The following is a 262,106-nucleotide window of genomic DNA, read 5'->3' as shown; positions in this document are numbered from 1 at the left end:
ATTGGGCACATTGCCCCAACTCCATTCAGAGCACAGGCAGCTGCCTGGGTCTTTGAGCAGAGGTCCTCAGCTTGGTAGGATCCCTGAGTAACCTACTTCTGTGCCTTGTCCCAGTGCTTTCCTCCTCCTCCTTCCTGGGGTCAGGTGTTTGAGTTGGGTGGAGCCTTTCTGGGGACCCCAGTGTCCTCTCCCTCAGTTCAGCATGTCCTGAGGGAAGGTCTGGTCCCCTATTACTGCCAGTCACCCCTGTACTTGGCTGCACATGGGCTCTTGGGGACACTCTGCATCGAGCCCACACCCCTCCACACTGGGCTGCCATGGGCAGACTGACGATTGGTATTTGTCTTTCTCCTGTTCTCCTGGGCAAGCTGAGGGCTTGTCCTGCTGTCAACATCTGGAGACACTCCGGGTACCTGGGACTTCCCCCACCCCACCCCACCCCACCCCAGTCCCTGTTCTGGGGCCAGAGCAGCCCAGCCTGATTCATCCTTGAATCAAGAACCTTGAATGTGTGATCAGAGCTCCCATCAGGCTGCCCCCACATCCAGTGGAATGTTCCATTAATTCCCATGAGTCACTGCAGACAGCTCAGGAGCAGGTGGCGTGGGATTGTGAGCATTGACATCATCACACCACCCCAGGAGCTGAGAGAAGCACATGGTGGACCACGAGGGCCTGAGTGTTGGACACTGTGGTCCCAGGTGGGTGCTGAGCAGAGCTGTCCACCCCCATCCCCCAGGTCCTCGCCACCACCAACTCTTGTGGTTTACAGGGCTGAAGACCTTGTTCAGAGGAGGGGGTGGCCTCCAGATTCCTGGCTGCCAGTGTGCCAAACTCACACCAGATTCCTTGAGCACAGGAAGCGTAGCCTCACTTTGGTTGTCCGATGTTTGAGCTTATCCATCAATTCCAACTGCGTGGATTCATGTCTTCTAGAAGACTACCACGTCTGTGTGTGCATACTGTGGATGCTAAGGCAGGCAGGCAGGCATGTATGTGTGTTTGTGCACCCATATAGGTATGTATGCAGTGTGTCTGTGTGTATGCAGGCATGCATGTTAGGGTGTGTGCACATAGGCTACAGGAGGGTAGGTATTGAGGTCTTTGGAGGCAAACATCTATACCTACCCTGCTGTGTGACTGCTCCCCTGGCCTGGGACATGTCCCACAATTCACAGTTCACAACCTTAGTCTTGGCTTGCTGCTCCTTCTGGTTTTGTCCACCTAGAGGCAGGTCACGGAAGATTCAGGTCTTACCCTTCCAGGCTGATAGGCTGAATGTATTCAGCCATCGCTGGGGCTGCTTTCTCCCCTGGACCCCTTAAATCCTCGGGGTCTCTGCGGTCAGGTGTGGCCTCACCCATGGCACTTGAGAGTCAGGGAACTTACCTTGTTCACAGTCATGACTTAGGTCCTACAGGGATGGAAGGAATTCCCACACAGGAATGCCAGGAGGCAGGTGGTTTCTTCTTTCTGAGCCAGTGCTAAGAATGAACCCGAGGCCCAGCCTGGCTTGTGGACCAGAAGTAAGAGATCACAGATCCTGCCTGATCAGGTGATGGGAGACCACAGGGCTTGGGACAGCAGGGGCACAGCCCCCAGAGCCCTGGGATTGAGGTCAGCTTTCTCTCAGTAGTACTTCAATGCAAGAGAGTTGGGTACTTCGGACCCCACCCCTCATGGCGTAGGAAGGGCTGCCTGGCTCAGATGTGTGGCCATGGTGTCCACTCCTGTTAGGCTCTGTAGGTATGGATGTGGTTCCTTGTGTGGCCATACTTTGACCTCCCCCTCCCCCCCAAACTATTAGTCTGGATGACAGAGGTTGCCATAGATACTGTCTAGCTGGGTTTAGGAGACTATGAGTATCTCAGATACTCTTGCTGATGGTTGTGGGCCTCAGCCTGGGTGGTCTGCTCCAACACTACTCCATCATCCATTTCCTCCTGCAGAACCCTAGAATCTCTCACTTGGCTCCTCCCAGGCCCCAGAGTGTGGACCTGGCCACACCCCCTGAGAATCAGCCCCTCCCTCTGCACGATGGCCACTCTGCACGTTTAGCTGCTTGGGGGAAAGGTCCCACCTGCCTGAAAGCCGGGTTCTGGGGTGTTAATGGCCACATTTCATCCCTGCCACTATTATCTCCCAATGCTCTGCAACTACCGTACCCCCAAAGCTTGGGGACATGCAGTCTGGTGGCATGGAGGGCACATCGCAGTGCTGCCTTCTCTGTGGGGTTTCTCAGAGTGGTGTCTCGGGGTGGGAATCCCAGTGAGGTGGGAGGGGGCCTCACTAGCATCATAGTTTTCGGGGGGTCCAGGAATCATCCAGAGGCACTGTTCATGATCACCCTTTAGACCCCAAGTGAGGCACTCTCTGGGAACTTTCAGACTGCTGGATTCCTTTGGAATCCCCAATGAATTTGAGCAGCAGTGCCTATGTATGTGACTTCAGCCCAGCAATGATGACAGAGGCTTGGGGAGGGGCTAGGACTTCTCTGTCCATGGGCCTCAACTTGGGTTTGAAGATAGCCTGCATGCTTTGTAGGGGAAGCTGAGCCATGTGATGCACTCAAGAGTATTGGGTTCCTTCTGTGGGTTCTTTGTAGGCATGGGCTTCAAGGATGGTTGTGGGAAGGGGATTTCTGGCAGTTAGAAGTGTGCCTCATTCCACTCTAAACCTCTCCAGCAACTTCACACAGTTCTGTGAAACTATACAGTTCTGCTTTCATGAAGCCCACGTTCCCTTTGTGCATTCGTGCTAAATTCATATCTGGATCTCAGAAAGGAGGGATGGGAAAGAGCAGGGTTGCCTATGCTCCTGATACAACTGGGAGAGCCACACAGGAACAGACGTCTGAATTCTGGAAGCTCTGAATGTGTCCTTTGGCAGAGGAGTGAGGTTGTAGAGACGTGTGTACATTGTGGGACATGTGCATGGAGGGGTGTGTGTACAAGCATGTGCATGTCTCACAGGCACACATGGATATATGCATGTGCGTGTGCATGTGTGCATTCTGGACTATACTTCCATGTCCTCCCTTCTCTTGGCTGTCATATTGGGATGCAGGCATCTGAAACTGCAGATGGAGAAATGTAATTGCTGCATCCTGGTTCCAGGGTGCCAGTTGTCCCTGCCTTCAGGGGGTCATCCTCAGTGTCCTTACCTAGTGGTCCCCATGCTCTGCAGGTCCTCCCATGACTTTCAGCCAGCCAGATGTGACCCTGGGGTTGCTTGAAGAATGGTCTAGGGGCTGTGGCACTCACAGCGCTTCTCAGGTGACATTCCTGCCTGAAGGAGGTCCTCCAGAGGTTAGCAGTCACAGAGTCTCAGGGAATGACACTCCTGGCTGCAGTGTGGCTTCCAGGGTGGTAGCTCTCTGGATTCTTTCTGGTTTTCATAGATGTGGCAGTTAGGTGATGTGTCCAACCATCAGGAAGTTTGTGGGTGGGCCTCTTTTGAAGCTTTGACCTTCATGAGCTGGGCCCTCCACATCCCTGCCTGTTGCCCCTCTTGGCTCTTCCTGATAGGTGGCTCTGGTTTGGCTCTCCCTGCTGTGGGAGGCCAGCTCTAAGTGTGGACAGTGACATTGATGCTCTCAGCTGGCCTGGCCTTTTTCGTTCAGGACTTTTGGGTCAGGCCATGGAGCATGAATGACTGCAGTGTGGGAGGGAGGAGGTAGGACGTTATCCTGAGAGAGGCGATGGGCCCACCCAGAGCACTCCCCCTGCCAATGGCTGCACCTCAGAAGGCCCCTCCCCCAAGCTGACTAGCACGGAGGACGATGGTAACTAGCACCCTGGCATCTACCTAGAGGGGTTTCTACACCTCCAGCTCCCAAGAACAAAATCTTATGGCTGTTAGAGTCGACAGTCTGGCCCAGAACTAGCCAGCCAGCACCTTGTGGCTGGAGCAGAAATGGCATTGCCAGCTCTGTCCCAACGTCCCTGTCCTGAGAGCCCCAGTGTGCATGGACTTTGGGTTTGCATCACTCTACCTACCCTCATGCTTTGTGGAAATCACAGGGCAGGAGACAGAATCAGCAGTCAGGAGCTTTAAGGATGACAAACTTGGTTCTGCAGGTGGTCAGTAAGGGGTACCTGCTCCTGAGGCAGGAGGTCAGCTAGGACCACCCACACCTGAGGCAGGAGGTCAGCTAGGGCCACCCACACCTGAGGCAGGAAGTCAGCTAGGGCCACCCACACCTGAGGCAGGAGGTCAGCTAAGGCCACCCACACCTGAGGCAGGAGGTCAGCCAGGGCCACCCACACCTGAGGCAGGAGGTCAGCTAAGGCCACCCACACCTGAGGCAGGAGGTCAGCTAGGGCCACCCACACCTGAGGCAGGAGGTCAGTCCACATCCTCACGGGCTCATACTTGACACAGGTGATTGGCTCATGCCACCCTGCAGCACTTGATCAGCAGCAGCACTGTTTGTCTTCTAGACTGACAGGCCTGCAGGTGGCTCTTGTTTTATTCTGAATAGTGCCAGGGGTGGTGGTCTCCCTCTTCTCCCCATTCCTCCCCTCCCCGTGTGTGTGTGTGTGTGTGTGCAATACCACAAATGTGGAGGTTAGAAGAACTCATAGGAGTTGGTTTGGAACTCAAGGTGTCAGTCTTGGCTGCAAGCTCCTTCACCCAGTGAGCCATTGTGTGGTCCCAGGCCGTTGCTTCTTTACTCCATCGTCAGGATCCTTTAAAGCCTCCAACTTTCAGTTGTGTGATGCAATTTGTCTTTCCTGTTGCCTGCACTTCTGCTGTCCGTGGAGGGGAAACCTTTTACAAGCTCAGCACCACGAGTTTTCCCTCCATCGTTTTCTAAGGATTCGAAAGCATTAGCATCTATGACTGGGCGTGACTCATTTTTGACTTTGGGGATGTGGTGGACAAAATGTCTTCCCTTCATTCCTATGTAGTGGCTTTTGAGGTGCCCTGGTATTTGTAAAGCTACCCACTAACTGATCTTGAAAGATCCTGAGAGAGAGTGAAAAATTATTTAAGCCCCTAGACCTGTGTCCAAAATAGACCTCACTAATGGCAGGTAGTAGGACTTGCCCCATTGTTCCAGGAAATGTTTGTACAGAATATCCTGACCATTCCTTAAACCCCATTATGCAAACTTGCTAGCTTGCCAAATGCTATAGCCCAATGCCAGGTGTTTGCGGTTTTTGCCAGGTGTTTGCGGTTTTTGCCTTTATAAAGCCCTTACCCCTTGAGCTCGGGGTCAACTCCTCTACCCCTGCGTGGGATACGAATCATCCCCAGTGCACTGATCTTTTCCAAATAAACCTCTTGCAGTTTGCATCAAGACCATTTCTCCTGAGTCAGAACATGGGGGAGTCCTCACATTGTGGGTCTTTCACTTGCAGAGATCCACCTGTCTCTGTCTCCCCAGTGCTGGGATTAAAGATCTGTGCCAGTACAGCCTGGCATCTATTGACTTTTTATCTACCATTAATTAATCTACCATTGTGTGTAGGGGTAGATAATAGAACCAAAGATACCAAGTCTTGATGAGTAGTACTCTGAAAATGTGGCAATGTGACTTTGTATGCAAAAAGCATCTGAAGTTGACTAAATCAGGGCTTTGAGATGATCCCCGATGGCCTGGATGGGTTTTAGATGATCTCAGAGGTATGCTTGCAGGAAGAGGCAGAAGGCTCATAGTAAAACTGAGGAGTGCATACAGAAAGCTGCCTCTGCAGCGTCCCCGTTATCCACACCCCACTAGTGTGGCCTATACATCGCAGTCTGTGAGCCTACACTGGCATGTCTGAAGTGGAAGTTTCTGGAGATGTCAGGCGATGCAGACTCACGTGGTGTTTTGCTAAGGCAAGACTCGTGGGAGGACACGTGACAAGGAGAGTGCACGCGCATAGCTAGCTTCCAATGCTTTTTTGGCCTTGAGTCTTCCATGATCTTCGCTTTGTTGAGAGAGGCACAGCAGAGAACTTCTCCTTGCTGGTCCTGGTCGTTCCTGCTGACTCGTGCTGATTTAGTGGAGGCCTGGCTGTTTCTGTGGGATCATGCCACTGTTGCTGATTCCTGTTTGGTATCCTGACACTACTGAGCTGGGTTGCTGGTATCCTGACAAGAAGAGATTGGAATTGCCTCAAGGAACTGCTTTTATTCAGGTCCACACCCCCATGTCCCATTTACCACCGTCTCTCCCCTACCTTTCAACAATGGGCTTGAAGGGGGGTGGAAGCATTTGAAAACCCTTATTAAAAGTAGGTTTTAAAATCTAAGCCTACAGATGCCATTGTCACCCATGGCTGCTATCAGTCTTACACTTTCTGTGGGTTTCCACAGATGTGATAATGACGTACCTCCGTTCTGGTGTGTTGTCAGGCTTCGAAGATAGGGGAGGGACTAGAGTAACTGCACAGAGGACAGGTGTGGCTGAGAGACTGGAGTATGGGTTGGGCCATGGTCCAAGGAAGCAGGTCCTAGCGTAGATAAAACTCAGGTGTCCACCAGGCCTAGTGAGAGTAAACTGTTGGAGGCCAGTGCCACCTTGTGGCATCTCTCAGAACTGCAGGTATCAAAAGGGACCCTGAGCTTTCCGCAGGTCCTGCTCCACACACATGTTGGCTCCTGCTGCTGCCTAGACTGTGACCAGGGGCACCCAAGGTGCTGGACAGGCTGGTGGTCCTGGATTTCAGGCTGGGCTATTTACTGGCTAAAAAATATGGTTGGGTTTCCTTGGTCCCTTGGGTGGCCAGTGTGAATATACAGGAAAGGACAGGAAAGGAGTTCTGGGTTCCAAACTCTCCTGACTTCATCACATAGGCCAACAGCCTTTGTGTCTGATAAAAAAAAAAAAAAAAAGAGTTCTTTCTAAGAACACAGCAGATGCTGCACCCCCATACCTGCTGGCTGCATTTGGGGGCTCTCCTGCAGCCTATGTGCAGGCAGAGTTCAGGGCTCAAGCTGATAGCCTGGCTTGTGGCCTGTATCACTACCTAAGATGGCCACCCAGACATCACAGTACTTAGGGAAGTCATCCCTGCTGGGCACACCCACATCAGCGTACACAGCTCCAGACTGAGACAGTGCCGCCCCAGGGGTCCTGCCAGCTGGGAATACTGAGGTGTTCTGTATCTTTGCCACCACCCTTTCATGTTGATCACCTCGGTAAGACTCATGATGTGCCACCTCCATCACCCCACCCTTATTGAGCCTGCCCTTTCAGCCCCTGCTGAAACTCTCTGCCTTCTCTCCTCTAACAGCTCCATCTCCAGGTGCCCAGAGGCCTTTCCTGTGCCACAGAGCAACACCTGGCCCAGCATCAGCAGAAAGGGCAACCTCTTGCTGTTCCTGGTTCCGGGGACAGTTGGGATTTACTGGCCCAAGGATGCTGCCTGTGATAGCTTTTCTTGATTGCTCACTTGACCACACCAGGAATTAAGTAAAACCCCTACAAGGGATCTCTCCTTTTGTTTGTTTCTTTAGTTGTTGTTTTTCAAAACAGGGCTTCTCTGTATAGTTCTGGTTGTCCTAGAACTCACTCTGTAGACTGAGCTGTCCTTGAACTCACACCTGCCTCTGCCTCCCCAGTCCTGGGATTAAAGGTGTGTACCACCACCACCCAGCTGAGGGATTGTTTTTTCTTAAATCATTTGAAGTGGGAAGATCTTTTTCTATTTGTTTGTTTGTTTGTTTGTTTGTTTGTTTTTCTGAGCCAGGTTTTCTCTGTGTAGCCCTGGCTGTTCTGGAACTCACTCTGTAGACCAGGCTGGCCTCGAACTCAGAAATCCGCCTGCCTCTGCCTCCCGAGTGCTGGGATTAAAGGCTCCTGCACAACCATCACCTGATGGGAAAACTCACTTTTAATCCAGATCTTTTGAGGTGAGAAGATCCACCTTTAATCCAGGCCCTGTTTTCTGGTGGCAGCCTATAGAAAGGCCACGGAAGAAGGAAGCTTGCTTTCTCTTTGGTTTCTAAATAGATTCTTTCACTGTCATTGCAGCCTGCACATTGTGGGATTTTAGCACATACTAGAGACCAGCTGAGACTTCTAGCCTGTAACGAGTGACGACTGGATACTTAGACTAGCTGGATCATGGCCTGTAAGACGTTCTAATTAACTTCATATACATGTTCCTCTAGAGAACCTAGACTAATACAGATTTTGGTACTAGGAGCGGTTCTAGAGCAACAGGAGTATAAGGATGGATTTTCAAGTGTCTGGGACAGACTTTCCTGGAGTTCCTGAAGCCTCTCCTGGAAGCTCGGAGAGGACTGAAAGCCTATGGTGGGAACTCTTTACAAACTTGAGGAGACAAATGCACTCGAATCTCCTGAGTCTCCTCTTGACACCTCTCGATGTCAACGAAAAGGATGCGCCACGTGATAAAATTCACAGAGTTGTAGCATCTCAGAATATATGAAGGATAACAGTGAACTCACTGGTAAAACTAACCAACCCCAGGTGCACATCAGCAGCCTAAGGTTTCCACGTGTGCCCTGGAAGAGAATCTTCTCTCCAGCAGCCACAGAGTCAAGGTGTGGAAAGTCAAACCGAAGTACTCAACTATAAAGTTTGCTGGATTACAGTGGAAATTCAAGCCCCAACCTTGGAGGGTGTTGGTGGTTAAAGTAAGGGCATTGATTGGCTAGGCATGGGATCCGGTTACTTGGGGTGGGGTGGGGTGGGAGGACCCTTGTTGAAGCTGAGAACGCTGAACCCTCAGATTCTCAAGGGTTTACCTAGCCTGAGGAAGCAGTTGCACCACCCTCAGAGGAAGGGGTCCTCACACCCCCACCCTCTGAAATGTGGCCCTTTTCACCTTTGCCTGAGAAGATCCAGCCTTCATTAGCTGTTAAACCAGCAGTGACTTCCTCTGAAGAAAAGGCCAGGCATGGCCACACCGATGTCCCTCAGGACCCCCAGTAGTTGCCTCTAGACCTGTAACCAGACTTCAGGCTAAGCTCCTCCAGGGGAGGTAGAGTGTAGTCCATGAAGTGTGTAGTCCATGAGGAGTTGTGCTACACTACTAACGAGCTTAATGAGTTTGCTAATTCATTCAAGCAGAGGTGTTAGCATTCTGTCTAAACTCCACCCCACAGTTACCTGGCAGCAGCCAGGTAGCTCTGACCCACTATAAAAAGGGCTACTTGCCCCCTCCTCCCTCTCTTGCCCTCTTGCCTCTCACTCTTGCCTTCTTGCCTCTTGCCCTCTTGCTCCCCTTTCTCCTCATTCCCTTGTCCCCTCTCTCCACATGGCCATGGCCCGGCCTCTACTTCTCTACTCTCTCTCGCTCTCTGCCTTTCTCTGCCTCTGCTACCCTCTTAACTCCCCTCCCCGCGTCCTGAATAAACTCCTTTCTAGGCTATATTGTTGTGTGGCTGGTCCCTCAGAGGGGAGGATGCCTTGGCATGGGCCTGCAGAGGCACCCCATTCCCCAATACCTCACCACACCCCCCTAGAACATATCTTATATCTCTTTATAGTTTTATAAACACATCATCTGGGGCCATGACTCGGATCTAGAAACTCTGCAGGTTTGCATCCCACCTCAGTCACCACAAGAGATCCACACTTGCTAGCCTAGATCTGGTAAGCCCCTATTCTTTCCCATCCCCATGGTCCCAGGGGAGAGTTCCTGAGCTCTGGGCTACCCCTGTGTTGTCCTTGAGGGTGGGAGACATTCAGTTTTTCACTGAACCTCATTTTAGGACTTTTCCCCTTGGTTGAGATTTCCCTCTCCTTGGAGACAGTTTCTTTCTCGCCACTGAGAAATTCCCAGGCTCAGGTAAACTGCTCTCTGGCCCTGCCTTGCAGAACCACTGTCATCTACTGGCTGCTGTGAGACTCTTAGACCTCGATCGACCACTGGAGCTGCTGCCTCCCAGTCTCTGCCCAAGCGTTTACCTATCCACGCTCCCACACACCTGGCCTGTTCTCAGGACCTTCATGCTCAGTTTGTGTCACAGACCTGAACCTGCCTGGACAAACTCATTTTCTGTCATCACAATCTTATGCCACTGCTGCCACCTTCCTTATACTGGTCCTAGGCATATGTCTCTTTGCTAGCACAACAATATTCTTTTCTCTACATACACAACCTGTCAAAGTTACCTAAGATTTTCATTCCTATCCTGTCTGGACTACTACTATTAAATTCTATTCAGTTATAAGCATAGTGCTCAATCCCACCAGAAGTTTGTTAATTATTAAGTTTATGACAGACAGAACTCCCAATGCTTTTAACAGTTCAACCCCATGAGGTCTCAGAAGATGTGGACACAGCTACAGGATACTGCCTGGATTGTGGTATGATAATCATTGAGAAACACAGTGGACACCACTGGATACCCTGAGTCAAATGACTTGGCTAAATAAAGGTAAGTCATTTCTCATGTCACACATATCTATTCCACAGAGAAAAAGCCCTGCATCTTCTGCACTTATAAGTCAGACTGACCGCCCACATTGCCATGGAGACCAAGGAGACCTCTGAGAACTGTTGGCTAGTGGACTCTGTCATTTTTAAAGTAATATATAACTGGTATATAACGGATAGACTATTGTTTATTCTTTCTTAGACTTCTGACTACATTGGCAGCTAGAAAAAAGCTTTCACAAGATGCCATCTGTTATCTTCTTACCTAAACTGTTTCCATTAATCAAATGCTTCATATTGCCTCTTCTTGCTATGCCACTGTCTTAACATTATCTGAGTTCCTATAAATTTGCCTAACTCTAATAAAATATTCCACTATATGATACAACTTTTTCAACTTTTTAATCACAAATTCTTGTTCCTTCTGCTCCACAAAAGGTTCATCCTAAAGACTACTCATGTTGCTAACTCATGTTGTTAACTCCCTTACAAGCTACAGGAAACCTACTCAGATCTGCCTCTCATGGACCAAATAGCCTGCATCCAGACAAGTACATCTGCCCAAGGTTTCCACTTGCTACCTATTCCAAAGGATGGGATTCCTCTGGGTTTCAAATGTACATCTTAAGAAAACATTTTTCTTTCTCCCAAACATACTTAATCTTATTCTCTACCTATAATAATGTGTTTCAACATCTTGTCAAGTCCAGGTGCTGAATACACCCAGGACCACTCCAGAGGAGCAACCTTCAGATGCCCCAAGGAACAGTTACAGGACTTGTTCCTTCTCCTTCTGACCTATCCTCAGATGGCTCCACAGACTCTGGACAGCAAGGAAACAGCTGACTCTCCTAAGACAAGACAAACATCCGCCATACTCATCCTTCTGAGTTCCCTAGAGACACGTCGTCCCCAAAGCCAGCTAGAAGTAGTCAGATATTACGATGACCCTATTCCTGCTTTGCCGTGACCTCTTTCTAATTTTTCTTTTTAATTAAACCAAAACAGGGGAATGTTAGCATTCTGTCTAAACTCTACCCCACAGTTACCTGGCAACAGCCAGGTATGCTGCTCCTCACAGTTACCTGGCAACAGCCAGGTAGACCTGGCCCACTATAAAAAGGGCTGCTTGCCCCCTCCTCCCTCTCTTGCCCTCTTGTCTCCCTCTCTTGTCTTCTTACCTCTTGCTCTCTTGTTCCCACTCTGTCCCCATTCCCTTCCCCCTTTCTCCATGTGCTCATGGCCAGCCTCTACCTCTACTTCTCTACTCTTTCCCTCTCTCTGCCTTTCTCTGCCTCTACTACCCTCTTAACTCCCTACCCCATACCCTGAATAAACTGTATTCTATAATATACTGTCGTGTGGCTGGTCCCTTAGAGGGGAGGGATGCTTTGCCATGGGCCCGCCAAGGCACCCCCTTCCCCTACACCTCACCACACCCCCATAGAACATATCTTATATCTCTTTATCTTTTTTAAACATCAATAAGTCTGGGGAAATATGTGTGGAAATGGATTTTAAGTGTGGTTGTTGTGGGGTGTTCACTAGAGAAGACTGCCTGGATATGGATTTAAGCCAATGGAAAGTCTTTATTAGCCAGCTGGCAACTACACTGGGTGTTTGGGATCCCAGTGTTACGCTGAGCCTTTCTCGGGGTGAGATTTTAAACATAGCCTTGTCCTGGGTTGACACACTTCAGTTGACAAGAACGTTGGCCAGAAGCAGAATTGTAGAAGCCAGTACTTATAGTTTCCTAGAACTGTGGACTTTGATGGATTAGGTCTCTTAGGTTCTACTAGATGATTCTGTCTCTATGCTCAGTTTTACAGCCTGAATGGTCCTCCCATCATGGAGTCAGTTGTGCTAAGACCTGGGTCGCTGTTATAGCAATGTTGTGGGGCTCCCACCAGAGAGGACCACCCGGAAACAGTCTATGAGACTAGTGTAAGTCTTTATTGCAGTTAGTTGGTGACTACATCTGGGTACTTGGGACCCAAATACAGGAGTGAGCCTTCTTCAGGGTCATATTTAAGCAAGAAATCATAGCCTGTTGGGAAAGCCCTCAAGGTTCTCTTGGTACAGCTACAGGCTAAGCAAAACTTACAAAAAGCTAGACTCTGAGATTAGCAAAATTAGGGAGGTCAGGCTGTTAGAAAGAGCTCAAGGCCTTAGGTGGTTTTTCTTCCTGGGAAAACAGTTACTTGGTAACTCCCTTGGGCTCCCTTACAGTTACTGGTACTTTATTCAGCAAGACAAAGTTCATCTAAGGTGCCAAAATGGAGGCACCAGAGACAACTTGCAGCTCTTGTTACTGTGGAAGAAACATAAAGGGATCAGACAGAGTTTATTGACATGGGCCCTTTGAGTGGAGAGTCTAGGTTTAATATGGAAGCTCACACAGTTAAAAAAAAAAGGTGTCAAAGGTTTGTTTGAAAGGTTGGCTGAAGCATTTGTCAAAAGATGGCCACTGAAAAGGAGTTGGAGATGCCTGCTATCCCTTGGCTGAGTGTTGATGAAGGGATTTTAAGGCTCAGGGAAGTTGCAGTGCTAGAGTGGGTACACTATGTAAACGATATCCTCCACAATGGGAAGGCCCAGAAGACAAGCCCTTCATGAATCCTGTAAGGTACACAGTATCGAGAGGAGCACCAGCACTTGAAGAGCTTTGTTGTCCTTTTTCTTGTCCCAGACTGGAGGGCTGAAGATGGCTGCTGCTCAGTTGAATGAATTAAATGCTGTAGGTTGAATTGGGCCCAGGGTAGCAGGGGCCAGATGGCTGCAGTGAATCATGAAAGGCAAGCTGATTGTAGATGTCATAATGGGCAGCAGAGACAAAACAATGTCTGACCGTGAGTAATGGTGGACCCGAAATGGTCAGGACAGGCAAAGTGAACTCAGCAATGGCATCACTCATCTGGACCTTCGGTACTGTAATCAGTCATGGTGCTTCCAGGCACGAAATAGATAAGAAGCCTACTGAAGTTTTGTTTGATCTGTATAAATGAAAAAAAAATCTCCAACAAATAAAAGAAATGCCACAATGGATGATGGCAAAAGTGATCCAATTTCCAGACTTGAGGCAGTTTGCCGACCCAGAATCCCTTAAGTGTAGGGACGCCCAGATTCCCCTGAGGAAGGACCTTGATAAAGTAACTAAAAATTTCACTATTAGCCTTTCCCCAGTCCTTGCCCAGAGAGACCTATGCATGGCCTTTGTCACGGGTAACTGCATACTGGGGAGAAAGGAAACGATCAGACTCTCCAGAGTCTACTTGATACTGGTTGTGAATTGACACTGGTTCTGGGAGATCTCAAGAAACATTGTGGCCTCCAGTTAAAGTGGGGGCTTATGGAGGCCTGGTGATTAATGGAGTTCTCACTGAAGTCTGACTCACAGTAGGTCCAGTGGGTCCCTGAGTTCATCCTGTGGTTATTTCCCCAGCCCCAGAACGTATAACTGGGATAGATAGACTTAGAAGTTGGCAGAATCCTCACATTGGTTCCCTGACCTGTGGAGTGAGGGTTGTTATAGTTGGAAAGGCTAGATGCAAATCTTTAGAGTTGCCTTTACTAAGGAAAAGAGTGAATCAAAAACAGTATTGCATCCCTGGGAGAATTGCAGAAATTAATGCCACCGTCAAAGAGCTGAAAGATGCAGGAATGATAGTTCCCACTACATCTTCCTTAACTCTCCTATCTGGCCAGTGCAGAAGACAGATGGATCGTGGAGAATGACAGCTGACTGTCAAAAATCCCACTAAGTATTGTCTCTTATTGCAGCTGCTTTACCGGATATGGTGTCTGTACTTCAGAGAATTATCACACATCCTGCTGTGGTTCTCATGTTTGTTGTGGGTCCCAGGATCTGCCTATCTTTGCCCTCTGGTGGTGTCTAGACTCTGCCAACACACAAGCCAGGCAGAGTCTGGGACAGGGAGTCTGCAGCCCACGTTTCCCTTTTGTGAAATTTTGTGAGAATGCAGCTACACACCAACCCAGAGGAGAAGGAGGGTCTGGGATGAATGCTGTAGTCCCAAGGCTGCCTCTTGGGGTGCCCAAGCAGTGTCAGTGTACTGGCCTGGAGAGAGGAAGTCAGTAATGGAGTCTGAGGTCTGTGTCTCCCTTTGGGGGCACAAGAGCACTGCTGTGTGCCACTTGAATGGGTGAGCGGAACCGAGATAACAGGGAGGAGCGAGTGCCGAGTGCTGGAAGGCTTTCTTCCAGAAGTTTAGTGTTGGGGTTCTTTTAGGCGAAGGTCTTCCCCATGGTGATCTTTCATGAAGCAAGTCTCTGAGATGACCTTAGCTTGTTCATATTTCTTTCCTGGGGGTGGTTGTGCATACAGTTTATTCGAGGTAATCTCCGGGATTATATAATTTGGGGGAAGGGTATAGGAATATCCAGGAAGGGAAGGTCATTGGCTGAACGTTTAGGCTGCTGGGATGCTTCATTAGCAGGGAGAGGAGTTCCAGGTGCTGCATCGTATGCCTGACTCCCCTGGTCCCCTCAGTTTGGAGTGGTTGATATATGTTCCAGAGCAGGCAGAGAGGGCAGCTCCACACCTGCCATCTAAGATCTCTGAGATTTCCCAGGGTTTGACCACACCCCACCTCCAGTTCTTATGCCCGTCTGATAGCACAGCCCATGTGCCCTATAGCCTGGTATGTGGTGCACAACAATTGATTGAGCAAAATGCCCTTTGCTCAGTGCCTGTCCATAAGACCCACCAGAAGCAATTCACTCTGAGCTGGCAAGACCAACAGTATACCTTTACAGTTTTATCTCAAGGATTTATTAACTCTCCAGCCCTATGTCATAACTTAGAGGGATCTTGATCATGCGTCTCTTCTAGAAAATATCCCATTGGTGCACAATGTCCATGATATTATGCTGATTAGACAAAGTGAGCAGGAAGCAGTAACCACTTTGGACTTGTTGGTAACACAACTCCTCGGAGGATGGGAACCAAACACAACTAAAATTCAAGGGCCTTCTACCTCAGTGACATTCTTAGGAGTCCAGTGGTGTGGGGCAGCAGATATCTAGTCTTGTCCTGTTTCCTTGTCTTCAGGGGGTGGAGGAGTGGAGTGGGGTGGGGTGGGGAAAGCCCACAAGGCAGGACCAGTCCTAGACTGTGCAGAAGACAGCATGGGAACTTGGGGAGCTTGGCTATGGCCCCATCTCCTTCATGCAGCCCTCTAAGAGAGGACAGAGGCCTGCATGTGCTGGTCAGCCACTTCCTGCCATTCTTCAGGACAGCCATTATTCTGATTCCCAAGTGTCACGATCAATACTGTCAATTGGACAGGATCTCTAATCTTCTTGGATACAGCCCGTGAGAATGCTTGTGAGGGAGTCTCTAGATTGAGCTCACTGAGACAGGAGGCCCACCGTACATCTCCGTGGCAGCATCCCAGATGGAATAAAAAAAGTGAGGAAGTGAGCACCACTGTCCACTTCTCTCCACCTCCGGAGTGACAGCTGCCTCAGGCACAAGGAATCTTGCCCGTGTGACCCCAGATAAACCCTCTCTTCCTCAGGCTGACTTTGCTGTGAGACAGGCTAGGCTGACTCCATGACAGGCTTCAAATTGACAGTTCATGAGACTAGGCCTAAATCTTTGTTTCCAAGAACTGGGCAAGAACAGGCCTCTGAAACTGCCCCCTCACCTAGCCTGAGGCTAGGACAATGGGTCAGTAGCAGTTTCCAAACTTCCCCATCAATAGTTTCCAGCCCCCAGCAATGGTTCTGGAATGTCCCTAGAGATAGAGGCAATGCTTAAGATAGACACCCTCCTTCCTGGAATTCCCCTATTATTCTTTAAATCAGGCCTGAAAACTCACTGGTGTGTCTCCATCTTGGTAATGGTAGACCCCAGCATGCTGGACTTCTGTAGAATAGAATGGTCTTTGCTTTTGCTTACTACTTGAGTCCAGCATATCATTCTTGGCGAATCATAGACCCTTACAGCTGCAGCTACAAGAAAACTACACGGGGGTGGGTTCCTGCACATCTGTCCATGCTGTGGTTCAGCAGGCTGCACCAAGTGATCCACAGACCAGGCTGCCTGGGAGTGACCATTCTGCCAGCTGGCCAGTCCTTGGAAGGCGACTCAGACCTACCTGGCCCTGCTGTCCCACAGCTGGAGTGCTAAGCACTGCTAAGGGAGAAACTGCCTCCTAAGAAATATCTTGAAATAAGCCACTAGGCTCCTTTGTGTGTACATGGGTGAGTGGGCATGTGTCTGTGTGAGTGTATGTGTGTGAGTGCATGAGCATGTATATGTGTATATATGTGAGTGATCCTGTAGATAAGCATGCATTGCACACATATGCATATGAATGAACACATGTATGTTTGAGCACATGAGCATGTGCATGTTCATATATGCCTGTGTACGTGAGTGTGTTTGCTTGTTAGAATGTGTGTTTGGTCCTGAGCATTTTGTCGTTTTGGAGGCTGTATATGCTCTGCCTCTGTCCTTCAGAGACAGCACAGCTGGGATCATCGTGCTGCCCCTCACACTCACTTCCTGATGCCATTCCTCTAATCCGGCCTCTTTCCTACAATTTTTCAATCCTGCCTTTATATGCTGACCCAAGGCCCAAGGCTCTGGCTTGCTGAAATGTATCACCTGCTGCAGACTGTGGTCATGAAGGAAGCTAACGTGAACATCTTTATAGACTGCTTGTGTGGGTACAGTGTTCACATCTCTCTGCTGCAGTCCAGGAGGGTCACTTCCAGCCCACGAAACACTATAACTTCTATCCTGCATGATCACCAACACATGGGACAGACCCTTATCCCAGCTGGGTTTCTATCACTAGTCCCTCAGGGAATCTAGTCCCAGAGGTGGTCATACAGGGTCTCAACCCCTCATCTGAAGACTTCCAGGTCTTACAGACCCTGTCTCCATAGAACCTCATGGGCCCTTGTGCAGGGTCCTTTAAGAGGTGACTCTGGGTTCAGTCTCTTGGATGCTCCGAGGGTGATCTTTACTACCATGGAGTCCTGTTTCTAAGAAAAGATCTTGAAGTGCCAAGTGCTATGTCCCTAAACACATGCTTGTCTTCATTCTTGAACCAAAGGAGGAACTTTATTTGGCAAAAGTCTTCATACATGAGTTAAGATCAGTTTGAATGTCTTGGTGGCTTAAATCTCATTGGCAGAGGAGGAAATGCAGACACAGAAGGCCATGTGAAGACAGAGGCCTAGAGTACGGAGATATGACCACAGGCCAGCATCAGAAAGAAAGAGGATGCCCAATGCTGGCCAGCATCAGAAAGAAAGAGGATGCCTAATGCTGTCTCCGCAGTGCCTGGATCTCAACTCTCTGGGGTGCAAAGCTGTAAGACAGTAAACCTCAAGATGCATCCTTTACTGCACATAGCATCCAGGGTAGTTTCCCACTCTTCTCAGACACACTATAAAAGGCCCCACTACAATCCTGACTCTGGGAATATATCACACAGTCTTCTACAAAGAGCTGGGTGTTCCTTTGCTTCAGCAGGACAACCCAGTGATGAGCAGAGTATAAGCTTTGAGATATGAAGCTCATGGTCACTCTGAGATGGACCTCCCCCAGCTTCTGACACCACTGGCTGTTGGTTACCCTGCCCGGTTCCCAACACCCCAGGCTGCTTGTCTTGTACCCAAACCAAAATTCACATACCAGAAGGCCTGGCTGGTTCCTCTATGGTCTATAAAAAGCAAAAATCTGGGGAGACAAGGGGATGTCAGATGGCTTGCTCAACCCCTGTCCCAGTCCTCAGGGCATCCGTGCAAGGCACACCAGGCTGTGAGCTGCCTTCTCTGGGCCTTTCTGAGTCAGAGAAGAGAACCTTACCTTTTTTTGTCATGTCGATGATATTTTGTGAGTCCAGCCCATATAGATTGCAGATGTTTTCAAATTCTCTCTGATGAGTCTTGTCAAGCAGTATGGAGCGCCCTGGGGACAGATTTGGGACTTTTTGTTGGGGAGCAGTCCCAAGGCACCATTCCATAATATGTCTAGGGCCCATGGAAGATGCCCTCCCAGTGGCTGGGATTCCCAAACAGATAGGGTCGGGTTACCATAGAGTGCCAGCACTTGGGTCTTGGTCCCATTCTTGATGTTCTGCATGTAGAAGATGATATACATGCTGTAGTCGGTCTCCAAGAGCAGCACCTTGTTTTTCCCCTCATCTGCACAGAGATATAGCTTAGCATACCCTCTGCCTGGGCACTGGTATACCCCCTCACTTCTGCAATGAATGCCATGTGACTTATGTAGCTTCTGTTAAAGCAAGCATTGGAAGGATGTGAGAGTTTGAATGCCCAGTGCTAGCTCAGGAGACTGTGGTATGGAAGTGTAGATAGCAGGGTATTATAGCCCCATCTGTGCGTTTGTGTGCTGCCTCCACAAACCTCAGCACAGTACTCTGGCTGTGTGATAGTTCCAAGCTAGTACTGTCCAGAGAGAGGGCTAGGCTGTGGACCCTTAAGTTGTACCTAGACTGGTGGGCACGGCCTCAGCAGAAAAGACTCCTGGCAATCAGATTAGAAAGAACAGGGCCCCACTCACAGGCAACAGAGAACTCCCCATTATTCTTAGTCTTTTCACAGACCATGGTCACAGCTACACATTCTCCTTGCAACCTGGAGGACAGTGAGGGGAGAAGATCAGAGCAAGCACCAGGCCCATCCCCCTACCTTGGCTTCTGTGACCACTCCAGTAGGGGCCTTTCAGCTTAACTCACTCAGAGGAGCACAGAACACAGCAACAGGCCAGGAACCCCCTGATCCCATCATGCTGATCTGCAGGGAAGAGCTGGTGAAGTCCACACACTGGCCCAAGTGTGCAGATGTGTGAGTGTATGAAGTTCCTGTGGGGCATGGGAACATATTCTCCCCTAGTTTCAGCGTAGGGGGCAATACACACATGAAATGGAAGTCAAACTGCAGGCTGCCGTTATTTAAGAGCTTGATGTTCCGGATGAAGAGCCTCAGGTCTCCATTTTCTTCAATGCGAGTCATGTTATCTGAGGCTATGGAATCGAGGTACCAGGTCCCGGAAATCTGGAAGGAAAGGCTGAGTGGTGGAGTCCTGTACCACCTCTGGGACTGCTTGGCCCTCACAGTCTCAATCCTGGGTGAGTCTCTAAACATTAGCTCTAAGCTGGGACCTCCTTCTGCCTTTTCTGCCCTCCCTCTGCTCCATTTCTCCCAAAGCTCCTTCTGCACCCTCTGGTTGCCATCATGGCTAGGAATGTGAGGGACTCTCATGGCCTAGACACTCCTTTTCCAGGTCAGCCCCCTCCCCAATAAAGTGAGACAGGTGCTTTTCATGAAGCCTGGCCTAGCCTTAGAAGGCTCGGCCCACCCTGGCCAGGTTGTAGTCTCTCCGCACAGCAGTATGCAGGTTGAACTGCGCAGTGGCCAGGCTCAGCACCAGGCCCAGGACTAGTAGTAGTACCATTCTCTCTGGTGGACACCTTGGCTAGCATCTCCCTTATGCCCCTTTCTGTTCTGCGGTTGCCAGCCTGTCCACACACATCCTGTGCCCTGTTGGAAGGCAGCCAAAGGTCCCCATTTAACTGGTCACATTCTAGAGCTGGCCACAGAACCCACTTGAATGGATATGTAGCTGGGTCAGAAAGTGACAGGGGAAGTTGGGACCAACAGGGTTTGGCTATCAGGTCCCTGGACCCAGGCCAGCCTGCTGAGATCATGTGGGAGACTCTGAGTCCTTGTTCTGTGTGTCTAAGCTCAGAAGTTAAAACTCAGAGAGCCCCAGTGTTTGAGTCCTGACAGCTGGCCTCAGTGTTTCTGTTTGAGGCCTTTGGCTACTCACAAACCAGCAGTATGGCTTGCAGCTCAAGCTGACAGCAGAGTCAGCCACCATGCTTGGAGGATCTCACTGAAATCAGAGTGTGGCTACAAAACTCCAGGAGAGACCCTGAGTGAGAGGGTACTCATAGCATCAACCCCTGAGCTGAGGGGTCCTGAGAGAATAATGTTCTGGAGTTTGAGGGTACAGTGGTTCAGGAACACAGACACAGGGTCAGACATGTTCTCATTCCGGCTGGAGACTGGCTGTGGGAGGTGGTGGTGAAATGTGTTCTGGAAATGTCTGCACAGCCCTACCAGGTGGGTCACAGGTCTCTGGCTCCCACTGCCTCCAGGCACCGGTGTGTTGGTGGCATTGAAAGAAAGACTATTCCTCTGAATGAATAAGGCTAAGCTTGGCAGCCAGGGCCGGAAGAGCTCAGCACCTCGTCAATCCAGAGGGCAGACACCCACTGGCTGCCACTTCCCTACGTGGGTAGTTCTGTCATTGATCTGCCCGACTAATGTGGTTCAGAGATGAAGGATAGGAACCCAATGGCCCCCAGGTACCAGGCAGGTATCAAGCATTGTTAAAACCACACAAGTTAATATCAATGGTAGGTTGTTGGACATCTAAGCATCCTTTCTGAGGATCATTTTCCTATAAAGATGTTAGGACAGGGCAGTATAATTCCAGTGCTGTTGAACTCTCCACTGCTTCCCCAACTGCTTTGAGCAAAAGAGCTCTCAGTTCAACCACTTATACTACTACACACAGGCTGTTGAGCCCTTTCTGGCTTTAGCCCCTAAGCTTTGGTCTAACCCAGGACTGTTTGTGCTGGACTTTTTCCTGCCACAAGCCTTGGGGTATTCCTGGTGAGTCCACATGCTTGGTGGTCTAGCAGATGGACTTCTGTGGGTTATGGAAAAGAAGCAAGGCTGTGATTGGTTCAAACACAAACCTTTACTTACATAACAACTCTGCTACGACTGGAACAAAACAGCCCGAAGTACCCCAATCTCTGGTTTGATAGCTGTCTGACACGCCACCTGCTTTGCTGCCTACCCTGGTATTGCAGCATCTGGCCAAGTAAAAACTTTTACTTGAATGTGACTTGTTGTTTGTAAGTTTGTTTGAGACAAGGTTTCAGGTAGCCAAAGATAACCTTGAATTCTTGGTCCTCTTGCCTCCATTCCCCAACTTCTGACATTTTGGGCATCCGCCACCATGTTGTTTGACTGCAGGAGAGGCAACGGAACGTCAGTGGCACCGACGCGGCCGGGCTGACACTGCAGAAGTGGCAGAGCAGCCAGCGGCTTCACAGTTGACCGTGACTGCTGCTGGGCACTAGGCAGGCCAAGCTACAAAAGCATCAGAGCTTCTAGCTGCACGGACACCTGTAGAGCAGCCATGCTCTTAGGTCACTACCTAGCTGCAGCGGCAGGGGCAGCTTCCTTTCCCAATGGCCACAGTGACCATAGTAACAGGAGGAGGCCCTGAACTATTTGAGGGCTCGGGATAGTCAGAAACAAGAGAAGAGATGGAAGTCAAGGCAGGATGGAGGGTTGAAGCTGAAGGACAGAAACCTGTAAAGAGTCAGAGAAGAGTTACCTAAGTCTATGGGCTCTCCTAGGAGAGCTCTGGAAAGCCTTACATTCATTTTCCTTCTCTTTCCACAAAGCATCCCCAGATTGGGGGGGGTGGTGCTGCTTTTCTGAAACCCATTCTCTCTCTCATGCCTAGGGTCTAAACTACCTCTACTCAGGGTCCAAAGACCAAAAGCATCTATGAGAATGATCTTCGCTCTTCTAGATTTTAGCATTATTCTAAAAACACACACAGAAAGCAGTCTACCATTACCTTGTCCCTTTTTACAGGGTTTATTCGCCGTTGGCCCAAATCTTCTTTATTTACTTTTATGCACACTCCTTTCCCCATGGTGTCCTTCATTGTACCCTTCATACTTGAGCTCCAACATTGATGTGCCATCTGACCAAGACAGCTCAGTCAGTCAACAGGGTCTCAAGGGGCAGAGCGAAGTTTGAAAAGAAAAAAAGACGATTAGACAACATTATAACATGGCTCCAGCCAGTTCTGAAGCTAAGGCGGATTTATTTTTCTCTAGTCTGCTTTTATACCATTCTAAGTACATGCAAAGAATAAAGTCAGTTCTAGGTCAAGGTACAAGGCAATAAACAAAATCCTGTGGAATTCAGAGAATTCTCAAGATGATCATGATCTTGAGCCTACTTCCTTGTCCTAGCTCAATGTCAAATTCTTGCCTGAACCTACTTCTGTGTCCTAGCCCAATGGCAAATTCCTACCAAACTCCTAGAAGTGGCGCCAAGAGCTCTCCACAGACACTTGCTCAATTATGTTCATAGAGGCTTTATTCATAGTAGTAACTGAAAACAGTCAAGATGTCTGTCAACTGAAGAATGGATAAAGAAAATCTGGACCATATATACAATGGAATATTACTCAGTTGTTAAAAATTGACATCATAAAATTTACAGGCAAATGAAAAAAAATTATCTTGAGCAAAGCAACTCAGACCTAGAAAGACAAACATGATATGTGCTCACTTATACGTGGACATTAGCTGTTAAGTAAAGGGCAATCATGCTACAGTCCACCACAGATCCAGAGACGCTAACAAGGAGAGATCTGGGAGGACGGTACATGGATCTCCCTGTGAAGGGGAAATAGAATAGATGTTTCAGGTGTACTGGGAGGCCAGTGGGGATGGGAACAGCAGGGAACAGGCAGGAAAGGAAAGTACAGAGGGAGAGATGACTGGAATTGAGGGCATAGGGCAGATGTGGAATCTAGTACAGTGGAAACTTCCTGGAACCTATGAGGGCGACTCTAGTAATGAAGACTATGAAGCCTAAGCTGTCCACCTTCTGTAACCATGCTAGGCTTTCAGTGGTGGGACTGGGACAAACCCAAACCTTAGACCCATACCTGTCTTGCAAGATGTGCTGGGGCAATGGTGTCTCAGAGCTTGTGGGCGTGGCCAGCTAGTGACTAGTCTACCTTAAGGCCTATGTCATTCGAGGAAGCCCATGACACACTACCTGGATGGTTAGGAACCAGAAGTTGGATGGCTCAGAAACCTAGGGTAGAAACAAACACAACGCTAACACAAAAGTTGGTGAAATGCTTCCCACTCTGCTCCACTCACAGACTGGTGCCCAGCCACTCATCCTCCAGCAGCTGATGGGAGCAGATTCAGAGACCCACAGCCAAACATTAGGCAGAGTTCAGGGAACCCTGTGGAAGAGGGGTGGGAAGGATTGTAGGATTCAGAGGAATCCAAGACATGAGGAGAACAAAGCCCCAGAATCAACTAAGCAGGAGTCAAAGGGGCTCACAGACACTGAAGTAGTATCAAGGAACTTGCAAGGGTCTTCATTTGGTCCTTTGCATACAAGTTGTGATTATTAGCTTGGGGTTTCTGTGGGACTCCAAACAGTGGGAGTCGGGGAGTGTCTGACTCTTCGGCCTGTTCTTGGAGCCCTTTTCCTCTTACTAGGTTGCTTCATCTAGCTCAGATATGAGGGATTGTGTCTAGTTTTATTGTATGTTATGCTGTGTTTGGTTGACATCCTGGGAGGCCTGTTCTTTCCTGAAGGAAAACTGAGGAGCCATGGATCTGGGGGAGAATGGAGGTGGAGGGATGGAAATTGGAGGAGTGGAGGGAGGGGAGGGAGGGTAGGCTGCAGTTGGGATGTATTGTATGAGATGATGATGATGGTGGTGATGATGATGATGTGTCTCTGTGTGTGTCTCTGTGTGTCTGTGTTCATTCTGAACTGAGCACAGCACTTATTATTTCTGTTGGGGTCCAGGAGTCTCCCCACAAACCACACGAACACTGCTCTCAGTTAAACAGGAATGGTTTATTGAATGCACACTGATCAACCAGGGTAACAGCTCACACTGGAGAGCTGAAAGCTACACACAGGTATTTTTCAGGGGCCAGATTATAAAGGCTAAAAAGGCAAAAATCACAATGAACTCATACACAGGTACTGGAAGAGCTGCCCAGTGGTCAGCCCTGGCTCAAGCCATTTTAGACATAAAATTCATATTGACCTTTAATTTAATAAGTCCTATGTGAAGCTTGTGGTTGTGGAATTTCTTAAGATAATAAATCTCAGAACGTACAGAACATATCAGGGCATGTGGTCGGCATGACCCTGCTCTGAGTCAAGTTATTTTTCTGTGTCAGTGACTGGCAGACATGTTACCGCAACAATATGAAATAGCTGTGGGGGGGGGCATGGAATAAAATGGCTACAGCTATGCTGGCGGGGGGTGGGATGCAGACCTCAACAATTCCTGCTACTCTTGCATTCAGGAGTTCGAGTTTAGCTTTGGCATCTTAAAATGACAAACCTGAAGTAAAACAAACAAAATCCCTGCGAGTCTTGGGTGTGGCTCAGTTGATAGAGTACTTGCCTGGATTGCAGTGTGCTACACAAAGTGGGTATTGTGGAGTATGCCTGTAGTCCCAGCCTTCGGGAGGTGGGCACAGGAGATTTGGAACTTCACAGTCATTCTCTGCTACATAGCCAGTTTGACACCAGCCTGGACAACACAGAGAGATAACTCAACACAGGGTTGAGCCATGGAGCTGCATCCTAATGACCAAGCTAATCTCATCACCTCCCTCAGGCCACTAAGAGCACCACAGTTGGGTTGGTTTCACTCTTAGGATATGACTGCCTGCTGGCCAGCCTGCCTGCCTGCCTGCCTGCCTGCCTGCCTGCCTGCCTGCCTGCTGGCCTGCCTGCCTGCCTGCCTGCCTACCAGCCTGCCTGCCTGCCTGCCTGCCTGCTTGCCTGCCTGCCTGCCTGCCAGCCTGCCAGCCTGCCAGCCTGCCAGCCTGCCAGCCTGCCTGCCTGCCTGCCTGCCTACCAGCCTGCCTGCCTGCCTGCCTGCCTGCCAGCCTGCCAGCCTGCCAGCCTGCCTGCCTGCCTGCCTGCCTACCAGCCTGCCTGCCTGCCTGCCTGCCTGCCTGCCTGCCTGCCTGCCTGCCTGCCTGCCTGCCAGCCAGCCTGCCTGCCTGCCAGCCTGCCTGTCTGCCTGCCTGCCTGCTGGCCTGCCTTGGGGATTAACTTCCAGTGTGAGTCTGGCAAACACATTCCTTCTGCAGTAGATAATGGACAGTAAAGCCACAATGAACGGGCACCGTAGGACAGGATGGTCTCAGTGCTGCTGCTGTTAGAAGCAGCTGGGTGTCAGGTAATTGGAGCTTAAGTGTTACTGTGGCTGGGCATCGAGGCGAGCAGCCTGAGTAGGAGGGTATGGGCCTCAGCCATCCCTGCTAGAAGAGTGTTCGGCTAGAGGGGAGGGAGAGTGAGGGATGCCAAGGCGACACGAGGCAGTGAGGGTCAGACACATACTGGCATGGAAGTGCCAACCTCCTGAGGATGGAGTATTGAGTGGGGATACTAACATTCACCTCTGTTTCCCAACTTCAGACACAAGGCAAAGACTAGAATCCAAACAGTGCATGGTGGCACACGTCTTTAGTCCCAGCACATCAGAGGCAGACACAGGCAGATCTCTCTGAGCTCAAGGCCAGCCTGATCTACAGATTGAGTTCCAGGACAGCCAGGGTTACAGAGAGAAATCCTGTCTCAAAAACCCAGGTGTGGGGACCTGGAGAGGGAGAATGGACTTCACCCCTAGGTGTAGACACACCCTGATCTCCTCCTTTAAGGTTTGATTTTGTGGGCAGATCAGGGACCTGGCTCAGGGAATCACCCCTGGGAATGTGGGATCACCTTAGAATGTAATGCTTTTCCTTCCCAGGTTCATTCCTGCTAGGTTGGGCCTGCCCTTCTGAGTCCAGACCTGGGAGGATGTATGTGATGGTTCGTTTTTCTTTTCTTTCTTTTCTTGTGGATGCTGGCTGAAGCCTAAGGATGTGTGTAAACCTCGCAGTTAGGGTTTTACTGCTGAGAACAGACACCGTGACCAAGGCAACTCCTTTATAAGAACAACATGTAATTGGGGCTGGTTTACAGATTCAGAGGTTCAGTCCGTATCAAGGTGAACAGAGCAGCATCCAGGCAGGCATGGTGCAGGAGGAGCTGAAGGTTCTGCATCTCCATCTGAAGGCTGCTAGCAGAAGACTGGCTTCCAGGCAGCTAGGAGGAGGGTCTTAAAGCTCACACCTACATTGACACACCTACTCCAACAGTGCCACACCTTATAATAGTGACACTCCCTGGGCCAAGCGTATGTAAACCATCACAATCTACTAACTCACACTTTGGATTTCCTTGATGTTCAAGAATAGAACCAACAAACAAATGCACACAAGGTTATGTTATAATCTCATATAACCATGTGGTGAGAGTGGGCTCACATGAGGTTTACAGTGAAAACCTTGTACTGCTTTCTTTGGTCAGAGATTACATAGACAAAACGCCGTGGAAGTATAAGAAGGAATTCACTCTCTAGGGTTCTGAGTACCACAGGATGGGAGAACAGCACCTCTGTCATACAAGGCATGCAGCACACACACCATTCAAAAACTTCTGTACAAGGAAGAATCCTTAAAAGAAATGCCACAACAAAAGAAGCAAGAAGGGAGCTGGAGAGAATGCTCAGCGGTTAAGAGCACTGACTGCTTTTCCAGAGGTCCTGAGTTCAAATCCCAGCAACCACATGGTGGCTTACAGCCATCTGTAATGGGATCTGATGCCCTCTTCTGGTGTGTCTGAAGACAGCTACAGTGTACTCACATACATTAAATAAATAAATCTTTTTTAAAAAAAGATTCAAGAACAGAATATTTTAAAAAGTCCTTTCATGTTTCCAGTGGGACCAAGCCATGTCATCTGGCCATGAAGAGAGCTAACCAAAGAGGTGCTATTGTGATGCTGGTGACATCATTAACAGTGGGTACCACCAGGTACTTCAGTTGGCAAAGTCCCAGAGCTATCCTCCCTAGGAAACAAATGTCCTCCACGGACATTTTTGCCTGTCTCCCAATACCACCCTGATCCAAGGTAAGGAGCCTTTAGGACAGTTGTTGGGAATGCAGACACTTATGTCTGCGAGCCAGGCCTGCCAGTTACACAGCTGTAATCCCAGCCCTGGGAGACTAAGGCAGGACAATTGTTTTGTGTTAAAGGTCAATCTGGGCAACAGAATGAGACTCTGTTTCAGTTAACAAAACAAAGCTAAATATTGTGTGTAGGGATCCCATCCTGACCTTGGCCTCTGAATCTGTTTTTGGTTCCCTGAGATATCACTGGGAGCCACCCAGATACAGCATCTAGCTGGCTGACCCTCAGCTGCCCATTCATGTATTTCCAGGAGTAGGAGTTTAAAAGATTTTCAAATTGCAGGGGCATCTCTGGGTAGAGAAATGTTTCATGAAGAATCACCAAGTGGGGTCAGGATATGAGGTGCTTGTAATGCCCCATTTCCTGAAAGAAACAGGTGAATTTATTTTACATATTTGTTTCCTGACTTTCTACATTTAGACCACAGCACCCAGACTGAGTCACATCAGACAATAAGCAATGTAAGATTACAAAAGAGATCCTATGTTGTCAGACTGTGCCTAGCTTCCAAAGCTGGTGTGTTCTGTGCACTTAGAGCCCAGTTTAACTCAGGGACAGCCCCACTCTCCCTCCAACCCCTGCCTCTTGAGTTTACCGAATGAGTCTTAGCAGCAAGTCTTGAACCACACTTTCAGCTGGCATGCTGTCATATATGGCATATTGCACACATATTCAAACAGGTCCACGTGAAGCCTCCAACCAGTGTGCCTGATGACTGAAACTCAGATTCAGTTTTGGCACCTCCTTCCTGCCTTCAATGTGACCGCAGATCCTCTTTGCAGTCCCTGCTTGTGTGAGACCAGACAATCTGTCTCACTATGCCTGTCAGGGAAGAAACAACAAGGTCAACTTTGAAGGCAGAGTTTATCAGCTTAGTTTAGGAAGACCTCATTATCATGATCTCACCCTGTTACCACGACCACACAGCAGGGATTCATGGTGGTTAGTTCTTGGGAGCAAGATGGGCTAGCAGGCTGAGGAGAAGGCTCAGTGGGTAATGTGATTGCTGTGAAAACATGAGACCTTGAGTTTGAGTCCTGGCAACCATGTACAAGCTGAGTGTGGCACATGGCTAGCGTCAGGCATTTAAGGGGCAGAGATGGGTGGATTCTAGAACTTTCTAACCAGCTGGCTTATCAGATAAGAAGCTCCAGGCCCAGACAGATTCTGTCTTAAAACATAAGGTAGAGAGCAATTAAAGACACCCAACATCAACCTCTCTGTACAACAACAACAACAACAACAACAACAACAACAACAACACACACACACACACACACACACACACACACACACACACACACGGATTTGCTTCCCCAAGGGAACACAAGAGTCAGCAAGTTCAAAGGCACTTCAAGCAGAATAGAGAACCTCAATCTTTCCCTCTGAAATATTCTAGAAGAAACTGTTGGGTTGGTGTCTGAGTGAGTACAGATGCTAACCCTCCGTTAGGGATGTTGGGGTGCATGGGTTTAACCCACACTTAGGACCTTCTTTTCCTTCCCACGCACAGGAAGGAATGAAGGCTAAAAGGAGGATTTTATTACAATTACTGACTTTCTGCCTTTTCCTGCTGCTGCTGGCAAAGATCCACTTCAGGTAAATACCGATGAACCGTGACCTTCAGGAAGGCCGAGGCAGCTTAAATACTGAATCTCGTCCAAAGATGTAACTGACACGTGGTCGAACCAGAAGTTACCTCCTCTCTGGGGGACTACATATGCACATTTTAATGCTTTTATTTCCAGATGCCAGACAGACTTTTGTTGAGTATCTTGTCCCAGGCTCCACTCTAGATGCTGAAAAATAGCAGCCCTGCCCACAGGGGTATTTCAGGCACAACGGAATTTCATATGTTATACGACAATGTTATGAAAATGGAGCCATGCAGAGGACAGTGCTTGATCGTTACTGTTGTCCTGGGTGTAGAACCCGGGCCTCCAGCATGCCACCGCAGTGCTCAGCCATGAGGCCACAGCCAATCTATAATTACATCAATTATAAACGACTTAAATGTTCCAGTTCTAGTTGTGGGCTGGAGAGATAGCTCAGAGGTTAAGAGTACTGGCTGCTCTTCCAGAGGACCTGAGTTCAATTCCCAGCAACGACATAGTGCCTTGCAGCCATCTGTAATGGGATCTGATGCCCTCTTCTGGCTGGCAGGCGTACATGCAGGCTGAATGCTGTACACCACATGCATGCCTGGTGCCAGAATAGGAGAGAAGAAGGTCTCAGGTCCCCTGCAGCAGGAATTACAAACTGTGTGGGTGCTGGGAATTGAGCCCAGGTCCTCAGGAAGAGCAACACGCTCTGTTACCTGCTGAACCGTCTTTCCAGCCTCCTGCACTGTTTTCTTAAACTCTCATTCTACGAGCATCCTGTTTTTCTCTGACAGATACTCTCAGAAAAGGTGCTTTCTTAAGGTGTCACTGAGAGTACACTCTGTAAATTGGAAGGGAAAATTGTCAGGGACAGAAGTTCTTACAATGACAGAGGCTGGGGACAAAAGATTAAAGAAGTCTATAGAGGTGGCCAAGTCTACCTATGTATATATAGGTCGGTAGGTGTGTAGTATGTATGTGCATGTGTGTGTATGTGTGTGTGTGTGCACATGTACACATGTGTGTGAGTGTGTATGGTTCATGGTTTTTGAAGAGACAGAGCATGAAATGGCAGCATTTACTGCTGGGCTTTTGGAGTAGGACTATATGAGGAAAAGCCCTTCCTCCCAGGAGCTTGGCTCCCAGACACAGGGGCAAAGTCTCTCAAAGAGAACTTGGGGGTCGAGGATAGAGGCTCATCCACTTGGGGAAGGATTTAGTCTAGCCCATGTTGTGCCCAGCCCCTGGAGTCTCCAGTCAGAAAGCCCACCTACAGGGTGAGTTGGGTGTTGGTAGTGGCTTTTGTTATGTGTATAATAGACTGGAAACGGCTGTGGAATGTTTTGGGTTGGTGCCCTCTGCTGAAGAAGCTGACAGCTCCAGTCCACCTCTGGCTTACTAGACCTCACCTAGACCTGGGCATGACACTCCCTGTGGACTGTTTCTGGGGACCTGGGCATGACACTCCCTGTGGACTGTGTCTGGGGACCTGGGTTCTTTAGGTCAGGCCAACCACAATTTCTGCTTTAGATCTAGAAATTAACACAGTCAACATACTGAAGCACACTGGCTTGGGTTTGTTTGTTTGTTTTATTTTAAAGATTTCTTTCTTTCTTTTATGTGTGTGAGTACACTGTAGCTGTCTTCAGACACACCAGAAGAGGGCATCAGATTTCATTACAGATGGTTGTGAGCCACCATGTGGTTGCTGGGATTTGAACTCAGGACCTCTGGAAGAGCAGCCAGTGCTCTTAACCACTGAGCCACCTCTCCAGCCCCACAATGGCTTTTTTTTTTTTAAATCTTTTAAAATTATTTTTCACTAAGCATGTGGTGTGTGTGTGTGTGTGTGTCTGTGTATGGATAACGGGCATGTAAGTACAGGTGCCTGTGACTCTGGTCTTGGATGCCCTGGAGTCACAGATAATTGTGAGCCACCTGAATGAATTCTAGGAACTGAACTCTGGTCTTCTAGAAGACCAAGATGGCTCAGAGGTTAAGAGCACTGACTGGCCTTTTAGAGGGCCTGATGCTCTAACCACTAAGCCATCTCCCTAGCACCCCCAACTTAATGTTTTATTTAGCAAGTTCCCCACCTGTCATGTGTTGTCTGATGTGGGTCTCTTCACGGACTTTTGACTGTCTGTCCTGGGAGGCAGTCTATTTGGTGATGGGATATCTGTGCCAAGGCCATGTCTGATCATATCAGAAAAGAATGAGCTCCAAAGGTCAGTTCTGTTACAGAACACCCCTGGTGGCACACAGGAATCTGCCAGGCTGGTGATTAAACCAAATAGTTAATATGAGTGGCAGTCCTGACTCTTCACCTGTGGTAGGAAAAGGATGTCCCCTGCTGCTGGTCCAGAAGCAGGAAGCCCCGAATCCTTTATCACTTTATAATGTGACAGGCAGAGACTTTGCTCAATTGTAGCCATCTGACTGCTCTGAGCCTACTGAAGGTGGGCTAAGCTAAGCCATCGTCTTTGGGTTAAACTGCTTTTCAGAAGACAGACAGACAGACAGACAGACAGTATCTCCCAGTGTGCTTGTCTGGCTTCCCCCGCAGTAAATAAAAAGCCGCTGCACTCAAAAGGGTCAAGGTAGCTGGGTGTAGAGGCACACACTTTTAATCTCAGCACTCTGGAGGCAGAGGCAGATGGATATCTATGAGTTCAAGGCCAGCCTAGTCTATATGGTGATATCTAGGCCAGCCAGAGTTACATAGTAAGACCCTGTCTCATAGCAAAAGAAGGGGGAATCAAATGCTCCCCCCAACCTCTTTACACAACCCTTTTGAGTTTACCCCTTTTCTCCTCCCACCAAGGTACTTTCTTCTTCATTCTGCTGTTGTCTGTGACCTCTCCCCAAACCACTTATCTGTGTCCTAGACCAGCTTATCCCCTTCCAGACCAGGAGACACTGCCTTTTCCAGCTGCTTCCTTCGGGTGTCTCCCCTGGAGACTGAGGCTAGGTGGCGAGGGTGAAGAGCCATGGAGCTGAGATGGCCTTGTGTGGGCTCTGGGGGCACCGTGCCACAGTAACCTGATGCTCTTTGTACCAGGAACCACCAGGAAGAGGAACTTCTGCTCTCAGACTGGTTTAACCCCAGGTAAAGGCAACGACGTGGGCCCCTTTGGGTGATGGGTTTTTCATAATCAAAGATTGGTTCTGCTAGAGCATCTAGGCTTAGGAGTTTGTTCTCACCATTCTGACACAAGCCCAAGGAGCTCCCTGAGACAGGCTGTGCTGACGCTGTGGAGGAAGTGGGTGCCTTGGCCTGGGTTCATGGTCAATGTTCCTGCCTCTTCAGGGGAAGACATACAAGGCAGGTTCTTGCTCCTGCCTCTGCCAAGGCCGAGAGGACAATGGTTCTAAGAGAAACAGTGTGTTCTGTGGCATTGGTGTGTGGAGATGAAGAGGCAGTCAGTCTCAAATCTTCCTTTTCTGCCCAGGGTTTATGGGTCCCTGTGATTGACGGTGAGGAAGAACGGTAAGGTCGTGAGGCCCCTGGAGTCTTAACATGAATGATCAGCCCATATAACCTTGACTACATGTGTACAACCCCAACACTTGTGCCTTAAACTAAGCAAACAGGAGCTAATGGTGGGTGAAATAGTCAGGGCCAAGGTTTCTTTGGGAGGAAGAGAAGAAAGCAACTACTGACTCGCTGGATCTTGACTTCACTGATTGGCTAGGTTGGCTGGCCAGTGACCTTGAGGAATCCACCTGTTGCTGCCTCCCAGGTGTTAGAATTTACAGAAGAGCGACCCTACACCTATTGCTGTTGTTTTGTCTTACATTTATTTATGTGTGTGTGTGTGTGTGTGTGTGTGTGTGTGTGTTTACATGTGTATTTGAGCTATCGCATACACATAGAGGTCAGAGGTCAACTGCACCTGTCATTGTCCCCTTTCACCATGGAGCTCCTGGGGCTCAAACTCAGACCATCAGGTTTTGCCACAAGCACCTTTACTCACTGAGCCACCCTGCTGGTCCCACTTCTATTTTCCTTTTCTTTTGCAATGTGTTGGGAATAGAATTTGTGTTATGCTTGGTGGTTGGCAAGCACTTTATCAACAGCCTTCTCCCCAGCCTTTGCTTTAAACAGAAGCCAGGCTGGCCTTGAACTCTCAGTCCTCTGGATGCTTCCACTCCAGACCCCAGCACAGGATGATGTGTGTGCATCACACACTCTGTTCTAGGGTAGCTTGACAACTAACTTGGTGGCTGCTGGTTCTCAGTTATCAATGTCATACTTGATGTGAAGGACCATGAACAGAGTTTGTACACAGACTATTTATCCACGGGATATATTTCTAAAGCAGAGTCCTTAGATCAGAATCCATAGCATTTAAATTTTGGAGTACTTTTATCCTTGAGAAGAGCTTTTGCTATCCTAGGTTTTTTGTTATTCCAGATGAATTTGCAGATTGCTCTTTCTAATTCGTTGAAGAATTGAGTTGGAATTTTGATGGGGATTGCATTGAATCTGTAGATTGCTTTTGGCAAGATAGCCATTTTTACAATGTTGATCCTGCCAATCCATGAGCATGGGAGATCTTTCCATCTTCTGAGATCTTCTTTAATTTCTTTCTTCAGGGACTTGAAGTTTTTATCATACAGATCTTTCACTTCCTTAGTTAGAGTCACGCCAAGATATTTTATATTATTTGTGACTATTGAGAAGGGTGTTGTTTCCCTAATTTCTTTCTCAGCCTGTTTATTCTTTGTGTAGAGAAAGGCCATTGACTTGTTTGAGTTAATTTTATATCCAGCTACTTCACCGAAGCTGTTTGTCAGGTTTAGGAGTTCTCTGGTGGAATTTTTAGGGTCACTTATATATACTATCATATCATCTGCAAAAAGTGATATTTTGACTTCCTCTTTTCCAATTTGTATCCCCTTGATCTCCTTTTGTTGTCGAATTGCTCTGGCTAGGACTTCAAGTACTATGTTGAAGAGGTAGGGAGAAAGTGGGCAGCCTTGTCTAGTCCCTGATTTTAGTGGGATTGCTTCCAGCTTCTCACCATTTACTTTGATGTTGGCTACTGGTTTGCTGTAGATTGCTTTTATCATGTTTAGGTATGGGCCTTGAATTCCTGATCTTTCCAAGACTTTTATCATGAAGGGGTGTTGGATCTTGTCGAATGCTTTTTCCGCATCTAACGAGATGATCATGTGGTTTTTGTCTTTGAGTTTGTTTATATAATGGATTACATTGATGGATTTTTGTATATTAAACCATCCCTGCATCCCTGGAATAAAACCTACTTGGTCAGGATGGATGATTGCTTTAATGTGTTCTTGGATTCGGTTAGCAAGAATTTTATTGAGGATTTTTGCATCGATATTCATAAGGGAAATTGGTCTGAAGTTCTCTATCTTTGTTGGATCTTTCTGTGGTTTAGGTATCAGAGTAATTGTGGCTTCATAGGAATCACCATGCCTGACCTAAAGCTTTACTACAGAGCAATTGTGATAAAAACTGCATGGTACTGGTATAGTGACAGACAAGTAGACCAATGGAATAGAATTGAAGACCCAGAAATGATCCCACACAGCTATGGTCACTTGATCTTATACAAGGGAGCTAAAACCATCCAGTGGAAAAAAGACAGCATTTTCAACAAATGGTGCTGGCACAACTGGTTGTTATCATGTAGAAGAATGTGAATCAACCCATTCCTCTCTCCTTGTACTAAGGTCAAATCTAAGTGGATCAAGGAACTCCACATAAAACCAGAGACACTGAAACTTATAGAGGAGAAAGTGGTGAAAAGTCTCGAAGATATGGGCACAGGGAAAAAATTCCTGAATAGAACAGCAATGGCTTGTGCTTTAAGATCGAGGATTGACAAATGGGACCTCATGAAACTGCAAAGCTTCTGCAAGGCAAAAGACACTGTCAATAAGACAAAAAGACCACCAACAGATTGGGAAAGGATCTTTACCTATCTTAAATCAGATAGGGGACTAATATCCAATATATATAAAGAACTCAAGAGGGTGGACTCCAGAAAATCAAATAGCCCCCTTAAAAGATGGGGCTCAGAGCTGAACAAAGAATTCTCACCCGAGGAATACCGAAAGGCTGAGAAACACCTGAAAAAATGTTCAACATCCTTAATCATCAGAGAAATGCAAATCAAAACAACCCTGAGATTCCATCTCACAACAGTCAAAATGGCTAAGATCAAAAATTCAGGTGACAGCAGATGCTGTCGAGGATGTGGAGAAAGAGGAACACTCCTCCATTGTTGGTGGGATTGCAAGCTTGTACAACCACTCTAGAAATCAGTCTGGCGGTTCCTCCGAAAATTGGACATAGTACTACCGGAGGATCCTGCAATACCTCTCCTGGGCATATATCCAGAAGATGTCCCAACCGGTAAGAAGGACACATGCTCCACTATGTTCATAGCAGCCTTATTTATAATAGCCAGAAGCTAGAAAGAACCCAGATGTCCCTCAACAGAGGAATGGATCCAAAAAATGTGGTACATTTACACAATGGAGTACTACTCAGCTATTAAAAAAGAATGAATTCACGAAATTCCTAGGCAAATGGTTGGACCTGGAGGGCATCATCCTGAGTGAGGTAACCCAATCACAAAAGAACTCAAATGAAATGTACTCACTGATAAGTGGATATTAACCCAGAAACTTAGTATAGCGAGATATAAGGTACAATATGTAAAACATATGAAACTGAAGAAGAACGAAGACCAAAGTGTGGACACTTTGCTCATTCTTAGAATTGGAAACAATCATCCATGGAAGGAGTTACAGAGACAAAGTTTGGAGCTGAGACAAAAGGATGGTCCATCTAGAGACTGCCATATCCAGGGATCCATCCCATAATTAGCCTCCAAGCGATGACACCATTGCATACACTAGCAAGCCTTTGTTGCAAGGACGGTGATATAGCTGTCCCTTGTGAGACTAGGCCGGGGCCTAGCAAACACAGAAGTGGATGCTCACAGTCAACTATTGGATGGATCACAGGGCCCCCAATGGAGGAGCTAGAGAAAGTATCCAAGGAGCTAAAGAGATCTGCAACCCTATCGGAGGAACAACAATATGAACTAACCAGTACCCCAGAGCTCTTGACTCTAGCTGCATATGTATCAAAAGATGACCTAGTTGGCCATCACTGGAAAGAGAGGCCCATTGGTCAGGCAAACGTTTTATGCCCCAGTACAGGGGAACGCCAGGGCCAAAAAATGGGAATGGGTGGGTAGGGGGACTTTTGGGATAGCATTGGAAATGTAATTGAAGAAAATATGTAATAAAAAAAGAAAAAAAATTAAAGTAATTTACAAAAAAAATAAATTTTGGAGTAAAGTTATTTATAGGGCATAAAGTATTATTGACTCTTTTATTCTGGGTGAAACAGCTTGTTGAATGCCCTCGATTCCGTCTGTGTCTTCAGGGCTGTGATGAGAGCAGCTTTCAGCTACTTTATGCTCATTTCCTAGGTGTTCCTCTTATGCCCGTGTGTGTTAAGTGTCCCTCAGAGACACAGAGTTAGGCTAGTCATCATCCACAGTGATGGCAGCACTCATGATCGCCCCATACAACTCCACTCAGATCACTTGTTAAGTGCACATGTGTTCACGTGTGTGCTAGTGTACATGTGTGCTCATGCGTGTAGAGCTGGAGAACAACCTTGAGTGTTGTTTCCTAGAAACTGTCCTCGGGTCTCACACCACACCCAGGGCCTGTTGATTTGCTTAGACTACCAGGCTTTCAAGCTCCAGGGAGTCTCCTGTCTCTGCCTTCCTTGCTCTGGGATTACAAGCATGAGCCACTGGGGTCGGATTTTGTAAGTGTCTGGAGATTGCACTCTGGTCCTCATAGGACTAGTACTTTCCCAATGGATCCAGCTCCCTACTCCCCAGTTTGCCTTTTTTTTTTCTTTTTTTTTTATTACGTATTTTCCTCAATTACATTTCCAATGCTATCCCAAAAGTCCCCCCCCACCTCCCTCCCCCACTCCCCTACCCACCCATTCCCATTTTTTGGCCCTGGCATTCCCCTGTACTGGGACATATAAAGTTTGCCTGTCCAGTGGGCCTCTCTTTCCAGTGATGGCCGACTAGGCCATCTTTTGATACATATGCAGCTAGAGTCAAGAGCTCCGGGGTACTGGTTAGTTCATAATGTTGCACCTATAGGGTTGCAGATCTCTTTAGCTCCTTGGATACTTTCTCTAGCTCCTCCACTGAGGGCCCTGTGATCCATCCAATAGTTGACTGTGAGCATCCACTTCTGTGTTTGTTAGGCCCCGGCCAAGTCTCACAAGAGACGGCTATATCACAGTCCTTACACCAAACGCTTGCTAGTGTATGCAATGGTGTCATCGTTTGGAGGCTAATTATGGGATGGATCCCTGGATATGGCAGTCTCTTGATGGTCCATCCTTTTGTCTCAGCTCCAAACTTTGTCTCTGTAACACCTTCCATGGGTGATTGTTTCCAATTCTAAGAAGGGGCAAAGTGTCCACACTTTGGTCTTCGTTCTTCTTCAGTTTCATGTGTTTTGCAAATTGTACCTTATATCTCACTATACTAAGTTTCTGGGCTAATATCCACTTATCAGTAAGTACATATTATTTGAGTTCTTTTGTGATTGTGTTACCTCACTCAGGATGATGCCCTCCAGGTCCAACCATTCTTTTTTTTTTTTTTTTAATGAAATAAAAACTCTAATCTCCTATCATTGTGTCTGGCCTTTTGCCCTTCCTGTTTCTTTGGCTTGCCCTCATTGATGACATAATCACCATCCGGAGTCCCAAAGGCCAATCATGTGACCCTGGTTGACTAGACTTTTCATTTCTCTTTTTATGTAAATTTAATCTCATTTGGGTACTGTATTAGTCAGGGTTCTCTAGAGTCACAGAACTTATGGATAGTCTCTAGATAGTAAAGGAATTTATTGATGACTTACAGTCGGCAGCCCAATTCCCAACAATGATTCAGTCGCAGCTGTGAATGGAAGTCCAAGGATCTAGCAGTTACTCAGTCTCACGCAGCAAGCAGGCGAAGGAGCAAGAGCTAGAGCTAGACTCCCTTCTTCCAATGTCCTTATATTGTCTCCAGCAGAAGGTGTAGCCCAGATTAAAGGTGTGTTCCACTGGTGAGCCTTCCAATTCTGGATTGTAGTTCATTCCAAATATAGTCAAGTTGACAACCAGGAATAGCCACTACAATCCACCCCTTGTCAACTTGACACAAATAATATCTCATGTTCACATGAAACAATAACAAGGTTGTGAATACGCCTAACATGATATAACTATCCCTCGTACAATCGCAAACACATTTGTAAATTTACAATGGGCATTCATATTACTTTATAATCCTCGTTTCTACAACTGGTTACGTGGCCTTAATTGGTATTTATAACTACCTTCCTCTACTACCCATTCTGTATTTTCTTCACCTTCAGCCAGCACCTCAGCAGGTCTTGGCTCTTTTCCTGGAGGATTGACCCATACCTTCATTCCTGATGGGTCTGCGTCCTTTGTCATCCTACTTGGATTAGGCTGTTGTAGTTTCCCATTGACTTTAATCACAGGACATGGTAGTACTAAGAGACGCCCTAAGGGATCTCCTACACTCCAGACATAATCTTGCTTACCACCATTGTGAAGAGGTAATCCAATTTCCCCATGGTAATCTGGATCTATCACCCCTCCTAACACTGTTATTCCTTTTTTAGCCTGTTGGTTTAAGGGCATTAGAAGTCCAAAATGACCAGGGGGAAGTCTGAGCTTCCAGTTCAATGGAATGTTTGTTGTAGCTCCTGGTAGGAGCACTCCCCTCTCTGGAGCCAAAACTTCTAAGCCAGCAGAACCTAGAGTTATGGGGACAGGAAGCAAAAATTTTCCTAGAGGGTCACTAGGGGTGATAGTAAGTGGAACTATTCCATTTTCCACCCCTTGATTCCTGGACCCATGAATCCTGGCTATGGGTGAAACTGTACCATATATCGAGCGCTGATTCAAAGCATATACTGCCTTCTGAAGAACTCTACCCCAGCCTTCCAAGCTGTTACCACCTAATTGGCGCTGTAACTGCGTCTTCAAAAGGCCATTCCATCTTTCTATCAGGCCAGCTGCTTCAGGATGGTGGGGAACGTGGTAAGACCAGTGTATTCCATGATCGTGGGCCCACTGTCGTACTTCTCTGGCTGTGAAATGAGTTCCTTGGTCAGAAGCAATACTGTGTGGAATACCATGACGATAGATGAGGCATTCTGTCAGTCTGTGAATGGTGGTTTTAGCAGAGGCATTACGTGCAGGAAAGGCAAATCCATAACCAGAATAAGTATCTACTCCAGTAAGAACAAAACGCTGTCCTTTCCATGAAGGAAGTGGTCCAATGTAGTCAACCTGCCACCAGGTTGCTGGCTGGTCACCTCGAGGAATGGTGCCATATCTGGGGCTCAGTGTTGGTTTCTGCTGTTGGCAGATCTGGCAATCAGCAGCAGCTGTAGCCAGGTCAGCTTTGGTGAGTGGAAGCCCGTGTTGCTGAGCCCAAGCATAACCTCCGTCTCGACCACCATGGCCACTTTGTTCATGTGCCCATTGAGCAATGACAGGGATGGCTGGGGAGAGAGGCTGACTGTCCACAGAACGGGTCATCTTATCCACTTGATTATTGAACTCCTCCTCGGCTGAAGTCACCTTTTGGTGAGCATTTCCATGGGACACAAATATCTTCACATCCTTTGCCCATTTGGAGAGATCTATCCACATACTTCTTCCCCAGATGTCTTTCTCACCAATTTTCCAATTGTGATCTTTCCAAGTCCCTGACCATCCAGCCAATCCATTGGCTACAGCCCATGAGTCAGTGAATAATCGTACATCTGGCCATTTCTTCTTGCAAACAAACTGTAATACCATGTGTACTGCCCGAAGTTCTGCCCACTGTGAAGATTTCCCTTCACCTGTGTCTTTCAGGGTTGTCCCAGAAAGGGGTTGTAATGCTGCAGCTGTCCACTTCTGGGTGGTGCCTGCATAACGTGCAGAGCCATCAGTAAACCAGGCTCTAGTCTTCTCCTCTTCGGTCAGTCGATCATAGGGAACACCCCATGAGGCTATAGGCACATGTTTGGCAGCAGATGGCATTGTAACAGGAGTAGAAACCATAGGCATTTGAGCAACTTCTTCATGTAACTTGCTTGTGCCTTCAGGACCTGCTCTGGCCCGATCACGTATATACCACTTCCATTTGATAATAGACTGCTGCTGTGCACGTCCCACTTTATGACTTGCAGGGTCTGATAGTACCCAGCTCATGATGGGTAGTTCAGGTCGCATAGTAACTTGGTGTCCTATTGTCAAATGTTCAATTTCCACTAAGGCCCAATAGCAGGCCAAGAGCTGTTTTTCAAAGGGAGAATAGTTGTCTGCAGATGATGGTAGAGCTTTGCTCCAAAATCCCAAAGGTCTTTTCTGTGATTCACCTACAGGGGCCTGCCAGAGGCTCCAAACAGCATCTCTATCAGCCACAGATACCTCAAGTACCATCGGGTCTGCTGGGTCATATGGTCCAAGTGGTAGAGCAGCCTGCAATTGGAGTTACTACCTGATTTAGTTTTCGATAATCAACTGTCATTCTCCATGATCCATCTGTTTTCTGCACTGGCCAGATAGGAGAGTTAAATGGAGATGTGGTGGGAACCACCACCCCTGCATCTTTCAAGTCCTTGATAGTGGCAGTAATTTCTGCAATTCCTCCAGGAATACGATACTGTTTTTGATTCACTATTTTCTTTGGTAGAGGCAACTCTAAAGGCTTCCATTTGGCCTTTCCAACCATAATAGCCCTCACTTTACAGTTCAGGGAACCAATATGAGAATTCTGCCAATTTCTGAGTATATCTATCCCAATTATACATTCTGGAACTGGGGAAATCACCACAGGATGTGTCCGGGGACCTACTGGACCTACTGTGAGTCGGACATCAGTCAAAACTCCATTAATCACCTGCCCTCCATAAGCCCCTACTTTAACTGGAGGGCCACAATGTTTCTTGGGATCCCCTGGGATCAGTGTCAACTCAGAACCAGTATCCAGCAGACCCCGAAAAGTCTGATTATTTCCTTTTCCCCAGTGTACAGTTACCCTTGTAAAAGGCCGTAGGTCCCTCCGGGGAAGAACTGGAGAAAGGGTAACAGCAAAACCTTTGGGTGTCTTATCAAGATCCTTCCTCAGCAGAACCTGGCCACCCCTTCATTCAAGGGGTTCTGGATCTGCAAACTGTCTCAAGTCTGGAAATTGATTCACTGGCCGAGATTGCTGTTTACCACGATCTAATGTAGCCTTTCTTTCATTTGGCTGTTTACCACGATCTAATGTAGCCTTTCTTTCATTTGTTTGAGAATTTTTCTGCTTATACAGATCAAACAAATATGCAGTAGGCTTCCTATGTATTTCATTCCTGGAAACACCATGATTGGTTAGCCAGTACCAAAGGTCCAACTGAGTCATGCCATTATAAATTTCACCTCTCCTGTGCTGACCATTACTGGGTATGTTATTATAAACATTCTTTTGTCTACGCTGTCCATTATAATAACTAGAATCACCTTGTCTCCGGCCATTCAATGCTGCCACCTGGCCCTTGTTACCTCGGAATCCAACTAAACCCAGTGAATTTAATTCATCTAATTGAGCAGAAGCATCTCCAATGCTAAGATCTGGCACAAGGAAAAGGGAAAGAACAAAACCCTTCAAATGTGCTGGTGCCCCTCTCACCAATTTGCGTCTTATAGAGCTAGTGAAAGGCATATCTTCTGGACCTTCCCATTGTGGACAATTATGCTTTACACAATATATCCACTCTAGCATTGCAATTTCCCTAAGTCTTAAAATCCCTTCATCAACACTAAGCCACGGAATATCAGGCATCTCCAAGTCATTTCCAGTAGGCCATCTTTTGATAAACACCTCAGCCAACCATTCAAACAAACTTTTGACACCTTTTTTAACTACGCGAGCTTCCGTATTAAACCTAGAATCTCTACTCAGAGGACCCATGTCAATAAACTCAGCCTGCTCTAGTTTTATGTTCCTTCCACCCTTATCCCACACCCTTAAAATCCATTCCCACACATATTCACCAGGTTTCTGCTTGAATGAATTAGCAAACTCATTAAGCTCCTTAGTAGTGTAGCAAATTTCCTCATGGACTACACTTTCTACCTCCCCTCTAGGAGCCTGTTTTGCTTTGAGTCTGGTTACAGGTCTAGAAGAAACTATTGGTGGGCCTTGAGAAACATCAGTAGTGAAAGTCATTGCTGGTTTATCAGACTCTGCAAAATTAATTTCCTCATGTGGGGAAGGCATTATTTCAAGGGGTGGGGCTGAGGGTACTACTTCCTCAGGTGGGGCAAACCCTTGAGAATCTGAAGATTCAAAATTCTCAGCTTCAACATGGTCTTCCCACACATCCCCGTCCCATGTTGTAGGATCCCATTCTTTGCCAATTAGAGCCCTTACTTTAACTGTCGACACACTCTGAGGCTGAGACTTGAATTTTCGCTGTAGTTCAGCCAACCTTACAATGAGAGTTTCTGTTTGATTTTCTGCAACTTGAGCTCTATTGCTACAAGAGAGAAGATTCTCCTCAAGGACACACTTAGCAACTTTTAGATCGTTTACTTGTGTCTGGAGCCTTTTGATTTTATCACACAACTCCTTCCTTTCATTCATCATTTTTTCCACAGATACTAAGAGCAGCCAGCCAGTAAAATCATTTTCCGATTTTTTCCCCATCTTGTAGAAAGCTTTGTGCACTGAATCACCTAATTCATTAAGAAAATCAAGGTCATTAGCTTCTTTAAGTTCTGAATATAGTTTCAACCATGGGTCTTCAAAATTCTCTGAGCTCCCAGGAGGGAGAGAATCTGGAGAGGTTTCAATAGTTGAAAGTGCTGGTGGATCAACAAGCCAATTCCAGTATTTTAAAAGATTCATCCTTGTACTTCTGTTACTCTAGAACCACTCCTGGTACCAACTTCTGTATTAGTCAGGGTTCTCTAGAGTCACAGAATTTATGGATAGTCTCTAGATAGTAAAGGAATTTATTGATGACTTACAGTCGGCAGCCCAATTCCCAACAATGATTCAGTCGCAGCTGTGAATGGAAGTCCAAGGATCTAGCAGTTACTCAGTCTCACGCAGCAAGCAGGCGAAGGAGCAAGAGCTAGAGCTAGACTCCCTTCTTCCAATGTCCTTATATTGTCTCCAGCAGAAGGTGTAGCCCAGATTAAAGGTGTGTTCCACCACACCTTTAATCCCAGATGAAAGGTGTAGCCCAGATTAAAGGTGTGTTCCTTAAACTCCGAGATTCAATCTTCTGGAATCCATAGCCACTATGGCTCAAGATCTCCATACCAAGATCCAGATAAGGATCTCCAAGCCTCCAGATAAGGGTCACTGGTGAGCCTTCCAATTCTGGATTGTAGTTCATTCCAAATATAGTCAAGTTGACAACCAGGAATAGCCACTACAGGTACACAGTCTGAAAACCCCCACTTTAGTGGTTTGTAACTTTAGAAAAAAAAAAGATATGTCATATTTGCAATACTGTGGAATTCTTGCCCAAAGCCATGTTAAGATTCCCCAAATGCTCTTACCATTGTAATACATTTTGACCCCTGTGTGACCATCCAGTGTTCAAACAAGCAGTCTATCCACTTGCCATCCTGCTCACGGACCTGAGTGGTGCCTGCTAGTGGGACCAGTACTTCTGTGCTCCCCCACCTGCCTCCTGGATAGAGCACTGGGTAAAACTGGAATCAAGGAGAGAGGGCTGGTGTTGGCCACTCTGGCTGGCATAAATGGGGGACTTAGGCAGACGGAATTCACCTTCCACTGTAAGCTTAGTCCACAGCCAGGAGACATCTCAATCAGGCTGCAGGGAGGCCTATTCCTGGTTTGCTGATGGCTTGCATATGACTTGGGCCCTTGACCTTCTGTGGCTAAGACAGGAAGTAAAGAAAGTCTACTCTCTTGTCCCTTTTCACAAGGACACAAACTCCATTCTCATGACTCAATGACTCATAAGACTTCACCTCCAACACCATCATATATGAGAGTTAGAGCTTTGGGAGATATCTTTGTATGCATAAAGTTTCCTGAGGCAGTGTTCTACATAAATTCCCAATGATCCTCGTGCTCTTTGGCAATTAGCAGTAGAATGGTCATGAAAACAATCTGTTGGCTGATATCAGCAGAGATGATGGTATAAGCTTCTCTCTTCCATATAAAACCAATGAGAAAAAAAAGGACTAACAGATCCTCTTTTCCAGACCAGTGAGCGGACAGTGATGTTTGGGGTATTTAATTAATGCCCTGGTCTCCATGCCAACCTCTTGTTCCACAATGGCCTTAGAAGACAACAGTCTCATGGCAGCGAGGACAAAAAGAACAAAACCCTTCAAATCCCCACGCTTAGAGAACTCACTATCTCACCTGCTCCCACCTGCAAAGCTCTGCAATGACCTAACCAGGAACTCTCCAGGGGCATCTGTTGAAAACAAGGACAGGCATTAGTTTAACCACTAAAAAGGCGGGGCAGTGAGGCAAATGATAGATCAAGCAAAGGGTTCAAGAGGAAAAGCTATTCTGGAACTATCCACGGGGGCTTAGGAAAACTTGGTGAACATTTGACACTCAGGGCTGAAAAGCTTGCATGTGGAAGGGCTGTGTTCAGAAAAGACCTCGAGAAGGCTCTGAGGCCCCTGTCCCTCCCTACCCCTGGCTCAGTGCGAGCAGGATGTGGGAGTTGAGCAGATCTCCCTGGACACATCCTGGCCATGAGACAATGGTACAACTCAGCTGTACTCAGAGCCTCCCAGCAGAACGGGCAAATTTATGGATCCCAAGGACTTATGGGAAATTGTCTCATCAATTGTTAACTGTTAAGCTAACTGGCAAGCAAACAACAAAAGAAAAATACCCAGACGGGAAGCAAGGCCTGAGCTCTTGAGTAGCTACATTCAGTTTACAAAAATTATTCAACCCCCCCCCCCAAAATTTAATTTAATAAAAAATGAAAACATACAAATGAACAATCCTAGTGGTCCTTATGGGGGAAGGGAAGAGTTAGTAGAAACCATCCCTGGAGAAGCCCAACACTGGGCTGACAACTCTGAATCAGTTCTTTATACACAAGAGCTAAAGCAGGGTGTGAGAACAAAGTCTGCCAAGCGGCTGATAACACTAAGCACACGGACACTAGGAAACAAACCCAATCTGGAAAGCCAGAGATGAAAGTGTGCTGAGTGAGAGGCAAGCCACAGAGGACCCCCACAGCTGGAGCCAGCAACAGCTGGAGCCTGCAACAGCTGGAGCCTGCAACAGCTGGAGCCTGCAACAGCTGGAGCCTGCAGGTGGGAGAACCAGGGATCTCAGTGGACAGCATCACCCCAAACAGTGTATTGGTGGAATTAAAAGCAGAACAAAACAAATTATAATCACTTTAATATATGCAGAAATTTTTGATAAAATTTAATACCTTTCTATAGTATAGACACCCACTGCTCTAGGAGGGGAGGGATTTTCTTAGCCTGGCACATGCAGAAGGAAATACAGATCGTTTGGGCTTAATCTGAATTAAAAATGCCGTAGACTATATGAAGGTATGAAGCCAGGAGAAACCCTGTCTCAAAAAACAAAACAAAAAAAAAAAAAAAAAACTGAAGAGACAATCTGTACAATAGGAAAAATGTTTTCAAGTTACTTATTTGAGAAAAACCTATTATTCTGGATTGATAAACAACTCTTACTAATAAACAACAAAAAAGCAGGAAAAATAGGCAAAGACCTGAAGGGACATTTCTTCAAGGAAGATATATTATGCCCAAGAAAGACACAGAATGCATTTAACAACGTCATTGAAACGTCATCAGTGGAATGCAATCAAAACCACATTGAGTCACCAGTTCACCTCCAGTGTCATGGGAAGAGTACCAGATGGATGGAATGTGAAAGCTAGACAATAAAAAGTGCCAGGACAATAAAAGGTGTCAGGACAATAAAAGGTGTCAGGATGACTTTTGAACCTACAGGTCCAGCTGTTGCATCACGAAACTACTGTGAGCTATAGAATTACAACAGGACACGGTCATTTTACCTCTAGACCCATCCCCAAAACAACTAAAACTTGTTTACAGAGAATGTTCATGGGAGCATCATCCCTAGCATATCTAGGGGGTAAATTAACTCAATGTCCCTCTACTGATGGATGAGCAAGAGAAATGGCATCTAGGAACAGGATGAGAAAGCATTCAGAAATACCTTCATAGTATGCAAATATGCAGGGACCAAGGATGTGTGTGCGTGTATGTGTGTGTGTGTATGTGTGCGTCTGTGTGTCTATGTGTGTGTGTATGTATATGTGTGTGTGTGTGTGTGTGTGTGTGTGTGTGTGTGTATGTGTATGAATTGCAGGTGCTTGTGGCGTTCAGAAGAGGGTGTTGGATACCCCGGAGCTGTAGTTACAGGAGCTTGTGAGCAGCCTGATATGAAAGCTGGGAACTAAACTTGGATCCTAGCAAGCACGTTTTGTGTTTCTAATTCCAGTTGCTACATACTCGTTGTTGATATGTAGACAGAGGCTTAATGTTTTGGAACTACGTGGTAAATTCTACTCTCTCTAATCTGCTTATCAATGCTAGGTGATTTTTCTTCTCGGCTTTTCAGGTATGTGGTTAAGTATGACTGATTGTATTATGGTCAGTGTTACTTTTCTCGTTTGAGATTTGGTGCCTTGCTTTCCTCTTCTCACTGGGATGACAAAGCTTCTGGCACTGTGGGAAAGCAGGATGAGGTACACTCATCCTTGTCCTGTTCTTGATCTCAGGGAGGATGAAGCCACCCTCTCATTCTTAAACATGCTAGCTAAAGGACTATTACAGATTTTCTTTTGAGGCAAGGCCTCATTATGTAGCCTTGGCTAGCCGGGAAACATGCTATGTAGACCAGGTTACCCTCAAATTCAGAGATCCATCTTGTCTCTGCCTCCTACGAGTAAAGGTGTGCCCCCCCATAGGGCATGTAGATGTTTTTTTGTAAGTCAAGATGAGGTGATTCTTCTCATTGCCCATTGCCATCCTTTTCTGGAAGTTTCTTTTTAAATTAGGAATGGAAATCAGGTTCTGTAATGTCCTGTGTCGAGTGATTTGGGTATGTGATTTTTCTTTAGTTTCTGTTATAGTGGCTTACATTGATTTTTATATGGCTTACCCTCATGGCTTGTCCTAATCCCTCTATCTCCTTAGTATCAATGCGAGTCTAATCTGTCTCACTCTTACTGAATAACACATTTGGCTCAAACCAAGTATTTAGAATACCACAGGGCGCACAGAGCAAGCAAAGGAGCAGAGGCTCAGCAGGCAGAGAAGGGAGGCCATAAACCTGCCCACAGTGCTAGCTTCAGACAAAACCAAGGCTTCTGACCCAAGGCTGCCTGTTTGTTTGTTTATATTGATTAGCTGTAATCAGAGCTCAGGAGGAAGAGAACACACAGTCTGAGGCTCGACTGACTTTGCCAGCTCAGCCACTCACTAGTTGTGTGCCCACATGAAGAACAAGAAGAAAGCTAGCAGTCATCTGGGGACGGGCATTGCCAGGGTCATGTGAGCAAGTGAGGGCTCCGCACATCTGACTGCTCAGTGCCATCTCAGGTTAGCATCTGTTGCTGGGTGCCCATTGCTGCTACCATGCGGTGACACTCGACATGTAGCTGTTCTTCAGTTTATGACATGGTGGCTTGTGTCAGTTTTGATGATATTCCTGCATTTGTGTGTCCCTAGGAGACGCCTGGATGTCATCACGACCACAGACTGGCTGGCCCCCATCATATGGGAAGGCACCTTTGACAGAAAGGTCCTGGAGACATATTTCAGGAAGCAGAACATCACCGTGGGTTTGGCTGTGTTTGCTGTTGGCAGGTAGATGCTGTGAAGCGCTTCCCCTTTTATTTTGGGAAATTCGGTTCAGCATCCATTGATGTTTTGAGCCCAAAGAGTGTCATGTCCTCTTTTGTGACCACTACTTCTGAGCATACCAAATAGAAATTTGCCACGATAAGTCCCTGTACCAAGGCTGGGTCTATAAGGCCACTGGGAGTTCTTAATTAATGTCCTGCTCAGCTCTGACTCAGTAGTTCTAACGTGTCTTGGCCATTGATAGGCCTATAGACTTTCTATCCAGTTTGGTGGAACATCTCTCTACTGACCTCTTGGGTTTGTTTTGGGTTTTGTTTTGTTTTGTTTTGTTTTTTTAATATCAAGGACACTTCTCTTGACAGCACATTCTAGAGCACCTATTCCATTTAGAAATGTGTTTCTTGTTCTGTGTGTTCCCAGTCTCACTGACAAGTACCTGGACCCATTCTTGCAATCAGCCAGCAAGTTCTTCATGCCTGGCTATCGAGTGATCTTCTACATCATGGTGGATAAGTACCTGCAGCTACAAGAAATGGAGCACAACCCTCTGCAATCCTTTCAAGTACTCAAAATAGGCAAGGAGAGGTGGTGGAGCAACTTTGACCTCATGCGCATGAAAATCTTGTCTGAGCACATCCGGGATCACATCAGATATGAAGTGGATTTCCTCTTCAGCATGAACATCAACATGGTCTTCCAAAGTGAGTTTGGGGTAGAGACTCTGAGCACATCTGTGGCTCAGCTCCATCCTTGGTGGTATTTCCGAAAGAGGACGAATCTACCCTATGAGAGGAAACCTACATCAGTAGCCCACATTCCCTTTGGACTGGGGGACTTCTACTATGCTGGTGCCATTATAGGTGGAGTGCCCTTTCAGGTCTTGGACTTTGCTCAGCAATACTTGAAAGGTGTTTTCTTGGATACTGAAAATGGAGTTAACAGTACCTATGAAAAGTACCTCAACAAATATTTTTTCCTCAACAAACCTACCAAGCTTCTATCCCCAGAATACAGCTGGGACCCTACCTTCAACCTCCCTCGGCATGTGTGGTTTGTCAAGATTGCTCATCACCCCATAGACACCTTATGACGCACCAGTGCTGTTGGACTGCAGAGCAAACCACAGCAGGGCCTCAGAGACACAGACTGTCTTGTTAAAAACCCACATTTCAGAGGCCCAATAACATATAGTATTTCCAAAATCAATTGTTCTTTCTTGCAATTTTAAATTGTCCAACTTGACTGAATCTAGAATGAATAAAATGTGATACTTCATGTCCATTCACATAATGCTGTTAGCTCTGTGTTGTGTAGAAAGTGTGATGTTAGTGAGACACAGAACATATTTCATTTAAATGGAGAAAGACTTTGGTTTACAAATAAAAACCTATTCACAGATTGAAAAATGCTTTAATATTAACATATAGAAGAAAAAAAATAAGTGTCCATCCACTCAGTTGTCGAGTAGGTGGTGTGCTGTTGAGATGTTGACTTGTGACCAGCTTGCTCCTCCTACAGTCCCAGTCTGTCCAGAATGTATGTATGTATGTATGTATGTATGTATGTATGTATGTATGTACAGCTGAAGCTGTGGGAAAATTCCTCTGATAGTCAGGCGAAGTGGCACATGCTTTTGATCCTAGCACTTAGAAGACAGAGGCAGATGGGTCTCTGTGAGTTCAAGATCAACCTGGGCTATATTGGAAAGTTCTAGGCCAACCAGAAGTACATAGTGAAACCTTGTCTTTATGTACATAAATTAAAAACTCAAGTAAAAATGGTCACAAGCAGAAAAAAATTTCAAAAGCCCTAGTCTAAACCACCCTACACTTCACTTGGTCCCTCATTACCAAAGCCCTGATGGACAAATACAGTTTTGATAGTGACCCTCTTTTCCCTAAGTCTTATATCCTGGTGTTACCAGCTTGTCCCCAAAGTTTAGTATTCATGTTATAGACATTTCATGGCTTTCTTTTTTTTTTTTCCTTTAAAGAAAGCAGCTTTTACCTTCTAGCTCCCCCTCTTCTATGGGATTCACTGAGTTCCAGCTAACGCCTGGCTGTGGGTTTCTGCATCTGTTTCTATCAGTTGCTGGATGGAGCTCTCTGATGGTGATTGTGCCAGGTTCCTGTCTATGAGGCTAGCAGAATATCATTAGGCTTTGAATGCTGGGTTGCCAGGCATGTTAGGTTTTTATCCTAGGTCTCTGGGCCACCTGACTTCTGGTTTCTGGAAGAAAACCCACAGAATCAACCAACCAGGACTCATGGAACTCACTGAGACTGAACTGACAATCATGGACCCTGCATGGGGCTCACCTAAGTCCTCTGCATGTATCTTACATTTGCGTAACTTGAATTTTTTATGGGACTCCTAGCAGAGGGAATGGGGACTGTTTCTGATATTTTCGCCTGCTTTTGGAACCCTTGAACTCCTACTGGGTTGCCTTGTCCAGCCTAAATTGAGGGAGGATGTTTAATCTTACTATAACTTGATATGCAATGTTTAGTATATCTCAGGGATATCACCCTGAGAGGCCTGAAGGAAAACAGAGGAGGAGTGGATAAGGAGCAGGGACAGAGCTTGGAGGAGCAAAGGGAGAAGAAACTGTGGTCAAGATCTCTTGAGCTTACCTTCTCTTACATGGCATGAAGATGAGCCTCTGTATTTTCTTTTTTGATTATTGTACCAACAAAGACCTAAGTTCTGGCAGGATTTTGGTATTGTCATTTCTGTGGCTCATCACTGAGTTTTCTATATGTGTATGCTTGTCCTTCCTCACCTGTACAAAGGATGAAGGTTAGGCAATCCTCATTGTCTAAAGGCAACCCAAAGAGATGGAGGGGGAGGTGTTGTCTTGCTGTTGATTGGTTCAGATTGAATGGTTTGTAAAATAAAAACTTACAACCAGAGGTGGAGCAGGGAGTATGAGGGTGGGACTTCCAGGCAAGGAGAAAGAGGAGATGTGGAAGTCTCGAAAGCGCAGAAGAGGGAGCCGGATGGAGCCGGAAGCAGGCAGTGAGGACCTCATGGAAAGATGGAATGGTGGATAAGTTGAGTTAAGTTAGATGGGCTAGATGACAGACTGCCCCAGCAAAAGGCCAACAGCTTTAAACTACACAAAGTATCTGAAAAAGTCCTACAATATTGATGTACTATATGAGAGAGCAAATTAAACTAAGAGAGTAATTATAATGTGTCTGTTGGGCTCACCAATCTCTCCTGTGTGCTGCCTTTGTTCCTTCAGCTCTGTCTGTTGAACAATTTATGCTTCTGTTGACTGCTCCAGTCCCATGGCGAGCCATCTCTGTGTGCTCATGGCTTGGTGTCCCATCATCCCAGGTGCTGGTGGCTTGACATCCCGTTGGTTCCACTGGTCTTCCTTCTGTCCTGAACTAATGTCATGTGATTCTCTGCTCATATTTCTACATTAGTTTGGAAGGCTTGTTCACTATACACTGCTTTTCTTTTGAAAACTTTTTTAAAAAATGTATACTTTCATGTAAACTTCAGATTTATTTTGCAGTTTAGGGAGAATTCCTTATTGGAACTGTTGTAGAATAAGGTCCCCTGGGCAAAACGGCTGCCATCTTCATCAAATCAACTGTGCCTATCTACAAGGGTCCTTTACAGTTGGTCTTAGTGACAATTAACATTTCCTCACAGATGGAAGTGCAGTGTGTGTGTGTGTGCGTGCGCGTGTGCACGTACACATGCATGTGTGCTTGTGTACGTATGTATTTGGACCTACACTTGAGAATTCAGCTGCCCCTTCCAGGAATTTGCATTCAGTACTGTCTTATTGTAGGAGGGCTCAGGGTCTTGAGAGATACTAGAGAATATGAGGGAGGAAGTTAGCCGAGAGGAGTTCTGTTTATGTAGCGATGGGAAGCATCATCCACACTGGGTGAAGACTTTCTGGTGAAGATGCTTTGGGTCCCCCCATGCTTCTTTAAGTAACTTCATCAGTTCTCCAGGCTCTGACAGCATGCTCAGTAACCCAAGGAGGGGATGTGAGGTCAGCAATGTTATAAAACAGGCTCGCTCACATACTCTTTGTGGATGAGGCAAACTCTAACTAGCAAGCTCTAACTACTTTACATATATGTATGTGTACATACATACACATTTGATGGATGGAACAAACAAAGCTCCCAACAACTCCACACATATACAGAGACAGATATATATACATTCATACATTGAGTGGATGGAGCATACAAAGCTCTGGCCACTTTACATATATACATATACACACATTTATGGTGGACGGTGCAGACTCAAACAAGCAGGCTCCAACAACGTTAGTTTTCCTTCCACAGCTTATATATCCCAGAAAAATCTTTCAAGACATATAGAAATTACAATGTGACTACATTTTTTTCTTTTAGTAAATAATTAAGAAAACACTGTGTTCCCCAATACCTTTACATGGAAAACATTATGTAGTATAGGTAAAGAAAACAAATTATCCCCAAGAACCAATGGACATTCAAAGCTAAGCAACTTGTTACAGATTAACAGCAGAGTGTAAGCAAGCACTTTCTCTTACTGGCAGGCTACAATGTGCAGTTACAAAGAAAGGATCAATTATTTTATTATTTATCTTAAAAAGTAATCTTATAAAAATCTTAAAAGAATCACAAATCTATATGCTTATATAAAAAAAAACTTCACGGTGCACACCTACTCATCAGCAAATGTTACTAAATCATACCAAATTGCCATCAGGAAGCTGAGGGCAAAAATGGGTACAAGAAATTAATCGTCACCTAAATCACCAGTCTGGCTTCAATAAAAGTAACATCAGCCAATGCCAATTAGACTGCCCTTCTTCTTGATCCCTGATCACAAAACTCCCCAGCTCAACTATAAGAGTGTATTTTTCTGAACTTCAAATTGTTCTCTAAGAATTTCTTTGTTGGGCTGGTGAGATGGCTCAGTGGTTAAGAGCACTGACTGCTCTTCCAAAGGTCCTCAGTTCAAATCCCAGCAACCACATGGTGGCTCACAACCATCCATAATGAGATCTGATACCCTCTTCTGGTGTGACTGAAGACAGCTACAGTGTACTTACATACAATAAAAATAAATAAATCTTTGGGCTGGAGAGAGTGGGGCTGGAGTGAGCAGAGGTCCTGAGTTCAATTCCTAGCAGTCACACGATGGCTCACAACCATCAGTACAGCTACAGTGTACTCATACACAGAAAATAAGTAAATAAACCTTTTTTTAAAAAAGAATTTCTTTGTCAAAGTCACTAACAAAACCATCTTAAGCCAGCTTTACTAGTTTTCTGGGTTTTTTCTAAGGACGGTCATTGCTGACAGTTCACACTTCCAAGTTCTTTCCTAGGGCGGTCATTAGATCATCGCTCTGCTCCAGCAGCAATACCTGAAGACCAAACACTGTTATTGTGAGAGCCAATGATACTGCCCCGTGAGGGGCTGGAAACCCCCTTTGAGTTTTTATACAATCCTTACAATAAGAGGATTGTAGGCATAAACTTTTTGCAACATACTTTTAATAAGGGTTCAACCTCTCCTTTAGCCCACCACCTAGCCAAGGTGGTGTAAGGGGAGGTCCTGATGCTAATATCATTTCCCCAGTTGGCTCTTTATCTGTCAGTAAAGAAGGCTGGGGGCCAATTGCTGGGTAGAGGGTACAAGTGGAACTTCTGGGTCCCAGGAGGAAAAGGCAGATGCAAGAAAGGAGAGGGGCTTTTCTGCCATGCTTTGGAGGAAAATAGACACAGCAACCATATAAGGTATCAGGGACAGCTAGGCCCTGTGGCCTCTGCTACAGGCAGGTGGTCAAAGATGTTTGGCAGGGAACAAACCACTAAGATTAGGGCAGACGGAGAAACGAAGATAATAAATTGGTAAGGACTTGCCTTTCCAGGAAAGAGTTATCTACGCCCAACAATTGTGCTTAGTAGGCAAGTGAGAATGTAATGGAGCTGTTTGTGGGTTTCAGGAGGCTGGTAGCTCCATCCATCATGGAGCAAAGGTGGGTTGAAAGAGAAGCTGGTTTAGGGCTGATGGTTGCTGATCCTGGAGCTAAGCTGGGTAGAACAAAAGGAAAGCCGAGAGGGTCTAGTAGCACAGTAGAGGGTCCTGGGTTCTGGTAAAAGGCTGTAGCGATTTTAAAACTACATGCAACAAGGTAATGGAAGAGAAGAGCTATTAAAATACGGGGGAAGTGGACCTGTTCAGCAATAGTTCTTTGGGGGTAAGCTCGATCTTCTTGGACAGAAGTTCTGTCCTTTAGCAAACACCAAATACAACTCAGCAGCTGCAGACCAGTCCTCTCGGCAGGCAGACACCAGGCACGAACTGGCAGCTACAGTCCAGTCCTTTCAGCAAGCAGGCACCAAGCAGCTGTCATTTGATTCTGGAGAAACTTCTAGAATCACCAACTGGCCTGAGGCAAGGCTGCGGAAGCTGCTTCCAGTTTCTCTCAGTGGCAACATTACCACAAGCTGAGCTCAACAACGTTATGTAAGGTGAACCAATGCATGTATGTCCTTAGTGAGACATAGCAAGGTGGAGCAAACCAAACCAAGGCTCAATGCTCATCTCCCACTGTCTGTGAGGTCATACTCCATCAAGCCTACTTTCATGTGTTTACTATATCAAAACATCCTTTCACCTGTGTCTGCTTCAGGAAAACAGCCTTTCATGTGTTTGCTTCAGCAAGACATCCTTTCGCCTGTATGTCCCAGCAAAACAGCATTTGACATAACTAACTTTCCAAAGTAACTAGAAGTTTCCACTTCAGAAAGGCAACAAGCAGAGCAAAACTCTACAACAGCTTGACATCCTCAGGACACATCGTCCTCAGTGGTGCCTCTCTGAGGCACAGCCATCATAATTGTGCTAATCCGGGAGCTGTATTCCATGAGTTCTAAAGCTATTTGTCATTCCTTTTGCATGGCCCTTGACAGCTGAGCTTAGGTTTGCCACTGGTACCTTGTGAGGAGTGGGTAGACCTTATTTACCTCTCCGTCAGGGAAGCGTGCTTAGGACCAGACACTGAATTGCTTAGAGTGTAGAGTAACTTGAGGGTTATGAAATCTTTATCATATTGTGAGAAATAAATCGTTATGGTCTGTTGTCATTATGTCAGCACTCAGAGTTACAGAAACAAGGAAGCTCCAGGCACCTCTCCCTTCTAGCTAATGCCTGTTGCTTGTTTCAGAGAGCTGGGAAGTTGCAAGCATAACAAAGTCTGTACATCACAAAGGGGCAGACTCAAGCCCCAGGATGTTCATTAGTTATGACTGTGTCCTGATCCGACAGGATGGGGAATTTGGGAAGGAATGAGGTATACCTGAAGAATGCAAAGACTGTGGCTAGAGATTGGGGGAAATGGTAGAGTTTCTTGTGACCACAGACTTTAAAAACCATTTTCTCATACTGCTGAGACAGCTCATGAGTAAGATCATTTGCTGCTCTTGCAGAGGACCTGAGTTCAATTCTCAGCACCCATACTGAGGTGTCATAACTACCTATACTATAAGTCCAGCTCCAGGGCCACAAACACACACACACACACACACACACACACACACACTTCAAAACAAACAAAACCCAGAAACAAAACCAAACCACTACCAGCTGTGGTGGTTTGAATACAAATTGCCCACATGGGCTCACAGATCGGAATGTTTAGTAGGCAGTGGGACTTCTTGAAAGGATTAGAAAGATTAGAAGGTGTGGCCTTGGAGGAAGTGTGTCACTCAGAGAGGAATTTACAGTTTCAAAAGCCCACACCAGGTCCAGCTTCTCTCTCTGCCTCTCTCCTTGCAGATCAAAATGTAGCTTACAGCTACCAATCCAGTGCCACACCCATCCCACCGTGATGATAATGGACTAAGCTTCTAAAACTGTAAGACAGCCCCAATTAAACGCTTGCTTTTCCAAGCATTGCCTTGGTCCTGGTGTCTCTTCACAGTGATAGAATGGTAACTAAGACACCAGCAACACCGTTTTGGCCCTTTTCTCCACTTTATAGGATATATACTAAAATTCTGTCTCAGTTTTATTGTTCTATTTTATCACAGAGTGGGGGTGATGCTTTCTGAAACATTGAAGGCAACACAGGAACGTCACATCTCTTTGTATTCAAATTACTCCTTTTACTTGCTACCAAAGATGGTCTTGAGTGTGTTGGGCAAGCATCCTGCCCCCTGGGCCACTCCTCATCCCTCAAGAAACATTTTTGCGTGCAAGAATGGGGTGTTTTCTGAACACATAGGTTTGCTCGCCTTCTTTCAAGCCTCCAGAACATCCATTCAGCCATAGACCAGGCTGGGAGCCTTGGGTGTCTGTTTTTGTGTTTGGTGGGATTGATTACCACAGAGAGAAAGTGGGTGAGGAAAGGCAAAGCTGGCAGGGCTCAGCTCCAGGCTCAGGGTTCCAGGCCCCAGGAGGGACAGAGGGGCTTCCTGAGCTGCTGGCCATGGTGAGAAAATGGAAGGAGGCTGAAGCAGCAGAAGGTGGAGAGGATCATGTGGAAGTGTCAAGCAGTGGCCTCATCTAGGGGACACTGGTCTGTGGAGAAGAAGAGAAAGGGGGGATTAAAGTCTTCACGTGTTTACTTTCAAATCTGTCAGCCAAGAAAGCAATCACAATATGAAGATGTTGAGTCCCCAAGACTGCCCTGTCTCATGTCTCCCCCCCCCCAGCTCTGCCTCCTGTCTCCCACCCCAGCCCTGCCTCCTGTCTCACTCCCAGCCCTGCCTCCTGTCTTCCCCCCACCAGCCCTGCCTCCTGTCTCTCCCCCGCCAGCCCTGCCTCCTGTCTCTCCCCCTAGCCCTGCCTCTTGTCTCCCACCTCCCAGCCCTGCCTCCTGTCTCCCCCCCAGCCCTGCCTCCTGTCTTCCCTCCCCCCACCCCAGTGGTCTGGTAATGGTTCATCCCCTCATATCCCAGGGTGGTCCCTCTTCCAGGGAGACTTGAGTTTCTCTTAGGACACCCTGCCTGACCTCTGCATATGGAAGGAGACCCTTGCAGCCAGTGTTCCTGACAAAGAGCTCAGTCACACTCTAGCTCATCTTCTGCTGTCTGAGCAGATGTGGCCTGAACTTGGCTAAGCCTGTCTTATTCCATGTGTTGTCAAATTCTTAGAACAGACATGGCTGTGTGTATTTTGATCAATTAAATGTCACCCTGAATGGTGGAGCAAAAGGGCTCCATTCGAGACCCCGAGATCTGGGTCACACCCAGGACCCCTTCTTAGCTGTGCCCCTCTCCCTCGCTGTCTCAAAGCCACATCCGTGGCACAGAGTCAGCATGTGCCTCATCATTGTGTCTCAAGGCACCATAGGAGGCTTGGCAGGGGAGCTGCCTAGCACAGGTCTGGCCAGAAAAGCAACATGGTGACAGCTGTTCTTGTGTTGTTATTGCATCATAGACTGGATGAAAAAGGGAGGTGCCCCTTAAACAGCCCTGAAGCAGCTGGAGGACCACTCTTACCAGCTATGTTGAAGACGAGGGACTTTTGAAGCTGGAATTTCTCCACAAGTCCCAGGTATTTGCCCAGCCACATGGGATCTTCAAGAATTCTTCTTGCTGAAATTAGAGGGCTGGCAGTGAGGGTGAAGCTCTCTGAGCACTCAGCTCTTCTGGGTAAACAAGGAGGGAGCAGAGCCCAGGCAGCGCACAGAGCACCTGACTGTCAGTTGCCTGACACCGGTCTCCTTCTGAGGTGCAGGGCATATGTTGGGGTCAGCTGAATGGCAATACCATCTCCCCAGTTACCTCTCTCTGCCAGTGATTACAACAGTCCCTTTGTTCTTGCCTCTTAAAGCATGTCTGGGGCAATCAATATGGCCCAATTGGTAGAGAACTGTAGAGAGAATATCTTATATCCGTATGTATGTGGCACCTGTCAAAAATAAATCTGATGGTCTATGGCTTAGGCAGGAAATGGGAGGTGTAACATCTGGGAGGCAGAAAGAATTCTAGAATAGAAACAGCTGAGAGATTCGCCCAGGGAAGATGTGTCAAGATGGGTGCATGGTACGTAAGCATAGGCAACCAGCCATGTGGTACAATGTAGGTTAAATTAAATAGGATATTTCAAGTCATGATCTAGACAGAGAAGAGTCTAGCTATATGGCCAAGGTATTTGTAAATATATTTTGAGTCTGAGTCTTATTTCTGGGATCAGGAAGGAAGAAACAGACCTAACTTCTATAGAGAACACGCCCAGTATGATTTCTATTCCTAACACAGAAGAAAGGAAAAGGGGACAGAGACAGGTCTGGTTCTAGCACGGGTAATGCCACTCTAACAAACAAGTGAGGCCCGTGTCCTTGCCAAGGAGACCCCAGAGAGTCCAACCTCACCCCTGCACTCACATCTGCACTACCCCACCCCTCATCCTTCTCAGAGCTCAAGGCTCTTGGCTAGCCTCAGTGTCACCCAGAACCCTGGCTGTGGCCGACCCCACGTACCTCCAGTCTTTAAGCTGCAACAGCTGCTTGGTACCTCCTCATAAGCCCCTCCTCTCCTGATACTGTCCTTTTGAGGAACCTGAAAGGACCCAGTCTCTACTAATCCCAACCCCCAGCACAGCAGCACACTGTGACACCAGACATTTGGTGCTTATGAGGTGAACGAGAGAGTGAATGAGTGTGAGAGTGTGTTGTGCCAGACAGCGGAATGCCTGCTTGAAGCTTAGAGCTGCCCACACCCTCAGTACAGCCACCGCGAGACTCCCCTTCCAGACAGAAAGTCTCTGGTCAGAGGAGGGAGTGACCAAAACCTACCCACAGGACCCAGACACAGAAGTCAGTGCTGGGGAGAGCTGTTACTTACCCAGAAGTGCCCACAGGTTGACAACCTCATTGTCCTGAACACGTACATGAAGAATGAGGGTGTCGTAGTCAGTGCTGACAAAATGGATGTGCAATCTGCTCTCATCAACTGCAGAGAACCAGGTGTGACATATAATGCCTCTGCCTTTGTCCCCAGGACTCCGCCTCTCCACAGTGAACATGATATTACTCAAAGGATGTGTAGCCTGCCCAAAGCTTGCAGCTTCTCCAGCTGTTTGCCTCTGTGAAGGATACCTGGCTCCTGAGCTGGACTTCCCTCTTCCACAGGGGACTCAGATTTCCCATGAAGTACTCACAGGATCCTTGGTACTGGCCTTGGAGCTCAGTTGGGTGGATGGTAACATTAAATCCTGTGCACAACCCCTCTCCTCTAGAAAGAAGAGACATTTATATATACCTCTGCCTGAGAGTGTAGCCGGCTCAGGACACAGAGAAACATTGGCTGTGATCCTGTCTGAGAGCCCTGAATACCTCCCCAGGGTTCTCAGCTCCCAGTGTTTGGGAGCAGCCTTTATTAGAGCTAGAGAGATGGAGAGAGAGGGTGGTAGCCACAGGTACTGCTCACTGCAAGTAGTGGAATGGGGTCTGATTCACAGTTGCATGGAACCAGACTTCCCAGAAGACGCTGAGCCCAGACTGTTCTTTGAGAGTTGGGTGTTGGGATCAGGACTCTGACCTGTTTGTCTGTGGCTTCTCCTGCTTTATACAGACGTGGTCCATGTTTCCTGGGGCCCAGCCTGTTCGTGAACTCATTATATAGCTAAGAACGACCTTAAATTCAAGATCATCCTGCTTCAACTTCACAAATCTGGGATTAAAGATATGTGCCTCTAAGCTCAGGTAACTTCATGACTCAGATAGCAAGGACTGCACATAAAAGAAGCAGACTTGAGGTTCCTTCATGGCCTGAGGCAGGGCCACATGGTCTGCACCAAAGGGCATGTCAGTCAGGCTAGGCAGCTGACTGTGTGTCTTTTCTGCTAGCTCTTTCTCTTAAGTCTTGGGTCCTGCATTTTGCAAGCCATAGCCTTCAGCCAAGGGGCAGAGGACTACTGTCCCTCTGGCCACCAGTGCTAACTAACCCCTTAGGGCTCTGGGCATGAGATAAGAGTTACTACGTAGACAGACTCACTTCTCATACAGCACAAAGTCCACATCCCCACTGCTTCTGGTCCAAATGGAGTGGAGAGAAAGTCTCAGGGGGTCAGTGGTCAAGACCAGGTCCCTGAGGCTAGAGGCCAGCTGGATGGTAAACCAACGTCCTTCCACCTGTAGGGGTGCGGGCATGGGGACCAGAGAGACAGCCAATTCTGAGCTTCCAGTCTCAATGTACAGACAATATGCCTCTAGGTCCAGTCAGTAGGTGAGCACAGGTTCCCAAAATGTATACTGGCCAACCCATCCCCCAATATCAGTGAATTTCTAGAGGTCCCAGGTCAGAGGACAAGCTGTGGCTTCCTACGTAGAAACACTCATCTCCACTTTCCTCTAGCTTTCCTTTCCTCTCTGTCCCCTTCCTCAGTGCCCTCCTCCACCCTTTCACACACACCCCTTACCTCTGCTCCTCAGAGTCATCATGGCTTGGAATTGTTCCCACTAACCTTCCCAGCCTGGTGCTATCCCCAGTTCTCACTGATTATGAGCACCAAGATGCAGGGATGGACAGGACTGACAGGAGACCAGACATACTTTGTACTTGCTACATGTCATCCTAGCTGTGACTCTGCTTCCATAGCCAAGACTCTACAGACGTTGAGACTGCTCTCAGATCATAAGACTCAATTACCCAGGAAAGGACCCCAGATAATGCTCCTTGTGTCTGCCGGAGCTCCTGAAGGCCACGCTGCTTAAGCCTCTGCTCCCAGATGGAACATACCCTCAGTGTGACCCTGCACCCTGTCCTTATCCAAGCACTGAGTTGGCCTGGCCATGACACTTACCTTATGTGCATCAAAGTCCAGCTGCACTGGCACCTCTTCCAGAGTCTTCTGGGCCAGATCTGTATTGAAGGCCAAAACCAGCACCCACACCCTCACCAGTGCCATGGCACCTGGGGCCAAGAGCAGCGGGACCCAGCGGCTCCCCATCTCTGAGAACACCCTAAGTAGCCCTCTTTCCCTAAGCAGTTGCTGGCCAGTCTAGGTAACCTTCAAACCCTGCACATTCCAGTCTTCCCTAGGACTGACACAGAGCCGAGTGCCACTCAAGTTAGTGAGGCAAAAACATGGTGAGCCTGTTGGGGGAGCTTAACCACATTTTGAGTCTGTCCTATGAGCCTAGGGAGAGGCTGGTGGCTAGGCTACCAAAGACTGTAGGCATTTCTCTTACCACCTCAGGGTGTAGCCCCTTATCCCCAGGTCTGCCATCCTCTGGTGTGTCCCAGCCACTGGTCACAAGAGCAGGAGTGAAAAGACCCTCTGCATCCTTGTTCACTTCACATCCAGAGAGATCCTTTCTTCCCTGGATTGTGAAGAGAAGCGTGGGCACATACAGATAGTCTCTCTGGACAGCACTGGAATGTGAGTGTCTGGCCAGGGGGGGCTTTTACTGTACCTGTTTATTATGGATGTCTCTCAGCAACCTACACTCCTAGCCTCGTGGCTACTCTGTCCCATGTGTCCAGGACAACATGGACTAGCCACTTTTTTTAGTGTCTTCCTTTGCTTTAGAGTCAGACCCCAGGTTTGCTCACTCCTTGATGCTACTCGCTTTATATGCATCAAGGTCTGGTTCACTGGCACCTCTTTCAGATTCTCCTGGGCCAGGTCTATATTGAAGGCCAACAGCAACCCCCCCACCAGTGTCATGGCTCCTGGGGCCAAGAGCAGCTCTCTGTAGCCACCGTTGGCCACACAAACTGGAGGCCGGGGGCAAGAGAAGAAATGAGACCAAGACAGATTTCTGATCAAGGCCCAATGTTTACTAAGAGTCTGTGTTTATAAAAGGGCAGAGGCCCATCCCCTGCCACACCAGGCTTCTTGATGCTTTGTTGCTAAGTTGTTAGCACTTAGTCTGCCAGAGCTGTTAGCATTAGGTCGCCAGTTCCACAGGTTGTCAGCTAACTCAGGAATATCTCAGGAAGACAGGTTCAGCCTTTCAGCCGGGGGCAGGTGACAGAGCAATAGAACGGGAGGCTCCACCCCAGGTGGTCTCATTCACAGTGGCAGCATAGGTCTGAATCAGCCTCTCCATCCAGCTCATGCCAAAAGACACCTTCCTCTGCACTGTCTGCTTCTCTGGCCCTTTTCCCAGGCTCCGACCTCTTTTGTTCTGCAGGACCTGGTTCAGGGATTCTCCAGAGAGCTGCACACAGGGGCAGACTCCATCTTTGGCTTTGGTGCAGTAATAGCTGGTCATGGGTAACAAGAGGTCCAGCTTCTCATTGGTTGAGTTAGCTGACATCAACCAGGTGCTTGCCCGCTCCTTAATTTCATAGTTAAGTTGACTTCTGAAGCAGGAAATGGTCACTTATCAGGAAATGTCAGAAGCTCATACAGGTAGGGCCTGGCCTAGCCTGCATATCTTTTTGTGTATGCACAGCTCCCCTGGTATTGTCTTACCCTCCACTCCTGGCCAAAATAATTGAGGCTTTGACAGACCTCATGATGTGTTCCCTGTGCCCTAGAGGACAGAACATCCCTGCCCATGGTTGATCTGGCCTTGGCTGATCCCATAATAGCTGGTCCAGGTTCTGGGAAGGGAGGCTGGTCAAGGACCATAGTGAGGTAGCAATGACACCTCTCCCAGCCCCCTTGGGCCATTCAAGTTTGCTTGCTCAGATATACACAGATGGCTTCTCTCCAGATTTGTCCTGGAAAACTCAACCTCAGGAATCCCAAAGTCCCTGTGACCCCTCAGAGCCCAGCTGCTGCCCTGGACATTAGATTTCTACCTAGGGACACTTTTCCTTCTACGCCCCCACCCCCGTCAGAAGCTAGGTGAGTGCCACCCCTCCCTGGGAGAGCACCCTCTGAGCAGAGGAGCCCTGTGGCCTTTGGGTACATCCAAGAGAGCATTGGAGGTCTTGAGCAGATACTGAGTTTATTTACTACACGGAGAAGGGTGGGTCAGCGTTGGAAGGCAGAAGCTTCAAGAGATGTGGGTCATGGAAATGTTGACTAGTGTGTGTCACATCGACCTGGGGAAGGCAGAGATGCTCTGTGAATGATCCAACAGTTACAGGAACTTGCACAGTCTAAGGGAGCTCATGGCTCCAGACCAGTGCCCTGGAGTTTTTCCTCATTTTCTTCCTCCTAGGGTCCAGCCTTCATCCTACCATCACCTGTGTTCTTATCTCCTAGGCCTTCCACACCCAGGAAAGCAATGAGATAAACCAAGTTTGCCACCAGGGCCATAATTCCACAGGTCCCCCAACCCCTGAGCCCTTGTCCCCACCTAAGAGTGTGATTCTTAGGGTGAGGGTTTTAAGGGACCTAGGGAATCTCTTCCCACATTGTGCTGCTATGGTGGACATGGGTTAATAGGGCCCACCCTGCTTTCGTGAGGGTGTGGAGAGACAGTCTGGAAAGTCAGGAGACAGAACTGAGGGGAGAGCCTGGACCCAAGAGACCCCTGGGAAGGGGAGTGCTGCTTTGGTCTGCAGAGCCATGCAAGGGTTTGTGCAGAGCAGGGGTCCCGAGGAAAGAACCATGAATGAGCATGGCTGACAGATGAGTGGCCAGGAATACAGATTGCACACTCAAGATTTATACAGAGGTACATGTGCATGCACACCCACAAGATGCATGCAAGGTTATGTGTGTCCATACACTCCAATGCCCTGGAGATAACATGAGTCTTCCTGGGCCCCCACTAATATTATCATTCAGGTTGGGCCCTGGGTGCAACACCTTTTAAAAGCCCTGGCTATTATACTGGGGAGCCATACTTTGGAGATGCTCCCAGGAAAAGTACATCCCCACTGAAAAGAAGCTGTCGGATGGGAAGCTTACGAGATAAGGAAAGGTCCACAATGTTCTCTGGTGCGATGCCTCTTCTGCGTGTGTGAACGAGATAGCGTTCCCATCCGAGCTCATCTGTGGACAGACTCCTGCCTACAGCCAACAGATTGAATGCACAGTGGAACAAAGTGATCAGTAGGGAGGATACTTGGAGAGCAGTTCCAGCCCCCGGTCTCCCCACCCTCCCCATCCTCCCCACCCTCCTCTCCAGCAGTCTTCAGGCTGTGGGTGGAACAGCACCCACCGTGGAACTCAATTACAATGGTGGTGCCCCCTTCACTCTGGTTTTCCAAGTCCATGATGGCGAAGTCCTCAGTAACATGCACAAAAGTCAGAGAGTTTCTGCCTTGGTCTGTGACAAGCAACCACATAGTCATAAAGTCTGCTGGGCCCATGTATGTCCTGATACTCTGCACTGCTCCAGCTGGTAGAGCCTGCCTCTGCCCCCAGCCTGCATGTGTGTGTGTGTGTGTGTGTGTGTGTGTGTCTCCTGACTCTGCCCCCAGCCTGTGTGTGTGTGTGTGTGTGTGTCCAGTCTCCATCCCCAGCCCGTGTGTATATCCTAGTGACCTACACTTCTCTGACTGGCACAGCCTAACTCTCCCTCCACATGTTCAGCGCACAGTAGCCAGCAGATCCAGGAGTGCAAAGCGCACCAGGCAGCCGCTCTGTTTCTCTATCAGCCTTTCTCTTGCTCTGCTTCCCAACCCTCTCTCCTCTAGTCTCTTGAACTGGGTCTTTTTCTGGGCCAGAGAGAAGGGAGGGCATATTCAGCGAAGAGGAAGGGTTCAGCGGTCTCCAACTCTGTCTTCTCCTGTTATCTGGACTGCTGCCCCTCACCCACCTACACAGCCTGAGCAACATCTGTTCCAAAGGGAAACCCTTACATAGTATTCCAAAGCCTCAGCTGGGGGAGGCTCCCGGGTCCCTTCCCCCTGCCAGCCTCCCTGTCACTGCCTGATATTTGACAATGGATCAGCTATGCTGGGTTTCAAGAGGATTGTGGGAAGCCCTGGGACTGAGGGAGCACAGTTTGGAGCCACATCGTGTTTGGATTTTGAATTTCTGAAGATATAGCTGCAGGTTCTGTGGGGTTACCATCCCTGTCCTTTCTGCTCAGTCATATCTGCCCCGCAGAAGCTGCCACAACTGCCTGAGCCACCATGACACCCAGGGAGGGAGCAGCACCTTCCTTCACTCACACTCAAAGGTGTACTGTCCAGGTGTGTCAGTCTTCTCTGCGATGTAGAATTCCTTCACACACTTTCCATCTTTCCTAAGAGGAAAATAGGCTTTCTGAGCCATGCCTATAGGAGCTGGGTCCTATAGAGTCACCTGGCTCTCCCAGACGGAGCCCCCACAGGCTTCCCAGCCTCTAGCGAGCAGCCCAACAGGATCATCAAGGCCTTCTCAGAGTCTGAGCCCTGAGTCGCTGGGGATCTGGGAGGTGGTAAGGAGAATGTGACCCCATAGAACCTCCTCAGAGGTCTTGGCAGGGCAAAATACCTGTGGAAGTAGGTGACATTCAGGTTGCCATTGTCCAGGAGGACAATGTCAGTCATGAAGCACCGATAGGCACCTCCTTCCTCAATGAGAGACCGGTCAGTGGAAGCCAGCTTGAGGGTGTGCCAAGGTCCTGTTACCTGCAGACAGAGTAAGGTTTGATCCTGGCCACTGAGCCTGGATAGCCATGCCCCTGTGGCTCACAGTGGATTACAGCAGGAGCAGTCAACATATCCTGCAGAGGAATAGAGTACAGGCCTCAACTCATCTCTTATATATGCTGAGAAGAAACCTTTCAGACTACTGACTCTTCACCACGACCACCCCAACCATACAGGCCAGCCCAGTATACCCATTGGCCATGCAGAATACTGTTAGTATGTGGTGGCTCTCTGTTCTCCAGATCTCTAACGAGCGGTGGTGTCCTCTAGCATATGAGAGCCTAGGATATCTGTTCAGTAAACATAGTAGACGACCTGCTTTACCTGCCTATCCTATTGGGTCCAGGCTTCTCCTGGGCTTGACCAGCTGTAGTGGGGCTTTAAGGAGGCTCAGACTACAGGGGACCTGATAGAGTGTCTCTGAGTCCCTGGCTTCAAGTGGAATGGTCCTTTGGTCCCCGTTGCTGTGAGTTGCCATCACGATTTTGTAAGGTGATAGAGACCTGGGAAAAATAACTGGAGACATGAGGACCACAGAGTATCACCTGCTCAGGGTGGAAGTCCTGCAGGGCCCAGGTCAGGCCCAGCCCCACACTCAGCAGCAGTAGAAGCTTCATTCCTCTGCTGTGTCTTCTTGGCATGAGCACTCACAATGTGGGTACACAGAGGCTCCAACTGGCTGTATACATACTGTTGCAAGGCAGGAAGTCCCTCACCCCCGCCCCACCCATAGGAGCCAACATGATTGGAAGAACATGGAGTCCAGGGGAGGATGCTGTCAGGCCAGGACTGGGACACTATTTATCTTGGCTTCTGGACTGAGGTGCCTTAGTAGGTAAGCCTGGGACACTTTAGATGTGACATCTCATTGGCCTGGAGAGATAGCCAAGGGCCAAGCCCTGAAGTCTCAACAAGTGAAGGCTAGGCAGGGTGTCATGTTCTTCTGGGAAGAGGCCATGGCTTCACAGGACTTTTGAGACCAACACCCTGAAGCTGAGCTGCCATGGGGCATAAGGCCTGCACTTCTGCCTATGGGGTTTGGTCTCTAATCTAAATGGCTGATTATTGCCTTGTGACTATATGTGGATACTGGCTCCTGAGGAAGTTTGGTGTTTAGGCCACTCTGTGGGGTGGTGGTGGAGCAGCTGAGTCTGTACTTAGAGGAGGTTCAGTCTTGTGGCAACCTTACTGTCAACTTTTAGCTATAGTCTAACTCTCTTAGCAAGATGCTGCAGGCTCTTATGAGGTGCTGTGGAGTACATAGGTTAGGAATCCAGGCACAAGCAAGGCTGAGCTATGGGGAGGACACCTCTCAGGGTACCCTCTGCCCTTCCCATGTGTCCATGGAAGCACTGTATTGTCAGGCCTTTCCTACCCTCCAGTAGACTTTGCCCCAGCCCCAGTGTTGGACGGGAAGCCAGGCTGTTCAGCCAGCAAGACTAAAAGGATTATGTCTCTAAAGGTCAGAGAATTAATCACACATGAAGAAGGGGTTGGCAAGGAGATCTGAGCCCTTAGTTTCCAGATTGCAGGCCTTAGTCCTCCTTAGATGACAGAAAGGCCAAGGTAGGCCAGGGCTACTCCGGGGTTCTCAGTGGAAGGCCCACTGTGCTCCATGATGAAACTGGGAGCTCCAGCTGGGTGGTTGCTCTGACTGGGGCTTCCTGTCACTCAGATTCGGTGGTGTATGTGTGTGTACATACGTGTGTGCATGTCCATGAGCTTGCAGTTGTATACATTATGAGCAAGTGCACATGTGCATATGTGTGTAGTATGCTTGTGAACCTGTGTGCCAACACCTATAAGTGTGCTTGCATGTGAGGGTGAGCATGGATGTCTGTGTGAACATACATGTATACATGTCAACACTTTTCTGCTGGTGAGCATTGCTTCTGTTATGAAATTCATGTTTCTTGGGATGTTGTAGAGATTCCCAGTCACTCCAGGGACACCATGGGCCTCTTCTTAAATAAGCCCTGTAGTGTCTACCAAAATAGTCTGGAGGCCTGGCAGAGCTGAGCACAGTCTGGGGCTAATGCTGTCTCTAGGAAGAGAGTAGAGATCTTTAGGTTAGACTCATTGAGACAGAAGCCAACAAAAGAGGCATGGGGTAAGGTAAAGCTGTGACATCATGAAGGACCTATGTGAGGACAGATGTCACTCTTCAAACCCTAGATACCAACAAGGAGCTTCCAGGCAGGAATGCTGTGACAGGGACCTTGTTCATCTAATTGTTGAATGCAGGACACCCAAGATCTGAATGAATAAGTTCCACAATGGGCAGTGTACATCACAAACCTGGTGTCGGCCCCATCTGGCCCAAGACATGGTATTAGCGTTTTGTCTAAGCTCTGCCCCACAGTGACCTGGCAATGGCCAGGTATGCCTGGCTCACTATAAAAGGGAATGCTTGCCCCTTCTACTTTCTCCTGCTCTTGCCTTCTTGTTCCTGCTCTGGTCCTTCACCCCTTCCCCCTCTTTCCCCATTCCATTCCCCCATCTCTTTCCATGTGCTCATGTCTGGCCTCTACTCTTCTATTCCCCTCTTCTCTCTCTCTCTCTGCCTTTCTCTGCCTCTACTACCCTCTTAACTCCCCATCCCCATGCCCTGAATAAACTCTATGCTATACTATACCATCATGTGGCTGGTCCCTCAGGGGGAAGGGATGTCTCAGCATGGGTCTGCTGAGGCACACACTTCCCCCATATCTGACTACACCTCCACAAACAGATCTTCTCTTTCTTAATCTTTTTATAAACACAACACCTGGGTCTGGCCCCTGGGGGATGGCAGTTGGTGAGGGCCATGGAGTTCATCTGGGGGTGCCCACACAGCCTTGCTTGACAGGATCTGGGCTGTATTCACTTCCTGCTTCGGGGTGAGGTGAGATGAAGTGAAGGGTCAGAAGTCCTCAGGGATGGCCCTGCATAGGCAAGGATCTGGGTCTAGCAAGTACTGCCAAGTTTGTCCCTAAGGTAGGAAATGTCATTTCGTAAGATCACAAATGCAGGCTAGGCTAGGTCCTTGTGTCTATTTGTCCAAGACGGTGAGATGCTCTGGGTCTCCTCACACAGCACCATTAGCCTCTTTCTCCTGTGGCTAAAAGGGGGTGTCTAGGCCCATTTCCCAGCCATAAGTCATTATGTGCCCCCTTCTCATATGTCTGAACCTGAAGTCACATTCAAATCCCCCATAGAGAACAGTGAAATACCAACTCATGGGAATGCCTTGACCTTGAGCCCAGCACACAGGCCATCATCAGAACCCCCTCCCACTGCCTGCCTTCCAGAGACAGAATGATCCCACCCACAGCCAGATGTGGGCCCTGATGCTCGGATGGAATTCCCATTCTCTTTCTTTATAATTTTAAAAATGATCTTATTCATTTTTATTTTATGTGCATTGGTGTTGTGCCCACATGTATGTCTGTGTGAGGGTGTCAGAACCCCTGGAAATGGGATTACAGACAGATATGAGCTGTCATGTGGGGGCTGGGAATTGAGCCCTGGTCCTCTGGCAGAGCAGTCAGAGTTCTTCACTGCTAAGCTACTTCTCCAGGCCCAACTTCCCATTCTTGTAGCTCAAAAACTTCTTATGTCTGAGGGTCTTGGATTACACGTTTGTCTTAAGGCAGCCATGGTGGACAGGTAGCTGCAGAGCTCGGAGGACATCTACTTCTCCTTGACCTCTTAACTCTGAGCTGGATCCACGATGTCATTCGCTGCACTTATCTTAGTGGGTGGCATATTGCATCCAGAAATCTCAGGCTTAGTGACGGCAAAGACAAGCTAGGAGACATCTCTCTTAGTTTCTGGGGCTCAGAGAGTCACCTGCTGAGTGTCCTTGAGCAATGTTTTAGGTGTTGGAAAGGTTCCCTTGTAAAAGAGGATGTGTTCCTGCCCATGGTTCTGGGTCTGGCCTAAGTCCTGTGGTTGCCCTGTCTCCCATGGTCCTCTTGGCTGTGAGCCACACAGAGAAACTCAGGATAGGCTAAGGACAGTTGTGAAGTGTCTGAGACCATTTTTCACATAAGAAGAGAACTCAGCCTCTATCTATAAAGTGGCCATCTGGAATCAGACTAACTTAGGGGCTGCAGTATTAGCATCTTAGCTGCTGCCTAGGCCATAATATCTTGCAACGGCCTGTCTCCTTTCAAGGAATCTTGTGAAGACATTACCTGTGAGTGTTTTGCTAGCAAACTTTCTGGTGCCAGGATCTCTCACCAGAGTATTGGTGGCCACACAGCCTGTCCCCCTCCTGCTAGGAATCAGAGAGGTTGGCTGCAGGCCTGGGTGAAGCCCTCCAGTCTCCTTAGAAAGGTATAAGAAGGAATGCCCACTCTGGCTAAGTGGGCCCTGTTCTCTCTTCAGAGCCCTTGCTGCTTTCAGTCTGTTTGTCCATGGCATTGAATAAATCTCGTGACCTCATGGAATAATTTCGGTTTTGGTGCTGATTACCATATCTGAGATCCCTCCAGGGCCACTTCTCTTTTGCAGTTGACCTTTCTTTGCAATTATAAAATCCAAGTGAAATACTTAGTTGGAAGCCAAGTGTCCCCTTTGTGATGCACTGGGTCAGCCCTGGCAACTCCACTTCCCCGTGGATATTGGATGGCTTCCTGTGAATCCTCCACATGTCTTCCTTTTATGGACTGCCAACAGAAGTGGGAGATCCCTCTACTTCTGAGACAAAATTGGGAAATTTTATCTATTTCCAGAGGCTTGTAGTTTTCATTTGTATTTCCTAATTGCCTCTGATCACACGTATGTGGTGAGGCACCTAGTCAGATCTTTGCTTGTTACACAGACTTGTTTTGAGATAACTCTATGATTCAAGGAGGGCTCAGTGAGATGGCTCAATGGGTAAAGGTATGTGCCTTGTGAGCCTGACGACCTGAGTTCAATGTCCACATAAAGGGGAGAGAATCAACTCCATTGTTGTCCTCTGACCTCCACAGACGTACCGAGGCATGCACACCTTACATACACATATACTCAATAACAAACTAACTAATATTAAATGTAATCAGGGAAGAATTGTGACGAGCAGAGATGTTTGCATTTCTTCCAGGGTTCATATCTTATATGAGCACAGTGCAGAGACTCTGTCACCTGCTTTTGGCCGGAAGCCTATTCAGAAGGGGTCACTGGAACAGAGAGTATTCTTTGAGGTTACAAGATGTATTTAATGTCATGGTCAGACAAATAGACAGACAACAACCTGATGAGGGCTTTGAGGAAAGGAGATTGGGGCCTGCTTGGCAGTGGGGTCCCTTCATAAAACTGGAACAAAATGGTACACAGGGTGTGTGGCCATCGATATACCATCCTTTGATGTAAATTTCCAGCCCAGATAAGATGCACCTGAAAGTCTGTTAAGCTAGGGAATTGCTGACTGTCTCAGCAGGCAGCCTGCTGTTATCTGCGAAAAGGGAAGGACCACTGCAGGTCTTACAGTCTGAACAGCAGCTGAGACTCACATTCCATTTCTATACCACATAGCATTGCTTCTGATCAAGGACCTTCGTTCACAGTGGAAGAACTTCACCAGGAACCATGGAAAGTGTTGCTTGTTGGCTAGCTGCCTGGAAGGCTAGCTTGCACTCACTTAGATTTCTTATATTCTCCAGGACCCCTGCTTAGGGAATAGTGCCATACACAATGGGTGGGGCTCTCTTACCTACATCAGTTAATAACCAGAGAACCTCCTGCTAGACATGCCCACCAGACAGGCAGTTCCTCAACTAAGGATCTCCTCTTAGATAACTGTCAAGTCGACAGTTAAAGCTAACCAGGAAGGGACCAGGATCTCATCAAGCTTTTTCTCACCATATCTCTAGAGAGGAGACAGGAAGAAAGAAATAGAGAAGAAAGAAGTGGGCAGAGAAGGAATGGCAAAGAAAGGTGCGAAAAATGGCCGATACCCAACCAAGATGATCATGGGCTGGAAGACAGAGTAGAAGCTGTGGTGGATTACGAGAAGAGATTGTGACTAAGGTGTGAGGAGGAGTCCATGGGGAGAACAGGATTCAGGAGGATTGAGTTTTAAACCCAAAGACAGATGCAGCATGACTCCCTTAGGCTTGCTGCTCTCTTCCCTGATCAGCAGGGGCCAGCACTGGGGGGAGATGTCCATGAAATTGTTTTGTTGTTGTTGTTTGTTTGTTTGTTTTTACAACAGTGAATGTGGCCCTATCACACAAAGGAGCAGATTAATAAGTCCATCGAGAGAAACCCAGGAAGGATCTGAGCCCTGATCAGCACTGGGCATTCACTGAGCCTGAAACAGCAGAAAGGGAGGAAACACGCCGGGAGCAGAAAGAAGCACACAGACCTCGCAGCAACGGGCCTGACTTGTAGCTGTGTTTAAGTGTGTGCATGTCTTATCGCCCGGGCACCTGTCCATCCATCCATTCATTCGCCCAACACCGAACTATCCACCCACTTATCTCCCTTGCATCCACTCATTCACCACTAGCTTCCACCCACTGATTACTCTCTCATCCACCACCTCTCCCACCCATCCATCCACCCACCCACCCACTCATCCATCCATCTACCCATCCATCCATCCACTCATCCACCCACTCATCCATCCATCCATCCATCCATCCATCCATCCATCCATCCATCCATCTGTCCGTCCATCTGTCCGTCTATCCAGTGATGGAGCAACACAGGATGGAGATTATATGACTATATGGTTACTCTGGCATTTTCTCTAATGACATTGAGAATCTGGTGTATCATCTATTACTATTTATAGCTCAAAACAGTGAAGTTCCTCCTAAACAATCTCTTTGACCTCTGAGGGTTTTAGAAAGATTATGTAACTTGCCATAACATTACCACAAATGTGGGCTTGGAGACCCTAGTCAATGCTGATGAAAATCTGCCCACACACTGGGTGGTGCCACATGGTCCTATGGAGAGTGACTGCCTGGGCACACATGGACCTCCTTCTCTATCAGGCAGAAGTCTGTAAAACATAAGAGAGGATGCTGGCTGACCTCCACTCACGGCTCGGTGTAGGACCGGGAAAGGCAACCTGGTTCAGCCTGGTTCCTGGTTGAGCTGACCCTGAGGGGCAGCAGGCATTTTGCCTGGTTCCCAGACACTAGGATCCTGACACGAGATCACAGCCCTCCATAGATTTGTGGCCATCAGTCGCATAAGGGCAATGCACCAAGCCCTTCCACAGGTAGAGGACATGACCACAGGTCACGTAGCCTCAAGACAGATCTCCATTTTAATGAGGTACCTTAAAGGCCTGAAAGGCTTACATAGCCAATAAACTCCCCTTTCCAGACATTCCTCCATGCAAAAGGTATTTAACCTCAGGCCCACCCTGAGAAGTGTGGTATAGTTTTAGTCACCCACTTTCCACCAAAACAATAAATGCCTTAAAACCATGGACTGTCTCTTTTCATCTGGATCCGCCAAGGGAGCAATGGAGAAGGTCTTCTCCTAAAGAGCTGGCCATCTACTCTCCCACAGAAGGCCTCTCAGTGCTCCCAGCCATGCCCTCCATCAAGCCAAGCCACTGGCCGAACAAGCCAAGGACTCTCCTCCCCGAGGGACCCAACCAGAGCTCTCCCCTCTTTTCCCCTTCAGCCCTGGGCTAGATCCAACCCTCGGGCCCCAACTCTGTTCTCAGCTCTTCTGCGACATCCAGTGGCACCTGGGTGCCCAAGAGCCCGAGAAGCAGATGCCCGGGCCTCTGTGCAAGTCTGGAGATGCCTGAGCCAGCTCCAGCTGTCCCTGGGACCTCAGATTGTGCTCCCCCCACCCCCAGAGTGGTGTCCCATAGCCCAACACCCTCCCAGAGAGAGCATGAATGGTAAGCTCACTCAAAACTCCCAAGTCCTGCTTCTCCGAGTGGCCCAAGCCCTGTGGCAGGGCGAATGCAGGATCTCCTTAACCCTACAGCTCTGATCACCAGGGTCTGACCTCAGCACAGCCCACTATCAGAGTCTCACCTCTTCTGAGTGGCCTGTTCTTGCTCATGTTCCGCTGACCCTCCTTAGAATGGGCTGTAGCTCTGCAGCTAGCAGGAAGCCACACATGCTCTTCATGGCCACTCTGCTCTCTGGCCTTCTGAGTGTGTTTAACTCATGAAGGAGGCTTTGGGGCAGCATCCTACCCTCCCTCACACACACAGATGCTCTAGCCTTCTGCATGGGAGGCCTGACATCAGTTTTCATTGGACCTCATGATTAGACAGAGTTAATCTGTAGAACTCTTGTCAGAGGGGGAATACCATCAGTGTGGGAAGTGCTGCTTCAGGACCAGGACCAAGAGCTGCTGCACTCCTGCCCACGACACGCCCAGGCCCTGTTCCCACAGAAACAGAGTTCCTGCAACAGGCCATCTTCCCAGACCTTCCAACTCCAGGCGTGGCACTCAGGCCCTTTCCTTGATGAGGGGCAGGATTCTATATCTCTCCACATATGTGTCCATGTGAGTGTATATGTATGTCTGTGTACATGTGTGCCCACACCTATGCATCAGTATGCTCACAAGAGTGGGTGTACACAGGCCATCTATGTCAGTTTTCTGGAAATTGCCATAAAGCTGGTTGTTTTCAAAACAAAGGTTGATTGTCCAACACTTCAGTGGTGACCCCTGCCAATGGAAGACACTGAGCACATCTTTCTCAGGGAAGCCACAAAACTGTGTGAACCCCAGAAGTTTGTATTAGAGGCCTGCTGTGTTATCCAGAGGCCTCGGGATGCTGGTAATCCTTACCAGTGACAGCGTACCTGGGACTGCAGAGGTATGGGCAGGAGGGTCCACGGATTTAAAGGAAATGGCTGGATTCACACCCTCCTTCCCATGGGAAAGGAGGGGGGAGAGAGAGGGGGAAAAAGAGAGAGGGAGAGGGAGGGAAGGAAGGAGGGAGGGAGACAGAGAGAAAGAGACAGACAGACAGACAGACAGACAGACAGACAGACTGACTGGCTTGGACCCTAGCTGACCCCTCAGGCCACTCAGAGCAAAGTCTCAGAATGACCTGAGAAATAGCATTGAACGGCATAGGAATGTTCTAGCAAGGTTGCTCCTGGAGCCGATTCCTTCCCCACAGCCCCTATGTTTCTCCAGCTTGCAGAGAGAGAGAGAGAGAGAGAGAGAGAGAGAGAGAGAGAGAGATCCCAACAGTGTCCCCTACCCATGGAAACAAATTCTCAGTGTCCTACTGTCTGTCCTGCTGGGCCTGGGAATCTAGTCCCAGGCCTGTGCCCTGGTCTCATTCCTACCATAGTCCCCAGGTGGTCCCCACCTGTACAGGGCTCTGTTGGTGTTCACCTGTGGCTTGGAGTCCCACCCTGTCATTGTTGTAGACTTCCTCTTCATCTCACTGATGGCTTAAAAGCTGGGCTTTGGGGTGACATACCTACAGAAGTATCTCAGGGATTGGGGGCCTGGCACGGTCTCCAACTTCTATGCCTACCCCAAGAAAGGCTGGGAGCTTCCATCTCTCCTAAACACTTCCCACTCATCCTCCTCTCAGTAGATCACAAGGGGGGGGGGACAAATGAGGCCATTAAGGGCCACAAGCACAGGCAGAGTCACCAGGGACTGCTGAAGCTCTTTATTGAGAAGCTGGGGGGGGTGAGGAAAGAGAGAAGGGGAGTCGGAGGATCCAGCAGGCCACTCTTTCCACCTCCCATGGGACAGACATGCTGGCGGCACTCACTCACTTGGGCGGCTTGGGAGCTCTAAAGAGGAGAGTTCATGAGACAAGCAGGGTACATGGGGTTCCAGGACACAGAACCTGGGAAGTTCCTGGCTGCAACTGAGGCTTCCAGGTGGACCCTGAAGCCCTGTTGAATACCAAGGATCTCTGTTAAAAGGGTCACTTACCGTAGAAACTCTCTGGTTCACATTTTTCTGTAGGAAGCAGAAAACCCAGAGATAAGAATGAACCCTGGACAAGAGTCTATGGCTCTTATCTTCCCATGACCAAGACCTGGAGCAGGGACAACACTGCCCATGCTGGGGGCAGGGGACATGAGAGTGACAGTTACAGGGGACAGAGGGGGACATGGGTTGCATATGTTCTCACCCATCTGCTCAAGTATGACCAGGTTCTCTGCTACAAGTCCCTTTATCTGTGTGAACACCTTAAATTCCTCCAAGGCCTCCAAATTTTCCTGGGGGTCCCTACCTGTGGAAGATGGATGGGTGAGCAGAGGGAGGTTTGCCACAAAGGCAGGAGCCCAGCACCAGGTACTTCCTCATAGAATAGGCAAGGGCAAGAGATGAGGTGGGGTGGGAGGTTATCACCGAGCTTGGCATCTGAGCCACCAACAGGACCCTGGAAAGCAAAAACCTTCCAGTAGAGGCCTGGAACATCTTGCCCCTGGCCTAAAAGGCCCCTGGGCTGAGAAATCTTCATTTAAGACACCTCTTGTTCTCTTGTTCCCTGTCTCTCCCCATTCCCTTCCCCCCTCTCTCCACGTGGTCTACTCTCTCCCTCTCTCTGCCTTTCTCTGCCTCCACTACTCCCTTCCCCATGCTCTAAATAAAGTCTATTCTATACTATACCTGTGTGTGTCTGGTCCCTCAGGGGGAGGGGATGCCTTGGCATGGGCCTACTGAGGCACCTCCTTCCCCATCCCCACCACCACACTCTGCCAGAACATATTCTTATAGCTCTTTCTCTTTTTATGATCACAACAACTGTCCTTGTGTTATAAACCCACATGACACCATGAGATTCCACAAAGCATCACTAACAGCATCTATTGTCAGGAGGCATGTCTTCTGTCCTGGATGGTACCTGCCAGGCTTGGCTCAGCAAGGTAGTTCTGGCCAACAGCAGCACTGTTCCCTGCCCATGAGGAAAGCTGTTCCTCTCGTGGGGGGTGGCATCTGGAGGAATGATGGGGTAGGCATGGGTGTGCTGAGCTTGAGGGGGTGGAAACTTACCTATGAGCTGTGTCATCAAGAATCTCATCCCCTCTATCTCTCCATCACAGTAGAGCATGTAGTGGCCCTTCACAGAAGACAGCTGCACCTGCAGGTGGGTCTTACCCTCAACTGTGGAGACCCAGGAAAGAGCAAGGTTAGCTTACAACCACCTGGGTCCCTCTTCTGACTGTCACCTCAGCCTCTAGTCACAGATTCTAAGTGACTACTGTGGCCTGAGAGCCAAGGTCTAGGGTTCCCAGGACTCACCTGTGATCCCTCTTAGGGGTGGGGCTTGGCAGGAGACTCTCCCATCTACGGGCTGCCAGCCACCCATCCCTGGGCTGATAATACTTACAGGCAAGGTACTGGCCAGGCACATCTGTTTTCTCCAAGATGGTGGTCACTTCAAGACACTGATCATAGATCCTGGAATCAGAAACAGTTTTGCAGTGGCCCTCTTAAATCTGGCTCTCATGCCAACTAAGTCTTATTCTTCCTCTTCAACCCACTACTATAGTCCTTTCCAAGTCAGGGGGACCTTTTAAAACTACTCACTGAGAAGGTAAAAGACCAACCAACCATGGGAGCCACAGTCACTCACATATGTGTGATAGAAAGCTCTATGTCCCCATTGTTCAGCACCAAGATTAACATGGGAGAGACCTTGTTTATTGGGATGTCGTCTTCTGACACCAAGGCCTTCAGGAACCATTTTCCGGAAAACTAAAAAGATGAAATTTTCTCTTTGCCTAATGCCTGACCACCCTCCCTGTGGAATATTTACCCTCCAGCTACCATTCATGTCTGCCCATTCTATTCCACCACCAAAACATAGAAAGCTCACATGATCGGGATCTGCTTACTCCAAGTGTACCTGGGCCTTTTGCTAGCACACGCTCTCAAACTGCACCCCTGAGCACAGGGAGGCCTGAACATGCATGGGGGTCTGATAACTCCAAATTAGTCTGTTCTCTTTACTTACAACCTGTGACACAAGTCAGATTGGGATCCACCCTGAATCCAGAACCCTGGTCTTCTTGCACCAGTAAAAGCTGAGACTACCCTGTGGCCCAGACCTGACTCACATTCCCATTATTGAAAGCCAGGAATGAAGAGTCCTGGGCCTGCAGGACAGCAACCAGACAGAAGCTAATGATCAGGAGCAGAGCCCTCATCTCTAGGGTCTGCATTCACAGCCAACCAACAGGTAGCAGGAACAGGAGAGGCTATACTGGCCCCTCACTTGACTACTCTTTATACAGACCCATGCAGGGTCCTTGAGGAACTTGGCAGAGGACCAAGTCCTTCTGAGTTATGTCCACAGCCAGCTGGCAAGACGAATATCAGAGTTTTGTATAACAGCTTGTTAAGACTTCAAGAAATCAAGACCATTGATTAGAGTGGCAGCCACTGTTCAGAGTCCCAAGAAGATGAGGGACAATTGGAAACTCAGAGGAAATGTGATCCACAACGTCTGATCTGTTGTTGGAATCTGGAGAACTGCAAGGACCACCCAGCAGTCACTGGGGAGGGGGTCAGAATGGAGAGAGAGCAGGATTTCAGATGCACTCTGCCTTATGAGCTCCAACTCACCCCCCTGAGTCCGGCACTCGCTGTTCTGTTGGGAACTTTGTCCAAGGGTGTCCTGCAGGGCCCAGCTGTTCAACTCGGGGCTCAGCCTGGTCATTGAGTTGACCTTCTAGAAACGCTCTCCATGCCTTCCCCTTCCTGGCTTTCTCCTCATCAGAGCACTGGCAGGAGCTTCCAGAGGCTGCTGTCACAAACCACCTCCAACCAGGTCTTCCACACCTCACATTTGTTCCCCTCAGCCATGGAGGCCAGAAGCTGGGTGTGAAGACTGGGCAGGCCAGAGCCACACTCCCCAAGGCTCTGTGGAGGCCCCTGGATGATAGACAGCTACCATAACTCTCTTCCTGTGGTTTCCTTACACAAGTTCTGCCTGTCTTCACCTAGCCTCGCCTTAGCCCTGAAGGCCCTTCTGAGTGCCTGTGACAAGGAATCTCATCAGAGGATTTAGGCCATCCTAGTTCTTGCTTATTTCAGTTGAGATTTTAATCTCTGAAGCAAGGCTTCAATGTCCAAAAGAGCTCACAGCCTTTGGACCACATTGTCATGAGGCTAGCAGTCAGCCCTTCAGCACCTGGACATCTCTTGACAGTTCTCCATAGTTTCTATTTGCCCTCACAGGTTGGTAGAACATAGGTTCTGAGATAGGGGACCCAGGCCATAGTCACCATTGCACTCAGAAGGGCTCTCTTGGCTGCCCTCACCTGGTCCAGGCTGTTCCTACTGTGTCTGTGTCTGTGCCTTTAGCACAAATGAGTCAGAGTACCAGTCAGCCTGCTTTGGGTGGCATTCACTGTATGGCCTCTGCACCTAAGTTCTCCAGGTCTCTGAGAGCAGTCATGCTCTCTTAACTTGGGCAATAGAGACTCCTAGCTTGGTTGTCTGTCCTGGTACCCCAGCCTGACCCAGCATGGGATGCAGCCTCTTCCCAATGGTGTCTCTGTGTCCCTGGCCCCAGGGCTTGTGCTCCACATGCTCTCATTGCCCTTAGGGCTCAGAATCCAAGGTGGTAGCTTGACCTAGTCATTATCCTATAGGAAGTTCAGCTGAGCAACCCCTGTCCTTCCAGGTAGGAAGGCACAAAGTCAATACCTGTCAGGCCAGGGACCAAGAGTTGGTCCCAGACTCCTGAGTGGAAGTCTCTGGCAACTGTTCTGTGTTGACCTTCTGGTGACAGACAGGCACCCTGCCTATGGCTGAAACTTGAGAGAACAGGTGTTTGTCTGGATCCCTGAAAGCCCTCCATGGCTGCCCTGTTGTCATGAACCAAATACTCAAGGACGTTTGAAGGGTGACAAAGACATCTCAAGGGTGTCAAGGACATCTGAAGGGTGTCAAGGATATCTGAAGGGTATCAAGGACCCATTTGTCAAGGACCAAGGTGCATTTTTGTTCATTGCTCAGTAGGGCCAGTGTGAGGGAGGCTTCAGTTAAGACCCAGCAGGTCACAGAGGAACAGGCAATGTCTTAATGTCCCTTGCACATACAATGAAGACAGGAACACTAGAAAGCTATAGACACTTTTATCCCCCATCTGCCCTGACCTAAGGTTCATAAAGAAGCAGAACTGCAGTTTCCAGAGCAGGAAGGAGATTCAGAGCCATGTGGGGCTGAGGGCACTGAGAGACTCCAGTCATGGGTGGTGGCCTTCGTGGTCAGTGTAGGTGGGGACTTCAGAGCCTTACCACTTCTGTGGACCCCACACTGAATAGGGTGGACTAAGTGTCCCCTAACATAGGCCACCATAGGGCTGTCTTTTGCATGGATCAACACAGCTCCATGGTCACTCTGAGTCTTAGTTAACTCCAGGCTCAGATCTTCTAAGCTGAATCAGGTATGGAACCAGAAATACTGAGACAGATTAGGGGATTCTTGACCAATGTCAAGCCCTGCTAAATATTGTTAGTATCACTGTTAATGTTAATGGAAAGTTACTAATATAAGCACTCCTTCTGGTGTTAATTTTTCTGTGAAAATGTTAGGAGGCAGTGATTTACCTCCCTAATTGACAGCTGTTAGATTCTTTCTGGTATCCTGTCTGCCTTGAATAAAAGACTGTCAATCAAGCAGCCAGCCAGACTTCCCTTATGCCAACTACAGATATCTTGAGGAAGCTACTCAACAATTGCTGCAGCTTGTTGATAAACCACAACTCTGGCTCCAGGAGGTGAGGTCCTATCTATGCCTGTTTGGAAAAGTTGATGCCAGACTTTTCCTCCAACTACATCTACCCCAGCCAGAGGAAGAGCAGCTTTCCTGGTGGCCCAGGATTGGGAGAGTCATGCCTGGTACAGAGGGGTAGTTCCCTGCCTAGGACGAATACAGCCCTTAATGTGTGTGAACATTTGCTATGATGGGTATTGGTGGATTGTTGAGCTCCTTTGTGAGCTAAGAGGTCCCTTACTGAGCTGTCCTGCTGTGCCTGCTGTCTTATGTTTCAACAGTAGGTTCTATAAAAGACTTCTTCAGGGGTTGGCACGATGACTCACTGGGTAAATGCATTTGGCATCAAACCCGACAACCAGAGTTTGTTCAATGGGAGGTATATGGTAGGCAAGAACTGACTGCTGGAAATTGCCCTCTGACCGCCACTAGTGTGCCATGGTACACACAGAACCCCTCACACAACAAATACTATGTAATAAAAATGTGAAAGGCAAGAAAATATATGGGAGATGTCATTTGCTAAGGTACTTGCCTCATAGATTTGAAGAACTGAGGTCTGTTTCCAGAAGCCATGTAGAAGCAAGGCATAGGGATAGGTGATCTGGACAACAGTCAGACGAGAGGCAGACAGGTGATCCATGGAGATCACTGTCAGCTAGTGTAGCCTAATCTAGCAAAGTTCCAGGCCAGTGAGAGACATTGTTTCAAACAAAAGATGGAGGGCACCTAAGGACTGACACTCAAGGCTGTCCTCTGGCCTACAAACACACACACAGACACACAGAGATACACAAACAGACACATTCACATAGATACACACAGACACACTCAAAGAGACAAATATGGACACACATATATATGGAGACACACAGACACACTCACACAGACACCCACACAGAGATACACACATACAGAGATACACACACAGACACACAGAGACACACATACAGAGATACACACAAACACACACACACACAAACACACTCACAGAGACACACAGGCACAAACACAGACACACACACAGTTACACACAGAGTTACACACACAGGGACACACAGAGAGAGACATGCAGATATACAAACACAGACACATACACAGATACACAAATTTATACACACACACATAGACACATACAAAGAGACACACAGAGAAACACACACAGATACACACAGAGTTACACACACAGAGACACACACAGAAATACACACACAGAGACACACATATGCACAGAGACACACAGTTATACACATAGACACACACATACACAGAGACACACAGAGTTATACACAGGGACACACACATAGAGAAACACATACACAGAGACACACACAGAGACATACTCACAGACACACACTCACAGACACACACACTCACAGACACACACACGCACACAAATAAATAAACAGAAAACAACTTAGGCAATGCGTTCCTGCCTACTTTCATTAGCCATCACTAATAGAGTAGAATGAGCTGGTCTAGAAAAGAGTGGCCAGCAGCTTTGATGGTTGCCAGGCAATGGGTGAAGAACCACAGCGGCTGAGAAGTAATGGAGAGGCAAGGAAAGCAGGATCTGGAGCTGCAGGGAGCCATAGCCACAATCAAGACATTGGTGGTGATAGCAGGAGCCAGAGAAAAATCATCAGGTGGCATCTGTGGCAGTGGTCATACAAACAAGAAGGGACTGGAAGGTCCCAGTGGATGGCCAGAGCAGAACTAACATAGACTGCCAGAGAAGAGAGACGGAAGACAGAGGCCTGAGAGAGGCACCCAGGTCTAGAACCATTGTCAGTAGATGAGGAGTCCCTCCTTTCTGGACCTATGTAGAGCTGTCGCACAACACTGTAGGGCCAAGGGTCTCAGTAGCCATGAGTGTGCTAAAACTGGGCGGTGCCACCTGCTCCTGGTCCCAGCCATCTGCTGCCGCCCCTGCCATTCACTGCACCTGCACCTGAGAAATAACAACAACTGCCCAAGAACCAGCTAAGAAGAGTTCTTGCTGGCCACAAGTTCTATCCATACAGAGCAAAAGCCCCAGCCAGGTGATTGGGAGCATTACCAGACCCAGGGGCAACCTGGACAGCTCCTGGCCTCAAGAAGGATTCTTGGATACTCAGGAGTCAGGCAAGTAGATCCGGACTACAAGGCTAATGAAGCCAAAGGATGCGACTCACACCAGCACAGCCTGGGAGTCTCCCCGTGTCCAGCAGTGGTCTGCTACTGGGGTCCTCGGGATCCTATGATCTCAGTTCCTTCCAGGCTCCTCTAGACTGTTTGCCCATGGACAGTTTTCTGTGGCTGTGAAGGATTGCCTGCGATGCTGTGACCAAAAGCCACGTGGAGCCATCATCTCTGGCCCTGCTGACACACAGTGATGAGACATTACAGCCTGCTGTCACCTGTCCAGGCACATTATCATTATGGGTTGTATTGTGTTCTGCAACTTTACTTTTAAAATATAAAATAAACTGGCACGGAATGTGAATAGTAACTGTGGCCCAAGCCTAACACTTGTCGAGAGGCCCCACAATTCCTCTGTTAATCGCCTGGTGGGGATATGGGTGGTTTGATATTTCTTAGGGACAAACTAACCTTCTATTGCAGGTACAAAACACACCTGCCTACAATGTTTTCTTTTTTAAAGAGGGATTTATTTCATGTTTAGTTACTAGTGTATCTGTGTGAAGGTATGTACCTGTGTGTGAGTTCTCAGAGCCCAGGGGGAGTGTCAGGTACTTGAGAGCTGGAATTACCTGTGGCCGTAAGTTGACAAACATGGGAACTGGGAATTGAACTCAGGCGCTCAGGAGCAGCAGTTCAGGCTCTTACCCACTGAGTCATTGCTCCAGGCTCCTCCAGTGGCTCCTCCCTCCACATACTGTGACTTCAATTTGCTCAGATATTATGGAAGGTTCCGTGTCTACATTCAAAGTGAAAATTGTCCTGCAGCCTTTTAATACCACCACTGTCCTTATCAGGATTTCCATTCGGCCTATTCTGGACTCGTTAAAAAACAAAACAGATTTTTTCACTTTAGACATTTACTTTTGAACTATAGGACCTCTGTTGAGTTTACTATAGAAATTAATTAGTGTGAAGATTTGCAATACAAGTGTTTTGTGTTCACAGGCCCTCAAGGCTGGTCTTGAGCTCATGGTTAGGCCCCAGCCTCAAGTCTCCCATGCCCTGGCATTACAGGCAGGAGCCGTGATGTCTGGCTAAACTTGACATCTACAGGGCCACTGAGACATTGCTCTCTTCCGTGCCAAATCTGGTTCTTCTAAGGAGTCTGTGAATTTTGCGTAGGTTGTAAAATTAATTTTATACTTGATGATAATGTTCTCTTACTGCTACTTTGTAATAGCATGCTAAAGCGAGGATGATCCCTTCACTTGTAATGACGGATGTTCCCACTTGTTACTTCCTTATCCTTGGCCAGCTTTGCTAGAACTTGTCAATAGTGTTCAATTCTGTAAATATTCAACGTTTCTTTTGTAATCAGCTATAAATTTGCTTGGTTTGCTTCTAGCATCTAGTATACAATGTTTGAGGTACCATGGCAGGGAACTGGAGACCGTGGGCTTGAGTCTGCCCTCTTTCCTGCTACAGTCTTTCCAGTGACAAGGTTCCAGGTCAGTTTCATAGCAGCACTAGCAAACATCATGTGCTCCACTGAAAATGCGTAGGGCTGACGTCAAAGAGATTAGCACCGTGTCTATCTAACCAACACACGGGTTGGTTCTGTTCATAGATGATTTGCATAGATTTATTTTACAAGTCAAACTAACCTTCAGTCCTGGGGATAACTCCACTCCCACCACATGCCACTCCCAAATCTCCCTCCTGCCTCCCCTTCAGGGTACCCTAATCCTTATCTCATAGCACCCGGGAACCAGAGATCTTTCCTCAACCTCTCTGTATGTCTCTATGGCATATTACAGAACAAAGCCAACTGGCTGTGACCTCTCAGGATAAGTTCATTCAGCATGACGCCTTCACACCAATGCACAATGTTCTGTCAGCAGCTTGTTCCATATCAGTGCAGGTAGTAACTCACTGTACGGACACCCCATAGTTTGCCCCACCATTCCTAGTTCTAGATCACTATAAAGTAAACTTACCTATTAGTTGTAGTTAATCCTATGCTTGCATTTTGGAAGGTATACCTGAAAGAAAATGCTAGACCATATATTGAGTATGTATAGCAACAAAAAAAAAATCACAAATGGTTTTCTAAAATATATTTACACAATTGTCTTCCTGCAGCTGTGCATCTGAGTTGCTATTATCTAAATATGCCTGGTCGTTGTCTTGGGTATGTGGTGTCTGCTTTACTGGTGGCTGAAATGTTCCCATGTGCTTGTGAGCTTCCTGCCAGACACATGGCATCTTTGGTCATCTCTGTTCAAGTACATTGCTCCTGTCCACGGTTGGCTTGGTTACCTGATGGTAAGGGTTGAGTTTTCCTCACCGACACAAGTGTTGTTCATGTAACTTGAAATGCTTCTCAATGCATCTCTTGTTTTTCTGTCCAGTCAGCCATGTCCATCCTACTTACAAAGCTGTTCTAAGTGTGAGAAGTCAGCCCACTAATTTCCCTTTACCGGGTTGTTCCTTGCTGACAGATCTCAGAACTGCCTTGCCACCCAGATCATGACAATCCTTTCTTTGTTTTCCCCTCATTGCTTCGAGACCAACAGGAAATTGAGGCCTGTAATCCTGTCAGAGCTGACTTGGAAGGGAGCACTCAGGCTGTAGTCAAGGTCTGCTGGCTGACCTGCCTGTGGCTGCCAACTGATCAGTGCCAAGGGTTGGAATGATAGAGGCTTGCTTTTGTAATTTTGTCAAAAACTAAATTGCCCCTTTCCAACAGCCCCACCCACCCCTGCATGTAAACATAGGCTCAGGGAATATCTTATGGCAGGCACTCATCTTCATCTGCTGCACCCTACCGCATACACCCCTTCCTTCCCTATGATGCTGGACAGAGAACACAGGTGCCTCCCACTTTCTAAAACATATACACATCCTTTGATGCTCCCCCAGTCTTGTTCATGTTATTTAAAATGCTTTTTTTCAATTCATAACTTGTTTTGTTTCAACTTATTACTTTCTGCTGTGTTCCTCAGGGTAACTGAGGGACAGGCCTCAATGTGGACCAATGTGCAGATCAGGCCCTGGGTCAGAAATGTACAAAAACACAACCGGGGGCCTGTGGTTTTGCTGGCTTCTGGGTCAGCTCCGAGTCTGAAGAGACATCCACACTAGCATCAGTCACTTGGAAGAGCAGAGCTGCTTAGGGTCAGTCACTTGGAAAAGCAGAGCTGCTTAAAAGCAGGGGCCACACGGGAATTGCCAGTGACAGCTGGCCTTGGGGACTGTGAGTCCTACTTGCCTGTGAAGGGGAAGCAGACAGTGGGAAGTCATGGAACTCAGGCCTGGGGTGTGAAAGTGAGGAGAGAGCATGTTCCATTGAGGCTCAGGCTCTAGCAGGCTCTCACTGACCCCTCCTCTCTCAATTCCACAGCCTATGGCTGCCTCACTCCACTTCCTCCTTTTTCTTCAAGTGGCCTTTTCTTGGCCCAACATCTGTCTAACAGACATCTGCCATTGAATCTAGACCACCCTGACCCTCGATGATCTTACCTGAGAGTTTAGTCATTGCTGCCAGATCCCTTGACCAAATGAGCTCACAGTCACATTCTCCACTGGCCCCCGGATCTTCTTGACCACGAGTCAGCACCTCAGCATGTGTCCCTTATTTGAATAACATCAGAGATTATTTGTCTGGTTGTCCTTACTCATCAGCCTCTTCCCTTGGAGAGAGGAGCCAACACCAGAGTCACTACTGTAGCCAAGGGGACTCCCTTGACTCTCCTCAAACAGATCCACCAGCCCAGGAACGTCCTGTTGGGCAGAACTGAGATAATGAGTTTTAAATGTCCTCTTCATTTCTAATTTGTATGTATCATGCTATTTTATTCTGTCCTGACTGGGATTTACATATGTGTCGCGGATCTCTATATGTTGGTTTATTCTCTTTCTTTTTCCCCTTCTAGAGGGCAGACTAGGAACTACACTTAGAGCCCTGTGTACCTATATGAAGATGTTTACATCTCCGTGGTGGTTTGGATGAAATGGCTCTCATGGCTTCATTAGGGAGTGGCATTACTTGACAATGATTAGGGAGTATTGTCTTCTTGGAGTAGGAGTGGCTTTGATGAAGGAAGTATGTCACTGCACATGGGTTTTGGTGTTTCAAATGCTCAAGCCAGGTCCATCCCTTAGTGACTCACTCTTCCTGCTGCCAGTGGATCCAGATGTAGTACTCTCAGCCACCTCTCCAGCACTGTGTCTCCCTGTGTGTCACCATGTGTCTAACCATGATGACAATGGACTAAACCTCTGAACTTGTAAGCCAGCCCCAGTCAAATGCTTTCCTTCAGAAGAATTGTTTTTGTCATGCTGTGTCTTCACAGCAATGACAACCCTAACTAAGACAATCTCCAATACCTTTCATTTTTAAAAAATCTTTTTAAATATTTACTTATTTCTATGTGTTTGGGTTTTTGCCTCTGTACTGGCTGATTTTGTGTGTCAGCTTGACACAAGCTGGTGTTATCACAGAGAAAGGAGCTTCAGTTGAAGAAATGCCTCCACAAGATCCAGCTGTAAGGCATTTTCTCAACTTGTGATCAATGGGCAAGGGCCCCTTGTGGGTAGTGCCATCCCTGGGATGGTAGTTCTGGGTATTATAAGAAAGCAAGCTGAGCAAGCTAGAGGAAGAAAGACAGTAAGTAACACTCCTCCATGGCCTCTGCATCAGCTCCTGCTTCCTGACCTGCTTGAGTTCCAGTCCTGACTTCTTTTAGTGATGAACAGCAGTGCAGAAGTGTAAGCTGAATAAATTCTTCCTCCCCAACTTTCTTCTTGGTCATGATGTTTGTGCAAGAATAGAAACCCTGAATAAGACAAATTGCTACCAGGAGTGGGGTATTCCTGTGACAACCTGACCATGTTTTGGGGAAGAACAGTGTAGAAGACTGACGTCTGGCTTATGAAATTTCAGAGGAAAGATTAATGACTCTTCTCAGGGACATTGCTATTTTGATTGTGAAAGATTCTGTGGGTTTGGTTATCTGGAGCTGAAGAATCAGCTGTGATTAACAAGATACCAGAACTACTAATGTGAAAACTTTGCATTACTGGAACTATTGTCGCTGGTTGGTTAGCTGGAACTAAGAAATTAGCGGTGATTAAGAAGAGTCCAGCATCATTGATGTGAAATCTTCAGGGAAGTGTTTTCTGAGAGCACAGAGGCTGTGTTCCAGAGATAGCCAAGGTTGTACCTTGTGCTGTGGCTGGTCTTGGTAATGTGTAAGAGCCACCCAAATCGTACTGGATTTGAAGGCATGAAGGGGTCATGAAGAGCAGCAGAGCCTCAGCACTGTGAGATGCTGTGGAAGGCCACTGGTTGAAGGTGTAGCCTCAGTTGCAACCCAGGACTAAAGGGGTCATACAGAGGAGTTGGCTTGGTACCATGAAGAAAGCCTGTGAGAGGCTATTGATGAAGCCTAGTTACAGAGGATGATCCCAGTGTATTGGAGATGCCAGTACCATGAGATGACTACCAAGAACAGCAGCAGCAGTGGAGTACAGGAAGCCTAGAAGACAAGGTGTGTGCTACAAAGGGCAGAGCTGGAGAAGTGACCCAAGCCCTTAAAGGAGCCTAGAAGGTCGTGAATGGATCCCAGACATTGGACAGTTGGAGTTTAATTTTGCTTTTGATTGTGACTGTGCCCTGATATTTTTCCCTCTTAAAGTAAGAAGATACTTTAGTGGAGCCCACAGTTAAGAGACTTTTAATTGTAAAAAGACTTTGAATTTTAAAAGAGATTGGATGTTTTAAAAGGATTGAAATTTTAATATGTATGAATATAAGAAGAGTGGGACTTTTAAAGTTATTTAGGTCTTGGGGATGAATAAGAAAGTAAGGGTCGAGGCTTAATAGTGATGTGTTTGTATGTCAAGTTAACAAGGGGTCAATTGTACTGGTTGGTTTTGTGTGTCAACTTGAAACAGCCTGGAGTTATCACAGAGAAAGGAGCTTCAGTTGGGGAATTTGCCTCCATGAAATCCAGCCGTGGGGCATTTTCTCAGTTGGTGATCAAGGGGGGATGGCACATTGTGTGTGGTGCCTTCCTTGGGCTGGTATTCCTGGGTTCTGTAAGAAAGCAAGCTTAGAAAGCTAGAGGAAGAATGACAGTAAATACTATCCCTCCATGGCCTCTGCATCAGCTCCTGCTTCCTGACCTGCTTGAGTTCTAGTCCTGACTTCCTTTGGTGATGAACAACAGTGTGGAAGTGGAAGTTGAATAAACCTGTTCCTCACAAACTTGCTTCTTGGTCATGATGTTTGTGTGGGAATAGAACCCTGACTAAGACAGCCTCCATGCATGCCTGCATACACCATGCTTCTCTAGTCTCTGTGGAGGCCGGAAGAGGACATTGGATCTCCCTGGAACTGGAGTTACAGACTGTTGTGAGCCATCCTGTGGATTCTCAGAAGAGAACCTAGGTCCTCTGGAAGAGCAGCCAGTGCTCTTAATCATTGACCCATCCCTAAAGGCCTTTGTTTTCTGAACCTTGGTACAGGGTCTTTCTAACTTGTCCTGCCTGGCTGGACTTGACTATGCTCAGCAACCTCCTGCCTAGGCTCACCACATGGTTTGGCTACAGACTCTTTTCTTCATTCCTTATAGGTCAACATTTTCAGTCCCCTGCAGATTTCCTCTTTGCTCCATGAACTGCTCAGAACTTCGATGCGTGTTGAAATCTGTTGGGGACTCTTCCCGTCTCCCTTGGGCACTGAGGCCTGCTTTGCTTTCCATATGCACAGGGGACACGTGTGCAGGGGACACTTAGTTCCTTCAAGTGTGTCCAGGTTCTATGTCACAAGGATAGGTCTTATCTTGTTTTGTAACTTGTAATTTCATGAAAGAACTATGTGCTAAAAAAGAAAAAAGAACTGTGTGCTATGTGGGGTCACAGATGTTGCTTAGAGTAAGCTGGCGATGGAAGCAAGTCTGAGCTCCAAAGTATCCATACTATTTGGAGCTCTCTCTCTCTCTCTCTCTCTCTCTCTCTCTCTCTCTCTCTCTCTCTCTCTCTCTCTCTCCCTCCATTCCTCCCTCCCTCCCTCCTTTCCTCTCCCCAAAGCTAAGAGGTAATATTCTTCTTGTTTGGCCTCTCACCGTCCCATTAATTTTCTTTTGTTCTAGGGTCTATGTTAGCTGATATTAAAATTACATTTTACATTTCTTTCAATTAAAGTTGGCTGTTGCAACCTGTTCTTTTACGTCCAGCTTGCTTCTGTTGTCACATTTAGAGAAGGTTCAATTTAGGCAGCAACAGCTGTATTAGTTTTAAATCATCTGTGCTGGTTACTGTGTTGTGTTTGGTGTATTTTGACCAGTTGCGTTTAGTCTAACTATTGATCCACTAGGAATGGTTATAACACAGCACTACAAACTAAATGACTTAAAAACCATAATTGTAGATGTGGGATGAAACTTGGTGGTAAAGGGCACCATAGCGTGTGCCAGGCCACAGGCTAGATCCAATGACTGCTAACAGAACAAAACCGGAAGTCTATGAACAGATTCTTGATTATCTCTGGCAGACAGAAGCCGGGGATCTGAGAAGCCTTTGTTTTTATGGCATGTGATAAAATGTATGAAAAAGTTATTGTGAAAAACTGGGACTCAGCCTACCTGAGGACCTTGGGAGTCACTGGGTGGAACATTCCATGTTATCTCAGGGGGGAAGGAAAAGCCCAGACCCATTATCCTATCAGTTTTCAACCCTGCAGACTGAGCGTGTGTTAGCCGGGTATCCATCACTGGGTTAAATAAACCAGAGAACAATGTGAAGGGAAAAAGGATTTGTTCTGTCTCCCGGTTTCAGAAGTTCTGCCCATGATTGATTAGTCTCATGGCTGTGAGCTTGTCTCAGAGCATCATGGCAGAGAAGGTTCAGTGGAGGAGCTGGTCATCTCATGGTATCAAGGTTGCAAAGAGGAGGGACAAAGGACCAGAATGAGATGTAGTTGGAGGAGAGCCTTTCAGAGACTAACTTCTCCCAGCCCCAGCCTCATTCTGCAGCCTCCCAAAATAGGGACACACTTCAGATTCCCACATGACAGTGTGTTCAATAACCTCATACCTGCTCTTCAAGACTGTGTGCCAGAGAAACAGAAAAGGAGACACAGTCACTGGTCTTGGAATCTGCTAGTCTCTCAGGATGATAGGAAATGTCAACTGCAGTTGCATGGAACAATAAGGGTCAGCCATCAGCACTTACAGCCACAGCTCTCACCTGGCACCAACACTTGAGGTGACAAAGTCCATTCCACAACTGCAGTGGCCTCTGTCTGCTGCCATTTTACTTCTGTCATATCCAGGAACATGATTGGAGACTTTGTGAGAATTCAGCTGCTGAGACATAGGCAAGAGAAGCGAATAACAGAGAAACCTAGAAAGATCCATTGGCCTCCAGCAAACTGACGGTGGCCCTGGCTGTGCTAATCATGTGTGCATGTTGTTCTCCTGTTCAAGGATTGAGACTTGTGCCTATGTGGGGACATGCTTTCAGGAATAATCCAGGCATGGTATGGAGGACAGCCTGACAGGTACAGAGGCCTCCTCCATGACACAGAGCTGCTAACCTGTTTCCTGATTTCTCCTAAAGGGCATCGGCCCCACCCTCTCACAGGCTTCCTGCTCAGCACCTTCTATACTAACGTCAAAACCCAAGCCATGCCAGCTCCTCAGCACAGTCCACGGCTTGTCACCGAGCCCTCACTGGTATTGTGTATGAATACTTAAACCTGTCCACCTTTGGTCCAGGAAGGCACTAAGATGCCATTGTGGGACTAGCACCTGTCTCCAGGGCCATGGAGTGTGGAGAGTCCCATAGGAACTGAAACCCTTCTCCAGAGATGACTTCTGTGTCTCAGGGCAGGTAGCTAAGTCCAAGAATTGCAGAGTGGGGAGATGGGACCCATGGGAGATGATGGCAAAGGGCTGCTTCTTGATAGAGAAGGGACAGATGTGGCACAAAGGCAAATGGTGATTTGTAAAGGTAAAATGGGAAACTCAATGTTAGGATAAGGTAATTGATTTTATTTAGGTATGTTAACCAGGGTGCCCAAAGTGGGCTTTGATAGCTGGATTTCAATACTTTGATTGCTGGACCTTAGTAGTCAGCCTAAGGAGGCCAAATAAGTGATCACATAAGGGAATGGGTCTTAGTGGCCAGCTTTAGGAATGTAATATAATGGCTCTTAGCAGGGCAGAGGGAATGGGGGAGAGGGCAAGGACGGCCACAGTCACACTCACCATGCCTGGGCTGGCTAGAGTCCCTTCAGCTTGCTTCCTTCTGTTGAATGGCATCTGTTTCTACACATTCCCAGCTGTCCTATCACTGTCTTCCTGCGTGTCTAACAGGTCCTCTCTTTCTCTGTAAGAGCAGCTCTCTAAATAGATTTTTTCTTATCCTGACTCTTCTTCACCAGGGCCCATGAAGTCACCTTGTTAGCCTTCGTTTAACTGCAAGTTCTGGATTAGGTTTTGACCATGCCAAAGAATTGTAGTCATTGTTACTCAGCCATTTGTGAAAGTTTTCCATGTTGCCCATCAGTAATTAGGTCGCCTGTTTTGTTCTTGTGCCCTGTGAGCCTCTGGCTGAGGGCCTTGAGCTGGGCACTCTGGGAGTGCCTCCTCAGAGTTTAACTTGGCTCTGAGAACAAACTCACACAGATTGTGTGGCTCACAATCAGAAATTGATTTCACAGTTTCTGAGCCAGAGGAGCCCAAGGACAAGGAGCTGGCAGTTTGATGTTTGCTGAGGTCCCACTTCCTGGGTCTCAGATGAACCACTGGATCTTTACATGGTAGAAGGGAAGAACCCTAGTCCCCTATGCGCCCTTCAAACTATCAATTACACTATGAGACCTGCACCTCTGAAAGACCCCATCTCCTTGAACTGAGGTCTCAACACACAGCGTGTAGGTAGACATAACATCTAAGCCATTGTGAGGCTCTCTGAATGTGAAATCCTGTCTGAGCTGTGACAACTAAGACTCTTCCACTGTCCTTCAGATCTTGGTGTCCAGTGGTATTATCCAGCCATCTTTGAACTTTTCATCAGTATGTAGTTTGCTGGAGTTCTCCCAGGCAAAGAAGTTGCTCACAAACTGTTTTCTTTGATGGGAAAGGCTGGGAGAGGGGGAAGGAGAGGAAGAGGGTGTGAGGAAGGGGGTGGGGAGCATGGAGGGATCTTGAGGAGAGGGAGAAGAGGTGCCAGAGAAAAGAGGATGTTTTGCCCACAGGAGAGAGATGACCTCTGTGTTGCTACAGGTTCTCCATGGAGCCAGAAAAGCTGGAGTTATAAATGGCTTCAAAGAATTAGACAGAATGATCACAGGACACATGCCCCTGGAGCTCAAAGTCACCTGAGCAGTTGTGGGTGGAAGAGCTGAGATTCCATTCAGGGTGTGCTGGCCACACCCTCACTGTAACTACAGGGCTTTGGGGATCTTTGATCATCCTCACACTATATTCCCCACACAGAGATCCCAGGATGCAGGATGATAGAGCAAGCTCCAGCAGAGTTGCATGGGGTGGCCTCACTCTACCTGACATACAGAACAGCCAGGAAGCCTCAGGGAAATCTCGGCAGCTCAGTGAAGTGGGACTCGGTCTCTCTTGCTATCAGAAAGGTCAGACTTCTCCAATGGAGGGACCCAGAGTTCAGGGAGTGGAAGCAAAGCCAGGCAGGTCTGGAATGCAGAGCCTCTCTCAGGGCTGGGGCTTTCTTCCTCAGGGCAATTTCCATTCCTCCTGAGCTCAAGGGCTAGGCTGTAAAGGGCTATAAGGCATGTGACAGTTTCCTCTGAGACTGGCACATGCCATCCTGCAGGGAAACTCTTTAAACAGAAAAGTAAACAACTCAAAACACCTCAATACCTCCAATAGGTTCAGGAAGTCCCTGAAACCTATCAGATTCTCACAGCCCCTCTCTGCCAGAGTTAGCAACAAAAGCTTCGAGTTCTTCTCAGACAAGATTGAGGTTTCCCTTAGTCCACAGGAAACCTAGGCAAGTCCAAGAATTTTGAAGTCCTCTACAACTTGCAAAAGAATCTTTTATTCTTTCAAGTCCAGACTCAGATCACATGCCCCGCAGTCATAGGGTAGATGCTGGCATGCGATGCTGAGTTCAGAAAGTATTGGGTTTATATACAGTATAGTATAGTTAGGAATTCCCTGAATGCTCACATTAGAGGGGGAGTGGAGAACTGTAACCATTCTGTGGGATGTAAGTGAATCTGGGGGTGGGGGTGTGTGAAGGATAATGGGTGCCTATGTGGGGTTATCAGGAACCAATTTTATGGTCGGCCATAACTAGCTGAGACCTCTGATTACATTTTCTGTATGATTTAAACGTGGAGCCTTAATCTTCTTTGAGTTTGTTATTTCTCTGAGGTCTCAAGGACAGGCACCTGGAGTGCTCAGCCCAGGGAGGGCCAGATTCTGGCATTGCAGAGGAGGAGGAGTCTCAAGCTAGCATCTGGCTTCTTAGGATGTTTTATTAAGAGGGTGAGGGTGGCATTATGGGCAGTGTCATTCTAAGGTGGGGGCTGGGTTTCCTTGAACTAGAGAGGGGGAGGGAGCCCTGGGCTTGCTGCAGGGGGATGCTTTTCACTGAAGAGAGGGGGCTTCTGTGGGAAAATATGCAGAGGCAAACTATCTGTACACAGCACTGGAGTCTCTTTGGCGAGGCTTCCAAGAAACAGGGCAATTAACCACACAGCGTTAGCATCAGTAATTCGAGGGCTACAATAAGACAAGCTGCAAAGAAGACTCTGACACCAAGCCAGGTCCTGGAAGAAGCAGAAACCAGCAGCACTGCCTGTGTGATGTTCAAACACTAGCTCCATTCCAAACTGAGTTTGCAAGAACAGTCTAGCAGTCTGCAGGACCCTGTTCTTAGCCCAAGGACTGTTCTCCACAGGATGTCCAGACCATGACACTAAGGTCAGCCCATCAGCATTTGAGTGGAGACAGCAGTCTACAGAGGAGACTGATCGCAGGGCCACTTGACTCATCTTCCCTACTGTGCAGCTTTTACTAAACTTTTAACCAGTCAGTCATTCTGCTGCTGTAGTCTCACTTCACTGCTGCTCGCTCAGAAAACAAAACAAACAAATATGATAATGCCTCACGCAGGAGAAAAATCTCCAAAACTGAGACAGTTGGAATTTGCATCTTCAAGAACTCAAGCCTGTTTTCCCCTGTGCAGCAGCTCTCAGACTGGCAGAGGCAGCTACTTCATGCAACAAACGTTGCTATAAATAATAGAAGATTGTTCATCTTTCTTTTAAGTTTAAATTTTGTCTGGTGATCATTCCTTGGTGGTCTCAAACTCCACAGCACCTGGAAGAGGTTTAGACCAGTGTCACTTGTAAAGAGCATCTTTTGTCGAGCTCCAGGGCCCCAGCTTGTGCACGCTGTGTAGAGGGAATTTTGTGTTCCCAGTGAATCTGCCCAGTGCACCTGCCCAGAGGGCATCTTTGAAGCCATGAATGAAAGACACGCATGCACTAATTTATTTTTTAAATGCCTTTACTACCTCAATGGCTGGGCACTCCTAAATCTTTCCCTACTACTCCAGGCCCTATTGGGGAAATGGACCGTGTCGATTTAGCTGAAATCTCACATGACTGGTTGGATTTATTTCCTGCTGATTTTGCATCCTATCCTGTGGGAAGCCACATGTGCCGTTGTTGAGTGGCACTGACTACTGCTGGCCACCACGCATAAGATTGGACAAACAACCAATGTGTACATATGCAGTAAAGTTTTTTGCAAAGACACTGCCTGGCCCAGGCATGATAATGAGGTTCTGTAAGGTACTGAGAGTATAACCAATCAGATGTGAGACATGCAAATGAGGTATGATAATGAGGTTCTGTAAGGTACTGAGAGTATAACCAATCAGATGTGAGACATGCAAATGAGGTATGATAATGAGGTTCTGTAAGGTACTGAGAGAGAGTAGCCAATCAGATGAGGAACATGCAAATGAGGCTTAGTGCATAACCAATCCGGGTGTGAGACACGCCCCTCCTAGGCCTATAAAAGCAGCACCAGTTCTGGGCTCAAGGTCTTTTCGCCTCTACAATCAAGCTCTCCCAATAAACGTGTGCAGAAGGATCCTGTAGCAGCGTCGTTCTTCCTGGCCAGTCGAGCGCGCGCAAGAAGTGGTGCCAAAAACCCGGGACAAGAAACATCTTCAGGCACGAGCGAAGACTCCCTGCTACAGGGAGGATTCAGAACTGCATCACGGGGAAGGAGCGGTTAATAAAGGTTCCCGTAAAACAGACTGCTGAGAAGCATCCAGCGTGGATTCAGAACTCTTCAGCTGGGGAGCGGTGTTAATAAAGGTTCCTGTAAAACAGGCTGCTGAGAAGGATTCAACAGCGTGAATTCAGAACTCTTCAGCTGAGGAACGGCGGTACCGGTAAGTAGAAAGAAATTAATGTGAGTCTCTGAGAAGCATGCTCTCCTAAGAAATAGGATCTCGGTAAAGAGAAAAATAGGATCTCCGGCTCTGGAGACAAGAAAGTGAAAGTAAGAGAGAAAGTGAAAGTAAGAGGAAAGTGAAAGTAAGAGGATAATAGGGACAGTCTATGGGTTACTTTCTTTTTCTAGCCATTGGAGTAATTTTTCTGAGTCTTTTTTGTTGTTGTGGCGACTGTGTGGAACATGAAAGACTAGGTATGGGGTCGTCACAGTCACACCCAATTTTTTCAGCGCTTGATGAGCTGCTAAGAGCGAAGAGTGCAAAACTATATCTTTTGGGTCATATTCAACCTTCTGTATCTCCATGGAATACCCAAAATTTTGTTATCAGAAAGAAATCGGGCAAATGGAGGTTGTTACAGGATCTGCAAGCTATTAATGCACAGATGCAGGTGATGGGCTCCATTCAGAGGGGTCTGTCTCTCTTATCTGCCCTGCCAGAAAAGTGGCCTCTAAAAGATTGTTTCTTTTCCATTCCATTAAATAAGAAAGATAAACCTAGATTTGCATTCACCTTGCCTTCTATTAATCATATGGAGCCTGATAAAAGGTACCAATGGCGGGTATTACCTCAAGGAATGGCAAATAGCCCTACAATATGTCAGTTATATGTAGGAAAAGCTTTGCAACCAGTTAGGGATGGTTTCCCCTCCTTAAAAATTTGTATATATGGACGATATAGTGATTTGTGGACCTGAAGAAGAAAGTATACAGCAAGCTTATGGCTTGCTTAATGAAACTTTAAAAAATAATGGCTTGATTATTGCACCAGAAAAAGTACAGCAGTCTAATGTTAGTCATTTTTTAGGAGCCACTATTACTTTACGATGTGTCACCCCACAAAAGATTAGTATAAGAAAAGATCATCTAAAGACATTAAATGATTTTCAAAAATTATTAGGAGATATAAATTGGATTAGACCTTATTTAAGGATCCCTACTTCGGAATTAAAACCTTTATTTCAAATTTTAGGAGGAGAATCACATATTACCTCATTGAGACAGTTAACACCTGAGGCTTCTGATGTTCTTAGGAAGGTGGAAAGAGCTATCCAAAAAGCACAGTTAAATCGTATAAATGAGCAAGAACCTTTGTACCTATGCATATTAAGAACCATAAATTTGCCAACTGCTGTGTTATGGCAAGATGGTCCTTTAGTATGGATACATCCACATATATCCCCTAATAAGACTATAGAGCATTATCCCACCATGGTAGCAAACATGGCACACAAAGGGATAAAAACTTCAATTACTCACTTTGGAAAAATGCCTGATAGCATAATTGTCCCTTATACTGTCGCACAAATGCAAATATTGTGTGCTACTATAGATGAATGGGCCATTCTTAGATGCAGTTATTCTGGTTTAATTGATAATCATTATCCTAAACATCCGTTATTACATTTTATGTTATTACATCCAGTAATATTTCCAAAGGTAACGCCTAATACCCCTATAAAGGGAGCCATTGATATTTATACAGATGGATCAAAAACAGGAATTGGAAGTTATGTAATCAATGAAAAGGCTGTAAGGTTGCAATTTACACCAGGAGCCCCTCAATTGGTAGAATGTTTGGTGGTTTTAGAAGTTTTTAAAAGATTTCCTATGCCCATAAATACTATCTCTGATTCTGTTTATGTAGTTAATGCGGTTCTAGCATTAGAGACTGTCGGAAATTTTAAGCAGTCTAGTCCAGTATCTGAAATTTTGAGGAAAATACAAAATTGTATTTTGATGCGTGAGCATCCCTTTTATATTCAACATATTAGAGCACATACATCATTACCTGGACCTATGGTTAAGGGAAATGCAATTGCTGACTCAGCCACCAGAGACATGGTTTTCCTATCACAAAGGTCTATAGAAAGTGCTAAGAATTTTCATCAGCTTTATCATGTCCCTGCTTCTACATTACGACAAAAATTTAAGCTCACACAAACAGAAGCCCGAGATATTGTCCTACAGTGTGGTAAATGTGTAGAATTTATTAATGCACCTTCCGTGGGTGTTAATCCTCGCAGATTGCGACCCCCTAGATGTTTGTCCATGTGATGGACGTCACGCATATCCCATCTTTTGGGAAATTACAATATGTACATGTATCCATCGATACCAGTTCTGGTGTCCTACATGCCTCTCCCTTGACAGGGGAAAAAGCAGTTCATGTCATATCTCACTGCTTAGAGGCTTGGGCTGCATGGGGCAAGCCCCTAGTGTCAAAGACAGATAATGGTCCTGCATATACTTCTTCTAAATTTAGCCAATTTTGCAAACAAATGCAAGTAAAACATATTACTGGATTGCCCTATAATCCACAGGGCCAAGGCATCATTGAGAGAGCCCACCGCACTCTGAAACAATATTTGCAAAAACAGAAAGGGGGAATAGAGGCTATGACGCCAAAGATGGCTCTATCCCTTACAATATTTACTCTTAATTTTTTAAAATTGGATGATGCTGGAAGATCACCAGCTGAAAGGCATGGACAATGGCCTCAATCGCTCAATGAAATGGTCAAATGGAAAAATGTCCTTGATAATAAATGGTATGGCCCGGATCCTATCTTAATCAGATCCCGGGGAGCTATTTGTGTTTTTCCACAGGGTGAAGAAAATCCACTTTGGGTCCCGACGCGACTGACAAGGACCGTGAAAGAGCAAGATGAACCCCAAGATGATTCTCCTGCTCCTGATGATTGAAACCAGGATAAGTATACCTTTATGGGCCATAGTAAGATCATGGCCAGTACCTTTACCAGTACATTCCAATTCTTCTACCTAGCCTTTGTTTTTTGCAAAGGAATGTTTTTTGGATGTGCCTTATGCACGACAAACTCCTCAAGAGCCACGGGTGTATAAGAGTACTAGTATTCATTTAAATTATACATTATGCTTTGTGCATAATGTGGATAAACCTTTTACACCCTGTATATTTTTTAAGAAAAAGATTATCTCTAATTGGGCAGATCAAATTAATACTGCTGACACTATAAGTCAGATAGCAGAAAAAAGTCTGAAGCAATGCTTACCCTGCAAAGGGTGGATTCTCATATTGCCTCAGGGTTAATGTTAGTGAATCAGAGTGGATATTTTACAACATGACATGGAACAGATGATGGATGCCATACAAATGAGTTGTGTGGCATCCACTTTGCATGGGTGCATTACTCCCAATAGGTATATTAATAATTCTTTTATTAAAAGTACAGACCTATCGAATTTCCTGAAGGGGAACTGGTCGCAGGAGCTGGAAAGGTTGCAGAAGAGGCTGCAGATACAGATCCTGAACCTTAATGGGACCAGAGTGGAACCAGTGACCCTTGGAGACTTTACCTCTTGGCTTACCTCTGCTTTTTCTTACTTTAAGGAATGGGTGGGAGTGATTTTGTTTGGTGCTGCCATATGCTGTGGACTGGTGTTCATGCTCTGGTTGGTATGCAAATTCAGAACCCAACAAAAACGTGACAAGGTGATTATAACTCAGGCACTTTTAGCTATTGAAAACGGCTCCTCCCCTGAAATTTGGTTATCTATGCTCAAGAATTAGTTGGCATCTGAGTCCTCTGCTCTTGCACCCAACAGCACTGGGATGAGAGAGACTCAACGATCATTGATCAGCCCTTGCTCATCAATAGGGTGATCATGATTTCCCCACTAATTCATTTTTTGCCTGGCCTCTTTTGCAGAGTTCACCCTAGGTCATTTAGCAGTTATTGTCACACAGCACTGCGGTATCCAGAGACGGGCAACTTTCCTCGTGCACAGTCCAACCTAAGACATGGGGCCCGGTGGCAATAGGGTTACCCTATGACGGGTAAGGCTGTGACATTAGAGGAACGACCTAAAACAGGAGCCACAGCGGATGGACATAATTGCACAGGCTTACTCCAGCCTCATTTTATTAAAACAAACAGGGGGAGATGTGGGAAGCCACATGTGCCGTTGCTTAGTGGCACTGACTACTGCTGGCCACCACGCATAAGATTGGACAAACAACCAATGTGTACATATGCAGTAAAGTTTTTTGCAAAGACACTGCCTGGCCCAGGCATGATAATGAGGTTCTGTAAGGTACTGAGAGTATAACCAATCAGATGTGAGACATGCAAATGAGGTATGATAATGAGGTTCTGTAAGGTACTGAGAGAGAGTAGCCAATCAGATGAGGAACATGCAAATGAGGCTTAGTGCATAACCAATCCGGGTGTGAGACACGCCCCTCCTAGGCCTATAAAAGCAGCACCAGTTCTGGGCTCGAGGTCTTTTCGCCTCTACAATCAAGCTCTCCCAATAAACGTGTGCAGAAGGATCCTGTAGCAGCGTCGTTCTTCCTGGCCAGTCGAGCGCGCGCAAGACTATCCTTCTACCCTGAGTCATGGCAAATCTCCATGATTCGTCTCTGAATCCTCACCCATGCTACTCTAATTGTCCCATTTTGTGTACCGCCATTGGTATCTTTATTTATCAATCAAAAACCATCTGGGGACAAGAACCTTTAGCATTTGGGCACAAACATTCCCAATTGAATCAAAGTGTTAGAACCAGTCTCCAGCAGAGCTGCCACCCATGCTGGGGTGGGCCTTGGTGACATAGCTGTCTTTGAGTCACTTCTGTTTCTGTTAGTGACCGCCACCCATCCCTTGTAAGCAATCCCAATAAAACTCTGATTTATCAGGATGGGCTTCGGTGGTATCTGGATGGGATTGCTAACTAGAGTGTTAGAATTTCTCCAGGAAAAAAAATTGTCACACAACATTATGTGTCACCAGATGGCCAGCTGCCTCCTCCTCCTCCTCCTCCTCCTCCTCCTCCTCCTCCTCCTCCTCCTCCTCCTCCTCTTCCTCTTCTCTCCTCCCTAACAGAACTGTCCACACAGCCTCCTGTCCTGGATCATTAGTGAGTTAGTTGTATGTGGTTAGTCACTATACAACTATATGTCATATAACTGGTAAGTTATTTCTTCACAAGTGAAATAAGACAATTCAAGCCATACACACACACACACACACACACACACACACACACACACACACACACACACAGGTTTATTGGGAAGCTTCTCTCAGGAAAGCCAGTTCACTGGCTCCAAGGAAGGAGGTCGAGGAAGTCAGCATTGGGAAGTAGAGAGGGGAGGTGGAAGAGAAAGAGAAGGCAGGTACATGTAGAGAGATGGAAACAGGGAATAGAAAAAGAGCAGGAGAACCCAAAATGTCTGGGTTGTATAGGAAAGAGCCTCTGGGTGAAGGACATCCAAGCTTCTGGGCTGGAAAGTTTAGGGTTAGAGACATTATGCCAGGTAGGGACTAAGGGGTGCTGGAGGCCAGGTCTGCTTTGGCAATGTAAAATATGCACCTCAGCCCCTTGTCCCAGGGTCTGAGACTCAGCATCCCCACCTTATGTTGATTATAAATGAATAAGGAGCAACATAATCTTCTAAGAATAACTACTTCCTCCTGACACTGGGCTGTCATTGTAGGGGAGGGCGACTGGAGTGTGGGCCAAGTCCAGGGAGAGCTGGTTGTTTCATTACTAAGTTGTGGGACAATCTGGGGTTAAAAATGTGTAGGCCCAGCTGAAGCAGTCTGTGACACTGAGCAGAGCACCTGTGGGTAACTGCTTTGGAGATTTTCTGCAGGCAGGTCCTGAGGGAGCACATGAGAGGATGCTGGAATGGATATATATGTTAGGGATAGATAGATAGATAGATAGATAGATAGATAGATAGATAGATAGATAGATGATAGATAGAAGATAGATAGATAGATAGATAAATAGATAGATAGATGATAGATAGATAGATAGATAGATAGATAGATAGATAGATAGATGATAGATAGATAGATGATAGATAGATAGATAGATAGATAGATAGATGATAGATAGATAGATAGATGATAGATAGATAGATAGATGATAGATAGAGAAATAGAGAGATGATAGATAGATAGAGAGATAGATAGATGATAGATAGATAGATAGAAAGATAGATAGATAGATAGATAGATGATAGATAGATAGATAGACGATAGATAGATAGATAGATAGATAGATAGATAGATAGATAGATGATAGATAGATAGATAGATGATAGAGAGATGATAAATAGATAGATAGATGATAGATAGATAGATGATAGATAGATAGATAGATAGATAGATAGATAGATAGATAGATAGATGATAGATGATAGATAGATAGATAGATGATAGATAAATAGATAGATAGATAGATAGATAGATAGATAGATAGATGATAGATAGATAGATAGATAGATGATAGATAGATAGATAGATAGATGATAGATAGATAGATAGATAGATAGATGATAGATAGATAGATGATAGATAGATAGATAGATAGATAGATAGATAGATAGATAGATGATAGATAGATAGATAGATGATAGATAGATAGATAGATGATAGATAGATAGATAGATAGATAGATAGATAGATAGATAGATAGATGATAGATAGATAGATGATAGATAGATAGATAGATAGATAGATAGATAGATAGATAGATAGATAGATGATGATAGATAGATGATAGATAGATAGATAGATAGATAGATAGATAGATAGATAGATAGATAGATAGATAGATGATAGATAGATAGATAGATAGATAGATAGATAGATAGATAGATAGATAGATCATCAGGAGTTTAGGAAAAAAAAACCTGTTTTCCTTGGGTAAACTTTTAGGTCCATGATCTTAGCAGGTTGGGGTGGGGATCCCAGAACCAAGGAAAGGGGACTAGGTCCCAACCCCAGGAATAGACAGGTGGGAAACAGGCTGTTGATTGACAGTACTTATCTGGAGTCCACTTGACCTGTGAGAGGAAGATTCAAGTGGATCCCCTGAAGCTTATAAGAGGCAGGCAGATTTCTGAGTTCAAGGCCAGCCTGGTCTACAAAGTGAGTTCCAGGACAGCCAGGGCTATACAGAAAAACCCTGTCTCAAAAAAAAAAAAAAAAAAACCAACATCTTTTTAAATTTGCAAAAGACTTGCATTTACCAACCTCAAACATCTTCCATTTGAATAATTATTCATTCCTAAGTACCATAAATAATTTTCTAGTCACCCTCCAAAATTTGTACACCTCCTAGACTCTGTAAAATGCACTTCCCAACCTCAATCATATTCTGTGACCCTCAAACACCTTCCTAGACCCTCAAGCAAGTTCTTAGAAACTTGCCAATGCAAGGCCCTCTGCAGACACGACTGAGCCAGGATGATGCTGAAATGCTTTATTAGGAGTCGCTGGGGCTGGGGGCAGGTGAAGCCAAGGTCAAAGGGAAGTCCATCAGTGAAGGTGAGGAAAATGGTCCAGGGTTAGGGAGCGCCAAGGGCGTCTCAGAACTGAGTTGGCTTTAGGGCAGGATCAGCAAGTGCATCCATGATGGGCTGGCTGCTGTGCCAATGAGAATACAGCGGAGTGGGAGGCGCTGGCCAGTGGTCTTCTATCCTCAAGCATTTGTGCAGTTATTGCTGGAGAGCCATAGGCAGGAGAGTGACTGTTTCTTACACGTGTGACCTGGCAAGTGTCTGCATGTTCCTGTGTGGGGGAGATGAGGAGAGGTAGCCATTCGGAGAGCAGACTCCAAGGATTAATGAGGGATCACTCACTACTTGAGTAGGCCACTTTTGCACAAGTGGATGAGAAGAATCAAAGCACATGGACCCTCCAACGCCAGAACCCAGGAACGTAGGGTTTCCATGGTACTTCCAGAGGGCCACTTACCCTAGTTACTCCCAGACACACACTGATCTGTAGAAAGCAAGAACAGGGCTTGGGTGAGGAGCTTTTGCATAATGACCCATCACATCTGCAGCTCAGACCCTCCCAAGGCCAAGACTTGAAGCTGGGCTCTGGTGCCCTTATGAGGGGGGAATCGTGTTTTAGGGGAGGCAAAAAGACACATGTAACACAGAGTGACACAGACACACAAGGTACCCAGAGGCACACAGGAACAAGCAGAGCAGAGATCCAAGCTGAGTTTGGGAAGTTCATGGTCAGAGCCTTCTCTCACCCAGCTGCTCGGGTACAATGATGTTTTCTTCTCTGAATCCCTTGCTCATTGCAAATTTCTTGAATTCTTCCATGGCCTCTGGGTTTTTCTCAGAGTTTGTCCCTATGGGGAAAGGGCCAGGTGAGGAGGGCAGCAGTAATGCAGAGCTCTGCAGGGAGCCAGTGACAGAGGCAAGAGCACTGACCAGCACTGGGGCTGCTAACCTGAAGCAGTGAGGACAAGGAAGAGGACCCTGGCAGGGGACATACTTCTCTAGGATGAGGACTCCCAAACACTGAGTACCCCCCAAAGCCCTCTGTGAACCTTAAAAGGCCTTCACCATCACTCCCAGATCTTTAAAAACTCTGGATCTCAGAAGCAAGGTGCTGTCCTCTGACCCTGGGGGATCCTACCTGCACACCAAGGCCTCTGTCAGGTTATTTAGCTTCATATTGACTGGCACATGGGTGAGATCTCTAGATATGTCATTTTCCACACCAGAAGTAAACACCCCTGCTGAATGCTCAAGCACCCAAAGGTCACATAAGCTAGGTACCCTCCCAGATGACACTTTCAATTTAGATCTTACATATTGTCTGGGCAACACGTTGAGTCTCCCCAGTCCCCAGTGCCCATCATGGCTGTTGCTATTTTGATAGCTACTAGAAGCATAGACTGTGGACAGGACACGGGGTCTCTGTTTCCTCACCTATGAGTTTCCCCTTCCGATGTGACCTCCCATGGCGCTGGCCTTCACAATACAAGATGTAGTAGCCCTTTACAGAAGTCTCCTGTATATAGATGGTCTTCTTGCCCTTGACTAAGGTGAACAGAGAAATAGTTCTTAGCATTTCATTTCTTGACACATTTGGAGGTTTTTCAAAGAAACCATCAGGAACACCTATGGTTAGTCACACAGGAGAGCCAGGCTGTCCAGCCCAGTGATCTCCATAATTAGACAGAAGCTATCTTCCAGGACATGGCCAGGTCCTGCTGAGGATTCCAAACAAGGGAAGAGTTGAGAAGGTCGCCAGGCCTGACCCTCCCATCCTTGCTTTTCTGTTCTTAGCATTGCTTACTTAAGGGTCAAGAGCTATACTGGAGTGCCTCGGGGTGGGCATGGGAGAACAGTTAGTAGCTGGTGCTGAATAAACATGACCTCTAATATGCGGTACATGGACTATGACGTGGTGGTTGTACTGGGAGCTAAAAAAAAGGCAGGCAGCCTGTTTGCAGGAACTTGCCCCTGCAGGAAAACGTGGGCTATATGGTACTCACAGGCAGTGTACTTGTGAGGCTCGTCAGTTTTATGCATCAAAATTTTTTTCATGTGACAATGACCATTGTCCCTGTAAAAGAGAAGTCATGCTCAGGTCACTGGGCATATCGCCTGACCAGGCAACTCGGAAGATTTATATCAAGACCATGCCTGAAATTAAGAGTATGGCATGGCAGCAAGCCCCCCTCATAAGCAGGGCATTCAGTAACCTATACCTAAATAAGAATTGGGATGGCAAGAAAGACAACTGCAGAAGCTTAGTGGGGACACTCACCAGAATGTTAGCTGGGCCTCTAAGCTCCCTCCTTCCAGGGCTATCACGGTCATAGGGAACACTTTCATAGGTCTCTTCCCATCTGTGTGATTCCTGTCAGACACCATGGCCTGTGTGTACCAGATCCCAGAGAACTGCAGAAGACAGAGCCCAGATTATACCTCAGTCTGTTTCCTATTGTTCCCAGGCTCTAGTGCCTGAGCCTGAAGCCTGAACAGATATTCCAGAGCCTACAGTGCTGCTCTGAAGAGGGCTGACATCACACATCACCACATATGAGAGAGAACCCAATCTTGGGTGATCTGGACTAATGAGAACACAGGTTCTGTGCTTTCTAAGTGTATGCTCTTAGAGGTCGGGAAGTCAGCACTGAAGAAGTGCGCTGTCCTAAAAATCACAAGCTATGAAAATTTCTGGTATGACATGTCACTTAAGCAAAGACCTGTGACATGACCCACTCATTCTCCTGCTCCAGGCCAGTGCTCTTGGAGAGGCTCTGCTAATAATGCAGTAGTGTACCTGATCTGACCATTCCATGCTGGGGTGCAGGGCTAAACTTTAGTCTTCAAGAACCCCACTTGAACCGGTGGGCCAACACCAACCAGGGTCAGGCCATCTCCTACCACCACCCATTGTCCCTTCCATCCTCACATCCTCCAGGTCATCTGGCGGGGCTTCCTGAGCCTTCAGGACAGCCACCAGCCCCAGCAGCAGGATGGTGAGGAGCAGGCTCTTCATCTCCAGGCACTGGGCTCTCACACAAGGCAGGTCACCTGGGCAGAGTGTGCTCTGGCTCCTCACAGGGTGCCCTTTATATCCCCCATGGACAGGGACGTGTGCCCACTTGGCACTAGCCATGTCCCTCCTGTCCATCTCTCATGGCCAAACACACATCCATCATGGAGCTGAAGGTTGTTGTTGTTGGGATCTGATGAATATCAACTTAGTGTCACCTGTAGATAAAGAAAGACACACAATGCTCTGGAAGGTCTGCGCCACCCAAGTGCTGTGCTCACAAAGGACCCTGGGGAATGAGTAACTCGGGTGGAGGGGATGGGCCAGGCTTCCCTTCACACTCCTGCCCTGCGTCTGCCCATGGCTGCCCTGAGCTATGATCCCTGAGATCTGGCCTCTGATCTCCTGCTGCTGAGAACTAGGCTGAGTTTCACAACCAGAGACCATCTTCTGGGTCCCAGATGGCTTGGCCCCTGCCTGGGGACTCACCTCATTGTCCCTTCCCCGCCTGGATGCCCCATCAGGACTTCTCTGTAAGTGGGGTCACAAAATATCATCAAGGTAGACACCCTGCCACTAGGGAATACCATGACCCCTGACCCACTTCATCCTGCAATGAGGCCAGCCGTGCTCTCTACAAAGCACTTCTTACTCTCAGATGTCTTAGTCCTTTTTCACAAACCGGCCAAGGCCCATCTACTGAACCACCAGGTAGAGTTCACTTTCCCTACATCTCAATTGTAAGTTGGCTGCATGAAGAATTCCAGCCACGCATTAGGGTCATGAGTATGTGTCCCCTAAATGAATCAGTGAAAGGGTTCATGTCTGTGACTCCAGGGGGTTCATGCCCAACAAGGGGACTTGACCTTTTGTTGCTCCCTCCTCTGAGGGCCCACTGATGGGACATTTGCCGAGCCGGGACTGCCCTGATACAACTGAGGTCCATATGTGTTCATTTCTTGCCATCTTGTGCTATGTGAGGTATGGAGACCCAGGCTCCATCACACCTGAGTTTCTCTTGAACTTAATGTCTCCTGGGTTCACACCCTCCCAGCAGGTTCTTTTCCTCATTAGCCTTGAACAACCCTGTGGTTTAAACATGGACAAATCTCCCTCTTTTTGTTCATATAACCACACGATGCACCAAATGTGTCCAGAGTTTATTATGACTGTATTATTTCTCTATGGACCTCAACCGAACTAGGTAATCAGCAGGAAATTTGTTTTTCACTCCTGAACATGCAATTCCTGGGCCCAGCCACCTTTCCTGAAACCCAACTGACCTAGACCCTGGAAACAAGTTTGGTCCCACAATAGCTTTTGCGCCTCTCTGGACCAAGATAAAGAAGCTTCTAGAATCTATAAACAATATTAATGAACTCTCTATGACAGGTTCTGGATTGTGCCTCCTTAGGTCCTACCATGCATCAGTCCTTACCCCAGAAACCCCGCATCATGGAAGGCGCTGCTGAGCAGGAAGCATCAACCACCTGGTGGGAGAGGAAGGCCACTGCTTTTAGGACCAGAGCTAACATTTCCATGTCTGTGGAGCATCCTCAGTGCTCCTGTCATGTTTTCCTCCTCTTGCATGCATGAACCACTTATCTAAGCCACTTAGCATGTAGGTACACATGCTTCAATCCTTGAGACAGGAGGGGAACAACACACCCATGCTTGGGAAAGCCTGGACTCTGGCAGTGCTCTGAGTGTCAGTGAAGTCCTCTGGGTGCCTGCCATTGCCCACATCTCCTGGCTGTGGTCAGTCTCTGAATGTTCCCAGCTCCCCCACTGTTAGCAGGCAGCAGTGAAGTTAAAGTGACAACAGACATTAGTTGGAACAGGTAAATTGCAGGAATTTTTTCCTGCAGATACATGAGCAAATATCTCCCCCGCTCAGATGGGCACCAAGCAAAAACCAACCTATGACTCCACCAATTTCCATCTTAGAATACTTATGAGTTTGTTGAGTTCATTTCCAGAGCCTGGATGACTCCAAAGCAGACTTACTACATTAAAGTCTCATACAGCATGGATAATGACTTCTTCATCCTTTCTCCAATGAAACCTTTCACAGTCCATGTTCTCTAACATAGCCTGAGGCCAGGAGGTCACATGGAATTAGGTCAGAATTCCTTACGGGGGTGGAAGGTACAGGAGAAAATGACTAGAATCTCAGAAGAGGAACTCTGAGATTCTCCCAACACCTCCTTCTAAGGCTGAGTATTAACAGTCCACAGGTAGATCTGGACAGTCCCTTGTAAGTAGTTACAGTTGCCCTGATGAAGATAATAGTCACTAAGATAAAAGAATAGCTGTGTGCATGGAGGACAGTGCCCAACTCTAAATAGGACTGGTGCCACCGATGGTGGACAGGATCTGGAACTTGAAGTTATATTCTACTGAGGATAGGTGCTCTCTGCAAACAGAAGTACAGATACCAGGGCCACCCTTGAGAGATGGTAAGTTAAGACAATAAAGCTTTCTGTTCCCAGTGCTTCATGGCCTGAATTATTTATTTCCCTGGGGTATTCCATTACACTGTGGTAGCAGGTGCTGCCTTCTGCTAGTCATCTTCCTCTTCTCCCTTGTCTCTGATTCTCAGTGAGGTCCCAGTTTCTTGGTGCTGCTCACTTGTAGGTGCTCACTGGAGAGCCAATGTCTGAGCTTTGCATAGCATTTACATGTAATGAAACCTTGATGGTTGCTGCTGCAGCCCCGAGCTGGCCTGAGCTGAGACACATCTAGAAAGCATGAGATAAATGAGTGTCCATGAAGACCACAAACCACCCAAAAAGTGGGTTACAACTTGTTCCATGGCAGTCAGGCCAATCATTTCAGAGACTGAGTCTCCTACAGCTTGAAGCCCAGTTGTGGAATATAGATAGACTCAAATCCTAAAGAGTCTGTGTCAAGGTAGACTCTGACTCAAAGTACTGATGGACAAAGCTCTGATTCCCCCAAGCTGTGCTAGATACTTCCTGATACACTGACACCCAGTTAAGTGCCTCTGTCTCCATTTTCTGTTTCTCTGGCACACAGTCTTGAAGAGCAGGTGTGAAGTTATTGAACACACTGTCATGTGTGGTTCTGAAGCCCTATTTTCAGAGGCTCTGCAGAACGAAGCCATGGCTGGTAGCAATTAGTCACTGAGAGGGTCTCCTTCAACTACATCTCATTCTGACCCTTTGTCCCTTCTCTCTGCTACCTTGATACCATGAGATGGCCAGCTCCTCCCCTGAACCTTCTCTGCCATGATGCTCTGAGTCACCATAGGCCCACAGCCATGAGACCAATCAATCCTAGGCAGAACTTCTGAAAGTGGGAGCCACAATAAATGCTTCCTCCCTTCTCGTTGTTCTCTGGTGTGTTTAACCCAGTGATGGAAACTTGGCTAACACAACCTCAGTCTGCAGGAATGGAAACTGATAGGATAATGGGTCTGGGTTTTTCCTCCCCCCTTGAGAAAACATGGAATATCCCAGCCTGGCACTCAGGAAGGGCCAAATCCAAGTTGCTCACAATGTTATCTGCTTCATTAAAATACATTTATCAAATGCAATTTAGTTTCTGACAAAAGTACAAAAGCAATTCTCCACCGTCCATCCCTTGGCACTGCATCAGTTGCCAGCCACAGGCAGGTCAGCCAGCCTGAGTGTTCCCTTCCAAGTCAGCTCTGACAGGATTACAGGCCTCAATTTCCTGTTGGTCTCAAAGCAATGAGAGGAAAACAAAGAAAGGATTGTCATGATCTGGGTGGCAAGGCAGTTCTGAGATCTGTCAGCAAGGAACAACCCTGTAAAGGGAAATTAGTGGGCTGACTTCTCACACTTAGAACAGCTTTGTAAGTAGGATGGACACAGCTGACTGGACAGAAAAACAAGTGATGCATTGAGAAGCATTTCAAGTTACATGAACAACATTTGTGTCGGTGAGGAAAACTCAACCCTTACCATCAGGTAACCAAACCAACCGTGGACAGGAGCAATGTACTTGAACAGAGATGACCAAAGATGCCATGTGTCTGGTAGGAAGCTCACAAGCACATGGGAACATTTCAGCCACCAGTAAAGCAGACACCACACACCCAAGACAACGACCAGGCATATTTAGATAATAGCAACTCAGATGCACAGCTGCAGGAAGACAATTGTGTAAATATATTTTAGAAAACCATTTGTGATTTTTTTTGTTGCTATACATACTCAATATATGGTCTAGCATTTTCTTTCAGGTATACCTTCCAAAATGCAAGCATAGGATTAACTACAACTAATAGGTAAGTTTCTTTATAATGATCTAGAACTAGGAATGGTGGGGCAAACTCGGGGGGGTGGAGGGGGTCCATACAGTGAGTTACTACCTGCACTGATATGGAACAAGCTGCTGACAGAACATTGTGCATTGGTGTGAAGGCGTCATGCTGAATGAACTTATCCTGAGAGGTCACAGCCAGTTGGCTTTGTTCTGTAATATGCCATAGAGACATACAGAGAGGTTGAGGAAAGATCTCTGGTTCCCCGGTGCTATGAGATAAGGATTAGGGGACCCTGAAGGGGAGGCAGGAGGGAGATTTGGGAGTGGCATGTGGTGGGAGTGGAGTTATCCCCAGGACTGAAGGTTAGTTTGACTTGTAGACTAAATCTATGCAAGTCATCTATGAACAGAACCAACCCGTGTGTTGGTTAGATAGAGATGGTGCTAATCTCTTTGACGTCAGCCCTATGGGTTTTCAGTGGAGCACATGATGTTTGTTAGGTGCTGCTATGAAGCTGACCTGGAGCCTTGTCTCTGGAAAGACTGTAGCAGGAAAGAGGGCAGACTCAAGCCCACATTCTCAAGTTCCCTGCTATGGTACCTTGTTGAAGTAAAGCTCCAACCCTAATAAGCCCGTGCAATAAAAACACAACTCCTCTCCCTGCAGTAGGGAACTGTTCAGGCAGCTTCCTGAAGTGTGTCCGTTTTGACGTGGATGTGGTTGATGCTGATGGTGCAGGAGCTCCTGTGATGATAAGTGTGGTCTTCTATTTCTGGTCTCCAGAGAAAATGAAGCTGCCCTCCATGTTCCTGATACACTTCACAGATAGAGGATGCCTGAGCCCTGTGGAGAGGGGCAGCCCATCTTCAGACACTCCAGCCCCTGAGATTTCTTGGTATGAGCCAACTATCTTATCCATATCAGATAAGCAATTTAAACAGACCTATAACCCCTAATGATAGAGAAGCAGTCATTAAAAGTCTCCCAATCTTGCCAGCAGGAGGTGATGGTGCCTATAGGAGGTAGAGGCAGACTGATCTCTGTGAGACTGAGGCCAGCCTGGTCTACAGAGAAACTTCTAGGACAGCCAGGGCTGCATAGAGAAAGAAATTCTGTCTTGAAAAAAGGTCTCCAAATTTAAAAAAAAAAATTTAAAAGCTCAGGGTATTAGTGCAGAATTCTACTTGTCTAGACCTTCAAAGAAGAGTTAATGCCAATACTCCTCAAATTAGCCCACAAAATACAAGTAGTAGGGACATAGCCCATTTCATCTTCTGAGACCACAGGTACACTGATGCCCAAACCACATAAAGACCCAATAAGAAAGATAATTACAGGCTGATTTCCCTTATGAATATACATACAAAAATATTCAATAAAATGCATGCAAACCAAATCCAAGCACACATCAAAAAGATTATCCATCATGATCAAGTAGGCTCCATCCCAGAGATGCAGGGATGATGTTTCAATATATGAAAATCCATAAATGTAATCCACCATATAAATAAACTGAAAGACAAAAACCACATGATCATCTCATTAGATGCAAAAAGATGGCTTTGACAGCATCCAACATCCCTTCATGATAAAAGGCTCAAAATGAGTAGGAATATAAGGGACATACCTCAACATAATAAAGGCAATTTACAGAAAGCCCATAACCAAAATGAACTTAAATGGAGAGAAATACAAAGCAATTCTACTAAAATTAGGAACTAGGCAAAGTTGTCCATTCTCTCCATATCTGTTGAAATCTTGAAGCCTTAGCTAGAGCACTAGACAATTGAAGGAGATCAAATGGATGCAAATTGGAAAGAAAAAAGTCTAAGTATCTTTATTTGCAATTATATGCAAATAGTATGCAGAAATGACCCAAAAAATTCCATCAGAAAACTGCTACAGCTGATAAACACTTTCAGCAACATAATTGGATGCAAAATTAACTCATAAAAATCAGTAGCCCTGCTCTGTACAAATGACAAATATACCAAGAAAGAAATTAGGGGAACAACTTTTGACAATAGCCTCGAATAATGCAAAGTATCTTGGTTAACTCTCACCAAGCAACTGAAAGATCTGTACAACAAAGTCTTTAATTCTTCAAAGAAAGAAATTGAAGATACCAGAAGAGAAAGACCTCCAATGCGCCTGGATTGGTGGGATTAACATACTAAAAATGACTATCCTCTCCAAAGCAATCTACAGATTCAACACAATCCCCATCAAAATTTCAATACAATTCTTCCCAGAACTTGAAAGGTCAATTTTCAGCTTCATATAGAAACACAAAAATCTCAGGATGGCTAAGACAATCCTGAATAATAAAAGATTTATGGAGGATTCACCATCTCTGATTTCCAGTTGTGCCACAGTGAAATAGTAATAAAAATAGTGTGGTATTGGCACAAAACCAGACACATTTATCAATGGAATCAAATAAAAAACCCATATTTAAATCCATATAACTATGAATACCTGATTTTTGATAAGAGACTAGAAATACAAACTGGAGGGGGGGAACATCTTCAACAAATGGTGCTGATCTAACAGGATGCCTGCATGTACAAGAATCCTAATGGATCCATATCTATCATCCTGCACAAAATCAAGTCCAAGTGGATCAATAAAGACCTCAACATAAAACCAGATACACTGAACCTGAGAGAAGAGAAAGCTGGGAATAGCCTGGGAGACAACTTCCTGAACAGAGCATCCATATCTCTATAGTAAGGTTAATAATCCATAACTGGGATCCTATGAAACTTTGCTTCTGTACGGCAAAGGACGCTGTCAATCTGACAAAGAAGCAACTTATATAATGGGAAAAGATTTCCACCATCTCTACACCCAATAGACAGTTAATATCCAAAATATATAAAGAACTACAAAAAAAAAAGGTGGGAGCTCCCCTTTTCTGAAGAGAAAAGGAGGAGGAGAGGCTGAAGAGGAGGAGAGGTGGGGGAGGAGAGCTGGGAGAAGGGGAACTGTGGTTGGGATGTAAAGTAATTAATCTAAGAAAGAGGACACCTGAAAAAAATTTAAAGTAGGGCATAGATCTAAACAGAGAACTTTCAATAAAGGAGACTCAAATGGTGGAGAAACACTTAAAGAAAGATGTTCAACCTCCTTAGACATCGGAGAAATACAATTCAGAACTACTTTGAGATTTGATCTTACACCTGTCAGAATGGTTGCAAATCAACAGAACAAATGAGAGCTCGTGCTGGGAGGATGTGGAAAGAGAGGAAGAACCACCCAATGCTGGTGTGAGTGCAAACTGGCACAGCCACTGTGGAAATCAGTGTGGTGGCTCCTCAGGAAGATGAGAATGGATCCGCTTCAATACCCAGCGATATCACTCTCAGACATAGAGCCAAAAGATTCTTCATCCTACCACAGGGACACTTAATGCTCTGTTTATAATAATCAGAAATTGCAAACAACCTAGCTGTCCCTCAGCAGGAGAATGGAAAAAGAAAATGTGGTACAATAGAGTATTACTTCGCCATTAAAAATGATATGATGTGTCTGTGGGCCATGGTGCCACAGAGGGCCATGTTGATGCCCAATGCCTATGTTACCGCTGGAACCATGTGCAAGTCCATGCTCCATGCTCCTGCTGACTGTAAGGGCAAGGAAGCCACTTTTGCCATGATATCAATGAATGTAGATGCACAGTTGAGACATAGAAGGTTCTGTGACAACCCTACCTCCCCCTCTCAAAAAAGTAGCAGCCTAGGCAGAAAGCGACTGAAGAGAACTCTTAGAAATTGTGATAAAGATGCTGAAGGGTAGCTCTGCCCAGCTGATGTTTCTGGTGGATGGGTAAGGACTCAATTATCTTTAAGAGACTGGCCACTGGAAGTTTGACCATGCTTGAGTATATGGGCAACATAAATCAGACTCTTCCTCTTCCTCCTCCTCCTCCTCCTCCTCCTCCTCCTCCTTCAGGGTGGGAAGGTCAAAAGGGAGAGGGAGTTGTGATCTGGGTTCATGCTGTGATGTTTCCAAATAATCAATAAAAATATTATGTATTTTAAAAATGACATCATGAAATTTGACTAAACGGAAAGAACTAGAAAAAAAAAGCATCCTGAGTGAGTTATTCCAGAAAAACAAACATGGTTTGTATTCACAATATGTGGATATTAGCAGTGAAGTCATAGATAACCAAGAAATAATCCATAGAGCCACAGGGGTTAGGTATAGAGTAAGGGACTATAGGGAACAAAGAATCTTGTTAGGAAAGGAAAATAAAAAGACAGTTATGAATTGGGGGCTGCAATGGAAGAGTTAAGTGGGAAGTGATGGAGAGAGGGGGTTATGGGAGGAAATGCAGGGAGAGACAACTAAAATTAAGGGGCATCTGAGGGGTAGTATGGAAACTTCTTAAAATGTATTCATATATGAAAATAATTAAAACAAAACCGTTAGATAATGGAGGAGGCAGAGCCCCAAATGGCCATCTCTTGTCACCAAACAAAACTTCCACTACTGTGATTGGGTTACATCTAATTGAGTTGTTGGCCAAAGAGTCCCATGGGAACCCCCAAACAGCCAGACTGTTGCCAAGACTATGGGCTTGTCTCCACAAACTGACAGAAAGCCCCCATTTTGAAGACAACACCTGTGTAACTCATTGAAAAGGGAGATGTGGAGCCAGAGCCTTCACCTCAACTTTCCAGCATCCTCCTTAACTCTGCACACTACTCAAATGTCATGTAAACATCAAGCCAGCCACAAATCCTGTATCTACAGTGGTGTACTGCCTGCAAAACATGCTAGGGCAACAATAGCACAAAGCTTGTGGAGGTAACCAACCAGTGACTGACTTTAAAGTCACTGCATAAGACGGAACCTATACCCAACACCGCCTCACCGCCTGTATGATCAAGAACCTGAGACCACGTAGCTTAGGGTCCTAGGGTAAAACCAGATCATACTGGTCGGAAAGAAAGGATAAAACTGTAGTAGTAGACAGGCAGTGGTGGTGCACACCTTTAATCCCAGCACTTGGGAGGCAGAGGCAGGCGATTTCTGAGTTCGAGGCCAGCCTGGTCTACAGAGTGAGTTCCAGGATAGCCAGGGCTACACAGAGAAACCCTGTCTTGAAAAACCAAAAAAGACAAACAAACAAACAAACAAACAAGCAAAACCAGTAACAGTGAGCACACTGAGAAAGGGGCCCTAGCTTCTTTGCCTTCTATTGAAGAATAAAAAATTACTGAACTCTTCCTCACCCCAGAGCCCGACCCCTCCCATCTAGAGAGTGTTCCCAGAACACTCCTGAACTCTTCACCCCAGAATGCATTCCTGAACTCCTCATCCTAGAGTTCGAACCCTCCCAACTAAAGACTGTTCCAAGAACATTTTTGAGATAAGGGCCTCCTGGAACAACCTCAGAATGAACCGGGTACATTGCCAAATAATAGGACATGACCCCTTAGTTACGTAGAAACCCTTGGCAGAACCCCTTGTCCCTTGGCAGAACCCCTTGGTTATGCAAACTTGTACTTTCCCTGCCCCGCTCTCCCCCCTTGAGTTTTTCCTATATAAGCCTGTGAAAAATTTGGCTGGTCGTCGATTCTCCTCTACACCATACTAGGTGCATGAGTTTCGACCCCAGAGCTCTGGTCTATGTGCTTTCTTGCTGTTGCTTTATTAAATCTTGCCTTCAACATTTTGAGTTTGGTCTCGGTGTCTTCTTGGGTCCGCGGCTGTCCCGAGGCTTGAGTGAGGGTCTCCCTGCGGGGGTCTTTCATTTGGGGGCTCGTCCGGGATCAGCGCGACCACCCAGAGACCCTAGACCCACTTTAAGGTAAGATTCTTTGACCTGTCTTGGTCTGGTGTCTGTGTTCTGTTTCTAAGTTTGGTGCGATCGCAGTTTCGGTTTTGCGGACGCTCAGTGAGACCGCGCTCCGAGAGGGAACGCGGGGTGGATAAGGATAGACGTGTCCAGGTGTCCACCGTCCGTTCGCCCTGGGAGACATCCCAGGAGGAACAGGGGAGGACCAGGGATGCCTGGTGGACCCCTTTGGAGGCCAAGAGACCATCTGGGGTTGCGAGATCGTGGGTTCGAGTCCCACCTCGTGCCTTGTTGCGAGATCGTGGGTTCGAGTCCCACCTCGTGCAGAGGGTCTCAATCGGCCGGCCTTAGAAAGGCTATCTGATTCTCTGAGTTGCTTGTGGTCAACGTGAAGTCGCCGCCGCTTTTGGTTTCTTTTTTGTCTTAGTCTCGTGTTCGCTCTTGTTGTGTCTACCATTATTCTAGAAATGGGACAATCTGTGCCCACTCCCCTTTCTTTAACTCTGGAGCATTGGAAGGAGGTGCAGGTCAGAGCACACAACCAGTCGGTGGAGGTCAGAAAGGGTCCGTGGCAGACCTTTTGCGCCTCCGAGTGGCCGACGTTTGGAGTGGGCTGGCCACCAGAAGGTGCTTTTGACTTGTCACTAATCGCCGCCGTCAGGCGAATTGTTTTTCAGGAGGAAGGGGGTCACCCTGATCAGATCCCCTACATTGTGACCTGGCAGAATCTCGTCCAATTCCCACCTCCGTGGGTCAAGCCTTGGACCCCAAATTCTTCGAAACTGACGGTCGCGGTTGCCCAGTCTGATGCAGCCGGAAAGTCCGGCCCATCAGCACCCCCCAAGATCTATCCAGAGATTGACGACCTCCTCTGGATGGACTCCCAACCTCCCCCTTATCCCCTGCCCCAGCAGCCACCTGCAGCCGCCCCACCACAGGGACCAATAGCGAGAGGGGCACAGGGACCGGCGGGGAGGACTCGGAGCCGACGAGGCCAAAGCCCCGGGGAGGAAGGGGGGCCGGATTCAACGGTTGCCTTACCACTTAGAGCACATGTGGGAGGGCCAGCGCCAGGACCCAATGATCTCATTCCTTTACAGTACTGGCCTTTTTCCTCTTCTGATTTATATAATTGGAAAACTAACCACCCTCCCTTCTCAGAGAACCCCTCTGGGCTTACTGGGCTCCTTGAGTCACTTATGTTCTCCCATCAACCCACTTGGGATGATTGTCAGCAGCTTTTGCAGGTTCTTTTTACCACAGAAGAAAGAGAAAGAATCCTGATGGAGGCGAGAAAAAATGTTCTGGGAGAGGACGGCACACCCACTGCCCTCCCTAACCTCATGGACGAGGCTTTCCCCTTGAACCGCCCCAACTGGGACTACAACACCGCGGAAGGTAGGGGACGCCTCCTTGTCTATCGCCGGACTCTAGTGGCAGGTCTCAGAGGAGCCGCTAGACGGCCCACCAATTTGGCTAAGGTAAGAGAGGTCTTGCAGGGGCAGACTGAACCACCCTCAGTCTTCCTTGAGCGTCTAATGGAGGCATATAGGAGGTACACCCCTTTGACCCCTTGTCAGAGGGGCAGAGAGCCGCTGTAGCCATGGCCTTCATTGGTCAGTCCGCTCCCGACATTAAGAAAAAGCTGCAAAGGCTGGAGGGGCTCCAAGATCATACGCTCCAAGATTTAGTAAAAGAAGCAGAGAAAGTCTATCATAAGAGGGAAACAGAAGAAGAGAGGCAGGAAAGAGAAAAGAAAGAAATGGAGGAAAGGGAAAATAGACGGGATCGCCGTCAGGAAAGAAATTTGAGTAAAATTTTGGCCGCAGTTGTAAATGATAGACAGTCAGGAAAAGGTAAAACAGGGCTCCTGGGCAACAGGGCAGTGAAACCGCCAGGTGGCAGAAAGATACCACTGGAAAAAGACCAATGCGCCTATTGCAAAGAGAAAGGACACTGGGCTAGAGATTGCCCTAAAAACCGGGAGCGATCCAAGGTCCTGACCCTAGAAGATGATTAGGGAAGTCGGGGCTCAGATCCCCTCCCTGAGCCTAGGGTAACTTTGTCCGTGGAGGGGACCCCCGTCAACTTCCTGATAGACACCGGAGCAGAGCATTCAGTACTCACTAGCCCCCTAGGCAAGCTAGGCTCTAAAAAGGCCATGGTGATTGGAGCCACTGGTAGTAAATTTTACCCCTGGACAACCGAACGAGCCCTACAGATAAACAAGAACATAGTGACCCACTCCTTCCTGGTGATACCTGAGTGTCCTGCTCCCCTCTTGGGGCGCGATCTGCTAACCAAACTAAAGGCTCAAGTCCAATTTACTTCAGAAGGCCCACAAGTAAGCTGGGGAAAAGCCCCCGTTGCCTGCCTTGTCCTCAACACAGAGGAAGAGTACCGGTTGCATGAAGAGCAACCCAAAAATGCAGTCTCTTCAGGCTGGCTAACTGCGTTCCCCAATGTCTGGGCAGAACAAGCAGGAATGGGGTTGGCTAAACAAGTGCCTCCGGTTGTGGTAGAACTTAAAGCTGATGCCACCCCCATCTCGGTAAGACAATACCCCATGAGCAAGGAAGCTAGGGAGGGCATCCGGCCTCATATCCAGAGGTTGCTAGACCAAGGAGTTTTAGTGGCCTGTCAGTCCCCCTGGAATACACCACTTCTGCCGGTTCGAAAACCAGGGACTAATGACTATCGCCCGGTGCAAGACCTCCGGGAAGTTAACAAAAGGGTCCTGGACATTCACCCCACAGTCCCGAACCCGTACAATTTATTAAGCTCTCTCCCACCTGAGAGAACATGGTATACAGTCCTGGACTTAAAAGATGCCTTCTTTTGCCTGCGCTTGCACCCTAAGAGTCAGCTCCTGTTTGCCTTTGAATGGAGGGACCCAGAGGGCGGACAGACTGGTCAACTAACCTGGACAAGGCTACCACAGGGGTTCAAAAATTCCCCCACCCTGTTTGACGAGGCCCTCCATCGGGATCTCGCGCCTTTTCGCGCTTGAAACCCTCAGCTTACCCTACTACAGTAAGTGGATGATCTCTTGGTTGCGGCGGCCTCGAAGGAGCTGTGTCACCAGGGAACTGAGAGGCTCCTCACAGAACTGAGTGACTTGGGGTATCGAGTTTCGGCTAAAAAGGCACAAATTTGTCAAACTGAGGTAACCTACCTGGGGTATACCCTCCGAGGGGGTAAAAGATGGCTCACAGAAGCCCGGAAGAAGACTGTTATGATGATCCCCTCGCCAACCACCCCACGGCAGGTACGTGAGTTTCTGGGGACTGCTGGCTTTTGTAGACTCTGGATTCCAGGCTTTGCAACCCTAGCGGCACCTCTATATCCTTTGACTAAGGAAGGGGTTCCTTTTGAGTGGAAAGAAGAGCACCAAAGAGCTTTTGAGGCTATCAAGTCGTCTCTAATGACTGCCCCCGCGCTAGCATTACCAGACTTGACTAAGCCTTTCGTCCTATATGTGGACGAGAGAGCGGGCGTAGCCAGGGGAGTGTTGACACAAGCACTGGGACCCTGGAAGAGACCTGTAGCCTATTTGTCAAAGAAATTAGATCCCGTTGCTAGTGGATGGCCCACATGTCTGAAAGCTATTGCGGCAGTGGCCCTGCTGATCAAAGATGCTGACAAATTGACAATGGGACAACAGGTGACTATTGTAGCCCCTCATGCCTTGGAAAGTATCGTGTGGCAGCCACCTGACAGATGGATGACAAATGCCCGAATGACACACTATCAGAGCTTGCTGCTAAATGAGCGTGTAACCTTTGCGCCCCCTGCCATCCTCAACCCAGCTACCCTTCTCCCTCTAACAAATGATTCCGTCCCAGTACATCAATGTATGGACATCCTCGCTGAAGAAACTGGGACCAGAAGGGACCTGACTGACCAACCCTGGCCTGGAGCTCCCAGTTGGTATACGGACGGCAGCAGTTTCCTGATAGAGGGGAAGCGAAAGGCTGGAGCTGCGGTGGTGGACGGGAAAAAGGTAATTTGGGCAAGCGCTTTGCCTGAAGGGACGTCGGCACAAAAGGCTGAACTTATAGCGCTTATACAAGCCCTCCGAGAGGCTAAAGGTAAGATCGTTAACATCTACACTGACAGCCGCTATGCTTTTGCTACCGCACACATCCATGGGGCCATCTACAGGCAGCGAGGGCTATTGACCTCGGCTGGTAAAGACATTAAAAACAAAGAAGAAATTCTGGCCCTGTTGGAAGCCATACATGCACCTAAGAAGGTAGCCATCATCCACTGCCCCGGCCACCAAAGAGGAGAAGACTTGGTGGCCAAGGGCAACCGAATGGCAGACTCAGTGGCAAAACAAGTTGCTCAAGGGGCCATGATCTTAACTGAAAAAGGTGATCCGCCCAAAAGCCCTGAGGATGAGAGGTATAACATAAAAGAGCTATTGTGGACCAGTGATCCCCTCCCATACTTTTTTGAAGGGAAAATAGAATTGACTCCCGAAGAAGGAATAAAATTTGTGAAAGGACTACACCAATTCACCCACCTGGGAGTTGAAAAAATGATGAGACTAATTAAGAATTCCCGATACCAAGTCCCCAACCTGAAGTCAGTGGCTCAAAAGATTATAGACTCCTGCAAACCATGTGCATTCACTAATGCGACTAGAGCCTACAAAGAACCTGGAAAAAGACAACGGGGAGACCGTCCTGGAGTGTATTGGGAGGTAGATTTTACTGAAGTTAAACCTGGAATGTATGGTAACAAGTATCTGTTAGTATTTGTAGACACTTTTTCAGGATGGGTTGAGGCGTTTCCCACTAAAACTGAGACTGCCCAGATTGTGGCCAAGAAGATCCTTGAAGAAATCCTGCCAAGATTTGGAATCCCTAAGGTAATCGGGTCCGACAATGGACCAGCCTTTGTTGCCCAGGTAAGTCAGGGCTTGGCCACTCAGTTGGGCATCGATTGGAAATTACACTGTGCTTACCGCCCTCAAAGCTCAGGACAGGTAGGACCTTAAAAGAGACCTTGACTAAATTAGCCATTGAGACCGGCGGGAAAGACTGGGTGGCTCTCCTCCCTCTTGCGCTCTTCCGAGCCCGAAACACCCCTGGACGTTTCGGGCTCACTCCTTTTGAAGTTCTGTATGGAGGACCTCCCCCCTTAATGGAAGCTGGTGGAACATTGGTTTCCGACTCTGACCCTGTCTTACCCTCCTCTTTGCTTATTCATTTAAAGGCCCTAGAAGTGATTAGGACCCAGATTTGGGACCAACTGAAGGCAGCCTAGGTCCCCCAGGGACCACCACAGTACCCCACGGGTTCTGAGTTGGAGACAAAGTCTTGGTCAGACGGCATCAAACCGGCAGCCTCGAGCCACGGTGGAAGGGACCCTATTTGGTGTTACTGACAACCCCTACTGTGGTAAAAGTTGACGGGATTGCCTCCTGGATCCACGCCTCCCACGTCAAGAGGGCCACCAGTCAAGATGAAGAAAACCACGAAGACAATTGGACAGTGGCAGCCACTGACAATCCTCTTAAGCTTCGTTTGCGCCGCAGGTGCCACCCTGAGCCTAGGGAACCATAACCCTCATGCTCTAACTCAACAGTCTTGGGAAGTGCTTAATGAGGAGGGAAACATTGTATGGGCAACCACTGCAGTCCATCCCCTCTGGACTTGGTGGCCTGATCTCACACCTGACATCTGTAAGTTAGCAGCAGGATCCCCCAATTGGGACCTCCCAGATCATACTGATCTTAGCAACCCACCCTCTGAACAGCGGTGTGTCCTGGGCGGGATAGGGAACTCATATGGATGTTCGGGGCAGTTCTACCGAGCTAATCTTAGAGCTGCACAATTTTATGTTTGCCCTGGTCAGGGTCGGAGCAAAAGGCTTCAACAAGAATGTGGGGGGGCATCAGATTACTTTTGTGGTAAATGGACATGTGAAACGACAGGGGAAGCTTACTGGAAGCCCTCCTCTGACTGGGACCTAATCACGGTAAAACGAGGTAGTGGCTATGATAAGTCAAACCAAGGAGAAAGAAACCCCTATAAATATCCAGAGAATGGGTGCGCTTTTAAAAACAGCCCCCAGGACCATGCAAAGGTAAATACTGCAACCCCCTACTTATAAAGTTCACCGAGAAAGGGAAACAACACCGTCTAAGTTGGCTTAAAGGAAATAGGTGGGGTTGGCGAGTATACATTCCACTAAGAGATCCTGGGTTCATTTTCACGATCAGGCTGACAGTGAGAGACCCGGCGGTGACACTCGTTGGGCCCAACAAGGTCCTTATAGAACAGGGCCCCCCAGTCGTACCGGCTCCCCCAAAGGTCCCAGCTGTACCAGCTCCACCAACTCCACAGCCCAACTCAGTGGTACCCTCCCTAGGGACTAATACTCCCCTCATAAAGCCTACCTTGGCTTCCCCACCGCCCCTAGGTACAGAGAACCGTCTGGTCAGTCTAGTCCAGGGAGCTTTTTTAGCTTTAAATAGGACTAACCCTAATATGACTCAATCATGTTGGTTATGCTATGCCTCTAGCCCCCCTTATTATGAAGGAATAGCTCAGATCAGGACTTATAATATTACTTCAGATCATTCTCAATGCCTTTGGGGAGAAAACAGAAAGTTGACTCTAGCAGCAGTTTCAGGAAGAGGGCTTTGTTTGGGCCAGGTACCTCAGGATAAAGGGCACCTCTGTAATCAGACCCAGAACATCCAGTCTAGCAAAAGTGGTCAGTATCTAGTGCCCCCCTTAGACACAGTATGGGCTTGCAATACCGGTCTCACTCCTTGTGTGTCTATGTCTGTTTTTAATAGTTCCAAAGATTTCTGCATTTTGGTTCAGCTTATTCCTAGACTCCTGTATCATGATGATAGCTCCTTTTTAGACAAATTTGAGCATCGGGTCCGCTGGAGAAGAGAACCCGTTACCTTAACTTTGGCAGTTCTATTAGGATTGGGAGTAGCGGCTGGAGTAGGTACAGGAACTGCTGCCTTAATTAAGACCCCCCAATACTATGAAGAACTACGTGCAGCTATGGATGTTGATCTTAGAACTATAGAACAGTCTATAACCAAATTAGAAGAATCTTTAACTTCCCTGTCAGAAGTGGTGCTACAGAATAGAAGGGGATTAGACTTATTATTCCTTAAAGAAGGAGGACTCTGTGCTGCCCTAAAAGAAGAATGTTGTTTTTATGTTGACCATTCAGGAGTAATCAAAGATTCTATGGCCAAACTTAGAGAACGCCTAGATATACGTAAAAGAGAAAGAGAAAGCCAACAAGGATGGTTCGAAAGCTGGTTTAATAAGTCCCCTTGGCTCACCACTCTCCTCTCCACTATAGCAGGACCTTTAATTACACTTATGCTTTTGCTTACTTTTGGCCCCTGCATCCTTAATAAGTTAGTAGGTTATGGTACTAAGGCAACAATATCGGGTCCTTCAAGAGGTTGAAAACTCGCTCTAAGATTAGAGCTATTTTCTAAAAGGAGTGGGGAATGAAGAATAAAAAATTACTGAACTCTTCCTCACCCCAGAGCCCGACCCCTCCCATCTAGAGAGTGTTCCCAGAACACTCCTGAACTCTTCACCCCAGAATGCATTCCTGAACTCCTCACCCTAGAGTTCGAACCCTCCCAACTAAAGACTGTTCCAAGAACATTTTTGAGATAAGGGCCTCCTGGAACAACCTCAGAATGAACCGGGTACATTGCCAAATAATAGGACATGACCCCTTAGTTACGTAGAAACCCTTGGCAGAACCCCTTGTCCCTTGGCAGAACCCCTTGGTTATGCAAACTTGTACTTTCCCTGCCCCGCTCTCCCCCCTTGAGTTTTTCCTATATAAGCCTGTGAAAAATTTGGCTGGTCGTCGATTCTCCTCTACACCATACTAGGTGCATGAGTTTCGACCCCAGAGCTCTGGTCTATGTGCTTTCTTGCTGTTGCTTTATTAAATCTTGCCTTCAACATTTTGAGTTTGGTCTCGGTGTCTTCTTGGGTCCGCGGCTGTCCCGAGGCTTGAGTGAGGGTCTCCCTGCGGGGGTCTTTCACTATCCTCTTGTAGCAATACCTGAATTTCTCAAAATAATGTGCATTATCTACAGAGGGGTTGAGAAGATCTGAATATCAGAGAGATTAGTGAGAGATTTGGGAACCACCAACATGCTGATAACTGAAGCCAAGGGAGAGGACCTGGCCTTGCCCAGTAACAGCAGAGATGGAAGAAAGACACATTTGAACTAGCAGAGGCAGCACGGCTACAGGGATGTTTCTGAAGTGGCAAGAAAGGGGGTTGAAACGAATCCTGGGGCTATGGAGGGTGAGAGTTGGGGAGCCCAGCCAGAGTTCCACCTCGTGATTCAGCCTATCTGTCTTCCTCTTTCACCCCCAATTTTACCCCTCTCTTCCTCTCAATAATTGGCATGGAACTAACCATAAAATGATCTGGATTTAGGGTGGGTCTTCCCACTCAAATAATTCAGTCAGGAAAAGTAACTCACAGGTTTGACCAGGAGCTCGGGTTTAGTATTCTCCTTGACAAGCAATAGTCTCACAGTATCCATCGTGCAGAGACATTCTCAAGGCCCCAAAATGATTAACAATGGCTCGCATGGCTTGTCCCACATGGGCTATTGAAGTCACTTGTGATTACTACATCTAGGTCTGTCTATCCCTCTGTGCTTGTTTTATGACATTTGGTACACAAGTGTTTGTGTCTTCTTTTAAAAGCTTTTTTTATGTGTTTGTTTATGTGTTTATGTGTTTGTTTGCCTGTACGTATGTATAGTCCAGAAAAGAATGTTGGATCCTCAGAACTAGTCTTACAGATGATTTCAAGACATCACATAAGCACTGAGAACCAAACCTGGGTGTTCTGCAAGAGTAGCTAGCCATTGTTCTTAACCGTGGCAAGCTCTCTGGCTGCTTCCTGTATCTTCTTCATAGATTGTTCCCTTTACTAACATGTAGTGGCCTTGTTCATCTCTTCCTGCTAATTGTGGTTGAGATTTACTGTCAGAATGAGTAGAAATTCCTTGCTTAGCCCTGACTCCCATTTGCAGGTGCTCTGCTTGTCTCTCCCCGGAGCCCGTGTGCTTCATTGTCAGTGAGACAAGTTTCTTAAAGAGCAAACTGTCAGACTATGCGTGACAGTTGGAGAGTCTTAACTCTTTACATTTCCTACTCCTATTGAGTGGGATTTGCTGCTTCCTTCAATTTTGATACTCTTCTTTCTTTCTAAGAGATTTTTGTTTTCAATTATGTGTGTTGTGTGTCTGTGTGGTCATGTGCACACATGTGTGTGCAACTGTGAATGTGTGTTGTGTCTCCTCTGTGTGGTCATCTGCACACACGTGTGGAAGAATGACTGTGAGGCAAGAAGGGAGTGTTGGGTCCCATAGAGATGGAGGAGTTACAGGCAGTTGTCAGCTGTCTAATATGGGTGCTAAGAACAGAATCTGGGCCCTGGCAAGAGCACTGGGCAACTGTAACTGCTGAGCCACTGCCCCAGGCCCAATTTTCTTGCACAGCAGGTTTGTTAGTCTACCATGTTGGATACTGTCCATGGATTTTTTTTTCTTGGCTCTCCTAGTTTACCTAGCCTTCTTATGAAATGTATTCTTTCTTAGGTTCTTGAGAATGAGGCTGCCTGTCTTCTTTCTCTGTTACATAGTATTCTTGAAAGTATCTTCTGGGCACTGGCTGAGTGCTTGTAAATTGTTTTAGTGGGTGCTTATCCTGGAGGGCCTGTATTTCTCAATAAGTTTTAAAAGATGACATAGCTGGCTATGATGATCCTAGTTAGCAGTTACTGAAGGGTTTGAAATATGCTGTTCCATGCTTCACCGGCTCACGGGGAGCCTGATGAGAAGTTTGATGTTCTGATGGGCTTCCCTTTATGAATTGGTATTTTCATTTTCTCTTGAGCCTTTAACATTGTTTCTTTGCTCTGTCATCATAGTATTTTAACCATAATTTAGATGCTTCGTTTCTTCTCTAATCACATGTTTGAGATCCTAAATAACTCCTATGCTGGAATATCCATTTATTTCTCTAGCTTGAAAAAAATCTTGTGCTATGATTTTGTTACACCAATTTTCTTTGTCATTAATTCGTGCATCAGTCCCTTCATTTTACTCTGTGATCCTGTCAGAGTTCTTCAGAACTATTGCCATATGTGTGTAGTTTGGGTTTTTGGGTTTTTTTTATTGTTTACACCCGGATGTGTGCTTCCTCTAGGCTATCAGGGGTGGTTTCTGCTGTGTTTTGTCTGATTTATTTTGTATCTCCAGAATTACTGTGTGTTTTTCAACACAATCTAATATTTCTCACCCATGTTGTTGGCTCTCTAGTCTGGGTTATGAATCCTTCCTTTGCTCGTTTGCTTCTTTGGACTGTGTTGAAGGCTAATGTTTGCAAATAGAGGTTTGAGTGCTCTCTTTGGTAGTTCAACCATTTCAGTCTCTTTGGAGTCTGAAGAGCTGTCTTCATGGTCTCTGTGTGTTTGTGAACTCTGCATATTGAAGTTTCAGATTTGTTTTGGGGTCTTCTTAGTGAGCACCTTTCTCTTGAAAGCTCAACTCCAAGCACTTCTCAAAGAGGAGAAAGAATCTGACATGGTGGCAGCATCATGAAGCTTTCTGGAAATACACTCAACCCAACTGTACTGGCTGGTTGTGTGTCAACTTGACACAGCTGGAGTTATCACAGAGAAAGGAGCTTCAGTTGAGGAAATGCCTCCATGAGATCCAACTGTAAGGCATTTTCTCAGTTAGTGATCAAGGGGGAAAGGCCCCTTGTAGGTGGGACCATCTCTGGGCTGGTAGTCTTGGGTTCTATAAGAGAGCAGGCTGAGCAAGCCAGGAGAGGCAAGCCAGTAAAGAACATCCCTCCATGGCCTCTGCATCAGCTCCTGCTTCCTGACCTGCTTGAGCTCCAGTCCTGACATCCTTTGGTGATGAACAGCAGTGTGGAAGTGTAAGCAGAATAAACCCTTTCCTCCCCAATTTGCTTCTTGGTCATGATGTTTGTGCAGGAATAGAAACCCTGACTAAGACACCAACTAAAGGCAATTGTTGTGCTACTTCCAACCACAGAAGAGAGAGCGGGAACATGATACAGAGTGAGCTATGAAGTTAAATTTACTTATGGTAAAAGTAGTACGCATGGTTGAATGAAGGATGACTGGGTGGGGCTAGGGGCGTGAAAGTGCTTTCCTAGAAGCCACTCACAAAAAGCCAGATTAGTTGCAAGGAGCTCTATAATCAGTGTTCATGTGGGAGAGGATGTGGAGACAGTTTCCCAGAAGCATGAGGGCCAGCTGACCCATTCAGTACACACATCAGAAACAGTACAGAGAACCCTGTGTCACACGGGTTGGAGGCAAGGACCCATAGTCCACTTAAAGCTGTCCTCAAAACTCCACACTTTGTATAAGTTGTATGCCTACTTCACACACAAATACACACGCATACCCACACAATTTATACAAAACAAATGGATATTAGATAGATACATAAAAGAAGGAAGGAGAAGATGCTGCAAGTAGGAGTGCATAACCAGAAGAAAGTTTTAAAATCTGATTATACCATAAAATAAAATGCATTTAAAAATCAGATAAAGATAAACATTAAAAATAAAAGGAAATCTTTTTTAAAAATACACATAAAAAAGCATAGTAAAAAGGGAAATAAAAAAGAACAAAAAAAATTTAATGACAAAATCTAAGAGTCTGGGGCTAGTAAGCTGGTTCAGCAGTTAAGAACATTGCCTGTTCATCCAGAGGTCACAAGTTCAATTCCCAGGAATCACCTTATGTGACTCATAAGGTGATCTGATACCCTCTTCTAGCATGCAGATGTACATGCAGACAGAGCATACATTAATAAATAAAATAAAATAAAATAAAATAAAATAAATAAAAAATCCAAGAGTACCTTCTTGGATCCCTAACATTGGAAAATATACAAAGAAGGCACAGAATGGGGGAAATCAGAAGAACAAAACGATTTTAATGAAAAACAAACAATAGTACCTTCCTGTACCACTATTGTTGGAATCTTGTGGGTAGATGGAGCTCTGTTGGTGTTGAGCAGCCCGCCATTCACGCTGCCCACTCTGGTGCTGAGCCTGGCTCTGTCTCAGGATAGTTATCCTACAGAGCTTCCTTGGCATTCGGAGCCTGCTTTTGTTGTGTGCTTAAAGCCACTTGATTGCTGTGGCCAAGCAAATTCTCACTTGTCCATCCACTTGAAGTGGCTAGTGTCAAAGCCACACTGTCTTGTGACTTCACTGTAGAGCGGGGGAAGGCAAAAGGCCACTGAGATCTATGCTGGAGACCAGTCGGCTCTCAACAGCTTGAAACCAGCAAAGCTGAGAACTGGGCTTCAGAGGCGCTCTTGATCTGGTGAACCCACGGAGAACCATGGAACAGGTAGGCGGCTCTGGAGTCTGAGCCGCTGACCAGCTCAGATTCAGGGATATAGCTTTCAGAGCTATTCTCAGGTGACAGGCCATCCTCTTTGTCACAGAATATGGGGTAGGTGTCTGGCCCCATGCCCTTCACAGCCTGAGCCTCTGCTCATCCACATGTACCTGGGAAAGGCCACTCACTCTCCTCAGGACAGCCTCATCATGCATTGTTCTCCTACCCAGGAAGCCCGTGCAGGGCCCCCCAACCCCTGGCCTTATGATTGTGTTTTCTCTTCACTCCCGCACAGAATCTCAGCCACAGATAATCCCATCTGATCACTGACAGAACCTGACTATAGCCCTCCAAGAAATGGGGAATGGGAGAGAGGATTTTCATTCTAGTGTGAACCTGTCACAAGGGCCAGCTCACTATCACACACATGTCCTCAGCTGGATTTAAGACTTGTGGGGGCTGGTAAGATGGCTCTGCGGGTAGAGCACTGACTGATCTTCCAAAGGTCCCGAGTTCAAATCCCAGCAACCACATCATGGCTCACAACAGTCGTAATGAGATTTGATGCCCTCTTCTGGTGTGTCTGAAGACAGCTACAGTGTACTTATTTAAAATAATAAATATATCTTTGGGCCGGAGTGAGCAGGAAGTGAGCAAGTGGGGGGCTGACTGGAGCAAGCAGAGGTCCTAAATTCAAATCCCAGCAACCACATGAAGGCTCACAACCATCTGTACAGCTACAGTGTACTCATATACAATAAATAAATAAATAAATAAATAAATAAATAAATAAATAAATACTTGTAGGAACTGCAGGCTTAGCCAACGGCTGGGATGGTTGCTCTCCTCACCTTGCTCTTTTGGCCTCCTCTCCCAAGAAGGGACCTGGGTGGGAGCCACAGCCTGCTTCCTCCATTTCCACTGTCTAGTCTTGTTGTTTTCTGTGCTTTCCAGCTATGGATTATTTCCCTTGTGTTTCTGGGGCCCTTCCTCCATTTCTCACAGCATCACAGGGAGGCAGCTTCTAATCTGCCATCTTGAACCCTAAGTTATAAAAACACAGAGATAGACAGAAAGCGCCCACTCCAGAATGACACTGGCTTTGAAATTTAGACAGCCTCCAAAATCAGACTGCATGAAGCAAAGACAAGTGGGGGGGGGGTGAAGTTTTAAAGTCTGTTGTTCAGACTTCCCAAACCCTCATGCCTGAAAGAACTGGCCAAGTGTGTACTTGGCTCCACGGTGCGGTGAGGCTCAGAGGGGCATCCCATCTCCTATGTGGAATAGCCTGACTCTGCAGATGATTTGGGTTGAGACAGTCTTTTTATGCAGGAGGATCTAAGGGCTTTGTCTATGGGGCTGGAGCCTCTGCAGACAGTCTGCCCATCTCTGTAGTGGCTGTATCAGCTCTCTCTACAGGCCCTCAGTAATGCCCTGCCTGTGAGATACATCTGAAACTCATTTTTCTCTAAAGTCCTAGAAACCAAACCCAAGGCCACAAACTGAGTGCTATAGAACATTGCACACTAACCATATAAAACTAACTCACTGCTGACCCAGGACAGGAAGCTGTGTGAACAATTCTGTCAAGGAGAGACGAAGAAAAGAAGGAGACACACAGCAATCTAGTGTCACAAAATGTTGTATGACAAAACTTTTCCTGGAAAAAATGCAACACACTCTAGTTAGGGATCCAATGACATCACAAAGGACAAATACCACCAAAGGCCATCCTGATGAACCAGAGTTTTCTTGGGATTGCTTATAAAGGACGGTGGGGAGTCACTTACAGGAGAAGTGACTCAGGGTTCAGCTCACTGCACAGCCTGCAGGCAGCTCAACAGAGGGTGTTCTTTTCAAGTGACACTGGCCTAAACCTCTTCCAGGTGTTATGGAGTTTGAGACCACCAGGGAATGATCACCAAACAAAATTTAAAATTGAAAGGTAAATGAACAATTTCACTTTCTTTATAGCAACCTTGCTTCAAGCATACTCTCTTGCCAGTCTGAGAGCTGCTCCAAAAAAGAAAGACAGAATCTGGAGTTTCAATTTTGGGGATTTTCTGCTATGCGGGGCATTATCATATTTGTTTGTTTTGTTTTCTGAGCCAGCTGCAGTGAAGTGAGACTACAGCAGCAGAATGACTGTCTGGTTAAAAGTTTAGTAAAAGCTGCACAGTAGGGAAGATGAGTCAAGTGGCCCTGCGATCAGTCTCCTCTGTAGACTGCTGTCTCGGCTCAACTGCTGATGGGATGACCTTAGTGTCATGGTCTGGACATCCTGTGGAGAACAGTCCTTGGGCTAAGAACAGGGTCCTGCAGACTGCTAGACTGTTCTTGCAAACTCAGTTTGGAATGGAGCTAGTGTTTGAACATCACACAGGCAGAGCTGCTGGTTTCTGCTTCTTCCAGGACCTGGCTTGGTGTCAGAGTCTTCTTTGCAGCTTGTCTTATTGTAGCCCTGGAATTACTGATGCTAGCGCTCTGTGGTTAATTGCCCTGTTTCTTGGAAGCCTCGCCAAAGAGACTCCAGTGCTGTGTACAGACAGTTTGCCTCTGCATATTTTCCCACAGAAGCCCCCTCTCTTCAGTGAAAAGCATCCCCCTGCAGCAAGCCCAGGGCTCCCTCCCCCTCTCTAGTTCAAAGAAACCCAGCCCCGCCTTAGAATGACACTGCCCATAACCCCACCTCCACCCTCTTAATAAAACATCCTAAGAAGCCAGATGCTAGCTTGAGACTCCTCCTCCTCTGCAATGCCAGAATCTGGCCCTCCCTAGGCTGAGCACTCCAGGTGCCTGTCCTTGAGACCTCAGAGAAATAACAAACTCAAAGAAGATTAAGGCCCCACGTTTAAATCATACAGAAAATGTAATCAGAGGTCACAGCTAGTTATGGCCGGCCATAAAATTGGTTCCTGATAACCACACATAGGCACCCATTACCCCTCCCATCCCCACCCCCAGCTTCACTTCCATCCCACCAAATGGTTACAGCCCTCCACTCGCCCTCTACTGTGAGCATTCAGGGAATTCCTAACTATACTATACTGTATATAAACCCAATACTTTCTGAACTCAGCATAGTATGCCAGCATCTACCCTATGACTGCGGGGCATGTGATCTGAGTCTGGACTTGAAAGAATAAAAGATTCTTTTGCAAGTTGTAGAGGACTTCAAAATTCTTGGGCTTGCCTAGGTTTCCCCTGGACTCAGGGCATAACAGTCTTCTCTGAGAAGAACTCTAAGCTTTTGTTGCTTACTCTGGCAGAGAGGGGCTGTGAGAATCTGGTAGGTTTCAGGGACTTCCTGAACCTATTGGAGGTATTGAGGTGTTTTGAGTTGTTTACTTTTCTGTTTAAAGAGTTTTCCTGCAGGATGGCATGTGCCAGTCTCAGAGGAAACTCTCACATGTCCTTATAGCCCTTTACAGCTCAGCCCTTGAGCTCAGGAGGAATGGAAATTGCCCTGAGGAAGAAAGCCCCAGCCCTGAGAGAGGCTCTGCATTCCAGACCTGTCTGGCTTTGCTTCCACTCCCTGAACTCTGGGTCCCTCCATTGGAGAAGTCTGACCTTTCTGATAGCAAGAGAGACCGAGTCCCACTTCACTGAGCTGCCGAGAGTTCCCTGAGGCTTCCTGGCTGTTCTGTATGTCAGGTAGAGTGAGGCCACCCCATGCAACTCTGCTGGAGCTTGCTCTATCATCCTGCATCCTGGGATCTCTGTGTGGGGAATATGGTGTGAGGATGATCAAAGCTCCCCAAAGCCCTGTAGTTACAGTGAGGGTGTGGCCAGCACACCTGAATGGAATCTCAGCTCTTCCACCCACAACTGCTTAGGTGACTTTGAGCTCCGGGGGCTTGTGTCCTGTGATCATTCTGTCTAATTCTGTGAAGCCATTCATAACTCCAGCTTTTCTGGCTCCAGGGAGAACCTGTAGCAACACAGAGGTCATCTCTCTCCTGTGGGAAAAAAATCCTCTTCTCTGGCACCTCTTCTCCCTCTCCTCAAACCCCCTCCATGCTCCCCACCCCCTTCCTCACATCCTCTTCCTCTCCTTCCCCCTCTCCCAGCCTTTCCCATCAAAGGAAACAGTTTGTGAGCAGCAAGTTCAAAGATGGTTGGATAATACCACTGGACACCAAGATCTGAAGGACAGTGGAAGAGTCTTAGTTGTCACAGCTCAGACAGGATTTGACTTTCAGAGAGCCTCACAAAGGCCCAGATGTTTGTGTCTACCTACATGCTGTGTGTTGAGACCTCAGTTCAAGGAGATGGGATTCAGCGGGGGGGGGGGGGGGGGGGGGGGATGGGGGGGTTGGGGTCTTTCAGAGGTGCAGGTCTCATAGTGTAATTGATAGTTTGAAGGGAGCAGAGGGGACTAGGGTTCTTCCCTTCTACCATGTAAAGATCCAGTGGTTCATCTGAGAGCCAGGAAGTGGGACCTCAGCAAACATCAAACTGCCAGCTCCTTGTCCTTGGGCTCCTCTGGCTCAGAAACTGTGAAATCAATTTCTGATTGTGAGCCACACAATCTGTGTGATTTTGTTCTCAGAGCCAAGTTAAACTCTGAGCAGGCACTCCCAGAGTGCCCAGCTGAAGGCCCTCAGCCAGAGGCTCACAGGGCACAAGAACAAAACAGGCGACCTAATTACTGATGGGCAACATGGAAAACTTTCACAAATGGCTGAGTAACAACGACTACAATTCTTTGGCATGGTCAAAACCTAATCCAGAACTTGCAGTTAAAGGAAGGCTAACAAGGTGACTGCATGGGCCCTGGTGAAGAAGAGTCAGGATAAGAAAAAATCTATTTAGAGAGCTGCTCTCACAGAGAAAGAGAGGACCTGTTAGACACTCAGGAAGACAGTGACAGGACAGCTGGGAATGTGTAGAAACAGATGCCATTCAACAGAAGGAAGCAAGCTGAAGGGACTCTAGCCAGCCCATGCATGGTGAGTGTGACTGTGGCCGGCCTTGCCCTCTCCCCCATTCCCTCTGCCCTGCTAAAAGCCATTATATTACATTCCTAAAGCTGGCCACTAAGACCCATTCCCTTACGTGACCACTTATTTGGCCTCCTTAGGCTGACTACTAAGATCCAGCGATCAAAGTATTGAAATCCAGCTATCAAAGCCCACTTTGGGCACCCTGGTTAACATACCTAAATAAAATCATTTACCTTATCCTAACATTGAGTTTCCCATTTTACCTTTACAAATCACCATTTGCCTTTGTGCCACATCTGTCCCTTCTCTATCAAGAAGCAGCCCTTTGCCATCATCTCCCATGGGTCCCCATCTCCTGCAGCCCCGGGACAAGCATCCCTCCTCCTCTCCCTTGTTCTTTTCCCTGCTTCTCTCTCATCCTCTAGCTCTTGGCTTTGTCTCTTACTCCCTGCCTTGTTCCTCTGGGGCAAATCAATCCCCTTTGTGCTGAGAACTTGCTCTTGGGGTGTCTTGAGCCAATCCTAGTCCTTTTCCATAGTCAAGCCAAGCTCCAGTATGGTGGCTATTCTAGAGGGAGGAGTCAGAACCTCAGGCAAAGGTCAGCAAGGTGGCCTTGTGCACAGAGCCTGGTTGGTCTATCCTCAAGTCAAGTCAAACCACAAATCCAGCTGTTGTTCTTGTTAGGAGCAGTCACTTTCCTAGCCAGGTGCTCCAGATGTGGAGAACAGTATCCCAGCTCTGAGGGCTGTGGCCAGGATCTCTGCTGAGAAGGAACCTCTTGTTTAAACCTGATCTAGCTCAGAGGCCAAGAACAGGGAACCATGGCAATTCAGAGACCTGCCACAGGGCTCCAGGGTGAGAGCCTGGGAGGCAGCTGTAGAGAATAGGGGACTGGTATTGAGAGCCCACAGACTCCCACTGGCAGGAAGCTGGGCTCTGCAGCGGAGGGCATGGGGGAATGGACCCCATCCTTGTTGCTTGCAGCTGACCTTATCAACTGAGAGGACTCTGCAGTTTGGCAGCACACAGCCTGGGCTGGCAAATGTGTCATTACTGAGCTTTGAGTGTCCCCCTGTGGGGTCTGAGTTCTCTGGAGCTGCAGTGGTCTGTCCTGAATCCCAGTCACAGACCCCACTTTAGCAGGCCTAGAAAGTAGGAAGACAGGTCCACACACCCGTCTCTGCACCATGACTGCTTGCCCTGCTCCCTACACACCTGGAAGACACTACCCTCATCTCAGCTAGAACTTCAGCTTCTCCTGGGTGAAGAAACTGAAGAAGCTCAGGAGGGGGAGGGGTAAGAGGGCTGCCCAGACTCAGACTGCAAAGTCAAGTGTGGCCAGCAGTGGGCCCTGGTACTTGCTCAAGCAAAGTACCTAATGATCACAGCTCTGCTGTTGACTTGGTTCTTGTAGGATCAGCAACAGCCTAAATTGTAAGAGACAGTCTCCACTTCAGGTGACCACCACACCACCTCCCCGCATACACCCAGCAGTGTCTAAAGACAGAGGAGCCAGAGAGGCGAGGCACCGGTACTCTGGAGGTTTTTTTTGTTTGTTTGTTTGTTTTTTCCTGCCTCTCCTGATTCACCTTTTTGCTATGCTTCAGTAGTACCTTTATTTTATTTTTAAAATTATATCAATTGTTTAAAACCCCTCAGTCTATCTAACTTTGTTTATGCATCTATCTCATCTTTTGTCTTTTCCTCTTTCTTTTTTCTTTTCCTTTTTGGTCACATAAAGTTCCCCTTTCTTACTTTTAGTCTACTTTTAGCAGTAGTATTGTCTGTAGCTCCTCGGTTCCTTATTTTGCTATGTTTCATAAAGCTGTTTTTTTTTTAAGCATGGGCTCAACATATTTCCGAATTACTTTGATTTTCTTTAAACAATAAAAAAGAATCAGCTTTTGAAAGGAAAATATACCTTTTTATATTTCATATCCTAAAATCTTGTATAACTGATAAGACGTTTTTATTGATGTTATTTACACTTAAGGGTCCAGCTGATGTTGGAAAATTGATATACTTTAAGATTCCTTTTTTAAACAAATACAAATCTGTTAAGGGGAGTGAGGAAGGGTGGCAAGCTTAAAAAAGAAAAGAGGGAGGGGAGGGTTCTCTTACGCCCAGGATTTGAGGCAGTTAACATGGCTGAAGCTTACAGTCCAAAGCCCCCCGTGCTGTGCGCTCAGGTGTTGCAGGTGCAGTCTGGAGGCGTAGCAGGCTCCACGTCGGCGGCCAGGCTCACGCCGGTGCCTTCTTTGCGCACAGCCTGGTAGGGGTCCAGCTTGGAGACCAGCTTGGCGGAGGCCGAGAAGCCATTCCACATACAGTCCTGCAGGATGATGTTCTTCACGAAGGTCTCGTCATCCGGGTCGCAGACGAAGCTCTGCTTCACCGCGTCTCCTCCTGGCAGCTCGGGCAGGTCTGCGATGGAGAAGCTATCACCGTCGTGGTCCCTGGGGGCGAAAGACACGGCGACCGCTTCGCAGGGAGGCGAGTAGAGCCCGGCGTGGCCCGGGGACGGGCGCGGCGTGGGCAGCAGCTCGAATTTCTTCCAGATGTCCTCGCTGGGCGCTGGCGGCTGCGGCGGCTGCTGGTGGTGCACGTCCTCCTCCTCATCGTCGCACATGAAGTATGGCTGCACCGAGTCATAGTCCAGGTCGCGGTTGCCGTTAGCGAGGCTCACGTGGAGGGGCATGGTCGCGGCGTTGCGTTTGGAGGCGACCCGGAGGGGTGCAGGGCTGCTGCGGAAACCTGGCGCGCTGCGCAGCAGCCCCGAACCACTCCCCTTCCCAGACCCTCACTTCCGACAATCCCGACAGTCCCTTCACCAGGCTCGGTCTCCGGCTGCAGCGGAGGGAGGAGGCGTCAGCTCGTCGCCAGACGCCACGCTCAAAGTATCGCGCCACCTTACGGAGAGGGGCTATAGGCGCTGCATCCTACGTGCACAGGATACATTTTCGTGGACGCAGATAACCTATTCTCCGCATACTCTCACTCATTTCCTGCTAGTGTCTACCTCTCCACCTCTCAGTCCTCTTCGTTCGCCCAGTGACTCTTCTACTTTCATGTCATTTGTAACACGTGTGATTTCATGTACCTATGAAATCGAGAACCCATGGATGAAAAAAGCAAAGATCTTGTCTCTCTGAGACTGACTTAATTCATTTAATATGATACTCTCCAATTCCATCCATTTCTTGCAAATGACACTCTTTGCTCTCATTTATGACTGAAAATGTTCCACTTCCACATACGAACCACATCTTTATTGTCCGTTCCTCTGACGATGGACACCTTGGTTCCGGAACAGCTATTGTGGAAATGTCCGTAATAAACCCGCGTTCAAGGATCTCTGTGGTGGCATACTTGCTTCGGGTCTTCAAGGGTTTTCTTAAAGCTACACTATTTTTTTTATTTATTTATATCATTTTAAGTGTATGAATGATTTGCCTGCATATATGTAAGTGCATCATCACCTACATGCCCAGTCCCCATGGAGACCCAAAGAGGAAGACTGATCCCCTGGAACTGTGTCAGGACAGTGTGAGCCTCTGTGTGAGTGCTGCGAACTAAGGCCCAGGACCTCTGGATCTCTGCGAGAGATCTTAACTACAGAGACCATCTCCAGCATCATCCCACACACCTGTAATGAGTATATGATGCTTGCATCTATGAATGGCTCCTGCAAATTTTCTAAAATGTAGATACAAATATGTGTGAGCTACACATTAAATTTAGGCATGAATTAAACTTCTAAAACACTTTATGATTAAATATTACATAATGCCAAGCAGTCAAGGCAGCTCATACATTGGAAGGCTGAGGCAGGAGGATTACCATGGCTGGGCTACATAGTAAGTTCCAGGATATCCTGGTCTACATAGTGAGAACTTGGCTCAAACAAACAAGAAAATCCATAACACAGAATTCTTTAAAAAAAATTAAAAGATCTAACCTATTTTCTCTTTTCTTTCCTTATTTTATATCAAATTTTTAGAAAGGAAAAATAATGATTTCAAGAACATTTCTGGTTTCTGGACAATATGTTGTTATAGATATTTGAGGTCTGTATTAAACTTCTAAGTGAGTGGGGCTGAAGGATAGCTCGCTGGTAGAGAGCCCTGGCTACTCTTCCAGAGGACCTCGGTTTGGTTTCCAGCACCCACATGTTCAAGAAGACCAACTTTAAAAAATAGTAACTTAATATTTTGTGTTTACTTTTAACTCTTCGGAGTTTTAATTTTTTAAATATTTTTAATGATTCATTTAGTCTTATTTTATACACATTGTTTTTTTGCCTGTGTGAACATGAGCTGGGGCTGGAGTTACAGACAATGCCAGGACTGGCCACGTAGATGCTAGGAGTAAAACCTGGCACCCCTGCAAGAGCAGCCAGCGCTTTTACCATTGAGCATCTCTCTACCCCAAAGAGTTTTAATTTGTTTGCTTGTTTGTTTGTTTGTTTGTGTTTCCAAGACAGTTCCACTTTGTAGCTGTGACTGTCCCAGATGTACAGGGCAGGCTGGCCTAAAACTCAGTGAACAGAGTGCCTCCCAAGTGCTAGGATTTTAATTTTAACAAGGAGTTATTTTTTAAAAATTTTGGCTGGAGCCTTTAATGTCTATCTTGAGATGTAAGTTGGGAGCCACCAAAACAGTACATACAGCTAAAACTAAGTAGCAACTGTCTTGTGAACACTGGAAATGTTTTATTCTTTACCTGACTGGGTACCAGCAGTGTTGGTCCATGACTGAGTACAAACACGGGCCATGCACAGCCTGGTCATTTGACTCGACCCCCAGGACCTTGTAAAATTGGAAAGAGAATTGCCTCTATAAAGCCCTGCCAGGACCTCCACACCTAGGCCGAGGCTTGTGCAAGACTGCATAAACACAAGTAGTGTAATAGCAACATTTTTAAGTGCCCTAGGCTCTATCTTGCTCTCTGCCCAGCCCCTAACATGTGAGCAGACCAACTGCAAAAGGTCAGAAGGGGCAAACAATCCTCAGTAAGCCAGAAGATGCTTGGTTGGTCAGTGAGGCCTTTGAAGTGACTGGGTTCAGAGTTCAAGAAGGAAGAAGTGGTCTCTTTTCCTGAAGCTCTCCTTCCAGCAGAAATTAAGCCCAAGGAGTTTCAGAGACGGCTCCCCTGCAGGGTAGCTGGCAGAAAGGCAAGACGCCTCTTCACTTCCTGTCCTGCTGGAATTCTGCTCATGCCTCCTGAGCACAGTCCTAGCTCCTGGGCTATCATGCCAAATCCAGGGTAGCATGCCTGAATCCTCAGTACCGACCCGGAGAGCAGGAAACGGGGTGGAGGACTGTCATGTGCTGTGGTGTCAACTCTGCATATTGAGGCTGGACTTAGAAGTCTTCCTCATGTTCTGATCGCAACAGAGAACAATATCAAGTATTTGAACTTGGGGCAGTTCTGGGGCCCACAGTTAAAGGCCATGCGTAGTCCCTGTCTGAAGCAAAAAGAGAACCTGGTATGTAGGATCCGGCTTGGCCCGGTCCTGCCTCCAAGTGTCCTGGACACCTCAGGCCCCACCTTAAAAACATCCAATAGCTCCCAGCAAGAACTGGGTCCAGATAGGAAAGGAATTCAGAAAGAACGATGAGTCACGTGGGAGTTAGAGCGGAGGCTCACCGAGCTGAAGGACACCAGCCTGAGTCTCTACAACCCTTCACAAAAGGTGACAAGCTGGACAGCCAGCCTCCACTGGGCTTTGCACTTTGAAGCTGTCACTGATTATATGGGGTAGGGGGCATCTGCTCCCTTACTGTGGCCCATCATGTCCCTGTTGGACAGAGAAAGCCCAAACCCTGATCCTTGGACAAACTGGGAGAGGGCTAGAATGGGGAACAGGGCTGGTGGATTCTGTAGCTGCTTCTGTCTTTCCCAGGGGATTGTGGAGGGGGAGATGTTGAAGAAACTAGCCACTCTTGTGCTACCCCTGTCACTGAGCTCAGCTCCTCAAAGCAGGGCCTTCCTCTCAGTGTTCAAGCAATTTGTTGGAACAGGGCCCCTGCAGTAACGTTCATACTCTCTGAAGCCCTGATGACTTCTCATTGTCTTGCCACCCCAGAGCATCTTTGACACTCCTGTCAGGGTCCAACCTGACAGCAAGTAGCTCGCCAGGTAGCTCCTAGGCACTTACATAGCCCTGCAGGATAGCCAGATGCCATACTCCTTGGGCACTGGTTCGGCAATAGCTCTGCAATTATTCCCATGTCTCTCTCCCAAAAGAACTCTTAGAGCCCACACAAAGCTCCTCACAGACATGCTGAGCCAGAGCACTGCTAAAGAGATTTATTTGGAGTCAGGGGAGAGGGGAGCAGGTACTGAGGTGGTGGTGGTGAAGCAGTGGGAAGTTTGGTCCAGGAGAGGTGTGGTGAAGGGATGTCCCAGCTTGGTGTTGGAAGCAAGGCTGGCTCAGCTGTTGCAGACCTGGGTAGCTGCTGTGGTAGAGAGAGAAGGAGAGATAAGCACCCTCCCTTTGCTTTTTTCAGAAGCAGCAGTCAGGGGAGGCATGGACAGGGATGGCACAGGGTAGATATGGGTCAGAGATCCTCTTTCCCATATTTCTGTGTGGTCCCTGCTGGGAGCTGGGGCCTGCTCCACTTCCATAAGTAGCCAGGTCTCAGCCTCCCTGGGGAAAAGCGAAAGGAAGAAGCAGGTAGAGTCCAGGGACTAGGAGAAACCATGACAAGAAGAACAGAATTCCTATACAACATGGGAACTATACAAAGGGCCACAGCCTGAGTGACCACACTTGTCTGTGTGGATAGGATGAGGTCCCTTATCCAGAGCCCAGCCTTCTAGACTTTTCCACAGTCCTATAGGCAATGGGGGGTGAGGGGCACTTACCCTAGTCACTTTCAACACATTTATCTGTAGAAACAAAAAGAAGCCTGGGAGTGAGAAGGGCTCTGTAAGAGGACCCCATCACACCTGCAGCTCAGACCCTCCCACAGCCAAGATCTGAAGCAGAGGCCTGAGGTCCCAGTGAGAGGGGAAGGACCTTGAAGGGACAGACAATACAGAAGCCAGGGACACAAAGAGACCTGGGGAGACACTGAAGCAGAAGCACAGGAGATTTGGAGGTCATGGGGATACAGAGGGACACAGGGACAGAATGTCCCTTTTAGTTATGGGTGACACTAGGGGCATAGTGGGAATACCACAGAGGTACCCAGGGGACATGGAGAGATATGAAATAACACGTAAGGGACAACAGGACCAGGCACAGAGAGGACACAGAAGGCACCCACACAGACAGGATGTGGGCTGGAGACAGACAGTCCTGGGGGACAGAGAGAGGCATGGGCATTCCTGCTCTTACCTCCGATCTCTGGCACAAACATGTTTTCCAGTCGGAGATTCATGCGCTTTATGAAATTCTTAAATTCTTCCATGGCCTCTGGATTTTCACCAGAGTCTCTCCCTGTGAGGAGGGGGGCAGGTTTGAGGGGTGGCACTCAGCTCCGCAGAGAGCCAGAGACACAAGAGGGAGGTGCAAACCAGGACAGAGGTCAGAGAGGACCCTGGCAGTAGACATCACCTGTGGACGTCCTCAGACCCAAGCAGACCTGCGGGGTTGCCACACAGCCCTATATGAACACTGAATCTCAAGGTCATGAGGCTGTCCCCGGCCCTGGAGGGTTCTTACCTACAATAAAATGTCCCTGCCAAGACGTCCTTTTATGTTCACGTGACTGAGAGCCCTGGGAGTAGCATTTGCTGGCTCCAGGTGTGGGACCCACTCCTGAGCACTCAGGCCTCCAAAGGCCACACAAACCCCATTCCTAAGCAGTTTTCCCCATTTTCCACTTTGGATCTCACACATTTCCTGGGCAGCACCAGTGCCAGGCCCATCTCCTGCCCTTCTCGTGGCTACCAGAAGTAGAGACCAGGGACGGGACATGGGGCTTCCATGGCACCTCACCCATGAGCTTTCCCATCCCGAATGACGACGTCCCATTGTGCCGGCCTTCGCAGTAGAAAATGTAGTGCTCATTCACCGACGTCTTTTCCACATGAATAACCTTCGTGTTATGAACTGCAGATAAGCAGAAATAGCTAAGTGTCTCATAGAGACACTGAACACCTAAGACCTTGGAACACTTTGGTGGTCACCCAGGACACCCAGCAAGTCTAGTCCTGGCCTTTCTGTGGTCCCCATAGTTAGACAGGAGCCATCTCCCACAGAAGCTGCCAAGCCCAGCAATGAAGTTTGTGGAAGGTGGGAACTGAGGTTGCCCCTTAGGGCCAAGCCCCTTCCTTTCTGGCTTTCCTGTCTTTGGATCCTCATGGGTCAAGAGCTGAGCTGGATAGGGGAGCAAGAATGACTCCGCTTTTAGGACCTCTAGAACAGGAAGTGACTGATGGCCTGTCCTATGAGTTAGAGCAGGCAGGGACCCACCCTCCCCAGGGCTTGCCACTGTAGGAAACAATGAGGCACAGGGACTCACAAGCGGTGTATTTGCCAGGCTCTTCTGTTTTCTTCATCACGAATTTAAACTCACGGCAATGACCATTGTTCCTGTAAAACACAAGCCCACAGGCAGCTGCTCTCAGCAACATAACTAAGGCCTGTTTCGATCATCAGTCCTGGCCAGGTGACCCATTAAACTCTGTGTCACTCCTGTTCTACTTTTAAGGTACTACCTTGAGACTGTGTCTCTTCAAAGGTAGGAATCTCTTAGTTACCCCAACTCAAATATAATGGCTAGCAAGTGAGAGAAAAACTGCAGAGAGTTCCAGTAGGAAACACGTACCAGAATACAACTGTGGTCTCCAAGTCTCCTTCTTCCAGAGCTATTATTCTCACAGGGAAAACTATACTGGGTATCTTGTGACTGGGTAGGGTACCATTGTGTACCATGGCCTTTGCGTACCAGATCCCAGAGTACTGTAGGAGACAAAACTGTGAGCACACCCGAGCCTTCCCAGGAGTCTACCCCAGGGTCCAGCATATGAGCTAGCTCCTGAGCCCAGGGTGCAGCCACTGAGGTGAGCTAACCTCACATGTTCCAAGACGTGTGGTCAATAGAGAGATACCAGCACTTGGGTACCCAATCCCATGATGGCAGAAGTGTCTTCCCCCATCCCAGTGAATGCACTCATTGAGGTCTACACGTCAAAGAGGGCACTGGATGAATCCTCTGCCCGGAACGTCCTGCTCTAAATGTTCTAGCTCTGAGCTTTACTTGAACAAGGATCCTCCACCCAAATCTGCTCTTTCTTCTAACTCAAGTCTTCGGAGGACCCATGTTTTCAGGGAGGCCCCTATCTTCTAACAGAAGGACTCAGGAGTCCTTGATCAGACTGCTGAGATGAAGTATGGAGTCAAACTCAACCTTCAAGGTAACATCCTTCCCCTCAGCGTCAAGCAGTAGGCCAGGCCATCTCCTGCCACCACCCATTGTCCCTCCCATCCTCACATCCACCAGGTCATCTGGCGGGGCTTCCTGAGCCTTCAGGACAGCCACCAGCCCCAGCAGCAGGATGGTGAGGAGCAGGCTCTTCATCTCCAGGCACTGGGCTCTCACACAAGGCAGGTCACCTGGGCAGAGTGTCCTCTGGCTCCTCACAGGGTGCCCTTTATATCTCCCATGGACAGGGACGTGTGCCCACTTGGCACTAGCCATGTCCCTCCTGTCCATCTCTCATGGCCAAACACACATCCATCATGGAGCTGAAGGTTGTTGTTGTTGGGATCTGATGAATATCAACTCAGTGTCACCTGCAGATAAAGAAAGACACACAATGCTCTGGAAGGTCTGCGCCACCCAAGTGCTGTGCTCACAAAGGACCCTGGGGAATGAGTAACTCGGGTAGAGGGGGAGGGCCAGGCTTCCCTTCACACACCTGCCCTGCATCTGCCCATGGCTGCCCTGAGCTATGATCCCTGAGATCTGGCCTCTGATCTCCTGCTGCTGAGAACCAGGCTGAGTTTCACAACCAGAGACCATCTTCTGGGTCCCAGATGGCTTGGCCCCTGCCTGGGGACTCACCTCATTGTCCCTTCCCCGCCTGGATGCCCCATCAGGGCTTCCCTGTAAGTGGGGTCACAAAATATCATCAAGGTAGACACCCTGCCACTAGGGAATACCATGACCCCTGACCCACTTCATCCTGCAATGAGGCCAGCCGTGCTCTCTACAGAGCACTTCTTACTCTAAGATGTCTTGGGCCTTTTTCACAAACCGGCCAAGGCCCATCTACTGAACCACCAGGTAGAGTTCACTTTCCCTACATCTCACTTGTAAGTTGGCTGCATGAAGAATTCCAGCCACGCATTAGGGTCATGAGTATGTGTCCTCTAAATGAATCAGGGAAAGGGTTCACGTCTGTGACTCCTGGGGGTTCATGCCCAACAAGGGGACTTGACCTTTTGTTGCTCCCTCCTCTGAGGGCCCACTGACAGGACGTTTGCAAAGCTGGGACTGCCTTGATACATCTGAGGTCCATATATGTGTTCGTTTCTTGCCATCTTGTGCCCTGACATGGGATGGAGAGCCAGGCTCCATCACAGCCTGTCCTGAACCACCCCTGTGCTCCTGTTGAACCTCTCACCTCTGGAGTCCACAGCCTTCCTTCTCATTAGCTTTGAGCACCCACAGGCTCTCAACACAGCCAGGTCTCATTCCCTACAGACAAATGGATGCACGAGGCACCATGAGTCCACGTGCTGACCTGTGTTCTGAGTTCAGTGAAGCCTGCCCTGGCTTCTGGCCTCAGCTCACCTTCCCTCCCACTGGGAACTCTGCCTTCCACTCCAAACTCTGCAGTTCCTGGACTTAGCCACCTGCCCTGAGTCACAGAAGTCATCTCTGAAGAAGGGTTTCAGTTCCTATGGGACTGTCCACACTCCATGGCCCTGGGGACAGGTGCTAGTCCCACAATGGCATCTTTGTGCCTCTCTGGACCAAAGGTGGACAGGCTCAAATATCCATACACAATATCAGTGAGGGCTCTGTGACAAGCCCTGGACTGTGCTGAGGAGCTGGCATGGCTCGGGTTTTGACGTTAGTATAGAAGGTGCTGAGCAGGAAGTCTGTGATAGGGTGGGGCCAATGCCCTTTAGGAGAAATCAGGAATCGGGTTAGCAGCTCTGTGTCATGGGGGAGGCCTCTGTACCTGTCAGGCTGTCCTCCATACCATGCCTGAATTATTCCTGTAAGCATGTCCCCACATAGGCACAAGTCTCAATCCTTGAACAGGAGAAGAACAACGTGATTAGCAGAGCCAGGGCCACCATCAGTTCACTGCTGACTTGGGCTGTGTCTGGAAGTCGAAGGCCGAACCTCACCACTCCCTGAGCCTGTGGTTGGTAGACACTTTCTGATGCACTGACAGACTCACAGCTTCCCAGCCCAGTGCCTGCATCCCCTCCTGAGTTCTCCTAACACAGTGTTCTCAGTGAGCAGAGGTTAAGTAAATTTAACAGGCTGTCATGTTGGGATCTGAAGCATCCTCCTGAGGTCCATGTGTTGAAGACCAATTCCCAGCCAGTGGCCGTATTTTGGAGTGTTCTGCAGACTGAAATCATAGGGCTGGTAGAAAGGAGTCATAGAGAGCATGTCCTTCAGCTGAATCCTGCTCTGGCCTAGTCTTGCCAGACTCAGAAAGACAAAGTCTGCGTGTTTTCTTTCATTTGCAGAATGACATGAAAGTCCAAGGGTGACTGTGTGCGGGAAGGTGGAGTCTGAAGGAAGGAAATAATGGGTGCTGGAAAGACAAATGTCACATTTTCTCTCGTGGAGAATACATATTGATCTCACTTGGACATATCTGTTTTGTCAGGTCTACTTCAGAGTTCTGACTCTTGTCTATCTGACTGAACTCTAAACTCATAAGGCCGTGCAGGATGTGAGTCACGCTGGCCTCAGTGGGCCCCAAATAGCTTTCTATAAAGATGCAGCCCACTACAGAGTCTCAGTGAACTGTGAAGGTTCCCCAGCCAGCCCTCCTGCACCTGAAAAGGAAGACAGGCAGCATGTGTGCCTCTCTGCTTGCTACCCTCTGCCCTGACCATGTCCATCCCTGACTCACGCAGGTGCCCTGGGCTGCAGCCACACCGTTTCCCAGCAGGAAGCTGGGATCCCACCCACAAACCACCCCTGCAACCTTAAGCTATGCCTTAGCTTTGTCTTTACATTTGTATTATTCAGTATCCATTACACAAGCCACCCCTGTTCTATCTACTGTGCAGGTCTGCTTCTTGATTGAACTCTGAGTCATGTAATTATAAATTATTTAAAAGGTCATAAACGTCCTGGGGAACATCACATGGAACAAGTTGTACAGACAGTGTTGATACAGTAGGTGTTTGAATGTTAAATTGAATTGTCTGGGCCAACCTCACCAAGGTGACATTTGAACACAAAATTGACTATGGTGGAAGAACATTCAACGTGGGAGGAACACAGGGGACAGTCCTGGGGGAGAGAGCAGGACTTGTTCCAGGAACAGACTGAAGGGCAGGATGTCTACAGCAGGCGATGCCAAAACCAGGTCACTGAGAGGGCAGGTCGGCAAGGGTGGCTATGGGCCATTGGGTAAGGACATTAGCTTTTCCTGTGAAAGAAACAGGGAGACCTGAAGGGCTTTGACCTGGCACATGTGGCACATTTTTAGAGTCCTTCCAGGTGTTATAGTAAAACTGTATTAGGGATAACAAGTGAGACAGCAGGGAAGACAGCTGGAAAGGCTGCAATAAGTGATCCAGGCCAGAACGATGGTGTGATGTTATCTACCTGGGAAGAACAAAGAATGAACTTATATACCTACCACCAGTAAAGAGAAAACGGGAAAGAATCTGCAAAATCATTTTTATATAATGGACCACAAACAATGAAGGCTTTGAGTCCTTGGGGCGACTTACAATCTAAGGTCACTCCTGTCACAGCACCTTGAAACGTGTGGGGAGTTGAACACCAAAGAGAATGTCTGCAACAGGGCCAGGGTCTGGCTGAGCGGAGGAGACGGTAGTGGGACTTAAAGTCAGGAGCAATGGCCGCAATATGTGAGACTCGGGGGGGAAAAACCACGCAGGAAGAACCCCAGATATATGTCTGCCATGGGCTCCATGAGGAACCAGGAAAGTGCCAGGAGCAGCAACAACTCCTTACATGGCGGGTGTGGATATCAGGAAGGGGGAGGTGCCGGATAGTGAGGAGTCAGCGGACATGTGGAGCGAAGAATGGCCGTGCACCATCTGCTGGACCATGGCAGGACCAATGCTGACTCAGCCTGAGGAAGAAGGCGCCATGACAGGCAACAGGAATCATCTTTAAAGCTATAGCAACTGACCTTTCAAAGCTCAGCAAAAGACACACTGCACTGTAGAAGTCATTGCCCCAAACAACTGGGCAGTACTTTCCAGGAAAGCCAGGCTCAGATCTGTGACACGCTGTCTTCAGATGTCTTGGCCCTTCTACAGGGAAGTGAATCTCCATTACATAGTTGTCTGTGCCTATGGAGAGCCAACCTCATATCTGTGTCGTGCTGGCTTCAGATAGCTTAGCTCTTTGATGAGGAAGTGGGTATCAGACAGTATATTCCATTTTCTACTGTCTATGCAAAGCTATTTACTCTTTCTTCGCCTGGCTTAGCCTTCTTGTAAGGAAGAGAAGCCTGGAGCTGGTTCACAGCCCCCAGCTCTAGTTGCCAGGCGATCCCTGTGGTATGCCCTGTCACAGAGGTAGAAGCCAGAGGCTGTGGCTCCTCAGGTCTGGTTTCCTGCCTTGAGCATCTTCCAGACCTACAAGTGTTTAGTGTGTGTCAGAACTCCATTCCTTCCTGTGGTTCACTGAAGCCCTCCCCAACCCCTGCCAAAAAAAAAAAAAAAACCAAAAACCAAAAAACCAACCATGTGTATTCATTCATCTACTCTTCAGTTGACAAGCACAGATTCCCACCATGAGATTATTAGGAAATGTGCTACTGTGGACCCTTACATACAGGTTTCCCCGTGTTCCTCTGCTCTTCAGTTGACAGATATCTGCGTGGATTCTACCATGCTATTGTGGACCTTCACGTACACATATTCACGTGGACTTAGCATTCTCAGTATACATGCTCCTAAGTACAAAGCTACCCAGTCAGGTTCCCTCTCCATCCTGACTTCTGGAAAGCTACAAGGTTGCTTGGCACAGTGACTGTTCCATCTCACAGTCCCATGTGTAAAGTCCAAGGGTCCCCATTTCTCCAGGGGCTTGGTAACACTTATGGTTGCCCCCGTGTTGTTGGCTGACATGAACTTGAAGATCCACCTGCAAATGTTTACAAAACCAAACCAAAATTAATCTCACCATAGTGACCCAGCAGGTTTATACATCAATTCGATCTTTGACATTTGTGTATGAGTGATTCCCAGTAGCCATTATCTCCAATAACCCCCAGGACACACCCCTTCATGTGTACAGGCATTTCAAAGAAGTAGCTCATTGTGAGTCAGGACAGCAGAGCAAGCTACGGGGCCGGACAGAGGGCAGAAACCAGCGGGCATTGGTTGACAGGTGGATGGATAGGCAGATGAAAAGATGGATGGATGATGTGTAGGAATGAGGGCATGAATGAAATCTGGGAAACGGTGCTCTAAATATCCTGAACCTCTTTCAAGGAGGAGGGAGTTGCTGGTGTTTCAGCTCTGGCCCTGAACAAGGTCACACTGCCTGTTTGTATAAGACTGGAGTCATTCCCCACCTCTAAGCTCACCCTGCCCTGGAATGCTAGAGATAAAAGTCCCTTTGGGTGAGGCAGGCACACAGTATGCCCTGAAAGGCTCTTCTTCCCTCATTCCTCTTGCTCCATTGAGCACTGCAGACAGTGATGCCCCCAGTGGTCATTTCCAGAACTGCACATAAGGCTTCTAAGAATGAAAACCCTCAGCTGGGTGTGGTTGGTTGCCTTCCAGGAACCAGATTCCCAGGAGGCAAATGATCCAGCCCTGCATGCTTCAGAAGTAAGGTAGGGCTTTCAAAGACTTCCTTGTCAGCTCTACTAGCCCCTGGTCATCCAGGTCACTCAGGAGTCCTCTTCACATGACCCTGGCTTGAGAACCCTGTGGCAGCACTAGGGGTTGGGAGAAACCCATAGGACCGTCCCCAGAAGCCTCCAAGGGAGCACAATCCTGGGACCCCAGATGCTGCCTTAGAATCTGTAGAGTTGGAAGGTGTGCAATTTTTTTTTTGTTTTGAGCAACCCAGGTAGTAAGAGTTGTTTCTGCAGCTCAGGACCTCCTGCAGTGGCTGGGCAGGTTGCAAGGCAGGTCAGACTTGCAACAGGCTGGCCAGTCCCTCTGGTTCATGCTCCTGAAAATTAGCCCCTCATTACCAGGTCTGTGGCACCATCAAGTTTCCTGCTACAGTTCCTCCCCTGAAAGGTTCATCAGCCGGTCTCTGGCTCTGTGGAACTGCCGGTCTCTCCCTTTAGCAAAGAGGAGGAATATTTCCAGGCAAATCACATCAAAGTAACTGGACCATCAGAGACTTGGGTCCCTTTGATGCCTGGGCCATACAAGGGCCTTCTGGAACTAGAGGAAGACTGACCAAACTTGTGGATCTGCCACTGTGACTTTGGGTCATTCCCTACACTAGACACCAAGATGCTACTCATTGTTACCCACTACCCCAACCTAGACCCCCACCAACTACCCACAGAGTGCTGATAGTAATTGGAAACAGAACCTTCTAGACATCCCTTCCTCCACTGCAAGCTAGCATGGCTGGCTCTGCTCTGAGCTAGAGATGGAATGAGCAGGAGTGTATGTGAACATGTGTGTGCATGTGTAAGCATACATGCATGTGTATGGGTGACTATGCATGCATGTGAATGAATGTGTGTATTATATACTTATGCATATATTATACATGTGTGGTTATTGTGAACATGCATGTGCCTATGTAGGTGTCCAAGTACACATATGCACATTCTGCATATATGCATATGACTGAGTGTGTATGCAGGTGAGCATGCTGTACACAAGATGAAGTATGTGCATTATGTATGCTAGAGCATGTGTCAGCACGAGGCTCTGCATTCTGTGCCTATACATCGGTTGTACTAATGGAGCTGTTTGTCAAGGTGCAATGTACCCATAACATGAATGTGCACTGCTGTGTATGTGTGTGTCAGCAGCTGTCTGTGACCATTCACTTTTATAGTCGCTGCAAAATGAAGTCATTGAGATCTGCACCTGCCTTGGGAAATGCAGAAATCCCCAGTCCTGGGAAATGTAGCCAGGACTTTCAGGAAACTGAGCCAGGTGGTAGGGATGGGGCCCAGGGAGTTACATTGATCTAGGAAGCAGAAAGAGATCCTGGAGGCTCTGGACCTGTGGGCTGAGCTCAGAAATAAAGCCTGTCTCTTTTACAGAGCAGGGTCATTAGTGCATCCTCCATCAGAACATCGTGCCCAGTCCTGTGAGTGAGGCTCCCTCTGTCTTCCTAAGTTCCTCCACCTTCTGGCAGGAAGGGCTTTCATTGTCCCCCCCCCAACACACACACACACACACACACACACACACACACACACACACACACACACACTCAGAATGGCCAAGTTGGAAGTGGCTGTCCAAGAGTGTATAGAGCTACTAATGATGAGCTAACATCAGAGAAGGAAACTCATTCAGAAAAAGGAGTTGCCAAATATTATAATGAGGATTGGCCTCCTTGCACAACTCCTGCTCCACCTATGGCCTCTATTGCAGGAGATGCTGCCCAGCTGGACATGCAACTAAATAAATTAGAGTTTGAAATTAAGCTGCAGAAATTGACTAATGAGGTACAGGAGCTAAAAAAGGTGTCAAGTACAGGGAAGAGCAGAGATTCTGAGATACACCAATCGCCGCTAGAAAGAGCTGTGAGTCAGGCTTATGGGAAAGGGCAGAACACATCTGGCATGCTAGCTTTCCCTATAGTTGAGATAACTGACCAGTAACAATAGAGTCAGACAATAACAGACTTTAGAGTTCAAGGTGATTAAGAGTAAAAACAGTTGTGGCACAGTACAGCACCTTTTACACAAGCTTTATTGGATACTGTGATGGAGTCAAATTTAATCCCCCAAGATTGGAAGACTCTATGTAAGGCTACTTTGTCAGAAGGAGATTTCTTACTTTGGAGTTCTGAATGGTGTGAAGCCAGTAAGGGAACTGCTGCAATGAATGCTCAGACAGGTAACCCAGATTGGGATGCTGACATGCTTTTAGGAGAAGATCAATATGAAGGCAATGCTAGTCAGATTGGGTTTCCTGTTGGAGTGTAGGCGCAGGTTGCAATGGCTGCCCACCACACATGGAATCAATTACCAATGGAAATGTAGATAGTATTAGACAGGCTCCTGATGAACTTTTTCAGGATTTTGTGGATAGGCTACTAAAAATATCTAGTAGAATTTTTCTCAAGCAGGAAATCTTTTTGTTACACAATTGGCTTATGAGAATGCTAGTGCAGCTATTTGACCATACAAAGCATAGACAGATTTAGCAGGGTATATTTGTCTTTGTGCAGAGATTGGCCATGGCTGCTGCTTTGCAAGGAACCACTGTACAATCAATTCTTTCACAGAAATAAGGGAATAAAGTATGTTTTAAATGTGGAGGTTTGGGTCATTTTAAAAATGATTGTCCAAGAAACAGAGGCACTGCAAGCAGGCAATCAGGCTATGTCCCAGGAGTTTGTCCTTGATGCAGGAAGGGTAACCACTGGGTCAGGGACTGTAAATCTAAGACAGATATTCAGGGCCATCCATGTTGGGAAACAAGCAGAGGGGTCAACCTCAGGACCCATACTCCAGACGCCCATAGCAAGCAGCTTATGGGGCCATGAAGCTGCTGCCAGGCCAGGGAAAATTGTTTTTAAACTTACCAGGGAAACCGTAGGAAGTGTGGGATTGGACCTCAGTTCCACTACCCATGTAGTATTAACCCCAGAAATGGGAGTTCAAACCATGCCTACAGGAGTTTTTGGATCTTTACCTGCAGAAACTTGGGGATTTCTTCTAGGACGAAGCAGTACTACTGTAAAAGAACTGCAAATTTACCCAGGTGTTATAGATAATGATTATGAAGGAGAAATTAAAATTATGGCTGCTTCTCCTCATGGTATTATAACTGTCCCTGCTAAACAAAGAATTGCTCAACTTCTCTTAGTTCCTTTGCATCTGCTACCTTCCAGATTTGTTAAGAGTGAGAGAGAACAGAGTGGCTTTGGTTCCCCTGAGGTGTACTGGGTTCGATCTATTACTAGTAAGAGACCTAACCTTAAATTAATAATTGAAGGAAAAAGCTTTGAAGGATTAATAAATACTGGGGCTGATGTAACAATTATTAGAGGACAAGATTGGCCTTCAACTTGGCCTTTATCTGATCCACTCACCCACCTCCAAGGGATTGGTTATGCCAATAACCCAAAACAAAGTTCTAAACTTCTAACCTGGAAAGATGATGAGAGCAATTCAGGACAAATTCAGCCTTACGTTATGTCAAATTTGACTATTATCCTCTGGGGAAGAGGTCTCTTGTCACAGATGGGTCTTATAATGTGTAGTCCTAACGAGGCAGTGACTAAGCAGATACTAGGATAAGGATTTTTTGCCTGGTCAGGGGCTAAGAAAGGAAGGACAAGGTATTAAGACATTTGAAAGTCCTAAGCCTCACTCTAACACAAGAGGCTTGGGGTATTTTCCATAATGGCCACAATCAATCTTGCCTGTATCCCATGCTGATAAAATTCAGTGGCTTAATAATATTCCAGTGTGGGTTGATCAGTAGTCTTTTTTTTTTTTTCTCGGTTTTTTGAGACAGGGTTTCTCTGTGTAGCTCTGGCTGTCCTGGAACTCACTTTGTAGACCAGGCTGGCCTTGAACTCAGAAATCTGCCTGCCTCTGCCTCCCGAGTGCTGGGATTAAAGGCATGTGCCACCACTGCCCAGTCAGTAGTCTTTATCTAAAGAAAAAATAGAAGCCAACTCTTGGCTAGTGCAGGAGCAACTAGAGGCAGGGCATCTAAGAGAATCTCAGTCACCATGGAATACTCCAGTATTTGTTATCAAGAAAAAAATCCAGTAAATGGAGATTGTTACAAGATCTAAGAAAGGTTAATGAAACCATAGTGCCTATGGGAGCTTTACAACCTAGGCTTCCATCTCCAGTAGCCATTCCTAAAGGATATTATAAAATAGTGGTAGATTTGAAAGATTTCTTTATTATTCCTTTGCACCCTGAGGATTGTGAAAGATTGTCTTTCTGTGTTCCTTCTTTTAATTTTAAGGAACCTATGAAAAGATAGCAATGGACAGCTCTTCCTCAGGGCATGGCTAATAGTCCTACCTTATGTCAAAAGTTTGTGGCACAAGCCTTTCAGCCTGTAAGGCAGCAATGGCCAATGATATACATCACTCATTACACAGATGATGTCTTAATAGCCGGAAAAGATTCTCCAGAATTGCTTTTATGTTATAAAGATTTACAACAGACTTTAGCTGATAAAGGACTGCAAATAGCTCCAGAAAAGGTACAAACTCAGGATCCTTATAATTATCTGGGCTTTAGACTTACAGATCAAGCCATTTTTCCCCAGAAGATAATTATTCGCAGGGACGGTTTAAAAACTTTAAATGATTTTCAAAAGCTGTTAGGTGATATCAATTGGCTTCGCCCCTATTTAAAGCTTACTACAGGAGAATTAAGACCTTTATTTGATATTCTTAAAGGGAGAACTGAACCTACCTCCTCTAGATCTTTAACCTCAGAAGGATTGCTGGCCTTACAACAAGTAGAACGAGCTATTGAAAAACAATTTGTTACTTATATAGATTATTCTTTGCTTTTACAACTGTTTATTTTTTTAATACAGTTCACATGCTTACAGGATTATTGTGACAAAGGGCTCCTCTCATGTGGATACATTCAAGGATATCTCCTAAGCATGATATCCTGCCATATTATGAGACAGTAGCCCAGATGATTATATTTGGAAGGAAGCAGGCGCTGACTTGTTTTAGCAAAGAACTGGACATCATTGTTCAGCCTTATATTGTAAATCATACCCCCAGAACTTGTGTCTCTAGCTGCATATGTAGCAGAAGATGGCCTAGTCGGCCATCACTGGGAAGAGAGGCCCCTTGGTATTGCAAACTTTATATGCCCCAGTACAGGGGAATGCCAGGGCCAAGAAGTGGGAATGGGTGGATAGGGGAGCGGGGCGGGGGGAGGGTATAGGGAACTTTCAGGATAGCATTTGAAATTTGAAATGTATATAAAGAAAATATCTAATAAAAAATTTTAATGACAAAAAAATACTTGGCTGAAGCAGCACAATATGGATTGGTTGCTTGCTCAAATAGGATTTATAGGCACTCTTGATAATCATTATCCTCAAGATAGGTTGATAAAAATTTTAAATGTACATAAGGTTATATTTCCTAATATGACATCTGTACAGCCTCTGTATTGTGGGACTGTGATAGGCAGCCTATTTTGGTTGAATGGGGCTTGCTCCAGTGACCCAATAGAGAAATCTACAAGGGACAGAAAGGAGAGCCATGTTCCCAGAATCAGGTGCCTGTCCATAATTCTGTGACTCAGTCACACAGACAATGTCCCAAGCTTGTGACATTCTAGCTAGACTCCACCCCCACAGTTACCTGGCAACAGCAAGATAGCCCAGCCTACTATAAGAGGGGCTGCTTGGCCCCTCCTCGCTCTCTTTAAACTTTCACCTTTCTTACTCTCTAGCCCTCCTTCTCTCTTTCTCTCTGCCTTTCTACAATAAAGCTCTAAAACCATGACTGTCTCTGATCATCAAGGCCTGCCATGCTTGAACGATGAGATGGGCTTTCTCCTAATGAGCCGCTTTAACCTCCTGCCAGAAGGCCATCCTGTGCTCCAGCCACGTGGAATTGTCCTGGACCCAAAAAGCTGGTAAACAGCACACATACAGTAATGAACTGAAGAACACAGCAGGCAAGTGCCTTACATGAGAGCCACCTAATAAAAACTGTAGATAGCACAAACAGAATCCTGTGTCATTTGACATGATTGGTCACATCACAAAGGACATGATCACCCACCATTGATACTTCTGCCAAAACTGTTTAAGCAAACCCAACCACTAGCGAAGAAGCAGCCAGCAGATCAAGCCTTGGGGCCCATTGGATGGATTCACACTGCAGAGTGTGGAAACCTCTTCATGCCCCAGGTGACAGGATGGCCAATGAGAGCCATCATGTTAAGCAATGGGATCAAACTAACCCCAAATGCAGCTCCGTTCTGCAACACCTCAGTGGAAGATTTGAAAAGAGCAAGCACCATGTGATTTAACTGTGTGTAAAGGCTACTCACAAAGTCCAGACAGCAAACACTCTCAATCATTAGGAAAAAAAAAAACAACTGGCCATGTGCTCATCAGAACATCACCATGGTCTTTGGATGCAGGCAGCAAGGCCTGGAGACATCTGAGAACTTCCTGGGCTGTAGAACTGATTCTTGCTGCAATTTTGCTCATTCTATGTGCCAATATTAGAAGGAGAGAGAGAGAGAGAGAGAGAGAGAGAGAGAGAGAGAGAGAGAGAGAGAGAGAGAGAGAGAGAGAACGCTAGCTCAGTAAAGAAAAGGCATATGACCTGAGTTCTATCCTAAGACCCACATCTCAAAAGGAGAGACGTCTGTGGGCCAGCACTGTTGGGATCTTTTACCCACGTGGTAGGTTCAAAGTCCAATACAGCTACAACACACAGCTCAGCTCCTGTGGTGGAGTTTCTCTGGTGCAGGAAGCCTGAGGAGGGGACTGGAGGAGAGACCCATGTTGGGGGAAAGCAAGTGACATTGGTCATGATGGTGACATGAAAAGCTGAGAACTAACCCAGCAACCAGGCGAGCTGGCTCCACAGGTCTCCAGATGAGGGGCTCCTGCTGTCCCTGCTCCATGTAGTTGAACATGGTTGAGTGGTCAGGGGATAAAGAAGAATGGCCACGGCCACTGTGGAAGTCAGCATGGAGATTCTTAAACACAGAAAACAGAACTACCATCTGGGATCTCCTAGAGACATACCTGAAGGCCTCTAAGTCAGCACACCACAGCAGCATGCGTAGCTCTGTTGATTGCTGCTCCATTTGCAGTAGCCAAGATATAGGCCCAGTTTAGATGCCATCGAGATGAACTGACAGAGGAAATATGGCATGTGTACACAAATGTGGGACACATACACACAATAAAATTTTATTCAGCCATAAACAAGAATGAAATAGTGACATTTGCAGCAAAATAAATGGAAGTAGAGATTATTGTATTAGGCTGAATAAACCAAATCAGAAAGAGAATACAGCATCTTGGCCCTCATAAGCAGAGTCTAGATTTTTTTCTGATTTATATTATCTAGTGTGTGTGTGTGGGTGTGGGTGTGTGTGTATGTGTATGTGCAGCTCTCCTTGTGGCCAGAAGGTGGCGTCAGGTCCTCTGGCGCAGTTACCTGAAGCTGTGAGACACCCAACATGGCTTCTGGGAATTGAATTGAGTCCTCTGGAAGAGCAGCAAGTGCTCTTAACCAGTAAGCCATTTCCCCAGCCCCAAGGTCTAGATTTAAACTCTCTCTCTCTCTCTCTCTCTCTCTCTCTCTGTGTGTGTGTGTGTGTGTGTGTGTGTGTGTGTGTGTGTGTGCGTGTGCGTGTGTGTGTGCGTGTGCATGTGTGTGTGTGTGTGCGTGTGTGTGTGTGTATGTGTGTGATGAGAATAGGAGACCATGAAAATGTAAGTGATAGACAGGGACTGGAGAGATGGCTGAGGGGTTAAGAGGACTGCCTGCTCTTCCAGAGGACCCAGGTTCAATTCCCAACACTCACATGTCAGTTAACAACTGTCTGTCTGCCTGTACGTCTGTCTGTCTGTCTGTAACTCCTATCCCAGAGGATCTGACACCCTCAAAATGAGAGAGAGAGAGAGAGAGACAGAGAGACAGAGAGACAGAGAGACAGAGAGACAGAGAGAGAGAGAGAGAGAGAGAGATCCAGGTTGTGGAATATAGGAATATACATAGCTTGAAAGCCAAAAGTGGGGAACAGTGGAGGGGAGGGCTGGAAAACAAGATGAGGAGGGGTGAATAAGAGCAGAACATAATGATATGACAGCACTTGGCATTTGGAGCACATCTTTAATTCCAGCACTAGGGAGGCAGAGGCAGGCAGATCGCTATAAATTTGAGGCTAGCCTTGTCTACATAGTGAGGTTTGGTTTGGTTTGGTTTGGTTTGGTTTGGTTTGGTTTGGTTTGGTTTGGTTTGGTTTGGTTTTGGCTTTGTTTTTTTTTTTTTGTGACAGAATCTTTCTATGCAGTCCTGGCTATCTTCAAAATCACTCTGTAGACCAGTCTGGCCTTGAACTCACAGAAATCTGTCTGCCTCTGCCTCCCAAGTGCTGGAATTAAAGCCTGAGCCACTACCACCCTGCTAAGTAGTGAGTTCCAAACCAGCAGGACTACATGGTGGGGCCTCACTCAAAACAAACAAACAAAAAACATATGAAAATGAAATCTTTTAAAAGATTTTTATTTTTAATTTTATGTATGTGTGGCAGGTTGTACATGTGTGTGCAGTGGCCACAAAGGCCAGAGAGGCTGTTGGATCCCCTTGAGCTGGAGTTACAGGCGATCGTTTGCCACACAATATGGGTGCTGGGGACTGAATTGAGTCCTCAACAATACACTCTCTAACTACTAAGCCATCTCTAGGCCACAAAATAAAGAAAGCCCTTTTAAAATAAAAGAAGGAAATGGGAGCAGAGTGAGGCTGAAGTCAGTGTTGACCTCCCCAGGGTGAAGTGATGGTGAGACTCAGCCTCCAGTGAAGTCCGGGAACCTGCAGGGCAGGTAGACCGAAGAGAAAGCCATGAGCACAGCCCAGAGGAAGTTTTCTGGGATCGGAAGATGCAAAGGCAGCAACCACGGCTCAGGCTCTCTGCAGCCAGCCAGCCACTGAATGTCCAGGGTCTGGAGGACCTCTCAAGCCAAAGGGCTAAGCAGGAGGCTGGCTGTCAAGGCAGGATCGTATGTGCACAGGAATCTGTGGGCAAGGACAGAGGGGCTGAGAGACCTGGCTGCCACCCTGTCCTGAGTCCACATGAAGATCCTGGCCCCCATCGCCCTGGGTTCTAAAGAGGGTAAAGGTGTGTAGCTTCCATTCTGAGTGTCAGATAGAGTTTATATGCTCTAGGAACCATCACTGTTTGCGTGGAACCCTGCACACCCAATGCTGGCAGGAAGCCTACAGGTTCAGCAGGGAATGAAGATATTTGGGCACCTTCACAGCTGATTTTGCAGACACACGGCCACACACACACACACACACACACACACACACACACACGCATACCACGCACGCGCACACATGCACATGCACACACCCCTCCTGGATGGACCAGCTGTCTTGTGGGACAGAAGGAAAGCAAGAGAATGAAAGCCTGAGGCCATGTGGTACCGTCTTTCGGAAGGATGGTGGCCTGTTTGGTGAGCTGCAGAATATGACATGTGTCCAGAAATTCTCGCAGACTCAGGAAGCTAGAGATGTTCTGTCTGTCTGCAGTTGGAGACAAAATTGGTGCAGCAGGGGTCCCTGGATGACACTTGGAGGGCTGCATCCTGATCTTCCGTGCTCCCTCTCACTGTCATTCTGTTCCTACAGTCTACTGTAGCCCATCCCTGGGCACAGCCAAGCCCACTGCTTGCTAAACACTCCTCTGCTCTGCTCTTTTCACAGATCCCCCTCTGTAGCCCAGGCTTGTGCCCTCCTTTCCATCATGTCACCTCCATCTACCCTCCCTAGTACTTTCCCTAACACTCCCTCGTCCATCAGCTCCAGCCACCCAATCCTAATGCTCCATTTCCCAGAGCTCGGAACTCACACTCCACATCCCTACCTCCGCTTAGGCAACACCCCAACACTCATACATAGGCTGTCTCATACTGCAGCTCCTGCATCTAGACCCCTCCTGGTGAGGGTCTCCAGTCGACTTACCCCACTGCCACCACCTCCAGCCCTACTCACAGCAAGCTCCACTTCTCCAGCCCCTTTCAGACCACCCTTCACCAACCATCCCCCACTCCGGGTTAGCCAGCCTTGTCTTCCCTTCACCCTCCCCCACCTCTATGTCTCTGGTCCCCGAGCACACTCATCATGCCTCTGACACCCAAAGATGATTCTACACATGGTACTCACTGAAAAGCAGCAGGCTCTTGTAGTTGCTGCCTCCACGCCCCAGGCGGAGGTATACCAGGCCGTACGTGTAGTCCGTGGACAGCACATGGAAGCCCTTTACTCCCTTGACTTCAAGAGAAGCGCCAGTGGTCACCGAGGCCTGCCCATCCGTGCCCACCCACAGGATAGAGCCCTCACTGACCTCACTTCCCAGGCCAGGTCATTCAAAGGAATTCAGGCAGCTCTGGAACCACGGCCAGCCTGCTCACCCACCCTGGGTGTCTGGCCGACCTGCTTATTTCCGTGGCGCAGACATCCTACTCACGGGTATTCCTGAACACAGGTCTCTTCCTGTCCTTCTTCAGAGTCACCTCCCTGGACTGGCAGCCCCGAGGCCTGGAGGACAGATACTGTGAGCTGCAGCCAGAGGGCTCTTCTTAACCACTGGCTGCCACTTTCTACAGCCAACTTCTCCCAGTCTACTTGCCCTTTGTCCTTAGATCCCGGGGATGGGAGGTGGAGAGGCAAGATGGCCAGTCTGGAGGAGAATCTTCTCATTTGGGCAAAGGCCTGCCCAGAGCTGAGAGATTCACTCCCAACTCCCTCTCCCTTCCACTCACTATTTCTCCCCAAATCACTCCTTTGGGTTTTAGGGGACAAAGAGGTAGTGGAAGCACCTAACAAGGCTACTCTCAGAACTCCACAGTTTCCGCTTCCCCGGCTAACCTGCAAAGGTGTACCAGGATCACTCCCACATCACACCCGCTCACCTGCTGAAGGCGATGACCACCCTGAGCTGGCCTGTTTTGTGCACCTTGACCACAGATGCCCCCAGCTTCCTCTTGTCTCTAGCCGGTAGGAACCCCTGGGTGTCTGTGGCGATGGCAATAATGTACCAGAAGCCTGAAAACTGTCGAGGCATGGGGGAAGGATAGTGTGAGCTGCTACACCATGATGCCTGTTCAAGCTCCCAGACAGAGCCGGTAAGTGATTCTTTCCCAAGCCCCAGAGCTCATCTGTATCTACAGGGGAGTTCTACCCTGTCCCTGACTAGAATGAAGAGGATCCAGTGCTTGGCTGGTCAGATACCCCAGAGGCTGAAGCCTGGGCTGGGTCCACCCTACCCACCTCAGAGGCCCCTTCCCTCTTGGCCTCCCTGTGACACAAGTACTCAGTCCTTCCATTTGCCCCTGAGCCACTAGCCACCAGCTCGTCCCTGTGGCAAATCCCTTGCTCCTAAGAACTCTGTGACTGTGCTATTCACACTGAGACCCACAGTCCTGCTTCAGGACACATCGACTGCTTGGCTCTGCTGCTCCTCTTACAGCCTCAGCTCCTTTGTGGAGGTGTCTGTGAAGGGTCCCAGGGCTGGGGCCATGGTGGGAGAGAATAGGTAACCAACCTGGCCGGCCTCAACAGCTACCATGCTCTGCCCTCCTGCTGGGGACATTACCTCAGATGGTCTCATAGCTAGAGTTGGTCCTTGCAGTCTTTAACCCTAGCACCTAATAAAAATACCAAGGGGTGTGTGGCTCACCTTGCTCCAGTTGAGAGTCTGGGCCTCCTTAGGGAAAAACTCCTGCGTCCAGGACACCACAGCCAGGGCTAGAGCTATGGATAGGGCCATCTCTAACTTCATCCTTAGCTCGGGCAGGTCAGTTTAAACCTGTATCTCACTGTATCTGTCCTGTTGTAGGGTGGGTGGGTCCTCAAGCTCAGGCTGCTTCGATGGGTGGGGAGGAGGTGGGCAGGTGTGGCTTCAGGCTGTGCCCCTCCTTCTGAGAACTTCAGCAGGGCCATTTTTGGCTGCAGCAGACACTGGCTGCCTGGGAGGCCCCTGAAGATGGACACCTCATTGTTCTCAGAAGCCATATGGAGGCTGCTCCTCATATCCCTCACTACTAAAGGGCTAGAAGTACACACACCTGCATACTACTACAGCCTGGAAGGCCTCACCTACCCCTGGTGCCTTGGGACTCTCATAACCCAGGTGATAGGCAGAAGCCTAGAGTGTCTGAGACGAGCTTCTTGGGCATTTATGCACACAGAACAGCAGGGAGGGAAGCAGTAGCAGCTAGGCATAAGCTTTGGGACTCCCTTCCCAAGGCTATATATAGAGTCTGAGGGGATAGTGATGCTCTTCCAGGGCAGGGAAGAGATGGGGAGGTGCATTCGTGTGTGCACAAGCTTTGACCCCCTTACCCCACCCTACCCACATGTGTTACTTTCTAGTAAATGACATCATTCCACCATTTCCAGACCTGATATCCCATTTGGAATGAGGGCCCACAGACTCAAGCCTTTGAGAGTTCCATGCCACCGCCATCACCCCCACGCCCACTCCCAGCAAGCAGCTAAAGCCATGGGCAGGAAAAGAAGAGCTAGAGCCCTGGCTGTAACTCCCTGCTAGGAAGCTCATGGATAGTGACCTCCCCACTAGACCAACTGTGCATTCTGTGTCTTCCTGCTAGGCAGCCTGTGGATGCTAACCCACTAGGTAGATGCCATCTGTGCTCTCCTACTGTGCAGCACTCAGTTGCCTTCCTGCTCAGAAGGCATGGATGGTTGAAGTCTCATAGTCCAGTGGCTGCCTCAATAATGTCCTGACCTATTCAACAGCTCTTGCCTAGCCAGGCACCTCAGCCTCTGCCATTCCAGGGTCTATAATTTGCCCCCAGTGAAAAACCACCTGCCCCGTCTTCAGGCTCGAGAATTCTAGCAAAGGAATTCTTCAAATTCTTTTGTCTCTGGCTAGCGATGTCCTCTTCCACAGCACAGGGACCACCCCAGCCCCAGAGAAGACACGTTGTGGCAGGTTTACTTGTGAAATCATTTTATTTTGAACCCAAGCAAGAGCCTAGGAGAGCAGCCAATCAGCGCCAGTACCACCAGCCACTGTGCAAAGACCGTGCCTGCCCACCTCCACCAGGATGCCAGGATGCTGTGGTGCTATATCCAGGGTGTGGCACTCACTGAAAACCAGGGCAGGTGTTGGGGTTGAGCTTGTAATAGCCTTTGTCCCCACCTCCCGTCACCTTTCCAGTGGCAGAGCCATGGGCTACACAGGCTTTGAAGATGGTCCACCCAGAGCCCCAGCCTTCTCCTACTCCCCTGGGAGCTGAGAGTGATGCACAGAAAGGTGGCCTACCTGGAGGATCTTGTGTGCACAAGTGACTGTAGAAGAAGCGAGCCAGTTGTGAGAATGGGGCTGTAGCAGTTCCCAGGATCCCACCCACAAGCCTCTGTTGAAGAAACTGTCCAGACAGGCCTGACTGTGACAAGGCACAAATCAAGGAAAGCAGGGGATGTGCCACCACCACCCTGGTCAGCCCTTATGTGCACCAGAGCTTCCTGTGTTTCTCCGAGGCCCATACTAGCAACACTCACGGTCCTTCTGCAGCTGAGCCTGCTGTTGAGACAAGAAGCCCAGCCCCTGGCTCCATTTGGTGAATAGCTGCATGGCTTCGTGGCTAGCCATCTCTGTCCGACCTGGGCAGGAAGGAGCAGCCTCTGAGAGGCGACCAGAGTGTGGCTGTGATCCCTGCCCTTTTCTTTACCCCAATCCCTAGCCAACCTCAGGGTGAGCAATCTTGCCAGACCCCACTTACTGTACAACGACACTGTGTTGAAGACCTCATCCCCAAATTCCAGCTGTGTGAAGACGACAGCGTAGTCTTTGAAGTTAGTGCCCAGTACCCGATAATCCAATATACCCAGAGCTAGAAAGGAAATGGAAGATCTAGGGGTAGCAAGGAAAGTAGGACCATCGTGCCAACCAGGTGTAAAACTGGGGTTGGCCATTAGGATGGAAACAAATAAGACCTTATCCAACCTCAGCAGAGGTCTCAGGCTCTGTCCCCAGGTCCCCTACATTGTGCCAGCAAGAAGCAGTTGTTGGTTGCTAGTTGACAGATGGAGTGTTTGTCCCACTCAGCCTGGGGTGACTAAAGACCAAGTAGGGCTATCCTATTGGAGGAAGAACACTACTAACCAGGTATCCTTCCTTCTGAACCCACAAAAGAGCCCAGAAATCGAGGCTAAGACCCCCCAGGCATCTGGACACACAGGGATGGGGAATTCAGGTCTCAAGGTTCAGGGGCCTCTTTTCCAATGAGGATTGACCCCAAGGTCCTGACTGCTGGATCCTTTAGCTGCCCACAGAGGTGTGCCAAGGGCTCTGGAGCAAAGTGGCCTCCTTTCCATCAGGCCTGGCCCTGTCAACTGCAGTGTGAGAATCCACAGAGGGGCTGGCTTTGCTAGCAATCTGATGGTCAGGACCCAGGAGCGTCAGACTCACAGGGATTCTCAAACACCCATCGGGACTCTTGCTTCAGCAGCTCCACGGTGCTCTGATGACATCCGCCTGGCCTAGGAAAGATGTGAGAAGGGCCTCTCAGAGTCATACCTGGCCCAGCAGAGGGGAAGGCCTCGCCTCTTTCATGGCACCTAGGTTACCCAGAAACCCCACCCTAGGGTCTGAGAAGCACTGGCCATTCCCTTTATTTCCCGAGGGACCCACACTGTCAGGTGCTGAGGACTCGAGAGACATCAGCCTGCAGTTCAGGTGATGAGCCACTATCCAGAACCCCCCATGGTGTCAGACTCTGTGGTGAGAAACCACAGGAAAAGCTCAAGAAGGTCTGCTGGGCAAAACAAGTGGCTTCAAAGATGGCTGGGGGCAAGACACCTGCAGTGGGAGACGATGGGGAAGTTTTGGAGGAGAAGCCAGCCACACGTGCTGCTGCAGCAGACACGGAGGGCGGCACACCTGAAACCCCAGCAACAGCCAGGTAAGCAGAGAGATCAAGGGACAGAGTAGAAAACTTAAAACAAAGAAAATTTACCCAAACATGAAGTGTGAGGCTGCACAGCAGCCTGAGTGTACCTCATGTTTCTAGCCCAGGCCAAATTCTAGGAATATCAGAAAGAGAAAGGAGGCCCTCCCTATATCGTGGCACATAGAACCCTCAAAAGCAGAGGCTGGCATGCATCCAGTGCAAAAATAAAAAACATTTAATAAAAGAAAAGGGTTCCCCCTCAGGCCTGGAGAAAGAGCTCAGCAGTTAAGAGCGCTCACTTGCTGGTCTTTGCAGAGGACACAGCTTTAGTTCCCAATACTCACTCACATGGTGGCTTACAACCATTTGTAACGTCAATACCATGGGATCTGATGATCTTTTCTGACCCCTTTGGGCACCAGGCATGCACATGGAACAGGCATGCAGGCAGGCAAAATGTTCACACACATAAAATATTTTGAAAAAGACCCCCAACATCAAAAAAATCAAAGTGGGAAATATATTTGTAACTAATTTTTTATCACAGACTAATTAATTGCTTAAATTCCCCTTTCCCAAAAACAAGTAAGAAACATTGTAGAGAAACAAATATGCAGAATATTTAAGGGGAGCTCACTAGGAAGGAAGCATAGAAGGCCTATACATATTTAAGCTCCTTGTATCAGGGATACATGTGCTGGGTGGTGAGCCATCTACACCTACACTCCCTGCATGGGAGGCAGAGGCATAGGCCCACCAATTACAGCAGGACAGGTTCTGTAGGGAGATTTCTCAGGGGTCTCCAGTCCTTGGATGGGAGACAGAAAGCACAGAGGAGGTTTCGTTGGCTGGGGAGGGAATGAAGATCCAGTAGGACTGGAATGTCCCCATAGCCTTGTGTAAACTGGATGCTTCTGCCAGTACTGGAGGCAACAAGTAGAGCCTGGTGGGAGGAAGTTTGGTCACTGGAGATGTGTCCTTAAAAGAGAAGTTGAGATGACTCTCTTCTTTCCCTTCTTCCTCTTCTTTCTTCTCTTCTTCTCTCTTTCCCTCCTAGCACCATGAAGTGAGCCGCCTCTTCCATATGTACTAAGCTACCATAGTCTCAAGGCAACAGGGTCAGTGGTAACCAAGGACTGAATTCATGGGCCTATGTAAACCTTCTATCCTTATACATTGTTTATCTTGGGTATTTTGCCGTGGTGATGAAAGTCTGCCTCCTAGAGACAAACTTTTCATTTGGGAAGATGGTGGTGCAGGACACAAGAGTGGTTGCTGTGACACAGGGTGACAAAGTACTTTACAAAGTCGGAGTCACAAAACAAATGCCCTGGCTGGCCAAAACTGGCTGACCAAAACAAGGTGGAAGAAACAAACTCAGATGCCTGCCTTTACGGACTCCGGTTATTAACTTCCCAATACATTTCAAAGAACAACAAACAAAGAACTAATAGAATAGAGGACTCCCCTGAGACCCATTCCACCCTGCACAGGCCCAAGACTGCCCATATGCCTATGAGTGTGTTTTGTTCTGCTGGCCTCACAGGAACCCACCCACCCACTTGTGGTGTCTCAGGTCCTCACTGAGCAGCCAGCCTGCCAAACCAATTGAGCCACATTTAAGAGACATTGAGCCTAGCCTGGCAGTGGTGACAAATGCCTGAAATCCCAGCACTAGGAAGGCAGAGGGAAGTATACCTCTGAGTCCAAGGCCAGTCAGAGCCATCAGTAGAGACTATTTGTTCTACAGAACAAATTCCAGGACAGCCAGGGCTATCTATGCAGAGAAACTGTCTCAAAGAGAAAGAGACAGGCAGACAACGACAGAGAGAGACAGAGATGAAGAAACAGAAAGAGATAGGCACAGAGAGAGATATCACTTCCCCACCACGCCTACCAGGTCCCCCAGGGCTTGCTGTGTGTGTTATTCCACTAGACAAGGACAGCTTGACCCTACAGGCCACTGGCATAAGCCTTGATGACCACCTTCCTGAAGAGACTGATTTTATGACCAACCAGGTGACCCTGAGGACCAAATGCATGAACCAACTTCCATAGGCTCCAGAAGACTCACAGAGGGGCTGCAATGCAGACCAGGGCCAGCCAAGCCATCAAGAACAAAGGAGTATAGAGGCCAGGGACACAGATTCAAGAGGCTGGCAAAAGTTGAATGAGCCAGAATCCGGTAAGAGGAAGTGCCACAGAAGCAGGGTGCATACCACTCTCTCTAGGGAGTCAGGGGAAAGAAGAGAGTGGCCTGGGAGTCCAGGGGGACAGGAAACCTGCTCTGGAGAGCACAGCAGGGTGAGGAACACGGGGTACCTGCCATGCATCCAGGAGCAGCCAAGTAGACAACCCCTGCAGCCCCTCCCTCCGGGGACGGTGCTCCTGCTGGGGAACCTTAGCACAGGGATTACCAACTCACCCATGCCGAGAGGACTCAACTCTCAATTTGTTATCTGGAGTAAGAGTCACCACGACACCTTCCACATTCTTCATGTCCTTCTCCACCATGAAGTCCTTTGCACGGGAGGCCACAGCCAGGACATACCAGGGACCGAGGAGCTAGAGGAAGCATCAGCTAAGACACCTAGCTGTCCTCCCTCAAAGTTCCCTCTGTCGCACAACTCCAACTCCCTCCATCCACACTTTTACAGACTGACTCCTGGGGACCCAAAAGCTTTGTGGCCTCAAAGGTGGGGCCTGGCCCTAGGACCTGCTGCCCAGAAAGCCATTACCTGCTTAGGGTCCAGCCTTCCCAGCCACACTGCCTGCAACCAGGGAATAGAGACCAAAGCAAGAAGAGCAGCAGTCAGAAGGATCACCTTCATTCTCCGAGAGGTACAGGCACACTACAGGATGTCTCCAACCAGGAAACAGCTTATATATCTGAGTGCCTTGGTGTGGGTGGTCACTACCTGTCTTGACATTATCCCAATCTTTCTCAAAGCCAAATTACTCAGGGTGGAGGAGGGCGCTGTTAAACTGTGGTGGCCTTGGTGCCCAGCTCAACCAATGGCAGAGACGAGAGAGACCCAGGAGCCTGTTCTAATCAATAGTACAGTGCCAATTTCATGTCTGTCCACACCTTCTTTCCCTAGAAAGTTTAGGAGTAGCTAGCCACCTTTTCCCCCCAGCTGAGTCTGTTCTTCACCAGCAGGCCAAGTAGGTCAGAGTCAAGTCCAAGTTCTGGCTGGTCAAGTTCAAGTTGTCTGTCCAGAAACTGCTATCTCAGACATCTTTTGTCCCAGTCATTAAATACATAAAAAGCTGCCTCTAAGACTTTTATACATTGCCCACACTGGTCCTCACAACCCTGTGCTTTGATGGCCTATGTCCTTCCACTGGCTCCAGCAGCCAGCCCTGAAGTCAGACTGCTCTGTTCACTCTGTTCCCATGTCTGGATATGTCCATTCTCCATGTATCTCTGGCTAGGTCAAAACTACCTAAGACTACCCACTATCTGATCATCAGAGCTGCTGAGAGCAGAAGTTGTAGGTGGAATGTATCTGGCCCACCATCTTGGAGGGGTTGGGGAAGTGGTAGGGAACTCTGCCTCCAGCCAAGACCTTAGCCTCACACTTCCTGAGATTTGCTCATTTATTCACTCAATCTTTATCAAGATGTTCTGAGTACTTCTGCAGAGCAACAAGATTGTGGACACTCAGCACCCACCACAGAGCAAACTGAAACTTACATTTTACCTCCACACACCCATCCCTAGCATCTCTAGCCTCACTCCAAGCCAGACGTGGAAACATGTGGGTACAATATGTCCGCGGCTTGATTCTCTGTAGAAAAAGAGATCTAATAAAACTCCAAGTCCCTGCTGGGGACAGACTCCTCCAATAAAGGAGAACAGGAATAAATCAGAACTTGTGTAAATGTCAGCTACTTGTTCTGTTTCGCTCAGTAACCCAGTGCCAAGCCTTGATCCAGGGTTAGGATGGCTCCTGATTGCTAACCTCCTAGATTCCTGATAGAAGAAAAATACAAAGTCTTTTGTATTAGGAAAAATTAGGAAGATAATTATTCCAAAATTCCCATTCTAATCTTCATCTCAATGCTGTCGTTTGTTTGTTTGTTTGTTTGTTTGTTTGTTTGTTTGTTGAGACAGAGTTTCTCTGTGAAGCCCTGACTGTCTTAGAACTCACTATGTAGACCAGCTGACTCAGAGATTCGCCTGTCTTTACCTCCTAAATGCTGAGATTAAAGGCATGTGCTACCACTGCCTGGCTCCTGTCAATTATTTTTAAACACACTTTCCAGCTAGAACATATATGCAACCAAATAAGAAGCAGCAGAACTATACTCAACAAAACTGGAAAACCTGGACAAAATGGACAAGTTTCTGGACAGATACCAGGTACCAAAGTTGAATCAGGATCAAGTTGACCTTCTAAACAGTCCCATATCCCCTAAAGAAATAGAAGCAGTTATAAATAGTCTCCCAGCCAAAAAAAGCCCAGGACCAGACGGGTTTAGTGCAGAGTTCTATCAGACCTTCAAAGAAGATCTAATTCCAGTTCTGCACAAACTTTTTCACAAGATAGAAGTAGAAGGTACTCTACCCAACTCATTTTATGAAGCCACTATTACTCTGATACCTAAACCACAGAAAGATCCAACAAAGATAGAGAAATTCAGACCAATTTCTCTTATGAATATCGATGCAAAAATCCTCAATAAAATTCTCGCTAACCGAATCCAAGAATACATTAAAGCAATCATCCATCCTGACCAAGTAGGTTTTATTCCAGGGATGCAGGGATGGTTTAATATACGAAAATCCATCAATGTAATCCACTATATAAACAAACTCAAAGACAAAAACCACATGATCATCTCGTTAGATGCAGAAAAAGCATTTGACAAGATCCAACACCCATTCATGATAAAAGTTCTGGAAAGATCAGGAATTCAAGGCCCATACCTAAACATGATAAAAGCAATCTACAGCAAACCAGTAGCCAACATCAAAGTAAATGGAGAGAAGCTGGAAGCAATCCCACTAAAATCAGGGACTAGACAAGGCTGCCCACTTTCTCCCTACCTTTTCAACGTAGTACTTGAAGTATTAGCCAGAGCAATTCGACAACAAAAGGAGATCAAGGGGATACAAATTGGAAAGGGGGAAGTCAAAATATCACTTTTTGCAGATGATATGATAGTATATATAAGTGACCCTAAAAATTCCACCAGAGAACTCCTAAACCTGATAAACAGCTTCGGTGAAGTAGCTGGATATAAAATTAACTCAAACAAGTCAATGGCCTTTCTCTACACAAAGAATAAACAGGCTGAGAAAGAAATTAGGGAAACAACACCCTTCTCAATAGTCACAAATAATATAAAATATCTCGGCGTAACTCTAACTAAGGAAGTGAAAGATCTGTATGATAAAAACTTCAAGTCTCTGAAGAAAGAAATTAAAGAAGATCTCAGAAGATGGAAAGATCTCCCATGCTCATGGATTGGCAGGATCAACATTGTAAAAATGGCTATCTTGTCAAAAGCAATCTACAGATTCAATGCAATCCCCATCAAAATTCCAACTCAATTCTTCAACGAATTAGAAGGAGCAATTTGCAAATTCATCTGGAATAACAAAAAACCTAGGATAGCAAAAACTCTTCTCAAGGATAAAAGAACCTCTGGTGGAATCACCATGCCTGACCTAAAGCTTTACTACAGAGCAATTGTGGTAAAAACTGCATGGTACTGGTATAGAGACAGACAAGTAGACCAATGGAATAGAATTGAAGACCCAGAAATGAACCCACACACCTATGGTCACTTGATCTTCGACAAGGGAGCTAAAACCATCCAGTGGAAGAAAGACAGCATTTTCAACAATTGGTGCTGGCACAACTGGTTGTTATCATGTAGAAGAATGCGAATCGATCCATACTTATCTCCTTGTACTAAGGTCAAATCTAAATGGATCAAAGAACTTCACATAAAACCAGAGACACTGAAACTTATAGAGGAGAAAGTGGGGAAAAGCCTTGAAGATATGGGCACAGGGGAAAAATTCCTGAACAGAACAGCAATGGCTTGTGCTGTAAGATCGAGAATTGACAAATGGGACCTAATGAAACTCCAAAGTTTCTGCAAGGCAAAAGACACCGTCAATAAGACAAAGAGACCACCAACAGATTGGGAAAGGATCTTTACCTATCCTAAATCAGATAGGGGACTAATATCCAACATATATAAAGAACTCAAGAAGGTGAACTTCAGAAAATCAAATAACCCCATTAAAAAATGGGGCTCAGAACTGAACAAAGAATTCTCACCTGAGGAATACCGAATGGCAGAGAAGCACCTGAAAAAATGTTCAACATCCTTAATCATCAGGGAAATGCAAATCAAAACAACCCTGAGATTCCACCTCACACCAGTCAGAATGTCTAAGATCAAAAATTCAGGTGACAGCAGATGCTGGCGAGGATGTGGAGAAAGAGGAACACTCCTCCATTGTTGGTGGGATTGCAGGCTTGTACAACCACTCTGGAAATCCGTCTGGCGGTTCCTCAGAAAATTGGACATAGTACTACCGGAGGATCCAGCAATACCTCTCCTGGGCATATATCCAGAAAATGCCCCAACTGGTAAGAAGGACACATGCTCCACTATGTTCATAGCAGCCTTATTTATAATAGCCAGAAGCTGGAAAGAACCCAGATGCCCCTCAACAGAGGAATGGATACAGAAAATGTGGTACATCTACACAATGGAGTACTACTCAGCTATTAAAAAGAATGAATTTATGAAATTCCTAGCCAAATGGATGGACCTGGAGGGCATCATCCTGAGTGAGGTAACACATTCACAAAGGAACTCACACAATATGTACTCACTGATAAGTGGATATTAGCCCAAAACCTAGGATACCCAAGATATAAGATACAATTTCCTAAACACATGAAACTCAAGAAAAATGAAGACTGAAGTGTGGACACTATGCCCCTCCTTAGAAGTGGGAACAAAACACCCTTGGAAGGAGTTACAGAGACAAAGTTTGGAGCTGAGATGAAAGGATGGACCATGTAGAGACTGCCATATCCAGGGATCCACCCCATAATCAGCATCCAAACGCTGACACCATTGCATACACTAGCAAGATTTTATCGAAAGGACCCAGATGTAGCTGTCTCTTGTGAGACTATGCCGGGGCCTAGCAAACACAGAAGTGGATGCTCACAGTCAGCTAATGGATGGATCACAGGGCTCCCAATGGAGGAGCTAGAGAAAGTACCCAAGGAGCTAAAGGGATCTGCAACCCTATAGGTGGATCAACATTATGAACTAACCAGTACCCCGGAGCTCTTGACTCTAGCTGCATATGTATCAAAAGATGGCCTAGTCGGCCATCACTGGAAAGAGAGGCCCATTGGACACGCAAACTTTATATGCCCCAGAACAGGGGAACGCCAGGGCCAAAAAGGGGGAGTGAGCGGGTAGGGGAGTGGGGGTGGGTGGGTATGGGGGACTTTTGGTATAGCATTGGAAATGTAAATGAGCTAAATACCTAATAAAAAATGGAAAGGAAAAAAAAAAAAGAAGCAGCAGAAAAAAATAGACAGAAAAAGCAGGCTATGACACTGCCTGGATCCTCCCAGGCAGACTAAACACAGCTCTGAGGATGGTGCAAAGACAAAGAAGACACCTTTGCAAGTTCTCAGAGACCATAACAAGTGGGGTAGGTAGGTATCTGTGGGAGAATTGGAACAGGGTGGATCACTGTAACTGAATTTCTTCACCATCTTATAAAGTTATGCCCTAAAGGAAACTGCAGCCACAGTAGCCATGAAATGTGTTGCCAGGCAGCAAAATGGCACACAATCAATCCCATCTCTCAGGAGGCAGAAGCAGGCTGGATCTGAGTTGAGACCTGAGACCAGCCTGGTCTACAGAGGTTCAGGGCAGCCAAGACTACATGGAGAAACCCTGTCTTAAAAAACCAGAGAGATTTAATCCCAGCACTTGGGAGGCAGAGGCAGGCAGATTTCTGAGTTCGAGGCCAGCCTGGTCTACAGAGTGAGTTCCAGGACAGCCAGGGCTACACAGAGAAACCCTGTCTCAAAAAATCAAAAAACAAAAAACAGAGAAAGAGACAGACAGAGACAGAGAGACAGACAGAGAGAGAGAGAGACAGAGACAGAGACAGACTCAATTAGGGTTTTACTTCTGTGAACAGACACCATGACCAAGGCAACTCTTATAAGGAGAACATTTAATTGGGGAATTGGGACTGGCTTACAGGCTCAGAGGTTCAGTCCATTATCATCAAGATGGGAGCATGGCAGCATCTAGGCAAGCATGGTGCAGGAGGAGCTGAGAGTTCTACATCTTCATCTGAAAGCTGCTAGGAGAAGAGTAGCTTTCTGATAACTAGGATGAGGGTCTTAAAGTCCATGCCCATAGTAACACACCTACTCCAACAAGGCAAAAGAGGATAATGTAGGAAGCCAGAAAGAATGTCCCTTAAGACATGGGGGCACCATCAATTGACCAGGCTGTCATTGATAGCGGGATTTCTCCTAACTAGACCTGACTGGGACTTTAACACAGCAGAAGGTAAGGAGCACCTGAAGGTCTACCACCAGTCTCTGTTGGCAGGTCTCAAGGGGGGGTTACACAATGACCCACAAAAAAAGGTACATGAGGTTAGACAGGAATCAGATGAGTCATCTGCTGCCTTTCTAGAGCAACTCATGGAGGCATTCCACCAGTGCACACCCTATGAGTCCAACAGTGAGGAGCACAAAGCTACTGTGACTGTGGCTTTTATAGACCAGGCTAGTAGAGACATCAGGAAAAAGCTTCAGAGACTAGAGGGACAACAGGATAAGTCACTGAGGGGTTTAGTGCAGGTGGCTGAGAAAGTCTACCATAACAGGGAGACAGGAGGAGAAGGAGCAGAGAAAGAGAAAGGAAGAAAATGAAAGGGAGATGAAAAAAAAAGTGACAGGAAAGGAATTTACAGTTTTGGCTACAGTAGATAGGAAAAGCAGAGACGAGAGACTCCAACCAAAGAGAGACAGAAAACTCCTTGAAAAGGACCAGTGTGCATATTGCAAGGAGGCCAATGGCCTGAGAGAGCCCCAACAAACAGAAGTCAGGGGTGGGAAATCCCAGGCCTTGGAAAAAGCACCCCAAAATGGCAGAGGTGTTAGCCCTGGGTGAAGACAGTGATTAGAGTAGACAGGGTTTGTATCCTCTCCCCAAACACATGGTAACTCTGAGAGAGGAGGGGAATCTCAATTCTTGGTGGACACCGGGGACTCAACACTTGGTCCTCCAAGCCAATGGCCCTGTTTCCAAGAGAAGATCTTAAATCCAAGGAGCCACTGGCACCAAAATGTATTCATGGACTACCCAAAGAACAGTGGATCTAGGGATGGGCTGGGTATCCCATTCATTTACGGTTAACCGAGACTGTCCCTACCCTCTGTTAGGGCAAGACTTCCTCTCTAAGATGGGACTCAGATATGCTTCCTGCCCAAAGGGTCACAAATAACTGGCCCCAAAAGAGAGCCCATACTCATTCTGACCACCCAGTTAGGTGGGGAGTATAAATTATTTGAAACCACCTTTACTCAGAACTAGGACTTGACTTGGTGGCTGGAAACATTTCCTGTCAGCCTGAGTGGAAGTGGTGGGGATGAGTAAAGTAAAATGTCATCCCCCTGTGGTGGTAGAAGTCAAGGCACAGGTTACCCCAGAGTCTCTCAGACAATACCCTATGTCTCCAGAGGCACGAGAAGGAATTAAGCCACACATCTCCAGGCTCGTCCAGCTTGGGGTGTTGCTAAGTGCCATTTGGCCTGGAACACACCACTCCTGCCACTTAAGAAGCTGGGCACTAACGATTCCCGCCCAGTCCAGGACTTGCAAGAGATAAACCGCTGAGTGGCTGACATTCACCCTACTGTGCCAAACCCCTATGCTCTGTTGAGTTCTTTGCCACCTTCCAGAATTTGGTACCCAGTCTTAAACTTGAAAGATGCTTTCTTCTGCCTGCCCTTGACCCCCCAAAGTCAAGAATACTTCGAGTTTGAATGGAAAGACTTTTCTGATTGACCCCCTCTGGGAGCCAAGGCTACCTGGTTTACAGACAAGAGCCATTTTCTCCATGAAGGTCAGAGACAAGCAGGTGCTGCCGTAGTGGACAGCACAAATGTCATCTGGGCTGAACCTCTACCAAAGCCTTGGAACTGGGGCTGGCAAGAAAATTAGCATCTACATGGATAGCAGGTGTGCCTTTGCCACAGCCCAAGTCAATGGAGCTATACACCAAGAAAGAGGACTGCTCACATCAAAGGGAAAGAAATTTTTAAAAACAAGCAGAAAATCTTGGAGCTCTTGGATGCCCCGATGAAGCTGGCAACTGTGAGTATTATTCATTGCTCAGGACATCAGGAGGGAAGAGATTCTGGCCCAGGGCAATAACCTGGCAGATCAATTGTCTCGAGAAGTGGCTACGCAGGAGCCTATCCTGGTTATGGACCTGCAAGAGGCACCTGCTGGGGAATAGGAATAGGACTAAGGGATAACATCACTTAAAATATACTGAAGAAGAAAGGACTCAGATTGCTAGCCACCCTAACTACTATTACCTAGAGAAGGAAGGGCAATGTCATACATAAGAAGGAAACACTATACTCCCCAGAAAGCAAGCAAAAGACTTACTAGGCCAAATAAACAGCTGGACTCATTTAGGGGATAAAAAGCTTGTCCAAGCAGTTAAGGGATCTGAAGTATATATAGTGGATCTCAGGTTTTGGGCCAGAGAGAGCAGTGTATGGTATGCCAGCAAGTGAATGCTTATGCAGCCAAGAGTAAACAGGGCAAAAGACCTAGGGGAGAGCCTGGAGTTTATTGGGAGGTCGATTTTACAGAGGTTAAGACAGGAAAATATGGTCATAAATACCTTCTAGTGTTTGTGGATACTCTCTCTGGATGGGCTGAGGCTTTCCTCACCAAGCAGGAAACAGCTACTGTGGTAGCCATTTCTTCTAGATATTAGAAGAAATTATCTACAGGTTCAGAGTGCCCAAGGTAATTGGATCAGACAACGGTCCTGCTTTTGTCTCTAAGGTAAATCAGGGATTGGCAGAGATATTGGGGACTAATTGGAAGCCCCATTGTCCATGCCATCCCCAGAGCTCAGGGCAGGTAGAGAGAATGAACAGAACCCCTACAAGAGACCTTAACTAAATTGTCCTTGGAGACTGGGGCTGACTGGGTGGTGATCCTTCCCTTGGCTCTGTTCTGAGCCCGGAACACCCACGTGACCTCTCTCTCTCTCTCTTTTTTTTTTGTGGGTGGGGGGGGGGTTTCAAGACAGGGTTTCTCTGTGTAGCTCTGGCTGTCCTGGAACTCACTTTGTAGTCCAGGCTGGCCTCAAACTCGGAAATCCACCTGCCTCTGCCTCCCAAGTGCTGGGATTAAAGGCATGCACCACCACTGTCCGGCAACGTGACCTCTTTTGAGATCCTGTATGGAACCCCCATTCCCTTGACCCCGGCTCTTGACCCCCTCACCCCCAGAGTGACTTTTCAGGCTGACAAGGATCATATAGCTCGATTGCAAGCTTTCCAGAGCAGCCACCAGCAATTGTGGCCTACACTTAGTGCCCTGTATAAAACAGGTACCCCAGAGGTTCCACATGAGTACCAAGTTGGAGATCAGGTATATGTTAAGAGACGTCATGCTGAAAACTTGAAAGCAAAGTGGAAAAGACCGTTCCTGGTGTTGTTGACCACCCCAACCTCCGTTAAAGTGGATGGAGCTCATGTAACTCACGTCAGACCAGCACCTGCACCTGATGCCAACTGGATAGCAGCCAGACACCTGAGCAACTTCCTCAAGCTCAAGATCACCCACCCTTCTGCAAAGCCAGGGAAACCATGAGATGCCTATGGTGTATCTTCCTTCCCACTGAGCCTCAGCACCCCCCACAACCCTACCAAAGTAACTTGAGAAGTACTCTCAGCCACTGGGGATGTAGCTTGGTCCACTACAGAGGAACATCTGCCTTGTATCTGGTGGCCAGACCTTGTCTTTGATCTCTGTAAGTTAGCGGTGAGCATTGACTCCTGGGATATCTCTACTCTAGCGACACAGGGGGAGGGATTACCTGAACGTAGGGGAAGAGGGACCTGTGAATCTAAACCATGTCCCAGAAGCGGCCTTGGAGGGTGGGGTTTAGGGTGTGGATACCCAAAGTTGAGGGGTGTCCTGCGAGAAACCTCCATATATGTGTGCCTCCGAAATGGGAGAAGCCAACAGCAGGGTCATCAGTGTTGGGGGGGGGGGGTCACCATTTCTTCTGTGCTACCTGGGGGTGTGAAACATTGGGAAGCACATCCTGGAGACCATTCCGGGGGTAGTAAAGGATTCGATGGCCAAGGCAAGAGAAGGGCTAGGCAAGCGATACAAAGAAAGAGAACAGAGTCAGGGCTAGTTTGGAGTCTTGGCTTAACTCCTCCCCTTGGTTAACCACCTTCATATCTACCTTGTTAGGACCCCTAATTGTTCTCCTGCTATTGTTGACCTTTGGACCCTACATATTGAACAAACTTATATCCTTCATAAAAGAGAGAATAGGAGCAGTACAGCTGGTGGTCCTGCACCAACAATATGAGACCCTGAGGACAGGACCTGAAAAATATGAGCTAGTTACCTAAGACCCCTGACTGTAGCTCCAGGATTGGATCTTGGAAAAAGGGGGGAATGAGAGGCTCTAAGGACTTTTTCCAATCCCACACCCTCCTTACAGCTTCTCCCTCCCTCCTGGGGTCAAAGCTAGGCCAAGTTCCATTTTCCACACAAAAGATCATTCTTGAGTAAAAATTCTCATAAGGTACTGCTGACAGTCACCTGACCCTCTGGAAAGTCCCATGTAGAGTTCAGATGTGTGCCATGTTTGCTAGCCAATAGACTTAAAGGTCAATATGCTTAGACAATAACCTTTAACTGTAACCTTGCTGATGTAACATGTGCCCTTAAAAAGAATAAAAGTATAAAAGTAACAGTCATTTGGGGTCTCCTTCTAGTAACTCGCTTTGAGGCACTAATTGAAGGTTGACCCCAATGTGCCAGAAAATAAAGTTCTTGTTTTTGCATCAATCTGCATCTCGGGGTCTCACTTGGGGGCATCTCGAAGTAAGTTCCACTGACCAAGTATCGGAGTCTTACAAAATGAACCAATTCAAGCCGGGTTGGATTAGAAGATATTAAATGCAGGTTTACTGGGCAGCTGCTCTTTGGCAAGTTCAGTGGCCCCAAGGACAGAGACCAGGAAAGTCACCATGGGGCGGGAAGAGGGGGAAGAGAAAGAGAGAAAGACCGGGTGTGCAGAGAGAGAAGAGAAGGGAAGGGAAGGGAGGGGAGGAGAGGGAGGAGGAGGAGGAGGAGGAGGAGGAGGAGGAGGAGGAGGAGGAGGAGGAGGAGGAGGAATTTTAGACAGTGTCTCCTGGACCTAAAACACCAGATCTTCCTGCCTCAGCCTCTTGAGGGCTAGGATTACAGACATGTGCCACTATTCGTGGCTCAGGAAGGGAAATGTTTTATAGGATTCAAATATTATCTTGAACAAGGCAAAGACTTTACAGGGCTCAGATATTCTTAGCTATAGGGTTGGTATAGGCTGGGATCAGTCAGACTTAGTTCACATTCCACCAGTGTTATCTAGAAGTCACAAAACTGCCAGGTCAGTCACAGAAGTTAATAGTAAATGGTTATTGAAGGGAACAAAATAGCCTGAGATCATGTGTGTCTGTGCATCTGTGTGTGTGTGTGTGTGTGTGTGTGTGTGTGTGTGTGTGTGTGTGTGTGTGTATGAGTTAGTTTGTGTGTGTGTGTGTGTCTGTATGTGTGAGTTTGTGTGTGTGTGTGTGTGATATGTGTATGTGTCACAGTACTCTAGTGGAGGTTAGGAGTTACTTTTCTGGAGTCAGTTCTCCCCTTTTGAAAAGACTCTAGCTAGCCTAAGCATGGCAGACACGGCTTTGGCAGCCTTTCCCTTCTCCCTTCATTCCGTGTGCCTTGTTAAACTGTTGGATTACATTCCTAAAGCTAGCCACTAAGGTCTAGTCATCTCTCCAGTCCCCAAATACCTCATACTAAAATGGGGTTTCTAATTTTACTTTTATAAACTGTCATTTGCCTATGGGCCGTATTTGTCTCTCTATCCAGAGGCTGTCCTTTGTTCCTGCCCCCCAACAGCCTCCCTTCCCTCCCCTTCTCCCTTATCCTTGTCCTCTGCCTCCTGTCTTTGTCTCTTATTCTGGCCCTTTGTCCCTCTGGGACAAATAGATCTCCTTTGTCCTAAGAACTTGATCTTGGGATATCCCGAGCTAAGACTGTTCCCTGCACCTTCCACTGGGGCTGCTGGGGACCAAATTCAGGTCATCAAGCTTTTGCAGCAAGCACTTTTACCCAGTGGTCCATCTTACTGGCCAAGTCCACACGTTCTTAAACTTGGATATGACTTATTAGAGATTCTCAGTTCTGAATTGTCCTGCCTGCCTGGGAGGTAAGACATCTGCATCCGCATGTGCTGCGTGCTCTTGACTTTTGCTATTGCCTCCAAAGTACTGGCTTGGCCATGCCGAATGAGATATCCCCACATGTGATTTTTATGTTTGTTTCTTTATTCTGTTCATTTTCCCTAAGTGTTGGGAGTCTCTAAATTAATGTTCTCATCAAGTTTAGGAGTAACTTGATATTTTATAACTTTATAAAATATTTTTATCTATATAAAATTTATAATTTGGTATTATTCTAAACTTTAAGATACTGTGGTGACTAACTTTGTCAACATAATTAGATTAATGAATGCCTTGGGCCTTGGTAAGGCACACCTCTGGGGTGTGTCCCACAGAGGTTTAACTGAAGAGGAAAGTCCTGCTTTAACTGTAAGTCATCACACTGGGGTCTCATGGACTGAATACAAAGAAGGAAAGGGAGAAGCCATTGCTGGCATCCCACAGTGAGTTCCAGCTGCCTGCTCTCACTGCCGTGAACTCTGCCATGCTTTCTCTTGTATGTCTCCGACAGGGCCCTCGCAGGTCAGAAGTCAACATACGTCGGGGTTTTTTTCCTTTGGTTGGTTTTTTTGTTTTGTTTGTTTGTCTTGGTCAGGTATTTGGTCACTTACTGTTAGTTACTGAAAAGTAACTAACTCAGACACTGTTGATTCAAATATGTTTCTACACACCTCCTGCTCTTCTGTTTGACGGCTGCTTTGTATGTGCATGCTTACAGAGGGCACAGGGTGACATCAGGTGACTCAGACAGCATCTGCTTTTGTTTTAAAAAGGGTTGCTCATTGATGCGTCTAAAGAACTTGGCCAGCTCTTACCCAGGGGACCTCTGAAATAACCTCAGCCCTCTCACCTCTCTCCCTCAGACTGGGACACTGATGTCCATCTGTCCAACCTGATGCAACGTCCATCCGGCGACCATTCAGCTCTGATTGTTCCTTGTAGATCTTTGTTCAAGTCCTGCATTGCACTCTGCTCCTCTCCCTGCTTGCTGGTTATTTGTTCATTTATTCAGAAATCCTTTCTTTTTACTGTGCCGTGATTTCCCCTTTTCCTTTAACCTGCTCATATCCCTTCATCAGATCTTCCTGTTCTGAATCCAACTGTGGTTCTTCTCAGAATCAGACTTTACTAACCACTCCCTTTTTTCTCCCATAGATCCTACTTTTCCATTTGTGTATGGAGTAACTATTCTGTGAAGCATGGTTAATAATGCATTATAACATCTCTACCTATAGCCAACAACTGGAGAGAGGGCTCAGTAGTTAACAGCATTAGCTGCTCTTCCTAAGAACCTAGGTTCACTTGCAACACCCACATAGTAGCCCATAACCAACTGTGACTCCAGTTCCAGGGGATCCAATGCCCTCTTCTGGCCTCCTTGGGCACTGCATGCATGTGGTGCATGGACAACATGCAGGCAAAACACCGTACACATAAAAATACTTTAAAAATAAATGAAAGCCCTACTAGGAACAACTAGATAGTAAAAACCCCTGCATTCTGATACTCTGCAAGACATACTTTGTTAGTAACTGGGTTCAACAGTGGAGTCCAGTTCTGACCCTCCTGCCATTGTGTTAGGATATCCGGATTCTTGGCACGGGAGCTAATGTGGAAACAGGAAGATGGACGATACAGTGTTCTTTACCCACTTCCATGTCCATCAGCCAGGGAGAGAGCCCTAACCTGGAAGTGGACTTTCTTGTGTTTGTGTGTGAGTTACTGTGTACATTCATATGGAGGTCAAAGGTCAACAACACACATCTTCCTCATTCAGTATCCACCTTATCTTTTGATACAAGGATTCTAACTGAACTGAAAGCCCAATAACTTGACTAAATAGATTGGCCAACAAGGCCCAGGGATCCTACTGTGTCCACCTCCCCAGCATGGGTTAAAGGGGGTTAGATCCAGTTCTGAATGTTTGCATGGTAAGCATTTTACTGACTGAGCCACGTCCCCAGCCCTGAAAATGAATTTGCTGGCCCATAACTTGAGACCAAGCCCCAACCCTGTGCAATGATTTACTGTGGCTGGAGTCTACAGTAGGGCACCTGTTATGAGTCAAAGCAGACTAAATCTAGCAAGGAGTCCGGTCACGGGCTAAACTCTGGGCCTTGGTGTGGGTGTGGACCAGAAGCTCTGAGGGAGGGCACAGTGCTCCCCAGCACCCTTGGCGTATCAGAACTTGACCTCCGGTTGCCTCCTCTGTGGTTTCTCCAGCACTTGGTTCCGGGTTAAAGGAGGGTGAGGGAGCTTTCCTTTTGTGGACCACTGTGATGTCTCACTCAGATGTCTGAGTATTAGTAACATCTCTCCACTCTAGCGGGGCTGGCTCTCCATCACCCCACAACACTGTTCCATTGCAGGAGCTACTACCCCCAGGAGCGATGCTTCCAGTTGCCTTATTCTGCAAGTAAAACCCACGTGTCCCGAGGAGCTGGTGCTCAGATCACCCACATATTCCTGTCCTTCCTGCCTTCTGGCTGCAGCAGCAACAGTGGAAGTCCAGGATAAGCAGAAAGCAGTGGCTTTAGGCCATAGAGTGAGGAACACAGTGATGAGAACTCAGGTGCAGCTGGGCAGAAGACACAGAGCTGGATGGGAGGGGCGGAGCAGGGGACTAAGAGGGCAGCCACATCCAGGAAGGCCAAGGAAACAGTGGCTGGGGATTTGAATGCAACACTGTTAGGAAAATATCTTAGGAAAACACTGGGCTGGAGAGATGGCTCAGCAGTCAAGAGCACCAACTGCTCTTCTATAGGTCCTGAGTTCAAATCCCAGTAGCCACATGGTGGCTCACAACCATCAGTAATGAGCTCTGACTCCCTCTTCTGGAGTGTCTGAAGACAACTGCAGTGTACTTACATATAATAAATTTTTTAAAAAGAAAAATATAGGCAGCACCCCCCCTTCCATTTAAGAGAGCTACTGCCCTCATCTCTGCTTGGGACCTTCAAGGGCTGTTCCAGATCACAAGAGACAGTAGACGGCTCCAGAGTGAGGACGAGGCTGTGACGAGTCAGTCCATCAGTGGGTGGACCCTGATCCAGCTATATGAGGTGTGTCCATTACAGAGTATTCACAGAAAGATGCAATGCATTTTCATTCAGCAGGGTCACCGTGGACATGTATGAAGCTTGCACAGGCGGCTTGATCCTATATGCTCAGCTCTTCACCTGGAGCTGGAAAGTGTGGTCTCTGCCCATAAAGATATAAAGATAATGCCAGGGCTGCTAAAGACAACTTTGTGGGTAAAGATGATACCAGAGCAACAGCCCGGGCATGTTGGCTGATCATCTGGTGCCCTTGGCTAACTGCCATGGCTTTTTCAAAGTACTCAGAAAGACAGTAGCAGGGTTGGAGGGATTACGATGCCCACTTCTGCCCTGTGACCCATCTGTCCTCATTTACTCTACCCTCAGGAAAGATGCTGGGCATCATGTTGCAGCAAGCTTTATTTCACACAGGTGCAGGGACCCCTTGGGTAGGGGCAGGAGAGGCCAGGTAGGCAGAGATATTGCTTTCTCCTCAGATCTGTCCCTGCAGGTAGAAGAACCAAGCTCAGAGCCATGTGTGGCCTCCACGGATCTGAGGCACTCACTGGCCAGGGTCACAGGCTAGGGTCCTGTTGTCTCAGCTGCCTGGCTTTGGCAAAGCCTTGATTTCTATATCTGAAAAATGAGTCATATCTAGGGGATAGGTTGTGGTAATGAGGTCATGCTGGTGCTCAGTGCTGGATATAGAGAACCCTAAGATATCCAACAGGGTCCATTTCTCCCGCCATGACCCACCCCCCCCCCTGAAACTTGGATCTGCCTACTCCAGTAAATGTGATCAGACACACTACCCAGTTACCCACAGATACCAGACCAATGTAAGCAAATACCTTTCCTGATGTGACAGAAAGGACATGTGAAGGAGCCCCCTGCCCACCCTGGGTGCTCAACACAGGCCCAGCTTTGTTTGGGGACTCACCGATTGCAATGCGTTCACACAGGTTACTGTGGACAAAAGCCAAGTGAAGGGGCAGCACGGGCTCCGATCTGGCCCATCCCTGAGGCCCTGACCCCAGTGAGGCCTACTCACAGTCATGCTTGAGAATGTGTATGTCTGTTTCTGAAAACCCATGCTTCAAGGCTATCTTCTGGAAATTATTCAGAGCTTCCCCATTGTTGTCCAAGCTCCGGCCTGCAGGTGAGATGGGACAGGGCTTCTATATCACAGACATTCTCCCTCCCTGATGTAGCCCTGGGATTCTCTCCTATCCCCACCCCAGACAATAAGATGAGTCATAGGAGGGGTTACCCTCACCCCATCCCAGATGGGTCTAGGCTGGGCTTACTGTACAGTTTCATGGCTCGATGTACTGCCCCGGCCACCAGAGAGGTGATATCAATCACAGTATACGTCATGTAGTCTGTGGCTACAACAACAACTTCTTTCTCTCCTGGGAACAGAGGAAAATTCTAGGCATCGCCTTACCCGTTGGTCAGGGCTCTCTGTTCCTAGCTGTGTTTCTGCTTGGCACATACGCACACACAGGCATGTACCCAAAACATACTGGGACAGCCTGAAGTGGGCCTTGAGAGTCTGGGTAACCTTCCAAATCAGAAAAGAGGGCAGGGACCCAGGGACCCAGATAAATGAACACTGAATCATGCCTCCTTAGGATTTCAGAGAGGAGGCTGCCAAAGCCCTGGCAAAGGTAGGCGACGCTGAGGCCAGTCGCTGTAGTGGCATCTGCCCCGGCTCCTGACATCTGGGCATGGTACTGAGCTCACAGCCTTGTACTCAGAGGTTCAGTCAAGTTACACCAGACAGCACCCCCAGTGAGGCTGTGTCCTCCTCCCACCCCTAACCAGAACAGTGGTAAGTACACAATGAGAGTCAACCAAAGTGCCCCAGATAGACCACAGCACCCACCAATCTTGGGACAGCATTCTTGCCTGATATTCTGGTGACCTTGTACTTCGCTGAACCGTCCACCTGAGTGGCTGCAACCTTCTCCAGCACACAGTGGCCCTCACTACAAAGACAAGTAAGGCAGGCCAGTCTGTAATCCCAACACTGGAAGGTGAGGGTACTGAGTCAAAAGGATTGCATTCTGAAGCCAAGTTGGGCTATATATCTAAGTTGGGCTATACAGACAGACAACGAGGATAAAGTGTGTCCCTCAGTGGCGGTGGTACCTCAAACTGTGTTCTTCAGACACAAGTGTTACATTATTCCTCAGAGACAGTATCCCTCAGGTGTGTGCACAGCCCTGGGCAGCCTGGGCTAGACAGACAGACAGACAGAGAGGTATGGAAAAGAATGAAAGGAAGGGGAAGGAAGGAAGATAGGAGACTACTAGCCATCTGCCTGAGGGTGCAGGGTGGGTGATGCAGGAGTCCAGACACCAGCCACATATGGTTGAGCCTAATGTCTTCTGAGCCTATGACCCCAGAGAACAGGACCCCTACCCAGTGGCTACCCAGGGAGATGATGGAGCTGGAGTAAGAAGAAATGGCCATGGAAATGCCCCCCCGTGATTCCACCTGAGCATTCACTTACTAGTGCTGAGAATTGGCACGTGTATACAGTGTCACACTCGTGTCTGAAGAACACAGTCTGAGGTACAGGAGCAAACACACCTAAGAGACCCACTCAGTGACACTGAGGGACACACTGACATGAATAAGCCATCCAGGAGCATGGAAACACACATCTGAGGGACAAACTTCCTAAAGTGAAGAGATACACGTTGGGGGAGTTACTGAGGGACACACTTCGTGGTAGAGGGACATACATATGTAGGAGCATGCTGAGGAGCAAAGACATATATGTGATGTCCATAGTCTCTGAGTAACAGAGTCACACACAGCTGAAGAACACAATATTGAGGTGAAGAGACATGCTTAGGTCTGAAGGACACATATTCTGAGAGTCAGGGACATACTCTGATATAAGCATATTCATCTTGTAGGACACACATTAAGATGACAGGATACACATCTAAAGGTACACACTCTGAGGACCATGGTAATATACATATGATGACACACTTCTTGGGGATCAAGGACATGCATGACCGAGGGAAGCAAGGTCATACATCCGAGGGCCACTCTGGGATGAAAGTACACACTTTAAAGGGACCTTCTGAGACCATGTCTTTGCGGAAGAATCTGGCTTCAACTTGTGGAACCGGAAGGTGTCTCCTGGCCAATCGATATATGTGAACTTTGGCAGGGATGGATTGCGTACCAAGATGAGGAGATAACACGGGTCAACCTTGCCTCCCTTCTCAGACCTTGACATCTGTCTGTCAGAAGCTGACATATCTCATGACCCTGGAGCTAGGAAACTGGACCTTAAGGCTGTCTGGTCAGCTACTCGCTTTACTCAGAGTCCAGGATGACAGGGGGAAGGCCATAGAGTTGTAGGCCAGCCCCTAAACTGACTTGGTAGACAATGAAACATCCACAATGCCAAAGATGTCTGGCCTCATCTGAAACGGTTGCCTCCCCATCCCCCTCTATTGCTGAAGCTGCAGCACAGATGTACACAGAGGTATCTCTGGGGAAAGCCCAGATCACTGTACAGACTGCCCCAACTTCCCTCTATGGCCATAGATAAAGCCTTAACTCACTTGTAATAGGTGGTGGTCAGAGCCAGAAGGTTCTCTTTCAGCTCAACCACCATGGCTCCCATCTTCTCCTCCTTGTGTGCCAAGCCGTATGCACCCATCTTGGAGGCAAGGGCAATTTCATACCAGAAGCCTAAAAACTAGGGGATAGGGAGTAGAGAAAGGAACTACCCAAGTGTACCATCATCCAGGACCTGAGACCCTGGGGGCCATTCTCTGCCCCTCCTTTCCAAGGGATGCAACAGTCTAGAAAGATCTAGTAGTAAAGGGTTCTACATGGTAGAGTACTGAAAGTTGACTCTGGGCAGGAGCCAACCCCCATAGAAAGCACTGAGCCTGGCCCACCGTAACTGTGACTACCTTGTTTACGTCGAAGTCCTTCACCACTGCAGCCTCTGTGCCAGCTGCCAGCCCCACACACAGTCCCAGCAAGGTGAAGAGCATGATGCTCTCCATATGCCTAGCAACTGAGCACATGGGTTCAGCTCCCCACCAGAAGCCATAGCTTTTGGCTCAGAGCCTCTGGACTTTATATCCTTCCCTGTGGATGCTTGGAATCTGCATAGAAGGTTCTCATAGGTGGGTTGGAAGCACACTGTAAACCAGTCAAGTGGATCACCCACCTGCTAGATAGTGGGACCCTAGGGGACTGCCTCCAGGAGACACAGATCTTGCCTCTGGGTGTCCACTCATGTATGCATCTATCCATCCACTCAGTAATTGAGCCTATTCTTTCCAGATGTGTGGGTGACAGAGCAGGTTCCACCAAGGCTCCTTGGCAGGCTTTGGTCATAGGCACAGGGGCACAACTCTGTCAGCTGTAGCAGGTGATCCAGGCATCAGAGGCCTGGAGATGGCGGGGGCAGGACTGAGGGCACTAGAGCCATTCGTGGTTGAATCTGTGCAGTTCTGTGTTCAGCAGACTGAGACTCTTAAGGAGTGGGCCAGAACATCATAATCCCTCCAGCCCTGTGACTGTCTTTCTAGTACTTTGAAGAAGCCATGGCAGTTAGCCAAGGGCACCAGATGATCAACCAACATGCCCGGGCTGAAGCCAGCACTGCTGCCCCGGCATTATCTTTACCCACAAAGTTGTCTTTATGGACAGAGACCACAATTTCCAGCTTCCAGGTGAAGAGCTGAGCATATAGGGCCAAGCCACCTGTGCAGGCTCAACAGCAAAGAGACAGCCTCTTGTTATATCAACCCTTAGGTATAGCTCAGGCCCTGATCCTTCAGGGCACAGATAAGGATAGAGGGATATTGTCAACTACAGCCAGTGTTCAAATTATAAGGAGAGGGAGAGAGGAGCCAGGGAGAAGGCATGAAGAACAGTTAAGAACTATAAAAATTATTCAGGGCTATAAAAGTGTAGAAATGGATATGTACTGTACACAGAAGTGGTGGCCCATTGGATTCTCTGGTAACCCAGCTAATGGGCCGATGCACCCTTTTTCTCCCTGACAGAAGCCAGTGTTCCCAGCTCTTGAAACCAGTCAACCAGCTATTTTGAGGGAGCCCAGATCAAGTCAGGCAACCACTGGGACTGTGCCCAGGCTCCTCTCCATCTCAGCCAGCCCCAGATGAGCAGCCAAGTCTCGAGTCCTCCCTGCAAACCTCAAAAGAATGTTGGGTCTGTTCAGAACTGAGCTGTCTTGATGCTGATAATCTCATGCTAGAATTTGTGATTTGGAAGTGATCCCTGAAGGCCAATGAAGCAAGCTCTGGAACTTCTGGCACCAGGAGTTTTGTGCGGCCGCTGTATGACCAGCAGTAAGGATCTGTACTCTTAGAAAGTCTCTGTGCAAAAAAAAAAAAAAAAAAAAGCCTCCTGTGTTTTGATCAAATAAACAAATCCTTCAGGATCTTGCTAACTGTATGCTGCCACACCTATCCTCCAAGATTCACACAGCAACCACTGCAAAACCTTTGCCATCTGCCCACCAAGCTCCAGACTGCTCTCATTTTTGCTTGTAGCATCCTGGGGTGCCACCAGCACTTATGAGCAGGAGGGACACTGTCACAGAGTGAGAAGGGGAGACACTGGAGTCCATTGCCCCATGAGTGGGCCAGGGCAGGGTGGAGTAGGACCTTTCCACATGGGAGACTAGGACTGGCTGCCCCGTGTGTGAGGCACATTCACAATCATTCTCAGAAAATGCAGGGCTGTTCCCTCCACCTGGGCCACAGAAACATCCCATCGCCCCCCTTCCTGCCCCCAGGAAAAACGCCGGGCAGCATTTGGCAGCAGAATTTATTTGGAGCAGATACAGAGGTTCTTCGGGCAGGAGCAGGAGAGGCCAGGTAGATGGGGCTGCAGCCACAGGCCTGGGCAGGAGCTACTCAGACCAGTCCCTGCGGGCAGAACAGCAGAGCTCAAGGCTGTGCATGGCCTCCAGGGACCCTGAAGCACTGGTCAAGTGTCACAAGCCAGGTGCCTGGCACTTCAGCTGCCTAGCTTGGCAAAGCACTGGCTCTCTGAGCCTTGAAGTCTCTTTCTGCAAAATGGGTTATAGTGCCAACCTCTGATGCATGGGCTGTGACGGTGAGGTTGAATAGGTTATAGTTAGCATGGTGCCAGACATAGGAAACCCCAAGAGATCTAACAGAGCTGAACACCCCATCCCACCGTCAGGACATGAAGGGTCAGAGCTGGCCCAGAACCCTGCACAGTCTTGCTGCACAGAACAATACAAACAAGGGACCTCTCTCTGCTAACCTAGTTCTGTCCCACACCCAAGAGCCCAGCACGATAACTTGGGTCACATAGCAGATTGCTCTTTCCAAAGACTACAAAACAGATGGATCTGAAGCTGCCAGCTGGGGCTGTTGGTTGTCTTGGTCAGAGAAGGGATGGATGAACCCTCCTCTCCAGGATCAGGATTTAGTAGTACCAGCAGGGGCTTCTTGGGAGCCGAACTGCAGTGTAGACCAAGGGTAGTGGACTCACCTCTTTCAAGAGCTCAGCACACCTCCCTGCATGATGGAACAGCATTAGTAGAGTCAGGAGGGCATCAGACCCCATCACAGGAGCCTGGTACAGCATCCTCCCCAAGATGCTATACTCACCATGTCGGGCCAACATGTAAAGGCCTTGGTCTGCTGTCATTTCCCGGAACAGCCAGAAGCCTGGCTCATCCTCGTTCTCAAGGCTCCGAGCTGTGGGGCACAACAGAGTGGGGCTGGCAGCCTGAAGGAAGGTAGTCGCAGGGCAGAGCCCAGCCCAGGCGGAACTTACTGAAGTACTTGAGCACATGGAAGTTTCTACCCTGCCAGAGCAGGGTCAACTTCAGGATGGTGTAGCGCTCATAGTCCGTGTCCAGCACGTGGATCTCCCTGTTACCTTCAGGAGTGGCAGTGGCAGGGTTAAGGAGGCTTGCTCAGACCTGAACACTCCAGGGAGCTGACCTTGAAGGCTGGATTTGCAGAATCTAACTCCTTTCTATTTCTGCCTAGTGCTGGGACCTGCCTGTGACATCTGAGAAGACAAATTCTGAAGATCAACTCAGTACACTAGTAGAGATGAGGGGGCTGGAGTCCAGGGCCTGAGAATCCTTGGAAGGGCACAGGAAGCGAGGCCAGGGGGAGATGTCCAGGCTCAGACAGCAGCTGCAACTTCAGCAACAAGGCAACAGTACTTACCAGGAAAAGCAAATTCCCCCACAGTGTCTCTTTCTGAACCCAGTGAACTTTCTGTCACACAACTTCCTGAGCTGAAAAGCATCATAGTGCTTGTTAAGAACCTGCCAGCCTGCATTCCACCTTCTGGGCACATTCCTGAGTGCTGCACACATTCAAAAAGGATGCTGTCAAGCTCATGACCATGCAGGAGTCTAGGGTCTATGCAGAAGGGGCCATGCATGGGACAGGGCTGCCCCAGCCTCTCTCCTTCAGAGAGTCAGGCAACTACTACTACCCACTCTCCCTTATAAAGCAATAGGGCTTTATCTAAAGTCTTTGCTTACATTTTGGTAGAAAGGCAGATCTAAGAGCCTAAGATCTAGCTTTCTCTGGAGTTGGAAGACCCAAGCAGATAGACATGGAAAAGGCTAGCCCACATACTGATGATCCCACCATTATAAGAGGTATAGCCTTGTCTAATTTCAACTACATATATGGCTCTTCCTTCCCAGCAGGCCACATCCCTAGTGACCCAAGTCTCTTACCTGTTGTACACGGCTTTCACAGTGACATTCCCCCCACTGAAGGTGAGGAACAAGCCCTCTACCCTCCTTTGAGCCTTCAGCACCAGTTTTTGGTCAGAAGCAACAGCCACTTCCTTCCAGAATCCTGCAATCTAGAGAACAGAACTAGAGATATCCCTGGCTTTGCTCAGCCAAGCTGAACTGGGTCTCCAGCCCCTGGGCTGGAGAGGGTGTTTCAGGGACGCTCGGGCAGCAGTTGGATGGGCTTGAGGGGCAATCCATAGTCGTGAGACTGGAAGCCACTTATTCTCGGCCGAGTTTTCCTTCCCAGGGGAAATGTCCCTTCCAGAAGACACTGACACAATGTTCACTCCTGGTTTGCCAGGAGACCTTTCCAGCAAGGGTGTGGGGAGCAAGCATCCAGGCTTACAGCTTTCATACTGAATGAAGCATGGTTCTACTAATCTCAGCCTCCCCAGGATCATGATCTCCTGCAGTGGCAATGTTCTCAGAGCACAGGACATCACCTGAAACTTTTAGAAACTCATTACTGTTACAAGAGACAATAATCTGTATCCCCCAAAACCTGACCCCTCTGACGTTACAGTGTGAGTCTGGAAGTCTCAGGAAGAATGGGGGATTGGGGCATAGAAGGAAGAATTCAAGCAACAAGCTGCCTGCCCTGGAGAAGTCCTCTTCTGGCTCCACAGTGCACAGGGATAGGGTCTTAGGAACCCTATGAACCAGGAAGCAGGAAGGGACCCCAAATTTGTAAATCACCAAGGACCCTTGAAGTGACCAGCTTGTGGACAGCAACTCCGCCTCAAGACAGGTGGAACATGAGAGAACTCAGAGAGGGGAGAGATCCACAGACCTCAGAGGTCTACTAGGGACTCACACTGCCTGCTGTCTTAGGGATGGAGGCCCCAAGAGTAGGTCTGGCCCCTGACAGCTAGGCTGCAACCAACAGGAGTTAGATGGAAGGGAAGAGAGACTTCAATGGTTGTACACTCTGCTCCCTCCCTGTCCAACTTTCCATTAAGCCCCAGTAGGGCTTCGAAGCCAAGAAGAAAGAGGCACCTTCTCTGGTACAAGCTCCACCCTGGTAGACTCAGCTTGTAGCAGGAACACCAGGAAGAATCCGCAGACATTGCTCAGCAGCCTAGCTTCCATCTCAGGGCCTGGCTTGTGGCTTCTGTTTATGCAAGGTGGGAGCTTATATTTGGAGAGTGTGCAAGCATGTGCAACCACTTAGAGAATGTCATTGGACAAAGCTGGCTGTCAGCTGCTCAGAGACTCAGCTTCTGCTCAAATGCTATCAACCCCCATCCAGAGAGGTGTAGGACCAAGCTAAGATGACAGTTAAGCTGCCTCCATCCTAGCATGTGGACAGTGATGAACTATGCAGTAAGACTGCACCAACCAAGTCCAGCCCCACGCTCTGAGCTATGAACTGGACAAGCTATTTATCTCAGTTTCTCCATTTGTAACAATAAGCTTAAAACAATAACAAAATATTGAACTGAACAAGGAGGCCTGAGTCTCCAACCAGGAACCTTATACCTTATACCTTGCAGCATTCTGCATTCCCTCCATTCTGTGTGTGTATATTTTTTTATATAGTATCTCTATCTGTGTGGTGTGTTATATATGTTTGTATGTGGTATCTGTGTATGTGTGTGTTATATATGTTTGTGGTATTTGTGTGTGGTATGTATGTTTGTATGTGGTGTTTGTGTGTGGTGTGTATGTTTGTGGTATTTGTGTGTCTGTGTGTCTCTGTGTATATAGTGTTCATGTCTTTGTTCTTGGTTGGGGAAAGCATACAAATAGTCACATGGATGTGGAAGCCAGAGTTCAACCTCAGGTGTTGTTCCTTTAGTACAAGTCACTTTGTGTTTTCATTTGTTTTGCTTCATTAGTTAGTTAGTTAGTTAGTTAGTTAGTTAGCTAGCTAGCTAGCTAGCTAGTTAGTTAGTTTATTGATTGGTTGGTCAATTGGCTGGTTACTTATTTTTTGAGACAGAGTTTCTTACTAACCTGAAGCGTGCTGAGTAGTCTAGGCTGCCTAGCCAGTGAGCCCCAGAGATCCCACTATCTCTGTCTGTCCAGCACTCACCATGTGATTTCAAATACACACCACCATGCCTGGCTTTTATATGGGTTCTGAAGAAAGTACTTTACCAGCTGAGCTATCTTCCCAGCCCCAACGACAAGGTTTTTCACACCTCTCAGAAACAAACAAACACCTCTCAGACCACAGAGAATTTTTTTAAGGCAGACAACTTTTATCTTTAAAATCAACTTTATTTGTGATTGATACTAAAACAAAGTCTCCCATTCGCTAGGAAAATAAAAAAACTAAAAATATTAGTTTTTCTCACAATTGTCTATTTCCTCCAAATAAAAAGGAAAGAAACAGGATAAACAGGGACCATGAAGCACCCTGAATGCAAAGCCCTCCCTGACTGACACCCCCAAAATGACTTAGTCACCTTGTGACCCAAATCTCTAACCTCCAACTTGTGTAGCAGAGAAATAGGTCTTGAGTGTCCCAGGGCACCCCAAAACAGCTCTACCCAGGTCAGCACCCCTCATCCTGTAGGAACAGTCTAATCTTTTGGACCCACCTGGAGCTGCTCAAGACCTGGACAGCTCACAGGAAATCCACTGAAGCCCACCCTCCAGAGGGAACCAGGCACAGAAGACATTAGGGTGGCCTGTGAGGACGGCATAAGAGATGAGTTAGGAGAGAATGCACAGTGAGCACTAGAAGGAACCATCCAAAGACTTTGGGGCATCGGGAGGGAAGCTGAGGGCCTGCTGGTCCCAACAACAGACTGACAAGCCAGGGCCCTTGGGGATACAGAGAGGGGTTTGGCTGGAGTGAGGGAAAGAGATGTGGGTGGATGGCACCTGGTTCTCTGGGTGACTGGCACAGGATGAGGGCAGCAGCTATGAGGGCTAATTGCTTCCAGTTCTTGTTGTCTGAGGACCACAGACAGATAAGCAATGGAGCAGAACCAGCCCCTTCCTGTTTCCATGCCTGGACTTTGAAGTAGAACTAGATCCACTGGAGAATGGGAATTCTGTGACATGAAGACGAGAGCAGTGATAATACCTGGAAAGGAACCCCCGTACCCCACATCTTGTTCAAGAGCAGCACAGAGACTACATCATGCCACCCCTGAATTTGTCCATCGTGTGACCTTGAGTAACCTGTCCAGCTTCTGTGCCTCAGTGTCTCAATCTGAGAAAAAAGAATGGATGCAGCTAGCTATGTGTATCCAGGAGGTCTGTCATGGAAATCACATGACAGCTAGCCTAGCAAGGTCTTCAAGCACAGTGACCACTGCCCTGACCTATTTCTTAGGCTCCCAAAGGTCGAAACCATTTGTCCAAGATCAAAGGAGGAGATGGGAATCAAAACCTAGCATTATGGCCCTCCTGCTTTCCAGTTCATATATCCATACATACAATTTCTGAGACCCAAGGGAGCCTAGAGCCTACAACCCATCCTCAGTAGGCACCTTGGTTTCAAAGACACTGTGACCTCGTGGATACCACATATGCTGTGCTCAGTCTTCCCTGTGGATGCAGCAACCTCCCTTCACCAAATTTGAATGAAACATCCTGCCCACTCTCGAGGAGAACCCTAAGTGGCCAGAGGGCTGGGATGAAGAAAGAGTTCACTATGATCTGCCCAAGGGCATCTCCAAAGGGTCAAAGAGCCATGCGGATGCTGAATCTGTTTATTGGGTGAAAGGAGAAGAGCAAGAGAAGGAACACAGGACGGAAGGAGGTGGGACCCAAGAGGATCTCTCAGTCCCTAAAGATCACAGTGAGAGTGACACTCTTGAGGTTGGCAACTCCAGGTTCATCCTACCCTAAAAGGGCACAATCACTCCATCACCAGTCCTTTGTCAAACATCCTCCATACTCCCCACAAGCTAGGCACTGCCCCCCAAGGCTGCCAACCCACAAAGGCAAGGAAAGATAATCCTGTCACCAAAGCATCTATAAACCAGTAAAAACTTCCCACACTGCCACTGACCCGACTAGAGATGCCTCTCCAAGGCACCTTCCCAGAGACCATAGAGACCTGCCATACTTCTGGATCCCTAATTCTTACAGGACTAGTAACCCCTAAGCCTTGCCAGGCCCTGAGAAGAGAGACCAAGACCATAGTAACAGGAAAAATGACAGGGTGATTTGACATTGAGTCTAACTTCTTACGTTTTCAAAACTACCTGATAGTGGAGAACATGTAAGCTCAGCACAGGTGTTTAGATCCATGGACTGTCAAAACAGCAGGCATTCAGGGTAAGCAGGCAAGAGGAAAGGATAATAAGAGGCCTATCATGACCTGCAAAGTACCAGCATGCAGAGAACTAGGAGGCTGGGAAAAGAACAAGAAATACCACAAAGTCTCCATCCCAGGATAAGCCATACGGTATTACACCCACCCCCTCTATCCACTGACTTTTATACACTCACATGTCATCTACTACTGTGGCTTTGTGAGTGCCAAAATTGTTAGCAATGAGCTTGGGTAGGAATTGGGCAGCTTTCTACATTGGTTTGGTTGGGTAGGCCTCCCCATGAACCTGCCTGTATCAAGATGCCAAGGACTTCTACCCTAACCCTGTAGTGGAGCAGTAGATGAAAAATAGTTCTGCCCTTTCAGGGTTCTTGGGAACAGGATGATACAATTAAAGATATGGTACAAGCCCTGAGAAGGGGGGCCCAAAGGTTAGCAAAACATGGGGTACACTGGATTGAATAGTATCCCCCACCCAGAACCTCCAAACAATATCTTACTTGAAGACAAGGTTTCTGCAGACAGGTTCAGATGGCCCTAACCCAAAGACAGCATCCTTATGAATGGAAGAATTCAGACACAGATGGGCAGAAGAAAGAGGCAGATATTAGTGATGCAGTCAAGATTAAGACTGCCCAGAACAGAAGAAAGACCAGAAGCTGGGGGTTGGGGGTGCAGATTGGCAAGAGCCCTCCTCTAGCCTCCACACACATGGATTCCTGACTTCGGTCTCTTGGACTAAAAGAGAATTCTTTCTGTCTCTTTGCCTTGGCTTATTATGATGGCCCCAAGACACCAGGGTGGCATCTTCTACCAGACATGTCTAAGCTAAAACCATAAGCATGAGACTCGACAGGTAGTAGGGATCACAGATTTCAGGGATAGGATCTTGCTGACCCAAGCTCAGAAGAAAACTCACCCTGCACATAGCCCGAGAATGTTGGCACTGGTCACTCAGGACACCTGAGTACCTCCTTACCCAGAGAAACGCACATGGGAAGATCATTGATTTTCCTCCTTTCTCTCAGACACACCCACTAGGTGCTTGGGTCCTGCTCACCCCTACAATCCCCACAGAGCTGGTTAGAGAATTATCCCCATCAGGGGCTCCTCACCGGTGCTGGAGATAGAAGGGGGTCTAGGCAATGTAGACCTACATGCTCCAGAACTGAAGGGATGACCTAGGCAGGTGCTCTGGTGGGCTAGCTCAACTAGTAACTGATTTGGGTGGTGTTACCATCATGTTACCCAGAAGACCCATTGTTGGGTAGAAGTCTGAAAAGGCCTTGAGGGCCTGGGGACTGGGGTCTTAGGACCTACGCGATGCAGAGAAGCGATTATGTGTGAACCCTTCACAGTGGCTGTGACAGGCAAGAAAGGAGTTAGTAAAGAGTTTCCTAGTTAAACAGGAATCTCGAATGGCTGAGAAGCCCTTAAAGAAATGTTCAACGTCCTTAGTTATCAGGGAGATGCAAATCAAAAGGACTCTGAGATTCCATCTTACAACTGTCAGAATGGATAAGATTCAAAAACTCAAGTGATGGGCTGTAGAGATGGCTCAGTGGTTAAGAGCACTGACTGCTCTTCCAAAGATCCTGAGTTCAAATCCCAGCAACCACATGGTGGCTCACAACCATCTGTAATGAGATCTGATGCCCTCTTCTGGTGTGTCTGAAGACAGCTACAGTGTACTTAGATATTTATTATTATAAATAAATCTTTTTTTAAAAAAATCTTAAAACAGCCGGGTGTGGTGGCGCACGCCTTTAATCCCAGCACTTGGGAGGCAGAGGCAGGCGGATTTCTGAGTTCTAGGCCAGCCTAGTCTACAAAGTGAGTTCCAGGACAGACAGGACTATACAGAGAAACCCTGTCTCGAAAAAAAAAATCTTAAAACAAAAACAAAAAAACACCTCAAGTGACAGGGTATGGAACACAAGGGAACACTCCTCCATTGCTGGTGGGAGTAAAAACTGGTACAACCACTCTGAAAAATCAATGTGGCAGTTTCTCAATAAACTGGAAATAGTTCTACCCCAAGACCCTGCTATATCACTCCTGGGCATATACCCAAAAGATACTCCACCATCCCACAAGGACACTGGCTCAACTGTGTTCATAGTAGCTTTATTCAAAATATCCAGAAACTGGAAACATGCTAGATATCCCTCAACTAAAGAATGGGTTTTTTAAAAATTTTTTTAATGTTTTTTAAAACATCTGCACAAAGGAATACTTCACAGCCATTAAAAACAAGGAAGTCATGAACTTTGGAGGCAAATGGATGGAACTTGATAATATCATCCTGAGTGAGGTAACCTAGAATCAGAAAGACCTGTATGGTATGTACTCACTTATAAGTGGACATTAGCCATAAAGTGAAGGATAACCATGCTACAATCTACAGACCCAAAGAAACCAGATAACAAGGAGGGCCCAAGGGAAGATGTGTGAATCTCACTCAGAAGGGGAAACAAAATATTCATTGGAGGTGGATGGAAAGAGGGAACTGGGTGGGAGAGGAGGAAAGGAGAAGAATGGGGAAGAAAGAGGTGGTCGGGAGAGGCCTGGGACAAAGAACGGAAATTGATGGGGGGGGGGGTGCGTCTCTGGGATAAGCTTGAGACCTGGAACTAGGGTCAGAGGGAGGCTCCAGGGAGTCTATGGGGTGACCCTAGCTGAGACTCCTACCAGCAGGGCATATAGAGACTGAAGTGGTCACCTCCTGTAGCAAAGTGGGACTTCAGTGGAGGGAGAGGGACATCAACCCACCCACAAAATCTTCAACCCAAAATTTGTTCTGCCTATAAGATGTACAGGAATAAAGATGGAGCTACTTCAGTCTTCATTTTTCTTGAGTTTCATGTGTTTAGGAAATTGTATCTTATATCATGGGTATCCTAGGTTTTGGGCTAGTATCCACTTATCAGTGAGTACATATTGTGTGAGTTCCTTTGTGATTGTGTTACCTCACTCAGGATGATGCTCTCCAGGTCCATCCATTTGGCTAGGAATTTCATAAATTCATTCTTTTTAATAGCTGAGTAGTACTCCATTGTGTAGATGTACCACATTTTCTGTATCCATTCCTCTGTTGAGGGGCATCTGGGTTCTTTCCAGTTTCTGGCTATTATAAATAAGGCTACTATGAACATAGTGGAGCATGTGTCCTTCTTACCAGTTGGGGCTTCTTCTGGATATATGCCCAGGAGAGGTATTGCTGGATCCTCCGGTAGTACTATGTCCAATTTTCTGAGGAACCGCCAGACGGATTTCCAGAGTGGTTGTACAAGCCTGCAATCCCACCAACAATGGAGGAGTGTTCCTCTTTCTCCACATCCTCGCCAGCATCTGCTGTCACCTGAATTTTTGATCTTAGCCATTCTCACTGGTGTGAGGTGGAATCTCAGGGTTGTTTTGATTTGCAATTCCCTGATGATTAAGGATGTTGAACATTTTTTCAGGTGCTTCTCTGCCATTCGGTATTCCTCAGGTGAGAATTCTTTGTTCAGTTCTGAGCCCCATTTTTTAAGGGGGTTATTTGATTTTCTGAGGTCCACCTTCTTGAGTTCTTTATATATGTTGGATATTAGTCCCCTATCTGATTTAGGATAGGTAAAGATCCTTTCCCAGTCTGTTGGTGGTCTTTTTGTCTTATAGACAGTGTCTTTTGCCTTGCAGAAACTTTGGAGAAGTGGGAACAAAACACCCATGGAAGGAGTTACAGAAACAAAGTTTGGAGCTGAGATGAAAGGATGGACCATGTAGAGACTGCCATATCCAGGGATCCACCCCATAATCAGCATCCAAACGCTGACACCATTGCATATACTAGCAAGATTTTATCGAAAGGACCCAGATGTAGCTGTCTCTTGTGAGACTATGCCGGGGCCTAGCAAACACAGAAGTGGATGCTCACAGTCAGCTAATGGATGGATCACAGGGCTCCCAATGGAGGAGCTAGAGAAAGTACCCAAGGAGCTAAAGGGATCTTCAACCCTATAGGTGGAACAACATTATGAACTAACCAGTACCCCTGAGCTCTTGACTCTAGCTGCATATGTATCAAAAGATGGCCTAGTCGGCCATCACTGGAAAGAGAGGCCCATTGGACACGCAGACTTTGTGTGCCCCGGTACAGGGGAACGCCAGGGCCAAAGGGGGGGAGTGGGTGGGTAGGGGAGTGGGGGTGGGTGGGTAAGGGGGACTTTTGGTATAGCATTGGAAATGTAAATGAGCTAAATACCTAATAAAAAATGGAAAAAAAAAAAAAAAAACCAAAAAGCATACACTACAGAGAAAATGGTGGGTAAATTTTATTCCATCAAGACCAAATACTAATTGTTTCTGCCTTTATGATAAAGATTAAACATCAGGAATAAACCAAAGATCCTTACAAAAAAAAAAAAAAAGATGGAGCTACTTACTGCCACCCATCTCCACCTACCATCCACCACGCCTGTTCTAGCCAACCTGTCCCAGATGGATGAGATCGGGGTAAGGAAAAGGGAGGAGCAAGTCTTAAGGGATGAGATGTGGGACAATCCCAAGCATTACCTAAAGAGGGGGCAAGGAAGGAGTGAGGAGAAGCTGGATAGGGCCAGAGGGGAGGGGGATTCTGGGGAAAAGAGTGGGTTGAATGGGGGTGGGGACACAGAGAGGTGAGGTGGGATCAGGGATACAGGAAATGCAGACTTCTCACTGTAGAGCTGTACCATGGTGCTAAGCATGTCTTCCAGCTTCTTGTTGATATAGGCCACTGCGAAGGAGCTACAATCAGTATCAGAGGTGCACACATCCAGGTAGTCCAGGACTGGATAGGAAGTGGCAGAGGTGGCAAAGATGTGGACAGAAGTTGGATCCACCCCTGCTATACCGCACAAGTGAGATACTGGAGAGGGAATGTGTATATGGACTAGGGCTCTCTTCAGGGGTCCCTGATGAAAGCCCCTCAGATGCTTCCATGCACTACAATAGTTTAAATAAAGCCCAGTACAGGGTTACTACCCTCCTCAATGGTTTATGTTGCCAGATGAGAGACACACAAACAGCCTTTAAATTTAATATGCCTTAAGCAACACAATAGCTAGGCAACTGCCTAACCTTCATGCTGTTAGAATCTACCTCCTATCAATAAACCCAAGTTATTATGTACTATTTCCATGTTCCATCTTGGCTGCTCTTGACCCAGTTGAGCTGCCCTCTGGGTCATGTTCTCTTGGCCCCTTTACATGGCAGTTCTGCTTCTCCCTCCTACACCTTATTACCTTTCATGGCGACCTCTGAGTCTCCCTCCTTCCTCCTCTTCCCAGTCCCAAGTCTGGGAACCCTAAACCCCACCCATGCCTCTCCTCTCCAGCTATTAGCCGCTGGCATCTTTATTTACCAATCAGAATGAACTGGGGGAAGATTCCCAGAAGCTACAAGCTGACTCCAAATCTTGAAGGCCAGAACGTAGTATTAGAATACAAGCAGTGTTAGGCCAACCTATTACACTCCCAGAAGGCTTCCTGATCCCCAATAAGACCTATCTGGAACTCAGAAGTGCCCCCCTTGGATCCTATCCTCAGGTATTAACCATCAACCTACTTACAGCCATTACCCTGGAGGGATATAGCCATTACTCCCTGCTGGAGTACTTGGCCCCTTTCATGCCAGCCGGCCCACAGGCTACGAACCCCATGAGGATATGGAGGTCATCCTCCATAAAGGCACTGACAGCTCTGGTGGACATCAGCACATTGTCCTTGGTGTTCAGGAAGACATTGCAGTAGGGTGCCATGGCAATGACACACCAGAGACCTGCGGACTTCAGGATGGTTCTGTGACTACAGGCCAGTAACTTCATGTGGACCTCCTTGCCCAGAAACCCAGGGACAAGCCAAAGACCAGAGAAGCAGGGGCCTGTGTGAGGTTGCACAGTGAGAGTCTCTGCCAAGATGGTACCACTGATCACCTTGAGCCTCTATTTCTCACAGCAGAGTTGCCCACAAATGGCCTGTGCCTGGGTCTAAAGCTTCCCTTGACTAGTTTCAGCTGAAGCTGGGTCCGTCCCAACCTGGGCACAGCGGTAGGCCTAGTACCTTCTGGGTTGCAGTAAGACCCCAGCCGTACTTGAGCTCAGAAGCTTGAGCCTCAGAAAGGACTGGGATCCAGCTCAGCGGGACTAGCCCCATCCCTACACCTGCTCGCCAGCCCTGGTACCCAAGTCACCCAGCCCCAGTGGCACCGGCTTTATAGACCTACACAACCCTGGGTTTGGTTTTGGGGGATGAGAAGAAGGCACCTTCGAAACTCAGGTCACAGAGATGGCAAAGGCTCTCTCACATGGTCAGGACATAGATCCCACACACCTCTGTCCATCTGCTAGCCTGTCTAGATACAGGGAGATGCTGGGAAACAGGCAGGCTTGGGTTTGCCCTGGCAGTACTACCATGCTTACCACTAGGATATTGGGTCCACTTACCACTATCTGATCCTCCCTGCCTCTCTCTCATATCCAACTTTGAGCTGGGATCACTTCTGGGCTTGTTTCTAGGCCTCATCCTGGGGCACAGCTTGTACCAGCACAGCTCTGAGACAGCCCTGAGGCAGCCTCCCTCCAGTTACCACCAGCTGGGTCTCCTACAAGCAGGAGGGGCTGGGCAGCACTTAAAGTGGACTATGGTAACAATGGCTACCTTATCACTAGTTTCAGAAGTGTGCATGTGGAAATGGACATCAGGGAGGCACAGGACTGGTGAAGGCCAGAACCAGGAAAGGTCTAAGTGACCTTTGTCACCACAGAGTACCTATGGACCCTGGCCTCCAAGCACACCACCCAGAACCCTCTAATCAGAATTCAGGGTCCATTAGAGAGACCAGATCCATAAGTCATCCAGGGCACTGCAGACAAAGCATTGGATCAGAGAAAGACCCTCGGTGACCCTAAGAGATGGAGGAACAAGGCCAAGGGCTTGACACTTCTGAGACATTTCATGTGTCACCAATGTCACAGGACGGAGCAGATAAAGCCTTCCAGGAAAAGATAACCAAGGGACTGAAGTCAGACACTATGACGAACTCTGGAGATTCAATAATAAAAAGCAAGCCAACAGCATGTCATCAAAAAAGGTAAAAGATCTGAGGGCTGAGGAGGGCTCAGTCAGTAAAGTGCTTGCCACATAAGCATGCGGACCTGATATGGATCCCCAGGGTCCACATGGGAAACTGGACACAGCAGTGAGGGTCTATAGTCCTAGCACCAGAAAGGCAGAAGCAGGTGGGTCCTGGAACTCCGTGGTTAGCCAACCAAGGCACATTAGTGAGCTCCAGAGTCAACGAGAGATCCGACCTCAAAAAACAAGGTGGGGAGACCCAACCTTAACCCCTGGGCTCTGCATGCACACACATACAAATGCATGTGTACATACATAAATATGTGCACACACGTAATGTATACACAATACATTCACATGCATGTGTGCCAAAGAGTTGAAAAGACCTTCCACTGAAAAAGATATCCAGACTGGAAATGATCAGAGGACAAGATGCCGATTGTCAATCATCAGAGACATAGAAGTATACATCGGTTTGAGAGCCAGATGTGCATATATCAGAATGGTTAAAGCTTTCTAAGACATGCCCAGTACTGGTGAAGATGAGGAAAGTGGGACCCCCTCCCATGCTGCCGAGGAGAGCAAGATGGTCACATTCAGAAAACATGCCATGAGAACCCCCTAAGTCCAAAAGCAGCACTCCCAGAGAGTTTACCAAAAAGAAATAAGAATTTAGGTTTACAACAAACCAACGTACACTGCCTATTAACAATCCCTAGAAGTAGAACAGCTGGATGCCCTCCACAGCGACCACACTGTAGTTCATCCCTGTGGCAGAAGCTGCTCAAAACTAAATGTAGGGAGCCTTGCAATGTGTCAACATATCAATGTGGCAAACGTGGCAGCATGGACACCTGTCTTAGTCAGGGTTTCTGTTCCTGTACTAACATCATGACCAAGAAGCAAGTTGGGAAGGAAAGGATTTATTCAGTTTACACTTCCATGTTGCTGTTCATCACCAAAGGAAGTCAGAACTGGAATTCAAGCAGGTCAGGAACCAGAAGTTGATGCAGAGGCCATGGAGGGATGCTGCTTACTGGCTTGCTTCCCCTGGCTTGCTCAGCTTGCTCTCTTATAGAACCCAAGACTACCATCCCAGGGATGGCACCACCCACAGTGAGCCCTCCCACTCTTGATCACTAATTGAGAAAATGCCTTACAGCAGAGCTCATGGAGGGATTTCCTCAAGGGAAGCTCCTTTCTCTGTGATAACTCCAGCTGTGTCAAGTTGACACATAAAACCTGCCATCACACCATCTCAAATGACTCTACTGAGGGAAAGGAGCCACTTTGAGAAGTCTGCAGTTGCCTTTTCCTTTTGTATGACATTCTAGAATAGGCCAAGCCACAGGGACTGAACATGGCTTGCTGATGTCAAGGGTTGGAGAGAGAAGTGTGAGGAAGCTCTTGGGGGGGGGGGGCTGTTGGGAGCCTGAGAGCTGGAGGTGGGAGCTGTTGGGAGCCTGAGAGCAGTGCCTCCATGACCCTATCCATATCTCTGGACCCAGGTAGGCAAATCCTACTGTCTGTAAATTCTGTCTCAGTGTTTGCAAAGCAAGTGAAATCATTTCCTTGTGTGCCATTTCACCTGGAGGTTTCCCACAGCTGCAACCTGACAAAAGCAACTTCAGGAAGGAGAGAGGGCGCATGTGACTCACAGTGCAGGGTTGGGTCTGTCATGGCTTCAGGAGCTTAAAGCATCTGGAAGGTGAGCAATAAATTCACTCTAGATGCACTCTGTATAATTTCTCTGTCTCTGTCTCTCTCTGTGTCCCCACACACACATACCACAGACCTAAAAATGAATTTTCATGATCCCAGTCCCTAATTCATGATCTGACATGTGAAGAGTATGAATGACAGATAGATAGATAGATAGATAGATAGATAGATAGATGATAGATGGATGGATAGATAGATGATAGATGGATGGATGGATAGATAGATAGATGATAGATAGATAGATAGATAGATAGATTATAGATGGATGGATAGATAGATTGATTGATAGATAGATTGCCTACTGTTGCTGTTGCTGAAGTCTAGGGTCTCTAGCACAGTAGCGCTTGCTGCTGACAGGACACATGTGGCAGCAACATCTTCCTTGTCCTTCGGAGCAGATGATGTTCCAGACCCCGACCACTAGCCCTGCCAGTCAGAACCCCTGCACCCTCTTCTTGGTGTCCAGAACAGGTCATGACAGGACCTCCAATATATACTATGGCTCATCTCCTCAGTGAAGAGCTGAACAAGCCACCTTTCTCCACAGAAGGTCAGCAGGCAGGGCTCAGGACCAGAGGGTGGAGACACTTGGACCTGAAGAGCCTCAGCAAGTGTTTTCTGTAAAATAGCCTCTGGGTTGACAGCAAAGGACTGTATTACTTAGGTGTAGACAACAGATTGACGGTGATTTTATGGGTGCACAAAGTCTTATCCCCAGACCCACTGGGAACAGGTCCACGTGGGACTGGGCAGTAACCTGAACTATAAGAACTTAGGCCATGGACTACCCCAGTCGGGTATGGGGGTTCCTGGGACGAGGGTCCTCGAAAGCTGAATGGGTAAGAATTCAGCGGTAACAAACAGAAACAAACACAGAGGCAGTTTGAATCTGAGTGTATTTTGCAGCTCTCAATCAAGGGTTTTTATACATAAACAAACAATTATTACTGTAAGACTCTGTTGAGCTTTAGCTTACCAGGGATACCGTGAGTGAACCAGAATCAATGCAAAAAGCAAGAGGAATTTATTGTTCCAATGCACTGGGGTCTCCCAGACCTGAATGTGAGGCAGCGACCCCTGGTGGCCTGTTGGCGAGTTTTTATGTGGTTTCCTAAGGGCAGAATAAAGAAAGCATCAGCAACTAGTCACAATGATTGGTGGAACAGTGCGCCCTTAAACTGACTGGTCTTTAGGGAATGAGGTGGCAAGGACTTCCCTTGTCTGAAGGTGGGCAATGGTCTGTCCTGCAGGTCGGTTTCCCGCCTCTGGTCTGAGGAATGTTAATTGGCCTCTCCCTTCTGGAGGGGCAAGTGTTCCATGACCTTCCCAAAGTTCCTGAGCTGACCTTTTCATTCCCCCCTTTTCTTTGTGCATGCTTCAATCTTGAAGCTCTTGTGGAGAGCTATGCAGCTCATATCCCTGGTCCTCTGTGCTTAGCTCTTGATATCTTTGTCTCAGGACCATCAACTGTGCTGCACCTATACAAGCTTCAATAAAAGCAACTAAGCAATTTAGAATGTAAGGGCCAAAAGTCAGAAGCAGAGACAAAATGATCAGGGGTCCTAACAACGCAGAAATCAAGGTAGTAAACCAGGGGGAGGAGTTAAGCCAAGACTCGAACCAGCCCAGACTCTGTTCTCTCTCTCATCTGCTTGGCTAACTCCTCTCTCACCTTGGCCATTGAATCTTTAACAACCCCCAGAATGGTCTCCAGTATGTGCTTCCTGATGTTTCACACCCCCAGGTAGCACAGAAGAAATGGTGGCCCCCCCCCAACACTGATGGGCCTGCTGCTGGCTTCTCTCATCTTGGAGGCACACATATATGGTGGTTTCTCTATGGGCACTTTTCAACTTTGGGTGTCTGCACCCTAAGCCCACCTTCCAAGGCCACTTCTGAGACACAGTTTAGATTTACAAGTTCCTTGCCCCCCCCCCACACACACACACACATTCAGGCAATCCCTCCTCCTGTGTCTCCAGGGCAATGACACCCCAGAAGTCAAGGCCCACTGCTAAATCACAGAGATCAAAGACAGGATACAACCACCAGATACAACACAGGTTGTGGACTAAGCTACATCCCCAGTGGCTGAGAGTACCTGCCAAGTCACTTTGGTAGGGTCGTGGGAGTTTCTGAGGCACAGCACTGGAAGATACACCATAGCCATCTTGTGGTTTCTCTGGCCTTGCAGAAGGGGGTTGCTCCGGTATCTGGCTGCTATCCAGTTGGCATCAGGTGCAGCTACTAATCTGACATGAGTTACATGAACCCAGGAAGTTACTCCATCCACTTCAATGGAGATCGGGGTAGTCAACAACACCAGGAATGGTCCTTTTCACTTTGCTTCTAAGCTTTCAGCATGATTTCTCTTAACATATACCCAGTCTACAACTTGGTAATCGTGTGGAAACTCTGGGGTACCTGCATTATACAGGACACTAAGTTTAGGCCACAATTCCTGGTGGCTGATCTGGAAAGCTTGCAATCAAGTCATGAGATCCTTGTCAGCCTGAAAAGTCACTCTGGGGTGGGTCAAGAGTCGGGGTCAAGGGAGTGGGTGTCCCATGCAGGATCTCAAAAGGGGTCACTTAATATGATAGGGGGTGCTTAGGGTTAAGGGGAGGGGCACCAACCAATCTGAGCCAGTCTCCAAGGTCAATTTAGCCAACGTCTCTTTTAGGGTTCTGTTCATTCTCTCTATCTGCCCTGAGCTCTGGGGACAGTACACACAATGGGGCTTACAATTAGTCCCCAATATCTCTACCAATCCCTGATTTACCTTAAGAGACAAAATCAGGACCATTGTCCAATCCAATTACCTTGGGCACTCCGAACCTCTGGATAATTTCTTCTAATATCTTCTTAGCTACCACAGTAGCTGTTTCCTGCTTGGTGGGGAATGTCTCAACCCATCCAGGGAAACCATCCACAAACACTAGAAGGTATTTGTAACCATATTTTCCTGTCTTAACCTCTGTAAAATCGACCTCCCAATAAACTCTAGGCCGCTCTCCCCTAGGTCTTTTGCCCTGTTTACTCTTGGCTGCATAAGCATTTATTTGCTGGCATACCTTACACTGTTCTATTATTTCTCTGGCCCAGAACGTGAGTTCCATTATATACTTTAGATCCCTTAACTGTCTGGACAAGCTTTTTATCCCCTAAATAAGTCCATCGGTGTGCATTTGGCCTAGTAAGTCTTTTGCTTGTTTTCTGAGGAGTATAGTTCTCCCTTCTTGTGTGCGCTATTGTCCTACCTTCTCTTGGTAATAGTTGGTAGAGTGGCTAGCAATCTGAGTCCTTTCTTTCTTCTTCTATATATTTTAAGTGAAGCCATCTCTTAGTCCAGTACCACTTCTCAACAGGTGTTTCTTGCAGGCCCATAAACAGGATAGGTTCCCAGTCACTTGATCTGCCTGGTTATTGCCCCGGGACACTGAGTTTCTTCCCTTCTGACATCTTGGGCAATGAATAATAGTCACAGTTGCTTGGCTTCATCAGATCCAAGATTTCCTGCTTGTTTCTTTCCCCTCTGATGTGAGCAGTTCTCTCTCTTGGCATATAGCCCTGTGGATGTGGGCTGTGGCAAGGGCATATCTGCTATGCGCGTGGATGTTGATTTTCTTGCTGGCTCTAAGTTCCATGGCCTTAGTGAGGACAATTAGCTCCACTTTCTGCCAGGGGGTAGAGGTTCTGCCCAGATGACATTTGTACAGTTCACCACAGCAGCACCTGCTTGTCTCTGACCCTCATAGAACAAACTGCTCCTGTCTATAAACCAGGTAGCCTTGGCTTACAGCAGGGGTCAGTCTGAGAGGTCTCTCCTTTTGGGCCAGCAGGAAGTGTATCTTGGCCCCCATTTTGGAGAGTGTGTCTCTCCCCAACAGAGTGTAGGGACATTCTGGGGCTGCCCTAAATGAATGGGATACCCGGCCCATTCTAGGTCCACTGTTCTTCGGGTAGTCCATGAATATATTTTGGTGCCAGTGGCTTCTTGGACCCAAGATCTCTTCTTGGAATCGGGCCATCAGCTTGGAGGTCCAAGTGTTGAGCCCCTGTGTCCACCAAGAATGGAGTGGATTTTCCCTCCACTCGCAGAGTTACCCTGGGTTCAGGGAGGGGTTCTAAACCCTGTCTCTCCTAATCACTGTCTTCACCCAGGGCTAAGACCTTAGCCTTTTGGGATGCGCTTTCCCCAAGGCCTGGGACTTCCTGCTCCTGGCTTCCATTTGTTAAGGCACTCTCAAGCCAGTGGCCTCTCTCCTTGCAGTATGCGCACCGGTCCTTTTCAAGGGTTTTTTGTCTCTCTGTGGTTGGAGTCTCTCTTCTCTGCTTTCCCTAACTACTGTAGCACGGGCTCTCTGTAGATTGCTTCCCTGTCGCTTTTCTTTCTTTCTCTTTCTCTGCTCCTTTTCTTTCTCTGTTTCCTATAATGGTAGAATTTCTCAGCAACCTGCACTAAATCTCTCAACAGCTTATCCTGTCTTTCTAGCCTCTGAATATTTTTCCTGATATCTCTCCTAGCCTGGTCTATAAAATCCATTGCCACAGTAGCTTTATGTTCTTTGCTGCTGGAGCCATAGGGTGTCATTGGCAAACTGCCTCCATGAGCCACTCTAGAAAGGCTACAGGTGACTCATCTGGTCTCTGCTTAACCTCACATACCTTGGTCAAATTTGTGGGTCATCATGCAGCCCCCTTGAGACCTGCCAGTGGAGCCTTCAGGTGCCCCTTACCTTTTGCCATATTAAAGTCCTAGTCAGAGGAAGCCTGCTGTCCATGACAGCCTGGTCAATCGATGGTGCCCCCATGTCTCTGGCTTCTGGCCTCCTGCATGATAAATAAAACAGTCTCAAAGAGATTAACAAGCCCTTTGGAAAAGGGGTGGGATGGACCTTCCAGTTGTACAAGTCGGCCAAAGAGAATGGCCAATATTGCATAGCCTGATTGCCCTTTTCCAGAGGACCCAGTGGGAGCCACCGTGGTATCAGGGGAGTTGGCTCTCAGGTCTCCTCCCATTCCTCCCTCCAGTGAAGGGGGGTACGATGGCCTCTGTCTCGTATGGGCTGAGGATCCCAGAACTGGTACTGGTACTGGCAGGGCCATGGGGCCTAGGGTAGGGAGATTTGGAGAAAGAGGGTCTTGGAGTAACAGGTCTGCTGTTGAAGAGTCTTGGAGGGTCAGAAGTTTCTCAGGTCCAGATCTCTCCTCCCGTGCTTCTTTCTTCCTAATGGCCAGAACCTGTGAGGTGGGTCTTGGGAAAGAAAGGCTTTCATCTGTGAGGGGGGAGGGGCTCTACTAGATTCTTCTAGGTAACTCTATAGGGCCCTTGGTCCGACGGGTGCCATGAGGATCCTGGCCTAAAGACTCTCTCCTCTACTGCTTTTGATCACCTACAAGTCAAAAGTCCCTACAAGTGGGTCATGCGGAGAAGCAGAGAATAAACAACTTGTCTTTCAGTCTTTCCAATGTCCAAAAAACTGCTGTCAGTCTAAGTCCAAGAACATAGAACGAGATACCAACAAACACGGAGAAAAATAATCACCATACAGACAGCGCAACCCTGCCACAGGTGGGCGTCCAAGTTCAAGAACACAGAGAAAGACAATCAACACACAGTTTGCCCCTTCAAAGGCCCCAGTTACAGACACCAGGTGCTCCTGCCCATAAGGCAGGAGCCAGATCAACCAGTTATAGCAAGGCTCACTGCCACCGATATTGTCTTGCCAGTTCCAGAAGGAGCAGAGGCTTCCAGGCTCCCTCCAGGTTAAGGTACGTCTGTCCATCACACTTGACCACACTGCACCAGACACCATAGGCTCTCTGAGCCTCCCAACGCTTGCAAGATAAAGTTCAAACAGACTGACAGACTCAAACTTTGACGAACAGAAAGACAAACAGGAACCATGGTAAAGGCTTGAGACCTCTGATTCACCGCTCCAGTGTGTTCCCACAAGGAGTCATTTCCCCACCAATGCACCCTGAGTGATACCCTGAGTGAGCCACGTGGAGCCAGAATCGATGCAAAAGGCAATACATTTTTATGGTCAGTTATTATTTAACATCTAGTACCTGTTCTTTTTGTGACTCTTCAAAACATAAATTTAAACTATTTTAATTCTTTTTATTTAAAGCTTTCTAAAACAACATACCAAAGCCCACTTCTGATGACACACGTGTAGCCATGTGAAATTTTATTGTTGGGAAAGTTTTTATCCATCAATACTATCTTGTAAATGATTTATAAAATGAAGCGCTGGCTTCCCTGGAGATAAGGTCATGGCTAGTGCCCCCATCCCAAGGGATGCTCTTGTACCCATTATTCTCGCTTAAGATCTTAGCCTAGGCCATCAGGAACATCTCATAAGTAAGAAAAAGAATAAAAGAAGATAGAACAGATAAATTGCCATGAGAACTATGGCTGAATATTTTGCTCCGGGCAGGAGTCCCACAACCCGTTCCAGGAGACTTCCTTCCTTAGAAGTTCTCACCTGTCTGTCGAACTTTTCATACAAATTCTACCGGGGTTGGTGTTCCAAACTTCCTCCTCACCAAGGAAAATGTTGAACCGAAACAATATTGACACTGTGGTTATAGTGAGTCAGGAGGCCATCTGCCAACTACCCAACGTCCCTTCCTGAGAGGACACAGGAAGACCTCCCCAGATTTTGTCAGCATGGATATTCTTGTGGCATCCTGCTGACAGGGATGCTGAGTACAGGAAACAGACAGGATGGAGGACCACATGCCATGGGCCTCTGTGAGCCATGCAATATGGCACTTCATGAGGTATAACAAGGGCCAGGGTACCTCTTACCACCACCCAGAGCCAGACCAAAGGCCTTTGCACAGAAGCCCAGGAAAACTACTCAGCCTAAAGGACACTTTGCTCCTCCAGCCACCAGCACCCTCTTCTGGCATGAAAGAAAAAGGCAGCGCCTGCTATAGGCCTCTAGCTCTCTTTCTGGAATCCCCATTCCTCCCTCCCACCTCCTAACTCTCCATGAACTGTGTGCCTTGGATCTTTGAGAAATGCCATAATTGTGGTTGCTTGAGCCACAGTGGGAATTCTGTGAGGCCTGCCTTAGAAGTATATCTATATACTTCTCCAGGAGTATCTTGTGATCACCCTCAACAGGGGGAAGACCTCCCAAGACCAGGTCATAAAGGGTCTGGCAACCACTTATTGGTAGCCAGGAATCACAAAAACAAGAAAGCACTACAGTCCTTCTCCCTGTCCAGGGCCTTGACCAACTTGAGTCACAGGCAGCTCTTGCCACTCACTACACTGCTGGACTATAACATCTACCACCAAGGCCCCTCTGCCCAGGGCCAGAGCCAGGCTGGCTGAAGGATAGTGTTACAAACTGTGCTATCATGGGTCCTTGGACAAGGCCTTAGCACCCTGCCTGCATTCGGGGATGGTCTGCCGAGAGCTGAGCATCAGGAGACGAGTTTGAGAGTAGGCCAGCAGACCTGGAGTCCACACTAGACAGGCACAGGATAAGCTCCACCAAGGAAGGCCATGTGAGGACACACTGGGAGGTGAGCAGCTGTAGAAGCCAACCCAGGCAACCGTTGAGCTTTTCCCTGCCTCCTCGAGAACCACGAGGAACAGAGGCCTGCTGCCGGAGGTGCCTAACAGCCAGATTCCCTTGTGGTCCCCCAAGGAAGATTGCAAGGAGCATTCAAAGCCAGCCTAAGATACACAGGATGTTCAAGGCCAGCCTGAGCAACTTAGTAAGACCATGTCTCACAATAAGAGATAAAAAGAGTCAAGGCTGTAGCTCAATGGAACAAAGCTTGCATAGCTTGCACAAGGCCCTGGGTTCAATCCCACATTACCACAAAAACAGATAAAAAAGAAAATGGAAGTCAGGAGGTGGTGGTACACATCTCTAATCACAGCATTAGGGAGGCAGAGGCAGGCAGAGCTCTGAGTTTGATGCCAGCTTGATCTACCGAGCAAGTTCTAAGACAGACGGGGCTACACAGAGAAACCCTGTATCAAAAAAAAAAAAAAAAAGCAAATATAAAATTTTAAAACAAATGAAAGAAAAATCTAACTTGCTAAGACTACCAGCTACAGGACTGGGATGCAGCCTAGTCTGTAAAGTGCTTGCAAGCGTGAGAACTGCTCCCCAGAGCCCACGTAACAAAAGCCAAGATGGAATCAGGGAGGAGGCTCATGGGCAGGGAGCTGGCCAGAAAGTCTGCGGACCTGAGTTCACATCCTCAGGACCCATCTAAAAGGCCAGGTGGAGGAGTCAGGCGCCTACACACAGCCACTGCAGCCAAGGGGTTTATTTTTACTCTGTGTTGTACTAATTTTATTTGCTTCTTGTGCTTCACTTTGCTTGGGGAATGCTTTCAGAGAAGAGTGTTGTTGGCAAAGCTTTGGGGTTTGTTGGTTTGAGGTGTTTTTTTTTTTTTTTGTTTTGTGTTGTTGATTATTTGGGAATCTCACCCAATCACACTCATCTCTCATTTCTCCCAAGTCTGCCCTTCATTCCCTGAAAAGAAAAACAAAAAACAAACAAACAACAACAAAAAAAAAAAACAAGAAAGGAAGAAAAGTAAAGAAAGTCCATTCCATTTTCTGTTGTCCAGCCCAAGGACATCAAGAAGGCACCAGTCAGGGGCAGAGGTTGACTATGTCCACATGGAGGTCAGGGTTCATCACTGCTGGGGCAGAACATGGACCACAGGTGCCAACATGGCCTCCTGGACCACAGTGTTGGAGCGTTGCCATGGGATCCCATGGCCATGCAGTTACGGTGAGGGTGAAGGCATCGTTGTAAGGTATTGCACTACATCCCATGGAGCCTGTTGGGCAATGAGTGTACAACAGCCTCTCTCTCTCTCTCTCTCTCTCTCTCTCTCTCTCTCTCTGTATGTGAGACCATCTTTCTCTGTGTCACTATCTCTCTCTGTGTCACCATTGCCCCTCACTGTCACCATCCCCTCTCTCTCTCTGTGTCACCTTCCCCCATCTCTGTCACTATCCCCCCTCTGTCACCATCCCCTCTCTCTGTGTCACCATCCCCCTCTAAGTCACCATCCCCCCTCTTTCTGTGTCACCATGCTCTCTCTCTGTCACTATCCCCCCTCTCTCTTTGTCACCATCGCCCCCTCTCTGTCTCACCACGCCCCCTCTCTGTCACCATCCCCTCTCTCTCTCTGTGTCACCATCCCCCCTCTCTGTATCACCATCCCCCCTCTCTCTGTCACCATCCCCCCCTCTATCACCATCTCCCCTCTCTCTCTGTCACCATTCCCCTTCTCTCTCTGTCACCATCATGCTTCCAGTCAGTCCTTTGTCCTTTCTCTGTTGTGCTGGCCCTACTCTGTTTTTCTCTTCCCACTGTTGAGGTTCAAGAGTGTCCCCACAAACCACAGGAACACCAGTCTCAGTTAAACAGGGTTGGTTTATTGAATGCACACTCCAAGACTGATCGGACCAGGGTGACAGCTCCGGCTGCACAAGTGGAAGCTACACACTGGACACTTCTCAGGGCCAGCTTATAAAGGCTAGAATCATAAAAACCACAATGAGCTCATATGCAAGTGCTGGAAGTGCTGCCCAGTGATCGGCCCTGACTCAAGCTGTTTTAGACAACCAGTTCGTATTGACCTTTAATTTGATGGGTCCTAAAGTGTAGCTTGTGGTTCTGGAATGTCTTAAGATTAACAAACCTCAGTACATACAAAACATATAAGGGTATGTGGTCATCTTGACCTTGCTCTCAGTCAAATTACTTTTCTGTGTCAATGACTGGCGGGCAGATTACAGCAACATTATGAAATAGCTGGGGGGTATGGAACAAAATGGCTACAGCTATGCTGGGCAGAGGGGCCTCAACACTCACCTCTCCATCACATAGTTATTCTTTGTAGTGGCACTCACCACTCTGCACCTTGAAGTGGCAGGCAAGCCTGGGTCTGTAGCCAATACTTCAGATTCCCTGAGAGAATCTGTCTCAAAATATAAGGTAAGATAAATATTCTTGCATACCAATAGGCTTATATCCTAAGATCTTAATATACATGTTGAGGAAATGTATATAAGAACACCCCCCCCCCAGAAAAATAAGATAGTGGACAACTGAGGAAGACGTGGGTATCAGGCCTGCACACTCACAAACTAGAAAAGTAATGAATGCTTGTATCCCTGGCCCTGGAGGAGCAGAGACAGGTAGATCCCTGACCTCGATGGCCAACCAGTCTGGTCTACTTGGCAGGCTCTAGAGCCCTCTACCCCACCACCCACCACTCTCAAAAACAAAAACAAAGCAAAAACAAAAAATAAAATAAAACCAAAAAAACAAAAACCCAGTCAATTCAGCAGGTGAGGTGGCCTGAGTTTAACCCCCAGAACCTCACTCACATAGAAAACCAGAAGCAGTTGTGCATGAGTCCCCGTGCCTCTGCAGGGAGTTGGGAACTGGAGACTCAGCCAGAAGCTGCTGCAATATAAGCCGCCTGCTGCATACAACACTGCAGAAACAAAAGACCTTGCTTCAACAAAGTACAAGGCAATAAACGAGTCCCAAAAGTTGCTCTCTGACCATACATGAATAGTGACAGGCACATCCCTGCACCCTCACAAGCAATATCACAGCCCACATAGGGACAGACAGACAGACAATAGTAAACTTTATTTTAAAGGTAGACAGATGTTGAGCATGTGACACACATCTTTAATCCCAGCACTTGGAGGCAAAAGCAAGCAGAACTTCAAGGCCAGCCTGGTCTACATAGGTAGTTCTGGGACAGCCAGGCTACACAGTGAAGCCCTGCCTTAAAAAAACAAACAAACAAATAAATAATTGACAATGTGAGCAGAAACAGCACCCAAGGCTGACCTCTGCCCTTCACATGCATGTGCGCACACAGAATTATCAACTACAGAAAAATACACCACAGTGATCTTATAACCACATTAAATGGAATAGATAGAACTCAAGTGGGAAGGAATTTCTCCTCATAAGTTCCCAGTGAAGTTTTTATTTTGTTTTTGTCTTATTTTAGAAGTAGTGGGGAACAAAGCCAGTGCTTCATGTTAGCATCCTACCACTGAGCTACACCTCACACCCAGTTCAAAAAAGAAGGGGGCTTACATGGAGTCTTACTATTTAGCCCTGACTGACTTGAAACTCACTATGTCTACCAGGCTAGCCTTAAAATAGTAGAGATTTTCCTACCTCTGCATCCCCAGTTTCAGGATTAGAAGCATATGACACCATTCCTATCCAAATTTAGAAATTAAGGAGAAAAAAAAAAACCTAAAATAATTCAACTGCACAGTGTAGAAAAGTGATTATTATTAATCACTTATTAATCATCAGCTAGGCGGTGGTGCACACCTTTGATCTCAGTGCTCAGGAGCCAGAGGCAGGTGAATCTCTCTAGTTTCAGGTCAGCCAAGGCTACACAGAAAAACCCTGTCTCCAAAAAACCAAAACCAAGGAAAAAGAAAGTGATTGGCAGGGTTGAAGAGACAGCTCATCAATACTGCTTTTGCAGAGGTCCCAGCTCTCAAGTCAGGTGGCTCAGGACTGCCTGACATCCCCACTCCAGGAAGCCACTCTATTCTGGCCTCATCGGGCACCTGCACACATGTATGTGTACATGCACACACACACACACACACACACACACACACACAAATAAAATCGAGAGGCAGGAGTGATGGCTTAGCAGCTGAGCACTGGCTGCTCCTCCAGAGGACCAGGATTCAATTGCCAGCCCCCTCATAGAGGCTCACAACCATCCTGTAAACTCCAGCTCTAAGGGATGCAACACCCTCTTCTGGCCTCCATGGACACTAGGCATGCAGTTAGTACACAGACATATGTGCAGGCAAAACACCCATTACGCATAAAGTAATAATCTTTAAACAGAAATAAAAATAAAATCTAAAAAAAAAATGATGCAGGTGTAAAGTTGGCTGAAAGGGGATAACGCTGGAAAAGTTAGACTCTTTTAGGTTTAACATTTTTTAATGAATTATTTTATTCATTTACATCCCTAGACTTGTTATTTTTAAAACACCTACCGCCTGGGCTGTGCTCAGCTTGCTGCAGTTGGAGATGGGGGAAGCCATTGCTGTTAGAGAGCTGGCTACTCCGATGAACCTCAGGGTTCAGGCCTGGGGCAGGAAAGAGCACTTCCTGTAGGAACTGGTGCCAGTGAGGACAGAGGGAGGTCAGCAGCCTGGAGGGACAGAGGGAGGTCAGCAGCCTGGAGGGACAGAGGGAGGTCAGCAGCCTAGAGGGACAGAGGGAGGTCAGCAGCCTGGAGGGACAGAGGGAGGTCAGCGACCTGGAGGGACAGAGGGAGGTCAGTGGCCTGGAGGGACAGAGGGAGGTCAGCAGCCTGGAGGGACAGAGGGAGGTCAGCGGCCTGGAGGGACAGAGGGAGGTCAGCAGCCTGGAGGCGTGCTGGGGAAGGAATGGGGGAGCATAGCTGGCCTAGTCTGGCCTGCAGGCACTCAGGTCCCTATGGATTCCCTGCTCACTATAAACCCTAGCCAGGCCGATGCCAGACTTTGCAGTAGGTAGGTATTAAGGTATACAGGGCAGGACTGGAGAGATGGCTCAGAGGTTAAGAGCACTGCCTGCTCTTCCAGAGGTCCTGAGTTCAATATCCAGAAACCATGTGGTGGCTCACAATCATCTGTAATGGGATCTGATGCCCTCTTCTGGCATCCAGGTGTACATGCAAATAGAGCACTCATATACATAAAATAAATAAATCTAAAAAAAAAAAAAAAAAGGATGTAGGCAGGGTAGTGAGAACGAGGGTTCTGCTGGCTTGGAGGGCCAGGCTCAGCTCTTTCATGGCCCAGCCAGTGCCTCACACTCTCTCAGGAAGGCTTCTTCTGTCTGCTATCCATGGATGGGAGGCTGAGAGGTTCAGCATTTGGCTCTGGGAGCTCAGTAGGCGCCTTTGGCCAGCCTTGCCTTTCTGAGCTAGTTCTTTGGGAATCTATTCTTTGGAGAGAAGCAGAAGAGGAAGGTAGAGGAGGAAGAGGAAGGTGGAGAAGGAAGAGAAGGAGGTGGTGTCCTCATGCCCCGAATCCCCAGTGCTGACTGGGAAAGTGTGCTGAGTGTGTGAGTACTGTACTCATGTGCTACAGGGAACTGCTGGGTGTGGCGCTGGCCATCTGGTGACACACAGGAAGTGTGCCTGGTTTTAACTTGCACTCCTTCTCAGGAGAAAAAGCTGAGCCGTGAGGAATCCAGGCAGTGAGGGTCTTCACTTCGTTCATCAGTGCCTCAGCCTCCGTCCAGAGCCAGGGAGTCAAGGAGTGGCTGCTGTACCCAGAGCAATGCAGTGGCCTACGCTGTGGGCCTTTTCAGGACTGCTCTGTCTCTGTCCCTCCCAGGCCCTGGGTCAGGAGAGAGGTGCCTGTCCAGGTGAGAGGGGTCTGCTCAGAAGTGTGGGCACACACATACCTGCATATGCCTGCACATGTGGCAGCAGGAGATGGGACATTTTAGAAGGGCAGCCTGAAAACACATCCAGAGACAGGCTGCATGAATGCTAGTGGGTACGGAGAGCTGTGGTTTTCAATGCTGCTCCAAAGCCACCCCTCTTTTTTTTTTTTCTATGCAGATGTTAAGGTCGTAGGTCTGGGGGCCCAGGACAAGGTGGTTGTCATCCAAAGTTGCCCTGGCTTTCCTGGCCCACCTGGGCCCAAAGGGGAGCCTGGAAGCCCTGCTGGAAGAGGTAGCAATCTGGATGGGAGAGGGATTCCCCTTAGCCTCCCCTTGGCCCAGCTCCCTCCAATCCTACCTAGGAGATGAGATCCAGTTTAGTCCTTGTGTTTACAGGAGAACGGGGCTTTCAGGGCAGCCCAGGAAAGATGGGACCTGCCGGCAGCAAAGGTAAGAGGGAATTCTCACATGGGTCTATCTGCCTAAGATCCAGACAGGTCTTGAGAGTGGTGCCAGTAGCACCTGAGCCCACACACCATCCTCCCCTATGTCCAGATGCATGCCTGCCCCCTTCCTACAGGCTGGGCATTCAGATCTCTCTCCTACAAGTTCTGCTCGCATGGATGGACACATAGGTGGATACACACACACACACACACACACACACACACACACACTGAAGTGAAAAAGAACCAGCACTGTAAGAATGCCCCTTCTGTCTACAGGAGAGCCAGGAACCATGGGGCCCCCGGGAGTTAAAGGTGAGCCTAGTAAACAAGTCTCCTTAGGAAGGGACCAGGAAGGACAGCTCCACATGGAGCAATATGGGATTAGGGTCTTGTTGGCTTAAGGGGAGTCTTGAATACAAAGAAAGGTGGGTGTTCCCAGAAGCACTACTTCAGGGGTCCCCAAAGTCTCCCCGGATCATTATGCATATCAGAATGTTGGGGGCTCACAGACTAGGGGAGAGGCTGGAAGCTGGGAGGGGTACAGGAGAGGATGTGGCAGGATTCCAGCTCTGGGACAAGGCTAGTATGCTGTATTCCTCCAGGGGAGAAAGGCGATACAGGAGCTGCGCCATCTCTGGGTAAGTACATCCCATAGTCTCTTCTAACGTTTCCAGTGTCTTTACCCTCTGGTTGTGAGTGAAGAAGAGTGAGCTTCGGGGGCTGAAGTAGCATGAAGCATCTGTGGGCCCAGCCAGCCTCCCAGCCAGCACCCTGACCTATCCCAACTCTGGGTATAGTCACAGACAGGACAATGCATAACAGCAGCCAAACACAAAGGAGCCTAATGGGGCCAGCCAGGATGGGTGTGCTGGGCTCTTTAGCAGGAGGGTACGGCACCATGTATGCCAAGTAGAATATGGAGTCTAGGGGAGTTATATGTGATGGGAAGGGACCAAGGAAGAAAATAACACTCATGACTCTGCCCAGGTGAAAAGGAGCTGGGAGACACCCTGTGCCAGAGAGGTAAGTGACCTCTCAGCTGGCCCCTCCTACTTCCTGCTCTCAAGAATACAGCAGGACCCCACCCAGGGAGTATACCCCAGATACAGGCCAACCCTGCCCACTTCCCCATGGTACAGGACCCCGGAGCTGCAAAGACTTGCTGACACGGGGCATCTTCCTGACTGGCTGGTACACCATCCATCTTCCTGACTGCCGGCCACTGACTGTGCTCTGTGACATGGATGTGGACGGTGGGGGCTGGACCGTGAGTGAGGAGGCTCAGTGTGGGGCATAAGAGGTTTGCACACAGCGGCCACACTCTGGAGAGCTGAAGTCAGGGAGAGAGCAGAGCAACCAGGGGGAAAAAAAAAAAATAATGTGGTGCTTCACCCTCCAGCGAGACCCAAGCACTGGTGGACCAGATCTAGAACTCTGTGAAGTGAGTTAAGTGGGCGACAGGACCCCAGTCATAACAGATGCATCAAAACATGTCAGCCCTGGGCCACTATCATCTATCAGTTACCTTCTCAGTCCCCTGTACTCCCTGCCCCTGAAAACTATTCCTCACTCATGAGGTTCTTTATAAGAGTGAGAAAAACAAAACAAACCAACAAAAACCAAATAACCAACCAAAGCCCTGGACCTAGACATATCCCTCGGGTTCCTGCTCTTAGGAACCTGATACCCACATGCTCCCCTGCCCCACGCCACAGGTTTTTCAACGACGAGTGGACGGGTCTATCGATTTCTTCCGAGACTGGGACTCCTATAAAAGAGGCTTTGGCAACCTGGGCACGGAGTTCTGGTTGGGTAATGACTACCTGCACCTGCTCACAGCCAATGGTGAGGAAGCAGTCTCTTGGCCATCACCTGCCTTCCACTACGCTGCCTGGCCTGAGCCTTTTCCTTCCTTCCACCCATCCTGCTAGGGAACCAAGAGCTCCGAGTTGACTTACAAGATTTCCAAGGGAAAGGCTCCTATGCCAAGTACAGCTCATTCCAGGTATCTGAAGAACAGGAGAAATACAAGCTGACCTTGGGGCAGTTTCTGGAGGGCACTGCAGGTAAATCACACAGAAAGCTTAAAGCTATTGGTGGGGATGGGGAAAGGGGCCTGCAAGTTGCCCCTACCCATCTGGGATGGGCTCTGCCTTGGCCCTGAGAGCTGACAGGTCTGAGTCTTTGCAGGAGACTCCCTGACAAAGCACAACAACATGTCATTTACAACCCATGACCAAGATAATGATGCAAATAGCATGAACTGTGCAGCTTTGTTCCATGGAGCCTGGTGGTACCACAACTGCCACCAGTCCAACCTCAACGGGCGCTACTTGTCTGGCTCCCATGAGAGTTATGCGGATGGCATCAACTGGGGAACTGGCCAAGGTCACCACTACTCCTACAAGGTTGCCGAGATGAAAATCCGAGCATCTTAAGGTGCCCCAGTCTCCACCCAGCCTTTCAGCCATGTCCAGGCCATGTGGGGACACTGAAGGGAGGGATCTCTAGAAGTTGAAGTCTGTGTGCTTATCTATTGTGGGCTCTCTACACTCCCCTCTGGACACTGTCCAGCCCTGACTACTATGCACTAATAAAGGTCAGAGAAGCAGAGGCCTGATCACTGTGAGAGTCTGCAGCATCGAAGGGCAGCAGGCAAGGGAGGACCCCACACATCCATGGTGGCCTTGAGGCTGAGACCCAGAAAGCCACCAATATAGCAGCACCAGGAAGGAGTCAGCTCAGCCTTCCAAGACCCGCTTCCAGAAACAAACCCATTAATGAGTGGAAAGGCCTACTCGACACCAACTCGGTCCCTGCTGTAGCCCTGAACAGAGAAGTGCAGCAAGGGTCTCACGGGGCCTGGAGTTCCTTCCCACAGTCTCTTCTACCACAGCAACTCTATGGCTACCCTGGGCACAAGGGACATAGATGGAAGTGGCCAGGGCTGAGTATAGTCTAGCCCCAGGAAACAGAAGGCAAACAATCCGAGGATGGAGACCTCAGGAACTCTGGGAGGACAGTGTCCTGCTGACAGACACAGGGAAGCCTTGGGGAGCCGGAGGCTTGGCCAGGAGCTCAGGGGTCCCTGGGCAGATGCTCACACTGGGCAGAAGGTCACACCATACCTAAGAGCAAACTGGGGCCCAAACGACTGAGTGTTGCTGAGAGCCATCCTTGGCTCATTCTCAAAAAACAGGTTTCTCTCTCCTGGAAGGTTCAGAGGAGGTGGCCTACAGTCAGCCCCATAATAACAGAGCAGTGTTATGTCCAGGCTTAGGCCCAGGAGTTCAAAGACAGGACCCACCATGGGAAAGATGCTCCACATGAGCAGGCAGGCCGGCCAGGAGCTCCCTGACCGTTGATAAGCACACAGCCAGCCTTGCCAATCATTAGGGATCCTGGCGGTCACCTGGCAGAGAAAAGCGAGCAGCAAGTGAGGGAGGTGGAGGAGCAACATGGGTGAGGCCTACTGACGGGGGCCCTGAGGAGGAGAAGCACCCAACAGCTAAGCCAAGAGAAATGGGGTGCAATAGGTGCCAGCATAAGGGGGGACACAGATAGTACCTTCATCCATGAGGACACACGGACCATAGCAACAAACTGGAGTCACTCTTTGGGGCAAATCTGGGGACACCAGGGACAGCCACTGTTCCTATGTTAGGGAAGCTGGTATCTTAGAGCCTGGGCCAGGAATACAACCCAACTTGTTCTCCATAGAGCAGCAGGAAGGGCGGGGGAAGGTTCAGAAGCCAGGTGGGAGAAGGGAGACAACAGAGGCTGGAGTGGGGGTCTGAAGACAGAGGGGTGCCCACTCAAGGGCTTCTCCCTAGATACCCCGGGGCTCCCAAGAATCCTGAAGGGAACAGGCACTGACTGGGAATCCCTGTAGAGCCCCTTCTTCATGACTCTTCCACTGTTTGGTACCAGCTAATGCCAGATGGCAACACTTGTGGGGCTTTTTTACTTTTAGAAGTATCTGTGTTGCTCTAGATTTTATTTGAAATATTATTTAATTAATAAGCAATAATCAACCTTTTAAAAAAAACTTTTCATTTCCTGTGTGTGTGTGTGTTGCCTGCATATATGTCTGTGTAGCACATGTACCTACTACCTGTGGAAGCCAAACAAGGAGAGTGGATCTCTGGGACTGAAGCTACAAACGGTTATGAGCTGCATGAGAGCCCTGGAAATAGAGAGAGCACTCTTAACTGCCAAGCCATCTCTCTAAGCACCCAATTATCATCTTGAAAGAAGGAAAAGAAGAAGGAAGGAAGGAAGGAAGGAAGGAAGGAAGGGAAGGGAAGGAAGGAAAGGAAGGAAGGAAGGAAGGAAGGAAGGAAGGAAGGAAGGAAAAGGAAGGAAGGAAAGGAAAGGAAAGGAAAGGAAAGGAAAGGAAAGGAAAGGAAAGGAAAGGAAAGGAGGAAGGAAGGGAAAGGAAGGGAAGGGAAGGGAAGGGAAGGGAAGGGAAGGGAAGGGAAGGGAAGGGAAGGGAAGGGAAGGGAAGGGAGGAAAGGAAGGAAGGAAGGAAACGAAATGTGTATCTGGGTATGGTGGCACATGCCTTTAGGCCCAGTACTTGGGAAGCAAAAAAAGGCAAATCTCTGAGTTGGAAGCCAGACTGCCCTACAGAGCAAGTTGGACAGCCAGGGCTAAGCAGAGAACCCTTTTCTTAAAGAAAAGAGGGGAGGGGGAAGAAGAGAAAGAAGCGGGGAGTGGAGGAAGAGGGCGAGGAACTCTGTGAACTTTTCCATAGGACCCCATGCCCTGACACCAAAAAAGGGTTCGAGTGAACTTCTGGAATTCTGTTGTGCCTTTCAGAGAGAGAACCCTTAACTGTAGTCTTAAAGTCCCATCTCATGTAGTAAGAACAATCAATGTGGGGGCTGGAGAGATGGCTCGGTGGCTAAGAGCTCGGACTGCTCTTCCTAAGGTCCTGAGTTCAAATCCCAGAAACCACATGGTGGCTCACAACCATCTGTAATGAGATGTGACTCCCTGAAGACAGCTACAGTGTACTTACATATAATAAATCTAAAACAAAAACAAAAACAATCAATGTGCTCTATGAGTATGAAAATGAGGGGTGAGGAAAGTTAGGCCTGGTTCGAGGTCACAAAACCCCCAATTTCAACTGCTCTGTCACGCCCATCAGAAGCTCGCGGTTATAGGTCCCGCCCCCTAAGCCGGACAGAGCTTGACTGTCTCTGCTACGTTCTGCGTTCTGCGCAGGCCCGAGTCTTGAGCCCCGCCCCGCCCCCCAAGTCCTCCCTGGCAGAACCTGACCAACCATGGTGAATCTGGGCTTGTCCCGTGTGGATGACGCCGTGGCCGCCAGGCACCCGGTGAGAAGGCTAGCCTGGGGGCCAGAGAGCTGACCCTACGATGCTGACCTGAGGCAAAGTAGAGGCAGGGGAAGCCCTGTCAGGGAGTGGAGGAGTGGGGGAACCCTCCTGACTTAGGGATAGGGCACGCTAAATGGGTTTAGGGGAGGGTGGAATATATCCATTCTCCCTCGCCAAGGCCAGGTCGTGGCTAAAGGAGAAGCAGGAGGCGAGGAAAGAGAACTGAGCCACGAACACCTTCCCCGCCCCCTAATCCCAGGGACTCGAGGAATTTGCTGCCTGCCAGTCGCACGCCTTCATGAAGGGCGTTTTCACTTTTGTCACAGGTAAGAGGTCTTGGGGAGCAAAAGAATTCCTTAAAGGGGTAAAAATGTAACCTTTCGTCCCACCCTGTCTGTCCAGCAGGCGGCGCCAAGTCATCCTGCCTGCAGGTGCAGCAGGTACCCTGACCAGCACTTTGCTTGGCTCTTGGCAGGCACTGGTGCGACTTTTGGCCTGCTGATGTTCATTAAGAGGAAGTTTCCATACCCTGTGCAGTGGAGCTTCCTAGTGTCTGCCAGTGAGTACTCCACGGTGGGTGCCTAGGCCCTGAAATGCATCCATTACCAGTGACTCTACAGTGTTGGTGTGTTTCCAATAAAACCCTGACTGCGATCCAACCTGTTTGGGCTGCAGCCTACCCACCCTGTCTGCCCAGAACTAGCTTGTGCCAGGTCCCCTTCTGAAAAGTGCACCCACCCTCCTGCTTCCTGTTCTCCAGTTGCAGGATCTGTGGCCAGCTACAGAGTGACAAGTATGGAGTGTCAGAAATGCAGCAATCTCTGGCTCTTCCTGGAGACCGGGCAGCTCCCCAAAGACATAAGCACAGGTGAGAGGGGCCCAGAGGGACAGCTAGCAGTTTCAGGAAGGCAAGCCCACAAGACTCAAAAGACGGACTGAAGCCTTTCGATCTAGCCAGTCCTACTTCCCCCCGGAGAGGCTGGGGCTAGAAGCAAGCATAACAAAGATTGAGCAGTGCATTCCCAGAAGGAATATCCAAAAATTATGGTGACCCTGAGACAGAGGGAAGGGCCTTGTAAGGTGTGGGGCAGGACACAGCAGCTACACAGACAACTCAGGAAAAAAAGTGTCCAGGGCTGTGACCCTGAATCTGATACCAAGATGGTGACCTCAGGCCTGCCCATGCGTGTTTCTGGGCTCAGATTTTTTGTTTTGCTCTTCTGAGGAAAGAGTCTATAGGCCAGGTTGGTCTTGAGTTCCTGCTTCTGCTGCTGCTTCCTCCCATGCTTAGGACCCTAAGTCTGTGTAACCACATCTGACAGGACCTTTTGTCATGACAGAACAAGATCAGGGACTCCAAAACCACAGACATGACTCCACCCGCCTCCCTTTGCCTCTTACAGATCCTCACGACTAGAAGCGCTCTGGCTGCTGAGGTGCAGGATGCGAAGCAGGGAAGATCCTAGAGCACAGATCTAACGTCATCTAACTCCAGGACAGTCCCTCCTACCTCAGCAAACACACACACACACATGCATCCTCTAGTGTCATCTCTCTCCTACACATGCATGTGGGGTCCTGCCTGAAAAACCTGTGAAGACTACTGCTGCACCAAATCCAGGACCTGCCAGCTCGGAACAAGGCTTGGGAGGGGGAGATCTTCCGCAGAGCAGCAAGGAGCCTCAGAGAGGCTTGAATCCTGTTGCACCCAGCTGCTGGAGCAGCAGCCTGCATGTGTTGAGAGAGACTTGAGTGCTTTCTCTGATCTCTGCCCCAAATCCAAGGAGAATGTTGGAGAGTTGTAGCTAATAAATGGCTTGTCCTTTTTCCTATGTGAGCTCTGAAGCAATTAAACACGTGCTAGTGAGGTTGTTCTGTGGGTGAAGCGCCTAGTGCTAACCCTGGTATCTGAGCTTGATCCCCAGGAACCACATGGTGGATGGAGTAACCACTCCCCCTGAAGTTGTCCTCCAATCTCCACATGCACACTGCGGCATATGGGTTCCCATTATGTATGCACACGACATAAATAAATACAGGTCTAATAGGAAAAAAGAGAGGCCAGGCATAGTGGTGCACACCTTTAATCCCAGCACTTGGGAGTCAGAGGCAGAAGGGTCTGAGTTCAAGGCCAGCCTGGTCTGCAGAGTGAGTTCTAGGACAGCCAGGACTACACAGAGAAACCTTGTTTTGAAAAACGAAATTAAGAAAGAAGAAAGAAGAAAGGAAAGAAGGAAGGAAGGGGGTAAGAAGATGTAATCATGCACCTCTGTGGCCAAACAGCTAAACATTTGGGGGGGGGGGCTCGAGACAGGGTTTCTCTGTGTAGCTCTGGCTGTCCTGGAACTAACTCTGTAGACCAGGCTGGCCTCGAACTCAGAAATCCACCTTGCTGGGATTAAAGGCATGCGCCACCATGCCAGGCAGCTAACATTTATTTTAGCCCACAGTTCTGGAGGATCAAGGCCCAACGGCTACTCGGTGGTGGCTATAATTCTGGCAGAGTCCAGAAACATCACAGGCCTTCCTATACATGGCCAGAAACAAAGCATACATGTTTCTTCCTATAAAGGCATCAAGGGTTGATTGTGGTGACCCTACTCTGGTAACTTAAATCCCAACCATCTCTCAAAGGTCCTACCTAACTAGAACACATCAGGGGTTAAACCCCGGCATGAACTTTGGAGGGCCAGCCATCTTCAAACCTTGGCAGTGTTTTAAGAGCAGCACTGAGGTCAGGGACCCAGGCATCCTTCAATCTGTTCCCTGTTGTCATGGCACCCACTTCCCAATCTAGCTCATCCTGCCAGGTGGCTCCACCAGCTCCATCCCATTTAACAGGAAGAAGAAAGGGAGAGGAGGGCAGTTAATTTGCCATGTCTATATACACACTACTGGCCAGAACTAAGCCACGTGGTACATCTACTGTAAGGAAACTCAGGAAGGCAGCCCTGCTCTGGAGAGTCATTTGGCCCACTGTATCTGAGGGAAAAGGAAGAGCCAATAGCAGGGGATACAACTGACTGCCTCAGCTGGATACCAAGCCAGGTCACCGAGTGTTTCCTAGGAAGGTAAGGTGAGCAGTGTGGCCATGGCAGCACCTTCCAGTCCTCTTGAGGATGAGACATAGATCAGAAGGGAGGCAAGGGGTGAACATGGAGTTTAGACTGGACAGAAAAGCGGCTGAAAGGTAGGAGATCCATGTGAGGGGTCACAGGAAGACAGGCACTAATGTGTCTAATGTTACACACAGGGTCTGACTACATAGCCGTGTGAGGGGTCATAGGAAGATAGGCTTAACTAATGTGTCTAGTGTTACACACAGGGTCTGACTACATGACCTCCAAAATCCATACGCTGAAATCTTAACCCCTGGGGACCTCAGAAGGTAATTACTGGAGATGGGTCCTTTGATGACGTGATTAGGGCTACTAATGCTTTGGGGACTAATCCCTTCTTTCTGGTATCCTTGTAAGAAGAAATTAAGAAACAGACAGGCACAGAGATTACAACTATATGAAGTCAAAGGAGCTGAACGCATCCATAGCCAAGGAGACACAGCAGCAGAGTCAGCCATGCAATACCCTGACTCAGCCCTCTACTCCCAGATTGAAGAATAAATGCCTAAAGAGTTAGTTATGCAGACACCTGCAAAGTGTGTCTCCCATACCCCATAGTGTTCTATGCTACTGATTGCTCCTGGCACAATGCTCTAAGGGACAGTACAGTGTAGGTGTGTGAACTAGTCTCTGCCAATAATTTGTGACCCGAGATCCAGGGGGCTGAGGGATGGAGGAGTCAGGCAGGATGGCACCAGACAGGCCAGCACAGATCTGGGAAAGTTGAAAGAGATGGAACAGTAGTGGGCAGAAGCTGGGATGGGAGGCCAAGTCACCCAGTGCCTGGGCTTTGAACTGCAAGTATGGATTGGAGAGAAAGGTCTTACCGGGCACTGACTTGGCTTTACATGTGGGAGGCTCAGTCAAGCTGCTTTGTGACCCTTAGGGTCCAAGGATATGGGGAGGTACCGGGTGAGTATGGCAGTAGGCCATCACAAATTCACTACCACTGTCAAGAGGGCTCTAGTGTCCAACAGAGCTCTTGAAGCAGCCGTCTCAAGACTCATTTCCCTTAGCACAAGAACCCAGAGATGACCCTAAGAATGGAATTCCAGAAGGGTGGAATTTCAGGGTTCTCTGGGCATTGAGAACCTTAGTCCCCCATCATAATGAGCTAAAATTCCAAAGACAATCTCAATCTGAGCAGGCAACTGCACAGGAAGGGTGAGAGGCACACAGAACCCCTGGAAGGGGGGGCCGTTAGGCCACCATGAAGGTACACAATGAAGCAGCTGTGGAGGCACAGATAACGGAGCTAAGGACCATCACTCGGCTCCAGGGTGAGCCTCACACTGGGCACTGCCGCTCTGCTCCGCTACCAGGCAGCTGTCCCTCCTACTACCCACCCAGGCCCCAGCAGTGGGTCAGAGTCACAGAAGGGCCTGCCATCTGAGGGGTGACCTGTGCATTTCCCACAATATTGGCCCAAAGGTGGAGGGGTCAAGGAGAGGTCTGCCTGTTTCTCTGCAAGAGAAAGAGACAAGGGTGTCCCACTTCCTTGGTGGTCCTGGCCTCACCCTCTTTACTGGCCAGCAGATGACCACTTTGAGCAGGAAAGCTTGTGAAGGCCAGAGCAGGGTGAGAGGAGAGAAAATGATCACAAAAGCAATGCAGTATTCCACTGACCTCTCTGGATGCTTTGCGGAGATTCTCAGCCAGTCCTTTTACCCTACAGTCTGGAAATCTTGTTCCCTCCACCACCTACAGAACAATGTCGGGCACTCCAGATCCAGGGTGTGAAGGAGAAGACAGCACAGAACAAAGCTACAATGGGAATCCTGCGCAGCAACCTCCGCCGAGGAGCCCAAGACTGGGCTTTGGCTAAGAAGGTGCAAAAGCCCGCCCCGCCCCCGCCCCCCCCCCCCCACCTCGCAGCCTGAGATTAGGTGGTGGCTACTTATGCACACACCCTACCCATCTCTCTGGACCAGAGGGCCTGAAGGGGTGGGTTCCTCTGTAACAGGTGCCCAGGGCAGGTTCCCCAACACCCACACAGTGTGCTTAGCGCCAACAGCAGAGACTCTTTGCGGACCCCATCACACCAGAGCAGGGATGAGCCTGGAGGGGTCCTGCGCGGTCTGCTCAGGGGTCCCAGGACCAACGGTCTCCTTGCTGGGCTAGCGGCGAGTAAGAGGCACTGGGGGATATGCCTGAGCAATCAGTGCCAGGGGCCAGACTCCAAGCTCAGCCGCCGCCGCTCCACAGCATGATCAATGGACCATCTCCAAGGCCTGCGGAAAGGATACGTCCATGAGGCTGGCACACGGCCGCAGTACTTTGGAGGTAACGAGGCAGGCGAGGACCGAGAGGATCCCTTGCCCCTCTCGGGCCCCATTCCCCGAGGCCCGCCCCCAGTAAAGGCTACAGAGCCGGCAGAAGGCAAAGCGCGTCCCCACCTCTTGCTTCTCAGTGGGGCAGCCACGGGTCCCCAGCCTGCTACCTTCCTGGGGTCCCCGCAGCGCTCCCTCTCGCACCCACGCACGGGCGCCCTCCCGGACCCAGGTGGCTCGGGAGAAGCTGCGCAAGTACGTCTTTGACCGTGTGAATACACACAACATACTGATCCACCTGGTTCGGCGACGCGGACAGAAGTTGGAGAGCTTGCAGCTGGAGCTGGCCAGCTTACGGAACCAACCTGATGCTACTAAGGACGAACTGCGGCAGCTTCAGGTGACCGGGGACGGGGCTCCAATTGAGCGCGGGAGCTTTCGAGAGGAGTGGGACTCAGCCAAATAGGCTTCGAAGGGGTGAGTCTACGTTGGAGGATATGGAGATTCTGTTGCGGAGACCAAAGCCCCTTCAGACAAGGACTCTGTTATAAGGGCGGGGCCGCTGGTTAGACAGTGCTCAGCGAGAAGAGCGTCAGTGTAAGTCTGTTGGGCTGCCCTCCAGTGGAGGGGTGGGGCAACATCAGAAGGGTGAGACCTGCGGGTGGGCCAGACCCTTATAAGGCTGTGTATACAAACAGGACAACTTACTAACAAGGAGCAGGGAACTCATGACCTGAGTTAATGTTTTATCACACAGCTGTAAACATGACGCTGGGAATCAAAGCCATTTCAACATGGTGGCTGGGAGGTGGATAAGATGTACACTAATTATTTCATCTGCACGACCTGAAATCAGAGGCAGGATTGAGGGAGCCCAGCATCCTTGTGTGAAAGCCTAGCCCCCGTCCTCACCCGCCACCCCTCTCACCCTCCTGGGCTGGGTTCAGTCGATTCACACTGATGAGAACTTATGAAGAGGTGGGTCTTACCACCAAGCTTTTCCAATGATTCCATAACCCCACCCCCACCAGATTATCCGCCAACTGGAGAACAACATTGAAAAGACGGTGATCAAGATCACCACCAGCCAGAACATCCACACGCTGTACAAAGTGCTGCTGGATTACCTGAAGAAGGTAATCAGCCCCTTGGCCGGAGCCCCGCCTGCGACTCTCCTCCAGGCAGCCCGAGAGGTTGTCCTAAAGTATGTGGAAATGTACCTCTGAGAACTTCATTTTTGTTGTTCCACACAAGCATAGTATGGGCTGCACCCAGAATTTGGGCTTAAGCCTGGGCATGGTAGCACAGATATATGTATGATCTTAGCACTCAAGAGGCTAAGATGGGAAGATCCCAGGCCAGCCTGGGCTACACAGTGAAACTCTATTTCAAAAAGAGATGTGAATGATCACACACATCACAAAGTCACAGAATTCTTTCTTTTACATATGATATGGCTTAGTTTGGAACGCTGAGGGTCCAAGATGGGCCATGCCCACCCCCCATCCCCCAGGAAATCCTGTAACATGCTTCAGGAAAGACTCTTCTCCCTCTTCCCATAATATGCTGAGCACACAATCTCCTGCCCACTTTGGATCTGGCTCTCCCCTGCTTTCTACGAATCCAGGAGGAAGGAGAGACTGACCCACGGAAGTCCCAGGGAGCCACGGTCATTACTCTCACTGAGCGCACTCCCAATATGGCGCTCATAGAGCAAGAGCATCTGTAGTGGAGAAAGTGCTTCAGGGCAGCAGGGGCACCTAAGAGCACAATGGTGGACAGACCTGAAAAGGTGGCCAGGCAAAAATTAATACCCTCACCCTCACGCGAGATAGGGAGGTGAATGAGCGGCTTGGCTTGGGAGGAAGGGCCCGTGTGTGAGCAGTTACAGCAGCTTTTCCCTGCTGAGGTCACACGCCTGAGCCAGAATCTCAGTATCATGCTCTGGTCTGTCCCTCTGACCCGACCCTCATGCTGGAAGCTCAACTGGAAGCCCCCCTGTCTTTCCTATGTTCACCCCTTCCCACACCCCTTCACTGGGGTATCCTTTGTAGAACTTTCTTTCCATAACAAACACACTTGAAACAAATCCCCATGTTCAACCATACTTTTTTTTTAAATTGGCAAAGATTCAGCATGTATAGGTTTTGAAAGTAAAGTATTATCAATCCCCAGGCTGCCTTGACCATTGATGCAAGTGTGCTACCTTACAGCTCTATTCAGCCTAACAACAACCTTTGACAAAGTCAGCAACACCATTAAAGGGCTAGGTATGACCACAAGATCACAGAGCTGGCTGGTTAGAGGCGGCCTTCACTTGGAGCCCTATCTAGTTCTATGCCCACCTTTCTCTCTCTCTTTCTTAAAGATTTATTTGTTCCACTGGATCCCATTACAGATGGTTGTGAGCCACCATGTGGTTGCTGGGAATTGAACACAGGACCTCTGGAAGAGCAAGCAGCCAGCGCTCTTAACCACTGAGCCATCTCTCCAGCCCCCATACCCATCTTTCAAGCCCCTCTTTTCCACTTCAGATCAAAGATGTCCCCCAAGCAAACCCTCCTGGACTTTAGAGTTGGCCTTCGATGGGGTGGGTCTTTGAGTCATTATATCCTCTTGTCCTGGATAGTGAGAGTCATAGGTCACCAATGCCTACCCATGCTAGAACACTTCTTTCTCGTGCTCTGTACCTTGCCCAGATGCTGGGCCACAGTTGTAACCCCTATCGTGTCCTAGGGCTCACATAGTCTGAGCATGAAGGGTGGAAGAGAACCAAAAGGCCCAGGAAAGCCAGCAGTATGGGATGATGGCAGGAAAGGAATCCACGGCTTCATGACCATTTTTGCCTTTGCCTGTCCTCATAGGTGCTGGCAGAGTACCCCACAGAGCTAGACAAGCTCCAGAACCTGGTGGCCAACTACTGCTCGGAGCTGTCAGACATGACAGTCATGTCCCAAGATGCCATGATGATTACTGATGAGGTCAAGGTCAGCCCCAGGGTTGGGGGTCTGGCACCAACTGGCTCCCCTGATCCTGCCTTGTGCAGGACCTCTCTGCACATCCTATGCCTATCGTCTGCACATCCCATGCCTTTACTTCCTATCATCTCTCAATGGAGAAATCCCTTGTCAGTCCTCCCAGCTAATCTGCTCGCCCATGGGACATCTGAGCACAGAAGCCATGACAGATGCGGATAGGACAGAGGGCATCTAGTGACCTTGTCAGTACCAAGATCCCTGCCTCTAGGGAGATAGGACTAGAGGGCCAGCCAGCCCTATCCTCCTGCAGTGGGGAATTCGTCGAGGAATCCACCACATCCTATCTAGGTCACTGTGGCAGAGACAGAGAGGTTCCGAGGTTTCCAGGGTGGCTTTCCAAGGAAATATGCTTGAATGAACTCTGAAGGAGCAGCAAAGTCGGGGGTAATCATAGCTCAGAAAGAGAAGGGACAGAAGAGTCAAAGCCATCACCACAGCTTTGTTCTGGGTTAATACACAGAAATCTACATCGCTTCCCCGTCAGTGGAGGCAACAGGGTTCTCATGCTTACAGCCTCAGAGCAGATAAGGGAACACATGGTCAGATCCTGTTTTATGCTAGGTGTGGTGGCACAAGCTTTTAATCCCAGTACTCAGGCAGATCTCTGAGTTCAAGGCTAGCCTGATCTACAGCGTGAGTTCAAGGACAGCCAGGAGCTACACCCTGTCTTAAAACGCCAAAAACAAAAACACAAGACAAAAATAGATTGTGTTTTATAATGGCGCACATTAACTACAGATGCCAGAGCAGGAATCCTGGGTGTGTGGCCAGGCTGGCATAAGAGTTGGGGTGGCCAGAAGCAGAAAGGGCACAGAGAAATCTTTAAGAGGGTGACCACAGTAAGTGTTAATGACAGGAATGTATAAGAGAGCAAAAGCAAACCACAGTGAGCTTCAGTGACAGGAGTGTGAGAGAGAGCAAAAGCAAGCAAGGACGGACGGTGGCTTTCAGCTGCAGAGGCAGAGTGTAGGAGATAACAGGTTTGGGAATAAAGGGGATGAATTACTTTTAGATATGTTACATCTAATTTAATGAGTTCTAAGTGGAACATGTCAGGAGATTAAACTAAAGGCAAGGGCCCAGAGAAAAATAGAGCAGCTGGGCTAGAAAGAAAAGCCACAGCATGTGTCAGCCAGGAGTCCTGGCACCAGAGGCAAAGGAACACCCAAGTGGATAGTGGAGCCAGTAAGAAGAATGGCCAGCTTTCTTCCACAGTCCACTGATATGAAGACTGAAAACTGGCCACGGGCTTCAAGACCCTGAGAGGATCCTTGGTAAGATACCATCCCCACTGACTCTCTGGTGTCTCCAGAGGAACATGAGGCAAGGGGAGGCAACCTTCATCGAGGAGCGACGAGCCCGGGAGAACCGGCTGAACCAGCAGAAGAAGCTCATAGACAAGATTCACACCAAGGAGACCAGCGAGAAGTACCGCCGTGTACATCCCGAGCCACGCCCCATGGGGAAGAGCTGGGAGGACCCTCTCCTTCTCCTCCTCATCTGCTTCTTTCTCCTCTCAGGGCCGGAGGGACTTGGATTTCCCCTCCAATCTGATGACTATGGAAAACGTAAAGGGTGAGTCTCAGCTCTTTGCCTTGTACAGTCAAAGTCTCCAGTAGCCAGCAATATCTAAGATCTCCCAGCCAGGTCACCATTAGGCCACATATAACCTATGGTCACTAAAGTGAGGAAGCAGCCCCCTGCCTCTCCCTGCCTCTCCCTGAAGAAGCTGACAGCCTTTGGCACAAGGTGGCTACAAAGATGCCATCTCTAACAACTAGAGCCCAGTTACCTGGTGAAATCTCAGAAAAAGTCCCAAAGTATTCTGAAGGGTCAGGCTGAGGAGAGCAGATACAGGTACAGGTCACATGAAGGCACCCACCATCCTCACTGACATCTCTGAAGCCTGAGGTAGCCATTCCTGTACACTGACTAGACCCTCCTTCTCTGCTCTGCCCAGTGAAGAAAAGAAAAACTTCCGTAGCAGACATACAATACCAGACAAAAGTGACTACTTTGGTAGAGAGGGTCAAATCTGCTGTGCAGTGCTCCCACCTCTGGGTAAGTCTCCCTGGTACTTGGTAGCCAAGTTAGGCCAGGGCCTGGGATACTCTGCAAAACGTTCACAAAGATTAGACCTCCCATGAAGGTCCCCAAACATGATAATCCCAAGCCTGGGAAAAGTCTGGGGTTTTTGAGGTATGTAGCTCAGAAAAGAAGATACCCTCAGGGCCAGGCATGGTGGCGCACACCTCTAATCCCAGCACTTGGGAGGCAGAGGCAGGAGAATTTCTGAGTTTGAGGCCAATCTGGTCTACAGAGTGAGTTCCAGGACAGCCAGGGCTACACAGAGAAACCCTGTCTCAAAAAAATAAAGAAAGAAGATATCCTCAGCACATGGCTGGCTTGTCCCCACCATGTTCCATGTTCAGGACAGAGCCTACCAGAATCTGAAAATCCAAATGCTAGGAACCTGGCCTCTCGCTTCTGCTCTAGCCCCTTTCCAACTTGACAGCCACAGCGAACAGCTGCTTCTTATGGCCTTCTTTTGTCATAGACCCTCCTGAGTTCCCATTGTCAGGCCTTGAGCGCCATCCATAGCATCTTGACTGAATGTGATACAAGGTGTCTTCATGGTAGGTGAGGTTATTTATCCTCTGCCTACCATGAAAGCGATGTAACCAGGCTATATACAGGCTACCATTCTGCCCAGCTCCTCACAAACCTCAGCACCCAAAAGCACTCAGGGTCATGACTGAGCCCCAAGTACCAAGAATGTGCACTATCTACTACAAGGGGCCCCCGAGATACCAGGGCTAGGAAGCCCTGCTGCCTCCCAAGCCCACACCTGTGTCTCTCTGCCCTGGTCTGGTTAGGACATAGCTGGCCGCTTCCTAGCTCAGAAAAATACAGAGGAGAACCTGGAGCTACAGATGGAGGATTGCGAGGAGAGGCGGACACAGTTAGAGGCCCTGATGAAGAAGCTAGAACTTGAGGAGGCTGTGCTCAAGTTCCACCAGACTCCCAGCGCTGTTGGGTATGTTCCCCGGCTCCTGGATGGCTCCACAGGTACAAGCTAGTAGCTGCACATATCCACTGCCAGTGAATTTGTTCATCTGCAGAAGAGTTGAGGACCTGCCCGCTTGACGCTTAATTATGAGTCCCTGAAGTTGCCACCTGGTTCTGGACCCCTGTGGGCCTACCCTCACTGCTGTGCCCACCTCCCCCTCACTGCTGTGCCCACCTCCCCCTCACTGCTGTGCCCACCTCCCCCTCACTGCTATGCCCACCTCCCCCTCACTGGTGTGCCCTCCCCCCCTCACTGCTGTGCCCACCTCCCCCTCACTGCTGTGCCCTCCTCCCCCTCAGTGCTGTGCCCTCCTCCTCACTGCTGTGCCCTCCTCCTCCTCACTGCTGTGCCCACCCTCCCCCTCACTGCTGTGCCCACCTCCCCCTCACTGCTGTGCCCACCTCCCCCTCACTGCTGTGCCCACCTCCTCCTCCTCACTGCTGTGCCCACCTCCTCCTCCTCCTCACTGCTGTGCCCACCTCCCCCTCACTGCTGTGCCCACCTCCTCCTCCTCACTGCTGTGCCCACCTCCTCCTCCTCCTCACTGCTGTGCCCTCCTTCTCCTCCTCACTGCTGTGCCCTCCTTCTCCTCCTCACTGCTGTGCCCTCCTCCTCCTCACTGCTGTGCTTACCTCCCCCATAGCTTTAACTCTATCCAGAAGAAGATGAAGAACATGCTAGAAGAGGAAGAAGCAAGACTCAAGCAGGCCCAAAACAACATGAATAAGGGCCAGCAGCTGCTGCTGGTCATCCAGACAGGTATTGACAACCTCTACATCCGGCTCATCGGCATCACCTTGCCAACCTTCCAGGTATCAGCCCCCGGGGAGGAGATGCTGTGTACAGGGTCCCTGTGTGGGACCACAGGAAAACCAGCTGCTCCTCTGACCCACAGAAAGAAATAGCAGTCTCTAACACTCTTGATGTGTACGGCAAGCTGGATTATTGTGAGGGAAAGCTTATCTACCTGGCTGAGCGCATGCAAACGTTGTCCAGAAATGAGGAGGTAACCCTGGGCCATGGAGGGGTCCCCACAAAGCCCATGTGCTCTCCAAGATGATAATGGGTGCTGCCCTGCAGGTTGACACAAAGGTGAGGGACACCTTGGAGTCATCAACTCTAAAAGAGAAACATAATACCAGAATTACCTTTGAGGACCCAGAGGAGGACATGATAGGTGAGGCTCTACATGCCGGCCACAGGAAGATGGAGAAGGACGACAAGAACAATAGCTGCAACTAGATAGGGTCTGAACTCAAGACAAGAGATGGCATACATGGTGACTGGGCGCTGAAGGGAAAGGTTTTAATCGATAGACGTTACAGAGGTTTCTTTTTCTGAGACAAAAGGGACGTATATCATGGGATGGGCCAGAAGGGAGCCCAGACCGAACTTTTAGAAGAATTTCTGCTACAGAGGCAAGGTGGGGTGAAAGGATAAGGACAGCTAGTGTGGATAATCTTGGCAAATCCTAGTTGTCTGGCACCTGGCCTTAGGTGACTTAGGGCAGGGGTCTCCAGTCATTGATACATGTCTGAAATGAGCTCCCGGCAGGAGATGGCCTATGGCAGCAAACGCCAACAGGTAGAGGTGGGAGGCTTCTGGAAAGAGGGTGGCAGCCACTCCTTTTCTTGCCTGTTCAGAAACCTTCCAGTTTGCGGATGTGGACCATAGTTACGTCCCTTCGCGGGCGGAGATAAAGAAACAGGCCCAACAGCTGATCGAGGCGAAGCTCAAGGGAGCCAAAAAGAAGAAAAAGTAAACCTGTCTGGGCTGTAGTACAGAAATAAACATTTTTCCAGAACTACACTAGAGGAAGGAGAAACCTCGGGACTCTTGAGGACCGGGAAGCTGATCGTTGGACCAGAGGGGGTTGGTGGCGGCGAGGTGGAGATGCTAGAAAAGGGCGGGACCTAGTGCGCTCTCTGCGCATGCGGCGGCTACGTGTCCCTTTTAGCGTCCCGTAGCCGCGCCGGCGCCAAGATGGCGGCGCTGACGGGTGCCTGGCTGCCGCGCCGAGGGCCGTGGAAGCCGGAGCGGAGCCACAGAGGCTGAGGCCCCAGAACCTCGCTCGAGGCCGCGCCCGCTCCGGCCTCGGGGGAAGCCTGGGCCGGCCGGACATGGTGCGGGGTGCGCTGTGCTGCTGCCGCTGCTGAGCTCGCAGGCCAGCCCGGCTCGCACGTCCAGCAGGAACATGTTCTCCGCGTTGAAGAAGCTGGTGGGGTCGGAGCAGGCCCCAGGCCGGGACAAGAACATCCCCGCCGGGCTGCAGTCCATGAACCAGGCGCTGCAGAGGCGCTTCGCTAAGGGGGTTCAGTATAACAGTGAGTGCGGGCCGCGCCGTCGGGCAGGCCGGGGCGGCTGGCAGGGCCCGGGGCGGCCACCCAGCCTACTAGGGTCTGGAAGAATCAGAGGGTAGGGGCGGACGGGTCCCTGGGTTCTGAGTAGTGGTCGTTCCTTGAGGGACATCACCTGACAGGAGACCTCCAGAGAACAGCTGTGCGGCGACACTAGCGGAGCAGCGGTGGAGGACCCTGATTGGCGCGGGTACCCTGCGGAGAGAGACCATTACATAACCCGAGGGTGCGCGCGCGGGGCTGCGTGTGCCTGCCTCCTCTCCGCCCCCCGCGCCTGCTCTCACTTGAGGCTCCTGAAAGTCGGAGGCTCCTGAAAGTCGGTCGCCTGTGGGCCTTGAGCCTTGATTTTGTTTTTTTGTTTTTTGTTTTGTAAGGGATATGCTTTTTTTTTTTTTTTAATTTCAAGAGGCTCTTAACTCTGCATCCCTGACCCCACAAGAAGAAAAGTCCGCTCTGCCCTTCGTTATAAATTATGTATGTTGTGCAGCGAGAAGCACACGGTTCTCTTGACCTCTTTAGAGTTTTTCCATTTGCAGGTTGAACAATCAAAAGATTCTTGGGCAATGTCGTGGTCTGATATTGTTTACTTCTAAACTATTTCTATACTGCAACATTTTTGAAGCGCGTGCGCGCACACATACATGCACTGGCACATACACACAGTTCACTGTAAGCTGTGCCTCACAGGGTCAGTGATATTTAGGTAATAATGTAACATTATGAAACTTACTAGGAGGATTTTTTGTGCAAATTTAGAAGCAAACAGTGTATGTGTGTTAACTTGGAAGTTTGTATTTCTCTTGACTGAGGAAGAGAATTGAGTCAAATATTCAGTGGTTTGTGTTCTTTGGAATCTATGTTTGGATTCTTTCGTTATTTTTATATAGTATTAATTTGCAGCCCAATTCTAGAAATTAGGCCTGAACTAGGAGCTTCTTGCTTTCTAAACTTACTACCCACTGGACCCACGCCCTGGGGTTCTAAAGAGGAGGGGTCTAGAAGAGCTGAAGTCTTCCATATTTTCCAAGATGCCTTACTTAAAGGAACAAACCTGCAATATAATAAATACAGATTCGGGATTCTTGTAAGAGTCTCCACATTTTGAATTGTCTGTTGCAGAATGCTGTCTGGGTGGCTCGGGAAGGCAGCACAACAATCTTTTGCAATATGTCAGGAGAATGAATAACTGAGGCAGGGAAAGCTGGACGAGCCTTTAATCCCATCACTTGGGAAGCAGGGGCAGCTGGGTCCTTTTTGGACCCTAATGGAATCCAGGACAGCATGGGCTACATAGTGAGACCCTGTTTCAAAAAAGCAATGGAAAAAAGAACAAACTCAAAGAAAACCAGAATTTTAACAACCATAGATCACTGGGAGTGGTCTGAATTTCAGAAGCAAAAAGAGGGAACTATGCCACCAGAGTAAAGAGAGTATACTAAAGAGCAGCACTGAGCTGATGACCTGGCCCTGCGCAGGCCAGAATGCGCTGTGCTCATGGTCAGTGTGGGATGGACAGCTGGCTGAGCAGAGGATCTCACAGAAACAGTCACTGCAGGGTGTTCTGTAGATAAGTGGAGCTTAAGCTGCAAAGGTAGACGTGGGAGTTACAAAGCAAAGGTAAGCAAAGGAATAGGTCCGAGTGCAGTAAGCCCTGAGTAAGCACTTGTTGTCAGTCACTGGTGATAATGTTTTCATAATAGACTGGGGGACTGGGTTGGATTGGGTTGGTTTGGTTTTTAAACAATACTGAAAAAGTTGGAGTCAGCCCCTACCCCAGAATGGAGCTGATCAGAGTTAAGACATTAGACTAGGGAGGAGGGAGGCATCACTCTATGTAACTCTGGCAGTTCTGGAACTCACGTTGTAGACCAGAGTGGCCTTGAACTCATAGAGACCTGCCTGCCTTTGCTTCCCAAGTGCTACAATTAAAGGGGTGCACCACTGTAGCTGGCATACATTCAGAAATGTGTTGACTTTATTATCACAGTAAGTGTGGATGTTAAAGTGTACATTACAACTTTTCCAATTATATACCAGGCAAATTGTGGGAAAGTTTGCCTAACTTAGTAAAAGGCAAAGATGGCTGGGAGGAAACTATAATAGTAACTTTTTAAAAAAGATTTATTTATTTTATGTATGTGAGTGCACTGTAGCTGTACAGATGGTTGTTAGCCTTCATCTGGTTGTTGGAAATTGAACTTTACAACCTCTGCTCGCTTCGGTCAGCCCTACCCAACTCCACTTGCTCAGTCTCTGCTTGCTCCACCCCCAAGATTTATTTATTATTTATTATTATACATAGGTACAATGTAGTTGACTTCAGAAGAGGGCATCAGATCTCATTACAGGTGATTGTGAGCCACCATGTGGTTGCTAAGATTTGAACTCAGGACCTTTGGAAGAACAGTCAGTGCTCTTACCTGCTGAGCCATCTTGCCAGCCCTAGTAACTTAAAATACCATTTTGAAAAATTTATTTCTTGGGAGGGCATTTATGCCTTGATGCATGCATGGCAAAAGACAGCTTTTTGGTTTTCTCCTATGTGCCTCCTGGGCATTAAACTACAGTTGTTGGGCTTGGTGGCAAGAACCTTTACCTGCTGAGCCGTGGTCAATCTCTTTTTCTCTCTCTCCTCTTATTGGAGATTGAACCTAGGTTCTTGTTAAACAAGTGCACTACTGCTGAGCTACATCCCCAGCTCCTAAACATTATTAAATGAAGTGGTAAGAAAAATTCCATTTCGCCAGTCAGTGGTGGCACATGCCTTTAATCTGTGCACTTGGGAGGCAGAGGCAGGTGGATTTCTGAGTTCGAGGCCAGCCTGGTCTACAGAGTGAGTTCCAGGACAGCCAGGGCTATACAGAGAAACCCTGTCTCGAAAAACCAAAAGGAAAAAAAAAAAGAAAAATTCCATTTCTATTAGCAGACACAATGCATTCAAGAAATTAGAAGAAGAAAAAAAAAAAAAAAAAAACCCAAACAACCCATCCCTCTAGCTGGGCCCTATGGCTTTTGGGAGGATACATCTATAATATAACAGCAAACGGTAGGAGTAAAAGATGAAAAAGGATACTGGGGAAGTCTGAGCATACGAAGACTGCTGAGCTATGGCCTGGCTCACTAGTGATGTCATCTGGTGCACACTTCAAGGTGAAGCAATGGGTTTGGAATAAGGGTGATACAGACTGATCCAGAAACAGGTTACCTGTACTTGACTTCCTCTGTCCCAACCTCTCAACCAAAGGACAGCCATCAAAACAGAGTCCCAGCAAACCTCTGAGGATGACAGTGATAGATAGTGGGGAGACTCTGTATTCTGTGACAGTGAGTGATAGTGGGGAGGTTGTATTCTGGTTTGGCTTTGTTCTGAAATAGTGCCTACTGTGCTCAAACTGTTAACTTGTATGCCCAACTGATCTTTTATCAGTATCTTGAGTAGCTGAGACTGCAGACATCTCCTTCGGCTATCTTTTTGAAGCTTAATAGCAGTTCTTTATTCTCCGTTGCTGTGGGATGATTAATGTATAAAAAGTAAAAGTTTAGCACTCAGGCAGCAGAGGCAGGATGGACTTTGGTTGGAGATGCGGAAATTAAAGATCCAGATAGCAACAGTTTCCAAGTAGTTTATGATGCAATGAAAGAAATTACCTGAAAATTAGAAAGCACTCTCTGCAGGTAGTGGTGGCGCACGCCTTTGATCGCAGCACTCAGGAGGCAGAGGCAGGCTGATCTCTGAGGCCATCGTGGTCCACTGAGCAAGTTCCAGAACAGCCAGAGCTACACAGAGAAACCTTAATCTAGAAAAAACAATAAAAAAAAGAAAGTACTTACAACTTATGGGTCCCAAGAGACCCATATACTTGTAAGTCCTTGAGGTAAGATTGTAATTTGAAAGTCTGAAATAGGGAGTCCTGGGAAAGTAGAAGGGAGGAAATGCAAAAAAAAAAAACAAGAGCAGATTTTTAAAAAGAACCTGTTGCATTCAACAGAACATATGAGACGGTCGTATGATGACTAATAGATAAATCTTGGACTAGTGACTTAAAAGGCAAAACAACCAGATATGGTAGCACATGCCTTTAATCCCAGCACCTAAGAGGCAGAGGTCTACATAGCTAACTCCAGGCCAACCAAGGCTCATAGAAAGGCTGTCTTAAAGGGTTGGGTGTGTAGAGATACCTCAGAGGTTAAGAGCGCTGAATGTTTTTCCGGAGGACCCAGGTTCAATTTCCAGTACCTACAACTCACAACTGTCTATATACAACTCCAGTTCTCTCAGGGATCTGATGCCCTCAGATCCTGCATGCACTTGGGGCACATGAAACTCACACAGCCATACATACATATGCATAAAAATAAAAGATTTTTTTAAAAAGCAAAACGTAAAAAGAATTTATATCTAGAGCTGTAGAGCTCAGTGGTTAAGAATGCTTGTTTTTCAGTGGGACCTTACAGTGGCAGCAGGTGGGCATAGCTCTGAGAGCTTCCATGTTATCCACAAGCAGCAGGCCAAGAGAAGCCCCATCCCAGTGCCACACCTCCTAATCTTCCTAAGCAGTCAACTAAGCCAACTGTTTGACCACTCACTCATATGTGCACTGGGGGCCATTCTCAGCCAGACTTTGGTTTGGAAATGGGGAGAGGCTTGACTGCAGGCAGACCAGACATCCTAGGAGAAAGCAGCAGGTGGGTAAAGGAACCCACAAGCTTCCCCTCGCCCACCCCCCCGCCCTGGAAGCCTCCATCGCTGCTTTAGACTCTCGAGGGTGTTTTCGGTGGCATGATTAGCCTCTGCCTGTCTCATGGTGCTGCCCAGGAAGTACCATGCTAACACCCATGCCTTCCCTGCCCATCTCATCATCCTCTGTCTGTCTGTCTGTCTGTCCTCAGCTTTGCTCTCGTCCCTCCTGGCTTCGCTGACACTGGGTCAGCTCCAGCTTTTTGTTACCTGTGGGAACACCTAGTGGTAAACTTCTCTAAGAGGTCTCGGACCTAAGGTCGACACTCCATCCTGTTCACCCCATTCCTGGAACACATGCCCGTCCCTGCCCAAAGTCAGGAGAACCTGCTGAGTTCAGGCCTAGTACACCATGGAGTGAGTGAATTAGGATACAGACATGCGGAACTACACCACAAGCTTGAGGACTGAGAAATGTCAGCAGGAAGCCATGTCCTGGGTACCATCCTGGGCCCTACACACTGTTGGCTCAAGTCTGCAGCCCAGCTCTGATCCTAGGGCCCCTGGCAGTTCCTCAGAGTATATAACTCCAGGAGACCCAGGCCCTGATGAAGTACTTCAGTGCTGCCTCCTCTACCAGCCCTGGCTTCTGTTCTTGCCAAGTCTGCCAAGCCGGAATTGACCCGCTGGGGAACTGCTGGTATCCTCACGCAGTCCTCCCCTGCATGCCACTCGCCTGAGAAAATAGGGATCCACCTTGACATGGAACAGATGGGATACTTTAAAGTTTTTTAAAAATGACTGGTTAATCTTCCCTTCTCTTTTCTTTGCCCATCCTTGCCCCAGTGAAGATTGTGATCCGGGGTGACAGGAACACGGGCAAGACAGCTCTGTGGCATCGACTGCAGGGCAAGAAGTTTGTGGAAGAATACATCCCCACACAGGAGATCCAGGTCACCAGCATCCATTGGAACTACAAAAGTGAGTTCAAGGCCAATAATAGTTCAATGCCACTTTTCCCCTGTACAGTATAGTAGTATCCTGCCTTCCTGGCTCCTAGAAGGTACTTTCTGAAACTGAGAAAATACTACCCATGTGAGAGGCCCCATTAATTAAGGTTGCATGTGAATCAGCCCTTCTGGGTTTTGAATCTGACATTTCTCCTCTGTGGTGCCTCAGGCCCAGGATACTCATGGTTACAAGTAAGGAAGCAAGGACATACCTTCAAAGACTAGAATTCCCTGGCCACCTCTAGGAGCAGATCCACCCATACACATCAGCAACATACATGGCTGCTTTGTCTGATAGGAATGCATTCTGTGATCCATGGCAAGTGCTCACCCCTGGGGAACAGAGTGACAATTTTAACTCTTGTCTTCCCCTTCTGTGTTCTGGGGTCTCCACCATCCTTACAGCCCCATTAGCCCTTAGGACATCCTAAAAATGGAGAATTGCTACTGAGGAGGGGTTGAAGAGTTAACAAGAACTTGGAAAATGGTTTCTGTTCTCATGCAACTTAAGTCTAGTATCAGAGAAAGCCTTAGGAGTCTATGGGCCAGGTAGGCTGAGGACGGTGATGTAGGTGTCGGGGCTACAACTGACCTGGGCCTGCTCAGGTGACCCATCACAGCTCTGGCCTTTGCAACTGACCTGCGTTCTCACTGAGTACTGGCCAGTCAGGTAAAGGAGTAGTAGGCTTGGGGGAGATGTGACTTGGACAGCTGTGCTGTTTCCTCATCTGCCCAGAGAGTGAGCATCCGCTAGGGCACCTGAAGTGGCCCAGGGACCCACAGGCTTCTGAGTGTGAGTTGTTATGTGATGGCTTTGTCTGTGGGCTAATATATGCATTGCTCATGCCAGGGCCTGGAGGAATAGCCCTGAAAACCCTACAGCATGTATTGCAGAGGCCCCAGGGAGCTAGTAATACCAAATGCCCCTGGCCCCATTTGGGATCCTAGAAGGAATGATACAATGCACTAATTTGAGAGTTTTTCTTGTTTCAGCTACTGATGATGTAGTGAAAGTTGAAGTCTGGGATGTAGTTGACAAAGGTAAGATACATTATCTCCTTAATGCATGATAGACTCTAAGGCCCCTCCCCTTTGCACACACCCCTTATTTGCATGTCCTTGGGTCCCATGTCCTACTTAGCTCTGTCACACAGAGTCACTTGTGGCTCAGAAGCATGTCACAGGCACCAGCTTTATCAAGTCAAAAGAGTATAGGAGGGTTGGGTTTGCTGCCAACTGTTAGCATCTGGCTTACATCAGAGCCCTATCTGATCCCTTCCCTACGTGGACTAAGTTCTGGGCCCTGGTCACTTCCATCCCATGTCTGGTCGGCAGAGTAAATGTTCAACAGTGAAACTGTCACACATACTTTTCTCTTTTGAGCATTTTGGGAGGGATGACCCTTATGAAGCGCTGTTCCCAAAGCCCTCCTGTGTATTTCCTCTTGTGTCAGCCCTGCACCCACAGTCACACTGAGCCCTAGAGTCTTAGTGGCTTGGCAGCCCTGCTCTGAGAGAGACAGAAGGGTACCTCTGTCAGTTGTTCTTTTACTAGGTGATGGCCTAATGCCATGTTGTTTGACAGTGACCAGTGAGTGGTCTCTAATGAGAATTTGTTTTCACAGGCAGATGCCCACAAGGCTCTTACCTGACTTGGGTCCTGTTTATAGCTACCTGCTTAGCCCTCTGGCACTGGAGGTGGCCCTAATTATTGAGCTAGACAGTGTAAGTGCAGTGCACCAGCACAGTAGAAGTGTGCACCCTGAGTGCGGAAGGCCAAGTCAGTGGAGCGAGAGCACACTGGGGCAGCACGTGGGGCGTGCAGGACTTCGTTCAGAGATTGCCCACAAGCAGTTTTAATTGGATTTAGAAAGAAGGCAAGCTGGAGTTGCATGTTCTTACTTGAACCCATCTCTGTCATGCATGTGGTGGAGGTCAGCAACCTCTATGTAGCGTTTCTTACTGAATGGGTCCCCAAGTCAGAGTACCTCGATAGACCCAGCCACACAGAGACCAGCCTCATCTAAACCTGCAGAGGTCAACAGCAGAACTCCTCAGAGTGGCCCTAATGACAGGATCTGATCTCATTCTTCCTATGTTAGGTCTTATGTTCCTCTTTGACCCTGGGGGTAGGAGTTCATAGTCCTCCTTGGTGCTGACATTGTATGTGTGCATGCAGGCCTCTGACCCAACAGGCATAGCATCACCTATTTAGCCACTAGCATAATAAACATGACCTCTGACCTCTTACAACCACTGGCCTCATCAGCATAGCTGTGCTGCATGTCCTCCAGGTACAGGACTTGGCCAGAAGATGTGTCTTCAGGGCTCCGTTTTTTGGTTTTTTTGTTTTGGCACAGGGTGTGCTTTCTTCCCCCTCCTCAGCCAAATCCCTTCTGAGTATGGTTTTGGGCCAAGTGTTGAAGAACAGTTGAAGCCAGTTTTTTCTCTGATTCCAGCAGTAATACAGCCTAGTTGAATCCTATCCATTGAGCCTCTCTGATGGCTTTGGTGTGTCTGTACACCTCTGAATGCTTTTGTGTGCATCTTTGGAGTATTAATAGATGACCTGCTACCTGAAGTCCATCAATGTATACACTGAGGGCAAGAGTCACATCCTCATGAGGCCATCAAGTGACTTACGCCAGCTGTTCTCCACAAACCATGACCCCATTAAGTCAGGCTGTGGACCTGCTGCAGCGCCTTCCTAAGTTCTTGCCTCAGCTGTGGTCTCCACGTCTGCAGTCTGCTGCAGCGGATGCACTGTCCTATAGACAGGGCTTTGAAGAGTGGGGTCAGAACTTGGGGCTGGATATCAGATGGGACAATAATGCAGTAGCCTCAGTCTCTCACTCAGGGCTCTTTGGAGTAGCATTTTACACCCTCAGCTGGCCCAGGAACCGTGCAGCAGAGGCGACACCTCCACTGCCCAGGAGCCATGGAAGACTGATTTCCTGCTGTGCTAGGCTCACACGCCCTCTACCACCCTACTCTGAGATCTCTGCTCAGATCCCTGCTCAGATGCAGTCAGGCTGAATCCCAGCACAGAGGTCCTAACTCTGGGAGTGCCTGCATGGTCACGCCTGCTGCTACCTCTTCACCGTAGAGGGTTGGAAAGAAAGGACCTCTGCCTCTCCTTCCTCCCCCATCCCCATGATCTTGAATAGTGTCCACAGCAAGCAAAGGACCTTTAGATGTGAGAGAAGTTAAAGCAACTAAGGGCTCAAGGGCATTGGAAAGTTCTCCAGAGAACTGGCCAAGCAGTTGAGCTCAGCAGCTCAAGCTTTGTGGAGGCAGAGCTCTCTAGTGCTTGTTCAGAAGCTTTCAAAGGGAAAGCATATTTCCCACAAACCCTTTACAGCAGCTTACAGCAAGATGCTGGTGGGCTAGAGGCTCATGCCCTGATGTGCCACTTGCCATTCATCCCATGATTCAGGCTGAATCATCACTGCCCTGAGCAGAGAGGCTGACCTGACTGAGTGTGACGGGGGCTCAGGAAGGACTGCAGAGTGCTGTGGAGGTTCTGTGTAAGCACATGAACCTGAGTTTGTTCTCAGGAGATAATTTGTCTGCTATGGAATTCCCAAGGTTGTGAAGAGCTCAGTTGGACATTTAGATGAAAAGGAGAAGGGACAGTGATGTCATCTTGTTGTCCCTAGAGTCCAGTGTCAGACTGCTACAGGACCTGTGGTTGTCTGCCAGATAAAAACACTTCAGTTACCATGAACAGGCAGTGTCAGGCTGGACGGACACTTCTCCGAGTGTGCCAGTGTCTTAGTGATGCAGGGACTGTTTAAGGAACTCAGATTTGGTCTCCAAGCTTTGACTGTAGAAACCCTTTATCATGCCATCCCCCACGATTCCATGAGAGCCAGGCTGTCATGAGCAACCCCTTTACTCAAGGCAGACCTGGATAGGGACTCTTCCTTCCCGGCCTGTCTTATCAGCTGCTAAGTGCTGCATTTCCTATCCTGCTCTGCCAGCCTAGCCAGTTCACACAGTTTTGTATCTCTCAAACATGAGTGAGGGGTGTCTGGACCTACCAGGAGGCTCTTTTAGATTGCAAGGCTGAATGGAGTGCAGTCCCACGTGGCATTAAGGCGGGGAGGAGGAGTCTGAGGAAGGATACTCCCCACTTATGCAAATCCTGGGCCCAACCATTTCATTCCTAATTTTTTGTTTGTCTTTTAATAAGGAAAGTGTAAAAAACGAGGAGATGGCTTGAAGACGGAAAATGACCCCCAGGAGGTGAGCCACATTGTCAGGTGGGTCTGTGCCAGTGTCATGAGCAAGGCGCCTGTGGGCACTCTCTGGCCTCCTGGACAATCCCGTATGCTGTAGATGCAGTAGTCACTGACTGTCCTTAACTACTGTTGAGACTCGGTGCTGCCTGGGTTAAGTTTCAGGGTCACTGCCTGTTTAGGGTGCCTGCCCCACGTGGTGCCTGCTCTGCTTCCCACAGACATCACAGTGAACTGCCATGTGAATGGCCTATTAGGAACCATATTTTACATCTCTGTCATGTGACTTTGTTCTTTAAAGTGCTGACATATGTTGGAGGTGTGGCCATGGCACCACAGGTGAGACCAGGTGGTCTTTGCTTGCTCCCTAGAAGCTAGAACACAGTGGACATGTTTGTGTAATCCTTCCTTCCAGTTGTTTTAGAGATCCCTGCCCTGCCTTCTCCCTCTTTGAGGCTGGAAGTTTAAGTGATACATAGCCCCTTCCCAGCACTGTCCCATGTGCTATGTGTTCGGGAACTCATCTTGATGGGGTTGGGTTTTGTTTTGTTTCTTTTTACCATTTGCATAGTTTTATTTTTTTTGTAGATTTATTGACAGTTTCATTCACATATATTATATATTCTGTTTACTCTTTACCTCCTCTTCTGTCTCCCTCCTACCCTGTCATCTGATCCCTCTTCCTACAAGTCCTGTCCTCTATGTGTGTCTGTGTGTGTCGGGGGCAGAGGACCCAGTGATTTTAAAGTAGGACCCTCTGTCTGAGCACATGTTTGGAATTGTCCATTGACATTTGTTGTGCTCACTGTTGGGTACAGAGCTAGGACTGCAAGAGACCTAGCCTCCCTAGCCTGTGATTGACTGTTGACAGATGCAGGCCACCACACTAACCTTAGACTCTTTCTGCTCTGTATTCTACTGTGTTCTCTGAGTCTAGTTTACAGCCATGCACTAAATGGTCATTTATTCCCAACACTTTGAGCAACCAAAAGAAAAGATTTTTTTTTTTTAATGAAAGTAGCCCTTATATACAGACAGAAACATAATATTAAATGCAGTTTGGCTAAAGAACAGCTGCGCGCCCACTCACCCCACCCCACCCCACCCCACCCCAGCCTGTGACTGCCCAGCCCTGGGGTGTGACCAGGTTTGTTACACCATGTGTCCTTTTTTGTTCTTCCCCTGGAAACCATCTCAAGGGGCAGCTGACAGCTCCAGCACTTTCTTCTGGAAGTCCTAAGGCAGGCCTGCTCTGTAGCGATGGAGCTCACTGCTCCAGCCCCCACGGCTAACCTTGTGTATACCCACAAGGGTTTCCTCAAGGTTTTTTTCCCAAAATGAAATGACTTTTAGATAAGAAAAGCCCCAGCCAGGCAGTGGTGGTGCATGCCTTTAATCTCAGCACTTGGGAGGCAGAGGCAGGCGGATTTCTGAGTTCAAGGCCAGCCTGGTCTACAGAGTGAGTTACACAACAGCCAGAGCTACAAGAGAAACCGTCTTGAAAAAAACAAAACAAAACAAAAAAAGACTAGAAAAGCCCCAACCTGCATTTTTCAGGTGTTTGAAGGGCCACAAGTATGGGATTGGCCAGGGACACAGTCTTAGCCTTTCTTCCTTCTGTTTCTAGGCAGAGTCTGAATTGGCCCTGGATGCTGAGTTTCTGGATGTGTACAAGAACTGTAATGGAGTGGTCATGATGTTTGACATCACTAAGCAGTGGTAAGAGGGCAGATAACAGGCAGTGCTGCATGCCTTCATCATGTAGTGCTGTGCGGTTCCTCTCAGTGTGGAACTGCCTACTATGCCAGATGTGAGCAGAACCCCCTGACCTAGGGGGCTGAGGTACTGATACCACAAGACGGGCAGAGTGTAGGCAGGAGTTGGCTCAGGCTTATAGCCAACAGTGGTAGGGATGGAGCGTCACCTTCTACAACCTTGCTGTCCTGAAAACACCATATAAAATTTGTCAGAATCAAGTAACCTGTTTAATTGGAGGGGCTCCCAGAAATACGCATACATATATATACACACACTCAGTAACTCACCAAGAAGACATATCTAAGATGAGTGACAACAAAGGACAAAGAATGAAGTGAGAAATGGGTCCAGAGGTTCAGTGAGCAGGTGCAAGCCTCCTGAAACCCACCATACTCCATTGACAGGGGACATTGTGAGAAACTGCTTTACATACCACTGTAAGACTGGGAACCCTCTTTAACCAACAGCAGGAAAACCAAGGGCCCCAGAGACTTGCTTCCTCTGTGAAAAACAGTCTCTTAAGAACACTATACTAGCTAAACATGGCGGTGCACACCTATTACCCCAGAACATGGGAGACAGAGACAGGTGGGTCTCTTGAGTTCAAAGCCTACATAGCGAGTTCTAGGCCAGCCAGGGCTACATAGTGCTATTCTGCCTTAAAGAAAACCCACTCCATTACAAGAAGGAAAGTTTTACTCTGCTTTTACAGTTCTATCAGTATTAATGTGTGGAATCTGTGTTCAGATTGGAAAGAGAGAAAAGTGTTGTGTTCCATCATGTAAGACTCTCATTGCAGAGAGCTGAGCAGGCCAGCTAGATTTCTGTGCATCATCTATGTACAGTGGAACCATGTCTTCTTAGGCTTTGCACTTGTGCTATTTAAGAATAGTCACCCACTTGATTATACCAGCCTCCAACATGTGCACATCCTAAGCCTGGGAGTAAAGTTTGCACTGTGCATGCCACTGATTGTGGTTTGAGGGTCCTGAACTCATAGATCCTTGGGAGCCACCATCTACATAACATACTTTCTATAGCCTCTGTACAGTATTCATAGGCCCAGCTCCAACCTACCCAACCTTCGGGGACCTATATGCTTAACTGTCACATGCAAGAAACCTATGGGGGCTACAAGAGGCAGGCTAGGCCATAAGCTCCAGTTCAGCAGTACACTTGTGTCATAGACACCCATATACAAAGCTGTTCTTCTCATGTACAGAGCAGAGTGCAGTGCTCTTGTGTACATGTACAGTGTGTTTTGCCGTGTGGGTGATGGTAGTCTGTTGGTCTATTATGTGAGACATGGCTTCTCCCATGTGACATTAGGTTTGGACACTGAAGGCCTCTATACTCCACTGAAGTGTGTTAGAATCTTTGCAATCTAACTTCACAAGACCCTATAGCTATAAGGGGGTATTATAGAGGGGTATTATAGAGGGGGTATTATAGAGGGGTAGGTAGTGCTCTTAAGAACAGCGAGGACCCAAAAGACATGAGTTCTGGGCTACAGAGTAGGCAGGAGGCTAAGCCAGCTCAGGAAGGATGCACAGATGCATATTTGAGAGCCATGAGGCTTCATAGGTCCTTGTCACAAAGACCACAAGTACCACAGCCATGTCTTAGGGTCTGTCTTAGTCAGGGTTTCTATTCCTGCACAAACATCATGACCAAAAAGCAAGTTGGGGAGGAAAGGGTTTATTCAGCTTACACTTCCATACTGCTGTTCATCACCAAAGGAGGTCAGGACTGGAACTCAAGCAGGTCAGGGAGCAGGAGCTGATGCAGAGGCCATGGAGGGATGTTCTTTACTGGCTTGCTTCCCCTGGCTTGCTCAGCCTGCTCTCTTAAAGAACCAAGACTACCAGCCCAGAGATGGCACCACCCACAAGGGGCCTCTCCCCCTTGATCGATAATTGAGAAAATGCCCCACAGCTGGATCTCATGGAGGCATTTCCCCAACTGAAGCTCCATTCTCTGTGAAACTTCAGTTGTGTCAAGTTGACACAAAACTAGCCAGTACAATTGACCCCTTGTCAACTTGACACACAAACACATCACTAGAAAGCCTCAACCCTTACATTCTTATTCATCCCCAAGATCTAAATAACTTTAAACGTCCCACAGTCTTTACATATTTTTAAAATTTCAATCTCTTTAAAATATCCATCTCTTCTAAAATCCAAAGTCTTTTTACAATTAAAAGTCTCTTAACTGTGGGCTCCACTAAAATAGTTGAGCTTGTCCTGGGAGTCAGCAGACACTGTTAAGAGTCTGAGCACTGATCGTGAAGGATGGAAGCATCCATGTTCACACAGCTGCTGCCATTGCAAGCCAGCAAGCACGCTTCAAGTGTCTTATAAGGATAAAAGGGGCAGGAGATGTTTCAAGCAAATGCAGCAAAAACAAGAGAAGCTGCCATAGTTAAAAACGTGTTGCGTTCTTAATTGCTTGGCAGGGAAGCTGGGTCATGCTCATTGCACTGACTGTGGGAGGTGTTAGTGATTTTTATAGAAACTAGGTCTCTGTGTAGCTTAGTCTAACCTGGAACGACTATACTTCCCAAATTGACCACAAACTCATAATCCTCTTACCTGAGCTTTCTGAGTACTGTGGTTATTGGTATACACTGCCACTCATGGTTGGGGAGGAAGGGGAGGGGAGCAGGGCATGAGGACTGGAGAGTGAGCCTAGGACCTTGCATATGCTAAGCAAGTGCTCGACCTCTGACTATAGCCCAGTCCTGGCTGGGGCTTCACAAGCCATTTGGAGACATTGGGATGGCTTATAAAGTGCAACTACAGGGCACCCCCACATTAAGTCAGTCCTGGAGACCTGGAGACTTTGTAGACAGAATGGTCTACCCTGCAGAATAAGGAATGTCCTAGAGACAAACGCGTCACTAAGGACACTTCAGTGATGGTAACCAGGAGGCAAGAGCCAACAAGCAGGGAGAAGTGAATGAGCTACAACCCCAGCCTCAGTGTGAAGCAGAGCTGAAGGACAGGTTACCTTAGGACATGCTCAGTTCAGAGTGATTCTACAAACAGGTGAGGCTCTGGGCAGTTGGGGGGGGGGTAGAAGGAAGGGGGAGGCTAGGGGGTTGTGTGATGGAGACCAGAGGACAGGCTATGAGAATCAGCTCTTTCCATGTGGCCCCAAAGATCAAACTCAGGTCATCAAGCCCAGCAGCAAGCACTTCTATCCACCAAGCCACCCCACCAGCCCTTGAAGCCAATTCATAGCAACATAGACAGGTGTCATACCAACTACAGACAAAAGAACAGGCACCTTGAATTGAGGTGTAGGGGAACTGCTCTCTGAGAGAGGCAGTGACCAGAGATGCAGCTGAAGGTTGTAGCATTTGTTCATCTCTGAACCCTGCCTGAGGTGACAAGTGCTCTGGGGAGTTAGACCAAAAAGGTAGTACATACAGCTCTCTGAGGGTCACACAGCTAAGGCAGAACACTCCCTCCCTTTTCAAAGGACCTTCAATTATGTTCTCCGGGAGCTTCCCAAAGTGCCAACCCATGTGCCGGTGTGTGTGCTGGGCAACTACCGTGACATGGGCGAGCATCGAGTCATTCTACCAGACGATGTGCGGGACTTCATTGAGCATCTGGACAGGTGGGTGCTACCACTTTTGCTCCTGTGACGTGCTCTGGTGGTGTTGGGGGCAGCACAGGCAGGGTCTTATCCTGTGTTGGAGATAAGATGACAGCACCTAGCCAGAGAGGGTAAGGAATTCCAGGTTTCCACGAGATGGTAATGCTGCAGAAGATGTGAAGACCATATGCCAGGACTATGGGGCCTGCCTGGCTCTTGTCTGGTTCTTCAGACCACTCCCAGAGGAGTATGCTGTAAAACATCCTTAGGAGCTGGCTGCCAGAAGGAAGCTTGGTGGCGGGATGCGTAGGCTTAGGTGTGACCCTTGACTTTGAAGTCAAGCTACACTGCCCATCAAGTTCCTTTATCTTTCTTTGAAAACAGACCTCCAGGTTCCTCCTATTTCCGCTATGCTGAATCTTCCATGAAGAACAGCTTTGGTCTAAAGTACCTGCATAAGTTCTTCAACATCCCATTTTTGCAACTACAGGTAAGTGCGTACTAGGTAGGGAAAACAAAAGGGTAACCATCATTTTTGTGACTCTGCACAAGAAGTGCCCTGCTTCCTAAGCCTGATAACACCCTTGGGCACCTTCTTGGAAGCTGGCTACTGATGTATGTAATGAGCTGGACATGGCACACACAGTACTCATAGTGGCGGCCAAGAGTCTGGTAACATGTCCTGCTCTCTAAGGGCATTGGAAGTCAGTACAGCCTGTAGAGGGAGCCCTTGTCCCCTGTGGGGCACCAATTGAAGTGCATACCTCATTTCCCAGATAAACAGATAGCTATGGAGGAAGTCCCAGTCACAACAAGTCTTTCAACAAGAGGCAGGTTCCAGGGTATGCAGTTTCTGTGACTACATTCACGTGCTGGCTGTGCTCTGGGAACCATGGCCCTCTGGCCAGCTCATGAAAAAAGGAAAACCTGTACCCTTGCTACAAGCATCTAGCCTTCCTGATACAGCGGAGGCAAGTAGAGTGGCCTTCAGGGTGAAGAGCTGCACCTATCCTGCTTTTTAATTAGTGCTCCTCTTGGAACCTTCTAGATGTATAGAAGTGGCAAAGGCTGTATGTGGAGGCACAAACCTGTAATCCCAGCACTCAGAAGGCTGAGTCAGGAAGATCACTTCAGGTTTAAGGATACAGAAAGAGGTTCAATAAGAGGGAGACCCACCCCAAAAACTCATAGTGGTACATGCCAGTAATTCCAGTACTTGGGAAGTAGAAGCAAGAGGATCAGAGGTTCAGGGTCATCCTTTCTATATCACAGGTTCAAGAGCAGCCTGGACTCCCTTTCTCAAAAACAGAAAAGGTGGCAGAGGTAGTAAAAAAATGGCCATATCCCCACCCAGTCCCTATTGCCTGCAGTTTGTTTCTACATTTGTCTAAGCCAAAGGACCAGTATCATTCTATAGACTAAAGGTTCCAACTAGTCCCAATTTCTCCCCAGAATCCTACCCTGCTTAAGCTCTGGTCCTTGTCTCTGGTCTTGAGGTACGCTATAGCTTCTCAGAGCTAGGAGAGCAATAGACTGTGGAAGGTGGAACAAGGCTCTGGGTTCTAAGCATAAGAACAGAGAGAGGGCCAATCCCTGATCCACATCCCTTTTGGGACAAACAGCTTTGTATGGGGTCTCTGGTGAACAAGAAAAGGCTAAACAGGCCTGGCTACCTTTCTGGACCTGGGTACCTGTAGCCTCCCCTGCTCTTAGGAACCCTTCATACTTTATCCAAGACATCAAACTCACTTAGAAAGGTGAAGCTTTCCTTTCCTCCTCTCTTCCTCCTTTTGAGGAATGTGAGGTTCCTGCAGGGGTGGCTATGATAGGAGCCTCTACTAGAGGCCTTTTGGCTGAAGACTCCTGTTGAGTCACCAAACTTCTTCTGGGGAGACATGCTTGGGATAACATGCTTGTCTCCTCAATCCAGTTAGGGATCCCAAAGTATGGATACCACCAGAGTCCAGCTTGGTGAACCAATGAGTTTTGTTGGGGTAACTTATATCCATATGAATGAGGAGTTCCTTACAGGAGCAGAAATGAATCAAAGACTGCATCACCAAAGCCCACCCAAGCATGGGTGACAGCTCACACAAGCTGGGAACCTGGAGCACCCTGCACAGCCTTCCCATGCAACGGTCTGGTCTGGATCTTCTTGCAACCTTTCTTCTCTGAGATTCAGCTTTTATTGCTTATTGGGCCAGGAGGGCCTAGTCAATCTGGTCAGTTTCAGGGACTTCCTGAAACTATTTTCAGTTGTTTGCCTTCTTGTTTAAAGAGCTCTGCAGCATGGATGTTTCAGTTTAGGAGGAAACCGTTAACCAAACTCCTCATACTGCTCCATTCTATGAAAGCTTTACCACTGACTTAGACCAAGGGAGATCAAGGGACACAAAGGGATGCCAGAATAGTCATTGGTGCTAAAAGCCTGAGCTGAGACCCAAACCAGTATAGCTTTCCTCCATGGTTATTTGCAGGGAACCTGATGGCCACTGTCTGCTGGCAGGGTAGTGGGTACCTGGAAGCACCCATGGATTGAAACATTCCATATTGGAGGGGCTGGCTGGTCTTCTAGAGAATGGCAGTTCAATACACAGCATCCACATGTTGGCTCACAACTGTCCGTTGTCAAGGGATCTGAAATGCCTTTCTGAGCACCAGACATGTACGTGAAACACAGACGTAGCTTGCAGACAAAACATTTACATGCATTAAATAATGATGTGGGAATGTAACTCTGTTAGATTACTCGCCTACTATGCATGATACCCTGGGTTCAGTCCCTAGTACTGTACAAACCGTGTGTGGCACAGTCTGTAATCATAGCACTGAGGAAGTGGAGGCAGGAGGAAAGGAAGTTCAGCATCATCTTTAGCCATATAGCTAGTTCAAGGCCAGACCCTGGTACAAGAAACATTAACCAGTCTTATTTTCAAAAAAATTAAAAACAACAAAAGTTAGGTGTGGTGACACACGCCTTTGATCCCACTGCTCAGAAGGCAGATGTAAGTGGATCTCTGAGCCTTAGCTACAAAATGAGTTCCAGGACAGCCAGGGCTTCACAGAGAAACAAAACACCATGACTCCACAATTATTTGAATCACCAGTTATTGGTCAGTATTCAGGGTAAGGTCTAAATAGACTGTATGCTATGTATGTGATGTGGCTGTCTAGGCTGCTCTTGGTATAGCACGAGTTCACCTTTAAAGTAGAGCCTCGTCAGTCTGTGGTATGCCTGCTTGTTAATCCTGAGTGTTGTTTGCATCGTTCTTGTGTATCTCTTTTCATTTTTCAGAGTATAAACAACTCCCAGGTCTCTTGGTCTGTAGTTAACTCCCACTTTTTCTATTCGATTTGTTTGCTCTGTGCTGAAAGGACCCCACTGTGAGCCGGGGGCAAGCCCTGTTTCTCTGGAAGGCAGTGCCTGTCCACCAGAGCCTCTTCCAATTAGGAACACAGTCCTTACACAGCCTGAAAAGCTGCTGATTTTTAAGATTTTTTTTTGTTTGTTTTTTGGTTTTTTTGGTTTTTGGTTTTTCGAGACAGGGTTTCTCTGAATAGTCCTGGCTGTCCTGGAACTCACTCTGTAGACCAGGCTGGCCTCGAACTCAGAAATCTGCCTGCCTCTGCCTCCCAAGTGCTGGGATTAAAAGCGTGTGCCACTGCCGCCTGGCTAAGATTAAATTTAAATGCAAGAAGCCATGTTGACTGACAGCCTTGGCAGCTGGACTCAGAGACTTGATTTGATCCGCTTTGTTCATCCGACTACAAGTATGCGGTTTACCCAGGCTTACCTGGCAGAGCTTCTCACCTAGAGTTGCCCCGAGAGCTGCCCCTGCACCTTAAGCGCCTGTTTCCATGGTTTTGTGGCCTGATAGGCTATTGTAGCCAACAAAACATGCTAGTGACCAAAGATGTGGAGCAGAAGGTGGCACTTTCTGGTGTGGTTCCCCATGACCTATATCCTCCAAGCCATAAAAGCTGAGCTTGCAGGCAGCCAGACCTCATGTCTCTCACAGGAACAGGCGGTAGAATGGGGAAGAAGCATACTCAGTTTTGTCTACTTCCTCTACAGAGGGAGACACTACTGAGGCAGCTGGAGACAAACCAACTAGACATCGATGCCACACTAGAGGAGCTATCAGTGCAGCAGGAAACCGAGGACCAGAACTACAGCATGTACGTGAGCTAGCATCTACAGCTATGCTGGCCTTCACTACCCTGAGCGGGGAGGATGGGTCCTGTACCCTGTTGCCAGTAGGCCCTAGTGTTCACAGATAAGAGCTGAGTGCCAGACTTTGGTCTGAATCTATGAGGCAGTGGAGAAAGCACCACATACAATCAGCCTGAGTGTCCTTCAGCCAAGACCTTAGCAGTACTCAGTGTAGAGCAGTGTGGGGAGCATCGGACTAACACAGCTCAGCAGCTCCTCTCAGCGGTCTAGGACCTGCGTCCATGCTATTTGTCCTTGCCCAGAGCCCTTCCTGTTCACCTGTTGGGGTATAATTATTAATATGAGCTAATTAATAGTCAGATCAACATTTTTCTAAAACAGATGGACTAGTACTTTGAATTGAGCTATGCTGGCCTGGGAGCAGCCTCAGTCTCCCTACATCCCCTCTCAGTTCTTATAGAAAGTGAGGACAGGTACTCCTGAAGATGGGTTGTGTCGACTCTGGCACTCTACACCCCCAAGTACTTTGGAGCCTACAGAACTTACAAAGTGCTTAGACATACGTTATGGTTCCTACGTGTGGGTCAGCACATGCCTGTGATGAGAGCCACTCCTCGTGTGCGATTGCTAACTTCCTCACTGACCATAACCAGCCACACTACTTCACTGTTGTTTGGCTAACAGCTACTGGCCTACCCAGATTCCACAGGAGTGGGTGGTCCTGCACCTCTGCTGTGCAGCTCAGTTCCCCAGGCTGAGGAAATGCCAGTGCAGAGGGAGAGCATGGGCTTGGGAGCTACAGTGCTAAAGAGACAGGATAGGCAAGGAATTAGTCTGGGTACCAGGGACGGGACAGTTGACTGGCAGACAGGCCCTATCCTCTGCCTAAATATAAATGTAAAAGACACACTGATGCCTGAAAACCATGGAAAAAGAGGGCCGAGAAGAAGCAGGTTCCTCACTCCATGCCCTTTTGCCCCTCCTAGCTTCCTTGAAATGATGGAGGCTCGAAGTCGAGGCCACGCATCCCCTTTGGCAGCCAATGGGCAGAGCCCATCCTCAGGCTCCCAGTCGCCAGTTGTGCCTCCAAGTGCTGTATCCACAGGGAGTTCCAGCCCCAGCACACCCCAGCCTGCCCCTCAGCTGTCTCTAGGTGTCTCCTCCACCTGTCCCTCAGCACCATCTCCTGTACCCTCTTTGGAGGCCATGCCCTCCTCTGTACACTCTTCAGCCCCAGCCCCAACCCCAGCTCCAGCCCCAGCTCCAGCCCAGCGTCGCAGTATCATCTCTCGGCTGTTTGGGACCTCACCAGCTGCAGAAGTGACCCCTTCACCTCCAGGTAAGCCTGGGAGCAGCTCTCTCATGTGAATTTGGGGCCACCTTCTGGCATCTTGAGCTTCATATTCCTCACTGGAATGTCCCTATGCCCCTGAAAAGTCACATGGGCCAGCCAGTCCTTAGCCTGGTTCTAAAATAGCCTGGACCTTGAGCCTGGGTGCATGCCTTGTTAAGTCCCAATCCCACAGGCACAGTTTTAGGGCTTGCCTAGCATGGGGGCAAGGACCACATAAGGAAGAAACAGCATTTCTCTGTAGAGCCAGCTCCAGCTCTCGAAGCTCCAGCAAGAGTCCAGAATGTTGAGGATTTTGTCCCTGAAGATGGCCTTGACCGAAGCTTCCTGGAAGACACAAGTGTGCCTAAAGACAAGAAAGTTGGAGCCAAAGGTCCCCAGCAGGATAGTGACAGGTAAGGGTCAGATTGATAGAGCTGAGCACAGGGTCCACCTCAAGGACCAAGCAACAGAGCTTCCCCATCCCATTCATACCTGGGTCTCCAAAACCCCATTGTGGGCACAGCCTCCGGTGCTTACTAGGTTGGCAGTTAGCTTTGAGGACAAATGGAGGAACAGAGGGAAGGGCTTAGGTCATGTCAAAGCCCACTCAGTACAATCATTGCCATCCACCCTGGGGAATACAGACAAAGGACTTACCCGGGACTGAGGCAGAGTTTATGGCCACAGCAAACTAGAGAACATTAAGCTAAATCTTCCTAGGATAGCAGGAGCCTTGACAGATGGCCTATCAGGGATACGGGCACTCTTTTTTTTTTTTTTTTTTGGTTTTTCGAGACAGGGTTTCTCTGTGCAGCCCTGGCTGTCCTGGACCTCACTCTGTAGACCAGGCTGGCCTCGAACTCAGAGATCCACCTGCCTCTGCCTCCCGAGTGCTGGGATCAAAGGCGTGTGCCACCACGCCCTGCTAGGGATATGGGCACTCTTGAAGGCCCAATCTATGTGTAAGGTATAGTGAAGGCCACCTGGGTCTCCATATAGACCCAGAGAAGCAAGCCCTAGCCAGGTCTAATTTCCTGCAGCTAGCCCTTCTCAGTCCCTTCTCTGAATTCTAACGACACTTGAACATCTGTCTACAGTTAAGCCTGAGATTATTCCCTCTCACAGATCAAATGTTGAGTGACTGTTATCATCTCCAGCATCACCATGTTGTATGGGACCAAGGGCTTCCCTTCCAGAAACAAATAAATTAGGGGCTTCTCTCTGGACTCCTCCCACTGATTCTGTCACTGACCAGCAGCAACTAGGCAGTGCTTCCCTCACTATTTAGTCCCCCTCTTGACAGCAGAATACCCCTGTAACAGCCCAGAAGGTCTTGCCACTGGGATATGGTACTACAGACAGGGCAGCTCTACAGGCAGTGGGGTGGGTAATCAGCAACACACAGCCCCCTCAGAACCTCTGACTGCCTACCCCCCCCTCTTTGCAGTGACGATGGGGAGGCCCTAGGAGGGAACCCAATGGTGGCAGGTTTCCAGGATGATGTGGACATAGAAGACCAGACACATGGCAAATCCCTGCTGCCCTCGGATCCCATGCCCAGTAAGAACATCAGTCTCTCAAGTGAGGAGGAAGCCGAAGGACTGGCAGGCCACCCTAGAGTGGCCCCTCAGCAATGCTCAGAGCCTGAGACTAAATGGTATGGGCTGGGATTCCCAGAGTATGTCCAGCTGAGGTGGCAACCCAGGGTGGCCTCTGAGTTCCTGACATTTCTTCTTATGTGAAGGTCCTCCACCAAGGTCTCACATCCACAAAAGAAGAGAGCTCCCACGAGAGGCACGCCACCGTGGTCAGATGGTCTCACCACTGATGACTCTGAAAGACCCCAGGAAGGGAAGGACAAACAGGTGTCATCAGAGAGTGATCCTGAGGGGCCCATTGCTGCCCAGATGCTGTCCTTCGTCATGGATGACCCAGACTTTGAAAGTGATGAATCAGATACACAGAGGAGAATGGTAAGGACAGGTGCTGACTGGGCAGCTCAGGCACCATCCTTCCAGAGCTAGAGGACAATCAAGAAGGTCTGTTTCCCAGAGCCTGACGAGAGGCAGGAGAATGTTCCTGGCTCCAGTGCCCCAGAGGCACAATCCTTTCTTATTTACTGTGTGGCTGAAGCCTGCTGGAGAAAGTGAATGAGAGTCCATGGGAGAGGGCCCATTGTCCACATGAAGGCCCTGCTGATCTTTCTGAATCTGGGTCAGGTTACCCCTCCCATCCAGCCCTAGCCCCTGGAGTCGTAAGTGAACTTGCCAACCTTGTTTCCCAGATCCCTCGGAGTGGTCAGGGCACAATCGGCCTACCAGCTGCTCTCTTTCCAGGGCAGGTTTCCAGTAAGAGAAGACCTCTCTGATGTAACTGATGAGGACACTGGCCCTGCTCAGCCACCTCCACCTTCCAAGCTCCCAGGTGCTTTCAGACTGAAGAATGACTCCGATCTCTTTGGGCTGGGCCTAGAGGAGATGGGACCTAAGGAAAGCAGTGACGAAGGTAGGAGGGCCTGGAACCTGCTGGATCCTAGAGGTCCTTGTCTGTGATACTCCTGTGTTTACATTTACATTGCCTATGGTTTCTCTTTTCACCACAGTAATTAGCTGTGAGATTGGTGAAACTGTCACACCAGCTGGCAAATGTGCACCCAAGTGTGGTCCAGAATAGTCATCTAAACACTGTCACTGTCACTCTATCCATGGTTCCCTATGGGTCCTCACCTCTACCAAATGTTCTACATTCCATGCTTTCAGGTGTCCCAAGCCTTTGGGACAGAATTCTTTTGGGAGGGGGAAAAAAAACCACACAGGCTAATAAAAGGTTACTGCAGGGAGAATACCTGGGAATCTCGGGCCGGCCCAGGCTGCCTGGAGAAGTCCTTGGACTTGGGCCATGTCAGCCCAGCAAACAGCTTAGGACTGTACTGTCAGGTTCTCAGCCCCATAGGGAGGGGAAGAAATTACTTGAAGGCTTGTTCAAGACTCACCACCACAAAAATACATAAATTGCCTGTGGGACCACGCCCTGTTGGGAATGGGGTCTCTGCAGCAGTGCCTCTGCCTAACTCTACAAAGTGGTAGCAGGTAGGAGCTCAGCTGTCCTTTTCTGTGCAGATAGAGACAGCAAACTTCCCTCTAAGGAGAAGAAGAAAAAGAAGAAGAAAAGCAAAGAGGTACCTACTCTGTCACTAACCTCCCAACTAGCCAAGCCATCCAGGCTCCTAGAATGTGGGATTTAGCCTTGTGGGTTGCCCATTGACTCTAGTTCTGCTCTTCATGACCTTCAGGAGGAAGAAAAGACTACAAAAAAGAAAAGCAAACACAAGAAGAGCAAGGACAAGGAGGAGGGCAAGGAGGATCGGAAGAAGAAGAGGAAGCCCCCTCGGAGCAAAGAGCAGAAGGCTGCAGATGAGCTGGAAGCCTTCCTGGGGGGTGGGGCCCCTGGCAGCCGCCACCCTGGAGGTGGGGACTATGAGGAGCTCTAAACATGCCTAGGGCAATTGATTGTCTGGGAAGAGGTGGGCTGCCAGTGGCTGGGAGGCTGCTGTCTATGCACCCACATTCCCAGGACCACCCTGCCACCTATGTCCCCCAGCCATTATGTCTGCCCCCATGTGGTCTGGCCCACTCTACATTGTTTTTTGTGCAGAAGACCTTGGTGGTGTTCAGGCCCTTGGGTCAGGCGCTGCAGGTGCTGGGCCTCAACCCAGCAGAAGCCTGCTCTGCAGGGAGGGAGGGGACAGAATAAAGTTGCAGCTGGCTTGGTGGATCACCTGGCCTCCCAGAAAGAGCTGCAACCAGTCCCCGGTGTTTCTCAGGGATGTGCCTGGGGCCGAGAAGGGACCCACCAGGGTCTGTTTACAGAGGCAGGGCGTGGGGCTGCTTGGCTTCTCTAATGCCCACCACCCAGCCCCACTCCTGCTTGCCTTCCGGGGCTCTCCCAGAGCCACAGCATGGCTTGGGTTGTGGACCTTCTTCCCCATGGATCCAGAGTGGCACAGGGTCCTGCCCTGAGCACAGATGTGTCATGTGTCACTCAGGAGGGCATGGCAGCATCTGCTACTGCAAAGTGGCCCAGGCCCCGCACTGGGTAAGCCTGGCAAGAGAACACAATGTACCACTTCTCCTGTGGGAGAGGCACTAACGGGCTGCCACTGTGTGCCAGCTGCGCCTCTGCCCGCTGAGCGCCTGCGCAGGTGAGCCCAGAGGGCACCTTCTTAGACACTCCAGACCCATACCATAAAGCTCTCTGATTTTACTGTGGTGTGTGACTCTTTTTCTGGTCCCCTAAACAGCTTGAGATGAGGCCAAACAATGGACTAGGTGCTGTTAAGCCAAAATTCGGCCCAAAGGGTGGTCTGAGGACTTAGTACCTAGCCATACCATGTAATCCAGAGGACCAAGGTGGCCATGGTTCAGGGCTTACCACCACAGGCTGATACAAGGTTACTGCAGGGAGAATACCTGAGAGTCTCAGGCCCTGGGGCCCTGGTAAGGTAGTTGTGTCCTGCTCTGCACTGCCTCCCTGCCTGCTGGGAGTCTGGGGGCGCCTGCAATTGAGAATTTCGCCCCCGCTGGCAGCTCTCCACCCTCGCCCACTGTGGACACGTTGCCATGAGAACCCTCCAGAGGCAGGCATTTATCACTGCTAGTGACGTTGGGGGTGGAGCATAGTGCTGCGCCTACTGTGGGCCAAGGCTGAGAGTACTTCCCTAGAACTTGTGGGGGTGCTATGAGGGGGGCTTCCCTTTTCTGCTAGGGAGCTGTGTACACAGGACAATTGATAACTGAGCAGGCACTATGGGACAAACATTACCTGGCCCTTTAGCTCCCAGACTTTGTACTCCTGATGTAGAGAAAGGGTCTACACGTAAATTACCCCCACTACTGCCCAATAAGCCGTAGCACCGGGATCTTGCCAGGTCTGGTGCCTAAATAGGCAGGTCTGGCATCTATAGCCCATCATCTACCAAGCTAGGATGCTGGAAGGCCCAGTGCCTCTGGCAAGAGGCACGCAGGGCCAGAATGAGGTTGTGGCTTAAGAAGTGAACCTCCTGAAGACTTCCCCCAAAGGAAGCAGGCGGTGGCCACCCAGGCTATATTGGACACTGGAAGTTGCAGCTACACTCCAGGCTGAGCAAGCCATCTGGCTCCCGGGCACCTGCCGAGATTTTGGCGTCTTCAGAGCCAAAGAGGACAGTTCCTGAGGAGAGGCCAATGGGCATCTGCTCCCACCCAGGTCCAACCACAGACGTGTATTCTGGAAACTTCCCCAAACCCAGTTTCTCTAAAGACAAGCCAAGGTTTCTGGCTCCTTACAGGACCCTGCCTGGAATCCTTCTGGCAGGCTTCTCTTGGTGCAAGGGACTCCCTGTTCAGACCGAAAGATTTGTGCTTTGGGGATGCTATACATTACCCTTCACTCTACACCGCCTAAAATGAGAGCTAGGTCGTCTGTGGTCCCAGTATACACCTACCTTATAACGCGGCCCCTTTAAGTGCTATTCTATTGGTAGCCACTAGGGGCAGTACTGAGCCGCCAGGCCAGGATCACAGCTGCTGCCTCCAAGCTTCTGCTGGTACCGGGTGTATGTATATATATATATATATTTATAGCGGGGCCAGGTACACACTGGGACCGACCTGGGCTATGCAGACTACTCGGGCTCGGCTCGTGGAGTAATCACCAGGTAAGAGGCCAAGCCAAACTGCCCAGCATGTGGAGCTGTTGGCACGGGAGGGGGCTGCACGGAAGGATGAGGAGTCCCCGCCCCCAAGCAACGCAGACTAGGTTCTTGCTGATGGCTGCTCCAGGACGGGCCAAAGCAGGACTGCTATTTGGGAAGGGCCTTCAAAATACCTAGGATACAAGAGCAAGCCCCAACCCCATCCCAAAGGGAGCGTGTGTCACAGTGCACTGCTCCTGACAGCTGCAGCCAGCAAAGCCGACTGTCACCTTCCTGGGGCGGAGCCTCAGACCCTGTCATCTCACCCAAACTCTGACCTGGCACTGAGTTTAGAATGAAAGGGGTCTTAATAGGGTCGGCATGAACCTGGGTTTGGAACAAGCCTTGGTACTTAGTAGCTCTGACTCCAAAGAGCACCCCTCTAACAGCCCCTTGTACACCTGGACTAGAGACCCGAAAGGCCCATCCACTTACAAGTCCTGCCAGGCCCCAACACACTCTCAACTTCCTCTGGAGCAGATGTCCTGGGAGTAGGTGCATTATGGGGGGAGGGTGTGTGTGTGTGTGTGTGTGTGTGTGTGTGTGATCGCCTTCTTAAACCCTCTTTCTCTAGCCAGCTCCAGGCCCTGGAGACCACAGACACTGGTGGCCCACATCTGAACATTAGCCTAGATCGTTTTCAGCCCATAGCTCCAGGGATGAACAACCACACGTTTCCATGGAGCTTTCCAA

The 262,106-nt window shown here is 48.1% G+C and overlaps 16 protein-coding genes and 4 long non-coding RNA genes across 57 annotated transcripts; 5 read left to right on the top strand and 15 right to left on the bottom strand.

Moving 5' to 3' along the window:
* Positions 1-17,416: 17,416 nt before the first annotated feature.
* Lcn9 (lipocalin 9) lies at positions 17,417-19,875 on the bottom strand. 5 transcript variants are annotated; one of them, NM_029959.2, is made up of 7 exons: positions 19,708-19,810; positions 19,267-19,403; positions 18,910-18,983; positions 18,420-18,530; positions 18,193-18,294; positions 18,019-18,063; positions 17,426-17,692 (listed from the first exon to the last, which is right to left on the bottom strand). In NM_029959.2, the coding sequence occupies exons 1-6, from the start codon at positions 19,801-19,803 to the stop codon at positions 18,047-18,049; spliced, it is 537 nt and encodes a 178-aa protein (NP_084235.1). In that variant the 5' UTR covers positions 19,804-19,810; the 3' UTR covers positions 17,426-17,692; positions 18,019-18,046. The 5 variants fall into 5 exon arrangements, with proteins under 5 accessions (XP_017174830.1, XP_017174829.1, XP_017174827.1 ...); XM_017319341.2 differs by lacking the exon at positions 18,019-18,063 and having other exon boundaries at positions 17,417-17,692; positions 19,801-19,875; XM_017319340.2 differs by lacking the exon at positions 18,019-18,063 and having other exon boundaries at positions 17,417-17,692; positions 19,708-19,840.
* Positions 19,876-27,005: 7,130 nt separating this feature from the next.
* Positions 27,006-28,460, bottom strand: Gm35689. The gene is made up of 3 exons (XR_374164.3): positions 28,152-28,460; positions 27,841-28,067; positions 27,006-27,608 (listed from the first exon to the last, which is right to left on the bottom strand). It is a non-coding gene; the product is annotated as a predicted gene, 35689 (long non-coding RNA).
* Positions 27,067-59,501, top strand: Glt6d1 (glycosyltransferase 6 domain containing 1). 3 transcript variants are annotated; one of them, XR_003953720.1, is made up of 8 exons: positions 27,067-27,185; positions 28,759-28,844; positions 31,908-31,955; positions 47,682-47,819; positions 48,237-48,517; positions 57,233-57,349; positions 58,798-58,967; positions 59,371-59,501. XR_003953720.1 is itself a non-coding variant. In NM_001039095.1 (5 exons), exons 2-5 carry the CDS (start codon positions 28,765-28,767, stop codon positions 48,904-48,906), a joined length of 936 nt encoding a protein of 311 aa, NP_001034184.1. In that variant the 5' UTR covers positions 27,127-27,185; positions 28,759-28,764; the 3' UTR covers positions 48,907-48,996. The 3 variants fall into 3 exon arrangements, 1 of the variants encoding a protein (NP_001034184.1); XR_374116.4 differs by lacking the exon at positions 59,371-59,501 and having other exon boundaries at positions 58,798-59,027; NM_001039095.1 differs by lacking the exons at positions 57,233-57,349; positions 58,798-58,967; positions 59,371-59,501 and having other exon boundaries at positions 27,127-27,185; positions 48,237-48,996.
* Positions 55,941-58,346, bottom strand: Gm13539 (predicted gene 13539). The gene is made up of 3 exons (NR_045340.1): positions 58,278-58,346; positions 57,295-57,390; positions 55,941-56,371 (listed from the first exon to the last, which is right to left on the bottom strand). It is a non-coding gene; the product is annotated as a predicted gene 13539 (long non-coding RNA).
* Positions 59,502-62,683: 3,182 nt separating the features above from the next.
* Lcn11 (lipocalin 11) lies at positions 62,684-65,946 on the bottom strand. The gene is made up of 6 exons (NM_001100455.2): positions 65,832-65,946; positions 65,129-65,265; positions 64,825-64,898; positions 63,867-63,974; positions 63,614-63,715; positions 62,684-62,799 (listed from the first exon to the last, which is right to left on the bottom strand). The coding sequence occupies exons 1-6, from the start codon at positions 65,925-65,927 to the stop codon at positions 62,780-62,782; spliced, it is 537 nt and encodes a 178-aa protein (NP_001093925.1). The 5' UTR covers positions 65,928-65,946; the 3' UTR covers positions 62,684-62,779.
* An 8,918-nt stretch (positions 65,947-74,864) lies between these two features.
* Lcn3 (lipocalin 3) lies at positions 74,865-77,430 on the bottom strand. Its single transcript, NM_010694.2, has 7 exons — positions 77,286-77,430; positions 76,802-76,923; positions 76,556-76,626; positions 76,219-76,329; positions 75,353-75,454; positions 75,151-75,177; positions 74,865-75,005 (listed from the first exon to the last, which is right to left on the bottom strand). The coding sequence occupies exons 1-7, from the start codon at positions 77,373-77,375 to the stop codon at positions 74,980-74,982; spliced, it is 549 nt and encodes a 182-aa protein (NP_034824.2). The 5' UTR covers positions 77,376-77,430; the 3' UTR covers positions 74,865-74,979.
* Positions 77,431-102,838: 25,408 nt separating this feature from the next.
* Positions 102,839-128,854, bottom strand: Obp2b (odorant binding protein 2B). Of its 2 annotated transcripts, XM_017319078.2 has the most exons (8): positions 128,004-128,854; positions 105,820-107,393; positions 105,169-105,302; positions 104,894-104,964; positions 104,325-104,435; positions 103,637-103,738; positions 103,348-103,374; positions 102,839-103,161 (listed from the first exon to the last, which is right to left on the bottom strand). In XM_017319078.2, the coding sequence occupies exons 2-7, from the start codon at positions 106,039-106,041 to the stop codon at positions 103,349-103,351; spliced, it is 666 nt and encodes a 221-aa protein (XP_017174567.1). In that variant the 5' UTR covers positions 106,042-107,393; positions 128,004-128,854; the 3' UTR covers positions 102,839-103,161; position 103,348. The 2 variants fall into 2 exon arrangements, with proteins under 2 accessions (XP_017174567.1, NP_001365209.1); NM_001378280.1 differs by lacking the exon at positions 128,004-128,854 and having other exon boundaries at positions 105,820-105,956.
* Positions 128,855-135,241: 6,387 nt separating this feature from the next.
* Positions 135,242-136,084, bottom strand: Bmyc (brain expressed myelocytomatosis oncogene). The gene has a single exon (NM_023326.2). The coding sequence runs from the start codon at positions 136,035-136,037 to the stop codon at positions 135,525-135,527; it is 513 nt and encodes a 170-aa protein (NP_075815.2). The 5' UTR covers positions 136,038-136,084; the 3' UTR covers positions 135,242-135,524.
* A 3,552-nt stretch (positions 136,085-139,636) lies between these two features.
* Obp2a (odorant binding protein 2A) lies at positions 139,637-145,386 on the bottom strand. Of its 4 annotated transcripts, XM_006497869.4 has the most exons (9): positions 145,323-145,386; positions 144,485-144,558; positions 142,786-143,087; positions 142,120-142,253; positions 141,814-141,884; positions 141,288-141,401; positions 140,685-140,786; positions 140,210-140,233; positions 139,637-139,800 (listed from the first exon to the last, which is right to left on the bottom strand). In XM_006497869.4, the coding sequence occupies exons 3-8, from the start codon at positions 143,005-143,007 to the stop codon at positions 140,211-140,213; spliced, it is 666 nt and encodes a 221-aa protein (XP_006497932.1). In that variant the 5' UTR covers positions 143,008-143,087; positions 144,485-144,558; positions 145,323-145,386; the 3' UTR covers positions 139,637-139,800; position 140,210. The 4 variants fall into 4 exon arrangements, with proteins under 4 accessions (XP_006497932.1, XP_006497931.1, XP_006497936.1 ...); XM_006497868.4 differs by lacking the exons at positions 144,485-144,558; positions 145,323-145,386 and adding an exon at positions 143,921-144,165; XM_006497873.2 differs by lacking the exons at positions 144,485-144,558; positions 145,323-145,386 and having other exon boundaries at positions 142,908-142,955.
* Positions 145,387-156,881: 11,495 nt separating this feature from the next.
* Positions 156,882-160,237, bottom strand: Lcn10 (lipocalin 10). Its single transcript, NM_178036.4, has 6 exons — positions 160,076-160,237; positions 159,309-159,448; positions 158,864-158,934; positions 158,560-158,667; positions 157,822-157,920; positions 156,882-157,407 (listed from the first exon to the last, which is right to left on the bottom strand). Exons 1-6 carry the CDS (start codon positions 160,175-160,177, stop codon positions 157,379-157,381), a joined length of 549 nt encoding a protein of 182 aa, NP_828875.1. The 5' UTR covers positions 160,178-160,237; the 3' UTR covers positions 156,882-157,378.
* Positions 160,238-161,354: 1,117 nt separating this feature from the next.
* Positions 161,355-166,325, bottom strand: Lcn6 (lipocalin 6). Of its 7 annotated transcripts, none has more exons than NM_001276448.1 (7): positions 166,055-166,177; positions 165,742-165,881; positions 162,836-162,906; positions 162,147-162,257; positions 161,926-162,027; positions 161,687-161,792; positions 161,355-161,510 (listed from the first exon to the last, which is right to left on the bottom strand). In NM_001276448.1, exons 1-7 carry the CDS (start codon positions 166,145-166,147, stop codon positions 161,396-161,398), a joined length of 738 nt encoding a protein of 245 aa, NP_001263377.1. In that variant the 5' UTR covers positions 166,148-166,177; the 3' UTR covers positions 161,355-161,395. The 7 variants fall into 7 exon arrangements, with proteins under 7 accessions (NP_001263377.1, NP_808508.2, XP_006498274.1 ...); NM_177840.4 differs by having other exon boundaries at positions 161,687-161,712; XM_006498211.4 differs by having other exon boundaries at positions 161,364-161,510; positions 161,687-161,810; positions 161,926-162,048; positions 166,055-166,305.
* Positions 166,326-180,732: 14,407 nt separating this feature from the next.
* Positions 180,733-185,031, bottom strand: Lcn5 (lipocalin 5). 8 transcript variants are annotated; one of them, XM_006497666.4, is made up of 7 exons: positions 184,866-185,031; positions 184,509-184,645; positions 182,827-182,906; positions 182,223-182,327; positions 181,967-182,068; positions 181,856-181,881; positions 180,737-181,078 (listed from the first exon to the last, which is right to left on the bottom strand). In XM_006497666.4, the coding sequence occupies exons 1-7, from the start codon at positions 184,980-184,982 to the stop codon at positions 181,037-181,039; spliced, it is 609 nt and encodes a 202-aa protein (XP_006497729.1). In that variant the 5' UTR covers positions 184,983-185,031; the 3' UTR covers positions 180,737-181,036. The 8 variants fall into 8 exon arrangements, with proteins under 8 accessions (NP_001036095.1, XP_006497729.1, XP_006497731.1 ...); XM_006497668.2 differs by having other exon boundaries at positions 180,737-181,569; positions 184,866-185,030; NM_007947.3 differs by lacking the exon at positions 180,737-181,078 and adding an exon at positions 181,318-181,420 and having other exon boundaries at positions 184,866-185,011.
* Positions 185,032-186,745: 1,714 nt separating this feature from the next.
* Positions 186,746-189,845, bottom strand: Lcn8 (lipocalin 8). Its single transcript, NM_033145.1, has 7 exons — positions 189,731-189,845; positions 188,672-188,802; positions 188,148-188,218; positions 187,744-187,848; positions 187,575-187,664; positions 187,456-187,481; positions 186,746-186,860 (listed from the first exon to the last, which is right to left on the bottom strand). Exons 1-7 carry the CDS (start codon positions 189,821-189,823, stop codon positions 186,849-186,851), a joined length of 528 nt encoding a protein of 175 aa, NP_149157.1. The 5' UTR covers positions 189,824-189,845; the 3' UTR covers positions 186,746-186,848.
* A 4,316-nt stretch (positions 189,846-194,161) lies between these two features.
* Lcn15 (lipocalin 15) lies at positions 194,162-198,819 on the bottom strand. Its single transcript, XM_006498514.1, has 3 exons — positions 198,639-198,819; positions 197,529-197,862; positions 194,162-194,272 (listed from the first exon to the last, which is right to left on the bottom strand). The coding sequence occupies exons 1-3, from the start codon at positions 198,817-198,819 to the stop codon at positions 194,179-194,181; spliced, it is 609 nt and encodes a 202-aa protein (XP_006498577.1). The 3' UTR covers positions 194,162-194,178.
* A 3,882-nt stretch (positions 198,820-202,701) lies between these two features.
* On the bottom strand, positions 202,702-207,819 carry Gm35630. 3 transcript variants are annotated; one of them, XR_866052.2, is made up of 4 exons: positions 207,339-207,819; positions 206,530-206,623; positions 203,892-204,042; positions 202,702-202,901 (listed from the first exon to the last, which is right to left on the bottom strand). It is a non-coding gene; the product is annotated as a predicted gene, 35630 (long non-coding RNA). The 3 variants fall into 3 exon arrangements; XR_001783251.2 differs by having other exon boundaries at positions 202,703-202,901; positions 206,530-207,819; XR_866053.3 differs by lacking the exons at positions 206,530-206,623; positions 207,339-207,819 and adding an exon at positions 205,051-206,514 and having other exon boundaries at positions 202,703-202,901.
* On the top strand, positions 207,523-218,298 carry Fcna (ficolin A). 4 transcript variants are annotated; one of them, XM_011239016.3, is made up of 11 exons: positions 207,523-207,565; positions 215,012-215,214; positions 215,414-215,527; positions 215,632-215,685; positions 215,961-215,996; positions 216,287-216,322; positions 216,672-216,707; positions 216,824-216,951; positions 217,400-217,529; positions 217,616-217,750; positions 217,875-218,298. In XM_011239016.3, the coding sequence occupies exons 2-11, from the start codon at positions 215,127-215,129 to the stop codon at positions 218,120-218,122; spliced, it is 1,005 nt and encodes a 334-aa protein (XP_011237318.1). In that variant the 5' UTR covers positions 207,523-207,565; positions 215,012-215,126; the 3' UTR covers positions 218,123-218,298. The 4 variants fall into 4 exon arrangements, with proteins under 4 accessions (XP_011237318.1, XP_006497736.1, XP_006497738.1 ...); XM_006497673.4 differs by lacking the exon at positions 207,523-207,565 and adding an exon at positions 214,573-214,908; NM_007995.3 differs by lacking the exon at positions 207,523-207,565 and having other exon boundaries at positions 214,989-215,214; positions 217,875-218,296.
* Fcnaos lies at positions 211,202-233,633 on the bottom strand. 8 transcript variants are annotated; one of them, XR_003954003.1, is made up of 8 exons: positions 233,494-233,633; positions 227,546-227,617; positions 227,127-227,264; positions 226,784-226,960; positions 225,775-226,379; positions 213,852-214,009; positions 212,181-212,290; positions 211,202-211,768 (listed from the first exon to the last, which is right to left on the bottom strand). It is a non-coding gene; the product is annotated as a ficolin A, opposite strand (long non-coding RNA). The 8 variants fall into 8 exon arrangements; XR_003954002.1 differs by having other exon boundaries at positions 226,784-227,264; XR_866045.3 differs by lacking the exons at positions 225,775-226,379; positions 226,784-226,960; positions 227,127-227,264; positions 227,546-227,617; positions 233,494-233,633 and adding exons at positions 215,254-215,307; positions 215,594-215,670; positions 224,976-225,247.
* On the top strand, positions 220,916-222,897 carry Tmem141 (transmembrane protein 141). 3 transcript variants are annotated; one of them, XM_006498180.4, is made up of 5 exons: positions 220,916-221,029; positions 221,208-221,355; positions 221,505-221,588; positions 221,790-221,897; positions 222,433-222,896. In XM_006498180.4, exons 2-5 carry the CDS (start codon positions 221,328-221,330, stop codon positions 222,444-222,446), a joined length of 234 nt encoding a protein of 77 aa, XP_006498243.1. In that variant the 5' UTR covers positions 220,916-221,029; positions 221,208-221,327; the 3' UTR covers positions 222,447-222,896. The 3 variants fall into 3 exon arrangements, with proteins under 3 accessions (XP_006498243.1, NP_001103463.1, NP_001035219.2); NM_001040130.3 differs by having other exon boundaries at positions 220,961-221,029; positions 221,289-221,355; positions 222,433-222,897; NM_001109993.1 differs by having other exon boundaries at positions 220,958-221,355; positions 222,433-222,897.
* Positions 225,285-234,334, top strand: Ccdc183 (coiled-coil domain containing 183). The gene is made up of 14 exons (NM_029859.1): positions 225,285-225,428; positions 225,856-225,977; positions 226,354-226,431; positions 226,651-226,818; positions 227,450-227,554; positions 229,283-229,405; positions 230,769-230,894; positions 230,977-231,031; positions 231,417-231,517; positions 232,333-232,493; positions 233,170-233,338; positions 233,422-233,532; positions 233,607-233,703; positions 234,170-234,334. Exons 1-14 carry the CDS (start codon positions 225,359-225,361, stop codon positions 234,286-234,288), a joined length of 1,605 nt encoding a protein of 534 aa, NP_084135.1. The 5' UTR covers positions 225,285-225,358; the 3' UTR covers positions 234,289-234,334.
* Positions 234,335-234,481: 147 nt separating this feature from the next.
* Rabl6 (RAB, member RAS oncogene family-like 6) lies at positions 234,482-259,946 on the top strand. Its single transcript, NM_001024616.2, has 15 exons — positions 234,482-234,850; positions 240,408-240,542; positions 241,565-241,612; positions 244,766-244,818; positions 246,439-246,530; positions 250,056-250,196; positions 250,560-250,665; positions 254,251-254,354; positions 255,336-255,688; positions 255,945-256,095; positions 257,130-257,339; positions 257,427-257,655; positions 258,019-258,187; positions 258,802-258,860; positions 258,975-259,946. Exons 1-15 carry the CDS (start codon positions 234,721-234,723, stop codon positions 259,170-259,172), a joined length of 2,178 nt encoding a protein of 725 aa, NP_001019787.2. The 5' UTR covers positions 234,482-234,720; the 3' UTR covers positions 259,173-259,946.
* Positions 259,947-262,106: the final 2,160 nt, after the last annotated feature.

This window comes from Mus musculus, chromosome 2 (assembly GCF_000001635.26).
Source record: "Mus musculus strain C57BL/6J chromosome 2, GRCm38.p6 C57BL/6J".
Taxonomy (NCBI): Eukaryota; Metazoa; Chordata; class Mammalia; order Rodentia; family Muridae; genus Mus; species Mus musculus.
This window is presented reverse-complemented; position numbering and strand designations above follow the sequence as displayed.

Bases quoted from the DNA above. Each gene is read 5' to 3' on its own strand.
- Lcn9 (XM_017319338.1), bottom strand. From the start codon at position 19,610: ATGAGAGTCCCTCACATTCCTAGCCATGATGGCAACCAGAGGGTGCAG. The intron at 18,531-18,909 runs GTGAGTGGGGCC...ATCTCTGTGCAG, and splicing joins TGGGGAGTTCTCTGTTGCCT to ATGAGGGGAAAAACAAGGTG. The intron at 17,693-18,192 runs GTAAGGTTCTCT...ACTGTCTTACAG, and splicing joins CATCGACATGACAAAAAAAG to CTTTGCACCCCAGAGAGTTG.
- Glt6d1 (NM_001039095.1), top strand. From the start codon at position 28,765: ATGAAGGCTAAAAGGAGGATTTTATTACAATTACTGACTTTCTGCCTT. The intron at 28,845-31,907 runs GTAAATACCGAT...TCTTTGTACCAG, and splicing joins CTGGCAAAGATCCACTTCAG to GAACCACCAGGAAGAGGAAC. The intron at 47,820-48,236 runs GTAGATGCTGTG...GTGTGTTCCCAG, and splicing joins GCTGTGTTTGCTGTTGGCAG to TCTCACTGACAAGTACCTGG.
- Lcn11 (NM_001100455.2), bottom strand. From the start codon at position 65,927: ATGCCAAGAAGACACAGCAGAGGAATGAAGCTTCTACTGCTGCTGAGT. The intron at 64,899-65,128 runs GTATTTTGCCCT...TTTTCCTCTTAG, and splicing joins AATGTCACCTACTTCCACAG to GAAAGATGGAAAGTGTGTGA. The intron at 63,716-63,866 runs GTGGGTGCTGTT...TGTTGGCTGTAG, and splicing joins CATTGTAATTGAGTTCCACG to GCAGGAGTCTGTCCACAGAT.
- Lcn3 (NM_010694.2), bottom strand. From the start codon at position 77,375: ATGAGGGCTCTGCTCCTGATCATTAGCTTCTGTCTGGTTGCTGTCCTG. The intron at 76,627-76,801 runs GTGAGTGACTGT...TTCTGATTCCAG, and splicing joins GAGCTTTCTATCACACATAT to GATCTATGATCAGTGTCTTG. The intron at 75,178-75,352 runs GTGAGAACATAT...TGCTTCCTACAG, and splicing joins GGTCATACTTGAGCAGATGG to AAAAATGTGAACCAGAGAGT.
- Obp2b (XM_017319078.2), bottom strand. From the start codon at position 106,041: ATGGACAGGAGGGACATGGCTAGTGCCAAGTGGGCACACGTCCCTGTC. The intron at 104,436-104,893 runs GTGAGTACCATA...TGTTCACCTTAG, and splicing joins GCCTCACAAGTACACTGCCT to TCAAGGGCAAGAAGACCATC. The intron at 103,739-104,324 runs GTGAGGAAACAG...CTTTCCCCATAG, and splicing joins TCGGAAGGGGAAACTCATAG to GGACAAACTCTGAGAAAAAC.
- Bmyc (NM_023326.2), bottom strand. From the start codon at position 136,037: ATGCCCCTCCACGTGAGCCTCGCTAACGGCAACCGCGACCTGGACTAT.
- Obp2a (XM_006497869.4), bottom strand. From the start codon at position 143,007: ATGGACAGGAGGGACATGGCTAGTGCCAAGTGGGCACACGTCCCTGTC. The intron at 142,254-142,785 runs GTGAGGATGGGA...TGTCTCCTACAG, and splicing joins CGCCAGATGACCTGGTGGAT to TACTCTGGGATCTGGTACGC. The intron at 140,234-140,684 runs GTAAGAGCAGGA...TTGTTTCTACAG, and splicing joins GTTTGTGCCAGAGATCGGAG to ATAAATGTGTTGAAAGTGAC.
- Lcn10 (NM_178036.4), bottom strand. From the start codon at position 160,177: ATGAAGTTAGAGATGGCCCTATCCATAGCTCTAGCCCTGGCTGTGGTG. The intron at 159,449-160,075 runs GTGAGCCACACA...ATGCCTCGACAG, and splicing joins AGACTCTCAACTGGAGCAAG to TTTTCAGGCTTCTGGTACAT. The intron at 158,668-158,863 runs GTGAGTAGGATG...CTTCTCTTGAAG, and splicing joins ACCTGTGTTCAGGAATACCC to TCAAGGGAGTAAAGGGCTTC.
- Lcn6 (XM_006498211.4), bottom strand. From the start codon at position 166,147: ATGAAGGTGATCCTTCTGACTGCTGCTCTTCTTGCTTTGGTCTCTATT. The intron at 162,258-162,835 runs GTGAGTCTGACG...TTTCCTTTCTAG, and splicing joins ATGGGTGTTTGAGAATCCCT to CTCTGGGTATATTGGATTAT. The intron at 161,811-161,925 runs GTGAGTGTTGCT...GCCTTGTCACAG, and splicing joins GGCTCAGCTGCAGAAGGACC to TCAGGCCTGTCTGGACAGTT.
- Lcn5 (XM_006497665.1), bottom strand. From the start codon at position 184,982: ATGTGCTCAGTTGCTAGGCATATGGAGAGCATCATGCTCTTCACCTTG. The intron at 184,646-184,865 runs GTAGTCACAGTT...CCTATCCCCTAG, and splicing joins AGGACTTCGACGTAAACAAG to TTTTTAGGCTTCTGGTATGA. The intron at 182,069-182,222 runs GTAAGCCCAGCC...TCTCACCTGCAG, and splicing joins TCGAGCCATGAAACTGTACA to GCCGGAGCTTGGACAACAAT.
- Lcn8 (NM_033145.1), bottom strand. From the start codon at position 189,823: ATGGAAGCTAGGCTGCTGAGCAATGTCTGCGGATTCTTCCTGGTGTTC. The intron at 188,803-189,730 runs GTGCCTCTTTCT...TCTGTTCTCTAG, and splicing joins TGGAGCTTGTACCAGAGAAG to ATTGCAGGATTCTGGAAGGA. The intron at 188,219-188,671 runs GTAAGAGACTTG...GATGCTTTTCAG, and splicing joins GTGAAAGCCGTGTACAACAG to CTCAGGAAGTTGTGTGACAG.
- Lcn15 (XM_006498514.1), bottom strand. From the start codon at position 198,819: ATGAAGTTACTGGCCTGTAGTCACAGAACCATCCTGAAGTCCGCAGGT. The intron at 197,863-198,638 runs GTGGGCCGGCTG...TTCCCTCTCCAG, and splicing joins CCTCATGGGGTTCGTAGCCT to TATCTCACTTGTGCGGTATA. The intron at 194,273-197,528 runs GTAATGCTTGGG...CTAAGACCCCAG, and splicing joins CTTCCTTGCCCCCTCTTTAG to TCCCCAGGCCCTCAAGGCCT.
- Fcna (XM_011239016.3), top strand. From the start codon at position 215,127: ATGCAGTGGCCTACGCTGTGGGCCTTTTCAGGACTGCTCTGTCTCTGT. The intron at 216,323-216,671 runs GTAAGTACATCC...GACTCTGCCCAG, and splicing joins AGGAGCTGCGCCATCTCTGG to GTGAAAAGGAGCTGGGAGAC. The intron at 217,751-217,874 runs GTAAATCACACA...GAGTCTTTGCAG, and splicing joins GTTTCTGGAGGGCACTGCAG to GAGACTCCCTGACAAAGCAC.
- Tmem141 (NM_001040130.3), top strand. From the start codon at position 220,976: ATGGTGAATCTGGGCTTGTCCCGTGTGGATGACGCCGTGGCCGCCAGG. The intron at 221,030-221,288 runs GTGAGAAGGCTA...CCCTAATCCCAG, and splicing joins CCGTGGCCGCCAGGCACCCG to GGACTCGAGGAATTTGCTGC. The intron at 221,589-221,789 runs GTGAGTACTCCA...CCTGTTCTCCAG, and splicing joins GAGCTTCCTAGTGTCTGCCA to TTGCAGGATCTGTGGCCAGC.
- Ccdc183 (NM_029859.1), top strand. From the start codon at position 225,359: ATGAAGGTACACAATGAAGCAGCTGTGGAGGCACAGATAACGGAGCTA. The intron at 225,978-226,353 runs GTGCAAAAGCCC...GCCGCTCCACAG, and splicing joins ACTGGGCTTTGGCTAAGAAG to CATGATCAATGGACCATCTC. The intron at 229,406-230,768 runs GTCAGCCCCAGG...TGGTGTCTCCAG, and splicing joins TGATTACTGATGAGGTCAAG to AGGAACATGAGGCAAGGGGA.
- Rabl6 (NM_001024616.2), top strand. From the start codon at position 234,721: ATGTTCTCCGCGTTGAAGAAGCTGGTGGGGTCGGAGCAGGCCCCAGGC. The intron at 240,543-241,564 runs GTGAGTTCAAGG...TTCTTGTTTCAG, and splicing joins CATCCATTGGAACTACAAAA to CTACTGATGATGTAGTGAAA. The intron at 244,819-246,438 runs GTGAGCCACATT...TTCTGTTTCTAG, and splicing joins CGGAAAATGACCCCCAGGAG to GCAGAGTCTGAATTGGCCCT.